Source organism: Triturus cristatus, chromosome 3_1 (genome assembly GCF_964204655.1).
Source record: "Triturus cristatus chromosome 3_1, aTriCri1.1, whole genome shotgun sequence".
NCBI lineage: Eukaryota > Metazoa > Chordata > Amphibia > Caudata > Salamandridae > Triturus > Triturus cristatus.
This window is the reverse complement of record NC_140583.1, coordinates 799,348,436-799,636,793: the sequence shown is the minus strand read 5'-3', so window position 1 is coordinate 799,636,793 and position 288,358 is coordinate 799,348,436. Positions and strand designations below refer to the sequence as shown.

The 288,358-nt window shown below is 46.1% G+C and overlaps 1 protein-coding gene and 1 long non-coding RNA gene across 2 annotated transcripts in view; both read right to left on the bottom strand.

The window, feature by feature from the left end:
- Positions 1-139,669: 139,669 nt before the first annotated feature.
- Positions 139,670-284,107, bottom strand: LOC146861063 (uncharacterized). The gene is made up of 3 exons (XR_014979231.1): positions 283,964-284,107; positions 184,736-184,788; positions 139,670-139,847 (listed from the first exon to the last, which is right to left on the bottom strand). It is a non-coding gene; the product is annotated as an uncharacterized LOC146861063 (long non-coding RNA).
- A 3,394-nt stretch (positions 284,108-287,501) lies between these two features.
- Positions 287,502-288,358, bottom strand: part of GBX2 (gastrulation brain homeobox 2) — an 8,618-nt gene continuing 7,761 nt past the window's right edge. Inside the window, exon 2 of the mRNA XM_085645101.1 lies at positions 287,502-288,358. This exon is cut by the window's right edge and continues 1,230 nt beyond it. The gene's annotated coding sequence lies outside the window, so the exon portion shown is untranslated.

Sequence of the window (288,358 nt, the reverse complement as noted above, 5' to 3'; positions counted from 1 at the left end):
CGCGGAGGTCACTCGCCTCCTATGGGAGGACAAGGCGCCGCGGATAGCTCTCTACAAGCTCACCAGTGGATGGTATGATGGCGGTATAGCCCTCCCAGATATCAAAACCTATTACTGGGCGTCGCAACTCATGATTATAAACCAATGGCTCCATGTGCCGGGTGACGACCCTGCGTACCGTATGGATAGGCAACTGCTAGGGGCAGAAGGGGTTATGGGAGCCCTCTATAACCCGAAAAGGGGTCACGTTCCGGCGGGGCCCGCAGCGCACACCCTCCGGATATGGTTTGCGGCACAGCGAACAATGGGCTGGGCGGGGAGGATTACCCAGGCTACGCCTCTCTGGGACACAAAACAGCTTGGGGTACTACGCACTACCAAGGGATTCCACCAGTGGGATCTAATTGGTATCTCCAGGGTCGGGGACCTCTGGAAACGGGGAGAGGTGATCACTTTTACCCAATTACAGGCAGACTACGACTTGGCAGATACCGAACGTTTCCGATACTTACAAATCCACCATGCGCTCCGGACGGCGATTCCACCTGGGACACGGCTCCCGGAGTCATCGCCCCTGGAGGACCGGCTCCTCACGGAACATCTGACTCAAAGAGCGACGTCCCTAACATACCGGAAAATAATAAATAATCGCCCTGATCCTTTCTTGACCCTTAAGAGTAAATGGGAGGCAGAACTCGGAGACTTAGATGAGACGGAGTGGCAGTCCGCGCTGTCATCCCCCAAAGAAGTGGGCATATCGTCCAAATTAAGGCTGGTCCAACTTAAAATTCTGCACCGCACCTAATAGACCCGTACACTCCTATTTAAATTGCAACGGGCTGAGTCCCCGCAATGTCTTAGGAACTGTGGCCACGAGGGAACCTTCCTTCACACCTTATGGGAGTGCCCAGTCATAGCGCTTTATTGGAAGGGGGTGTTGCACACGCTCTCCCAGGTGACCAGAGTCCTGACGCTCCCGGAACCTCGGCGCTGTCTCCTCAATATCTGGGAACAAACGGACCACAAGAGAGTGACACAGCTCTGGGTGACGTTAGGGCTCATGCTGGCAAAACGCAATATAGCCCAGCGATGGGGATCGGGGCAGGCGCCTACCCTGGCGCAGTGGATCCAGGACATGGACCATTTAATGGTGGTTGAAAAAACTGTATATGTACATAGAGGGTGCCCCAAAAAATGGTCCCAGGTGTGGGGTGGATGGAATGTATACAGAGGGAATATATGTGAGCCCCCGCCCGATGCATCAGAATCTGAACTCAGTGACCAAGAATAGTTATCCCTTCGCTAACAGTGGTTGGGGATGGGAACGACTGTGTGATACATTTGGAATGTCTTTATGTCTCTACTGTACCTGTACTGAATTGTTGAAATACGTTTGGAGTAATTTCCTGCTAAGCCTTACACTGGATGAGTGGTGTTTATTTTCCTTTTTGTTTACAAACTTAATAAAAATATTTCAAAAAAAAAAAAGACTCAAGACACTCTTGCTAGAGCTGAGTTGCACTCGTCCGAAGACACAGCGGTGCTGATCCCTGTCACAGGGTGGCTTCCTAAAGTTGGTGATCTGGTCCGGGAGAAGATAGAGAACCAAAAAAGAATTTGGTCCCTCTTACCGTGCGCCAGTCCCTGTTCTTGGATTAAAGGGCACTCGAACTGTGATTTTGCTTCCACTGCCTGGACACAAGGAGAATCGTTACATTTCCATTGAGCATGTCAAGTTGCACCATTTGGCCAATACTGAATAGTATGCCCAGACCAGTCCCATGGAGAGATGTTTTACTTCCTGTGAGGTCTTCGATGGCGACTACCGTACACCAAGAGAGTGAAGTGGAGACCTCAATTGATGTGCTGGCTGTTTTGCCCTCATCTTCAACAGCTAAACCTCGAAATTATGGCTCACCGTTTATGGAGCTTATTGTGGAGATTCCTACACATGCGCTCCAAACGTCTTTTAATGCTGATTGTCCACCTTTGTATCGCCTAGGAACTGTTGGTTGTTACATGGACAGAGGCAATTTTTCTTTGCCTTCATCGTCTTCTTCCTCAAATTCAACTACGGAGGAACCTCCCAGTCGATTTGCCATTTTCTTTTGCTGGTTTCGCAGAACTTATCTGGTTCCTCCTTGGACCTACGTATGGATGGTACTTACAACGGTGTTTCTATTTATGTGGATTGGGTTTGTCACTGTCCTTTTGATTAATGGTCATTATTTACTTGAACGTTTTAATGTACATTTGGTTGATGGTGTTTTGGCTCAACACACCTCATCTCATATGATGAAAAGGGATCGATCCCACGTTAACATTTCAGCAGTGCCATTAGTAGATGCCATTGTTTGGGATAAGGTTCAATATGAAATTTACGGCCCGACAGAGACTAATAGAATGCCATACGTCTTTCGTGTTTCAATAGGTGATGTCATCACACCTGGACTGCATTCAGACCACTGGGATGTTAATGCAGTACATTCGTTATTTTCAGATTTAAAATGTTACACAGCTTTTGAAAATGAAGCTTTAGATTTAAATTCTGCCAATTATGCTGATGTATTCTGTTTTTAACATTATGGTCATCATTTTTTACATAAATCAAACAAAGTACGTAGTCAGGTCAATTATACACAATGGGAACATTGTCCTGCTCCATTTCAAGGTAGTTCACAGACACAGAAGAAAAAGGTTGTCTACTTTCCAGGTTATAATATATCGGACCCAAGATCATATTTTTATAAATTGAGTGCTCAAACACACACGAAATTCATGCTGACCCATACTAAATTGGTATATTCTTCGACTTTCATAAACAATTTATCATTGAAAGGTTATGATTATTGGAAAGACGATTGATTTGAAATCAACATGGGGTACCAAATTTTGGCAGGTGCAGGGAACAGAATCATTGCATCATGCGTGTTTGATACTGTCACAAATGTTATTTTTGAATCAGATAGTGCAACAAACTACATGTTTTGGTTTAGCTACTGCTAAGAATTTGAATTTTCCCTCGTTTCCTTCCTTAACTGATTATGATGACTTGCAAAAATATACAAATTATACTCTGGTGGAATTACAAAATATGGTCCAGAATGGTACCCTCAATTCGACCAGTATTGCACCCTTGGGATGGTTAATATGGACACTCAGTACTAATGCCTGCCAGTTGCGTTTTTTCGAACTCAACGGGGGGTTTTATGCTCCGCAGACCTGACCTTCCCTTTCCACAATCACATACAGTTACTACATATTCTGTTGCTAAATGATGTCACCAATGGTTAGGGCAGTCATCGTTATCATCTGTGAAACATCATCTCTCAGGTTTAAATGGTGACATTGATTTGGCTGATTTCCTATTAGGACCACGTTCTTAATACATGGTGTTATTTCTTTACCTATTTACCTCTTTCAATTTAGTGCATGTATGAAACATTTTCCTATCAGGAGGTTTGAACCCCTGGGTAGTACTTTTCTGTATGAAATGTGGTCTTACCATTTATGTTTCACTGTTTGCGTGACGTCAAAGAGGTTTTCCTGACAGGGGAGGACAGGGATTCTACAGTGGGACACGCCTTATTTTGTACACAAGTTCAGCTGCACGGCGCTTGCAATGTATCAGCGCCTAATTTAGCATGTTTTCTAAAAGGAACACCAGTTCCCTTAATAATTCCCACACTCACATTGCTTTCTAACAGTAGTTATCTTATCCTAAATAACCATAACTGCTGCGGGTTACGGGCAGGGATGCCGTACATAGTTACAGTTTCCAAAAGAGTTACTTGTTGCAGCAATGATCTTTTTCCTCCCCCGCATGGGATTGTAGATAGCTCGCTGTGGCCTTATTAAGTCTGTTGGACTTCAATAAACTAAGCAGACTCAAAGCGCTATTTTTTCCATAAGAAGTTGCTCTCACTTCTGCTCGAGAGACCTTCGAATTGCAGGTGTCTAGAACGTCCAGTGAAATTCAGTCACTGCTGAATACGAATCTCCCACTAAATTTTGGGGAACTGATTCACCAAATCTTTAATCCGTCTGATACTGAAGGCCTTGCACATTTTTTAAACTTGTAGGCTCCGGCCTTCTTTAATCTTTTCAGACTATTTTTGGAGTAATACCGGCCTTTATACATTCTATATTTTCCAGCGCATACAGTGGTTTTCCACTTATCCTAATATTGGTGTGTGGAGTGCTGGTACTTCTGCTCCTGTTACGCAATGCATGTCCGTCCTGTGGTTCTACACAGACCAGTCCTATTGCGACTTTACCGTGAACGAATGCAGCAAATATTTGGATGCTTAACACTGGCAACACTGAGTGTGAGCTATAGGCTTACCTTTCGTTTCGCTTGCTTCACTTGCATGCAACCTGCGTTCTACTGTCGACGGTGCCGTTCCTCTGGGCCTTGGATATCTGCCTCTCCACAGCATCAAAAAGAACTGTTGATGGACAGAATGCAGAACAATGTCATACATTCACCCCAGTACAGAGATCTGGGCCTAAATCCATAGTTTTTTTGCTCACCATAACATTCCAGTTTGGACCCAGCCATATGCAAATCAGTCTTGACCCTGTGCCCTATGGGAACAGTACAGCCCGAACTTCCAGGCCAGGTCCTCCCTGGACTGGAAACAAGCATCCTAGGACCGGTTTTGGGGTTTCAGCCCTCTTCAGCCAGGATAGCTTGATTCCAGTGGCATGGAGAGCCTGGGACTCACGTCTGAGCATACCTGTCCCACTCGGGGTGACAAATGCAAAAAGAACTGTTGATGGACAGAATGCAGAACAATGTCATACATTCACCCCAGTACAGAGATCTGGGCCTAAATCCATCGTTTTTTTGCTCACCATACCATTCCAGTTTGGACCCAGCCATATGGAAATCAGTCTTGACCCTGTGCCCTATGGGAACAGTCCAGCCGGAACTGCCAGGCCAGGTCCTCCCTGGACTGGAAACAAGCATCCTAGGACCGGTTTCAGGGTTTAACCCCTCTTCAGCCAGGATAGCTTGATTCCAGTGGCATGGAGAGCACAGAACTCACGTCTGAGCATACCCGTCCCACTCGGGGTGACAAATGCAAAAAGAACTGTTGATGGAAAGAATGCAGAACAATGTCATACATTCACCCCAGTACAGAGATCTGGGCCTAAATCCATCGTTTTTTTGCTCACCATGCCATTCCAGTTTGGACCCAGCCATATGCAAATCAGTCTTGACCCTGTGCCCTATGGGAACAGTCCAGCTGGAACTGCCAGGTCAGGTCCTCCCTGGACTGGAAACAAGCATCCTATGACTGGTTTCGGGGTTTCACCCCTCTTCAGCCAGGATAGCTTAATTCCAGTGGCATGGAGAGCACGGGACTCACGTCTGAGCATACCTGTCCCACTCAGGGTGACAAATGCAAAAAGAAGTGTTGATGGACAGAATGCAGAACAATGTCATACATTCACAACAGTACAGAGATCTGGGCCTAAATCCATCGTTTTTTTGCTCACCATGCCATTCCAGTTTGGACTCAGCCATATGCAATTCAGTCTTGACCCTGTGCCCTATGGGAACAGTCCAGCCCAACTGCCAGGCCAGGTCCTCCCTGGATTGGAAACAAGCATCCTAGGACTGGTTTCGGGGTTTCGCCCCTCTTCAGCCAGGATAGCTTGATTCCAGTGGCATGGAGAGCACGGGACTTACGTCTGAACATACCCGTCCCACTCAGGGTGACAAGTGCAAAAAGACCTGTTGATGGACAGAATGCAGAACAATGTCATACATTCACCCCAGTACAGAGATCTGGGCCTAAATCCATAGTTTTTTTGCTCACCATGCCATTCCAGTTTGGACCCAGCCATATTCAAATCAGTCTTGACCCTATGCCCTATGGGAACAGTCCAGCCCAACTGCCAGGCCAAGTCCTCCCTGGACTGGAAACAAGCGTCCTAGGACCGGTTTTGGGGTTTCACCCCTCTTCAGCCAGGATAGCTTGATTCCAGTGGCATGGAGAGCACAGGACTTACGTCTGAACATACCCGTCCCACTCGGGGTGACAAATGCAAAAAGAAGTGTTGATGGACAGAATGCAGAACAATGTCGTACTTTCACCCCAGTACAGAGATCTGGGCCTAAATCCATAGTTTTTTTGCTCACCATGCCATTCCAGTTTGGACCCAGCCATATGCAAATCAGTCTTGACCCTGTGCCCTATGGGAACAGTCCAGCCCGAACTGCCGTCCATCAATTGTGTGTCTTTTGCTTTCTCGCCCTAAGTGCGCCGGGTATGCCTAGACGTAGGTCCCGGGCTCACTGTGCCACTGGAATCAAGCTATCCTGGTTGAAGAGGGGTGAAACCCCGAAACTGGTCCTAGGATGCTTGTTTCCGGTCCAGGGAGGACCTGGCTTGGCAGTTCGGGCTGGACTGTTCCCATGAGGCACAGGGTCAAGACTGATTTGCATATGGCCAGGTCTAAACTGGGGTGGCATGGTGAGCAAAAGAATGATGGATGTAACCCAGATCTCTTGACTGGGCGAGAATCTTTTGATTTGGTCTGCATTCCGTCCATCAATTGTGTGTCTTTTGCTTTCTTGCCCTAAGTGCGCCGGGTATGGCTAGACGTAGGTCCCGGGCTCACTGTGTCACTGGAATCAAGCTATCCTGGCTGAAGAGGGGTGAAATCCCGAAACCGGTCCTATGATGCTTGTTTCTGGTCCAGGGAGGACCTGGCTTGGCAGTTCGGGCTGGACTGTTCCCATGAGGCACAGGGTCAAGACTGATTTGCATATGGCCAGGTCTAAACTGGGGTGGCATGGTGAGCAAAAGAAAGATGGATTTAACCCAGATCTCTTGACTGGGGGAGAATGTTTTGATTTGGTCTGCATTCCGTCCATCAATTGTGTGTCTTTTGCTTTCTCCACAGCATCAGGCACTGACCTGGATTATTATCTGTTGGTGGGTCCCTTGCTGGCACATTGTTGGAAAGGCGTTCGCCGGAGGGGGGTTCGATGCCCATCTTGCCCACCCCTTTGACCCACCTCTCCCCCGTAGGCCGAACTAGGCGCGCACACCCTGATATACACTACGAACAGAGGACACAACACGTATTCTTTGTAGGACGATAGGTTCTTTTATCGATGATTTTCAAGGGATCTTTATGATCCAAGATGCAAGTAGTACAGCAGTGGCACAAAGTACCACAACTCGGTCGTGGGGAATGGGGGTAGCGGGACAGTCTTTCAAGATAGTGTCTCTGCGAAATACCCTGCGGATAGCTCACAATCCTCGAGCTGGAGGGTGTCGAGTCTCTGGGCGATCTCTTACCGAGTTGTCCTCAAGGGGGAGCGCCGCGAGTCTCTCAGCAGGCACAGGTGGTCGGAGTTCGGGAGCCGCGATTCCGTCAGCAAGGCTCAGATGGTTCAATAGCTGGGGGCCGCGAGTCACTCAGCAGGCCCAGGTGGTTCAGTGCTCGGGAGCCGCGACCTCGTCAGCAGGGCTCCGATGGTTCAATAGCAAGAGGCCGCGAGTCACTCAGCAGGCCCAGGTGATTTCAGCGTTCAGGAGCCGCGACAGCGTCAGCAGGCTCGGATGGTTCCAGGTCTTCTCTCCCTTCGTTTCTCCGGCACCCCTTGTTATACTCCGCTTGTTCTTTGAAGTCCGGGGTCCTCGCAGAGGGGGGACTGGGGCGACGGAGGGGGTTCGGCGGGATTTCCTGCCGCTCACTTCTTTGGTCTTTTCAGGGGGGTCTGGGAGGGACCCCAGACGCTCGGCAGGGGAGGCGCCTGCTCCCCAGGGGCCTGGTGGCCGATCGAGTCTTCCCGCGGAAGGCGACCCGATGTGTGACTGGGCTGGCGCCTTTGGGTCTGGCTCGAGGGTTCCCGCTCCCTCGGTCGGACATGCGTGGTAGGGTGTCGAGTCTGTCAGGGCTCTGGCCGGCCCTCGGATCTGGGTGGCTGGGGCGGCCGGAGTCGGAGATGTCGTGTCTTGAGGGTGGTTGCAGGTTGGCTGGATGATTGGGAGGGCAACGCCGTGAGGCCGGTCTCACACGCGCCCCCCCCAGCTGAAAGGCATGGAGAACTACCCATCCACTGGGGGATTCTCCTCGCCGAAGCGGAAGAACCGGGACAGGCCGTCGGCGTTGGCATGATCCGCCCCGGGGCGATGTTCGACAGTGAAATCCATCCCTTGGAGAGAGATGGACCATCGTAGTAGCTTGGGGTTCTCCCCCCTCATCTGCATTAGCCACCGCAAGGGCCGGTGGTCCGTCTGTACTCGGAAATGGGTTCCGAACAAGTAGGGCCGTAGTTTCTTGGGGGCCCAGACTACGGCAAAGGTCTCTCGTTCTATAGTACTCCAACGCTGCTCTCGCGGCAGCAGCCTTCGGCTGATGAAGGCTATGGGCTGATCGATGCCCTTGTCGTCGAACTGCGAGAGGACGGCCCCGATGCCGTGTTCGGATGCGTCGGTCTGGACCACAAACTCTTGGGAGTAGTCGGGGGCCTTGAGTACGGGGGCGGTGCACATGGCGGTTTTCAAGGCGTCGAACGCCTGCTGGTACGGGGTGGTCCACTGCACCTTCTTCGGAAGCTTTCTGGAGGTCAACTCCGTGAGGGGCCCCGCGATACTACCATAGTTTTTAATGAACCTCCGGTAGTACCCTGTAAGGCCCAGGAAGGCCCGGACCTCCGTCTGCGTGGTGGGGGGCTCCCAGGACTTGATGGCGTTGATCTTCGGTTGGAGGGGGGCGACCTGGCCGCTGCCCACCTGATGCCCCAGGTAGACCACGGAGCCTTGCCCGAGCTGGCATTTGCTGGCTTTCACTGTTAGGCCGGCTTGGCGCAGGGCCATGAGTACTTGGCGGAAGTGCTGGAGATGCTCGTGCCATTGAGAGCTGAATACGGCGATGTCGTCAAGGTATGCTGCGCTGAACTCCTAGAGTCCGGCCAGGACCTTGTTCCCCAACCGCTGGAACGTGGCCGGGGCGTTCTTCATCCCGAACGGCATGACCCTGAAGCGGTAGTGGCCATCTGGTTTGGAGAAGGCAGAGCGTTCTTTCGCTCCCTCCGTGAGAGCAATCTGCCAGTATCCGCAGGTCAGGTCGAAAGTGCTGAGGAACCGGGCGGCCCCCAGGCGGTCGATGAGCTCGTCGGAGCGGGGGATAGGGTGAGCGTCTGCTCGGGTGACCGCATTGAGCCCCCGGTAGTCCACACAGAATCTTAGTTCGGGGGCGACCCCCGGGGAAGCCGCCTTCGGGACCAGGACCACTGGGCTGGCCCAGGGGCTGTCGGAAGGTTCGATTACTCCAAGGGTGTGCATCTTCTGTCTCACAGGCGGGCTGTCGCCGGTGTCCACGTTGTGGACACACCAGTCGGTGACCCTTGGAATGAGGGAGAAGAGGTCTGCGAATTGTCTGAGCAGCTGGCGGCAGTCGTCGGACTGTTGGGGAGTGAGGGTGGTTGAAAGTCTTACTCCCTCCACGGAGCCATCCAGGTCTTTAGCGCACAGGGGGTCGGGCAGGGGTTCGGTGTCTTCTTCCGCCCCATCATCGGTGGCCAGTAGCAAACTTAATTCCATTCTCACAAAGTGGGGCTTGAGACGGTTCACGTGGAGGACCCGGAGGGGGTTCCGTGGGGACTGTACATCGACCAGGTACGTGACCTGGCTCTTCCGCTCGATCACCTTGAAGGGACCAGTCCATTTGTCTTGTAGGGCGCAGGGCTTCACCGGGGCCATGACCCAAACCTGCTGGCCCGGCTGGAACTCGACCAGGGTTGCGTTCTGGTCATACCAGCGCTTCATTTCTTCTTGGCTGGCCTCGAGGTTAGCCTCTGCGAGTTCTCTGAACTTCCTCGTCTGGTTGCGGAGCGCCAGGATGTAGCGGAACACATCAGGGGGTGTCCCCCGGGGGCTTGTCTCCCAGCCCTCTTTGACCAGGCTCAGGGGCCCTCGGACGGGATGTCCGTATAGCAGTTCGAAGGGGCTGAACCCCAGAGACTTTTGGGGAACTTCTCGGTATGCGAACAGGAGGCAAGGGAGGAGGACGTCCCATTTCCGGCGCAGGGGCTCTTCGAGGCCCAGGATCATTCCCTTTAGGGTTCGGTTGAAGCGTTCCACTAGGCTGTTGCCCTGGGGGTGGTAGGGGGTTGTGAACTTATACGTGACTCCGCACTGCTGCCACAGGGACTTCATGTAGCGGGATATAAAGTTAGTGCCGCGATCACTCACAACCTCGCGGGGAAATCCGACACGGGAGAAGATCCCCATGAGAGCTCGGCCCACCACGGGAGCCGTCACGGTGCGGAGGGGGATGGCCTCGGGGTAGCGGGTGGCATGGTCCACCAGGACAAGGATGAATCTGTGGCCCTGGGCGGTCTTCGGATCCAGGGGTCCCTCGATGTCGATGCCGACCCGCTCGAACGGGGTACTCACAACGGGGAACGGTTGTAAGGGAGCTTTGCGTTTTCCGCCACTCTTCCCACTGCCCTGGCACGTGAGGCAGGATTTGCAGTGTACTTCTACATTTGCTCGCATCTTGGGCCAATAGAAGTGGGTAACCAATCGCTGATATGTCTTGTCTTGGCCTAGGTGTCCTGCCAAGGGTACATCGTGGGCCAGGCCCAGGAGGAGGCTCCGGAAACGCAGGGGTACCACCAGTACCCGGGCTGCGCCTAGCTCGGCGGACTTTTGCTCGCTGTATAGGAGGCCATTGTCCCAATAGATCCAATGGGTTCCAGTTCGGTCACCGGTGTCCTGGGCTTCGGCTTGTTGTCTGAGCCCCACGAGGGAGGGGCAAGTGGCCTGTTCCTGGCAGAACTCTTCCCGGGAGGGCCCCCCCTCACAGCACCACTGGCCCATCTCGGGCAGTTCTCCGAGCTCAGTCAGGGCCTCCGGGGCGGAAGGTTCTGGCCCTTCTCCCGGGTTAGTGTCTTCTTCTCCCTCCGAAGGAGGGTTGTCCGCTTCTGGTAGAGTGTCCCGGCTCTCGGGGATAGTGTTCGGTAGGAGGGCCTCACTGCCCTCGGAGAGAGGCAATCGCGCGGTCATGGAGCGCGTGGTGGCGCAGACCCATTCTGGTAGGCCCATCATCTCCAGATGGGCTCTTCGTTCTACTTGCCCCCACGGGGAACTCTCCAGGTCGTTGCCCAGGAGGCAGTCTACGGGCTGTGATGTCCGGACCGCTACCTTCAGTTCTCCGGAGACCCCTCCCCACTCGAAGGGCACCAGCGCCATCTGGCAGAGGCTCTCAGAATTGTCGAAGGATACGGACAGAGGGCACCGGTTAGGATCTGGTCTTCTGAAATTAGGCTGCGGTGGACCGCGGTGACACTCGCCCCGGTGTCGCGGAGGCCCTCGACTCGGTGGCCGTTGATGGTCACCTGCTGTCGGTATTTCTTTGTGTTGGTGGGCAAGGGTGTCCCGGGGACCATTTGTCGATCACCAAGGGAGACCAGGGCCATGGCCGCCGGTTCCCATTCTTCGGAGTCCTCCATCTCTTCCCCCAGAGCCACGGAGGCCATCTGCCGGGCCGGGGGGTTGGTCGTTGTGGTTCGCTGATACTGGGGACACAGGGGGTCATTGGCGTAGTGTCCGGGCCGTTGGCAGCGGAAGCAGGTGATCCTAGCTCGTGGACCTAGCCGTCCTGCGACTCCGGTGCTTGCTGGAGACGGGGCTGAACCCGCCGCTGGTGGGCTGCTGGGGGGGGCTGGTTGAGGACCCCTCGGGGAAGTCTCTTGGTCGGCCGTGGTTCCCTCCGCCCCTCTGGCGGAGGGGCCTTGACTGTGGCGGCCGTAGTCCCCCACGGGGCCTCGGGTGGCTCGGGTATTCACCCAACGATCAGCCTCAGCGGCCAGCTTCCGAGGGTCGGTGAGTTTACTGTCCAGGAGATGCTGGCGCAGTTCTACAAAGCAATTGGCCGCTAAATGTTCCCAGGCGATCAGATCGAACAGTTCTTCGAAGGTGGAGACCTTGCTGCCCTTGATCCACCCGTCCAAGGCTCGGCTGTAAAAGTTCACGTATTCTACCCACGTGGTGCCCGGTATCTTCTTACAATCTCGGAACCGATGTCGGTTCATTTCGGGGGTGAGTCCATACCGGCCCACGAGGGCTTCCTTCATGTGGCTGTAGGAGTTCATGACCGTGGAGGGCAGATCTAGCAGGGTGTCTCTTCCTTCGCTTAAGAACCGGCCCCATAGGCCAGCCCCTCAATCCTTCTGCGGGACTCGGTGAGAGGTCATGGCGACTTCGTAGGCGTTAAACCACTGCTGGATATCGTCGTTCTTGTAATACTCTTTTACCACATCCTTGGGGATGTGGACTTTGGTTTCCCCGATGGGAGCGGGCGGTGGATTCCCGGGTGGCTGTGACTTTTCGTTTTTAGCCCGCCACTCGATCTCCTTCAGGCTGCGTTCATGTTCTAGCTGGAGCTTCTTTTCGTCGTGCTCTCTTTGGCGTCTCTTCTCTTCGAGTTCCCCTTGTAGCCGTAACTGCTCGACGGCCAACTTTTTCTCTGCTAGTTTTATTTCTCCCTCGATTTTTAGTTTTGCCAGTTCAAGTTCGTGGTTGCGGCTTCTCTCTCGGTCCGCTAGCTCCTCGGGGGACAGGTTCCCCTCTGGCCCGTTGTTTCTCGCCGGGGTGCTTGTTTGTTCATGGGTAGAGTCTCTTTCCGTTCGGGTCGGGGGCGCCCCCGTCTCGACCCAGGCTTTCAGTACTTTCTGGTAGTCTTCCTTTGTGCTCAGTCCGGTGGTAGCGATGCCAAGGTCTTTGCAAAACTGTTTTAGTTCTCTATGCGTGTAATAGTCCAATTGATCTTCTCGGAACGGTGAGCTTATTTCGGTACCTGTGGCACCCAGGGAGGTTTCTCCTTCCATTTCTGTTTGGTAGTGCGTCAGTCGTTTACTGCACGCTCTCCTTCGGTGTCAGCTCGGATCCCGTCGTCTGCCACCAAATGTTGGAAAGGCGTCCGCCGGAAGGGGGTTCGATACACGTCTTGCCCACCCCTTTGACCCACCTCTCCCAAGTAAGCCGAACCAGGCGCGCACACCCTGATCTGCACTGTGAACAGAGGGACACCACACGTATTCTTTGTAGGACGATAAGTTCTTTTATCGATGATTTCAAGGGATCTTTATGACCCAAAAGGCAAATGGTACAGCAGTGGCACAACGTACCACAAATCAGTCGTGGGGAATGGGGGTAGCGGGACAGTCTTTCAAGATAGTGTCTCTGCGAAATACCCTGCGGAAGCTCACAATCCTCGAGCTGGAGGGTGTCGTGTCTCTGGGCGATCTCTTATCGAGTCGTCCTCAAGGGGAGCGCCGCGAGTCTCTCAGCAGGCACAGGTGGTCGGAGTTCAGGAGCCGCGATTCCGTCCGCAGGGCTCAGATGGTTCAATAGCTGGGGGGCCGCGAGTCACTCAGCAGGCCTAGGTGGATCAGTGTTCGGGAGCCGCGACCTCGTCCGCAGGGCTCAGATGGTTCAATAGCAAGAGGCCGCGAGTCACTCAGCAGGCCCAGGTGACTTCAGCGTTCAGGAGCCGCGACAGCGTCAGCAGGCTCAGATGGTTCCAGGTCTTCTCTGTCCTTGTTCCTCCGGCACCCCTTGTTATACTCCGCTGGTTCTTTGAAGTCCGGAGTGCTCGCAGAGGGGGGACTGGGGTGACGGAGGGGGTTCGGCGGGATTTCCTGCCGCTCACTTCTTTGGTCTTTTCAGGTGGGTCTGGGAGGGACCCCAGACGCTCGGTAGGGGAGGCGCCTGCTCCCCAGGGGCCTGGTGGCCGATTGAGTCCTCACGGGGAAGGCGACCCGAGGTGTGACTGGGCTGGCGCCTCTGGGTCTGGCTCGAGGGTTCCCGCTCCCTCGGTTGGGCATGCGTGGTAGGGTGTTGAGTCTGTCAGGTCTCTGGCCGGCCCGTGGATCGGGGGTGGCTGGGGCGGCCGGAGTCGGGAATGTCGTGTCTTGAGGGTGGTTGCAGGTTGGCGGGATGATGGAGAGGGCAACGCCGTGAGGCCGGTCTCACACCTCACACTGCTGCACGCCTCACACTGCTGCACGCCTCATACTGCTGCACGCCACACACTGCTGCACGCCGCACACTGCTGCACGCTGCACACTGCTGCACGCCACACACTGCTGAACGCCACAGACTGCTGCATGCCACACACTGCTGCACGCCACACACTGCTGCACGCTGGACAATGCTACACGAAACACTGCTGCACGCCACACACTGCTGCACGCAACACACTGCTGCACACTGCTGAATTATTCACTGCTGCATGCTGCACGACACTGCTGCACGCCGCACACTGCTGCACACCGCTGCACGCCACACAGTGCTACATGCCTCACACTGCTACACGAAACACTGCTGCACGCCTCACACTGCTGCATGCCTCACACTGCTGCACGCCACACACTGCTGCACGCCACACACTTGCACGCCACACACTGCTGCACGCCACACACTGCTGCACGCCTCACACTGCTGCACGCCGCACAATGCTACACAAAACACTGCTGCACGCCGCACACTGCTGCATGCCTCACACTGCTACACGAAACACTGCTGGACGTCTCACACTGCTGCACGCCGCACACTGCTACACGAAACACTGCTGCACGCCACACACTGCTGCACGCCACACACTGCTGCACGCCACACACTGCTGCACGCCACACACTGCTGCACACCGCACACTGCTGCACGCCGCACAATGCTACACTAAACACTGCTGCACGGCACACACTGCTGCATGCTGCACGACACTGCTGCACGCAGCACACTGCTGCACGCCACACACTGCTGCACACTGCTGCATTACTCGCTGCTGCATGCTGCACGACACTGCTGCTCGCAGCACACTGCTGCACGCCGCACACTGCTGCAGGCCTCACACTGCTGCACGCCACACACTGCTGCACGCCTCACACTGCTGCACGCCACACACTGCTGCATGCCACACACTGCTGCACGCCTCACGCCTCACACTGCTGCACACCTCACACTGCTGCACGCCGCAGACTGCTACACGCCACACACTGCTGCATGCCACACACTGCTGCACGCCTCATACTGCTGCAAGCCTCACACTGCTGCACGCCGCAGACTGCTGCACGCCGCAGACTGCTACATGCCACACACTGCTGCACGCCACACACTGCTGCATGCCGCTGCACGCCACACACTGCTGCACGCCACACACTGCTGCACGCCGCACACTGCTGCACGCCGCACACTGCTACACGAAACACTGCTGCACGCCACACACTGGTGCACGCCACGCACTGCTGCACACCACACTGCTGCACGCCGCACAATGCTACACGAAACACTGCTGCATGCCACACACTGCTGCACACTGCTGCATTACTCACTGCTGCATGCTGCACGACACTGCTGCACGCAGCACACTGCTGCACGCCGTACACTGCTGCACGCCGCTGCACGTCACACAGTGCTGCATGCCTCACACTGCGTCACGAAACACTGCTGCACACCACACACCGCACACTGCTGCACGCCACACACTGCTGCACGCTTCAAACTGCTACACGAAACACTGCTGCATGCCTCACACTGCTGCACGCCTCATACTGCTGCATGCCTCACACTGCTGCATGCCTCACACTGCTGCATGCCGCACACTGCTACACGCCACACACTGCTGCACGCCACACACTGCTGTATGCCGCTGCACGCCACACACTGCTGCACGCCGCACACTGCTGCACGCCGCACACTGCTGCATGCCGCACACTGCTGCATGCCGCTGCACGCCACACACTGCTGCACGCCACACACTGCTGCACACCGCACACTGCTGCACGCCGCACACTGCTGCATGCCGCACACTGCTACACGAAACACTGCTGCATGCCACACACTGCTGCACGCCACACACTGCTGCATGCCACACACTGCTGCATGCCACACACTGCTGCATGCCGCACAATGCTACACGAAACACTGCTGCACGGCACACACTGCTGCATGCCACACGCTGCTGCACACTGCTGCATTACTCATTGCTGCACGACACTGCTGCATGCAGCACACTGCTGCACGCCGCACACTGCTGCACGCCGCTGCACGCCACACAGTGCTGCATGCCTCACACTGCTACACGAAACAATGCTGCACGCCACACACCGCACACTGCTGCACGCCACACACTGCTACACGAAACACTGCTGCATGCCTCACACTGCTGCATGCCTCACACTGCTGCACGCCACACACTGCTGCACGCCTCACACTGCTGCACGCCTCACACTGCTGCATGTCTCACACTGCTGCATGCCGCACACTGCTGCATGCCGCACACTGCTACACGCCGCACACTGCTGCACGCCACACACTGCTGCATGCCGCTGCACGCCACACTGCTGCATGCCATGCACTGCTGCACGCCACACACTGCTGTACGCCGCACACTGCTGCACACCGCACACTGCTACACGCCGCACACTGCTGCACGCCACACACTGCTGCATGCCGCTGCACACCACACACTGCTGCACGCCACACACTGCTGCACACCACACACTGCTGTACGCCGCACACTGCTGCATGCCGCACACTGCTACATGAAACACTGCTGCACACCACACACTGCTGCACGCCACACACTGCTACACGAAACACTGCTGCACGCCGCACACTGCTGCACGCCACACACTGCTGCATGCCGCTGCACGCCACACACTGCTGCACGCCACACACTGCTGTACGCCGCACACTGCTGCACGCCGCACACTGCTGCACGCCGCACACTGCTGCACACCACACACTGCTGTACGCCGCACACTGCTGCACGTCGCACACTGCTGCACGCCGCACACTGCTGCACGCCGCACACTACTACACGAAAACTGCTGCACGCCACACACTGCTGCACACCACACACTGCTGCACGCCACACACTGCTACACGAAACACTGCTGCACACCACACACTGCTGCACGGCACACACTGCTGCACGTTGCACACTGCTGCATGCCACACACTGCTGCACACTGCTGCATTACTCACTGATGCATGCTGCACGACACTGCTCCACGCAGCACACTGCTGCATGCAGCACACTGCTGCACGCCGCACACTGCTGCACGCCGCTACACGAAACACTGCTGCACGCCACACACTGCTTCACGCCACACACTGCTGCATGCCGCACACTGCTGCACACCACACACTGCTGCATTACTCACTGCTGCATGCTGCACGACACTGCTGCACGGCGTACACTGCTGCACGCCGCTGCACGCCACACAGTGCTGAATGCCTCACACTGCTACACGAAACACTGCTGCACGCCTCACTCTGCTGCACGCCACACACTGCTGCACACAACACACTGCTGTACGCCACACACTGCTGCACGCCACACACTGCTGCACGCCTCAAACTGCTGCACGCCACACACTGCTGCACGCCGCACAATGCTACACGAAACACTGCTGCACGCCACACACTGCAGCATGCCTCACACTGCTACACGAAACACTGTTGCACGCCTCACACTGCTGCACGCCGCACACTGCTACACGAAACACTGATGCACGCCACACACTGCTGCACCTCACACACTGCTGCACGCCACGCACTGCTGCACGCCGCACAATGCTACACGAAACACTGCTGCACGCCACACACTGCTGCACGGCACACACTGCTGCACGCCGCACACTGCTGCACGCCGCACACTGCTGCACGCCACACACTGCTGCACACTGCTGCATTACTCACTGCTGCATGCTGCACGACACTGCTGCACGCAGCACACTGCTGCACGGCGCACACTGCTGCAAGCCTCACACTGCTGCACACCACACACTGCTGCACGCCTCACACTGCTGCACGCCACACACTGCTGCATGCCACACACTCCTGCACGCCTCACACTGCTGCACGCCTCACACTGCTGCACGCCTCACACTGCTGCACGCCGCACACTGCTGCACGCCACACACTGCTGCATGCCGCTGAGCGCCACACACTGCTGCACGCCACACACTGCTGCACGCCGCACACTGCTACACGAAACACTGCTGCACGCCACACACTGCTGCACGCCACACACTGCTGCACGCCGCACAATGCTACACGAAACAGTGCTGCATGCCACACACTGCTGCACGGCACACACTGCTGCACGCCGCACACTGCTGCACGCCACACACTGCTGCATTACTCACTCCTGCATGCTGCACGACACTGCTGCACGCCGCACACTGCTGCACACCACACACTGCTGCACGCCTCACACTGCTGCACGCTGCACACTGCTGCACACCGCACACTGCTACACGCCACACACTGCTGCACGCCACACACTGCTGCACGCCGCTGCACGCCACACACTGCTGCATGCCACACACTGCTGCATGCCACACACTGCTGCACGCAGCACACTGCTGCACGCCGCACACTGCTGCACGCCGCACACCACTGCACACCACACAGTGCTCCATGCCTCACACTGCTACACGAAACACTGCTGCACGCCACACACCGCACACTGCTGCACGCCGCACACCGCTGCACGCCACACAGTGCTGCATGCCTCACACTGCTACATGAAACACTGCTGCACACCGCACACTGCTGCACGCCACACACTGCTGCACGCCTCACACTGCTACACGAAACACTGCTGCACACCTCACACTGCTGCACGCCTCACACTGCTGCACGCCACACACTGCTGCACGCCTCACACTGCTGCACGCCTCACACTGCTGCACGCCACACACTGCTGCATGCCTCACACTCCGGCACACCTCACACTGCTGCACGCCTCACACTGCTGCACGCCTCACACTGCTGCATGCCGCACACTGCTGCACGCCACACATTGCTGCATGCCGCTGAGCGCCACACACTGCTGCACGCCGCACACTGCTGCACGCAACACACTGCTGCACGCCGCACACTGCTGCACGCCGCACACTGCTGCACGCCACACACTGCTGCACCCAACACACTGCTGCACGCCGCACAATGCTACACGAAACAGTGCTGCACGGCACACACTGCTGCACGGCACACACTGCTGCACGCCGCACACTGCTGCACGCCACACACTGCTGCACACTGCTGCATTACTCACTCCTGCATGCTGCACGACACTGCTGCACGCAGCATACTGCTGCACGCCGCACACCGCTGCCCCCCGCACACCGCTGCACGCCACAAAATGCTGCATGCCTCACACTGCTACACGAAACACTGCTGCACGCCACACACCGCACACTGCTGCATGCCACACCCTGCTGCACGCCTCACACTGCTACACGAAACACTGCTGCACGCCTCACACTGCTGTACACCTCACACTGCCGCACGCCTCACACTGCTGCACGCCACACACTGCTGCACGCCTCACACTGCTGCACGCTGCACACTGCTGCAAGCCGCACACTGCTAAACGCCACACACTGCTGCATGCCACACACTGCTGCACGCCGCTGCACGCCACACACAGCTGCACGCCACACACTGCTGCATGCCACACACTGCTGCACGCAGCACACTGCTGCACGCCTCACACTGCTGCACGCCGCACACTGCTGCATGCCGCACACCGCTGCACACCACACAGTGCTCCATGCCTCACACTGCTACACGAAACACTGCTGCACGCCACACACCGCACACTGCTGCACGCCGCACAACGCTGCACGCCACACAGTGCTGCATGCCTCACACTGCTACACGAAACACTGCTGCACGCCACACACTGCTGCACGCCACACACTGGTGCACGCCTCACACTGCTACACGAAACACTGCTGCACACCTCACACTGCTGCACGCCTCACACTGCTGCACGCCACACACTGCTGCACGCCACACACTGCTGCACGCCTCACACTGCTGCACGCCGCACACTGCTACACGCCGCACACTGCTGCACGCCGCACACTGCTGCACGCCACAGTGCTGCATGCCTCACACTGCTACACGAAACACTGCTGCATGCCACACACCGCACACTGCTGCACGCCACACACTGCTGCACGAAACACTGCTGCACGCCTCACACTGCTGCACGCTTCACACTGTTGCACGCCTCACACTGCTGCACGCCACACTGCTGCACGCCACACACTGCTGCACGCCTCACACTGCTGCACGCCTCACACTGCTGCACGCCGTACACTGCTGCACGCCGTACACTGCTGCACACCACACACTGCTACACGCCACACACTGCTGCATGCCACACACTGCTGCACGCCACACACTGCTGCACGCCACACACTGATGCATGCCGCTACATGCCACACACTGCTGCATGCCACACACTGCTGCACACCACACATTGCTGCACGCAGCACACTGCTGCACGCCGCACACTGCTGCACGCCGCACAATGCTACACGAAACACTGCTGCACGCCACACACTGTTGCACGCCACACACTGCTGCACGCCACACACTGCTGCATGCCACATACTGCTAACCGAAACACTGCTGCACGCCACACACTGCTGCACACTGCTGCATTACTCACTGCTGCATGCTGCACGACACTGATGCACGCAGCACACTGCTGCACGCCGCACACTGCTGTACGCCGCATACTGCTGCACGGCGCACACTGCTGCAAGCCGCTGCACGCCACACAGTGCTGCATGCCTCACACTGCTACATGAAACACTGCTGCACGCCACACACTGCTGCACGCCGCACACTGCTGCACGCCACACACTGCTGCACGCCACACGCTGCTGCACGCCGCACACTGCTGCACGCCTCACACTGCTGCACGCCTCACACTGCTGCACGCCTCACACTGCTGCACGCCTCACACTGCTGCACTCCACACACTGCTTTTATGCGAGTTTATGCTACTGACATTGTAAATGACAATGCCTTTTATTTGTTTTAAAACCAAAACATAAATAAAAGGCATTGTAATTTTACAATGCCAATAGCTCAAACTCTTATAAATGCGAGACGTATTGCATTGCAAATGCTTGTTTGAATGATGAACTTGAGGGGGCCAGTCTGGTTTCAGGTGGTAGGGAGTTCCAAATTCTCGCGGCAATACCTGAGAAGACTCTGTTGCAGGTTTTCTATTTACGGAACATGAATGTTCATTTGCTCTGCTCAATTGGAAGGCTTCCCTCTTTTTTCATAACGACAATGATGCCCTTTTGGAGCACCTTGCGTTCCACGGTGCACATAATCTTATGGATTTTGTTGACTAAACTGGAATATATATATATATATATATATATATATATATATATATATATATACATATACATATCCAACAAAATGTGTCACATGGTTACTAGAAACATTGTCGACATCTTTAAGTTAACATGAGCCCAGTAGCCATGATGCTCCTTTTGTGCACTGTTAGAATCCGGGGTCTCTGGTTGGCGCAGGTATGCACTTGCGACAAGCAGGGACCCTTTCCTCTAAGTCAGGGCGTAGGATTACCTCTTTAAAATAACCCCTGCACACCCTCTAGGTAACATGGCGCGAGCAGTCAGGCTAGATTTCCAGAGGGCATTAGGTTAAGCATTCAGGGTATCCCTCACAATAATCACCACCCCACCACACAAAGACACAAGGCTGTATTTATATCCAAAATAAATTCTTGATGTAGAAGATTTCTTCAGGCAGGTTGTCAAAATACAGTTCTCTTGCTTAAATAATGTTCCAGTTACTTTTAAATGCTTTGAGGCAGTCCACAGATGTTAAAATGGCAAAGTTCTACTTAAAATAGCTTCTTTAGAGGTTCTGTGCGCTTCGTAGCGCCTAGCGTACGCTTCGTACAAGGTTTTGGACGTCACTTGCCGTTTCTCACGCTTCTCGCGTGAGTACGCGTACTCTGGACGTGAACCGTACGGACCGTACCTTCGTTGGTACGCGTCGTACACGTCCGGTACGCCTCTTGCCAAACCTCACGCTTCTCGCGTGAGCAACGTGTTATACTTTCAATGCAATACGGCTCGTACTTCTCCGGAGCGCTTCGGACAACTGGTACGGTGGTTGCCAAAGCTCCCGCCTCACGCGTGAACAGCGTAGCGGGTCTCCAAAGTCAGTACGGTGCGAACAAAGCCACGGACGAGTCGCAGTCCAGCACGCTCTCACACAGTACCTTAATTCTTGTACCAGGACGATCGCAGCAGCTTCAGGGGTCCCTGCAGGAGCGTCCCACGTCGCGTTGTCGTCCCTCTGTAGTAGTGGGCGGCGGTGCTTCGTGGGGTGCTTCAGGACGGTCTCGGCCACTCGATCACGGGCAGAAGCAGGAGGGGCAGCTCGGGGGCAATTTCTTCAACGCGTCGCGCTGTCAGCTTCACGTAGGGGACACACAGTGCGTCGCAGGTCTTCACAGGAGCTTCTACGGCCAGGGGGGTCGCAGAGGCTCAGCGCTTGGAGCCTGATCAGTCTCTTTCTTCGCGATGCGAGCTACGGCTCGGGGGGGCAGGTGCTTGGTCCAGGGAGACAGGTCTTTGCGGTGCTCGCAGTAGCCCCGGTGGCAGATGTCGCGGTGCTCAGATGAGGGGCACAGGGTCCTCAGGGGTCAGCGTCACAGGATCGCTTCCAGCAGCTTCTCCTCTTCTGGGGGAAAGGTAGTGCCCACTGTTCCTGGGGCGCAATTCAGGGGGTAAGTTCACAAGCAAGCCCTTGGAGATTGTTTGAAAGCACAAGTTGAATAAAAGTATTTTTCCTTCTCAAGTCTTTTCCTCCTCTCCTTCTTGCAGCAAGGCACCCACCACAGGCCAGTCTCACAGGTCAGAGACAGTAGTCCTCCATGCAGCTTTCCCAGGTCCTTCTCTTCAGGCAGAGTTTCTTCTTGGCGCAAACAGGATCTGATTTCTTAGGAGCAGGGCTCCTTCTTTTATAGCACAATTCTTTTGTCCTTTGTCGCCAGGGGGCCTGGGCCTGGCTCAGTCCAGTTCTGGAGCACTTTGTTGTGGTGACTCTGCTCTTTCCTTTCAGCAGCAGGGCAGAGACATCAGCCGCTCCACGGGGGCGGAGCCGGCATTGTGGTGGCAGAGCACAGGTCTATTCAGAGTCAAAGGTGTACTCCTCCCACCCATCCTGGTGTAATCTCTCTACCCACCACCTGGCAGCCAGCCTGTCTCCTGAAATTCCCCAGCCCTGCTCCTTACTGTTACTAGGCAGAACACACACACACAGCAGAGGCGGACTGAAATGGCCAGGTCAGTAAATACTATTTTTCTAAAAGTAGTATTTACAAACACAGGATATTAAAATAAACTGTACTAAAAGCAGTATTTTATTATTCTGAGTTCAGGCATACTAAACTTGACTTTCTACCATGCTCTCTGAGTCCACTGGGATTACAGCGTGTAGTAATTCCAGCAGCCCATTCTGGCCTATGGAGAGCAGGTAGCCTTCAATAGTGAAAAACGAAAATGGCTGTAATTCACTATTAGGACATGCCACACACATCAGGGCATGTCCTACCTTATACCTACAATGCACCCTGCCCTTGGGCCTACCAGAGGGGTGACTAATATGTAGTTAAGTGAAGGTTTGGGGACTGGCAAGTAGGTGCACTTGCGCAATCAGCGCGACAGTACCAGACCGTGCGCAGGTTCTGCAGTGGCAGACCCTAGACACATTTTACCAGGCCGCTTCTGCGGGTGGCACAACCAGTGCTGCAATCCCACCAGCAGCATTTGTATTTACAAGCCCTGGCACTCCTGGTGCACTTTACTAGGGGCTGATAGTAAACCAAATAAGCCAAACATGGAATCCAATGAACATCAACATTTTACTATAGGGAGAGCATATGCACCTTAGCACTGGTCAGCAGTGGTAAGGTGCCCAGAGTCATAAAACAGCCAACACCCGGTCAGAAAAAATACAGGAGGAAGGCAAAAAGTTTAGGGATGACCCTGCAAAAAGGGCCAAGTCCAACACAACCCCCTTCCAGCCAAAACGCAGGGTAGACCAATCACCACCGTGATGGTCTTCCCTGCTTGGGGCGATAGAACAAGGACCTGGCCCGCAACTGCAGGGGCAGACTCCAGTTCTATGCCAATCTGAACCTATTGGACTTCTTCTGTCCATATTCTCAGGGCCCACCAAGCCAATCCATGGGGAACCCTTCTCCTCACCTGTGGACACCACCTGTGCAGCACCTAACCTTAACTGGCCCACAGGTGTGTCCCAACAGACAGACAGCAAAATGTTACAGTGGCCACTGACAGTAGTCAGGGATGAGACCCAGGCCGTATGCCTCTCAGGGCTCTCAATCCTCTGTGGCGCCAGGGAGCGGGGGGCAGTAGCCCCAGGTGCTTGGCACTCTTTGTCCATTCTCCCCCTTGTCAAGTCAGGTATGACATCCTGGCACTGACCCACCAGCCCCAGGACTGTACCCGGCGGTGGACCAAAGACTGGGGTGGCCTCTCCCACACCCGGTCCTCCTCCTTGGGGCTCTGTACCCTCCCACCTGGAGTGGTACCCACTTCCAGAATTGCCAGGGCACCTGGGGCAGGTGTCCTGCGCAATTCGCCCACCAGTTCAGGGGTTCTATCCTGCAACTGGGCGTCCAGGTCAGGGGGGACACCCTGAACCTGGCCCTCCAACCTAGGGTCTAAACCCTTCAGTTGAGCCGGGGTCAGGGGCGAGGACTCCCTCCCTCTGCACCCCCTCCCAGAGTACTGCCTACTCCCAACTTGCGTGGTACCCCTAGAAGCAACGTGGGTCAGTGCCTTGTTACCGCGATTCCTGAGAGATCTATTTGACAAAACATGGTATCCCAAGACAAGCTGCACACGAGATGACAAGTAGGTTACCAGCCTAAGTTACAGGTACTCATGGGCACGTAGACTGACTGTAAGAAGCTTCTCTCATGCCTGACGCGTTTCTGGGTAATCCCTTCATCAGAGGCAGTTGGGAAAAGATCGCGTCAGGCATGAGAGAAGCTGCTTACAGTCAGTCTACGTGCCCATGAGTACCTGTAACTTAGGCTGGTAACCTACTTGTCATCTCGTGTGCAGCTTGTCTTGGGATACCATGTTTTGTCAAATTTAATGCGGCAGCCCGGCCGCAGAGCTTGCACCACCCCATGATGCCGAGGGGGCCACGGTTATGGATTCACCATTTCCAATGTGGAGTGACATGCCAGGATTCACCATGGACTCGATGACTGGGGCCCAAGTTGGGTCTTACCAACGGCAGTAATAAGCGCGCCTCAATAAGGAAGGAATTGCAGGCACCACAACTCCCAGAATTCCATCAACGTGAATAAGGGGCGTGACTATTAATTAAGGAGTTGTTGCCTACCAGCAGCGCGATCTTTTCCCAACTGCCTCTGATGAAGGGATTACCCAGAAACGCGTCAGGCATGAGAGAAGCTGCTTACAGTCAGTCTACGTGCCCATGAGTACCTGTAACTTAGGCTGGTAACCTACTTGTCATCTCGTGTGCAGCTTGTCTTGGGATACCATGTTTTGTCAAATTTAATGCGGCAGCCCGGCCGCGGAGCTTGCACCACCCCATGATGCCGAGGGGGCCACGGTTATGGATTCACCATTTCCAATGTGGAGTGACATGCCAGGATTCACCATGGACTCGATGACTGGGGCCCAAGTTGGGTCTTACCAACGGCAGTAATAAGCGCGCCTCAATAAGGAAGGAATTGCAGGCACCACAACTCCCAGAATTCCATCAACGTGAATAAGGGGCGTGACTATAATTAAGGAGTTGTTGCCTACCAGCAGTGCGATCTTTTCCCAACTGCCTCTGATGAAGGGATTACCCAGAAACGCGTCAGGCATGAGAGAAGCTGCTTACAGTCAGTCTACGTGCCCATGAGTACCTGTAACTTAGGCTGGTAACCTACTTGTCATCTCGTGTGCAGCTTGTCTTGGGATACCATGTTTTGTCAAATTTAATGCGGCAGCCCAGCCGCGGAGCTTGCACCACCCCATGATGCCGAGGGGGCAACGATTATGGATTCACCATTTCCAATGTGGAGTGACATGCCAGGATTCACCATGGACTCGATGACTGGGGCCCAAGTTGGGTCTTACCAACGGCAGTAATAAGCGCGCCTCAATAAGGAAGGAATTGCAGGCACCACAACTCCCAGAATTCCATCAACGTGAATAAGGGGCGTGACTATTAATTAAGGAGTTGTTGCCTACCAGCAGCTCGATCTTTTCCCAACTGCTTCTGATGAAGGAATTACCCAGAAACGCGTCAGGCATGAGAGAAGCTGCTTACAGTCAGTCTACATGCCCATGAGTACCTGTAACTTAGGCTGGAAACCTACTTGTCATCTCGTGTGCAGCTTGTCTTGGGATACCATGTTAGCCAGTATATCTATGAGCTCATCTGCCCTTGGAATAGGATGTGCATCTGTCCTAGTGACAGCATTGAGTCCTCTGTAATCCACACAGAACCTCATCTCTCTCTTGCTGTGAGACCGGCCTCGTGGCGTGGGCCCTCCCGATCAGCAAGTTACCCTACAACCACGCCGAACCTCGTGGACACGGCCTTCCGACTCCCGTGGGCCAACATCCCGAGGGCCGACCAGATCCCCAACACGCATGCCCGGCCGAGGGCGAACGAAACCCCCCCCCAAACCAGGCCGAGAGGCGCCGACCCTGTCACACCTCTGGTATCTCCCCCGAGGGAGGTTTCGATCGGCCACCAGGCCCCCGGTGAGCGGGCGCCTCGCCTGCTGGGTGTCTGGAGTCCCTCTCGGACCCACCTGAACAGATCAAAGGGCCGAGCGACAGGAAACCCCGTCACACCGCCCCCCAGGCACCAGACCCCTCTCCGCGAGGACTCCGGACTTCAAAGAGGAGGGGGAGTATAATAAGGGGTGCTGACGGGACGGGAGCAGAGAAGACCTGGACTGACGAGAGCCTGCTGACTTGGTCGCGGCTCGATCGCTCCCCGAACAGAAGAACGCTACCCGAACCCTGAACCACCTGAGCCCTGCGGATGCTGTCGCGGCTCCCCGAACTCTGAACCATCTGAGCCCTGCTGACGCTGTCGCGGCTCCCCGAACTCTGAACCATCTGAGCCCTGCTGACGCTGTCGCGGCTCCCCAAACTCTGAACCATCCGAGCCCTGCTGACGCTGTCGCGGCTCCCCGAATTCTGAACCATCTGAGCCCTGCTGACGCCGTCGCGGCTCACCGAATTCTGAACCATCTGAGCCCTGCTGACGCCGTCGCGGCTCCCTGACTTACGACCCTCCGGTGCCTGCTGAGTGACTCGCGGCCCGCTCCTCCAAGAGAATCGGCAGAGATTGCCGAGAGAAGCAACATCCCCTCAGCTCGAGGATTGAGAGCTGTGCGCCGGATACCTCGCAGAGACACTGATTCAAAGACTGTCCCGCTACCCCTTTTCCTCGCATCACGAGATCGCTGCCGCTTGTGGCATTAATTCTGCACCTGCCTGCCGGACCATAAAGATCCCTGACAACCACCGATAAAAGCATATTATCTTGTAACGAATTACTGTGTGGTGTCCCTCTATCCAAAGAAGAGAGTAAGCGCAGCGTGTGCGATCCTAGGTACGAGACCCTTCCAGGAAGGGCCTCCCTGCTCTTGCTCGGCCTAACTCTGGGTAAGGTGGGCCTCCGGGTGGTCGGGAACGCATTCCGCAGCCTCCCCGGGGAACGCCTTCCAACATTTGGTGGCAGGCAACGGGATCCGAGCCAACACCTAGAGATCGTACAGTAGACGGCTTACGCACTACCAAAAAGAAATGGAAGGAGAAACTTCCCTAGGTGCCGCAGGCACCAACCCGAGCACGGCATTCCAAAAGGACCAGTTAGAATCTTATACGCACCGAGAACTGAAACAATTTTGCAAAGACTTTGGAATCGCTACCACCGGACTAAGCACGAAAGAGGACTTCCAGGGGGCATTAAAAACCTGGGTCGAGGCGGAAACTCCCCGGACGCAAACAGAAGGAGAGCCTCCCAACGAACCACGAAGCACCCCGGGGAGGAACGGCGCCCCCGAGGGGGGCCTATCCCCAGAGGAACTATCGGACCGAGAAAGAGGTCGCAACCACGAACTAGAACTAGCAACATTAAAAATCGAAGGAGAGCTAAAACTGGCTGAAAAAAAACTGGCGGTGGAACAGTTACGCCTACAAGGAGAACTAGAGGAAAAGAAACGACAGAGAGAACACGAAGAGAAAAAACTCCAACTAGAGCACGAACGTAGCCTAAAAGAAATTGAGCTCAAGGCTAAGAAGGCAGAGGCCCGACCCTCGGAAACCCAACCCATCTCCTCCACCGTGGAACCAAAGGTCCACATCCCCAAAGATGTGGTGAAAGAATACTATAAGAACGACGATATTCAGCAATGGTTCAAGGCCTACGAAGTCGCCATGACCTCCCACCGAGTCCCGCAGAAAGACTGGGGGGCTGGGCTGTGGGGCCGGTTCCTGAGCGAGGGGAGAGATACCCTGCTGGACCTGCCCTCCACGGTGATGAACTCCTACAGTCACATGAAAGAGGCCCTGGTAGCCAGATATGGGCTCACCCCTGAAATGTACCGACAATGGTTTAGAGACTGCAAAAAGATACCCGGTACCACCTGGGTGGAGTACGTGAACTTTTACAGCCGGGCCTTGGACGGATGGATCAAGGGCAGCAAGGTCTCCACCTTTGAGGAGCTGTTCGACCTAATCGCATGGGAACACTTGTCCGCTAATTGCTTCGTAGAGCTGCGCCAGCACCTCCTGGACAGCAAACTCACAGACCCTCGAAAACTGGCTGTCGAGGCTGACCGGTGGGTGAACACCCGGGCCTCCCGGGGCCCCGTGGGAGACTACGGTCGCCACAGTCAGGGACCCCCCCGCCAGAGGGGCGGAGGGAATCAAGGCCGGCAAAGGGAGCTCCCGGGGGGATCCCCGCTCAGCCCTCCCAGAGGACAATCTCCGCCCTTTCCAGCTCCACCTCCGGCCAGCACCGGGCCACCAGGGAGGCCGGGGCCCCGAGTGAGGATCACCTGTTTCCGCTGCCAACAGACCGGACACTATGCCAGCGACCCTCAATGTCCCATGTACCAGCGAACCGCCACAACAACCCCGCCGGCTCGACAGATGGCCTCCGTAGCCCTGGGGGAAGAGATGGAAGACTCCGAAGAATGGGAACCAGCCGCCATAGCCTTGGTCTCCCTAGGGGACCGGGAGATGGTCCCTGGATCGTCCCTGCCCGCCAACACGAAGAAGTACCGACAGCAGGTAACGGTCAACGGTCACCGCATCGAGGGCCTCCGGGACACGGGGGCGAGTGTCACGGCGGTTCATTGTCGCCTGATCTCCGAAGATCAGATCCTGCCGGGCGCCTTTTGCCCCGTCATATCATCAGACAATTCCGAGAGCCTCTGCCCGATGGCCCTAGTCCCCTTCGAATGGGGAGGAGTCACCGGCAAGTTAAAGGTGGCGGTCCGAACCTCCCAGCCCGTGGACTGCCTCCTGGGCAACGACCTTGAGAACTCCCCGTGGGGACAAGTGGAACGAAGAGCCCACCTCGAGATGATGGGCCTACCCGAGTGGGTATGCGCCACCACGCGCTCAATGACTCTCAGGGCGTCTTCCTCCGAGGGGGGAGAGGCCATGCCGCTAAACACCGCCACCATCCCCGAGATCCAGAATACACCACCAGCGGCCAACGACCCCCTTCTGGACGAACCGACCGCTCCCGACGAGGGGTCAGTGCCTTCCGACCCCGAAAACCTGACCAAACTCGGGGACTTGCCAGAACTGTCCCAGTGGCCCTGCGAAGGGGGCCCCTCCCGTGAAGAGTTCTGCCAAGAACAATCCACCTGCCCGTCCCTCATTGGACCCCGACAACAGGCCGAGGCCCAAGCAGCAGGCGACCGGACTGGCACCCACTGGGTATACTGGGAGAACGGCCTCCTGTACAGCGAACAGAAGTCGGCAGAGTTGGGATCGGCCCGGGTACTAGTGGTACCTCTACGCTTCCGAAGTCTCCTCCTGGGCCTGGCCCATGATGTACCCCTGGCCGGACACTTAGGCCAAGATAAGACCTACCAACGACTCGTCACCCACTTCTATTGGCCCAAGATGCGAGCAAATGTGGAGGCCCACTGCAAGTCCTGCCCCACGTGCCAGGCCAGCGGAAAGAGTGGGGGCAGGCGCAAGGCTCCGCTACAGCCCTTCCCCGTCGTCAGTACCCCTTTTGAGCGGGTAGGAATCGACATTGTGGGACCACTGGACCCCAAGACCGCCCAGGGCCACCGCTTCATCCTCGTCCTGGTGGATCATGCCACCCGTTACCCCGAAGCCATCCCTCTCCGCACCGTGACGGCCCCCGTGGTAGGCCGGGCCTTGATGGGGATCTTCTCCCGCATGGGGTTCCCCCGCGAAGTCGTGAGTGACCGGGGTACGAACTTTATCTCCCGATATATGAAGTCTCTCTGGCAGCAGTGCGGAGTATCGTACAAATTCACCACCCCGTACCCCCCCCAAGGAAACGGCCTAGTCGAGCGCTTTAACAAAACACTGAAAGGAATGATCATGGGCCTCGAAGAACCCCTACGCCGGAGGTGGGACGTCCTCCTCCCATGTCTCCTGTTCGCCTACCGGGAGGTTCCCCAAAAATCCCTGGGATTCAGCCCATTCGAACTACTATATGGACACCCCGTCCGAGGACCCCTGAGCCTGGTCAAGGAGGGTTGGGAAACAACCCCCCGGGGGACCCCTCCGGATGTGTTCCGATACATCTTGGCGCTCCGCAACCAGACCCGGAAATTCAGAGAACTCGCAGAAGCGAACCTCGAGGCTAGCCAGGAAGAAATGAAGCTCTGGTATGACCAGAATGCTACGCTGGTCGAGTTTCAGCCGGGCCAACAAGTCTGGGTCATGGCCCCGGTGAGACCCTGCGCTCTCCAAGATAAATGGACTGGGCCCTTCAAGGTGGTCGAGCGGAAGAGCCAGGTCACCTATCTCGTCGATGTGCAGTCCCCGCGGAACCCCCTCCGGGTTCTCCACGTGAACCGCCTCAAACCTCACTTTGTACGGACCGAATTGAGTTTACTCCTGGCCACCGACGATGGGGCCGAAGAAGACACCGAGCCCCTTCCAGACCCCCTGGGGGCGAAAGAGACCGATGGGTCCGTGGAGGGAGTGAGACTGTCAACCGCCCTCACAGCCCAACAGTCCGACGACTGCCGCCAGCTACTAGGGCAGTTCGCGGACCTCTTCTCCCTGACCCGCGGGGTCACCAACTGGTGTGTCCACGACGTGAACACCGGCGACAGCCTGCCAGTGAGACATCGGGCCTACCGGGTCCCTGATCGGGTCCGAACCTGCATCCAGACCGAGGTGGCGAAGATGCTAGACCTCGGGGTGATTGAACCCTCCGACAGCCCCTGGGCCAGCCCGGTAGTCCTGGTTCCGAAAGCAACTACCCCGGGTGTTGCCCCCGAGCTAAGGTTTTGCGTGGACTACCGAGGACTCAATGCGGTCACCCGAGCGGACGCTCACCCTATCCCCCGTGCCGACGAGCTCATTGACCGCCTTGGGGGCGCTCGCTACCTCAGCACCTTCGACCTGACTAGTGGATACTGGCAGATTGCCCTCACCGAGGGAGCCATCCTTCTCCACCCCGGATGGGCACTACCGCTTTAGGGTGATGCCGTTTGGAATGAAGAATGCCCCGGCCACCTTCCAGCGGCTGGTGAACAGGGTCCTGTCCGGACTAGAGGGGTTTAGCGCAGCATACCTCGACGACATAGCGGTCTTCAGCTCCCAATGGACCGAGCACCTCCAGCACCTCCGTCAAGTCCTGCTGACTCTGCGCCGGGCCGGCCTCACCATCAAAGCCAGCAAATGTCAAATTGGGCACGGCTCCGTAACCTATCTGGGGCACCAGGTGGGAAGTGGGCAGGTCGCCCCCCTCCAGCCGAAGATCGACGCCATCTTGTCCTGGGAACCCCCCGCAACCCAAACGGAAGTCCGGGCCTTCCTGGGCCTCACCGGCTACTACCGAAGGTTTATTAAGAACTATGGCAGCATCGCAGGCCCCCTCACAGAACTAACCTCCAAAAAACACCCCAAGAAAGTACACTGGACTCCCTCCTGCCAGAAGGCGTTCGACACCCTAAAGGCCGCCATGTGCGCGGCTCCAGTGCTCAAAGCACCCGACTACGCCCAGGAGTTTGTGGTCCAGACGGAGCCTCGGAACACGGCATCGGGGCAGTCCTCTCCCAGTTCGACGACAAAGGCATAGATCGGCCCATAGCCTTTATCAGCCGAAGGTTGCTGCCCCGGGAACAGCGGTGGAGCACAATTGAAAGAGAGACCTTGGCAGTAGTCTGGGCCCTCAAAAAGCTACGGCCCTACCTGTTCGGAACGCACTTCCGAGTACAAACAGATCATCGACCCCTGCGGTGGTTGATGCAGATGCGAGGGGAAAACCCCAAGCTGCTACGCTGGTCCATCTCCCTCCAAGGGATGGATTTCACTGTGGAACATCGCCCCGGGACGGACCACGCCAACGCGGACGGCCTGTCCCGATTCTTCCGCTTCAGCGAGGAGAACCCCCAAGTGGATGGGTAGTTCTCCCCGCCTTTCAGCTGGGGGGGGCACATGTGAGACCGGCCTCGTGGCGTGGGCCCTCCCGACCAGCAAGTTACCCTACAACCACGCCGAACCTCGTGGACACGGCCTTCCGACTCCCGTGGGCCAACATCCCGAGGGCCGACCAGATCCCCAACACGCATGCCCGGCCGAGGGCGAACGAAACCCCCCCCCAAACCAGACCGAGAGGCGCCGACCCTGTCACACCTCTGGTATCTCCCCCGAGGGAGGTTTCGATCGGCCACCAGGCCCCCGGTGAGCGGGCGCCTCGCCTGCTGGGTGTCTGGAGTCCCTCCCGGACCCACCTGAACAGATCAAAGGGCCGAGCGACAGGAAACCCCGTCACACCGCCCCCCAGGCACCAGACCCCTCTCCGCGAGGACTCCGGATTTCAAAGAGGAGGGGGAGTATAACAAGGGGTGCTGACGGGACGGGAGCAGAGAAGACCTGGACTGACGAGAGCCTGCTGACTTGGTCGCGGCTCGATCGCTCCCCGAACAGGAGAACGCTACCCGAACCCTGAACCACCTGAGCCCTGCGGACGCTGTCGCGGCTCCCCGAACTCTGAACCATCTGAGCCCTACTGACGCTGTTGCGGCTCCCCGAACTCTGAACCATCTGAGCCCTGCTGACGCTGTCGCGGCTCCCCGAACTCTGAACCATCCGAGCCCTGCTGACGCTGTCGCGGCTCCCCGAATTCTGAACCATCTGAGCCCTGCTGACGCCGTCGCGGCTCACCGAATTCTGAACCATCCGAGCCCTGCTGACGCCGTCGCGGCTCCCTGACTTACGACCCTCCGGTGCCTGCTGAGTGACTCGCAGCCCGCTCCTCCAAGAGAATCGGCAGAGATTGCCGAGAGAAGCAACATCCCCTCAGCTCGAGGATTGAGAGCTGTGCGCCGGATACCTCGCAGAGACACTGATTCAAAGACTGTCCCGCTACCCCTTTTCCCCGCATCACGAGATCGCTGCCGCTTGTGGCATTAATTCTGCACCTGCCTGCCGGACCATAAAGATCCCTGACAACCACCGATAAAAGCATATTATCTTGTAACGAATTACTGTGTGGTGTCCCTCTATCCAAAGAAGAGAGTAAGCGCAGCGTGTGCGATCCTAGGTACGAGACCCTTCCAGGAAGGGCCTCCCTGCTCTTGCTCGGCCTAACTCTGGGTAAGGTGGGCCTCCGGGTGGTCGGGAACGCATTCCGCAGCCTCCCCGGGGAACGCCTTCCAACACTTGCCATCTTTGGTGTGAGGTTTGGGGACCAGAACCACTGGGCTAGCCCAGGGGCTCTCTGAGGGCTCAATGACACCCAGTTCCAGAATTGTGTGTACCTCAGCCTTTATACAGTCCCTGACGTGGTCAGGTTGTCTGTAAAGTTTGTTCTTCACAGGCAGACTGTCACCAGTGTCCACCACATGGGTACACCAGTCAGTTTGACTAGGTATCAATGAAAACATATGCTGAAATGATTGTAGAACCTGTCTACATTCAATCTGCTGATGCTCAGTGAGGTTGCCTCCAAGGGTCACTCCTTCAACTGAACCATCTTCAGGGTTCTGAGACAACAAGTCTGGGAGAGGGTCACTCTCTTCCTCCTGCCCTTCATCTGTAGCCATGAGCAAGCCCATGTCTGCCCTGTCAACATATGCTTTTAACCTGTTAACATGGAGTACCCTGTGGGGACTCCTGGGAGTTCCTAGGTCCACCAAGTAGGTAACCTCTCCCTTCTTTTCCAGGATTGTATGGGGTCCAGACCATTTGTCTTGGAGTGCTGCTGGGGCCACTGGCTCCAACACCCATACCTTCTGCCCTGGCTGATACTCAACCAAGACAGCCTTTTGGTCATGCCAAGCTTTCTGTAAGGCCTGGCTTGCCTCAAGGTTTTTGGATGCCTTCTCCATATACTCAGCCATCCTGGAGCGGAGACCAAGTACATAGTCCACTATGTCTTGTTTAGGCTTTTTGAGAGGTAACTCCCATCCTTCCTTCACTAAACACAGTGGGCCTCTTACAGGGTGCCCAAACAACAATTCAAAGGGGCTGTAGCCAACTCCTTTTTGTGGGACCTCTCTGTAAGCAAACAGAAGGCAGGGTAGAAGGATGTCCCATCTTCGCCTAAGCTTTTCAGGTAATCCTTTGATCATACCCTTTAGGGTCTTGTTGAATCTCTCAACAAGCCCATTGCATTGTGGGTGATAAGGAGTGGTGAACTTGTAGTTGACACCACATTCCTTCCACATAGCTGTCAAGTATCCTGACATGAAGTTGGTACCTCTGTCAGAAACCACCTCCTTAGGAAACCCCACTCTGGAGAATACTCCTAGCAGGGCCCTGGCCACAACAGGAGCTGTAGTGGTCCTAAGGGGAATTGCCTCTGGATACCTGGTGGCATGATCCACTACCACCAGTATAAATCTGTGCCCAGATGCAGTGGGAGGATCCATGGGACCCACTATATCTATTCCCACTCTTTCAAAGGGAGCCCCCACCACAGGTAGTGGTATTAGGGGGGCCTTTGTTGTGCCACCTGATTTGCCACTGGCTTGGCAGGTTACACAGGAGCGACAAAACTCCTTGGTATCTTCATTCATGTGAGGCCAGTGAAAGTGAGGGACAAGCCTGTCCCAAGTCTTGTTCTGGCCTAAGTGTCCTGCTAGAGGAATATCATGGGCCAAGGTAAGAAGGAAGCCCCTAAATTGCAGAGGTATAACCAACCTCCTGGTTGCACCAGGTTTTGGGTCTCTAGCCTCTGAATAAAGGAGCCCATCATCCCAATACACTTTATGGGTACCTTTAGCATTCCCAGCAGCCTCAGCAGCAGCCAGCTGTCTGAGGGGTTCAAGAGATGGACAGGATAACTGAGCCTGCCCCAAGTCAGCCCTGGAAGGTCCCCCTGTCCCCAGAAACTCAACCTGGTCAGGTTCAAGCTCTTCAGGGACAGTTCCTTCAGGGTTCTCTAGATCATCCTCCTGGGAAGACTGATCATCACTTGGAGGCAGGGGGGAAGGCACAGCCTTAACCCTCCTGTTCTTCTTCTTGGTAAGTGCTTGGTCCATTGTTCCAGGATCCAAGACCTGTGGTTCAGTAAGGCACTTTTTGGCCTGTGACCTGGTCACAGCAAGGACATGTGGTGATATACCTAACATCTCTGCATGTGTCCTGTACTCCACTTCTGACCATAGAGAACTCTCTAGGTCATTGCCCAACAAACATTCTACTGGGAGGTCTGCACTAACCACAGCCCTTTTGAGGCCAGTTACCCCTCCCCATGAGAAGTTAACAACGGCCACACTATGTGAAGTAGTGGCATTGCTGGCATTGGTCACCAGGTAGTTCTCACCTGGTATGTACTGTCCAGGGTCCACAAAGCCTGGTGTCACCATAGTGACACTGGCACATGTGTCCTTGTAGGCTTGAGCCACTTTTTCATTTATTAAAGGAGTCTGTCTGTACTTGCCCAGGTTACTGGGGCTCACAGTCAGGGACAAATCCATGTCCCCATCACAGATCAAGACTGCCTGTGTCAGGGTTCTGTCTAAGTCAGAATCTCCTTCAGTTCCCATAGTGATTCCCACTACACCCTTTGTCTGGGGACCGACACTGCTAACAGTAGTACTGGGAGCAGATGCCTTAGGGGCAACAGTGTTGGGGGCTCCACCCTTCTTACAATCACTAGTCCAGTGAGTTGTATTCTTGCAAGATTTGCACCAGGGTTTCTTTGGACCTTCTTTCTTCTTCCCTTTAGGTTGGGACCCACCCTCGTTAGTACTAGTTTGGGGCCCTGTTGAAGACTTCTGGTCTTTAGATTTCTGATCTCCACCCTTTTGGTCTGTTTTCTTCTGATCACCCCCTTGGCCCTGGTTCTGGTTCTTTTGCTTAACCCTCGTTCTGACCCATTTGTCTGCCTTCTTTCCCAATTCTTGGGGAGAGGTCAGATCTGAGTCAACCAAGTGTTGATGCAGTTGCTGGTTTTGACAGTTATTTAAAATCTGTTCTCTCATCATCAAATTGTACAATCCTGTATAATCAGATACCTTACTTCCCAGCAACCAACCCTCCAAAGCCTTAGTGGCACATTCAATGTATTCAGACCAGTCCTGAGTATGTGTCTTCTGGGTGTCTCGGAACATTAACCTGTACTGTTCAGTTGTTAAGCCTAACCCATCAATTAGAACACTCTTCAGGGCTCTGAAGTTTCTGACATCCTCCTCCCTAACAGTGAGGAGTCTATCTCTGCCTCTTCCTTCAAAGGAGAGCCATAAGATTGCTGCCCACTGGTCTTCAGGAACCTGCTGCACTTTGCAGGCTCTCTCAAGAGCAGTCATCCACTTGTGGATATCATCCCCACTTTTGTAGGGGGGCACAACCTTGGACAGGTTCCTATTGTCAAAGACCCTATCTTTGTCCTTAGGGACAATGCTGCCACCAGTGGGTATAGACCCACTCTCTCTAGGTTGCCTAGCCTTACTCAGTTTCTCTTCCATCAGAGCTACTTCTAGCTCCTGTCTCCTGATTCTCAGCTGAGCTTCCTTCATTCTGGCCTCATGCTCCCTCCTCTGAGGGCTGGTCATCCCCCTTCTGGAGCGACCTTGAGAGCCTCTAGAGGCATGAGAAGCATTAGAGTCACCTGAGTGATTCCTCTGCCTCCCAAGCCCCTGGTTAAGTCCACTAGGGAGATCCAATGGGGGGATCCCATTGTCAGTCCCCAATAGCCTTAAGTTAGCTGGGCCACGTATAACACTTGGCACTGGGCTAGTTCTCCCTTCATCCCCACTAACATCTGTATCCCTATCACTTTCATCCTCTGTAGTATGATTCTCATCTAAGGGGTGACTATTGGAAAGGGGTACCTCAGTAGCATCTTCAGAAGGGGGGCCTCCTGTTCCAGTCCCTAAGGGGCCTAACTGGGAGGCTTTCTTGAGAGCTTTCTGATCTTCATCAGCTTGTAAGAGCACTCTGAGTTCAGCAGAGGTAGGGTTCTTGGGCTGTTTAAGGCCCCTGATATTTGCCAACTGCCTGAGCTCATTTTGGTTTAGGGTAGCAAAGATGGTTGGCGCCCTCTGGGGGTCACTCTCAACAGAGATGGGTACATTGGACCCCTCTGCCCCAGCCATTGCGCTTAAGTGTGGGTGGATGTGTTGCAACTACCTACACTTGGGTTTTCCTACTAAACCTATCTAGTAGTTGTAGTCAGGGTGTGCTACTCCCTTTTCTCTACAACAACTAAGTTCAGTAGAACTTAAGTATATCTAATCTTGTTTTATATGTACCTACAGGTACCTATGTGATCTTTCAATTGGTAACCAAGAGATTACAATGGTAAAACACAGCAAGCTCAAATCCAACCGCTGCTCACCAATGTGAGAAGTTAGCCTGGTATATGATGTTCACTAGTTAAAGTGACCACCTTGTACCATGCCAAGCAACCCTTATGGTGTGGTTGTAAGTCAACCTTTTCGGACTAGCTGCCCTAGTGGTAGCGTAGGCTAAGCAGTCTTTGAGGCTAAACTCGTTAAAGCGTGTTAAGCAGGCTGTTTTACCATATGTAACCCCCCTTTATACCAATGAAAGGACACCACACAGATATATATTCAAAATATATATGTATTTATTACTCAAAGTATCCCCTAGACTCTTTATGAGCACAGGAGCACAAATCGTTAAACAAGAAAGTATTACAATATACAGAAGTTGCACTTTATATGGATGGGCCCTGGTGGCCACTCAAACCATATACTAAAATAGTGGTATAAGTACCACGAACAGGAAAGGGAAAAGGCCTAGGGCCTCTAGAATCGCTGGGCCTACAAGGAGCTAACTTTAGTTAGTGACCAGGAGGTCCACGGGTCGTGTGTGCAGTGAGGAAAGTTACACGCGTGCTCCCATAGGTTTTCAATGGGTGCGTAAAAGTTCAAAAGTTACTGCTAGAAGGGTCTTCTGGATGGACTACAAACTTAAGACTTAAAACACAGACACTAGAGATGTTTCTCTACACTTGGGCACCGGGGTGCCAGCGTTACCTCACCTACAGGAAGCGGGTGCATAAGTCTCGAAGTGCATCGGGTTTCGTCTATCGATTCAATGGAGCCTGATGACAAAGATGCTGCAGGCGGCTGGTCCAGAAGAGATGCGGTGGATCCAAGAGTGGATCGGAGTTGTAGAAGACCTGAAAGCAGAGGGGACAGTGTTCACAGTCACTAGCCAGTGACCAGCGTGGCACCAGGTGGGTACCAGGCGATGTCGGGTGCAAACAGGTGATGAGGTGTAGCTTGTCTCTGCAGCCACGTGGTCCCTGAAGGTCGACGACGTCCAGGAGTCGGTTCACGAGCTGTCCCACGCAGGCTCTCACTGTCGGCGGTGTCGGCGACTCGAAAGAAGCAAACAAGCCTTGGCAAAGGCAGGAGTCGTGGAAAATAAAGAAAGCTGATTGTTCTGACCAGCAAGGTCAGAGGGGCTGCTCCTTTGGAGAGCAGCTGGGGCCAGTCTGGAGCAACCAGACCAGCGTCGTAGATTTCAAGGTTCGTCGCCAAAATGGCCACTAGCCAACGGGCCAGGGACCGGGCAGGCGCGTCGAGATGCAAAGTGCAGAGGGGCCCCACGCAGATCGTGGAGATGCTGGAGGGCTCACCTTTGGTGCAGATGCTGCTCGGGTGTTGGGCTTCTCAGGACCCAAAGCACAACTTGGAGGGAGCCTCTGTTGTCGCGCTTGCAGCTTGTCATCGGTCTTTCAAGATGTCTGGCTCCACGTGTCTCGGTGCCTCCACGGGTTCCTTCTTCTCAGGGACTGTGGATCGGGCGGTGAGAGATCTGGAGGTCCAGGTCTTGTCGGGCTCTGGGCTCGGGCTCCGGCAGGAGGCGGCGGCAAAGGAGACGTCGAATAGCTGGTTGGTGCTTGCGTTAGCAAGATGGTCACTCCCTGACCATAGGGGAGATTTCCTTCTGTCCTCTGTGCAGCAGAGCGTCGAAGTTCCCGTCTTCTTCTTGTAGTTAAGTTGATTCCAGGATGTCTGAAGTCTTAGGACACAGCTCCTACCTTTAAGCGGATTCTAGGGGCCGGACTACCTGCTAGGTCCCTCCCTAAGGGTGGGACCAGGAAGGGGGGTGGTTACACCCCCAATCCTTTGTCCAGCTCGCCCCAGGTCCGGGGCTGGTGTGCCCCAGGACCGGTTTGAACTGGCATATGCACCGAGGCTCCTTGTGAGCCTCAGGCATGTCTGATTCCATTCAAGCCCTACCTGACCAATACACAAAATCCTGTCTGGGGTGGTGCACGCACCTCCCCTGGCAGGAAACCCTTTGTCCACGTCTCCCAAGCTGGAAGGACTCCCAGCAGCAGGAGGGCAGACTTGTGTCTGTGGTGGCAGCATCCATTTTGTGGAGGTGAGGCTATGTCTGATTTTACCCGGGTTTCAGGTACTGTACATGTCGTGTCCCTCTAGAAGGGTGGAATGCTAACCCCGTCGCCAGAATTGGCGAGGGGCTAGTATTCCAATTTGTATGACACCTTACTCGACATGTTTTGATAAAGCCAAACCAAAGATAGCATTTAACCGCGAGGCTCATAATGCACTTAAGAGTATATGGTATGACGATATCTGGAAACGGTAGAAGGAAGTTGTTCCGACCACTGCAGACAGGCCCAGCTCATGCCAGAGCACCATCTCACATGGAACCAAGCACTCTGCCTTCAGGATTGTCAAGGCCTGCCATAGGAGTGACTTATAGGTTTACATGTGTCCCATTTAAGGTTAGGTATAGGTATACTACACCTAAGTAAGAGGTGGTTACACCAACTTACCCCAGCTGAGTGATCAGCCAGTTGTGTCAAATTGTTAGGCCAGGCCAGGGGTGGCACAATACATGCTTCAGCCCCTGGTAGGCCTTAGATACACCAATGCCCTGGCTACCTAGTGTACACTGGTACAGGGGCTCACAGGGTGATCCACTTCCAATTGGTTATGCACCTAGGGTGCATAGTGTTAATTTAGTAGAGAGAACAGCAGGTTGGGGGTCTGATTAGCAGGCCCACAGCCTCAATATGTCAAAAACCAGTGAAGCAAAAAGCAAAAATTTGTGGTGACAATAGGATAGCAGACCCTACTCTCCTACACCATGACACAGGTGTATGCCGTGCTGCTGACGGGTATTGCAATTCAGACATTTCAAGTAATCTCTATGATGTGAAAGGCGGACGGATTTAAGTTTATGATGCCAGCACACACATGGAGCACTGACATTTCGAATCCTGGCAGAGGTCATGTATTCTCGGACTTTTGAACTTTGCACGGCCGTCCAAAGGGATTGTGGGCCTTGCAGTCCGTGTGGGAGGAAAAACAATCACCCGGTGGCTGACATTAGTGTCGAACATGAAAACACGTTGTGTAACTAGAGCCCCGCGGTGATACTACAAACCTCAGGAATTTGAAGGTGTTTCTTTGTGCAAATAACTCAACACGCATTTGCAAGTAATATTCGAATGCGTGTTTGATATTGTTGTCATAACCGTAGTTCCATTCGTAATTTGAGATGTCTTAGCACAGTATTGTATACAATATCGGCGGCACGACCTCAGTTAATTCAAGCGTATTTTAATCATTTTTGATTTAATGCTACAAGGGCACCATATGTTTTTATAGAGGGTTGGCGCCACAATGTGAAATACCCAAACACCCTGGCTAGTCATTATTTGACAAGCTTCTGTTTTGAGCAGGAGAGAATTTTTTTTATCTTTTCAGGGCATATATGAGCAGGCAGACTACGCTTGAATGTTTGGTGATATTATGCAGATAAGGCACTAGGCAGCTATTCATAGCTATAATCTCGTTGCTTTCAGCATTTCCGGTAGTATTGCAACAAGAATGTTTTGCCAAGTGACGTTTTCTGTTTCACATGTATCAGTCAAGTAGCTGTAATCAGCATTTGTTTAATACAACATAGTCTGTTTTCTATGCCTATCAACTTTCAAATGGGGGGAAGGCGTATTTAACTGGGATTTGTGATGTCGCCAATCAGATTGATAAAGGCTGCTGTGCAGCCGAAACGCGTATCTCATCCAATGCGAGGTCGAGGGAGACTTGTAATACAATAAATGAGCCCTATTCCTACCTACCTCGAGTACGTGCCTCTTCTTCTTTGGAGTTGGATGTTTCCTTTGATATAGATATATAGATATATATATATATATATATATATATATATATATATAGATATAAATATATATATATATATATATATATATATATATATATATATATATATAGATATATATAGATAGATAGATATATCCATAAGAAAGGTTTGTCCCAAACAGAGAGCCAACACAGGTAAGTTTGCTTTTCACATTTGTCTGCATTTGTCGCAGAGCAACACCAACCGCTGAACTAAATGAACCATAAGGCAAAGCGGGCCACGCCCATAGAGGCGATGAAGTATCTTATAAAGAGAAAAAAAGACTGTCTCACTGTGACAAAACGCCATTGAAGAAGGGAGACTTTTACCCGAAACGCGTCTGGCGTCACTGCTGGTGTTCTGGTTTTCATTGTGCAAGTCTGATGCTGCAAGTAAACTCGTGAAAAGCAAACTTACCTGTGTTGGCTCTCTGTTTGGGACAAACCTTTCTTATGGATATATATATATATATATGAACGCTACTACTTGCCCTGTGCAATGAGACGCACTCCAACACCAACTGGAAGCACAGCTTTAATCAGGTATAAACAGCAGCGCGCCAGCCGATTCAATCAACAGCTGTTCCCATCAGTCTTCGCCTTACGCGTTTCAAAGGGATAACCTTCTTCTTCAGAGGCACATGAAGACGGACAATTACTTGCAGTTTCCGGGTCAATTCCACTTAAATAATGCTTTCCACGCCCCTGGATGGGCTGAGATGCATGTGGGGCATTCTGGGAGATAGAGTCCCGAAAAATTCCCTGCAGTCCCGGTAACATTAATAACTGTCTCAAACAATGCAAGCCCACAGATGAGCCTCCACTGGCGTGTGCTGTTCTAAATCCTTTTCGGTGTTTCCAACGTTAGGGCTCGTGACATCGAACCCAGTGGCCCCCTCATTCCGGGGTGGTGCGTACTCGGCAGCGAGGCCCGCCGCCTACAATGAACGCTACTACTTGCCCTGTGCAATGAGACGCACTCCAACACCAACTGGAAGCACAGCTTTAATCAGGTATGAACAGCAGCACGCCAGCCGATTCAATCAACAGCTGTTCCCATCAGTCTTCGCCTTACGCGTTTCAAAGGGATAACCTTCTTCTTCAGAGGCACATGAAGACGGACAATTACTTGCAGTTTCCGGGTCAATTCCACTTAAATAATGCTTTCCACGCCCCTGGATGGGCTGAGATGCATGTGGGGCATTCTGGGAGATAGAGTCCCGAAAAATTCCCTGCAATCCCGGGAACATTAATAACTGTCTCAAACAATGCAAGCCCACAGATGGGCCTCCGCTGGCGTGTGCTGTTCTAAATCCTTTTTGGTGTTTCCAACGTTAGGGCTCGTGACATCGAACCCAGTGGCCCCCTCATTCCGGGGTGGTGCGTACTCGGCAGCGAGGCCCGCCGCCTAAAATGAACGCTACTACTTGCCCTGTGCAATGAGACGCACTCCAACACCAACTGGAAGCACAGCTTTAATCAGGTATAAACAGCAGCGCGCCAGCCGATTCAATCAACAGCTGTTCCCATCAGTCTTCGCCTTACGCGTTTCAAAGGGATAACCTTCTTCTTCAGAGGCACATGAAGACGGACAATTACTTGCAGTTTCCGGGTCAATTCCACTTAAATAATGCTTTCCACGCCCCTGGATGGGCTGAGATGCATGTGGGGCATTCTGGGAGATAGAGTCCCGAAAAATTCCCTGCAGTCCCGGGAACAAGCTGTGCTTCCAGTTGGTGTTGGAGTGCATCTCATTGCACAGGGCAAGTAGTAGCGTTCATTTTAGGCAGCGGGCCTCGCTGCCGAGTACGCACCATCCCGGAATGAGGGGGTGTGAGACCGGCCTCACGGCGTTGCCCTCTCCATCATCCAGCCAACCTGCAACCACCCTCAAGACACGACATCTCCGACTCCGGCCGCCCCAGCCACCCCCGATCCACGGGCCGGCCAGAGGCCTGACAGACTCAACACCCTACCACGCATGCCCAACCGAGGGAGCAGGAACCCTCGAGCCAGACCCAGAGGCGCCAGCCCAGTCACACCTCGGGTCGCCTTCCCCGGGAGGACTCAATCGGCCACCCGGCCCCTGGGGAGCAGGCGCCTCCCCTACCGAGCGTCTGGGGTCCCTCCCAGACCCACCTGAAAAGACCAAAGAAGTGAGCGGCAGGAAATCCCGCCGAACCCCCTCCGTCACCCCAGTCCCCCCTCTGCGAGCACTCCGGACTTCAAAGAACCAGCGGAGTATAACAAGGGGTGCCGGAGAAACAAGGAGAGAAGACCTGGAACCATCTGAGCCTGCTGACGCTGTCGCGGCTCCTGAATCCTGAAGTCACCTGGGCCTGCTGAGTGACTCGCGGCCTCTTGCTATTGAACCATCTGAGCCCTGCGGACGAGGTCGCGGCTCCCGAACACTGAACCACCTAGGCCTGCTGAGTGACTCGCGGCCCCCAGCTATTGAACCATCTGAGCCCTGCTGACGAGGTCGCGGCTCCCGAACACTGAACCACCTAGGCCTGCTGAGTGACTCGCGGCCCCCAGCTATTGAACCATCTGAGCCCTGCTGACGGAATCGCGGCTCCCGAACTCCGACCACCTGTGCCTGCTGAGAGACTCGCGGCGCTCCCCTTGAGGACGACTCGGTAAGAGATCGCCCAGAGAACGACACCCTCCAGCTCGAGGATTGTGAGCTTCCGCAGGGTATTTCGCAGAGACACTATCTTGAAAGACTGTCCCGCTACCCCCATTCCCCACGACTGATTCGTGGTACGTTGTGCCACTGCTGTACTACTTGCCTTTTGGATCATAAAGATCCCTTGAAATCATCGATAAAAGAACCTATCGTCCTACAAAGAAAACGTGTGGTGTCACTCTGTTCGTAGTGCCTCTCAGGGTGTGCGCGCCTGGATCGGCTTACTTGGGAGAGGTGGGTCAAAGGGGTGGGCAAGACGGGTATCGAACCCCCCTCCGGCGAACGCCTTTCCAACATTTGGTGGCAGACGACGGGATCCGAGCCGACACCGAAAGAGAGCGTGCAGTGAACGACTGACGCACTACCAAACAGAGATAGAAGGAGAAACCTCCCTGGGTGCCGCAGGTACCGAAGTAAGCTCACCGTTCCGAGAGGATCAATTGGACTATTACACGCATAGAGAATTAAAACAGTTTTGCAAAGACCTTGGCATCGCTACCACCGGACTAAGCACAAAGGAAGACTTCCAGAAAGTACTGAAAGCCTGGGTCGAGACGGGGGCGCCCCCGACCCAAACGGAAGGGGATTCTACCCATGAACCACCAAGCATCCCGGCAAGAAACAACGGGCCAGATGGGAACCTGTCCCCCGAGGAACTAGCGGACCGAGAGAGAAGCCGAAACCACGAACTTGAACTGGCCAAACTAAAAATCGAGGGAGAGATAAAACTGGCAGAGAAGAAGTTAGCCGTCGAGCAGTTACGGCTACAAGGGGAACTCGAAGAGAAGAGACTCCAAAGGGAGCACGACGAAAAGAAACTCCAGCTAGAACATGAACGCGGCCTGAAGGAGATTGAGTGGCGGGCTAGAAACGAAAAGTCACAGCCACCCGGGAATCCACCGTCCGCTCCCACCGGGGAAACCAAAGTTCACATCCCCAAGGATGTGGTAAAGGAGTATTATAAGAACGATGATATCCAGCAGTGGTTTAAGGCCTACGAAGTCGCCATGACCTCTCACCGAGTCCCGCAAAAGGATTGGGGGGCTGGCCTATGGGGCCGGTTCTTAAGCGAAGGAAGAGACACTCTGCTAGATCTGCCCTCCACGGTCATGAACTCCTACAGCCACATGAAGGAAGCCCTCGTGGGCCGGTACGGACTCACCCCCGAAATGTACCGACAACGGTTCCGAGATTGCAAGAAGATACCGGGCACCACGTGGGTAGAATACGTGAACTTTTACAGCCGAGCCTTGGACGGGTGGATCAAGGGCAGCAAGGTCTCCACCTTCGAAGAACTATTCGATCTGATTGTCTGGGATCATTTAGCGGCCAATTGCTTTATAGAACTGCGCCAGCATCTCCTGGACAGTAAACTCACCGACCCTCGGAAGCTGGCCGCTGAGGCTGATCGTTGGGTGAACACCCGGGCCACCCGGGGCCCCGTTGGGGACTACGGCCGCCACAGTCAGGGTCCCCCCCGCCAGAGGGGCGGAGGGAACCACGGCCGACCCAGAGACTTCCCCGGGGGGTCCTCGACCAGCCCCCCCAGCAGCCCACCAGCGGCGGGTTCGGCACAGTCCCCAGCAAGCACCGGAGCCCCAGGACGACCAGGTCTGCGAGCTAGGATCACCTGCTTCCGCTGCCAGCAGCCCGGACACTACGCCAATTACCCACAGTGTCCCCAGTATCAGCGAACCACAACGACCAACCCCACGGCCCGGCAGATGGCCTCCGTGGCTCTGGGGGAAGAGATGGAAGACTCCGAGGAATGGGAACCGGCGGCCATGGCCCTGGTCTCCCTTGGTGATCGAGAAATGGTCCCCGGGACACCCTTGCCCGCCAACACAGAAAAATACCGACAGCGGGTGACCATCAACGGCCACCGAGTCGAGGGCCTTCGCGACACCGGGGCGAGTATCACCGCGGTCCACCGCAGCCTAATTTCAGAAGACCAGATCCTAACCGGGGCCCTCTGTCCGGTCGTATCCTCCGACAATTCTGAGAGCCTCTGCCAGATGGCGCTGGTGCCCTTCGAGTGGGGATGGGTCTCCGGAGAACTGAAGGTAGCGGTCCGGACATCGCAGCCCGTAGACTGCCTCCTGGGCAACGACCTGGAGAGTTCCCCGTGGGGGCAAGTAGAACGAAGAGCCCACCTGGAGATGATGGGCCTACCAGAATGGGTCTGCGCCACCACGCGCTCCATGACCGCCCGAGTGCCTCCCTCCAAGGGCGGTGAAGCCCTCTTACCGAACACTATCCCCGAGAGCCGGGACCCCCTCCCAGAAGCAGACAACCCTCCTTCCGAGGGAGAAGGAGACACTAACCCAGGGGAAGGATCGGAACCTTCCGCCCCAGAGGCCCCGACGGAACTCGAAGAACTGCCCGAGTTGGCCCAGTGGCGCTGCGAAGGGGGGCCCTCCCGCGAAGAGTTCTGCCAGGAACAGACCACCTGCCCCTCCCTCGAGGGACTTAGACAACAAGCCGAAGCCCAGGCCGCCGGTGACCGAACCGGAACCCATTGGGTCTATTGGGACAATGGCCTCCTATACAGCGAGCAAAAGTCCGCCGAGCTAGGCGCAGCACGAGTACTGGTGGTACCCCTGCGGTTCCGGAGCCTCCTCCTGGGCCAGGCCCACGATGTACCCTTGGCAGAACACTTGGGCCAAGACAAGACATACCAGCGATTGGTGACCCACTTCTATTGGCCCAAGATGCGAGCGAATGTAGAAGCACACTGCAAGTCCTGCCTCACGTGCCAGGGCAGTGGGAAGAGTAGCGGAAAACGCAAAGCTCCCTTACAACCGTTCCCCGTTGTGAGTACCCCATTCGAGCGGGTCGGCATCGACATCGTGGGACCCCTGGATCCGAAGACCGCCCAGGGCCACAGATTCATCCTTGTCCTGGTGGACCATGCCACCCGCTACCCCGAGGCCATCCCCCTCCGCACCGTGACGGCTCCCGTGGTGGGCCGGGCTCTCATGGGGATCTTCTCCCGTGTCGGATTTCCCCGCGAGGTTGTGAGTGATCGCGGCACTAACTTTATATCCCGCTACATGAAGTCCCTGTGGCAGCAGTGCGGAGTCACGTATAAGTTCACGACCCCCTACCACCCCCAGGGCAACGGCCTAGTGGAACGCTTCAACCGAACCCTGAAGGGAATGATCCTGGGCCTCGAAGAGACCCTGCGCCGGAAATGGGACGTCCTCCTCCCTTGCCTCCTGTTCGCATACCGAGAAGTCCCCCAAAAGTCTCTGGGGTTCAGCCCCTTCGAACTGCTGTACGGACATCCCGTCCGAGGGCCCCTGAGCCTGGTCAAAGAGGGCTGGGAGACGAGCCCCCGGGGGACACCCCCTGATGTGTTCCGCTACATCCTGGCGCTCCGCAACCAGACGAGGAAGTTTAGAGAACTTGCAGAGGCTAACCTCGAGGCCAGCCAAGAAGAAATGAAGCGCTGGTATGACCAGAACGCAACCCTGGTCGAGTTCCAGCCGGGCCAGCAGGTTTGGGTCATGGCTCCGGTGAAACCCTGCGCCCTACAAGACAAATGGACTGGTCCCTTCAAGGTGGTCGAGCGGAAGAGCCAGGTCACGTATCTGGTCGACGTGCAGTCCCCACGGAACCCCCTCCGGGTCCTCCACGTGAACCGTCTCAAGCCCCACTTTGTAAGGACGGAATTAAGTTTGCTACTGGCCACTGATGATGGGGAGGAAGAAGACACCGAACCCCTGCCCGATCTCCTGTGCACGAAAGACCTGGACGGTTCCGTGGAGGGAGTGAAACTGTCGACCACCCTCACTCCCCAGCAGGCCGACGACTGCCGCCAGCTGCTCAGACAATTCGCAGACCTCTTCTATCTCATTCCAAGGGTTACCGACTGGTGTGTCCACGACGTGGACACCGGCGACAGCCCGCCTGTGAGACACCGAGCCTACCGGGTGCCTGACCGGGTCCGCACCTGCATCAAGACCGAGGTACAGAAGATGCTCACCCTGGGAGTAATCGAACCCTCCGCCAGCCCCTGGGCCAGCCCGGTGGTTCTGGTCCCGAAGGCGGCTTCCCCGGGGGTCGCCCCCGAACTAAGATTCTGTGTGGACTATCGGGGGCTCAATGCGGTCACCCGCGCAGACGCTCACCCTATTCCCCGAGCCGACGAGCTCATCGACCGCCTGGGGGCCGCCCGGTTCCTCAGCACTTTCGACCTGACCTGCGGATACTGGCAGATTGCTCTCACGGAAGGAGCGAAAGAGCGCTCTGCCGTCTCTACGCCAGATGGCCACTACCGCTTCAGGGTCATGCCGTTCGGGATGAGAAACGCCCCAGCCACGTTCCAGCGGTTGGTGAACAAGGTCCTGGCCGGACTCGAGGAGTTCAGCGCAGCGTACCTTGACGACATCGCTGTATTCAGCTCTCAATGGCACGAGCATCTCCAGCACCTCCGACAAGTACTAATGGCCCTGCGCCAAGCCGGACTAACCGTGAAGGCCAGCAAATGCCAGCTCGGGCAAGGCTCCGTGGTCTACCTGGGGCATCAGGTGGGCAGCGGCCAGGTCGCACCTCTCCAGCCGAAGATCGACGCCATCAAGTCCTGGGAGCCCCCCACCACGCAGACAGAGGTTCGGGCCTTCCTGGGCCTTACGGGGTACTACCGGAGGTTCATTAAAAATTATGGCAGTATCGCAGGGCCCCTCACAGAGTTGACCTCCAAAAAGCTTCCGCAGAAGGTGCAGTGGACCACCCCGTGCCAGCAGGCGTTCGACGCCTTGAAAACCGCCATGTGCACCGCTCCCGTACTCAAGGCCCCCGACTACTCCCAAGAGTTTGTGGTCCAGACCGACGCATCCGAACAGGCATCGAGGCCGTGCTCTCGCAGTTCGACGACAAGGGCATTGATCAGCCCATAGCCTTCATCAGCTGAAGGCTACTGCCGAGAGAGCAGCGTTGGAGTACTATAGAGCGAGAGACCTTTGCCGTAGTCTAGGCCCTCAAGAAACTGCGGCCCTACTTGTTCGGAACCCATTTTCGAGTAGAGACGGACCACCGGCCCTTGCAGTGGCTAATGCGGATGAGGGGGGAGAACCCCAAGCTACTACGATGGTCCATCTCTCTCCAAGGGATGGATTTCACTGTCGAACATCGGCCCGGGACGGCTCATGCCAACGCCGACGGCCTGTCCCGGTTCTTCCGCTTCGGCGAGGAGAACCCCCCAGTGGATGGGTAGTTCTCCACGCCTTTCAGCTGGGGGGGACGCGTGTGAGACCGGCCTCACGGCGTTGCCCTCTCCATCATCCAGCCAACCTGCAACCACCCTCAAGACACGACATCTCCGACTCCGGTCGCCCCAGCCACCCCCGATCCACGGGCCGGCCAGAGGCCTGACAGACTCAACACCCTACCACGCATGCCCAACCGAGGGAGCGGGAACCCTCGAGCCAGACCCAGAGGCGCCAGCCCAGTCACACCTCGGGTCGCCTTCCCCGGGAGGACTCAATCGGCCACCCGGCCCCTGGGGAGCAGGCGCCTCCCCTACCGAGCGTCTGGGGTCCCTCCCAGACCCACCTGAAAAGACCAAAGAAGTGAGCGGCAGGAAATGCCGCCGAACCCCCTCCGTCACCCCAGTCCCCCCTCTGCGAGCACTCCGGACTTCAAAGAACCAGCGGAGTATAACAAGGGGTGCCGGAGAAACAAGGAGAGAAGACCTGGAACCATCTGAGCCTGCTGACGCTGTCGCGGCTCCTGAATCCTGAAGTCACCTGGGCCTGCTGAGTGACTCGCGGCCTCTTGCTATTGAACCATCTGAGCCCTGCGGACGAAGTCGCGGCTTCGAACACTGAACCACCTAGGCCTGCTGAGTGACTCGCGGCCCCCAGCTATTGACCCATCTGAGCCCTGCGGACGAGGTCGCGGCTCCCGAACACTGATCCACCTAGGCCTGCTGAGTGACTCGCGGCCCCCAGCTATTGAACCATCTGAGCCCTGCTGACGGAATCGCGGCTCCCGAACTCCGACCACCTGTGCCTGCTGAGAGACTCGCGGCGCTCCCCTTGAGGACGACTCGGTAAGAGATCGCCCAGAGACCCGACACCCTCCAGCTCGAGGATTGTGAGCTTCCGCAGGGTATTTCGCAGAGACACTATCTTGAAAGACTGTCCCGCTACCCCCATTCCCCACGACTGATTTGTGGTACGTTGTGCCACTGCTGTACTATTTGCCTTTGGGTCATAAAGATCCCTGAAATCATCGATAAAAGAACTTATCGTCCTACAAAGAATACGTGTGGTGTCCCTCTGTTCACAGTGCAGATCAGGGTGTGCGCGCCTGGTTCGGCTTACTTGGGAGAGGTGGGTCAAAGGGGTGGGCAAGACGTGTATCGAACCCCCTTCCGGCGGACGCCTTTCCAACATTTGGTGGCAGACGACGGGATCCGAGCCGACACCGAAGGAGAGCGTGCAGTAAACGACTGACGCACTACCAAACAGAAATGGGAGGAGAAACCTCCCTGGGTGCCACAGGTACCGAAATAAGCTCACCGTTCCGAGAAGATCAATTGGACTATTACACGCATAGAGAACTAAAACAGTTTTGCAAAGACCTTGGCATCGCTACCACCGGACTGAGCACAAAGGAAGACTACCAGAAAGTACTGAAAGCCTGGGTCGAGACGGGGGCGCCCCCGACCCAAACGGAAAGAGACTCTACCCATGAACAAACAAGCACCCCGGCGAGAAACAACGGGCCAGAGGGGAACCTGTCCTCCAAGGAACTAGCGGACCGAGAGAGAAGCCGCAACCACGAACTGGAACTGGCAAAACTAAAAATCGAGGGAGAGATAAAACTGGCAGAGAAGAAGTTAGCCGTCGAGCAGTTACGGCTACAAGAGGAACTCGAAGAGAAGAGACTCCAAAGGGAGCACGACGAAAAGAAACTCCAGCTAGAACATGAACGCGGCCTGAAAGAAATTGAGTGGCGGGCTAGACACGAAAAGTCACAGCCGCCCGGGAATCCCCAGCCCGCTCCCGCCGGGGAAACCAAAGTTCACATCCCCAAGGATGTGGTCAAGGAGTATTATAAGAACGATGATATCCAGCAGTGGTTTAAAGCCTACGAAGTCGCCATGACCTCTCACCGAGTCCCGCAGAAGGATTGGGGGGCTGGCCTATGGGGCCGGTTCTTAAGCGAAGGAAGGGACACTCTGCTCGATCTGCCCTCCGCGGTCATGAACTCCTACAGCCACATGAAGGAAGCCCTCGTGGGCCGGTACGGACTCACCCCCGAAATGTACCGACAACGGTTCCGAGATTGCAAGAAGATACCGGGCACCACGTGGGTGGAATACGTGAACGTTTACAGCCGAGCTCTGGACGGGTGGATCAAGGGCAGCAAGGTCTCCACCTTCGAAGAACTGTTCGATCTGATCGCCTGGGAACATTTAGCGGCCAATTGCTTTATAGAACTGCGCCAGCATCTCCTAGACAGTAAACTCACCGACCCTAGGAAGCTGGCTGCTGAGGCTGATCGTTGGGTGAACACCCGGGCCACCCGGGGCCCCGTGGGGGACTACGGCCGCAACAGTCAGGGTCCCCCCGCCAGAGGGGCGGAGGGAACCACGGCCGACCAAGAGACTTTGCCGGGGGGTCCTCCACCAGCCCCCCCAGCAGCCCACCAGCGGCGGGTTCGGCCCAGTCTCCAGCCAGCACCGGAGCCCCAGGACGACCAGGTCCACGAGCTAGGATCACCTGCTTCCGCTGCCAGCAGCCCGGACACTACGCCAATGACCCCCAGTGTCCCCAGTATCAGCGAACCACAACGACCAACCCCACGACCCGGCAGATGGCCTCCGTGGCTATGGGGGAAGAAATGGAAGACTCAGAGGAATGGGAACCGGCGGCCATGGCCCTGGTCTCCCTTGGGGATCGAGAAATGGTCCCCGGGACACCCTTGCCCACCAACACAGAGAAATACCGACAGCAGGTGACTATCAACGGCCACCAAGTCGAGGGCCTTCGCGACACCGGGGCGAGTGTCACCGCGGTCCACCGCAGCCTAATTTCCGAAGACCAGATCCTAGCCGGGGCCCTCTGTCCGGTCGTATCCTCCGACAATTCTGAGAGCCTCTGCCAGATGGCCCTGGTGCCCTTCGAGTGGGGAGGGGTCTCCGGAGAACTGAAGGTAGCGGTCCGGAACTCGCAGCCCGTAGACTGCCTCCTGGGCAACTACCTGGAAAATTCCCCGTGGGGGCAGGTAGAACGAAGAGCCCACCTAGAGATGATGGGCCTACCGGAATGGGTCTGCGCCACCACGCGCTCCATGACCGCACGAGTGGCCCCCTCCAAGGGCGGTGAAGCCCTCTTACCGAACACTTTCCCCGAGAACCGGGACCCCCTACCAGAAGCAGACAACCCTCCTTCCGAGGAAGAAGGAGACACTAACCCAGGGGAAGGACCGGAACCTTCCGCCCCAGAGGCCCCGATGGAACCCGAAGAACTGCCCGAGTTGGCCCAGTGGCACTGCGAAGGGGGGCCCTCCCGCGAAGAGTTCTGCCAGGAACAGACCACTTGCCCCTCCCTCGAGGGACTTAGACAACAAGCCGGTGATCAAACCGGAACCCATTGGGTTTATTGGGACAATGGCCTCCTCTACAGCGAGCAAAGGTCCGCCGAGCTAGGCGCAGCACGAGTACTGGTGGTACCCCTGCGGTTCCGGAGCCTCCTCCTGGGCCTGGCCCACGATGTACCCTTGGCAGGACACTTAGGCCAAGACAAGACATACCGGCGATTGGTGACCCACTTCTATTGGCCCAAGATGCGAGCGAATGTAGAAACACACTGCAAGTCCTGCCTCACGTGCCAGGGCAGTGGAAAGAGTGGCGGAAAACGCAAAGCTCCCTTACAACCGTTCCCCGTTGTAAATACCCCGTTCAATCGGGTCGGCATCGACATCGTGGGACCCCTGGATCCGAAGACCGCCCAGGGCCACAGATTCATCCTCGTCCTGGTGGACCATGCCACCCGCTACCCCGAGGCCATCCCCCTCCGCACCGTGACGGCTCCCGTGGTGAGCCAGGCTCTCATGGGGATCTTCTCCCGGGTCGGATTTCCCCGCGAGGTTGTGAGTGATCGCGGCACGAACTTTATATCCCGCTACATGAAGTCCCTGTGGCAGCAGTGCGGAGTCACGTATAAATTCACGACCCCCTACCACCCCCAGGGCAACGGCCTGGTGGAGCGCTTCAACCGAACTCTGAAGGGAATGATCCTGGGCCTCGAAGAGCCCCTGCGCCGGAAATGGGGCGTCCTCCTCCCTTGCCTCCTGTTCGCGTACCGGGAGGTTCCCCAAAAGTCTCTGGGGTTCAGCCCCTTCGAACTGCTGTACGGACATCCCGTTCGAGGGCCCCTAAGCCTGGTCAAAGAGGGCTGGGAGACAAGCCCCCGGGGGACACCCCCAGATGTGTTCCGCTACATCCTGGCGCTCCGCAACCAGACGAGGAAGTTTAGGGAACTTGCAGAGGCTAACCTCGAGGCCAGCCAAGAAGAAATGAAGCGCTGGTATGACCAGAACGCAACCTTGGTCGAGTTCCAGCCGGGCCAGCAGGTTTGGGTCATGGCTCCGGTGAGACCCTGCGCCCTACAAGACAAATGGACTGGTCCATTCAAGGTGGTCGAACGGAAGAGCCAGGTCACGTATCTGGTCGACGTACAATCCCCACGGAACCCCCTCCGGGTCCTCCACGTAAACCGTCTCAAGCCCCACTTCGTAAGGACAGAACTGAGTTTGCTACTGGCCACCGATGAGGGGGCAGAAGAGGACACTGAACCCCTGCCCGATCTCCTGTGCACAAAAGAACTGGACGGTTCCGTGGAGGGTGTGAAACTGTCGGACACCCTCACTCCCCAGCAGGCCGACGACTGCCGCCAGCTGCTCGGACAATTCGCAGACCTTTTCTCCCTCATTCCAAGGGTGACCGACTGGTGTGTCCACGACGTGGACACCGGCGACTGCCCACCTGTGAGACACCGAGCCTACCGGGTGCCTGACCGGGTCCGCACCTGCATCAAGACCGAGGTACAGAAAATGCTCAACCTAGGGGTCATCGAGCCCTCCGACAGCCCCTGGGCCAACCCGGCGGTTCTGGTCCAGAAGGCTGCCTCCCCAGGGGTCGCCCCCGAACTAAGATTCTGTGTAGACTATCGGGGGCTCAATGCGGTCACCCGCGCAGACGCTCATCCTATTCCCCGAGCCGACGAGCTCATCGACCGCCTGGGGGCTGCCCAGTTCCTCAGCACTTTCGACCTGACCTGCGGGTACTGGCAGATCGCTCTCACGGAAGGGGCGAAAGAGCGCTCTGCCTTCTCCACACCAGATGGCCACTACCGCTTCAGGGTCATGCCGTTCGGGATGAAAAACGCCCCAGCCAGGTTCCAGCGGTTGGTGAACAAGGTCCTGGCCGGACTCGAGGAGTTCAGCACAGCGTACCTTGACGACATCGCCGTATTCAGCTCTCAATGGCACGAGCATCTCCAGCACCTCCGACAAGTACTAATGGCCCTGCGCCAAGCGGGCCTGACAGTGAAAGCCAGCAAATGCCAGCTCGGACAAGGCTCCGTGGTCTACCTGGGGCATCAGGTGGGCAGCGGCCAGGTCGCCCCTCTCCAGCCGAAGATCGATGCCATCAAGTCCTGGGAGCCCCCCACCACGCAGACAGAGGTTCGGGCCTTCCTGGGCCTTACGGGGTACTACCGGAGGTTCATTAAAAATTATGGTAGTATCGCAGGGCCCCTCACAGAGTTGACCTCCAAAAAGCTTCCGCAGAAGGTGCAGTGGACCCCCCAGTGCCAGCAGGCGTTCGACGCCTTGAAAACCGCCATGTGCACCGCTCCCGTACTCAAGGCCCCCGACTACTCCCGAGAGTTCGTGGTCCAGACCGACGCATCCGAACATGGCATCGGGGCCGTACTCTCGCAGTTCGACGACAAGGGCATTGATCAGCCCATAGCCTTCATCAGCCGAAGGCTGCTGCCGAGAGAGCAGCGTTGGAGCACTATAGACCTTTGCCTTTGCCGTAGTCTGGGCCCTCAAGAAACTGCGGCCCTACTTGTTCGGAACCCATTTTCGAGTACAGACGGACCACCGGCCCTTGCAGTGGCTAATGCGGATGAGGGGGGAGAACCCCAAGCTACTACGATGGTCCATCTCTCTCCAAGGGATGGATTTCACTGTCGAACATCGCCCCGGGACGGATCATGCCAACGCCGACGGCCTGTCCCGGTTCTTCCGCTTCGGTGAGGAGAACCCCCCAGTGGATGGGTAGTTCTCCACGCCTTTCAGCTGGGGGGGACGCGTGTGAGACCGGCCTCACGGCGTTGCCCTCTCCATCGTCCCGCCAACCTGCAACCACCCTCAAGACACGACATCCCCGACTCCGGCCGCCCCAGCCACCCCCGATCCACGGGCCGGCCAGAGACCTGACAGACTCAACACCCTACCACGCATGCCCAACCGAGGGAGCGGGAACCCTCGAGCCAGACCCAGAGGCGCCAGCCCAGTCACACCTCGGGTCGCCTTCCCCGGGAGGACTCAATCGGCCACCAGGCCCCTGGGGAGCAGGCGCCTCCCCTACCGAGCGTCTGGGGTCCCTCCCAGACCCACCTGAAAAGACCAAAGAAGTGAGCGGCAGGAAATCCCGCCGAACCCCCTCCGTCACCCCAGTCCCCCCTCTGCGAGCACTCCGGACTTCAAAGAACCAGCGGAGTATAACAAGGGGTGCCGGAGGAACAAGGACAGAGAAGACCTGGAACCATCTGAGCATGCTGACGCTGTCGCGGCTCCTGAACGCTGAAGTCACCTGGGCCTGCTGAGTGACTCGCGGCCTCTTGCTATTGAACCATCTGAGCCCTGCGGACGAGGTCGCGGCTCCCGAACACTGATCCACCTAGGCCTGCTGAGTGACTCGCGGCCCCCAGCTATTGAACCATCTGAGCCCTGCGGACGGAATCGCGGCTCCTGAACTCCGACCACCTGTGCCTGCTGAGAGACTCGCGGCGCTCCCCTTGAGGACGACTCGATAAGAGATCGCCCAGAGACCCGACACCCTCCAGCTCGAGGATTGTGAGCTTCCGCAGGGTATTTCGCAGAGACACTATCTTGAAAGACTGTCCCGCTACCCCCATTCCCCACGACTGATTTGTGGTACGTTGTGCCACTGCTGTACTATTTGCCTTTGGGTCATAAAGATCCCTGAAATCATCGATAAAAGAACTTATCGTCCTACAAAGAATACGTGTGGTGTCCCTCTGTTCACAGTGCAGATCAGGGTGTGCGCGCCTGGTTCGGCTTACTTGGGAGAGGTGGGTCAAAGGGGTGGGCAAGACGTGTATCGAACCCCCTTCCGGCGGACGCCTTTCCAACACTCCCAGAATGCCCCACATGCATCTCAGCCCATCCAGGGGCGTGGAAAGCATTATTTAAGTGGAATTGACCCGGAAACTGCAAGTAATTGTCCGTCTTCATGTGCCTCTGAAGAAGAAGGTTATCCCTTTGAAATGCGTAAGGCGAAGACTGATGGGAACAGCTGTTGATTGAATCGGCTGGCGCGCTGCTGTTTATACCTGATTAAAGCTGTGCTTCCAGTTGGTGTTGGAGTGCGTCTCATTGCACAGGGCAAGTAGTAGCGTTAATATATATATATATATGTATATTCACTGAAAAAACCATAGGTTTCACATATGTTATAGTTAGCTGGACATTTTACTGATAAAAAACCTATGAAATTCCCCAGTTATAGTTAGTGCAGGCAACTATAACTCACGCGACCGCAATCCTCTGCTGATGCTAATACTGTATTTAGACACTTATTTGCCCATGTCTTCTTCCATTAAATTTTAGCTATACATATATTACAAATATTTTTTTTTCATAAAGACACATATGTCATCAGCAGAGGATGCCGTTACGCTGGATGGGCCATGTACGCACGATGCGCTTCGCGCACCGTGCGCACATGGATGGCATATTACGCGCTTCATTGTGCAAGGTAAACTTTTACATTTTCATTGCACAAATATGCCATGCACAAATGGTGCCCTTCGGCCACCGTTTGCACACGGGGTGGGGAGAGTATGGTTAATTTTTTTTTTTTAAATATTTACATTTTCCTTAATATTATATGCTTTGCACAAAGGGTGCCCTTTGGGCACCATTTGCACACGGGGTGGGGAGACTAGTGTAATTTTTTATTTTTTTAATATTTTTTACCGTACGCGTACGGTAAGCGTAATCGCCGATTTTTCGAAAAAAATAAATGTTGACTTTTTGGCCTTGGGGGTTGTTTGGGGACACCTTCATCAAGGCTAGGTGGATAGGAGCAGTCTAAACAGCTCCTTTATATGTTTTTTCCCTTTGTTTTTCCTCCCCCCCTCAGAGTGCGAGAGAGAAAATGGCGGGCGCCGCTTCCTGGTTTCGACCGATTCGAATGTTTACTAAGATCTAACAGCCAATCAGAATCGCGCTCGCGCACGTCACCGTACGCGTACGGTAAGCTTACCGTAAGCGCACCGTAAGCGCACCGTAAGCTGCCACAGATATATATATTGATTTAACTGCTATTTTCCCAGGAACTACTGAACAGATTTACACCAGACCTACAAAAGGCACTTCCTTGACCTGAGGACTACCTCTCTGCTAAATTTCAAGTAACTCTGTTCAGCCGTTCGGGCTGTAGCTGTGTCTAAAGGTCCTATGGAAAAATGCATGGGAAAAACGCGTTTTGGGACCCCCCTTTTTTCTCAGCCCCCGCTTGACGAATCCCCCCGAGACTTTCAGGGTAGGAGCGGAGCGTAGCGCCCCACCTATTTTGAAACTTTCGCAAGGATTCGTCGACCGGCGCCAAAGTTATTCCAAATAGAATGTTGCGGATTTCCTATGGAAACAGGGTCCTAACTATAACTACCTACTGGCGACCGCCAGTAGGTAATATATGTATATATGTATATATATTATATATATAATACCTTCATAGAGATACATAGAAATACAATGCAAAATGTGCGTAACAGGCAAGAGGATGGTGGGGATAAGGGGCAGCTCACCTTCACTGGATGTTGTAACACCGCTTGTCCCACTACTGTGAACTGCATACTCCAGGCTGTAGTGCTGCGTAAAGGCGTGTCTATTCTTCCAGGTCGTAAATTTCTGGAAGGAGACACAGGATAACAACTCCATAGAAGTAGACATAGTTCTTGAGCACGCACTGTTGTGCGTAGTGGTCTGCCAGCTTTTTGATGACAGAATTGAATGGCGCTAGATATCCATCTAGAGATGCTTTGCTGTGCGAGAGGTTAGCCTTTTCTTGGGAGAGCTGAACGCTACAGATAGTTGACTGGATTTGCAAAAATCTCTTAGTTTATTCCAAATAGAACTTTAAGCATCTTTTTATGTCGATAGGATGTAACACTGTTTCAGCTGGTGTCTTAGGGTCCGGAAAAAAAGACTTGAGAACCATTGGTTGATTGAGGTGAAAGACTGATTGGGCATTAGGAATGAATTCAGGGCTTGGGAGGAGAATCACCCCATTGTCCATGAATTGGAGGAACGTTTCCTGAAGGGTGCGAGCCTGTATTTCACTGACTCTTCTGGCTGAGGAACGCCAGGAGGAGAGCTACTTTCCAGGAGAGAAATTTGATATCTGCTTTGTGCATGGGATTAAAGGGATCCTTCAACAGTTGTGAAAGTACAGTGTTGAGCTGTCAAAGCGGAGGAGGAAGCCTCACCATTGAGAATGTCCTGAATAATCCTTTGAAGAATTGTTTAATGTGCCTGGTAGACCATAGTGATGGTGATGGGGTAGATCACCTGAAGCGGGAAATGGCCGATAAGTGGACTTTAATGGATGCATGAGCCAGACCAGATTGAGCTAGATGTAGAAGATACAGGAGGAGAATTTCTTCCAGTGAAGAGAAAAGAGAAAGCATCTTAGCCCTTTGGCACCATATGCAAAACCTTTTCCACTTGAGGCGATAGGTTTTATTAGCACTGTCTGCACAGGCTCTGGCTAGTACGTCCCTGGAGTTTGGTGGAATATTTAGATGCACAAATTAGAGAAATTCAGGAGCCGCGCTGACACATTAAGGGGCATATTCACAAGGACATATCTCCACCTTAACGCAACAAAAGTGGAGCTAGATTTAACACCCCATTCACAAGCAGGTGCAGACTGCAGACATCGCCAGTATTCCCGCGATAACTGCCCCAAAATCTAACACCACGGCGGACACCACCAACTAACTCTAATGAGATGCGGAGTTGGCATTCCCGTGGAAAAACACACGAAAAAACAGCACCACCACTTTCACAACGAACTGACAGAACTGCGGAGCGGACCAAAAACAGGCGATAAGCCGTGCTGGCCGCAGGTATTTAACACCTGCCTCAAGCAGGTGTAAAGACGGACGCCTACCTGCAGTAGGCAACAGAGCCCCGCACACAGCCATACCCGAAGAACAAACGACGCCATGGAGCTACTCATCATGCAGCTCGGAGCCCCAACAGGGCCACAACACCCACCGCCACAACCCCCCCCCTCAACCAGGACCCGCAACCCCCCGACCGCCACAGAGGCAGCATAGAGTAAGACAGGCTGACGGTCCCAACACAGCGGAGAACCACCATCCCACCTCAGACAAAGCTGCTGGCTGTGCTGCACCTGTTGACCTCTGGGACATTCCAACCAACAACTGCCAGAGTCGGAGGAGTCTCATAGCCACCCCTATCAAAGTTCATCACAACTGTCCTGGATGCCATCCTCAGCTTTATACCTCAGTACCTTCACTTCCCCAACACCGTGCAGGAACAGCTGGAGACAAAGCAAGGCTTCTACGCCATAGCCGGATTCCCGGTCGTGTTGGGGGCAATTGACTGCACACATGTTCCACTTGTGCCTCCTGCAGATACTGCACACCACTACCGCAACAGAAAGCACACGCATTCCATCAATGTGCAGGCAATTGTGGACCACCGGGGAGTCTTCACCAATGTCGTCGCAAACTACCCAGGCAGTGTGCACGATTCCTTCATCTTTCGCTAGTCCATCATCAACCAGCGCTTCCAGGATGGCACATATGGAACAGGACTGCTCATTGGTAAGTACCAAATCAACACACCACACATCCCACAGCCACAAACGCACAAGGCACATCTGTGGGGATGCACATGTGACCAAGCCACATTCGACATGTCAGACTACACGACCACCTACCAGACATGACTACACCACTCCATGGTCATCCTGGGCTACCCCTGCACCCAATAGACATTTGACGTGTGGAGATGCGGAATGCAGCCATGACACATGTGAGGCACTGCACTCCCCTCATGACCCTGCCCCATTCTCCAGCAGGTCAGCCTCCAGTGGCGGTGGGCCTGTGTCGGCCACTGTGCATCCGAAGCCACTGGCCCTGTGCGACTCGAGTCATCCCCCCTTGTGGTTCTGACATTGCATGTCTAAGTGCCTGATGACTGTTGAGGTTGTTGCCAGCACCAGCTACTCCCTGAGGGCTGGCTTACACTTACCCCACACACAGCCAGCATAGGCGTCACTAAATTGGCGGGCCTGCCATCACATCCTGCCGAACTAATAATTGACTCTTTTCTCCCTGCACTGTCACAGGTGATCAAGGATATGCACTCTGCCCTTGGATGATGACACCCCTCCGGGACCCGAACACACCCGCCCAGAGGCAGTACAATGCAGCCTACATACGCACCAGGGGCATTGTTGAACGCACATTTGGCGTGTTGAAGTCACATTTCAGGTGCCTGGACTGCATAGGAGGTAAGCTCCTGTACAGCCTGAATGCCGTGTGCAAGATGATCGTGGCATGTTGTGTTGCACAACATCTGTTTTCGCACCAGGGCCCCATGGATCCCAGTTCCAGAGGTACCGGACGATGGTGATGGGGCTGGTGGCCCACATCCCACTGCAGCTGCGGCAGGAATGGCCTCGTAGGAACTACATCATTGACACCTACTTCTCATGAGCACGTCACATTGTGTCCGTTCATGGCAATCATGGGACAGTAGTAGATGTCCAATTGCACTGCATGTGTGAATAAAACATATTTGCAGGTTACAGGTTGGAATTGTGCATTGTCATGTTACATATCTCTGGGGTTAAAGATGTGATTTGCCTGGTTGTGTACATTTGCCGATCCAGTTGTGTCCTGTGTTCAGTTGTGGAGCGGTTGCTGTTTGTACCGGGATGTTGCCAATGTCGAGGTGCACTTCTGCTTATGTGCGTATGCTGCACGGTGGGTGTGTCGCTCCTGTGGCTCTGATTTGTCTGCCACTGGTCTCTTTCATGCGGTGTGCCTGTCGGTTCTGTCCTTCCACGGTGCTTGGATGTTGTGGTGTGCATGTTGTCCTCTGCAGTTGGCCAGGGTGCATCCGTGGTACTCCACTGTAGCTGTATTTTGTTCTGTGGCATTTTCCGTATGCTGTTCTTGTGCTTGTTCCCGCATTGTAGGTGAGTTTGCTGCCCTCGCGCTGCTTATCCCTGCTTTCCTCATCACAGGAAGGGCTCATCGCAGGTTTTCTGGTGTTTTAGTTTGTGTTTTTATCTCCGTCATGGTGGTTGTTTCGCGGAAATTGTCCGCGGTGGCGGCGGACAATCGCATGGTACCGCCGTGTTGTGAATTCCACGTTGACACGGGGTTATTTTCCCCAAATGGGCTGCAATATTGAAAGTTGTGTTATGCTACTCTTGCGGTAGTTATCACACGTTCTTGTGAGTATGCCCCTAAGTGGCTTAGGGTCTGGATGCAGAACTTGGCCCTGGCTTATTGTCAGCAGAGAAGTGAACGGTTTCAGCTGAATGTGGCGCTCCTGTGAGAGGAGGAGAAACTCAGTAAACCAATGTTTGTGTGGCCACGTTGGAGCTATGAGAATTATTGTGCATGGTTTGGCCTTCATTTTCTTGAGTACTGTTGGCAGGAGAGGAATCTGAGGAAAGGTGTAAGCAAAAATTCCGGATCATGCAATCAAAACTGCAGTCTCCTACGACCACGGTATTGGATGCCAGCCTGTGTAGTAATGGCATTTTCAGTTCTGGAGGTGAGGGGTCGCAAAAAGGTCCAGATTTGGTTTGCCCCACCAGAGAAAGATGTTATCCAGGATTTGATCGAGTTACCTCTCGTGGCAAGATTTCGTCAGTCTGCTGAGACTGTCCACTATAGTATTCTGCTTTCTGGGGACATGTTCTGCTCGTAGAAGCACCTTGTGATGGATGGACCATTCCCACATTCTTTGTGCTTCCTGGGATAGCAGGTGATATCTTGCACCACCCTGCTTGTTAATGTAGTGCATCATGGTCACATTTTCTGTGCTGAGGAACACTACAGAATTGCGTATTCTGTGTAGGAATGCCTGCAAGGCTAGATGTACTGCCTTGAGTTCTAGCAGACTCATGTGTAGATGAAGCTGAGAAGGATGCCATTTGCCACAGACGTGAAGATCTTGGGAGATAAGCTCCTCACCCCTCTAGGGAAGCGACTGTGGTGATGACTAAAGGAAAGGTCTAAGGAAGACAAAGACAGGCCAATTGAGAGATATTCCTGCCGCGTTCACCAGGAAAGGGTGTTGACCATGCCTGGAGTTACCTGGATGAGGTCATCGAAAGATAACGTCACTTGACTCCATTCCTGTCTAATTCCTCCTGCACCCAACACATCACCAGATGGCAGAATGGAACTAGAGGAATGTAAGATTACATCATCCCTAGGAGAGACTTGTAGAGGCAAACAGAAAGTGTCTTCTTTCTTTGTACCAATTTGAGTCATCAATTTGAATTGCCTCCCTGCTGCAGGGTACACTTTGGTGAGCATTGTATCCAATTTGGCCCCCAACATTTTTATGTTTTGTGATGGATGAAGAGTAGACGTCTCTGGGTTCAGAGTGAGTCCCAGCTCTGTGAAGATGTCCATGCAGGCTGCTGTTGACATTTGTGCGGCCTGACTGGAAGGTGCCTTGACCAACCAGTCATCGAAATAAGGGAACAGTTGATGTTTGTATTGTCTCAGAAAGGCTGCTACAGGTGCCAAGCATGCTGTGAATATGCAAGGGGTGGATTTCAAATCAAAGGGCAGGAGCTTGAATTGATAGTGGCTGGTGGCTACAGAGAATTTTAGAAATTTCCTGCGTTTTGGGTGGCTGGGAACATGAAAATACACATCTTGGAGATCAAAGGTTGACATACAGTCTCCTTGGCAGCCCAAACAGGGGACTCTGACAGTATACATATGTATTTAATTTGGAAATACAGGATGCGACTGGTCTAAGCAGAGTCGCCAGGGGCTCCATCGCCAAAGCGAAGAGAAGGGGCAAGAGGGGGCAACCCTGTCTCATTCCCCTTTGAATGGGGAAGGCCTCCAATAAAATTCCATTAACTAAGACTCGTGCCTGGGGCTGGGCATATAGGACTTTTACCAGATTACGGAAGTGGGGGCCAAAGCCCATCGTGGCCAGCACGTCGCACAGATACCTCCAGTCTACCGAATCGAAGGCCTTCTCGAAGTCGACGAGAAGAATCGCCAAGTAGGGGGTGAGCAAGTGGTGGTGAGCCAAGGCCAGATGAAGTCTCCGGAGAAAGTGCCTAGTTCCACGCGTGGGCATGAACCCGCGTTGGTCCGGGTAAACCAATGTGGCAAGGTGGGGCTTCAGCAGTTGGGCGAGAATTGTGGCATATAGTTTAACCTCTGTGTTTATAAGAGAGATGGGATGGCAGTGACGAGATGGCGGTTGAGATTTTGGGAGAACCACGATGGTGGCCATGTCCGTTTCGGGCGGGAAGAAGCCCTTCTCCAGAGCTTCTTCGAACAGATCTGCGAGGCATGGGATGGGGGTCTCACGATATATAGCATAGTATTCCTGGAGGAGGCCATCCGGACCAGGGGTCATGTCTGATGAAGTGTGGGCTATTGCCTCATTAATCTCTTTGTGGGTGATAGGGCAATCCAAATCAGCCTGTGTGGCAGAACCCAGCTGGAGGAGGCGAGCACAACCCGCATCCAGCAATTCGGGGAGCGACAGTACAGGGCTCCTCTCTGTGTAAAGCTGAGGATAGTAGGAGGCGAAGGCACGGGCCATTGCCAACAGGGATCCCTATACTTCGAGAACAGAAGTATCTGTCGGCCCAACAGCAGCAACAAGAACCAAACTAAAACGCTCGGGTTGGGTTGCGTGTAGGACCCCTCCATGTAGACGGATATGCAATGTCTCGGCAGAAAGACAACAAAGTAGAGCAATAGGTCTGCCATGGCCCCCAGCTCCTAAGGCGGCTGGGGCATGTCCTCAGAGAGGCTGCACACAGGGCTGCGCCCGCAAGAGCTTCAGAGAAGTGGGCTGTGGGATAGGTCCGAATCCGCGGCCAGTATGTCCTGTTGAGCCGGCGACAGCGGAGCAGTAGATGGGCAACCATTTGATTGATGTCTGAGGCGGGGTGGATAGCCCAATGGGCTAGAAGAGTCCCGGAGTCTGTGAGCAGCCAGGCTCAAAGATCTAGGTGCCGCTGCCTGGAACTGGCGCCTCCTGCGGGATTGCCTGCGCCCACGGCGCTGTTGCCTAGGTGACCGAGGTCTCGTGGACTGAGGGCCCGAAGGTGCAGGGGACAGGTGTTACTGCCATCTAAGGGGATGTTCCTCCGTCAGCCAAGCCCAGGCCGCTGGAGGCGAATCAAAGAATTGTGTTTTTCCCCGAAAAATGACGAGGAGGCGGGCCGGGAACTGGAGCTGGTACTGCATGGGCTATATTGTTAACGTCCTCCCAGATTCATAGCTCACATCAATTTTTGCGCTCAACCTTGGTCAGTGAAACACAGCAAAATATTATTAACATTACTAAGTATCTCCGAACAACTTGTAATCTTTGGGCACTCTCCGGTCTTTAACGCTTTTTGTTCTAGGGTTAAAGAAATAAGTACTTGGGTCTCACTGATCTTTACTTGTTGGAGGTACTAATATACGGAACATCGGGTTAAGGATAACCTGATGGGGTGGAACTGTTGTTACTGCATGGCTTTGGTGGCACATTGAATATCAGGCACAATGGACAATATAGGTGCACTAGATGTTTTTTAAATGTGGTTTTGGGAAGTGGAACACAAATTATATGGTTTTTTTTTATATTCAGTCTCTAGTAGAATCAAAGGAAGGACCAATTCATATTAAATGTGTTTACTCTTCTACTTACTGGCATGGAACAGACATTTAAGGCCAGATGTATCAACATTGTATTTTGTGAGTTCTTAATAGCGAATTTTAACGATTCGCTATTATGGTCTCGCAAAATGCAATGTATGTAGGTTTCGCAAATAAAATTGCGATTCCTACACATTCCTTAATTGCGACTCGCAAATACGGAAATGCTTCCTATTCATTGCTATGGTCTCGTAGGAATGAATTGGAATTGCATGCGCAATTTGCAAGTACCCAATAGGTACTCGCAAATTGCGCATGTAATTTCAAGGGTGCCAAAAGGACACCCTGTTGCACCCCTGAAATATGCAATTGTGCACATGTAGTGCACATACATGCCCTAAGGGCATGTATGTACGCCACATGGAACCTAGACAAATGCAAAAAAGTGAATTTTTCTAGGAATTTGCGACTTCTTAAAGCCAGGTCGCAATTTATTTTTTGCTTCCTGCCTTGCATTTAGGGAATCACAAATTGCGATTCCCTAAATGCATTCGCAAAATAGGTAATCGCTAAAATTGTGATTCCGTATTTTGCAAATGCCTTTTGGGATGATATATCCGAAAAGGCTTTTTACGGTTCGCAAACAGGCCAAGTCTGCGAATTGGCCCATTTGCGTACGGTAAAACGCTTGATGCATCCGGCCCTTACAGTCTTGGTATGACGCGGTCATTTACCCAATACGCAAACTTTGCCGACTAATAAGCACTGGTAAGATCTATTATGTGTGATTCTGAGTTTTTTATACAGTGCATTGACAGCTCATGGGCATATAGTGGGCACTATTATCTTCTTTTGAAGTTCCCTTTCGAGTGCACCAGTCAGATACTGGATTTGGGATATACGTACTATCCATGTCCTTTATTCTCGTCATTTTTTGTACGATCTTTGTTTTACTGTTTTTCTCCCCTTTTGTTTCTCTCCCCTTTTCTCTTTCTTTTTAGTGGGGCTTTGTAATTTTTAGGCTTGTTCCAGTAACTTTTCCTTTTGTGTTTGCTGCTGAACTACTTCTAAACACTTCAGAAATGGTTAACCAGGAGAACTGAATTCGTAAAGTGATGATTATGTTTGGGTTTTAACTGTTATTTGATATAGATGTTTGTCTATTATGTTAAGTTGTTAAAACCAGTGTGGTTATGTTTGTTCTTTCCCCTTCTTGCATGAATTATATGCTTTTTCTAAGTGGAAAAACTGTTAGTTACTGTAGATTCATTTGTCTGTACACACACTAGGCACTTTTCTCCACTCTTCTGGATATATGGTGTTGGGTGTGGCACTTTCTGTTAAGTGACTGTTCTTACAGTCATTATATAGGTTTTAGATAAACAATTTATATATACATTCTTGACATGTTTGCAGCCCTGAAGAAGCCTTTGTTTTGGACAAAACGTGTTGGCTGCTTGTGTTTGTTTGTCTGAAGAAGAAAAAGAATAGAAAAGAAAAAATTCAAGAAACAACCAATTTGTCTTATTTTTCTTTTCATACTTCAGCAAAGAACTTTGAAACTGTCTTGGTTTTTTAGTTGCCTCTCATTTGTGTGTTTAAATAATCAGTGGAAAAGTTCACCAAAATGCTGTGGCAAGTTTTTGCGCAATTGCAATTGTACTTCAGAGGAAGACCTTGCAACTTGAAGATCTAAAGTTTCTCAAGTAGATGTTAATGCAATGTCCTTTTGAAACAAAAAGGTTTTCAGTCAGCTTAACTTATCAAAGTTCATGTTAAAAATAGGAATAGAGGGTCATATGGTAACTTTCCTAATCTTGTGTGTATGTGGAAACAACACGTTATTACAAGTTATGACCCTGGAAACAGTCACGACATAAGGCACTCCCGGTTTCATCCCACAACATCCTTGGTTGTTCCATTTGTAAGTAAATTGAACACTGGTTGAATTAAGGAGACTGGGTCGCTCCTAGATGCATTGTATGCCCCATGAAGTGTCACCTCTTTACAAACTAATGAATGACTGAACGAAGTTTCACATTATGAACTAATGAACTCTTCAGTTTCCCCACTCAAACATTCGTATTGAAGGGTTAAAACCCACGTTTTGTGAATAAAACTCTCCCCTACAGCTTCATATCTGCATACTTGAAAGTGTTTCAGACAAGATGTAAACTGAAATGTCAATATTAGTAATGTAATAAAACAATGAATCAGCTATACAGAAGATGGTGTCTCCGGTACGGTAAAAGGCAATTTCGCTAAGCGTTCTAGGTTTAGCATTGTGTGTTGTATCTTTTTTGCCAACAGTCTTTGAGTGCGTGTTAAATTATAAGGCAAAAATCAATTCTGTTTAGTTCAGATATTTTCAAAACACACAGTTTGATCTGACAACCTGCAGTGTTCAACTCAATTGCATGATTGATCTCAGCTGACTTTGCCCATGCTGTATTATTTCGAATGCAGATGATAAAATATTATTCAAAAAATAAATTTGCGTCGACAATGTAGTCATGCCATTATCTATAACAGACGATGCTTTTTCCAAATTAATCCTGTCAATTTGTCTTCATCGTTCAGTAGCTTCTTTATTAATTGTAATTGGCATATATTAACCTTTTAGAACGTGGTGACCTAGGACCCAACAAGAAATCCATGTCATCGAAAAAGAGAGAAAGTTGTTCTTTAACTACAGATAAGGTATAATGCGATAGTCATTGCTCATATACCTTTCCTACGGTATAGGTGATAACCACCCCTGAATGTTGTGACTGCATGTAAGGGGGTCGGGTCTGCTAGCTTTAAAACTCATTGTGGAGTTTAAAACAACGTGTGTTACAACCATTAGTGTCAACTAACCACCCATGTGAACCTGAAATTGAAGAATTAAATGTACTATTATGCACCATACTATTGAGCTGTTCTTCTGTAAAATTTGCAAGGTGTTGCCAATTGTCACAACCTACAATCGAGGGCAAACTAGGTGTGGTAATTTCCTTAATCTTAGCCAAACCTAGGCAAGTAGTTTTGCTGCACTGTTTTACTCGGAAAGATCATTTGTCTAGGGATCAGACAGGCTCTCAATAAAGCATCAATGCCCTGTACTCAACAGTATTGTGTTCTTCAAATTGATTTATTCCTTCCAATATTCATAGCCTTTTATGACCAACTGGGAAATCATTGAGTCTGAATAGATTAATTTTGTTTGGGTTAGCATATTTTTCTTCAATGGGGATATAATAAAATGAACCTGGGTCTAAAGGGTTATGACCAGAAAAACATGTAACAGTTTTCAAATATGTCATACACTGGTGGAATCAGGCAATGTTCCTATTGTGTGCAATTGAAAGCTGTACATGGAATACTAGCTCTGTGTAAATAGTGATGGGCATAGTGATGATAGCAAAACATTTCACCATAATTAGCAGAATTTAAATACTGATCTTCAGTTTTCAATACTGTATAAGAAAGCATGCTGTTGACAGTATTCACATCCCAATCATCAGAGATGGATCCAGGAGTAATTATCTTGTCCATAGCTACCTTAAACACATAAGGAATCTGCAAAGTTTCTGTAGGACCAAAAATATCAAATGAGACATCCCACCCTATTTCATCAGAGACAGAAAATGAAGAAATGTTCACAAGGGACAGGACTCTTCACACTGTATGTACAGAAGAATGAGGCTTCAGTACCTCAGCTACCAGTTCTGCAGCAGAGCATTCTGGAAGGTAATGCCCATTTAGAAGCAAGAAAAATACTATAACAAATCAGAGGAGAGCACTTGGCCTAACGGCTAGGGCGCTCAACCTCTGACCTGGGGAACTGGGTTTGAGTCTCGGTAATGGCGCTGAATATCCTGTGATTCTGGGCAAATCAATTAATTTCCTCGTGCCTAACAAAAAAATTAATGTGTGTCCTCATGTAACTTAACTGGTGCTATGTAAATCGCTCTGATACCTGATTGGATTTGGGTCAAGTTAGCGCTATATAAAACTCTGCAATAAAAAAAAAATCCAATCTCAATGAATAGGAAATGTAGTGAAATGGAAATTCAAGTATAGGACCATGGAGGAAGCAGATAAGTCTGTTTTAGGCAAAGAAAAAATGAAATTTGCCCATGCAGTGTAATATGCAAGAAATCTGAAGAAAAATCATCAATGTCAGCAAAATAACCAGAGGCAGTCAATGCAAAAACAGGAACCTCATGCAGTAATGGAGAACTGGTAGATACTTCCAAAGGTGTTTGGTATTAACAAATCTGCTGTTAGGAATAGCAGTAGAAAACTGTAAATACGCATCTGATGTGCATCCTGTTCAAGCAGTAGCAACAGGAAGTAGTAAAACTTCAGCAAATGAAGTCCCCAGCTGGGGAGAAGCAATAAATGTATTATTTAATGCATGTATGGTAGCGAGAGGAGGCAGGTAACTACCAACGAGCCCTCAAGGCCTACTGTGTAGGACTGACCACCTGGTGTTGTATGATCAGACCTAAGGAAACAGACTGTGTGTTTCTACAATCAGCAAGAGGTGGCAAATATCACAGTTCTGGTACCTTGATTGCCAAGGACTGGCACTGGTGCAGTGTAGGCCTGGGCTGTAAATTCCGTTCCGCTTGCGGAATTTGCGGAATTTCGGTAATTTCGCGTTCCGCGGAGAACGCGAAATTGCCCAAAATTCTGCTTTCCGCGACTTCGCGAAATTTTTTCTTGTTCGCGTTCTCAAAATGCGTGTTTGCGAGATATTTCTCCCCGAGCACGCAAACAGCAACTGTGAACAGGAAAAAAGCATCGCGAACAAGCAATTCCGCGTGTTTGCGGAATTTCTGCATGTTCGCAGAGATTTTTTACCGTTTCGCGGAGATTTGCGTAACGCGATTACGCAAATTCTGCCCACCCCTAGTGCAGTGTATGATGGGCCAAATTATTTTCTGTCAGTAATCTTCGCTCAAACTAGATCCCCAACTTTAGGGATCCAGCCAGAAGTTGCTGGTTGCTCCTTCACTTCGTCAGTGGCAACATGTTTGGAAATTTAATATGAGCGCTCATCTTGGAAGTCTTGTAGTTCCTGTAAGACAGCGTAACATTCATTGATGTCAAAGGAGTATCTGCCCCCACTGCACCAGGGCTGTCGAGATCTGGAACGCACATCTGGGCACCAAAGAGGACTTTGTAGGGAGTCTAGCCACCCAAGGATTGTATAGGCAGCTTATTGAAAGGTCTACGGACTACATACAAGTGATAGATCCAACTCTGAACTGAACCTAATACTGTGGCTGTTAAAGACTGCTTTAAGACACGGTTTTTCCTTTACATTATTGAATTTCCTGCAGAATGATAGGAGGAGGAATATTGCATAGCAATGCCGAGAGTTCCCATGGTTTCCCATTGAGCCTTAGAGGCAGACGCTGGTGCGTGATCAGAGTGCAATGCTGCTAGTGCATATGTCCTGATGAAGACTTGCAAGACCTTAATTACAGTTTGAGCATCAGCTGATCGCTCTGGCCACAGCGAAAAAAATCTAGAAAATGAATCTCCAGCCAAGAGAATACATTTAAATGCACCATCTGAATCAGAGGTCTGCAGTGATCAAACTAGACACAGGTGAGAGATTTGTTTGAAATGAGAACGGGTGTCTGCGGTGGGTGAGCTGCGGTGAAACTTTTAATATGCTGACAAATGTTACAGTTAAGGACATATTGTTTATTCTTCATGTACAGAACTTGCCACCAATTGCGTTTCTGTAGTAAGGAAACTGTAGCCACCACACCTGCATGTGCAGAAGCTAATCCTTCATGGGAAGCTATGATTAATTCTAGCCTAAGGTTCTGGTTTGGTATCACTTGATCACCCACCCCGGAAATGCGAGTAAAAGGTATAATGTGAGCACTCAATAGATAGTAGTATTTTGCTGGATACGTTTTAGGTAATGGAGTGTTGTTGCATGAAGCATTGCCAGCTACCATGAGGTCTTCTTCCATCCTCATGTGTGAAGGAGTAATTGGAGCAACAACAGCAGTTTGAACCACTGGTTGCTTGATCAGCCAGTAAATTCCCTATGTGTATTCCAACACGCTGATGACTCAATGTATGAATTACATGAGCATATGGCAAACAATCTTTAAGACGTGCCACCTTTCCCCAAAGCAGTTTATGCTTGATAATGTTTCCTTTAGAATCTCTGAATCCATTCAAGAGCCAATAATGTGAGTTTTCATTAAAAGACTGGACACAGTAATATGAATCCCACAGCATGGCTGTGTAAAATTCAGGATCAGTATTTTGTAGTGCCAGAATGAAAGCTTTTAGTTCAGCCAGCTGAGCTGTACAATCCCCTAAGGATTGTGGAAATGTTTTTTGTTGATGGAATTCTCCATATTTTTTTGTGACACTGCGAGCTGCTGCACATGCAGCTGAATATTATTGCTTAGTGCCAATTGCGGGCTGAGCTGAACCATCAGTGTATATTATGTAATCATACTGAGCCAGAGGCAAGACATCACTGGGCACAGGGTATTCTTGTTCATACTGGAGAAATGCTTGCGTTTGCACGGTAGAGTCAAAGACAGACAACATCAGTAGCTGTTAAGGAGGTGGCCTATTGTATCCATCTTGGATGTAAGGCTTTTGTGTTAGGAATGCTTGCCTTGCTGACAGACTTTAGGACTGGAACAAGAGTATCCACAATCATGCGTTTCCCCAGAGCCAACCTTTCCTTTATAACAGATGTCTGAACTGCAGTCAGTGTTTTTTTCGGTCAATGCAAGATACATGTCAGCATTAGAATAGAAATGTGATTTATATGCAATCGGTATGGTATAACCCACCTAAAGGTGACTTATGGATATCCAGTAGATCCCGCAATTATGCAGATCACCACGTTCGTTGTGTTAGTATGAGTGTGTAAGTGGCTGGATGCACGCATGTCTATTTGCAATGTTTGTAAAATCTTTGTGTGTTATTCTGTCCAATGTATACTAGAAAAGTCAGGATGATCAATTCATACAATGGTTTAACCCATTGTGCATTGTCTAGAATGCATGTTCTACCAAAATTGGCCCAGTGGGCCAACATGGTTGAAGATTTCTAATAAGGCTCCCGACAGTTGCTACAGTAATCCGTCACTATCCTGCCCACACCTACTTATCTTCATCGCCATCACTGCCCGGGACACAGCATAGATTTGAGAGCACCCATGAGTGATGGGAGTTGGCTGCACGGGGTCCACTGGTCGGAGGAACGCACGGCTGGTATTGGCCGCTTGCGCCATGGCTCGACGGTGAGGCCTGACCTGGTGATAGGTGAGGCCTGGATTGGACGGCAGTTGCGGCCTGCAGTTGGAGCCTGGAGACTGGCGCGGCCACCCCGAAAGAAACGTCGTGGGACATGGCCCCCCCCAGTGCGGTGTCTCCGATGGATCGAGGCCTGAGCCCCCGCAGTAATATCCCTGACAGGCCGGGAGTGGGAGTACTGGTGCCGTAGTGAGCAGCCCAGCAGAAAGAGAGGCACAGCACAGGCTTGGCTGGAGCCGGCTGCCATCATGTCCCAGCCTAGATACTTGCGGTGGTGAGTGTTGAGTGTTGGGGGTGGGGTGGGTTGGGCCCAGGCCCACCCACTTCAGGAACAGTACAGTTTAGGGGCTCAGGGATCCGTGAGCCCTGGGGCATGCCTTGGCCTCTGAGGTCGTAGTCTTGGGGGCCCTAGAGAGTGAGTGAGCTCAGACCTGGTGGTTCAGGGCCCCCTAGTGGTGAGCTGGGCCAGACTTGGACCGTGAGACTGCCATGGGCTGCGCCCTTCAGCCCCCCCTACGATGATTAAGTGCGTGGTGTCCCCTCGGGGTCCTGGGCTGTAGGGAGAGGCCAGATTGCTAATGTGGGGCACCCTGGTCCACGAAGTTAAAGGTGGATAGGAATAAGCCACCCTTTGGGACTTCACAATATTGACTTCCCTTACTACTGTGAGCAAGATAAGGGGCGGGCGAGTTCTCTTGGGCCCTGGTGATACATTCCTATGTTGCAGTAATGACTGCCTACATGTGAAACTATCAATTGGCGTTCAAGTAAAGGCCGCTATGGATTGGTGTTGATTTTTCCTTTAGGGATGGCTGCACTGCAGTGGGTCCCTGGGTTGCGGAAGTGGTCATACCAAGTCCTGGTGCGGTTTGCGGCCAGGGACTAGCTGTCTTCATCTACCTAGATATGCTCGGCCCTGGAATCAAGGTCACTGACTGCTTCGGCTGCCCTCGGAGATTTGTAAGAGGGTTTGGCAGGCATGCACAAACTGCTGTTGGTGTTCTCTCTCAGAGGATCAGGTAACTACCTGCTTCGACATGACTAAAGACAAACTTTCTGCCCCTCCAACTAAGCAGAGCACCATTGATAAGTTTACCAGTGATGGTGCAGTGGCTATGGATGTTAGTGGTGCGGCTGGACCCGACCCAGACAATTAAGCACTACTGACAGCCATTAGCAGTCTAGAGACATGCTGGATGCCAAGATAGGGGCTGTTGGCTCCGAGGTCACCCTACTGCACCAGGATGTCGGGTGTTGAAAATTCAGTTGCGGCCCTCCAGCAGAAAGTAAATAAGTTGACAATCGTGACAGAGGAATTATTGGCACAAGTAGACGATGCTGAGGGACTCACACCTGCAACAACCTGTGCCTAGTGGTTTTGACATAATATCTTCGATCCATCATGCACCCAGAATCCCTCTCGCATTTTAATTGAGCGTGCTCGTAGAGCCTTGGTTAGAAGGCAGAATCTGTGATCTTTCTTAAACTGGGGCACCCGCCTGAGGTCCATTCCTCATATCGCGCTATCTCTCTCCTCAACATACAGGTGAAGCTCCTCGCTAAAACACTGGCTAACAGATTAATGAATTTATGGCTGACCTAGTCCACCCAGACCAGGCGGGCTTTAAGCCACATAGAGCCACACGTCACAATATTCAGCGTGTTTGTAATGCCCTAGCCATGTCTGGCTGCAAAGAGGCCGGCGGTGGTCTTGTTGGGGGATTTAGAGAGGGCCTTTGACTCGGTGAGCTGGGCAAATTTATTCGTCCTCCTTCTGCATCTTAATTTCGGCCCGCTATTTTTATCATACATTTGTCTTCTCTATACTGATTTGACTGTCTCAGTCTGAGTGGCTGGTGCGGTCTCGGATTTATTCAAGATTCATAGGGATACCAGACAAGGGTGGCCACTGTCCCCCCTGTTGTTTGCCCTTGCCATGGAGCCCCTGGCTGCTTGGGTGAGGGTGGACACCCAGGTGAGAAACTTTGAGTGGTTGTCTGTGGTGTCTGATAGGATTGCATTATATGCTGACGAAGGCATATTCTTCTATATCAATGCCGAAACTTCTGGCCCTGTATCATACAGATCAAGCAGATCTTTGGCGAGACCTCCAGGCTATATATGAATATTGAGAAAACCGTGGTATTCCCTGTGGGTAGGGCCAGAGGCAATATGGGGTGGACCACCAGGTTAACACTGGCTACCACTTGGTTCAAATATTTGTTTTTTTATAATCTCCTCATACCCTGCCGTCTCGTGGACCTGCAACATTGGCCTACTATTGTTATGTGTCAAGTAAGAGGTGAGGACATGGTCCTCAATGCCACCGTCTCTTCCTGTCCGATCAGCCATTCTCAAAAAGGTCTCGCTTCCTCGTATGCTTTACCAACTTCACATTTTCCCCACATAATCCGAGCATTCTGGTTCCGACAGGCAAACACAGTGTGGCGCACGTTCTTCTTCGGACATGTTACCAGTCCACGTATTGCGTAGGCATTGCTGTTGGGGATGTGCAATCCTACTATTTTGTCTCTCATTTATTGGTCATTAATGACTGATGGAATTGTGCCTAAGACGATCCAGCGTATGCCACAGATAGGGTAATGGGCGACGTCCCACTCTTGACCTCCTCTACAGTGGAAAAGGACTGAGCTTCCTTCCTTCTGCGACATATGTCGTCATATTTGTCGAAGGCACTCCGTACGACGGTTGGGGTGGTGGGTGAAATTAATGTGGGAGACTCCCTTATGGCGGGGCATTTTTCTTAGAAAAGTGGCCTCATTGCATGGGTTTCATAGATGGGTTGACATAGGAATATCCACGTTGGGCGTTGTAATGCGGGGCACTGTTTTAAAATAATTTCAGGACTTACAAAATGAGTATCTGCTTCACAGTAGCCAATTCTATAAACATCTACAGTTCCGCCATGCCTTATCCCATTCAGTGGGGATTTACAGCTACTACCAGAGTTTAGCCTGCTAGAAGGCAAACTGTTAATGGGCAACTTCGGCACTAACACAAATCACCCAGACATTAGTCACAAACAGCTCCACAACACTACCCACCCTTCGAGTAAGATGGAAGGCCAACATTAAAGATTTTGATAAAGAGGGCTAGATAGAGGCATTGAGGGGGGGCCCGCCGCGGGGTGGCCATTTCCTCCGGCTCCGCTTGATTCAATTTAAATATCTGCATAGTACATACCAGGCACCGGTTGTGGTGAATGGGGGCTCATTGGATTGCCCACATGCTTTTGGTGTGAGAGAGAGGAGGGCACCTCCCGCCACACGGTGTGGAGTTGTGGGACATTGCAGCGCTTCTGGCAAGGGGTGACATCTAGTCTGGCGGGGATCCTCTCCTGGGAGATCAAGTATTGATCCTAAATTGATCGTCCTCCACTGTTCAGAGGGAGGGCACCGCTACAAACGACATTTGTTATTCCTTGGAATCACGCTAGCGAAGAGAGACATAGCCAGAATGTAGAAGGCGGAGTCTCCAACATCTATAGGGGCATGGAAGGATGTATGGACCACTACATGGGTCTAGAGGTTGCGGTGTTACGGGCTAGGGGCTGCCCATTAAAACATCCAAAAATATGGCAGCGCTGGACCGATTCTCGAGGGATTCTTTTGGTTCCCTCGGACACTGTTGAGGCTCAGTTGGACACTGAAATACGAACATATGAAGCTACAACGTGAGGGCACGATGCAGGATCTAAAAACATATGTGCATGCAGGCTTTATGAGGGGCATGTTGGGTTGGGGGGACTGGGAAGTGTGCCAATTTTGTTTTACATTTGGTTATGGGTACTCACCCTATGTTTATCAACCTATGTATGTGGGCTGTTTCGGCCTGGCTAGTTTGTCAAAACCCAATCAAATTTGTTGTGAAAAATATTTTGGGGAGAAAACATAAAAGCGATTGTAGCTTTTTAATGGTGTTTGGTTATCGTAAGAGGGCACATTTCTCTAAGAAATGTAGTGCAAGGCTTTTGACTTCAGTTGACAACTGATATTCCAAGAATAGGACACTGAGAAAAGTAATTTTTGTCTTTTGAAAATTGAATTTGTAGCCTTGTTCAGCAAATCCCAAAACAATGTCATCTACCCTGTGTGTTAAAGTCATTGTCCATGAGGTACACATCATCAACATAGGACAATGCTTCCAGGTCAGTGTCATGTAGAATTGTCGTTACTTAGCCAGAAAGCAGAAACAGAATTTTCTCTGGAATCTTAAAGCAGAAAATGGCATAAAATATCTGCTTTCAGTTGCTATATTTTGGCAGGAAAAGCCATTGGAAATGTCCAAAGTTGTTTTGTATTTTTTGCGCACTAGGTTGTTCATTAGTGCTGTGCTGCGTGTATTTTGAATTGCAAAGGTGTGTGTGTGACTGTTTAAATGTCTGTAGTCTATGACTATATGAAAGGAATGATCCAGTTTGGCTACCCGAAATAATGGATTGTTCATTTCTGAAATACAAGGCTCAAATATGTTGTGATATTCTAATTGTAAGAGAATTTCCCATACCAGACGTTTAGCTTCATGTTTAATTAGATATTGTGGTTGCACTTACGGGTTGAACCTTATGGATATAACGTGATAAGACGAGTCCTTTCTGCAGCATACACTTGTTTGAGAATGTCTGGACCAAGAGCAGAGGAGGAAGTTATAATGACATTTTTCCCATAAGGGACTTTTCTAACAAACTCAGGTGACCAATCCATTTCACCCAAGAGAATGTCATAGGTGTTTGATAAATTTTTCCAGAATATTACTTAATAGTGTGCTTTATGTCACCCTCAATTTAGATATCCAAATCATACAGTCTGACGGGAGGGCTAACCTGCTGATTTGGTGTTTTTACTTGAATACATTCATTAGTTGCTCTCAAAGCCAGAAACTCTTGAAGATTCCTGTGAACTATTGTGACCTCTGCTGTGCTGTCTAACAGTGTCTGTGCCCACATCTTGTTCTGAATAAGCTTTCTCAATATGTGTGGCATGTTTAGTGGAAATACCTGCAACGTTCTGCTTTCTGAATTGGTGTTTTTGTTGTGAAATTTTCTCTTTCTTTTTATGATGAAGTCAGATGAGCACTCCAAGTCCTTTCTCGGTTTCACATACTTTACATGCCTGCGCTCTGGACAACCCCCTCTCTCCGAGCGTTTGTCGGGTAAGTCCTGAAAGGGACGAGAAGGACGTGTATCAGTATAATGAAAACTATCAGGCTGTGTAAGTGTATCACGGCTACATAAATCATAATGTTTTTCAGTGGATTCCGGTTGCAGATATCGATGTTGTGTTTTTGTTCTATCTTTATCTTTCTGATTGATCCAGTGTTTTTTTTTTTTTTTTAACTCAGGTGCCTGCTTGGAAGTTTATTTTTCAGCTGCGGCTTATTAGGTCTGGCTTTAAAATTATCTCGACCTCTGGAAGCATAGGTTTCAGCAATAATTTTTGATAATCCGCACTCTTGATCTGCAATGGAATCCTGCACGAGGTGTACTGCATAAAATAATTGAGAAAACTGTGGCAATGTTGCCTATTAATTTAATCCCCAAGTCCAAGGCAGGGGCAGCCCCGTATTCATTTTGAATCTGTTTAAGCACCTCAGGCAAAACAGCAATGGATGGTGTACCTTGCTTTATGGTATATATGGCAACAAAGACTGTGTCCCAAGTTGCACAGTCCTCTACTGGGGGAACCAAATAGTGATAAGCACGTTGTGAGAGTCCGTATGGGGAAACAGTGGTTCAAGCTGGTTTGTTTTATGTGCAATCCAGAACTGAATTTCCTCCCATCTGGCAGGAACTTGACCAAACAATTGAGTCGATAGTGACTAGGCTACTTGCAGGCAGAGCTAACTGTGACTGCAAAGCTTGAACAGCCCTCGCTGGGGTAGCTGTTATTGTACACATTATAAACTGCATTAAATGTCTATATAGTCTAACTATACCTGATGAAAGAGCACAGAGGTCTGCAACATTTAATGGTGCTAAATGTGGGTATGGTGTATAGCTAGATTGACCTAGCCAGGTCGCCCCCTCATTGCTGAGGGTACCCAGTCTTACATTGTATAGTGTATGTGGGAGGGCGCCTTGGAATCAGTTCTGATGTTCCTGATATGTTAATGGTATTTCGAAATCTTCATAAGCTCGGTATTGACCTAGTAATGCAGCTGGATTGTATGCGTGAAATATTTGTGAAGTGCCATGAACTGCAGGAAAGTGGACCCAATAGTAGAATACCTCTGTTTAATATGCTTTGTGGGTCTCCAACACGTAGGTAATGGCTCTCCCTCCAACAGGGAGCCTTTGTTGTAATAATAGTGCTGTAAGAGCAAGCCTGCAGTTAGCAGGAATGATAGCTGCTAGCGCCATATTTAATGAATGTAATTCAAAGAAAGGAAAATACTATAGTGGAATAAGCTCTTTAAAATTCAAGTCTGAACAACCTTCAGAAAAAAATAGGGGTTTCCTATTAAGTTGAGGAGAATGAATCTTTAACACAATGGACGCCTTCGTAGAAGGTGATAAAGGAGACCTTGGGCACATGCAAGAACTATTCAGGAGACATATTAAATAAGTACCTGACCTAGAACACTGGTGGCGCCATTGTTATACGGTTCCTACAAATTAAGGGGCATATTATCAAAGCCAGGCGATAATTATCGCTCAGTGCTCTTAGCGAGAGGATAATTATCGCTGGCCAACTCTGAATTTTATTGCGGAGATAGCGTGCTATCAGCAACGCTTATCTCCAAAGCGATAAAATTCAGAGCGCAAGCTGCCAAATGTGCGATTATCGCTGGAAATTAAGCGATAATCGCACAGGGTTTGGTGATAGCTTGCTGATAGGGCAAGGCATACTTAGCCATGATATCCACCTTCCATAGGATATCATGGCTAAGTCAGTTTCAAAGCAGGCGTAAGGAAAGTAGCAATAACAGAGGTTATAGCTACTTTTCTTGCCGATATGCTTCTTAGCATGAGGCTTGATAATAGGAGAAATGTTGCTTAGCGACATTTTTCCCGTTATTCTGGAGAAGAACGCCCACTTTGCATCTCATTAGAGATGCAAAGCTGGGCGTTAAGGGAAAGGGCGAAGAAGCATGGATTCACGCGTTAGCATGTCCTTGCTAATAGGGCGTTAAAAAACAGACACAAAAGCGGCGATAATTTTTTATCGCCTCATTGATGATATTTCCCTAAGTAGGACTGTGTATCTGGAAACATAAGCATCAGAATTTGGGAGCTCAGTTCACACATACCATCAGAAAATGTTGGCCTGGTTCCTAGCAAGCTCAAAGTGCCCCATCTGAACCCCTAACCATACCAGGGTACCAGATGGTATCAGCAACCTTGAACATAACCGCTCTTTATTCCCCTAGGAAATCGTGGAAAAAGAGCTACCCTTTCATTGTTTACTTTTGCCTGCCCATGGCCTGTGTAGAACGGGCTATTGTCCTTTGCAGGGTAAAGGTCAGAGTCAACAGGACTGCATCTCAGTCACAGTGTGTCGTGTTCCAGGACATTCTCAGCAGAAGTGCTCCTCTCGTGAATGTAATGCAGAGGCTGTTTATATAATAAAAGCACTGTTCCAATTGTTGTCAAAGGTGCAGAGCTGATGCGATGGTTAGTCTGGAGCCTTACAGCTGTCTTCAACTGGAGTACCAAATACGAGGGCACCGCGTTCCTTGTGCCTATCCTTCGATAGAGTGTAGGAATATCTTGATAATAATACGCTTGCTAATAAATGAACTGCTTGTATAATAATTTCTCAGTACATTATTGTGCAAGTGTAAAGGATGTATAATGTCACCATTAGAAAAATGTGAAGCGAAAAACGTGAAACTAAAATGGAGACTGAGCGCAGGCACTGTTGTATATTACAACAAGGGGCGTTTCACTCTTGATTATTGGGTGGAGTCCTCCTCTCTGCGCCGCATCAGGTGCACTATCAATCTTTTTGAGTGGGTACCCTACACTTACTTTTTGGGCCCCGCTCTCTTATCTTATAGGGTAGGTATCAGCCTGGTCCTGATGAAATGTCATTGACCCTCCTGGCATCCTAGGCATGAAACATGTCTACCTTACTTTACACGCACCATAGCTATTAGGGTGTATTATGACCTTGGATAGCCCTTCTGTGTTTAGTGTGTCAAGGGGCTACTCTATTAAAGATCTGTTGGATCCCTTACACTCTTTTAAATCATTTCACCACCTTATAGTATCCCCTCACTTGCATTCATCATACAACTTGATGATCAGAAGATTTCCGCTAAAGAGCCCCCATTGAGTGGCCCGTCAGGGACTGCAGGGTTGACCCTACAAGGAGCGCTTGATGATGAAGCATGACACCCCACCAGGTGCGTGAGAGCACATTGATCTGATCACTCAGTTCCCCCACGATCGAGTTGGTCAGACCCTTCGATCCACCTATTAGGGTCTAGCCTTACCTTTGTTTGAGAAAATGCCCCCTCTAGACCTGTTGTACATTGACCTTGGAGGAGTATGGGTGCAGGACCTCTCTAAATATCGCTCCTTGTCCCTCTTTTTGATGATCTGGTGCCTAATTTGAGACATGAATTCATGGTGTAGTGTGTGATTGGAATGAGTGGGTGAGAGGGATGGAGGCCAAGGAGTTTCAATGCCTTTAACCAGTTGATGGTGGCAAACTGATGCAAGGAGGATTGTACTGTCCTACATAGGCAATACCTAGACTTGACAGAGAAGCATCCAGAGAAACCTGGAGTGTTGGCTGTCAAATGGTTAGCTAACTGGCTTAACTAGGGCTGGAGCAGCACATCTCTAAGCCAAGGGGAGAGAGGAACTTTCAATGAACTGGTTCTAAAACAGAAGGTAAATATTAGGGCAATTCCCAAGAGTCCAAATAGGGACATGAGTAGAAAGGGAATTAGTATCCAAGTTCCGGACACAAAGAGAAAGGAGGACAGAAAGGTTCTTCCAAACCCAAGGTTATTACTTGTAATAAGTACCACAAAGAGGGGCAATACAAAAGGCACTGTCAGGTGAAAGACAATGTACCAGCTGCACCCATCATAGTGAGTGTGTTGGATGGGTGTAAGGTACCTAAATGCCCCAAGTTTAGTACCAGGACCCTAAACCTACATGGCTTAAAACACGTCAGCTATGTTGGCCAGCGCACATGCTGCACAGCAGTCCCGAGAAAAAGACTGACGCCATACCAGTTAGCCAACATCAGAGAGAGGTAATGAGAGAATCAGGGCGGACTTTGAGAAGGTACAGGTCATGGCATTCATCAGCAGTGGGAGAGGAGGATGAGACACTTGAAGGGGACCAGATGTTTGAGTCTGGGTGCTGCCAGAGCTGCAGATATTGTTGCTGATTGAATATCTACTAAGAAGGAATGCACAAAGCACAAATTGAGTTTCTTACATTTACAGGACTTCGGAAAGAAGCCCAAGGATAGGTCATCAAGGGAGTGATGGTAAGACATTATTTTGGCTGGGAGCATGGACTTCGTTACAGTGAGTCTGTTTATCCTGAGCCAGGAACAAAAAGCTATTGGTTCCCCTAGTGCACATCAATTTCCTGTTGTCACTAGCCCACATAGTGCCCTTAGCAGGTCGCCTGGGCATTGGAAAGGCCCAGGATAGGTTACACTCTTTGTTCAGTGGCCAGGTATGCACAGTTGAATGGTAAGTCAGGAGGTAAGACCAAGGCGTGGTCATCAGTGCCACTATCAGTTGTGGGTGTTCTATTTGTGCAGATGGGAATTGAAATGAAATTGAATAAATATTCATTATATTAAAACATATCGATTGCAAATAAAAGAAAATAGAGGTTAGTTAATTGTAAGCAAGTCATCTTAAAATCCACTTAATAGTAAACAAATAATCTTAAAACCAGAGTCCCAGAGCCTGAATCATTGTGTTTGGTCTTGATCATTTAGCTAAGTGAGGCACCTATTAACAGTGCAAGTGTTAGTCAAAGAGGCAAGTCTCAGATAAATTAAGTCGAGATATTTTACCAGTTTACTGATGAAACAGTTTGTCTGAGCACAAAACAGCTTGTTGCGTTTTTGACTATTCGGGTCTTGTTCTCAATCAAGGGTTGATGCAAATATTTCCTTCACAAATCCAGTAGGTACATGGTATGTGTTTCAGGATTTCTGATCTGTAGCCACATAGTCTGCAGCCAGCATGTGGATGCAGGGCTGGTTTCCAGGAACCCTCCAACTCGGCGATGGGGATTTACAAAAGACAAAGCCATAGGTGTTTGTTTTTTTTGGCTGCCTCCAGGCCCTACTCAAGATAAGGCTAATTTGTTACACAGAAGGAGTCCGAAACTAAGTGGCTGTGTTTGTATTTAAGAATTGTTTTTAGGTTGTTTTAATGACCGAGCTGAAGAAGAGAGGGGCATATTATCAAGAACGGCGTTAAAAATTATCGCCGGTTTAGCGGCAGAAAACTGCCGCTAAAGCGGTGATAATGGACTTGATAATATGCCCTTGAGAATTCCAATAGAAGTCCATGTTCTGGTGTGAACATGGCCTTCTATTGTAATTCTCCAGGGCTTATTATCAAGCCCATTATCGCCGCTTTAGCGGCAGTTTTCTGCCGCTAAACCGGCGATAATTTTAACGCCCTCCTTGATAATATGCCCCATAGTTTTGCATTAGGCATTTACTAGTGCCTCTTTCGAGGTTAGATAAGTTTCCCAGTGATGGCAAGCAGTGGCGTTACTAGGGTTGGTGTCACCCGGTGCGGGTAACTCATGGTGTCACCCCCTCACGACTTACCGCATGGATCTCCTCCGCCCGAGTCCGCCAGTGGACACAGTTGGCAAATAACGGGACCATACAGAATCCTTGGTAACGTTTGTAAATGTAGGTCCTATATTTACAAAATGTGCCTGTTAACAACAGTGTGATAATGATTCATTAATCAGGTTGTACAGTGGGCTACCTGCTAGTCAACAGTTTATTGGAATTTATAATATCATAGGTATGGTATTTTTTACTGGTGTGGTGTTCCCACTATCCAGCAACACGATATATCAGTGGTCGAAGTGGGGGAAAAAAAGTAGGGGAACTGTGGGCGGAGAATCAGAGGGCGGGAATAACCCAAGGATTGGATCAGTGGGCAGAGCCAGAGGCATGGCCAGAATGCGCAAACATCCCAATTTTTTGTATTTGTTTGGTTTCACTGCCCAGTTTTATCAACCAATGGATACACATGATTATTTAAGGTTATAATGAGTTATTGACAGTAAAATGTGTTCACAAAGTGGGATATGCTTCTAATCACAGAATGTCCCCAAATACGATAAAATGTGGAAGCACAAGCTATTTGTCTCCGAGCCATGGAGTTTGTCATCAGCACTTCTCCCTTTTCCAAAACAGCAGTTCAAACATGAATGGCTAAAAATCCTAGTTTGCAAATGTTTTCGAAATAATAATGGCTCTGCCATATTTGCCTCATAATGCAAGATCTGCAGCATGATCTGACCATTTAAACTAATAAATTGTTTGTAGCTCAAATGTATCAAAAGTTAATAAAAAATGTGACTTGTGTTGCTGCGGAGTAGATGACAGTTAATAGCTCACTGTTCTATGTTAGGATTTTAACTTATAAACTGCAAGTAACAAAAGGATCTCTCTGACAAAAGCAGTAGCCCACTGGCCTATTTACATTATGTGCACTTTGTGATCTGCATGGTACATGTTCTTTGCAGCAGGTACATTAACCCTCTGAGCTACCTTTCCATGAGTCAAATCTTCCATTAGGCAAAATTCCGATCTCTCTCTAGGAAGAACATTAATCACCAGAGTCATCATGACATTTTTATTGTTACCGGAAATTACTGGAGGCCAGGAAGGAGGCAACAGGCGCCTTTAGAACCATAATATACTTGCAAACATGATGCCTTTACCTAAAGTGAGCACCTGGTGCGGTCACACCGGTTGCACCGCCCTAGAGCTGGCCCTTCTCAAGGGTCCTGTGATCTCAGTGACAGGGTCACTGTTCTAGGGTGTACTGCTTCATAGGTCTGCCCGCAAGACTGGAGGTGAACTTCAGTATGAATAGTGGTGGACAAGCCTTGAAAGTTAACCTACACTTGTCATGCTAGGGTCCACCTGCTGGTGCTACGACACCGGGGCTCCTAATGTTTTGCGAAGCCTTCTAAGGTCTAGCATGAGATAGTGCTCTCTCAGGAGAGTGGTCTGGCGGACTGGTTATTAAGGCGGAACCTGGTTCCCCAGTTCCAAATTCAGCAGCTCTGGCCATAGTGCCACATCCTCTCCCCCACTGAACACCATACTGCCCCACTGAGAAAAACTCAGACTGCCTTCAACTACAACCCAATTGTTGCCAGCTATAAACATCTGGATGCAGCTCAATTTAAATTACGCACTGGGCAAGAGCAATATGTGGCCTACAAAAAAAAGTGACAACATCCTGGAAAAAGCAAACAATCATAGGGAATGCAAAATTTTGCAAACCATGTGAAATGTAAGCAGGAACAACATGGTCACCTTAACACTTTTACACTCACTGTTCTGAAATCAGGGAGTGCTTTTGTCTGAAAAGTTAAGGACATGACAACAGGGCCCTGAATGGACCCATTTCAATGGCCATTTCTTATATCATTACAAAACGTAAGCAGTATGGTAAAGAAAGACAACATGCCTAGATACAGAGCAGCAGTACAAATTTTGTTTTTCAATCCTCACATTGCAGTACCTCCAGGATTGGTGCACTAGTTCCAAGCCCAGGGAAAACAAAGCCAAGACAACAAATTTAGCGCTTCACTGGCAAACTCTGTAAAAGTGGCGCTAATGTGTTTGGTTGTGAATAAAATCAATCTGGACAGTTTGCTACCACTCTGTCTTACTTTATTTAGTTATTTATTTTTCCTATTTTTAAACTTTTATTCCCGATGCTGCATTTTGGAATTAAATGTCAGAAAAATACGACATTGATTTCCAGCAAAAGTGATTTTCTTTTTTGGATCCATTTCACAGGGAAGCAAATAAAAGAAAGGAGAGGAGACAGTGCGCACTGCGCACAGGCACCTCCTCCTCCTAAAAGGTTAGGTTGCACTGCGCACACCGGCCCTGTTGGTGTCACCCCATGTGAGGGTGTCACCCGGTGCGGTCCGCACCCCCCCGCACCCCCATAGTGACGCCGCTGATGGCAAGTTGTTCTCTTCCAAGAGTTTTTCAATACGACAGAGACTGAAAGTGCCACAAATTGAATCCTTGTTGGATAGCTCTTTGAGGATTCACTTTTTTAGCGTGTCTTGCTATGCAGACTAGCATTCGAATAAGTAGTTGAAGAGAGAAGCGAGGTATAAGATGCTAACAGATTTTAGATTTAGTTCCAGGCAAAGAATTGCCTGAGGAGTAAAAGACCTGATGTAGAGTAGAAGCCTGACATTTTGCATGTAGATAATGTTAAGATTATTGATCTGTTTTGCTGGAAGTGCCACCAAGACATAGAGAAGAAGCAGAAGGAGTTTGATGTTTAAGCCCAGAAGCAAGTGTGTGATTGTTTATCCGTTGTAAATGGTGGAGGAGCGATTAACTCCCTTAGTGGCTCTAGAAAAGTTTTTTTTTTTTTACTTTATCAATATGAGCCAACCAGGTTAGTTTAGAGTCAACTTTGATACCCAGGTACTGAAAGTTGTGATTGATGTCTACTCGATGTTTGCCAATCGGCTAAGCTGAATTCTTTCCCTTTTTTACCAAATGCCAACTTTTATTTTGGAGGCGTTGATGATCACGCCATTGGCAAGATTGAATAGATTCAGGTTTGTTAGTTGGGACTGAAGGCCAGAAGGCGTTAAGGATATCACGAAATAGCCAGCATAAACAAGATAAGTGATCGGTCAGCCGCCCAGTTTGGATGGTAGACAATTTGAGGAACTTAAGTAGTTGGACAGATGAGTTATATATAGAGAGAAAACAATAGTGGTGCCAATACACAGCCGTTTTATGCCCTTTTTGATTTGTAATTTCGCAGAGACTTCTTTCTTGCTGGACAGAATAGCACTTGTCCACGTATCTGTGTGCAAGATTGTAATTAGGTGTAGTAATGACTGATCTATACCTTTGTCAGTCTAGTAAAGTGTACTGCAATTTACTCAGGAATACACAAAGGTCAAGCTGCAGTCAATAAAGCAGGCGTTAAGGACTTGCTGGCCTTGATCACTTTTTTTCACCAATAAGGTTAGCGCTAAAATGTCTACTGTGGAACATCCATCATGGAAGCCTGTTTAATTTACTTCACAAAAACAATGGGGAAACCCTGTGTCCCTCAGAACCTGGGTATCAAACAACAAAGCTACAATGGTTCTGTCGGGTATGAGAATAATTACTTCACAGCATTATGTAATTTTTCAATAGTGCCATATAATTTAATAGTAGCTAACAGGAACACATGCAAAAAGCACTTCATGTATACTGAATTCAATCAGAATATTTATTTTAACTAGATCTTTAGATTTCTCAGGCTGTCAACAATAAAACAGTGAAATGTGAAATATGTGCTCAGTGACTGTGATAAAGTGAATGCAATATATACAAGTGCAAGTAAAATATGTACAAGTATTCACAATAGGTAGTACAATTTGATCATAGAAGGGGTCAGTACAAGTCTAATCAATGTCTCCAATAGCGGGCAAAAATACACTATGTTCAAAGCCAGGAGACTCGATAATACTGAGCCAGCAAGTTACGCCGACGTTTCGACCCTGAAGACAGCTTATTTCATAGGTGTCATGGCGGGTCTTCCTCAAGGCTATGGAATGGATGTGAACAGCCTAGAAGTAAGAAAATTGTGTCAGGGCATGTGTTCCAAATATAGTGTGAAATATTTTGTGTCAACATCAAGGTGAACCGCTCACCAGAGTATGAGGTCTGTCTTTAAAAGGGGAACTCTTCTTCTTGAGTCTAAAATGAACAGCGAAGAATTAATATAGCCATTCATCACGCGTCCTTTGGTAATTACTGTGGGATACACAATTAGGTCTTACCTGATGAGAATCAGGGACCGGAATAATCCTTGTACGATTTATGATAGAAGACTGGGAGCTCAAATATTCTTGTCTTTTCTTTGATTGTTTCAAAGGCGTGCTAATTCTGAAATTAAGCGAAGTGGACAGTCACTCATCTATGTGAGCAAAGTGCGATGGAATGAATATACACACTGGTGGTCTAAAATCGAATCACGGCTCGTCCCTTTATAATGGCCGTCTTGAACACAAAACCATACGAGCTTGGTCGGTAACATTAATTGCCGATACTAGTGATGCCCGCGTCTCGCGTGAGGTTAATGGTGCCTACTTCATAAGCAAGACCAAAGATGACACTTGACTCAGAGAAACCGCAAGGTTTTCTGAAAGGTATCAAAAACATGCAGCGCTCATTCTTATTAAACATCAAAAAGTCTTTGGATCCTTTTCAAGGACGTTTAAACAGAAAGTCAAATATCCGATTCTATTAAGTGGTTCAATTACATTTAAACGGAGCGCTCATCCTAGTTGCAATTATCTCTGCGGGAAAATCGAAAGGAGGTCTTTCGATTCTGTTTGCAAAAGTGCTTAAAAAGTCAATCTTTCACTTGTATTTACAAAGGCGCTAACCTAGGCCTGCCATGTTGTATCATGCATGGCCAAGCCGACGCACCTAATTTCACGTCCTCCGTGGAGACAGTCTTGAATGTGACGGTCGTTCGCGGGTTATTTAAAGCAGAATGACGTGGGTAAACGCACGGTGTGCTCACGTGTATGATGGAGCCGCCCCTGGGTGTAACAAAGCTTAATGTGCTTCAGTGGGAAACCATGGTGCTTCGTAGCGGGTCATTGGGATTGGTTACAAAGGTAAACGGTTACATATTTTTACAAATGTGGTACACATATCCATTGTCAGAATAAACATATGGTGCAGACATCAAATTTTGGTAATGAATTACAAAGGTAATACTTCTTCATACAACAAACGTTTTGAGTTACACGTCGCATGTGTAACAAAGCTTATTGTGCTTCAGTGGGAAGCCATGGTGCTACGTAGCGGGTCATTGGGATTGGTTACAAAGGTGAAAGTGCTTCATAAAGTAAACAATTACATATTTTACAAATATGGTACACGTATCCATTGTCAGAATAAACATATGGTGCAGACATTGAATTATGGTAATGAATTACAAAGTTAATACATCTTCATACAACATACGGTTTAGAGTTACACGTTGCATGTGTTACTATAACCATTATTCAGTGACATATAATTATATACATTGAGTACAAAATGATGTAGAATGAGCATCCAATCACAAATATCATGTGTGAGTGCAATCGCTAACCACCGTAACAGGAGTCTTAGACTGGCAGCAGTCCAACTTGTCTAAAGGATTCTTCCTGTTCATTGAGCCCATTTTCACTGGTATTCAGAACATGCGTCCATCTACACTCTTTGAGATTTAAGGACATGGCCACTGAGCCCCCCCTTGGATGTGGTTGTATTTTTTCTATTACCCACCATCTGAGGCTGTCTGGTTGGTGACCCATTTCATTACAATGCTCCACCAGTGGAGCACCCTGTACTCTGCATCTGATTCTGCTCATATGCAGCAGCACCCTAGCTTTCACCTTCTGTGTGGTCTGACCAACATACAATTTGTCACAGGGGCATTAAATTATGTAAATGACATTGACACTGTTGCACTTTGTGTAGAGTGGGAGATTGTAGGTCCTAGCCTGGTGTGTGAAAGAATTGCCTTCAATTGTTTGGGTGCATGCTCTACAGCTTCCACATCTGTGATGGCCAATTAATGGTGGTAGGTTGATCTGACCTCTGATGTCCAGTGGTTTTGGTGGTTCAAGAAATGCCTTAACAACAGAGTCTTTAATATTCTTTCCTCTCTTAAAGGCAAAAATTGGGGCATCTGTAGTGCCCAATTCGCTCGCGAGCAAATTCCAATACCTTTTGACTATCTTCTTGATTTCGTTGCTTCTTGGATTAAAGGTTGTGACACACACGATGTTCTCCTGTGTTGTGGTCTTAGGTTTTACTTGCAGCAAAGTTTCACGGGGGCAATACCATGCCCGCTTTTTGGCCCTTTTGAGAAGTCCCAATGGGTAGCCTCTTTCCTTCAGGCGATCAGTTAGAATCTTCATCTCCTTGAAGAAGTCAGATCTCCTGGCACAATTCCTCCGCAACCTGAGGAATTGCCTGAAAGGCAGATTGTCTCTCAGACTTCTTGGATGGTTTGAATCGTATTTCAACAAGGTATTCCTCTCAGCTGGTTTACTATACAAATCCGTAAAGAGTATTCCATCTTCTACCCTGTAGGTTACATCCAAGAAGTTGATCTGCGTATTGTCATACGTAATCGTGAATTGGATGTTAGTGGATCTATTATTGATCCACTGTTCGAAGTCTCTGAGGGTCGCTTCTGATCCTGTCCAAATCATAATCACGTCATCTATATAACGCTTCCAGATGGTGATCTGATTTATGTAAGGATTCTCTTGGCTGTACAGGTGTTGGTCCTCATAGGAGTCCATGAACAAATTCGCTAGACTCGGTGCGAATCCGGCCCCCATTGCAACACCTTTACATTGATAGTAGTGTTGGTTCAGAAAGATGAAAAAATTCCTCTTCATCGCGATGTTAAATAGAGAAATCAGAAAATCAGTAGGTATCCAATGGGGCCTGGGTCGTTTCTCCAGCATATCTTTTACAACCAACACCGCCTGTTCCTGTGGGATGCTGGTGTAAAGGGATGACACGTCCAGGGTAACCATAAGTTGTGTCTCTGTGTTGAATGGTTGTCCCTCCAATAGTTGAATTAGGTGCATAGTATCCCTTACATAGGACCTTGTGTCAATCACCCATGGTTGAAGGAAGCTGTCTAGATATTGGTTGAGAGGTTCCAGTATTGACCCACAACCCGAAATATTCGGTCTCCCTGGTGGCTTTTCCATGCTCTTATGCACCTTTGGGAGCATATATATTGTTGGCATTCTGGGTTCCTTTCTATTTAAAAAGTCATGTTCCGATTGGCTTAGGAATCCTTGGGCTAAGCCCTCTTTGGTAAGCTCCTTAATCAGTTTCGACACATCTAGAGTTGGATCTTTGGGTATGGGGACATAGCTTTCACGGACACTTAGTTGTTTTGTTATCTCCTCAATGTAGTCTGGCGTGTTCTGTACAACCACTGCTCCACCCTTATCAGCTGCCTTGATTACAATCCTCTGGTTAGTGCCCAAGGATTTAAGTGCTTGGTTTTCATCTTTACTGACAATATACTTGATAAATCTACGATTGTTCAAAAGATCCTTTGTTTCTTGGAGCACTATCTGTTTGTATGCCAGAATTTTCTTGCTCATTAAGTAAGCAGCAGGGGTGAATGTTGGGGGGGTGGGGGTTTGAATGTGGTAGCACTTGAGTTAGGGGTATATTCCTTTCTGGAGAAATAATATTTCAATCTGATTTTGCGGAAAAACCTTTGCAATTCAAGTTTCACATTAAATGTTTGCGGTGGAGCTGTAGGGACAAAGGATAATCCCTTCGATAGAACCCGTTTCTCAGCATCAGATAGAATGTAATCTGATAAGTTGATAATGGGGTCAGAAGTTGTGGTCAACATTTCAATGGCGGGGTTGGTGATGTTAGATGCAATCGTGGATGTTACAGGATTCAGTTGCATCATATCATGGGCATTTACATTATTAATGATGTCTGATTGTTCGTCATCAATATGAATGCCATAATTTGCCTCACATACCATCTGTATGTGTTCCTGCGTGTGTCAATCTCCCCGTGTGACTCAGGTGTTTAAAACTGTACCCGGGAGTTGCCCCTCTGGTTGGACCTGCCTCTGTTCCATCCCCGTTGTCTCTCCCAGTTCTGTTGTGGCCCGCCTCCACTGTTGGATTGACGGGAACCTTCACCTAAAAAATGCTGATCGTTTTGATATCTAGGGTTCTGGTTACCCTGGTGGCTGGTACAGGCCTGCTCCGAGTCTGTATCTGAGCCACTGTCTATGGACAAATCAGAAAAAGTGGTGAATCTTCTAGGGCCCTGCCTGCCCCTATTTGTAAAGAAACCCTGACTGTCCTGCTGGTAGTACTCGTCTGCTAGGTAAGGATATGTCACTTTTTTGTCGTAGTTTCTTATGTCCTTCGCCAGTTTATCTATCTTTTTGTTAAATGTCACTGTATTGAATCCTACTAAAGTCTTTTCTGCACGCTCAAGTGCTTCTTTTGCATTCGATAGGGTCCTATCCTCAAGTATTTCATTTTTCAATTCCGCAATCTCCAGTGTAAGCTTTTTAATATATCAATAGCCGTCTGAACCCCAAGCACCATCCAGTGCCTGGAACAATTATTAGCGACAAAGCTGAAGCCTTCTCTAAACTTAGGAACATCAATGAAGATAGCAGGCTCGTTCCTAACCTTTAGGCCCTTGGGTATTACATTTGCCTGTAGATATTTTGCAAGTACATGGCCATGAAGGCGTGCCCTGATTAATTTATTTTCTAATCTGTGAGAAGTTGGCCTGGTATATGATGTTCACTAGTTAAAGTGACCACCTTGTACCATGCCAAGCAACCCTTATGGTGTGGTTGTAAGTCAACCTTTTCGGACTAGCTGCCCTAGTGGTAGCGTAGGCTAAGCAGTCTTTGAGGCTAAACTCGTTAAAGCGTGTTAAGCAGGCTGTTTTACCAAATGTAACCCCCCTTTATACCAATGAAAGGACACCACACAGATATATATTGAAAATATATATGTATTTATTTCTCAAAGTATCCCCTAGACTCTTTATGAGCACAGGAGCACAAATCATTAAACAAGAATACGTTAGAATACACAGAAGTTGCACTTTATATGGATAGGCCCTGGTGGCCACTCGAACCATATACTAAAATAGTGGTATAAGTACCACGAACAGAAAAGGGAAAAGGCCTAGGGCCTCTAGAATCGCTGGGCCTACAAGGAGCTAACTTTAGTTAGTGACCAGGAGGTCCACGGGTTGCGTGTGCAGAGCAAATAGTCACAAGCGGGCTCCCATAGGTTTTCAATGGGTGCGTAAATGTTACAAAGTTACTTCAAAAAGGATCTTCCGGATGGACTATGAACTCAAGATTGGAAACACAGACACTAGAGATGATACTCTACACTTGGGCACCGGAGTGCCAGCTTTACCTCACCCACAGGAAGCGGGTGCATAGGTCTCGAAGTGCGTCGGGTTTCTTCTATCTGTTCAATGGAGCCTGTAGACAAAGATGCTGCAGGCGGTCGGTCCGGAAGGGATGCGGTGGATCCAAGGGTGGATCGAAGTTGTAGAAGACCTGTAAGCAGAGGGGACAGTGTTCACAGTCACTAGCCAGTGACCAGCGTGGCACCAGGTGGGTACCAGGCGATGTCGGGTGCAAACAGGAGGAAAGGTGCAGCTTGTCTCTGCAGCCACGTGGTCCCTGAAGGTCGACGACGTCCAGGAGTCGGTTCACGAGCTGTCCCACGCAGACTCTCGCTGTCGGCAGTGTCGGCGACTTGGTCGAAGCAAACAAGCCTTGGCAAAAGCAATTGTTGTGGAAAACAAAATAAGCTGATGATTCTGACCAGCAAGGTCAGAGGGACTGCTCCTTTGGAGGGGAGCAAGGGCCAGTCTGGAGCAACCAGACCAGCGGTGTAGTTCTTGAAGTTCGTCGCCGAGATGGCCACTAGCCAACGGGCCAGCAACCGGTTAGGCGCGTCGAGTGGCAAAATGCAGAGGGGCCCCACGCAGATCGTGGAGATGCTGGAGGGCTCACCTTTGGTGCAGATGCTGCTCGGGTGTTGGGCTTCTCAGGACCCAAAGCACAACTTGGAGGGAGCCTCGGTTGTCGCGCTTGCAGCTTGTCGTGGTCTTTTCAAGATGGCTGGCTCCACGTGTCTCGGTGCCTCCACGGGTTCCTTCTTTTCAGGGACTGTGGATCGGGCGGTGAGAGGTCTGGAGGTCCAGGTCTTGTCAGTCTCTGGGCTCGGGCTCCGGCGGGAGGCGGCGGCAAAGCAGACGTTGATTCGCTGGATGGTGCTTGCGTTAGCAAGGTGGTCACTCCCTGACCACAGGGGAGATTTCCTTCAGTCCTCTGTGCGGCAGAGCGTCGAAGTTCCCGTCTTCTTCTTGTAGTAAAGTTGATTCCAGGATGTCTAAAGTCTTAGGACACAGCTCCTACCTTTATTCGGATTCTAGGGGCCGGACTACCTGCTAGGTCCCTCCCTAAGGGTGGGACCAGGAAGGGGGGTGGTTACACCCCTAATCCTTTGTCCAGCTCGCCCCAGGTCCAGGGCTGGTGTGCCCCAGGACCGGTTTGAACTGGCATATGCACCGAGGCTCCTTGTGAGCCTCAGGCATGTCTGGTTCTATTGAAGCCCTACCTGACCAATACACAAAATCCTGTCTGGGGTGGTGCTCGCACCTCCCCTGGCAGGAAACCCTTTGTCCACACCTCCCAAGCTGGAAGGACTCCCAGCAGCAGGAGGGCAGACTTGTGTCTGTGGTGGCAGCATCCATTTTGTGGAGCTGAGGCTATGTCTGATTTTACCCGGGTTTCAGGTACTGTACATGTCGTGTCCCTCTAGAAGGGTGGAATGCTAACCCCGTCGCCAGAATTGGCGAGGGGTTAGTATTCCAATTCGTATGACACCTTACTCGACATGTTTTGATAAAGCCAAACCAAAGATAGCATTTAACCGCGAGGTTCATAATGCACTTAAGAGTATATGGTATGACGATATCTGGAAACAGTAGAAGGAAGTTGTTCCGACCACTGCAGACAGGCTCAGCTCATGCCAGAGCACCATCTCACATGGAACCAAGCACTCTGCCTTCAGGATTGTTAAGGCCTGCCATAGGAGTGGCTTATAGGTTAACATGTGTCCCATTTAGGGTTAGGTATAGGTATACTACACCTAAGTAACAGGTGGTTACACCAACCTACCCCAGCTGAGTGATCAGCCAGTTGTGTCAAATTTGTTAGGCCAGGCCAGGGGTGGCACAATACATGCTTCAGCCCCTGGTAGGCCTTAGATACACCAATGCCCTGGGTACCTAGTGTACACTGGTACAGGGGCTCACAGGGTGATCCACTTCCAATTGGTTATGCACCTAGGGTGCATAGTATAAATTTAGTAGAGAGAACAGCAGGCTGGGGGTCTGATTGGCAGGCCCACAGCCTCAATATGTCAAAAACCAGTGAAGCAAAATGCAAAAATTTGGGGTGACCATAGGATAGCAGACCCTACTCTCCTACACAACCCCCCCCCCCCAAACGCAGGGACATTAAACTAGCCTTGACCAGTCTCGTCTTCATGTCCTAAGTGGAAGTACCTGGAGAGACCATCTGCATTTCCATGGTCTGTACCTGGCCGGTGCTCCACTGTAAAGTCCATCCCCTGTAGGGAAATGGACCACCTAAGCAGTTTGGGGTTTTCACCCTTCATCTGATTTAGCCACAAGAGGGGCTTATGGTCGGTCTGAATCTTGAAGTGAGTGCCAAACAAGTATGGCCTCAGCTTCTTCAGGGCCCACACCACAGCAAAGGCCTCCCTCTCAATAGCTGACCAATTCTTCTCTCTGGGGGTCAACCTTCTGCTAATAAAGGCAATGGGTTGGTCTTGACCATCTACATTAAGTTGTGACAGCACAGCTCCCACACCCAACTCAGAAGCATCTGTTTGGACAATAAACTCTTTGGAGTAGTCAGGACTTTTCAGGATAGGTGCAGAGCACATGGCCTCCTTCAGGTCATCAAATGCCTTTTGACAGCTTGCTGTCCACTGAACCTTTTTGGGCATCTTCTTGGATGTCAGATCATTAAGAGGAGTCACAATGGACCCATAGTTCTTAACAAACTTCCTGTAGTACCCAGTCAAGCCCAAGAAAGCTCGAACTTGAGTCTGGGTGGTTGGAGGGGACCAGTCCTTGATGGATTGTATCTTACTCTCCAGTGGTTGAACTTGGCCTCCACCTACAAGGTGGCCCAAATACACAACCTTACTCTGCCCTATCTGGCACTTAGTGGCCTTGATAGTGAGGCCTGCCCTTTGCAGAGCCTCAAGAGCCTTCTTCAGGTGGATCAGGTGATCCTCCCAGGTGGAGCTAAAGACAGCAATGTCATCAAGATATGCTGCGCAAAAGTCATCCAACCCAGTAAGGACTTGATTCACCAACCTTTGGAAGGTGGCAGGTGCATTCTTCAGACCAAAGGGCATCACCACAAATTGGTAGTGCCCACCTGGGGTTGAGAATGCTGTTTTGGCCTTAGACTCCTCGGCTAATCTGATTTGCCAATAGCCAGCTGTCAAGTCAAATGTGCTCAAAAACTTAGCAGAAGCTAGTTTGTCTATGAGCTCATCTGCCCTTGGAATAGGATGTGCATCTGTCCTAGTGACAGCATTGAGTCCTCTGTAATCCACACAGAACCTCATCTCTCTCTTGCCATCTTTGGTGTGAGGTTTGGGGACCAGAACCACTGGGCTAGCCCAGGGGCTCTCTGAGGGTTCAATGACACCCAATTCCAGCATTTTGTGTACCTCAGCCTTTATACAGTCCCTGACGTGGTCAGGTTGTCTGTAGAGTTTGTTCTTCACAGGCAGACTGTCACCAGTGTCCACCACATGGGTACACCAGTCAGTTTGGCTAGGTATCAAGGAAAACATGTGTTGAAATGATTGTAGAACTTGTCTACATTCCATCTGCTGATGATCAGTGAGGTTGCCTCCAAGGGTCACTCCTTCAACTGAGCCATCTTCAGGGTTCTGAGACAACAGGTCTGGGAGAGCGTCACTCTCTTCCTCCTGTCCCTCATCTGTAGCCATGAGCAAGCCCATGTCTGCCCTGTCAACATATGCTTTTAACCTGTTAACATGGAGTACCCTGTGGGGACTCCTGGGAGTTCCTAGGTCCACCAAGTAGGTGACCTCTCCCTTCTTTTCCAGGATTGTATGGGGTCCAGACCATTTGTCTTGGAGTGCTGCTGGGGCCACTGGCTCCAACACCCATACCTTCTGTCCTGGCTGAAACTCAACCAAGACAGCCTTTTGGTCATGCCAAGCTTTCTGTAAGGCCTGGCTTGCCTCAAGGTTTTTGGATGCCTTCTCCATATACTCAGCCATCCTGGAGCGGAGACCAAGTACATAGTCCACTATGTCTTGTTTAGGCTTTTTGAGAGGTAACTCCCATCCTTCCTTCACTAAACACAGTGGGCCTCTTACAGGGTGCCCAAACAACAATTCAAAGGGGCTGTAGCCAACCCCCTTTTGTGGGACCTCTCTGTAAGCGAACAGAAGGCAGGGTAGAAGGATGTCCCATCTTCGCCTGAGCTTTTCAGGTAATCCTTTGATCATACCCTTTAGGGTCTTGTTGAATCTCTCAACAAGCCCATTGCATTGTGGGTGATAAGGAGTGGTGAACTTGTAGTTGACACCACATTCCTTCCACATAGCTGTCAAGTATCCCGACATGAAGTTGGTACCTCTGTCAGAAACCACCTCCTTAGGAAACCCCACTCTGGAGAATACTCCCAGCAGGGCCCTGGCCACAACAGGTGCTGTAGTGGTCCTAAGGGGAATTGCCTCTGGATACCTGGTGGCATGATCCACTACCACCAGTATAAATCTGTGCCCAGATGCAGTGGGAGGATCCATGGGACCCACTATATCTATTCCCACTCTTTCAAAGGGGACCCCCACCACAGGTAGTGGTATTAGGGGGGCCTTTGTTGTGCCACCTGATTTGCCACTGGCTTGGCAGGTCACACAGGAGCGACAAAACTCCTTTGTATCTTCATTCCTGTGAGGCCAGTGAAAGTGAGGGACAAGCCTGTCCCAAGTCTTGTTCTGGCCTAAGTGTCCTGCTAAAGGAATATCATGGGCCAAGGTAAGAAGGAAGCCCCTAAATTGCAGAGGTATAACCAACCTCCTGGTTGCACCAGGCTTGGGGTCTCTAGCCTCTGAATAAAGGAGCCCTTCATCCCAATACACTTTATGGGTACCTTGAGCATTCCCAGCAGCCTCAGCAGCAGCCAGCTGTCTGAGGGGTTCAAGAGAGGGACAGGATAACTGAGCCTGCCTCAAGTCAGCCCTTGAAGGTCCCCCTGTCCCCAGAAACTCAACCTGATCAGGTTCAAGCTCTTCAGGGACAGTTCCTTCAGGGTTCTCAAGATCAGCTTCCTGGGAAGGTTGATCATCACTCTGAGGCAAGGGGGAAGGCACAGCCTTGACCCTCCTGTTCTTCTTCTTGGTAGGTGCTTGGTCCATTGTTCCAGGATCCAAGACCTGAGGTTCAGTAAGGCACTTTTTGGCCTGTGACCTGGTCACAGCAAGGACATGTGGTGATATACCTAACATCTCTGCATGTGTCCTGTACTCCACTTCAGACCATAGAGAACTCTCTAGGTCATTGCCCAACAAACATTCTACTGGGAGGTCTGCACTAACCACAACCCTTTTGAGGCCAGTTACCCCTCCCCATAAGAAGTTAACAACTGCCACACTATGTGAAGTAGTGGCATTGCTGGCATTGGTCACCAGGTAATTCTCGCCTGGTATGTACTGTCCAGGGTCCACAAAGCCTGGTGTCACCATAGTGACACTGGCACACGTGTCCCTGTAGGCTTGAGCCACTTTTTCATTAATTAAAGGAGTCTGTCTGTACTTGCCCAGGTTACTGGGGCTCACAGTCAGGGACAAATCTATGTCCCCATCACAGATCAGGACTGCCTGTGTCAGGGTTCTGTCTAAGTAAGAATCTCCTTCAGTTCCCATAGGGATTCCCACTACACCCTTTGTCTGGGGACCAACACTGCTAACAGTAGTACTGGGAGCAGGTGCCTTAGGGGCAAAAGTGTTGGGGGCTCCACCCTTTTTACAATCACTAGTCCAGTGAGTTGTATTCTTGCAAGAGTTGCACCAGGGTTTCTTTGGACCTTCTTTCTTCTTCCCTTTAGGCTGGGACCCACCCCCATTAGTACTAGTTTGGGGCCCTGTTGAAGACTTCTGGTCTTTAGATTTCTGATCTCCACCCTTTTGATCTGTTTTCTTCTGATCACCCCCATGGCCCTGGTTCTGGTTCTTTTGCTTAACCCTGGTTCTGACCCATTTGTCTGCCTTCTTTCCCAATTCTTGGGGAGAGGTCAGATCAGAGTCAACCAAGTGTTGATGCAGTTGCTGGTTTTGACAGTTATTTAATATCTGTTCTCTCATCATCAAATTGTACAATCCTGTATAATCAGATACCTTACTTCCCAGCAACCAACCCTCCAAAGCCTTAGTGGCACATTCAATGTATTCAGACCAGTCCTGAGTCTGTGTCTTCTGGGTGTCTCTTAACATTAACCTGTACTGTTCAGTGGTTAAGCCTAACCCATCAACTAGGACACTCTTCAGGACTCTGTAATTTCTGACATCCTCCTCTCTAACAGTGAGGATTCTATCTCTGCCTCTTCCTTCAAAGGAGAGCCATAAGATTGCTGCCCACTGGTCTTCAGGAACCTGCTGCACTTTGCAGGCTCTCTCAAGAGCAGTCATCCATTTGTGGATGTCATCCCCACTTTTGTAGGGTGGCACAACCTTGGACAGGTTCCTATTATCAAAGACCCTATCTTTGTCCTTAGGGACAATGCTGCCACCAGTGGGTATAGACCCACTCTCTTTAGGTCACCTAGCCTTACTCAGTTTCTCTTCCATCAGAGCTACTTCTAGCTCCTGTTTCCTGATTCTCAGCTGAGCTTCCTGCATTCTGGCCTCATGTTCCCTCCTCTGAGGGGTGGTCATCCTTCTCCTGGAGTAACCTTGAGAGCCTCTAGAGGCATGAGAAGCATTAGATTCACCTGAGTGATTCCTTTGCCTCCCAAGCCCTGTGTTAAGTCCACTGGGGAGATCCAATGGGATGATCCCATTGTCAGTCCCCAATAGCCTTAGGTTAGCTGGGCCACGTATAACACTTGGCACTGGGCTAGTTCTCCCTTCATCCTCACTACCTTCTGTATCAGTACCCTGCTCACTTTCATCCTCTGTAGTATGAATCTCATCTAAGGGGTGACTATTGGAAAGGGGTACCTCAGTAGCATTTTCAGAAGGGGGGCCTCCTGTTCCAGTCCCTAAGGGGCCTAACTGGGAGGCTTTCATGAGAGCTTTCTGATTCTCATCAGCCTGTAAAAGCTCCCTGAGTTCAGCAGAAGTAGGATTCTTGGGCTGTTTAAGGCCCCTGATATTTGCCAACTGCCTGAGCTCATTTTGGTTTAGGGTAGCAAAGATGGATGGTGCCCTCTGGGGGTCACTCTCAACAGAGATGGGTACATTGGACCCCTCTGCCCCAGCCATTGCTCTTAAGTGTGGGTGGATGTGTTGCAATCTACCTACACTTGGGTTTTCCTACTAAACCTATCTAGTAGTTGTAGTCAGGGTGTGCTACTCCCTTTGCTCTACAACAACTAAGTTCAGTAGAACTTAAGTATATCTATTCTTGTTTTATATGTACCTAGAGGTACCTATGTGATCTTTCAATTGGTAACCAAGAGATTACAATGGTAAAACACAGCAAGCTCAAATCCAACCGCTGCTCACCAATGTGAGAAGTTGGCCTGGTATATGATGTTCACTAGTTAAAGTGACCACCTTGTACCATGCCAAGCAACCCTTATGGTGTGGTTGTAAGTCAACCTTTTTGGACTAGCTGCCCTAGTGGTAGCGTAGGCTAAGCAGTCTTTGAGGCTAAACTCGTTAAAGCGTGTTAAGCAGGCTGTTTTACCAAATGTAACCCCCCTTTATACCAATGAAAGGACACCACACAGATATATATTGAAAATATATATGTATTTATTTCTCAAAGTATCCCCTAGACTCTTTATGAGCACAGAAGCACAAATCATTAAACAAGAATACGTTAGAATACACAGAAGTTGCACTTTATATGGATAGGCCCTGGTGGCCACTCGAACCATATACTAAAATAGTGGTATAAGTACCACGAACATAAAAGGGAAAAGGCCTAGGGCCTCTAGAATCGCTGGGCCTACAAGGAGCTAACTTTAGTTAGTGACCAGGAGGTCCACGGGTTGCGTGTGCAGAGCAAATAGTCACACGCGGGCTCCGATAGATTTTCAATGGGTGCGTAAAAGTTACAAAGTTACTGCAAAAAGGATCTTCCGGATGGACTATGAACTCAAGATTGGAAACACAGACACTAGAGATGATATTCTACACTTGGGCACCGGAGTGCCAGCTTTACCTCACCCACAGGAAGCGGGTGCATAGGTCTCGAAGTGCGTCGGGTTTCTTCTATCTGTTCAATGGAGCCTGTAGACAAAGATGCTGCAGGCGGTCGGTCCGGAAGGGATGCGGTGGATCCAAGGGTGGATCGAAGTTGTAGAAGACCTGTAAGCAGAGGGGACAGTGTTCACAGTCACTAGCCAGTGACCAGCGTGGCACCAGGTGGGTACCAGGCGATGTCGGGTGCAAACAGGAGGAAAGGTGCAGCTTGTCTCTGCAGCCACGTGGTCCCTGAAGGTCGACGACGTCCAGGAGTCGGTTCACGAGCTGTCCCACGCAGGCTCTCGCTGTCGGCAGTGTCGGCGACTTGGTCGAAGCAAACAAGCCTTGGCAAAAGCAATTGTTGTGGAAAACGAAATAAGCTGATGATTCTGACCAGCAAGGCCAGAGGGACTGCTCCTTTGGAGGGGAGCAAGGGCCAGTCTGGAGCAACCAGACCAGCGGTGTAGTTCTTGACGTTCGTTGCCAAGATGGCCACTAGCCAACGGGCCAGCAACCGGTTAGGCGCGTCGAGTGGCAAAATGCAGAGGGGCCCCACGCAGATCGTGGAGATGCTGGAGGGCTCACCTTTGGTGCAGATGCTGCTCGTGTGTTGGGCCTCTCAGGACCCAAAGCACAACTTGGAGGGAGCCTCGGTTGTCGCGCTTGCAGCTTGTCGTGGTCTTTTCAAGATGGCTGGCTCCACGTGTCTCGGTGCCTCCACGGGTTCCTTCTTTTCAGGGACTGTGGATCGGGCGGTGAGAGGTCTGGAGGTCCAGGTCTTGTCAGTCTCTGGGCTCGGGCTCCGGCGGGAGGCGGCGGCAAAGCAGACGTTGATTCGCTGGATGGTGCTTGCGTTAGCAAGGTGGTCACTCCCTGACCACAGGGGAGATTTCCTTCAGTCCTCTGTGCGGCAGAGCGTCGAAGTTCCCGTCTTCTTCTTGTAGTAAAGTTGATTCCAGGATATCTAAAGTCTTAGGACACAGCTCCTACCTTTATTCGGATTCTAGGGGCCGGACTACCTGCTAGGTCCCTCCCTAAGGGTGGGACCAGGAAGGGGGGTGGTTACACCCCCAATCCTTTGTCCAGCTCGCCCCAGGTCCAGGGCTGGTGTGCCCCAGGACCGGTTTGAACTGGCATATGCACCGAGGCTCCTTGTGAGCCTCAGGCATGTCTGGTTCTATTGAAGACCTACCTGACCAATACACAAAATCCTGTCTGGGGTGGTGCTCGCACCTCCCCTGGCAGGAAACCCTTTGTCCACACCTCCCAAGCTGGAAGGACTCCCAGCAGCAGGAGGGCAGACTTGTGTCTGTGGTGGCAGCATCCATTTTGTGGAGCTGAGGCTATGTCTGATTTTACCCGGGTTTCAGGTACTGTACATGTCGTGTCCCTCTAGAAGGGTGGAATGCTAACCCCGTCGCCAGAATTGGCGAGGGGTTAGTATTCCAATTCGTATGACACCTTACTCGACATGTTTTGATAAAGCCAAACCAAAGATAGCATTTAACCGCGAGGTTCATAATGCACTTAAGAGTATATGGTATGACGATATCTGGAAACAGTAGAAGGAAGTTGTTCCGACCACTGCAGACAGGCTCAGCTCATGCCAGAGCACCATCTCACATGGAACCAAGCACTCTGCCTTCAGGATTGTTAAGGCCTGCCATAGGAGTGGCTTATAGGTTAACATGTGTCCCATTTAGGGTTAGGTATAGGTATACTACACCTAAGTAACAGGTGGTTACACCAACTTACCCCAGCTGAGTGATCAGCCAGTTGCGTCAAATTTGTTAGGCCAGGCCAGGGGTGGCACAATACATGCTTCAGCCCCTGGTAGGCCTTAGATACACCAATGCCCTGGGTACCTAGTGTACACTGGTACAGGGGCTCACAGGGTGATCCACTTCCAATTGGTTATGCACCTAGGGTGCATAGTATAAATTTAGTAGAGAGAACAGCAGGCTGTGGGTCTGATTGGCAGGCCCACAGCCTCAATATGTCAAAAACCAGTGAAGCAAAAAGCAAAAATTTGGGGTGACCATAGGATAGCAGACCCTACTCTCCTACATAATCTTTCTAGCTTGGCTAGCTTATCGTTAAGAGTGGTGTCTAATGAAGTAAACGGAGCCCCCAGGAGGTTAAAATCCCACAGTAATTACCAAAGGACGCTTGATGAATGGGTAGATTAATTCTTCGCTGTTCATTTTAGACTCAAGAAGAAGAGTTCCTCTGATAAAGTCAGACCTCAGACTCTGGTGAGTGGTTCACCTTGATGGTGACACTAACTATTTCACACCATATTTGGAACACATGCCCTGATACAATCTTCTTACTTCTAGGCTGTCCACATCCATTTCATAGCCTTGAGGAAGACCCGCCACGACACCTATGAAATAAGCTGTCTTCAGGGTCGAAACGTCAGTCGTAACTTGCTGGCTCAGTATTATCGAGTGTCCTGGCTCTGATCATAGTGTATTTTTGCCCGCTATTGGAGACATTGATTAGACTTGTACTGACCCCTTCTATGATCTATTGTGAATACTTGTACATATTTTACTTGCACTTGTATATATTGCATTCACTTTATCACAGTCACTGAGCACATATTTCACATGTCACTGTTTTATTGTTGGCAACCTGAGAAATCTAAAGATCTAGTTAAAATAAATATTCTGATTGAATTCAGTATACATGAAGTGGTTTTTGCATGTGTTCCTGTTAGGTACTATTAAATTCTATGGTACTATTGAAAAATTACATAATGTTTAATTTACTGGCAACAGACTGTTATTGCTTACCCATTCTTAGTTTGATCAGTAAGTTTGGCAAACAGCTTGCCGTCAGTGTCAAGCAATGTAATGGGAAGGATATTTTTTGCATCGTTCGCCAAGCCCATCCCTTTTTGTGGATAGAATTTATGAACGCCTCCTTCAAGTACAGAGGTATCAAGTTAATAAGTAAAATTTGGTTAGATAGACCAGAGAAGAGTGTGTCCATAATGCTCGATTCTGTTTGAACAGTGAGATTGCAATGCCATGTGGTCCCAGGGTACAATATGATCTAGAGTTTTTGACCAAGGTGATTACCTCGGTTCGGGTCACTCTAAACCTGTTTCATAAATATAGACATATTTATCTGTTTGAAAGGAGACAGATGTTGCTACTGTACATCTCCTTGAAGTGCAGTTACCAGGAGTTGTAAGAAGTTAAGCAGTCATTGGCTACTCTGCGTGAAGTTGTAATCAGAGACCAAAAGATTTTTAAATTCTTCGCTATTATGGATTCCATGAGTTTTGCCCAGGCCTGATCTTGATGGGAGTCACAGTGTTGAACCATTAATACCACTCTAGCATCCAGGCAATGAATATATCTTGGTGGGAGTGGATCATGCCACTAGTTATCTAGAGGCAGTAACTCGAAAGAGCTCAATCGCAAAGGTGGTAGATACATGAGAGATGTGGGAGTAAGCTGATGACCTACCACCTACAAACCCATGGGTTGGTTGAAAGATAAAAACAAGACCTTAGTAACATAATGGGAATTTTACCATAGAATCTCAGGAGGTAGCATAGTCTTCTCCTGCCATATCCTGTCTACATACAGGGAAATTTCACGGTAGGTGGCAGGGTTCAGCCCCTTCAAACTTTAGTTTAGGCACCCAGTATGTGGCCCACTCACTTCAGTCAGAGTAGGATGGGAAGGAGCCTCTTAGTCATCTCAAAAAGAGATGACAGACTGTGTGATTGACTTCAGTAAGTGGATGGTGCAACGCATGAGTATGTCAAAGAAAAACCAGCCAAAATATGAAGATATTACACGCTATCCATTTAGGTTTTCTATACTACATTTTGTTTTGGTACAGTTATAAAAATAATTTTATTTTCTCAAAAACAGTATGGGAAATACTGGCTAAAGCTCTTCTTTTTGTCCTCTTTTTCACCAGAAACATCTTGTCTGAATGAACAATTTTTGACCAAGCTGGTGTAACAATCATGCAGAAACACCCAAAATAAAATGCCCATCGAGTAGACTTCAGGCTTAAAATAAATTACAGGACTATTTGTGAACAGCTTGTGCACACCAGTCCAGGAAGGGATGCCACATTGATCTGGAAATACTGGAGTCTTATTCAACCTCCGATATGCAGAAAATACCCATTCCCGAAACAATGAAAATAAGGCACCTTTCCATTACTAACAGATCTTGACTCCCACTAACCAAATTAGGTTAAAGAACATCAATTGTTGAAACATATTTGCTTTCATTTCATGGTAGAACACCTCAAAAGTGATAGGAGACTAACCTTTGTATGCCCATTCACCTACTTTGTCCTGTATCACTTTACTCTCAGCGTGCCAGAATTCCTAAATCACTGGACACGTACTGAACAATAGTTGGCTGCTGGCTCCCAACATTTTGTACACTTAACTTGCCCCATAGGATTGCTCTAGGATATGCTAAAAAATGTTTTTTAAAAGGTGGTTTCTCTTTTATAAGGCTGACCATATCACTTTGTGTAGAATATCTAATGATGCTTGCCATTACATTTCTCTTTACAGCAGCATTGGTAATTCAGCTCTCTAAGCAGCGAGAGGACAAAATAAAAGATGCTCTTGAAGCATGCTGTATCATTTTGATAACTATTACTTGCTGGCCCTCCCTTTCCATATCCAGGTTGGTGATCTCAGTAAGCTACATATTGGGTTTTGTCTAGACAGTTTTTTTTTCATTGTGATGACTAGGCCCTTCTGTGACTTCATCTTCCCTCTCAATCAGAAAGTCATCAATTGTTTCAAACCCACCCTTCTTTAAACAAGTTCTCAGAGCACTATCTAGCAGGACGCTCAATCAATCTCAAATGATATGGAAAGTATCGGGATCTGGAGATCTTATGTAGCCAGCTAGTTCTAACCAACTTACAAGTTCAATCAACAATATCTTCAGCTGGATCTTTCTGAAGAATTGTGGTACACAGCAAATGTATATAGAAACAGTTCCATAAGCTAGGATCTATCTAAATTTTTAGCCAACTCTCTTACTCTGTTTGATTCCTGTGTGGTAAAGGTGACCGAAAATGTTGTAATTGCCATACACCAGAATATAAATGTATAGTTATTAATGACCATCCAGCCTTCCCCAATGTTATAGTAACCTTTTTAGAATGCAGTCCATGCCCCTTGCTAGCGCATTCAAGTTTGGTAATCGTGAACTGGATTCTTCCTAGAGACTTCGTGTCAAAGTGCCTTGGAAAGCTCTCGAATAATAAACTGCACGTGGGTATAATACTTTTTGTTAAATTCTGCTGATTAATATCAAAGGAATTCCTGCTCAAAGAGATTTTTCCTAAATGTGCTACCAAATAAAGCTATACAAAATTATATATTTCCTGTATATACGTTATGAGCATTCCCCCACCATCACTAATCCTTATTTATCTTAAAATGTTATTTTCTCTTTTCTTTTTTTCCCAAAATACTTTATTGATTTTCACAAGGTATACAGAAAGCATATATCAGAGTAACCATAATGTATCCTAGGCAAAGTTTTCGATGTGTAATCATCGATTGAGAGTAATGTGCCTTTATGCAAGGCCTGTTTTTTAGTATGTTGCTCAAGTTCTAATAATATAGTCTTGTTAATTGTTCAACTAATTGGTTCAACTGAGAAGCTCTCTTCTGCGCTTGTGTACATTTGTGCAGTAGTATGGTTTTGATAAATGTGTAGGGTGATAAATATCATGTCTCTAATTTAACCTCCCTTTACTTTGTGAACCAAGTAGTGATCTAAACTGAGGAAGACCAACACTTTGCCTACAAAAATCCACCATTTTCAACATTCTCATAAGCTCCAGAAAGGAGGGCTTGACTCTTCTCATTCTAGAGTGTGATCTTGGTCTCTTGATTTCTCATTCAAGACAGTGACATCACCAGCCATAAACGGAGAGGGCATCTGTGCCAATTCTAACAGTTTAGAAAAATTATCTGTCTCGGCTGTGAGGACCATATGCTGAAGGAGTGGTACGATGAAGATTTGATTGGTATCTCAGCAATGAACCACCTAATGCATGTATAATTCTTGCACCTTTATAACCTTGGCCTCTTTCATGGTAATAAAGTTTAACTCCTGGTCTTGAATTGCTGAGTTGTAAACAGGCCTATCTCTTTCAACGTGGCAACTAAACACTTGCAGGTTTCAAACTGAACCGAATGGGTCTTTAGAAGTAGAATAGTATCTACATTCTTAAACTAAAAATATACTAGAATTATTTGTGTTTTTACAGCTCTCTCCAACCTTTGACAATCCACGACAAATCCTCAGTATCGCTGTTTTACCCACTCTAGAAGCTATCATCATTCATTTTCAAAGTATAAGTAAATCATAACTGCAGACAAGGCTATTTAAAAACGTCCTTTTTTGTTGTAATGTTCCCTATGCTTTCACTCAACCTCTACATTCCTGCTGCAATGCCCTACAGCTAAGCCCAGGGAGAACCCTTTACCACTAGTCCAAAGGAATTCTTTTCAGGTTCTAGCTGCACCTAAGCAGTTTCACCTAACCTGCTTTACCCTTATGTGTTCCTTTTAAAATAAAAAGTTACCATAACTTGTCCTTTCCAACGTCACTTAATATAATATGGGCCATAGGGGGAAAAATAACATTGGCTTACAACGAGAGGGGCAGCTTTGCAAACATGACTAATCTGTTTCTTTTATATCGATCACATGAAGACAATTTTCTTAATCTGCTTCATCTATCATTCATCAAAGAATTACAAAACTTCATCTGCCTCCTTTACTGATTTAATATTCCATATTTTGTTATTCCTCATAACCTGAAGTACAGCAGGAAATCCAACTGCTTAGTTGTTACTGCTTCACTAAAAGCTTCCATTTTCCTACCCAGTTCCCTTCTCTCGTCACCTATACTTTTAGATAGAGCACAATGTATAGAGAGTATACACACACACATATATATACACACACACATATTCTATAATTTGCTTGACAAATGGAGAAACAGTGGCATCCTGGAGGAAGATGAATTTCAGTTTCTAAAAGTGGACAGCCCTGTTCTACCGACATTTTACCATTTACCAAAAATCCATAAGGACGCCCAGAAGCCACCAGGGCGACCTATAGTTTCAAGCAAAGAAAGCCTGTGAAGTACTGGGTATTTTAAGCCCAGCGGTGTAGGGGAACACACCCTATGACTTCTGGGTTCTCCCTGTTTCAGACCTACAGAAACACAGAGTCTTCTGGGTGAAGTCAAAGATCAGTTTATTGGCTGCAGACCAATTACAGGTATCCTAGAAGTACAACAGCGTGTATGTTCTCAGGAGACTGCTAAAAATCACAGAAACGGGCTTCTCCTTAAATACAGATTTTCCTGCCTCAGGCACACATTCCTAGGTTTATGATACGGCAATATACAAGTGTACATTTCAAACGGAAGAGCAGAGTCATGATGACCATCCCACATTCCAGTTAAGCCAGCCCACAATTATTTACACAGCAAGACTCAGATCCCACATCAGATATCGATAGGCCCCAATAAACTCGGGCAGCTCCTGTTGATAGAAACAAGTCATAAAGCAGGAACAGTCAGGTGTGAAAGAGATTAGCCGGAGGCTCGTGTAGGATGAAAAGGGTTTTATGGTGTGTCAAGCTCTGATGCTAATCACAGGTGGCCAGGGGACGGGGTGCTCGTGAGACCGGACTGACCTGGGGCAGCAGAGCCAGCTGCCCAGGTCACAGAGAAGTCAAAGGAAAGCACATGTACTGTGAGGCCCGTATTTGCTTCATTATAGCCTATGTGAGGGCAATGATAAGATGGCCACCGCTCCAAGATGGAACCCGCGTAGTAATGTAAAATAACGTGTACACAGTGCATTCATAGCTAGAACGTTATACAAAGCACTTGTACATACCGTATTAACCATTTGCGGTTCGCTGATACCGGGATAGACAGGGGTAGGGCCCTGTCTACTACGCGGTCCCAAATATTAAAGTACGACAGACCCTCCTTTTGCCCTTACATAGGCAATCACTATACTCATCTCAATCCGAGTCTAGGTCAATGTTCACGAAGTCATGGAGATGTTGCTGTAGCATCATCCTATTATTAGCTCGTCCCTCGTTACAGGTTTCCTTACACATACTGTAGCACAGAGGCCACATATCGCAGGAGCACACTGTATGCACAGACAGAACAGGAAAAGAATCGCTAAGATCATTCCAATGACCATCAGAACTTTCCAACCCCAGGCAGATATCAGTTCCCAGAACCATCCCACCAGTGACCAATCTCCTTTATCCACGTGTATGGATTCAGATATTTTATGCAGTTTGGAGATGGCTTGATATACTGTTGGAGCGTTATCTGGTATGAAAATGCAACAACTGGATTGGATAACCTTACATACCCCACCACGGTCTGCAAGTATAACGTCTAGAACCATGCGGTTCTGCAAAGTCATAAGGCGATCCGCTTGGAGCTCAGCTGTCAAATTACCAAGGGCACCAGCCGTAACATTAACAGTGGATTCAACCACACAAGTCAGTTGTCTCAAGTTCCTACTATTTACCATAGGTCCCCAAAACGGCAGAAAACCCAAAAAGAAGTCTCCTGCTTCCTGACCGGCAGTATCCTCCTTACTAATCACGCCTCTCACAACTCTGGTCTTGTGATAGTCAGAGGCAGCGGTAAATGTTGGCGGTAGCAAGTTTGCAATATAACATGTGCCCGAGAAATCAGGGGGCAACCATGTATATGCTCGATCTTTGCAGATAAAGTATGTACCCTTGGCAGCCAGAAATGCAGGGGAAAACTGTGACGGAAAAGTGTACGTTTCAGTACAGTCACTTCTCCCCAGCTGAGCTCTTGGATTCTGACCATAACCTTGTAAACAGAACCAACCTATGTGGGGTACGACCCAGATTGGGGATGAGATGTTTCGCTGTCTTTCACCCAGACTAATACTATACCCCGTTGCGTTCCACCCGACATAAGCTCTTAATTCCTCCTTGGGTATGGATGAGTATGCATCGATATCTCTGCTCATATCGGCAACTCCTTTCATTAAGGCCTTATTATTGGTGATAGGTCTGATGGAACGCGGCTGTCGAGGGGAGTACGTATCTAGAGCATAGAGAAACATGGTCTGGAATGCCCATGACGATCCATTGTAACTATACGGCAACACTAGATAGGGAATACCCTTATTGATGGTATGTGGCATTGTTCTGCTCGATTTTCCTGGCCTTCTTGTGTTAACAAGTGATTGAATGTGACTTCAGTCTCTTACCATTCAAGCCTAAGGGTTAGAGTAGTGAATGGAGCCTATTTACTAGGCACTTCGACATGATTCTGTGCTCTTCCCCATAGATCAGGGCTTGCACACATAGCCTAGGGGATAGATTCGTTAGTATTAGGGATAACCTGTCCTGTAGTGAGGGTATTTCATGGAGCTGTGCTGAATTCAGGCCTGGTAGGCCTCAAACGGGAGAGACTCCATCTTTCTTTTTGCTTCGGCAGCTTGGGATGCTTCTAGGCCAAGAGTAATGTTTTAGTTATGAGGTGTTATTCGCTTGGAGAGAACCGGTTCAGGCCGGCCCTTATCGAAGGATTGTATTTTTCTTCATGCCGAAGACACTACATCAGGCCGGCCGGCTGGGAACGTGTCCTTGGTACGGGGAGGTACAAGAATTTGGTGGGCGGCAGGTTACGGGCCGGAATTTTCCATGAGGAAATGCACCTCTATATTAGTGAAAGTCTGAGGCAGTTACATGTTCAGTCCGTAGGCGGCATCTAGCCGTTAGCAGTAAAGCTACTACTTATTCCAGGGAAGACAGACGCCATCTTGAAGGCGGAGAAGAACTGAGAGAAAGATGCTTTCCTAACAGAATAGCCAGAGAGGAGAGAGTAGCCGATAAGGAAGAGGTCCCAGTGACTCGGAGAAGGGTGATTCCAGGCGAGCCGAGGCACAGACGAGAAGGGAGCCTAGATGACCACTGAGTGCAGGCTACATACTACTAAGGTGATGTCGACCCTTTCTTATTAGAGTGTACAACTTAATCTTTCACTTTTCTTTGCAGGTTATGTGTCATATCGTAATGTTATGTGATTGTGTATGCAATGAGTAATAAAGTATCCAGTTTGTAGTGAACCAACATGTGCTGCGTGTTCTTGTATAAGAGGGTAGCCTATTCTTCTAGTCAGCTGTGGCTACATGAACAGATGTTAACCCTGATCAGGTAAGTGGTAACTGAATAAGGGAAAGAGGAGTCCCTCAAACCTGAGAACAGGCTATGCCCGAACTGGCAATCCTTGTGTGATCTGATGAATAGTGAGACTGATTCCCTTTTTGTATGTTATGATGATCATAGGATGAACTGTCGTATGAGACTGCCGTCTAGGTAGAGAGGTCTGGATTCGTAGGGGATCGCGAGGCCGCCGATTGTGCTGATACTGTCGTATGGGCAGAGAGGTCTGGGTTCGTATGGGACCGCGAGGCCACCACTTGTGATACTGTCGTATGGGCAGAGAGGTCTGGATTCGTAGGGGATCGCGAGGCCGCCGATTGTGCTGATACTGTCGTATGGGCAGAGAGGTCTGGATTCGTAGGGGATCGCGAGGCCGCCGATTGTGCTGATACTGTCGTATGGGCAGAGAGGTCTGGGTTCGTATGGGACCGCGAGGCCGCCGATTGTGCTGATACTGTCGTATGGGCAGAGAGGTCTGGGTTCGTATGGGACCGTGAGGCCGCCACTTGTGATACTGTCGTATGGGCAGAGAGGTCTGGGTTCGTATGGGACCGCGAGGCCGCCACTTGTGATACTGTCATAGGGGCAGAGAGGTCTGGATTCGTAGGGGATCGCGAGGCCGCCGATTGTGCTGATACTGTCGTATGGGCAGAGAGGTCTGGGTTCGTATGGGACCGCGAGGCCGCCACTTGTGATACTGTCGTAGGGGCAGAGAGGTCTGGATTCGTAGGGGATCGCGAGGCCGCCGATTGTGCTGATACTGTCGTATGGGCAGAGAGGTCTGGGTTCGTATGGGACCGCGAGGCCGCCACTTGTGATACTGTCGTATGGGCAGAGAGGTCTGGATTCGTAGGGGATCGCGAGGCCGCCGATTGTGCTGATACTGTCGTATGGGCAGAGAGGTCTGGGTTCGTATGGGACCGCGAGGCCGCCACTTGTGATACTGTCGTATGGGCAGAAAGGTCTGGATCCGTATGGGATCGCGAGGCCGCCGATTGTGAGATCTTGGTATGCATAGTAGGAATCCCCTGTCCTTAGGTGATAGATATATGTGGTTGTAGGATTGTAAATAGGTTCTAGGGAGGGGGTAACGTTCTGGCTGGGTTAGTGAGGCTCTGATGAGCGGGTTCTATCTGATCCGAAAACCCAAGCAGAACATTTGGCGTCACGAACCGTTTACGAAACCTGTGTGCGTTGTGGTTGTATTGTGTTTGCCTTCGGCGCGTGCGTGGTTTTGTTTCTATATTATTTGTATATACCTGCGTGTAGTTTTCTTTTCTCTTTCTTTTCTTTTTTTTTTTTTTTTTTTTTCTCTTTTTCTTTCTTTTCAAAGATGTTTTCTAGAAAGTCGAAATCTACTTTTAAGTTGCCCGTTGATATTCCCGGCTGGGATTCAACGCCTTATGAAGCCTTAGCCCGTGAGTGGGCTGATTCTACTGGTTTGAGTGAGAATTGGAATTCTTTTTTGGAGCTGGCGGAGCCGGCTAATGTGATTACTTGTTTACAGAAGGCGCCGGTTTCTAAGGGTGATGAGCTTCCCGTTTTGGGGCGCAGAGGTTGGATTGTTCTGTCTGCGTACAGGATCCTGCATGAGAGGTTGTTGAAGTTACAGAATGTGCATAAGGATGTGGAAGCGAACTTTGTTGAGATTCAGAATGCTCATACTTTGTTGCGGTGTCAAAATAAGTTGCTTGCTGACAAACTTGAGACGTACCAAACTATTGCCGAGAGGGCGGCTGTGCGAATTGCTCGTTATAAATACAAGAATCGGCGTGGTCGGGTTTCGACGCGGAAGGTGCGTCTGGTGGTGGCGAAAGCCGGACTGGATTGGAATCCTGATGAATGGGATGGTAATATCTGGAACTCGAGTGATTCTCCTTCCTCGGGTGAGGAGTCTGCCAAGCGCGAGTCCTCTCGCTCCGGCCTTGCTTGTAAATCTGCTTCTTGCGCCTCTGATGGTGCACCCCGTGATTGCGCTCGTCCTTCGAGAGGGGTCGATGCTTCTTCCACTGATTGTTCCTCTACGTGTACTGGTCGAGCTCCTTGTGATGCTCATCCCGCGGTCTCGGCGCATCCAGTTTTTCGACGGAAGGTGCAGCAGGCTCCCGGTGCTCCGAATGGTATTGCTTTAGACTCTTTGGAGGATTTTACTCAACAAGAAATTAGTGATATTTTGCAGCGATTTCGACAGCGAGTTGGTGAGCCCTTGCTCACATGGATGGTGCGCCTTTATGAACTGGGCGCTGCTGGCATTATGCTGGATGCTGGCGATTGTTTGAAGTTTTGTTCCTTGAGTTCGGATTCTACTGTACAGGACCATTTTCGTAACTTTAATGGTGGTGGTCAAATTTCTTTGCTTCAATTGGCGACTGAGGGTTGTAATCAAAAATATCCTACTGAGTCTGACTGGCCTCTGAATGACAAACCGTGGTATACTTTGCGCGATGCTGCGCAACGTCTCAAAGAGGAGGTGATGAAAACGGCAATTTTTCTAAATACTGCTGACAGGTTGCTTGATGGTTTCTTGACATCTTCTGTGCGGAATCGTATTATTCGTTCTTCCCCTGTTGCTTATAAGCAGGTCATGATGACTTTATTGATTAATCAGACTGGTAACATGTTATCTGTGGTGCTGGAATCGGTACGCCAACTCGGTGAGTTGGGTGAGTGGTTTAAACCTGAACGGCAGTCCCGGCCTGACACTCGTACTCCTGGTGACAATAAACTTACTAGACGTGATATGTTTTTTGGTCTTATGGCCGATGGTGTGCGGAAGGAGGACATTGATGGTGAGACTACTTCTCGTTTGTGGGAAATGTTTCGCAAACGTGGCTTGGATCGAAAGGAGGGTGCCCGGCGTGTTCGGACAACTGAGTATGATCGTGGTTTTTCTGACGGTAGCGGTGATGACGACCGCCGTGGGCGCTCTGATCGTCGTGATGATCGACGTTATGCGCGTGATTTGTCCCCCCGTCGTGAGAGAGACAGGGAGAGAGAGGGGGAAAGAGAGAGGGGGAGAGATGATTATGTTAACAGCAGACGGAGAGATGATAGGGATCAATCCCCTGAGTTGAGAAGGAGAGAGGATCGACACATATTGGCCGATCGAAACCCGCAGTACAATGCAGGGAACAGTAATCCATTTCGTAATGGAGATGGATATGAACAGGAGGTATTGATACCTAGGAACCGTGAGAGTCTTTATCCTGATTTATCCTGGTACACAGAACACAATAAAAAGGACTAGGGAATAGGTCAAGCTCCAGTACACAGATGGGCTCACAGAGATAATAGACCCTATGTAGATATTGATATTTATTGGAGACATCGTAATATCCAAAGGGCCCGAGCATTGGTAGATACAGGAGCGGAGGCCACTCTTATTCATGGAAAATCAAAGAAGTTTAAAGGTCAGCCTTTTACCATTACCGGATTAGGTGGAAAGGAAACTCCCGCAGTTCAAACCTTACTTGAAATGAGAATAGGTAGAATTCCTAGAAAAGAATACTCTGTATTAGTGGTGCCACTCTTAGAATTCATAATTGGAATTGATATTTTGAAAGGAATGACTTTGCACTTAGATGATGGATGTTACCAATTTGGAACTAAACATTATATATCGTCCAGGCCTGTACGGGTTGGTCGTTTAAGAATGCCCCCCATAAAAGTTCCCCAGGCGACAAAAGTGGTTCGTCAGAAGCAGTAACGTATTCCAGGTGGTCATGAAGAGATTAGTACCACTATTCAGGAGTTGGTGGATGCAGGAGTTATAACCCCAGTTACTTCTGCTTGGAATAATCCTGTTTGGCCTGTACGTAAGAGTGATAATTCTTGGCGCATGACTGTTGATTATCGAGAATTGAATAGACACACACCCTCTTTGACTGTTGCAGTACCGGATGTTATTACCCTAATTGAAAGAATCCAGAAACATCCAGGTACATGGTATGCGTCCATTGATATTGCTAATGCTTTCTTTTCGATTCCGATTGCCCCTGAGTGTCAGGAACAATTCAGTTTTACGTGGAACGGGCGTCAGATGACGTTTAGAAGTCTTCCTCAGGGCTATGTGCATAGTCCTACGATATGTCACCGGCTGGTGGCAGAGCATCTGGCTGAGGTACCAGTTCATCCACAAATTCAGATATGTCACTAAATTGATGATATTTTGATCCAAGGTGAATCACAAGAGGAAGTTCAGACCCAATTGGATAGAGTCATTGAGTGCTTGCGTGAGAAAGGTTGGGAAATCAACCCGGATAAATTACAAGGTCCGTCCCAGGCTGTGAAATTTTTGGGTATTAATTGGCATGAAGGGCACCGAGAAGTGATCCCTCAGGTTAAACAGAAAATTCTTGATTTTGCAGTTCCGAGAAATAGGAAAGAAGCCCAAAGCTTCATTGGTTTGTTTGGATTTTGGCGCCAGCATATTCCTCATTTGAGTCAAATATTGGCCCCTTTGTACCAGGTCACTCGTAAAAAGAATGCATTTGAATGGGGTAAACCACAGCAAGATGCGTTCAGTCTGGCTAAAGAAGCAATTCAGCATGCTCTGGATTTATGGCCTGTATGTGATGGTGATGTGGATTTGAATGTGTCTGTACAAGGCCTTTATGCGAATTGGAGTTTGTGGCAGAAACAAGGCAAGAGTAGAGTACCGTTAGGTTTCTGGACCAAAAAGTTACCTGATGCTGGTGAGCGTTATACACCTTTTGAGAAACAGCTACTTGCATGTTATTGGGCTCTGGTGGATACCGAGCAGTTGACTTTGGGACATGATATAGTTTTGCGACCTGAAATTCCTATCATGCAGTGGGTTATGAGTTCGCCGAAAACTCACCGAATTGGACACGCTCAAGAGGCGAGTGTGATTAAATGGAAATGGTATATACAAGACAGGGCACGTGTGGGACAAAAAGGAGTTGCATCTTTGCATGAGCAGGTGGCACGGGCGCCATCAACTGAAGCTGAGAGTGAATGTTCCGTACCTTTAGTACAGGAATCTCCTGTTAAGTGGGGTAAACCTTTTGATGATTTGTCCGCAGAGGACAGAAACCATGTCTGGTTTACGGATGGTTCAGCAAGGTTCATAGGGACGAAACGGCATTGGAAGGCAGTGTCCTATAATCCGATCACACAAAAATTGCTGAGTACAACTGGTGAGGGTAAGAGCAGTCAATTTGCTGAACTCTATGCTGTTTATCAAGTTCTGAAACAAGAGTTACCTGGCACATGTCATATTTTTACCGATTCTTGGTCTACTGCCAATGGACTGGCAGTTTGGTTACCGACTTGGCATTCCCATAGTTGGAAAATCCATTCCAAGGAATTGTGGGGAAAAGAATTATGGCAGGAGATTTGGGAAATGCTCCCACAGAGTACTGTTACAATCTTCCATGTGGATGCTCATACCCCGATAGACTCTCTTGACAAATTCTTTCATAACATTGCAGATGAGAAATCTAAAATTGCTGAGGCAGTGGTGGACACGCAAGATTCTGATATTGCGGGATTGGCGAAATGGGCCCACCAGAAAGCAGGACACTTTGGAGAGAAAGCCACTAGCAGGTGGGCTGCTGATCGAGGAATTTATATTCCCCTAGATTTAATTAAAAATGTTATTCTACATTGTCCCATTTGTCAGCATATCAGGCAGCGCAAAGTGCCCCAAATTGTTAAAGGTCATTTACATCGCGGGAAATTGCCCGCTCAAATTTGGCAGATTGATTACATTGGTCCACTTCCTATGAGTAGGAATTGTCAATATGTTTGCACCATTGTTGATACATACAGTGGCCTGTTGGTGGCCCTTCCCTGTAAGCAAGCTACCCAATTGAATACTATTAAAACATTGGAATTGATTATGATGTATTATGGTGTGCCATTCCAAATTCAATCTGATAATGCATCTCATTTTCGTGGAAGATTGGTACAGGAATTCTGTGTGGAAAACAATATTGAATGGGTGTTTCATATACCATATTATCCACAGGCCTCGGGTCTTGTGGAGAGGTTGAATGGCCTGCTAAAAGACCAACTGCGCAAATTAACAGATGACAAGTATAAGAATTGGCGAGATTTTTTGCCTCAAGCGCTATTGATTTTGAATAACCGTCCTTTTCTAAATGCTGAATCCCCACTTATGCGTTTGTTTCCTCCGAATGTTGTTGCTAAACCCAATGAGATCAGAGAGACTGTGATGTACTGGGAGATTACTCCCGGAGCTTTGGCTCCATGCAGAGCGACCCCAGGGTCGGCAGGTTTAGACTTGCATGCCATGGATGACACCATTATAAAAAGTAAAGATCGAGTCATCATTGAGACAGGTGTTGGTGTTCAGATACCACCTGGAAATTTCGGATTAATTGCCCCTAGATCGGGGCTGGCTGTAAAAGGCATTCAGGTGCTTGGAGGAATCATTGATAGTGATTATCAGGGAGAGATTAAGGTGCTCCTGCTGAATAGCAGTGAGGTTGACTTACTGATACATAAAACTGACCGAGTGGCTCAATTGCTAATAATGCCTGTGTTCAGCGGTGAGATCACAAAAGGCACTGCCCCAACGTTGCTAACGGTACGATGCCAGAAAGGTTTTGGCTCCACAGATAATCCTGGGGCCAGAGTTTGGGTGCAGTCGCCTAAGAATCCCCCTGAACAAGCAGAAGTGATTGCAACCGGTCAAGACAACACCATTTTAGTTATGAGACCAGGGAAAGATAGCTGGGAAGCAGTCCCGGCTGACAAATGTTACTTACGAGAATGAATAATGCCTGTATTTGATTCTTTTTCAGATCATTCTTTGGACTGTTGCTGCAGGATGTGTCGGTGTTGGACTCCTTTTGGGATGGTACGACGAGAGAGGAGGGATCCCATCAACCCGGGCTGAGTTGAGAACCCGAGTGTCGCGTTCCTTCGCTGCGTGGGATTCGTCGTCGAACTTTTGGACTTCACTAGCGAAACGGGTGACTAACGCCCCTCATTTCTGCTTGACACCGATGAGATCAGTGAATGACATTTTGGCAACTTGTTTGGTTGCTGTCCCTGCTTCGTTGGAGACTTTGACTCATATTTTCAATATATCAACTGCTCGCCCCAATGTTCTTCTGGGCGATTTCGCTACCCACGAGTATTGCCCCTTGTGTACTGAACTGTCAGACCAGATACCCCCCATCCAGTCCCAAATAGTTACCTATAATATCACACAAGGTGATTTGTGTTTTTTCCTTACGTGTAATCCTAGTGCAATTTCGGAATGTATGCGTTTAAAATTGAAAGGGGCCACCTCATTCACCGCTCATGAACGAACTTTGTGCCTTCAAAGGACGCCGAAAATATGTACTTCTGTTCAGAATAACATGGTAGTTGCCCCCAGTCATTATCGCACGATGTTACTACCTGCCGGATGGCTTTTCTCATGTGGTAATACTTCCTGGCCATATGTCCCCGCAAATATTTCTGGAGGCCCTTGTGCCATTACTAGATTGAGTTTATTGATGTTTTCCTCACATCCGAATGCCAACTCTCGTGTGATTCGAGATACAGTGAGGTTACAGGAGGATTGTGACTCATCTTTGCATTTATATTCTAAGTCCGAATACCTTAGCCTGGCTATTTCAATTATTGGTGTTCCTGCTTTGGCAGTTTATAATGCCAAATCTATTGAGAAAATGGCCTGCTGGATGGTGAAATCCATTAATAATACTTCTACAGTCCTGTCGGACATGCTATTAGACGCCCAGGGTGAACGAAGGGCTATCTTGCAAAATCGAGCGGCCATTGATTATCTTTTGCTTAAACATGGACACGATTGTTCTGATTTTGAGGGTCTTTGTTGTTTTAACTTGTCTGATCATACACAATCCATTCGAGCTCACATTAATAAGCTACATGACTTGACAGAAGAAGTTAGAAAACACATTGACCAGGGCTGGTTTGACTGGCTCTTTAATTGGTTACCTGATTTGCATTTGTTACGTCAAATATTAGGAGGTATTCTGATTACTATCGCCATTTTGATTTCCATCTGTTGCTTTATTCAGTGTATTCCTTCACTACTTCAATTCTGCACACCTGGTACTAGACATAGATCAGTTAGTTTTGTTTCATATTATTCTTCCACAGATGTTAGTTCTGTTTAATGAATGTATAATAGACTGAAGTCAAGGGTGAAATGTTCTGCTCGATTTTCCTGGCCTTCTTGTGTTAACAAGTGATTGAATGTGACTTCAGTCTCTTACCATTCAAGCCTAAGGGTTAGAGTAGTGAATGGAGCCTATTTACTAGGCACTTCGACATGATTCTGTGCTCTTCCCCATAGATCAGGGCTTGCACACATAGCCTAGGGGATAGATTCGTTAGTATTAGGGATAACCTGTCCTGTAGTGAGGGTATTTCATGGAGCTGTGCTGAATTCAGGCCTGGTAGGCCTCAAACGGGAGAGACTCCATCTTTCTTTTTGCTTCGGCAGCTTGGGATGCTTCTAGGCCAAGAGTAATGTTTTAGTTATGAGGTGTTATTCGCTTGGAGAGAACCGGTTCAGGCCGGCCCTTATCGAAGGATTGTATTTTTCTTCATGCCGAAGACACTACATCAGGCCGGCCGGCTGGGAACGTGTCCTTGGTACGGGGAGGTACAAGAATTTGGTGGGCGGCAGGTTACGGGCCGGAATTTTCCATGAGGAAATGCACCTCTATATTAGTGAAAGTCTGAGGCAGTTACATGTTCAGTCCGTAGGCGGCATCTAGCCGTTAGCAGTAAAGCTACTACTTATTCCAGGGAAGACAGACGCCATCTTGAAGGCGGAGAAGAACTGAGAGAAAGATGCTTTCCTAACAGAATAGCCAGAGAGGAGAGAGTAGCCGATAAGGAAGAGGTCCCAGTGACTCGGAGAAGGGTGATTCCAGGCGAGCCGAGGCACAGACGAGAAGGGAGCCTAGATGACCACTGAGTGCAGGCTACATACTACTAAGGTGATGTCGACCCTTTCTTATTAGAGTGTACAACTTAATCTTTCACTTTTCTTTGCAGGTTATGTGTCATATCGTAATGTTATGTGATTGTGTATGCAATGAGTAATAAAGTATCCAGTTTGTAGTGAACCAACATGTGCTGCGTGTTCTTGTATAAGAGGGTAGCCTATTCTTCTAGTCAGCTGTGGCTACATGAACAGATGTTAACCCTGATCAGGTAAGTGGTAACTGAATAAGGGAAAGAGGAGCCCCTCAAACCTGAGAACAGGCTATGCCCGAACTGGCAATCCTTGTGTGATCTGATGAATAGTGAGACTGATTCCCTTTTTGTATGTTATGATGATCATAGGATGAACTGTCGTATGAGACTGCCGTCTAGGTAGAGAGGTCTGGATTCGTAGGGGATCGCGAGGCCGCCGATTGTGCTGATACTGTCGTATGGGCAGAGAGGTCTGGGTTCGTATGGGACCGCGAGGCCACCACTTGTGATACTGTCGTATGGGCAGAGAGGTCTGGATTCGTAGGGGATCGCGAGGCCGCCGATTGTGCTGATACTGTCGTATGGGCAGAGAGGTCTGGATTCGTAGGGGATCGCGAGGCCGCCGATTGTGCTGATACTGTCGTATGGGCAGAGAGGTCTGGGTTCGTATGGGACCGCGAGGCCGCCGATTGTGCTGATACTGTCGTATGGGCAGAGAGGTCTGGGTTCGTATGGGACCGTGAGGCCGCCACTTGTGATACTGTCGTATGGGCAGAGAGGTCTGGGTTCGTATGGGACCGCGAGGCCGCCACTTGTGATACTGTCGTAGGGGCAGAGAGGTCTGGATTCGTAGGGGATCGCGAGGCCGCCGATTGTGCTGATACTGTCGTATGGGCAGAGAGGTCTGGGTTCGTATGGGACCGCGAGGCCGCCACTTGTGATACTGTCGTAGGGGCAGAGAGGTCTGGATTCGTAGGGGATTGCGAGGCCGCCGATTGTGCTGATACTGTCGTATGGGCAGAGAGGTCTGGGTTCGTATGGGACCGCGAGGCCGCCACTTGTGATACTGTCGTATGGGCAGAGAGGTCTGGATTCGTAGGGGATCGCGAGGCCGCCGATTGTGCTGATACTGTCGTATGGGCAGAGAGGTCTGGGTTCGTATGGGACCGCGAGGCCGCCACTTGTGATACTGTCGTATGGGCAGAAAGGTCTGGATCCGTATGGGATCGCGAGGCCGCCGATTGTGAGATCTTGGTATGCATAGTAGGAATCCCCTGTCCTTAGGTGATAGATATATGTGGTTGTAGGATTGTAAATAGGTTCTAGGGAGGGGGTAAAGTTCTGGCTGGGTTAGTGAGGCTCTGATGAGCGGGTTCTATCTGATCCGAAAACCCAAGCAGAACAGGCATTAACCCACACACCCAGCAATTGGTTGTATTCATGACTAGTTGGTGCTGGTGCAGGAGCTGAATAAACGAGTTATTTACAAATTCTGATCGTCTGGTTTGTTGGTGCTCAGGCAAAGGGTGAAAAGAGTGTGAGGAGACAGTAGGAGGAGGTATGGGCTGTACAGTGGGGGCAATGGGCTCTTGAGAGGAAAAGAATACAAATCCTACGGTAAACATTATCATACTACACAGTATAAATAGACACAAAAATACAAAACATTTGCTTTTCATAATTGTACATGTCCTTGCTTTAAAGTTCATTTCCTCAACGGGTCTCTCCATCTTAAAAAACTCCATCCTCTACTCGGGCCGCTCGCGGCGGATGAGTTTCTTCTGCTAAGGAGTACGCCTGTCAGCCCAGGGAACGCCCTAGACCAACCAGAACCGTCGACCTAACGTCTTCGGCCTGTACCCCAAAGTCTTGGCACCGCGACCCTGCGGCTGAACCCGGATGGTGGTTCGAAAAACAAAAATCAAGAAAGTCCTTCAGATGGGAGAGCTCATAATGTCAAAAAAGGAAAATAGTAAGGAAATCTTTATTTGTCCATAGGCCTTGGTCTCAAATTATAGCGGAGACGGCCAGGTGCTGTTTGATCTTGAAACAAGAGTTCAGGCTCTGTGGTGTCCAATCGATTTGACGGTGGCACAGCTTCTTGCAAAATATCGTTACTCTCTTGGTCTGAAGCTGTGTCTCTTATGCGTGCGTCACTGAATGGTACAAAACGAGGTACAGTGTCCGTTTCAGAGTCGGCGATACCCTCCTGGACCCACCGGTCATATGGCAGGGGCAAGGGGACTACCTTGCAGTGGGTGCCATGGACCCAATTCTTTCTCCCTTTCACTCGAACCGCTGATCTCGTTGACAGAAGTACAAGGTGGGGGCCGATCCAACGAGGCTCGTCGTTGCTCTTGCGCTGGAAATTTCTAATCAGCACCCATGTGCCAGGGTCGATAGGGTGTCCAGGAGTTTCAGAAGCTTGGGGAAGAGTATCATGCACCCATACTCCCTCTCCACTTGCTCAATTCTTTCTCCGTGGCTTCGGCTTGAAGGGACTTCACACTCTCTATTGTGTCTTCACACATTCCAACATCACCAACCCATCTTGCGGGGCCTGCCACATACATTCTAGTCTTCACATCCTGTGCTGTTTCTTTCGCGATCTCATCAGCAAACGCATTCCCACGTCCAACATCATCAGTGATTTTCTTGTGCGCACTGCATTTCATAATCGCAACTTGCAACGGTAGGGTCAGTGACTCAAGGAGGTCATTCACCAACTTGCCATTCTGAATTTTAGCCCCATGCGAAGTCAGGAACCCACGTTCTTTCCACAATCGCCCAAAACTATGAGCCACGCCAAAGGCGTACTGGCTATCTGTGTATATATTCACTCTCATTCCTTCAGACAACACGCATGCTCTTGTGAGGGCGATTAATTCTGCTGCTTGGGCCGAATTATGTGGCACCCGTGCAGTTTCCACAACCGTGTGTAAAGTCGTGATAGCATACGCAGCAGTCGTGTCACCATTTGGGAGCTTGAAACATGAACCATCCACCCATAAAGTATCATCACACTCAGTCAGGGGAGTATCTTTGAGATCTACTCTCCCTTTCGTCTCTTCTTCTGTTCTGAACAGACAATCATGTTGCTCAATCTCATCTAGGTCTGCTGGAATTGGTAATAGTGTAGCTGGATTCAACGTGTTGCATCTCTTTATGTGTATGTGATTTGCTAACAATGTGAGCTCATACCCTGATAATCGCGCACTAGTTAAGTCTTGTGTCTTAGTCCTGTTTAACAATGTGTCCACAGCATGTGGAACCATAACAATCAATGTATTATCCATTACTAGACCAGCAGATTGTCGAATAGACATAGCTGCAGCCGCTGTGGCTCTCAGACAACTTGGCAATGCCCTCGCTACGGGGTCCAAGGTGGACGAAAAATATGCGCATGGGCGTGGTCTGTCACCAAAAGGCTGTGTTAACACTGATAATGCACAACCATCTTTCTCGTGAACATACAATGTAAAAGGCTTGCTGTAGTCAGGGGTACCCAACACAGGAGCTGAACATAATGCATTGCGCAATTCCAAAAAACTTTTCTGACACTCTTCAGACCATGGGATAGGATTCGGTGTGTCTTTGCATGTTAATGCTAACAAAGGTTTTGCCAACAAGGAAAAATTTGGGATCCATTGCCTACAGTATGAGGTAATGCCCAAGAAAGCACGTACTTCTCTCTGTGTTCTTGGCACACTCAACTGTGCAATGGCTTGAATTCTTTCTGGGGTCAGTTTCCTTCCCTCCTTCGATAAGAGATGACCTAAGTAGGTCACCTCTTGTCGACAATATTGCAGTTTTGAGAGAGACACTTTGTGATGGGAGGCAGACAAATGACGCAACAATGACAATGTAGCTTCTTTGCAAATCTTTTCAGTATCCGCGGCGATTAGGAAATCGTCAACGTACTGGATGAAGATAGCGCCACTAGGTAAAACCAGTGCATCAAGCTGCGCCTTCAAAGCTTGGCTGTATATTAATGGACTTTCGCAGTAGCCCTGGGGAGCGCGTTTGAAACGGAAGCTTCGGCCTCCTAAACTAAAACCAAAAATGTCTCTGCTCTCTTCTGCAATTGGGATGCTAAAGAAAGCATTCTTTAAATCGATCACTGAAAACCATGCAGCGGAAGCTGGAATCATGGTTAACAAGGCAGTTATATCAGGGACAACCGGAAACTGTGGCACAACAATCTTATTAACCTCTCTAAGATCAATCACAAATCTGTAAACAGGTGGCTGTGAAGGATCCGTTCGTTTTAAGACAGGTAAAATCGGACTGTTGCAAACGTTACCTCTTGTCTCTTCAATTACACCCTCATCAATCAAATCGCTGACAATTTCTAACAACGCTTTCTGACCTTCATTGGAGATCTTGTACTGGGGAATACGTGGCAATCTGACATTGGCTTTTAAAGTGACCACATATGGTGGTATTTCCAAGAGACCCACATCATTGGGACCAGTAGCCCAAAGGGCATCCGGAAGGGATGACAATTCAGGTGGCATTGCATTTTTAGACAAATACATCGGGGAAATCACTTCCTTGCCTAATGTAAGTTGTACTCCTGAAGGAGAACAATACAGCGTTGCATGCAATCTTTTTAGCAAATCTAAGCCTAGCAAATTTTCACCACAACCTGTCGTTAAGATGAGAGGTGCTTTTAGCTCGCAAGGTCCAACAGAAAGAGACATAGGACTAGAAATCGGGTTTCTAACCGGGGCGCCAGAAAAACCTACTGAAACATTGATGTCGCCAGACAAAGGTGCGCCAGGGAGTTTTGAATGCATAATTGAACTCTTTGCAGCACCAGTGTCTAGCAGAAAGGGCTCCGTTACATTTGCTGTAGTCACCTCAACATACGGTCCGCTCTGATCCACTGGCACTGAAACAACTCCCTCTCTCTGTCTATGGCTGTCCTAGTAATCATTATTTTCTACATTGTCGTCCTCTGCATAATAATCATTATTGTAGTACTGAGCTGTATTACTAGTCGCGTTGGCTTGCTGATCGAAGCTATTTATGGTATTTTGAGGCGGAAGAGGACGCGCGTTCTGGGGAACATTTCCACGCCCTCTGCCTCTAGGAACTTGCTGACCACCCCTACCTCTTGCGCCATACGTATTACTGTTACGCTGCATCAATTTAGGGCAACTATATTTAAAATGACCTTCCTCTTTACAGTATGAACATTGGTTGGGACCTACAGGGACACGTGGTTGGTAATACCCATTCATTTGCTGATTATGCTGAAACTGTTGGGGTTGGTGATAGACACCTTGGGGTTGTCTATAACTATTCTGACCTCCACGTGGCGGGTTAGCCTGCTGCAAAAGGACCTTCGTTTTCAGCTCTTTCGTTTTCTTATCTGTTCTATCTTTTTCGTCTTTATCTCTGTTTTCATAATACTGTGCAGTAGCCAGTATTTGCGCTGAAGAGGAAACAGCCCAAGAACTTTCTGAGTCTTTCAATTTCTTACACAACTCGGGAAGTAGATTTTGCACAAATTTATCAACAAACAAGCGTTGGCCACCTTCAGTGCTCATGTCTTGACCACTGTGGTCGATAAACGTTTCTTCAAACCTGGTAAAGAAGTCTGACACTGTCTCATCTTTCTTCTGTTTGCATGCAGATAGTTTGTCCCAGTTTACGCGCATCGCGGGCATTGTGGTCTTCATATATGTGATAATTCTACCAGGGAGTTCTGCTATTAAAGGCTCAGGTTTCGCGCCACCAATTTGTCTAGCGTCTGCGGCAATGATGTCAGCCCATGTAGCACCTAGTTCTGCGTCGTGATCTGCATTACGAATTGATCCCCATAGGGGCTGTGGAACAACATTACCAAACAACATGTTTATGTGTCTGCCAAATTCATAACGCATGATCCTGCCATTTGTGACAACTCTTTATAATATCCTGCAGGGTTTTTACGGGGATCAGGCAATGTCTGCTTAAGCGCTAACACCTCAGAACGCTTCCATGGGACGTGTACCCAAACACGCTGAAAATGCGCTGGCATTGCAGCAATACCGTTAACGGCATCAGCAGAACGGCGTCCTTCCATACCGGAGGGACTTCTCTCATGGGGTATTGTCGCGCTTTTACCTTTTTCCCCACAGGGACATCTTGTCCAAATAATGACTGTTGACAATCGTCATTCCTGAAGGACAATACAATCGCAACTGCTCTATCTACGTCGCGTCCCACAATTGTACCAGTTCCAAAATCAAATCTCACTCGACACAACTCCTGCGGACTTGGATTTTTACCATTATCCTCCAATTCCTCACAGAGGATTTCGCACATTTTCTCAACACATACCTCTGTTTTGAAGCATCCCATTGATGAAAGACATCAACAACTGACCCCACATCATAGAGTGAAGGGAAAACTATCCACCTACGCGCCATATGATCTATTACTTTCTTCTCATCGGGGTTAGGCATTTGACTGCGCAATTGCTTACGCTGTAAACCAGGAGTCGCACTAGATGACTCAAAGAGAGGCGACATTAAATTAGTAACTATATTAGCAAGACCTTGTCGCGCTGAAGGAGAAGTTGAGGCGAGAACAGGGGGATAAACAGAGGGGAGAAAAGAGGATGTAGAAACAGGTACTGGAGTAGTGCAAGGAAGAGTGTCAGGGGAGGCAGCTGCTGAGATAGACAAAGTCGCAGGAAGCGCGGGGGCAACTGGCGGCCCTTGAGAGGGCTGTACTACAGGGACAGGAGCCGGCTGCAGAGCAGCTGGCGGCTGCGGTAAGGCTTGTGGTACATTAACTAGAGGTGGCATATTCACAAGCTGGGGAGGCGCCGTGGCATTTTGAGCATACGGGGGTGGTGAACTCAGCAAATGCGACATCAGGGGATCTTTCTCCTTGTCTTCTAACTCATTCTGTTTAGAGTGCGGTAAAGCTGGGTAACATTTGTCGATCCCTAGCTTACGCTGCCTGTGCAATTGATCATTCAGTTGTTCCTCCTCATTGTCTTTAAATTGCACAGCTGCTTGCATTACTGTCATACCTTTTTCTCTCTTATTCTTCTTCGCTAGCTTAATTTCCTTCTGTTTGGCTTCCTTCCGCCATAAGCGGAAAGAATCAAACATCGCCGGCCGGGCTTTCTTTTTAAACAATTTCACTTCCAAATTATCTAAGATATCTGCATCAAAACTACCATTTTGGGGCCATTTTAAAACACCGTCTTTTCTAGTGTAATGGATCCATACTTCGTTGTATGCAATGGGGCCTACACCATGTTTTACATAAAGCTCATAAGTTGGAGTTCCAATCGGAGGAACCGGACATGATTCCTCCAGCTGGAAATCCCTTCCACAACCCAAACAAAATATTCTACCAAATATTCTAGAACCAGGCATCTTCACTCACTAGTCTAGATCCAAACTCCAAAGGATTATCGATTACGATAGTCTAGTGAATACACTCTGGCTTTGGCGTTTGCAAACTCCAAATCAAAGCGATCCCGAAGGATACCAAAACAAATTGGGAGACGCTCCACTTATACTTAACTGAATATTGATGATCGATGGCGTCACCAGAAGACTCTCTCGATTGTTTCGCTCTACCAAACTCGTCAAGGGTCCAAAACAGGTCGATTAATCAGGGCAGCAGTCCTTCGTAGCCGTCGGGACGCGGAGAACCTCGCAGAAAAAACTTTTGGACCACGTCGACATGCAAGGGTCGATGAAGTGGCGGCCTTCCTCCGGAATTTCCACACGAAGCTCCTCACGAACCTCTGGCTTGGACTGGTACCGCTGAAATCGCCCTACGTTGGGCGCCAAACTGAAGTACTGGGTATTTTAAGCCCAGCGGTGCAGGGGAACACACCCTATGACTTCTGGGTTCTCCCTGTTTCAGACCTACAGAAACACAGAGTCTTCTGGGTGAAGTCAAAGATCAGTTTATTGGCTGCAGACCAATTACAGGTATCCTAGAAGTACAACAGCGTGTGTGTTCTCAGGAGACTGCTAAAAATCACAGAAACGGGCTTCTCCTTAAATACAGATTTTCCTGCCTCAGGCATACATTCCTAGGTTTATGATACGGCAATATACAAGTGTACATTTCAAACGGAAGAGCAGAGTCATGATGACCATCCCACATTCCAGTTAAGCCAGCCCACAATTATTTACACAGCAAGACTCAGATCCCACATCAGATATCGATAGGCCCCAATAAACTCGGGCAGCTCCTGTTGATAGAAACAAGTCATAAAGCAGGAACAGTCAGGTGTGAAAGAGATTAGCCGGAGGCTCGTGTAGGATGAAAAGGGTTTTATGGTGTGTCAAGCCCTGATGCTAATCACAGGTGGCCAGGGGACGGGGTGCTCGTGAGACCGGACTGACCTGGGGCAGCAGAGCCAGCTGCCCAGGTCACAGAGAAGTCAAAGGAAAGCACATGTACTGTGAGGCCCGTATTTGCTTCATTATAGCCTATGTGAGGGCAATGATAAGATGGCCACCGCTCCTAGATGGAACCCGCGTAGTAATGTAAAATAACGTGTACACAGTGCATTCATAGCTAGAACATTATACAAAGCACTTGTACATACCGTATTAACCATTTGCGGTTCGCTGATACCGGGATAGACAGGGGTAGGGCCCTGTCTACTACGCGGTCCCAAATATTAAAGTACGACACCTGCTCGAAAAAGTGTCCATCTATGTAGATTATTTTCTGTTTCCACTTGTTAGAGATTTGAGTTCCTATGTCCAAGACACTACAGACTTCATCAAACGTATTCAGGAGATACAGTGGGAACCGGACTTTGTGCTTATTACCATGGACATAACCAGTCTATACACTTGCATTGCACACACTGATGGGTTGGTAGCGCTCCAGTATTTTCTCAAAGCCAGACCTCTGAAATTTCAGATGCACAACAATATGCTACTGGAATTTGCCGAATTTTGCTTGCGAAACAATATTTTTCTGTTTGGTGGGCAGCTATACCTGCAGACTCAAGGTACCGCGATGGGCATGTGCTTCGCCCCCAGCTACGCGAACTTGTTCGTGGGCTGGTGGGAGATGCACGTGGCCTGGTCAGAGGACAACGATTTATGGGTGGAGAAAATTGCCCTATGGGTACGTTACATCGACGACCTGTTCATCGTTTGGAAGGGCACATCCGAGGAAGCAACAGAATATATTAATATTCTGAATGCCAATACCCTCAATCTACGTTTAACCAGCTACATGAGTAAGATTGAAGTACCCTTCCTAGACCTCTCAGTTTTTGTAGCGGACGGCAAAATATGTACTAAACTTTACCGTAAGCCCACCGCAGGGAATTCAGTTCTGCATTTTATGAGTCAACATCCACGGTCACTTATCCACAGTATTCCTTATTGGGAGTTGTTGCGCCTTAAAAGAAATTGCACACTCCCCATGGATTATACCCAGGCAGCTAGCGAGTCGCTTAGTAGATTTAGATAAAGAGGTTACACCAATAGTGTCCTCAGTGAAACAGCCCTTAAAGTACAGGCAATTGAAAGGAATTCTCTTCTCGGCTCGGATGAATCTAGGAAGCTCCAAGTAGAAGATAAGTCGGATAGTCCGCGACTCATACTAGGCTTTTCAACAAAGGCTGGGATTATAAGGAGGTTGGTAGAGAGGAACCTTCGCCAGGAAGTATGACGCACCGAGAAAAACTCTCCAATCAGCAACTTCGAACAGCAGAGAACTGGCTCAAAGAGACACATCGGAATCCGAGATTGAAACTGATCAATCAGAGACAGAAAGTACTCCGATGGACCAAGGAGCCAGTGGTAATAAGGAGCCAGATTTTCCCAGGGAATACGAGATCATGAAAGAATCATGGAGGAGGTACCCGCAAAGAGCGAAACCCCCAGACCGAAACGCCGGAAAACCAGGAGAGGGGGCAAGAACCACAAGAGGGGGTGGAGCACCCCGGGCAACAAGGGGCAAACGTGGAATCAATAGGAAGTAGATAAACAAACAGTAATTAATCTCTCTACGAGAACATTGACTAAAGATGAAATTGGTGTACTCGAGATGGGTCTCACGTTCTGCCCAACTTCGGAATGGGACTATGTGCAAACACGGATCGATCTTTATTGTTTTGTACGCAAATTGAAGTTGCAAAAAACTTTTAAACTACGTCCTACTTTGCCTTCCCCCACTTCAACACATTTGATAATGGATCAACTTACGGGACATGACTCTGAGGCACTCCAAGTTCTGCATGATCTGCAAATGGACACGACAACAATGGAGCAAGAAGAACACTCACACCTGGGTATCGACCAAACCAGCGGCAAAAGCAAATTTAAAAAGAAATCTAGGTTCATACCTAAAATGCCCTTTGATGCAATTGACTGTTTTCATGATTCTGTGATTAAGGATGTTAACAAATTGAGGATACAGGATAAGCAACGACAATTTAAAAACAAACGTTTCTTCAATTTATCCAAAGCCCAATGGGCAGCAGTCAAGTCCCTCAAAGAGGATACCGACATCATCATCAAACAGTCCAATAAGGGCGGTAATGTGGTGGTGATGTCCAAGGATCTTTATCGAGGGGAAGCATTACGTCTTCTTGGTGATACAGCCAGCTATGTGAAAATTCAAAGGGAGAGGTACAACACCAGTGTGTTAGTATTCTATAATTTGCTTGACAAATGGAGAAACAGTGGCATCCTGGAGGAAGATGAATTTCAGTTTCTAAAAGTGGACAGCCCTGTTCTACCGACATTTTACCATTTACCAAAAATCCATAAGGACACCCAGAAGCCACCAGGACGACCTATAGTTTCAAGCAAAGAAAGCCTGCTCAAAAAAGTGTCCATCTATGTAGATTATTTTCTGTTTCCACTTGTTAGAGATTTGAGTTCCTATGTCCAAGACACTACAGACTTCACCAAACGTATTCAGGAGATACAGTGGGAACCGGACTTTGTTCTTATTACCATGGACATAACCAGTCTATACACTTGCATTGCACACACTGATGGGTTGGTAGCGCTCCAGTATTTGCACAACAATATGCTACTTGAATTTGCCGAATTTTGCTTGTGAAACAATATTTTTCTGTTTGGTGGGCAGCTATACCTGCAGACTCAAGGTACCGCGATGGGCACGTGCTTCGCCCCCAGCTACGCGAACTTGTTCGTGGGCTGGTGGGAGAAGCACGTGGCCTGGTCAGAGGACAACGATGTATGGGTGGAGAAAATTGCCCTATGGGTACGTTACATCGACGACCTGTTCATCGTTTGGAAGGGCACATCCGAGGAAGCAACAGAATATATTAATATTCTGAATGCCAATACCCTCAATCTACGTTTAACCAGCTACATGAGTAAGATTGAAGTACCCTTCCTAGACCTCTCAGTTTTTGTAGCGGACGGCAAAATATGTACTAAACTGTACCGTAAGCCCACCGCAGGGAATTCAGTTCTGCAGTTTATGAGTCAACATCCACGGTCACTTATCCACAGTATTCCTTATTGGGAGTTGTTGCGCCTTAAAAGAAATTGCACACTCCCCATGGATTATACCCAGGCAGCTAGCGAGTCGCTTAGTAGATTTAGACAAAGAGGTTACACCAATAGTGTCCTCAGTGAAACAGCCCTTAAAGTACAGGCAATTGAAAGGAATTCTCTTCTCGGCTCGGATGAATCTAGGAAGCTCCAAGTAGAAGATAAGTCGGATAGTCCACGACTCATACTAGGCTTTTCAACGAAGGCTGGGATTATAAGGAGGTTGGTAGAGAGGAACTGGAAAATACTGCAGACCGATAACATTATTGGTCAAGACACACCAGAGAAGCCTGAGGTTACTTACCGCAAAAGCAAGTCGTTAAAAGACTTGCTGGTACGCAGTCACTTTTCTGATAAGGTTCCTAAAAATACTCCAATTGGCTTTTACCCATGCGCCTCATGCAAGGCGTGCAAAAACAGCAAAAAGGTCAAGGAATATACTGTTCCAGGTAGGAAAGGAACTCGTGCCATCAATAAATTCCTCAACTGTAACACCAGTTTTGTAATTTATTGCTTGATTTGCCCGTGTGGTCTCCAATACATTGGAAGTACCATCCATCCCGCCAAGAAACGAGTATTGGAACACACACGGGCAATTACCAACCATGACACAGCTTACCCCGTAGCCAGGCATTTTGCAGAGAAGCACGAATCCCGCAGTGATAAACTCAGTTACTTTTGTTTGGACCATGTCCCCATTACCGAAAGAGGAGGAGATAGGGTTAAGGAGTTGCGCCAATTGGAGGCGCGTTTCATTATTGAACTACAGACACGTACCCCTGGGGGCCTCAATATGGAGGAAGAACTATGGTCCTTCATTGGTTGAAGTTCATAGGACTTCAAGTTCCCATCTATCTTCCTCTAGGTGATAGGATGCAATTGCATGCACATGGTAACATAGGTTAATTTGGTGGACACCTCTCACTCCCTTCGTCCCTTGCTCATTTGAGTTAGGTGGATTAGATTTTCAATGCAGCACACACATTGGTACAGTCTGTATTCTAGTTGGGGTTTGATTATTGCCCATCTAAGGGCTCAATTTTGAAAGAAGGTGATTCTATCTTGAACGGAGTGGATCTGTTGAAAAAGTAAATATTTTCCTTATGAATTGCTAAATATTTCACTCTGTTTACAAGCAATACAGCAGTGCCTGTAACAAATTGATTTAGAGAGTTGTTGATGCCAATGCATTTTACCAAATGGACACAATTATGCTTCGGTGATTGTAATGCATATGAATTGTCTTTTTCCTTTTGCCAATAATTATCATTCTTGCATTTTGCTCAAATGACACGGTATGATATTATGTGTCTTTATATTTGGTTTTTTAGTAAATTGACATTATGATTTTGCGACCTATTGGCAATTCCAATATGGCCGCTGTGGTTACGGTGACTTTGGGAAACCATATGTTAAGTCCTCTGTCGACTTTGCCCGTTAGCCTTTTCGTCCAATGGGACAATGTATTATTTAAATGTGATTTTTGAACACAGCAAACTAACACTGACGAAGGCCAGGGTGCCGGAACGCGTGTGTTAGTCTTCACTGAGATGTTATTTTTCACGGAGAACAACAAATAAAGCAAGAATTTCTTTTGACTGAGCCTGAGTGCGCCGCACGTTCTTTTCTGGAGACGTGGTGTTGTGGAATAAGGAATTGCGCTATCGCCCGCGCAATCGGTGCACCCACACTGCAGAGAGCAAAGGAGAGGGGCGGTTTTGTTTTTGCCACACACACACATATATATATACACACACACACATATATGTATTCACACACACACACACACACACACACACACACACATACACACACACACACATATATATATTAATCCTTGTAGCTTCTTAGTAATACGTGCTGTACACAAAGCTTTGCTTTAACAATGTAGGCTAGAGAATTCACTTACATTTTTCAAGGTTTTACTCCAGCTGGATTCTGCTTGGAGGGATTTCTGTAAGTCTTCTATATCTAACTCATGGGGTGTCCCTCACTCATAACATTCAACATTAAATGTACTTGTATTTCTCCCTTTAGCAGCCTCAGGAACTCCATTAATGAGCACAATATTCCTCCTATCAGAAATGTGGTTTCCTTTTTTTGGGAATTTAGTGATATTGCAAGCATTTGTTTCAATCATTCCCTCAGATTTAGCTACAGCAAGTTCAGGGTCCTGGATTATAAATCTTCAAATTTGTTTAATGGGCTTACGCATGCTGTTTGGATCACACTCCTCATTTGTTCTATTTTTTCATAGAAAAACATTAATTCCTTTCTCATATAGTTAAATTCCCTCCCTAATGCGCATTATGAAGGATTACATCTACATTTAGGGTTTGTCCCAACAAGCACATTCTTCTCCCCTACCATCCATTTCTATCCCTCTGGCTTTATCCAACTTTACATTGCTCAGGGAACTCCAGCCAGGCACCTCTCTATTAGTGGTGACTTACCCGTTGCAGGGATTCTGCTGGTAAACAGAACTGTGCCTTGGGATGTCAGGACCTCAGAATGTAGGGACTGTGTCTCTCGACCACGTCAGTACCTGGCAACCCAAATCTGCTCATAGTGCCTTGCCTGAACTCCCAAGCATCCCAGAGTAGCAGGTGATTTTGGCAAACCTAGAACATAAAACTCTACTCCCCAAGGGAACCCTGAAAACAGATTATCACCTTTCATATCTCACTCATGCATGCCATAAGTATACAAAGGAAAGAGACAATGAAAGTTTTTACAATACATTTATTGAAACTATCGTAGTCTATTATGAAGCAGGTGTGCTGGGATGAGTAGACAAATACAGCTGAGCAAAATAATCAACATTAGTAGCAGACGGTAAACAATGAACAACCTAACATGCCAAATTATCTAACTGCCTAAACCTATTCTTACTATGTAAGCAAAGCAATATATTCATGATTTCTGGGATTAGCAAAGGAACCCATACCTGCCGTGCGTTCGTTTCAGAACACGTCTCTCTGCTGGAATTCTCCTCTCAGCCCACCAGGGGTCAAAATACAGCTTATATGATAAAACTATTGAGTAACAAAGCTGCAGTTGGGCTACTGTGTTATGTCTAAAATGTAAGGAGCTGTTGCTGACTGAGCAGAAAACAATACAACATGGTGTTATGTATTTGAAATGCCATTGTACGAGATGTGCAGACGAAATCCCAAGAAGAGTCACTTAATAACAAAACAACATGTACAGCGTATTTGTAAAACAAATTCACAAAAACAAAAGTGTTCTGTGCGGCCGTGCACACAGAAGTCAAAAACATCTAGGGCCAGATGTACGACCATAGCATTTTGTGAGTCTCAAAGAGTCACAAAATGCTATGTACAACAGTGTCTGAGACAGTGTTTGCGATTCCCAATGGGGTCGCAAATTGCATGCCTCATGAATATTAATGAGGCAGTCGCAATTTGCGATCCCATTGGCAATGGCTAGCACTCCCAGGAATAGTGGCCTGCTGGGGTCAGCAGACCACCATCTCTAGGACTGCTTTTAAATAAAGCAGTTTAAAAAGAAAATGTAGCCCGTTTTTCTAGGGGATAACGAAATGCATTTAAAAAATAAAAATTAAGCTTTCACCACTGCCTGCCCTAAAAAAGAAATTGCGCATGGATTCCCTTCCCGTTTGCGGGTGCCTTACCACCCTTCTGAGAAGGGTGGTAAACTGCGAGTGTATTGCGGCCACAATTGCGGTTGCAAAACCTTCGTACATTGGTTTTGGAGTCGCTTTTAGGAAGGGATGCCCTTGGAACGTCGCTTCCTAATAGCGAGTCGCTAACCCTATTATGCGGGTGGCTAATTGATTAGTGACTCGTAGACTAGGGTTGGTACATGGGCCACACGTTTTTTGCGGTCGCAAACAGGCCTAAAACCCCTTTGCGACTGCAAAAAACAGTTGTACATCTGGCCCCTAGTACGCTAAACTAAGGGAGAACCAAGGTTTGTCCAAAAGGGACATCACCATACCCCCTCTTTGGTCGGGAAAGTAACTCAGCGACTAACAAAATAATAAATGACAAAAGCTAAGCAAATTTAAATGCAATGCTAAGTAGCATAATGAACAAATATATAAGTATTATATGGAATAAAATAAAAAATGCTGAAAGGGCGTGGCCAAAAAATCAGGTTGAGGACGGGGCACCCATGGGTTATTCCACAGGATCAATGTTAAGTGAATCCATACGGATTTAATATCAGCAGATGATGAGTCCTGAGGAGCCCCATTCAAAAACTTCAATGAGCAGACATGATCCTCATTATCAGCCGATGCTGAGGAAGTAGTCTGTAATCCTGCATCTGTATTATTAGAACTGAAGTGTGGCAATCATGGTGCATAAGCACCAATGTCCCCAAAAGTGAGCCACTCAAACCATGCATCTTAAAGTAGCTGCAAGTTTGTGGGACAACTTCGAAAATGGGTCGTTTTTGGACTCATCAACAGGCTCATCTCTGTAGGCACAGGCAACTCCTGCGCAAGGTAGATGTCAAGTGCCCACTCGAAGGGACACCAGAAGCAATGAAACACGGGCTGTATGAAAGTGAACCAGGCAGGTTGGAATGAGAATGACCAGTCAATGTTAAGATCCAGGAGAAAAGGGACTTCAAAGAGTCTTTTCATGCGCTCACGGCATAGCTGAACCTGTGGTAGTTCCATTACCAGTGGCCTTCAAAATGGAACATCCATTGAGGAGCAAATAAGTAATTATAACATAGGTATGCCCCCCCAAACACTGGAAACAAAGAATGTATAAAGGCCGGTATTCATACGAAGATTTTCTAAAAGGTACTGACCAGGCCAATTCCAATTGTTTTGAATAAGTGCGCAATACCGGCAGAGTTGGAAGAATTAAAGATGCGATGCACACTCTCACCAAAATGCTGTGGGAGATTTATGCTTAAAATGGACTGTATTTCACTAGACGTCCTTGCAACCTGAAGTTCAAATGTTTCATGGGCAGACGTTAATGCCATATCTTTCTGAAACAATAAGGCGTTGAGTCGGCTTAGTGTGTTAATATCTGCCTTCAAAGTTGAAATTGAAGGCCACAACGAACTATCAGAAACTACAAGTGTGGGTAGGAAAAGGACATTATTGCAGCAGGTCACTATCTGGGAAACAGACAGGACATATAGGATCCTGGCCCTCATTCCATAACAGTCATGATCACTTAACATTAAATAAACTTCTATTGGCCAGGGCAGTGATGAGTGAGAGAATGGAAGGGGCTGAAATTCCTTTTAGAAAACAGGCCAAATTCGCTACTGAAGTGATACATGCCCAGTGATCTAAAACGTATTAACAAAAAAGTGGGTGGCCAACGGATGAGTCGCACTCCTTTCCAGAAAGGAATGCCTTACTGTTGGCTTGCTCACATCGGTAGTCGAAAGGGAGTGTCCACAATTCATGAATAAAGTTTCCTCTCAGGGCCTCACATGTACCCACCAGGAAATGTTTCATGCAAGATGTGAATTTGAATGTGAAAATTGGCATAGATATTACGCAGTGAATTAACCAAACAGCAAAGGGTGTTTCAGCTACTGTAAAGGGCAACTGTCCTAAGTCTCGATATGTAACATTGTGTATTTGGCACTTCTTTAGCCTTAAGTCACTGTTTTCGTGTCAGATTAAATGGCAAGAATAGCTGTGTCGAATTAAGGTAAAGCCAGGGGACAGGGTCATTCTTGAGGACCTGAAGTAATCAACTAAACTGCATAATAGAGCTAGGCTGACTTTGACTATGGTATAAAAAATGCATGTCATTTTGCATATCAATAACAGACAACACAATGTTATTTAAACTGTAAATGCGAGAAGACAACGCATTAAAGATATTATCAACAACAGAAAGTACTTTATTCAAATTATCTTGATCAATTTGACTTAAACATGCAGATGCTTGCATTTGTGAAAATTTCCAAATTTCATGTAAGTTGCATAAACAAATCTTTTAGAATACAGGTACTTAGGTCCCAGCAAGAAATCAGATAAGTCCATGTCTTCGGACAGGAGGAAAAGATGGTGTTTTACTGCAGACAGTGTGGCATGTTCCAACCATTGCTGGCACAGTTTCCCTTCTGAGTAGGTGCTGGCTATGCCTGAGTGTTGTGCATGGGAATAACAATGGTCGGATCTGCTTGCCGTGAACCCCAGTATGGAATTAAAAAAAACAAGCATAACAATCATTTGGGTCCATTGGCTACAATAACCACCAGTTTTAACCTGAAAGTGTGGTGCTAAATGCACCATTCTGCATCATACTATTGACCTGTTCTTCAGTGTCATTTGTTCAATGTTGCCAATTATCAAATCAGGCAGTCGAAGGAATGTTGGGAGAATTCATGCAATTAATTTTATCATTTCTAGACAAGTAGTCTGTTGAGCTGTGTAATTTAGAAAAAACATTTGTTTTAGGATTACTTAGCCTCTAAATAAATTGTCCGTTCCCTGAACTTGCGAATGTTAGGTAGCCAAATTGATTTCATGTCAATGGTATCCTTCCAATATTCATATACTTTTAAGGATAACTGTTTGACATACAAATCTGCATATATTAGCTTAGTTTGTGTCAGCATGTATTCCTTTGCTGGTGTATGTAGGGACAAGTTTAAAATAAAAGGATTTCCAGTCTTATGCTTAATGTCCAGAAAAATATGTAAATTTATTACTATATGTTTTTGAGCTCTTGTGTGCAGGAGTTGGAAAGTGTTCCCATTGTGTGTAATAAAAAATTGTTCGTTGAACACTAGCGCGATGTAATTAGTGATGTCCATAATGATAACAGAACATTTCACAATAATTAGCAGAATTCAGATATAGGTCCTCACTTTCAAAAACAGTGTAATGTTCCAATTCTGAGAGCATGGAGTTTACAGGATCAAGATCCGAATCATCATAATGTAACCCAGGTACAATAACATCCCCATAGAAACCTTAAAGACATAAGGAATCTGCAGTATTTCTGTAGGGCCGAAGAAACAACAGGGGACCTTATACCAAACAATTCCATCAGTTACTGGGACAGCCGAAATGTTCACAAGGGATGGGTCTCTTTTCAGTTTATGGGAAGATGGGTAAGGCATCAAAACTTCATCAGCCACTTCTGTGGCAGAGTGTTCTGGAAGGTAATGGCCATTTATCAGTAGGAAAAAACACACAAATCCAATTTTAAAAAATAGAAATACCAAGGTAAGTGTTATCCCAGCATATATCCAAGGAGGGACCAGATAAGTGCGCTTTAGCCATGAAAAAAAACACAGGCCCGTGTAGGCGGAGTGTAGATAGAACTATCAAAGGAGTTGGATGCGAAATCATCTGTTACAACAAGATATCCAGAGCAATTTGTTGAAAAACAGGAGTCACAGGTAAAGTAAGAGAACTGGGGGACTCCACAAGGGGTTGGATCAGTATAAACGACATCATCTGCAGGAGATGCAGTAGTAAGTACAGTACTCACATCCATCGTATGGCTGGCATTTAGAGCGGTATCAGGAAGTAACGGAAGTTCATTCTCCACCGCCCCCCCCCCCCCCCAACCTGGGGAGAAACAGCTTTGTTGTTGCTTACAAGCTGTAGAGGAATTTCCTGTACGGTAGGCAGAGGAGTTAAGGAACTAGCAAAGACTCTGTGTAGCCTATTATTTTGAATCGGCCACATGATGCAACTTGATGTGATCAATGGAGACAAAACAATTGTTCAGCAAGCAGTGGCAACATTACAGTTCTTGTACCTTGAATGCCAAGGACTGGCACCGATACTCGCTAAGATGGGCCAAATTCCTTCCTTACAGCAACCTTTCATGAATGAAAGCCCCAAATTGTGGAATCCAGCCGGAAAGTGTTGGTTGCTCCTGGATTCCGACAGAGTCAGACGTCTTCCACTGCTCAATGGATGAGGCGTCGCAGAAGTTTTGTAAGTCCTGTGAGACAGCACAAGTAACATTTACTTCTAAGGGTGAGGCCACTGCCACAATGTCTAGACAGTCAAGGTCTTGAACATACATTTTGATGCCACAAAGTATAGGGTCCGATCACCCAGAGATAGTTTAGAGAGATTATTGAGAGCCCTTTGCACCTCATATAAGTGACGAATCAAACTTCTTCCTGTAGCTAATACTCTTGCTATTAAGGATTGCTTTAAGTCAAGGTTCATCCTCTCCACAACCAAATTTCCTTCAGGAGGGTAGGGAGAAAAATAACGCACCTCTACACCCACGGAAGCCATAGTATCCCTATACACTTGTGAGATGAAAGCAGGGCCCTGGTCCGAGTGGAATGTAGTGCGTGCATTTGTTCTGATACAGATTTACAAATCTTTAACAATAGTGCAAGCTTCAGCCGAACATTGTAGTCATACCCAGAGGAACCTTGAACAGGAAATTTAGACACTACATCCGAATTAAGAGGACCACAATGGTCCAAAAACTTGCAACCGAAAGGTTTGTTTGAAATCAACAGGTGTGTCTGCGGTGGGCGTGCCAAGTAATGTCACAAAAAATAACATTTCACATGTTCACTTAAATGTTATATATATTTATCTAGAAAGCCATTAGGCAAAGAGGAGTTGTTACATTTAGCAACAATGGCAGCTAATATATTGTCATCAACCATCATATCAGAATGGGTAATCGCAGTAGCTGTTGCACTCACAACTGAAGATTTGGTCACTTCATCAGCCAAGGAATTCCCTACAACGTGTGGTCCCACATGCTGATGACACAATGTATGAATTACATGAGTCTGTGGCAACCTATCTTTAGGGTCTGTGACTTTTACCCAAAACGTTTTATGCTTTATAGTGTTGATCTTAGAGTCTTTGAATCAATTTCGGCGCCAACAGTGAAAATTGTCATTAGAAGACTGAACACAATAACAAGAATCACACACTACTTGTGTGGGGAATTCAGGATCTGTATGTTCTAGTGCATAAATTAAAAGTTTCGTTCAGCCAACTGCGCAGTGCAGTCTCCTAAGAACTGTGTGCAGACTTTTTGTAGTTGGCATTTTCCATCCAACATTACACCAAGAACAGTGGTGCATGCCGCACAATATTGGTGCTTAGTATCATTAACAGGCTGGGCTGAACAATCTGTATAAATAACATTTATCCTGCTCAAGAAGCAAAAGATTGCTGGGCTCGTATTGAAGAAACTATTGTGTCTGTAAAACCGGGTCAAACACAAAGTCTGCATCAACAGCTGTTAAAGATGTTGCCCACTGATTCTATCTAGGATGGAGATCTTTAACATTAGGAATGCTTGCTTTCAAGACAGCCTCCAGGGCTGCAATAGGAGTGACGACAATGTTGCGTTTCCCTGGGGTAAGCAGCCTTTTTTTAGTATAGCCTTCTGCACTGCAGTCAATATTTTTTCAGTGGATGCAAAACTCATTTCGGCATTCAAATATCAATTTGATTTATAGGCAATCTGCTCTGTTTCACTTCATCAAAGGTGACATATGTAAAGCCAACAGCCCTGCCACTATAGGGATGACCAGGTTAGTAGAATTTACAGTTGTATGTAAGTGTTGCAAACAGGTCAGATTGTAATAATGCGAGTATGTCTGTATGCTCTGATACCGAATTGGAACTGGAAAAATTGGATGGATTAATGTATATAATGTTTTAGCATGTAGTGCATAATCCGGTATGTGTGTTCTGTCAAAATTAAGGAATTCTGATAAGGATTGTAGTTTCCTAAGGGTATTTGGTGGTTGCAGTAAAGCACACTTTCTTAGAAAGTGTGGTGCAATGCTTTTTCCATCCTGGGTAAGTTTGCATCCTAGAAATAGGACACTTAGAAATACTATATTAGGGGGCCGATTCCGATCCTGGAAAAACCGGGTACGAATCGTCAGACGGAGCGTTTTCTCCGTCCGACTCGTACCCGGGAAAACCACCTTACAAACCCGCAAGTACGATTCGTACAGAAACACCATTTCCGTACGAATCGTAAAAAACACCGACCGGCTAAAATATACCCGCAATTCCGATCTGGGACACCGTGTACGCGACATTCGCACGGAGTCAGGCAGCGTTTTACGGACCAGCGAGTACGATTCGTACCCACAGCACTTCGCACAGCAATATTTTTACGGGACCCAAAAAGTGCCGGAAAAGCCAAGTATGCCACGATGCACGGCGAAAAGGGGGCCCGGTACGCACCGTACCCCCATCCCTACATGTCCGCACCATACCCCCACCCCCGTAGGTACGGTGCGTACCCCCACCCCCCGTAGGTACGGTGCGTACTCCCACCCCCCGTAGGCATGGTGCGTACCCCCACCCCTCGTAGGTACGGTGCGTACCCCCACCCTCCGTAGGTACGGGGGGTGGGGGTACGCTCCGTGCCTACGGGGGTGGGGTGGGGGTACGCTCCGTACCTTCGGGGGTGGGGGTACGCTCCGTGCCTATGGGGGTGGGGTGGGGGTATGCTCCGTACCTACAGGGGGTGGGGGTACGCTCCGTACCTACGGGGGGTGGGGGTACGCTCCGTGCCTACGGGGGTGGGGTGGGGGTACGCTCCGTACCTACACGGGGTGGGGGTACGCTCCGTGCCTACGGGGGTGGGATGGGGGTACAGCGCGTACATGGGGGGGCTGGGGGTATGGCACATACATGGGGGGGCTGGGGGTACGGCGCGTACTTGGGGGGGTGGGCTGGGGGTGTGTTCGGCGCGTATGCGGGCACATTTTTGGACGTCTCCATGGTTGCAATGGGAGTTCGCTCTGTACGGTGTTTTTTCCATACGGTTGTGCATTCGGACGGACGGGACGGATCGTACTTGCGCGCTCGGACTTCAGTTTCCCGATTCGTACGTAAAACTGTCCGGGGACGTGTCGGACACTTTTTCCGACCCGAGGACGTGTCGGGGAATTTTCCCAATGCGATTCGTATGGATTTTTTAACATACGAATCGTACTTGCCAGTTTGTACGGGACTTGTACGATTCGTACGTAAAAAAATCCAGATACGATTCGTACGGGGAATATTTTTAACGGATCGGAATCGGCACCTAGATCTCTTAAGATTGAACTTATACCCAGATTTGATAAATCCCAATATATAATGTGATCTACTCTGGCCAAATGTGTGTTGAAGTCATTGTCCGTCAGGTAGATACCTTCTGCTAGGGCAACGCGTCTGGGTCAATATCATGTACAATTGACAATGAGGGCAGCAAACAGTCCTGGACTTTTCTTGTACCCCATGGGGAGTCTGGAAACGCGAAGCTGAAAGCTCAGCGCTGAGAAGGCAGTCCAGTCTCTGCTTTCAGATGCTATATTTTGGCAGAAAAAAATATTGGAAATATCCAAGGTTGTGTATTTTTTATGGACTATAATATTTATAAGTGCTGTAATGTGTGTATTTTGTATTGCAAATGTGTGTGTATGACTATTCATAGGTCCATAGTCTAAGACAATCCAATAGGAAAGATCCTGTTTTAGGATAGGAAAAAGGGGATTATTCTTTTGAGAGACACAGGGTTCAATTACTCCCTGGTACCCTAATGGAGAGAGTATTTCTCTAACAGGTGCTTTAGCATTCTGTTTAATTGGGTAGTGTAGTTGCACTTGTAGGCTGGGCGTGATATGATGAGGAGAATCCTTATCACCGCCAACATGACTGCAATATAAAGCTGGGGCTAGTTCAAGAGCTCATTCTGCGCATATGCTTGTTTTACCTCATCAGGGACACCCGCAAAAAATTTGGGTAAGATAAAATCCTCACCTTGTGGGGATGTGCGTACAAACTGGATGTACGTACAAACTCTGGGAGCCAATCGACCTTCTCTTAAAGAATGTCATATGATAATGTTACATTTTCCCATAATATTACTCGAATAGTGTGTTGTATGTCACCCTCGATCTGTATGTCCTAATAATAAAGCATTCCCTTCTATCCCTCCACTATCCTTTTCAATCTAAATAATGACTAAAATGTCCACCACCCAAATCAGATTCATATTTCACTTTACTAATTTATGATTAATCCTGTATGGGTTCCGGAGTATCGTGCTACTCACCGAAAAAGCACGTCAACACCCTATCAGGGGTAGCAAGCACAGTATAAATGCAAACCTTTTTCCCTTCTATATCCCTTCACTATCCTTCTCAATTCAAATAACTGTCTCCACTACTCAAATTGCTTTCCTATTTCACTATACTAATTCACCACTAACACTGTATGGGTTCCAGAGTAGCGAGCTACTCGCCACAAAAGCAGTTCAACACTCCATCAGGGGTAGCAAGCACTATATAAATGCAAACCTTTTTCCCTTCTATATCCCTCCACTAACCTTCTCAATTCAAATAACTAACATATCCACCACTCAAATCACTTTCATACTTTTACTACACTAATTCACCACTTTATGGATTTCGAAAGAGCGTGCTACTAGCTGAAAAAGTGCTTCAACACCCCATCTAGGGTAGCAAGCACCATATAAATGCAAACCTTTCCCTGTTCTATCCCTCCACTATCCTTCTCAATCCAAATAACTGACTAACATATCCACGCTCAAATTACTTTCATATTTTACTAATTAACCACTAATCTTTTATGGGTTCCGGAGTAGCATGCTACTCGCCGAAAAGCGCTTTGACGCCTCGTCAGGGGTAGTAAGCGCTATATAAATGCAATTACTATTACAATACAATCTGTCTGGAGGGGCTATGCGCCTGTCTCATTGTTTGTGGCATACTTTGCGGTTAAAGCCGCAACTTTCTTATTCTGAAATTGTGTTTTAAATTGAGGAGGTTGCTCCTCCTCCTTTATCTTTACGTCAGATGAGCATTGCAAGTCCTTTCTCGGTTTCAGGTACTCTTCTTGTCTGCATTCAGAATGCCGACCTCTTTCATAGTGTTTCTCAGATGAGTCCTGAAAGGAATGAGAAGGACGAGAATCAGAATGCTGATACCTATCAGGAGCTTTCAATTGTGTGCGATCACACAAATTATAGCATCTGTCAGAGGGCCCCGGTGGCAGAGAACCTCCTCTAGACCTTGCCTTTTCTTTAGGATTGCGCTTGTCCCGTCGTTTTGTTTAACAAACTCTGGGTTCTGCTTGGCCATGTTCTTGTCAAAGCCAGGTTTGATAAGCTGTGGTTTACTGGGTCTCTTTCCCAAACTGCTGCGTACTAGAGAAGTATACATACACTTCAGCAATAATTATAGTTGGCTCACGTTCCTGGATGAATGGTGCAACCTGTGCGAGCCGCTGGCGTATAGCCAGAGAAGATTCTTTGCCTTTAATGTTAGACAGAATCATCTAGGAGACCATGGGAGAGTTTCCCATTCATTTAATCCCCAAATCCAGGGCAGCTGCTGCCCAGTGTTCATTCTGTATTTGTTTTAACACCTCTGACATTACTGACATGGTTGGAGTGCCATGTGTGATGGTAGAGACAGCAGCAAAGACTGTGCCCCAACTGTTACACTCATCTATTTCGGGGACCATCACATGGGGTAAACACATAGTGAATATCCTGTGCCTGTCTTCTGGTCCCGCAAGGGGGAACACAGTTTCAATCAGACCTATTTTTTGGGCTATCCAAAAAGGAATTTCGCATGATTTGCTGGAATTTCCCCCGATTTGCTGGAATTTCCCCCATAATTGAATGAATAATCACAGGACTTATTGTAGGTACTTCAGGCAACTGCGGTTACCCTGCTAGGCCTGCCCTCGCTGGGACAGCATTCAAGGTGCGCAAAACATATTGAGTTAAACGTCTATTAATTCTAACTAGACTACTGTATAAATGCTGTAGCTCATTAACATTGAGACCCTGTAGGTTAGGGAATGGTGTATAACCAGTCAAAGCTGGCCAGGTGACCCCTTTATTACCCATGCGTACAGGAGCAAGTATGTGTATAAGAGCACTTCAGAACCTATTTGATGTTCCCAATGGGAAAGCGGAATTTCTAAGGCCTGTAAAAAATATCGAGTAAAAAATATAGACAACAAAAATATCGACTCCTATACTTAAACAGGTAAGTAGAAAAATTTCGACTAAAAAATTTCAATGTTAAAAATATAGATGTATAAAATATCGACTTTTATATAAATACAAAATAATATATATTAAATATTAAATAAAATTTTAACAAAATAAAATTAATGTAATATACATTTTAATAAAATATACTTAAAAAAAATATAAACACACAAACATAAAAATGTCCACATATATATTTACTTTAAAACAATTAAACTATTATTTTTAAAACAGGTAATAAACTATTATTTTTTATTTATAATTCTTTTTATTAACCATTACCACATATAATAAACTATTATTTTTAATTTATGTTAAAAGTTTCAAATAATATATATTAATGATTTAAAATATAAAAAACAAAAATCTATAATAAATTAAAACATTAAGAACTATTAAAAAATATTTCAACTTAAATTTCACAATACAATCAGTGGAACAGTAGTGCTGGATAGCAAAGGAGTACAAATAGCTATTCCCACTCCTGTGAGTGCAAAAGTAGGGTAAGTGTTGGATAACGGAGGAATTAAATGTACTATTCCAACTTCAGGGAGTGCAACAGTAGGGAAAGTGTTGGATAGCGGAGGGGTGAAAATTACTATTCCCACTCCAGTGAGAGCAACCGTAGGGACAGTGTTGGATAGCGGCGGGGTAAAAATTACAATTCCAACTCCAGTGAGTGCAACAATATTGAAAGTGTTGGAAAGCGGAGGGGTAACAATTACTTTTCCCACTCCAGTAAGTGCAACAGTAGAGAAAGTGTTGGATAGCGGAGGGGTAACAATTACTATTCTAACTCCAGTTGGTGCAACTGTGGTAAATAAAATTCTTTACCGGGACTTAATTTGATACGGAAACATAATAAATATAGCTCAGTAAAATGAGAGGCAGAATCCGTGGTATCAGAGGTTCGGAATGGGCTTTATTCCAATGAACGATTATAATCGGTTGCTCCAAGTTCCATCACCACGGAGGTTCAGGAAGTGAAGTACATACTTTATTGACAAGAAATGACTTTTATAGTACATACATTACAATGAAGCGAATACAGTAGGCGTAACAATTGATAAGGAAAATGACGATTCATATGCGTAACCGAAAATGGGTGTAATAAGGAGTAAAAAGGAACATAATTGGTTATGATGTCATATATAGGTGGATCTATAAGATAATACTTGGCATAGATGCGCGCGCAGCAGCATGACGTGTGATTGACGTGCAACTAGGGGGTGAAGGGGACTTGACATTTAGCTCTACATGTGGAGACGAAAAGTCCGGGGGGTCAAGTCAACCTAATCCCAAATCCTATCTAACATCCTATGTTTAAAGAACTATGTTATCCACAAAAGAAGGACTCTCGGACAGAATCTATTCTATACTGACTGTGCGTGCGTGTACAAGCGTCTAAGTGTCTACACTAAATGCGAGGGGGTAGGAATATTCCATGGTAACAGGACTATGAATTACTTGCATAAAGACAGAGAAGCCGAGCCATTGCTCGGTAGCTGGAAGAATGTTTATTTAAACTACTAGACAGGAATGCATCGGCTAAGGGGTGAAGCAGATAACTTGAAGGTGAAATACAGTTCTTGGCAGAGAATAGGCTGATGTCAGGCTTCGTGAGCCGCGCAGAGAATGAGACAAAGTTCATGGTCACAGATGCAGGCTCAGACTGGAGTTTTCAGAGGCAGAAGGCAAGAAGAGTTCGATGACAGAATCAGGGCCTACTTGCCTGGACTGTAAAATGGCATAGGTGAACCATATAAAGCCGGTGGCTTTTCATACTTAGGAATGGAATATCCGGCCTATTCATGGCGGATCTGACAGAGGACATGTTGACGGTGGACGCACATGTGTTTGCGTCTTCATAACTGGAACTGGAGGAAACATACATGTACTGGTAACATGCACATAGAACCGTTGGGGTCCAAGATAGGGGACATAACTGACCAGAAAAATCCATATTTCCACATTCCCTCCTTGTCCCCTACTTGCCCGTCAAGAGATATCAATCTTCATCAAGCCATTGATCTGTTCATATAACATCATTTGTTCTTCTTTCTTCTTCCGTGACGAATGAGATCTTGGTGGTGGAATGCACGATGTGGCACACAGACCACAGATCGCTGGTCCACATTGTAGACATAGACAGCAACTGAATAGTATGAGAAGGCCAATACCTAGGAAAGATAGGACCTTCCATCCAAGGGTAGATATTATACTCCAAAACCAACGGGACCAAGTCCAGGTGCCTGGGTTCTGGTGTATCTGGCTTACAATCTTATGAAGGCGAGTTATAGCTTTATATACAGATGGCGAATTTTCTGGTATGAAAATGCAACAGCTTGATCCGATGACCCTACAAGCTCCGCCCCTATCAGCCAGGATGACGTCAAGGACAAGACGATTTTGAAGCACAACAATCCGCATAGCAGACTGCTCTTCTGTTAAATTGCCTAAAGCGGAAATAGTTTCATTCACTACTGCTTCAAGGGTTCTAGTTAATCTACGTATCAGCTTACTATTAGTAACAGTACCTATATAGGGAAAGATGCCTTTATTGAAATCTGTGTATTTTTCCCATGCTGTTTCAGTGTAATCGACAATTGGGAGATCTCTCCGCTCTCTGTTGTGTACTAAATGAATATTTCTATAATAATCAGGAGGAGCTAGGAAAACAGGTGGCAAAAGGAATGCGATGTAGCAGGTACCATCCCAATCTAGGGGTAGACGCATATATGCAGTCTTACCACATATAAAGTAGGAATGGCGATAAGCTCTAAATGAAGATTTGCCTTGATCACTGAATTCTACTGTAGTAGTGCATTTACTATGGCCCATATGTATGGAACCAACTTTTCTTACACACAATTCACCTTTCGCTGGGAATACTGACATGGTTGGTAAAACTAGTTCAACTTCGGATTCGACATTTAGAACCATGAGATTAGGAGTAAAGTTACCTAATCCATATACTTCATTTTCTAGATCAGTTCCTGTTCCTTTGGGGCGACCCTCCTTGTCAGGGTAACAGATTTTGAATAAAACTAGGTTCAGATTTCCCCATACCCACTGGTCTTGGTAAACGGCTGTATCTGAGTCTATGGAATTGATTAAACTAAACCATGCTCCACAGGAGCCATTATGTGTAAACGGATGTGGAAAGAAAGGCAGGACTCCTTCATAATTCTGATAGGGAGGGAGCCGGCCACACACCCAACAATTAGTTGCATTACTAGTCTGATGGGAATGATGTAACATACTAATGAAAGTGTTATTGCGCAGCGCAAGTCTATAAGACAATTCATGCGGGGGTAAGTCACTAAAAGAATGTTCAGCAGTAACATTGTAAACATTTCTGGCAATAGGGTAATATATGTGCAACAATATACTTGCAGTAATTATTAAAAGACTTAAGAAAAACAAAATTAATAATGTCACTATGCAGTGACTACGCAGTGATTTACAGTACGCCTGTCGTTTCATCATTTTTCGCGACTGTCCATGATTCAGGTCTAGGCGATACATGTCGGAGACAGATTCAACCGCTTCACCTAGGAGAGGACTTAAACAATCAAATCGTCCGACGGCCTAGGCCTTAATTTTAGTTTATAATGTTCAGAGTCACTTTTTTCCACAAAAGGAAGTTTTGAATCAATGGGTGAAGACACACGAGGTGAGGTATTCACATCTGATTTTAGTCCATGAAATTTCTTGATATGACTTGAATGAATCCATCCCTTTCTGCCTTCGATCTTCACGGCTGTCCTTGTGGTCAGCAGGACCAACTTGGGTGTCTTCCACCTGGGTTCCAGCTGAGTCTTTCGGTCGAAATTCCTCACAAGGACGAGGTCCCCCGGAATTACGTCATGGGGTTTCACCTCAGTGTTGTCGGGAAAGGCTGCAGCTACCTGTGAACGACAAGATTGTAGTGCAGACATCAAGGAAGCCAAGTAATCTGTCAGCATATTACAGTCAATATCAGTTATTTTGCGTGGTATAGGCGTCCCCCACATATTTGGTGATCTGCCGAAGATCACCTCATACGGGGATAGCCCTGTTCGAGAGTGTGCTACCATTCTTGTGAAAAAGAGTGCAACTGGTAGTGCTACTACCCAGTCGACACCTTTCTCCCTGCATATTTTGGACAATCTAATTTTCAGGGTCTGATTATGTCTTTCTACGAGACCTGCTGCCTCAGGGTGTCGGACACAGTGGAATTTCCACTGATAACCTAACAAAAGTGAAACATGTTTCATTAATTCGGATGAGAACGGCTGGCCGTTATCTGAGTGAACAACACGTGGTAAACCGTAGCGTGGGAAGAATTCTCGAACTAACTGTTTGGCAGTAGTCGGGGCAGTGTAATCTGAAACCGGGTATGCCTCCGTCCAACGGGAAAGAGCACAGACAACTACGAGAACATATTTGAATCCTCGACATCGTTCCATCTGGATATAATCCATCTGGAGGACTTCAAAAGGGTGATTAGGAGGATGAAATCCACCTTGTTCTACGGGAACACTTTTTCCTGGGTTGAACTGGCAACAGATCATACAGGTACGGACCTTTTGTTTGGCTGCTGCTCGTAAATGTTTATTGAACCAAATGTGTTGAATGCTATCTAGCATAGCTTTTTCTCCTAGATGTGCTGGACTATGTATAGTGTTAATTATAACTTGGACCATTGAATCAGGAAGGAACCACACAGACTTTTCCTTCATCATCCATCCTTGGTCCGTTTGGATCCCTCCTAATTCAGTCCATTTCTTTATTTCGTCTGGCGTAGCATGTGTCTGTATGTCAATTACGTCAAAAGTAGGATCTTTAACTGTCATACAATGTGTCGGCATCGGGACTATTGTCTTTGTCATGTCGGATGTTTGGGTTTGAGCAGTCTGTTTAGCTGTTCTGTCGGCTAGATCATTGCCTTGAGAAATGATATCAGTAACCTTCGTATGAGCCTTACATTTCATAATTGATATTGCAGTAGGTAGATGTATTGCATCTAATAAGGCATGAATGAGGGGTCCGTGCTGGATGTGGGCACCGTGGGAAGTTAAATAACCTCTCTCTCGCCACAGCACGCCGAAGTCATGTACAACTCCGAATGCATAACGTGAATCAGTGTATATGTTGACTTTTTTATTTGTGGCTTGAATACAGGCTTGTGTCAGGGCGACGAGCTCTGCTGCTTGAGCGGACAAAATATTTATATGATTTGTTTCAATGACTTCAGTATCTGTTGTGACTGCGTAAGCAGCCACTAACTCTCCTGTATTTGTTCTCATACATGAACCATCTACATACAATGTCAGGTCTGGATCTGACAATGGGACATCGGTTAAGTCTTGTCTAGGTTTCGTCGTGATTGTAATAACATCAATACAGTCATGGGCTAGTGGGTCTGTTCCGGTTACTGGCAAAAATGTGGCAGGATTCAATGTGTTACAGCGTCTGATTTCTATGTGTGGCTGAAACAATGTAAGTTCGTACCCTGTAAGTCGCGCTATAGTCAAGTGTTGTGTTTGCGTTCTATTTACAAGAACCTCTACTGCATGTGGTACTTGAACTGTCAATGGATGTCCTAACACTATGGCATCGCTTTGTCTGATTGCTAAAGCTGTCGCTGCCACTGATTTTAGGCATGCAGGCAAAGCCTGAGCTACGGGATCTAATGTACTAGAAAAATAAGCACATGGTTTGTGTGCTCCTGCTTGTTCCTGTGTGAGTACTGACAAGGCAGTACCTTCGCGTTCTGTAACAAAGAGTGTAAAATGCTTTCTGTAACATGGCGTTGCTAAAACAGGTGCTTGACATAAAGCTTTCTTTAGGCTTTCAAAAGCTTGTGTATGTTCCTGAGTCCAAGGGAGAACAGTCGATGTGGCTGCCTCCTGTGTTGTCAACTGAATGAGTGGTTTTGCTAGAAATGCATATTGAGGGATCCACTGTCTACAGTATGAAGTGAGGCCTATGAAAGCCCGTACTTCCTTTTGTGTCTTAGGTATTGGCATGTTAGCTATTAACTGAATGCGGTCGGGTGTAAGCTGCCTTCCCTCCTTGGACAGCGAGTGTCCAAGATAAATAACTCGCTGGACACAGAATTGCAGCTTAGAAGGGGACACCTTGTGCCCCTTTTCGGCTAGAAATTGTAAAACTGTCAGTGATGCTTTTTCACATTCCGGTTCACTTCTCGCGGTGATCAACAGATCATCGACGTATTGAAGTAAGGCAGTGTTAACCGGCATGTGGATACTGCCAAGTTCTCGTTTCAGTGCTTGGCTATAGATGCTGGGGCTTTCTGTAAATCCTTGAGGTGCGCGTGAGAATTTAAAGCTACGCCCATTTAAACTAAATCCGAACAAATATTGGCTTTCCGGATCTATTGGGACGCTGAAAAAGGCATTCTTGAGATCGATTACAGTAAAGAATGTCGCTTCGGAATCAATAGCTGTCAGTAATGACGAGATATCTGGGACCACAGGAAATTGTGGCACAATGCATTTGTTTAATTCGCGCAGATCAATAACCAATCGATATACTGGCGGGGCCTTTGGATCTGTTCGTTTAAGAATCGGAATTATTGGTGAATTACATATATTGGAGTCGGTTTCTACAACCACTCCTTGGGCAATGAGCTCGTCAATGATTTGTAGTAAAGCCACTACAGCATCTGGTGGTAACTTGTATTGTCGCATTCGTGGTAGCACCACTCCTGCCTTTAATGTGACTCGATATGGTGTAATATTCATGCATCCAACATCAGTAGGGCCTTGTGCCCATAGATGTGTAGGTAAAGTCTGCAGTCGGGGATCCATGTCTCTAGACACATAATGACCTTTAAAATCACGTAAAAACAACCTTACTCCTTCCGGGGAACAACATATTATGGCTCCTAGAGCTTTCAGTGTTTTTATTCCTAACAGATTTTCTGGACATGATTTAGTAAGTAATAAATCTGTAGTTCGGGTCAAAGGTCCTATCGTAAGTGGGAGAGGCTGTGATACTTCATTAACAATAGGTTTTCCTGAAAAACCAAGGGAAATATTCTGTGAGCCTGAGAGGGGTGCCCCTGGAACTTCACTACGTTTTATGGTTGTTCGACTTGCCCCTGTATCGAGTAAAAATTTTCTGTCTTGGCCTAACAATTCACTATGTACATAAGGTCCTTCTTGATCTACAGGGATCTCGATAAGGGGTAAGTCAACTTCCCTCTCTAGGCTGGTTCATGCGTATCGTTGATAATCAGGATAGTCATACTGTGCGGTCTGGTACAGTTGTCGTGTCGTGGTTTGCGTGGCAGCAACAGGCAGCGCTGGTGCAGCTGGCACAAACTGTACAGACTGTGGTGGAGCTGGCATGGACTGTGCATGCTGCGGGGCTCCTTGTTCATTCTGGTCCTGTCTAGGTGGCCGTGGTCTTTCTTGTGTTTTACCTATGGCGATATTATGTTTCAAAACTGGACAATCGTGTACGTAATGACCTGGCTTTTTACAATAATTGCATGTCCCTTTTACAGGTCCGGCTGAATCACCGGAATGTGTCATACCCTTTTTATGTCCTTCAGCTGGGACTGTCTGAGAAACTAACATTTTCATTTTCGTGTCTTTCATGCGTCTGTGTTCATGTTCTTGTTCCTCTCTAATTCTATTGTGATGGTACTGTAACATTTGTAACATTTGTGATGGAGTGTTACCTTGCCAGGTACTCTCGAATTTTAATACTCTATTCTTTACTTGGGGCAGGGCATTTTCTACTAATTTTGTTACAAACAGATGTGGGTATGATTCGCTACTTGCTTTTATGCCACTATTTATACCAAAACATTTTTCAAATCGGGCATAGTAATCACTAGTGTCTTCATCTTGCTTTTGTTTACAGGCTGAAATTGTACCCCAATCTTCCTTTTTTGTAGTTAGTAAACGTGGCAGTACCTGTACTAATAAACCTGGTAGTGCTTTAGTTTTGTCCCCAAGTCCTGCTCCTGCAGTTCGGGCCTTTTCTTCTGCTTCTAATACTGACCATTCTATCTTTTGGTCTCCTACCTCCCACTCTTTTTCCCTGAGTTTCTCATAAATGCCAGCAGGCATCAATACCTTTAATATTGTCATAATGTCGGGATAGGTATACTCTCCCATGAGTAACATGTCTTTAATTTCTCGGTGAAAACCCGCTGGATCTTTGTCATGACTGGGTACCACTTTCTTCATTTCTAACAATTCTATTTTTGATATGGGCGTATATACAAATACGCGCTTAAACTCGTTGTCCTCGCCCTTTATTGGGTGCACTTCTCGTAAGGGATTCTGTCTATCCATGTAATACGTGGTTCTTTCCTTGATGGGCAGTGAAACATGTTCTGAACATACAAAAAGAATGTATTGCTTTCTTGATTCTAGTATTTCTTTAATTAATTTAGTACCTGAACCTCTCCATCTATTCGTGAGTAATTCGGTCAATATATCAGGTAAGGGACCAGGATCTGAATGTTGACTCTGATATAGTATAATGAGTTGTTGAATCATATAAATCCCAGCTAACCGCTGTTCATCTGGGGTGAGATTCAAAAATGCGCGTGCTACTGTATCATCACTATATTTTCCGGGACTGTCCACCCAATGGACAGCTGCCCTAGCTAAATCTTGTTCATCCATAGAATCGAGGAAATGATAACCCCTTCGTTCTCGGAGTAGTTTGTCGGCGGCTTGGAACGAATGCTCGTTAGACCTGATGTTAATTATAGGTATTTGGAAATTCCTGTTATTATCTGGACATATCGGACGTATCGGGTCAATAGGACGTCTAGTACTATTACAAGATCTTCTTCTACCTACATAGGCTATAGTTTCTGACTGTCCTGTGGGCAGTCCTGATGCTTCTTCCTCGCTTTGTTCGAACTGATCTACCGCTAATCTTTCTTCGTGTAGGCGTTCTATTTCTTTACGGATCTTTCGGCACATGGCTATTATACAATTTTGTTTATCATGTCTACCTTCTGATATATTCTGGCTCCATCGGGTAAGAATTTGCATTGCTTCCGGGTCTACCCCCGGTCGGTCTTCATTTCTGATCACACAATTTATGAGGAAACGTAACAGTTCCCCCTGTATCTCCACTTTCTGGTATTCCATAGCTCTGTTAATACATTCTGGATCTCGCCCTGTTTGGACAAAATGGTATATTTTATCTAGATGCGCAGTCATTCCTGGTAATTTCCCTAAATACACTGCGGCTCGTCTGATACGCAATGATGCTAGGGTCATTTCGTCCTCTTTTCCGGGCACAGGGTCATATCTGCAATCTATAAGAAGTTCCTTAAGCGTACGGGCATTAATGAGTTTGGGTGTACGTGAATGTCCTGACTCTTGAAAAGTAAGTTTATTTATTCTGGGTGGCGTAGAAAAAATGTTACTAGCACCTCCCGTAGCCCCATCTGGGGTGTCGGGTGTGAAAGGATTCGTTGAACGTGACACAGCAACTATAGGTGTGGACACAGCTATAGAAGCAGCTGTAGGAACAGATGTAGAAACAGATGTGCTTGTCGGAACTCGTTGCTGTAGAGATACGGGTACCGGATCTTGGCGTTGAACCTCCCTGACAGGCGGTCTATGTGGGGCGGAATTAGCATACTCGGGAGCTGCGTCATCTAAATATGAGGAAAGAAAAACATCTTCTGCGGTTCTAGGATGCCCCTTAGGATGTACCTTTATCGGGAACAATGGGGTTGGCAAGTCTTTCGGTATTTCTGGAGTAGCCTTAGGTAATCCTTCGGCCAGAAGGGGATACATACCATTCATAAGGGCATTTCTTTGTCTGTCTACTTGTTCTGATTTCACTCGGATACCTTCCTCAATTAATAGATTTTCTCGAACTTTATTGGAATTCTCTTTACTCTTCTCCTCCTGTCTACGTGCTTTTTCTGTACGTCTATGAGATTCTTTACGCCATAACTCAACGGCATCTTTCTGTGATTGTCTAGCTTTCTTTTTCCATAACTCTTCCTCGACTTTCATGATGCACTCTGCATCCCAGGTTCCCGCTGTGGGCCACCTCTGACTTTCTGGTAATTCCTTGGTGTAGTCTACCCATAAATCAAGAAATAATATAGCGTCTAAGCCATGTTTGTGATACATGAAGTACCCTGGAGTGTCCCTAGGAGGAATAGGAACGGCTTCTTCGAGTACCCCTTTTCTTGTAGTGATCTGTCTTAGTTTCGAAAAGAGCGGCATATTGAGAACTGATCTGATACTTGATTTTGAACACACTTAGTACAAAAGCACAATAATGAACAACCATTCATACCACAATATGCAGGACGTTTAACACATTAAACATTAAACATTTTTTTTTTAACCTTTAAAATAACCGACAATGATGATCGTCTGCATAACTAATCACCAAGCATAATTCTTTGACAATAACTAGATACTTCGGAATACTTGATATACTGCTAAACAGTACATATACACTGCTAAAACAGTGCAGACCGGATTTGTGTACCCAAACCCGTCTTGACCGGCACAACCTATGTGCACGTCAGAAATGCCTCCCCAGTAATGGTACTCACCGGGTAGCTTCGGAAACGGAAGGCCTCGGAAACTGGACTTGGACCGGACTGGACTCGACTCGACTCGTCGGAAACTGGACTCGACTTCGAACTGGTGGGCCTCTGTATACCTCGGATCTTGCTCTCTCAGCTAGGCTCTGGTCGGGATACTTCGCACTTCTCACCGCCTCGTCTGGGTGTTGATCGCAGCCTCAGTCGCCCCCGCTTGACCGGAGGGAGATACAGGAAATCCTGCTGGTACGCGTTATTGTCCGTCCAGCTGTGGCAGGAGACCGGGCCTGCAACTCACCGCCGGCGCGTGAGATGAGAAAGTGTCCCTGTTCGGGCGCCATTCATGTGGTAAATAAAATTCTTTACCGGGACTTAATTTGATACGGAAACATAATAAATATAGCTCAGTAAAATGAGAGGCAGAATCCGTGGTATCAGAGGTTCGGAATGGGCTTTATTCCAATGAACGATTATAATCGGTTGCTCCAAGTTCCATCACCACGGAGGTTCAGGAAGTGAAGTACATACTTTATTGACAAGAAATGACTTTTATAGTACATACATTACAATGAAGCGAATACAGTAGGCGTAACAATTGATAAGGAAAATGACGATTCATATGCGTAACCGAAAATGGGTGTAATAAGGAGTAAAAAGGAACATAATTGGTTATGATGTCATATATAGGTGGATCTATAAGATAATACTTGGCATAGATGCGCGCGCAGCAGCATGACGTGTGATTGACGTGCAACTAGGGGGTGAAGGGGACTTGACATTTAGCTCTACATGTGGAGACGAAAAGTCCGGGGGGTCAAGTCAACCTAATCCCAAATCATATCTAACATCCTATGTTTAAAGAACTATGTTATCCACAAAAGAAGGACTCTCGGACAGAATCTATTCTATACTGACTGTGCGTGCGTGTACAAGCGTCTAAGTGTCTACACTAAATGCGAGGGGGTAGGAATATTCCATGGTAACAGGACTATGAATTACTTGCATAAAGACAGAGAAGCCGAGCCATTGCTCGGTAGCTGGAAGAATGTTTATTTAAACTACTAGACAGGAATGCATCGGCTAAGGGGTGAAGCAGATAACTTGAAGGTGAAATACAGTTCTTGGCAGAGAATAGGCTGATGTCAGGCTTCGTGAGCCGCGCAGAGAATGAGACAAAGTTCATGGTCACAGATGCAGGCTCAGACTGGAGTTTTCAGAGGCAGAAGGCAAGAAGAGTTCGATGACAGAATCAGGGCCTACTTGCCTGGACTGTAAAATGGCATAGGTGAACCATATAAAGCCGGTGGCTTTTCATACTTAGGAATGGAATATCCGGCCTATTCATGGCGGATCTGACAGAGGACATGTTGACGGTGGACGCACATGTGTTTGCGTCTTCATAACTGGAACTGGAGGAAACATACATGTACTGGTAACATGCACATAGAACCGTTGGGGTCCAAGATAGGGGACATAACTCACCAGAAAAATCCATATTTCCACACAACAGTAGGGAAAGTGTTGGATAGCGGAGAAGTAAAAATTACTATTCCCACTTCGGTGAATGCAACAGAAGGGAAAGTGCTGGACAGCAGAGAGGTAAAAATTACTATTCCCACTCCAGTGAGTGCAATATTAGGGAAAGGGTTGGGTAGCAGAGAGAATAAAAAATAAAATTCATACTCAAACAGTTAAAACAAAAATAAAAAATATTAAAAATTAAAAATATTAAAAATTAAAAGAAATATTAAAAATAAATAAAACATTTTAAAAATCAAATATATTAAATATATAAAAAGAAAACATTATATAAGAAAAACCTAATAATATATCAAATCAAATAATTACATTTATAAAAAATTATTCTTTTAAACTAGGAAATATTTACCAACCCAAAAAAATTATTAATACATAAATGTATTTATTTTATTTCCTGCCCTATAACACCACTCCAAAACCAAAACACTTCAAAATGTTAAATTAAATTTACTTCCTTAATTAACATAATTAATAATCAAATAAAATAAATTAATAAAAAACTAATAGACATTAATTGACTACACCCACTTTAACACTATAATATCCACAACACACACCTACATTAAACTATAAATTAATAAAACACAATTAAAATGTATTTTTAAATTAAAAACTCTGACCATTAACAACTAATAATCAAGTAATTTAAATGTATTCAATACCCACCCTTTACCCCTTTAAAAGTAAAAAACAACACACACAAAATAAATATCAAATAATTCACATTAACAACTATATATTAATTCATTAAATACAAATTACTTCCCACCCTTTAATCCTATAAACACCACAACACACACCTAAAATAATTACACAATTACCATAATTAATTAAAATTAACAACCAATTATGAATTCATAAATTACAAAATTATTACTTTCACCCTATAAACACCACATCACACACCTAAAATTAATTACACAATTATCATAATTATTTACTAATTATTAATTAATAATAAATTACTTTACACATTTAACACTATAACATCTCAACTAAACAAATATTAATAAATAAAAAATAATTAATACATTTAATATAATTAAGGGCTCATTACGATGGCGGGCGGATCAACCGTAGCAGTGAATGTGTCCGACCACCTTGAGAGCGGCGATCCCGCCTATTCAATTATGATGCGACCGCCACCGCTGCAGTCGGATTCCGCACCTTTAACATTGTGGCAGTGGCTGCTGACAGCAGCACCGCCGCGATGTTGAGAAGAGCATGTTTCTTTTAAATTTTATTTTTGTCATCATTCAAGAAAGATAGTGAGTGGTCTTAAAGCAGTACCATGGCTCTCTCCTGGACCAAATAGAGGGGCACGCAGCCCTGTAAATCTCTTTCCACCTCAAGACTTCCTGGAGTCGCCGACCAAAGGACTCTTGGGAATCGTCAAGAAAGGAACAAAGCCTCGATCTCTGAATGAGCCATCATCCCATGAACTCACTTATTTCATAATCAATGGACTTTTATTTTTTCCAGGAAGTTGAAATACCCATTTTATTGACCCACTCCTCCCATAGCCCCCAGAATCTAATTATTTTCTTTGATATACATCCCATGTCCAATTTATGGACTCTTTTAACAGTGGCAACCCAATCCAGAAACCTTGGAGGGTTGGGGGATACCCAATTTGAACACATTTTCCTTCTTGCCAAGAGAATTAAAACAAATGAAAGTGAAGCTTGGAAATTTGATAGCCTATTATTAATACCATCTTCAGGCCAAATTCCAAAAAATAACTAAAACCAAGCTTACCTTAATTTCTTGGCCAATTACTTCTGAGATTGTCTTACCCACTTGGTGCCAGAAGCCCTGGATCTGTGGACACTGCATAAACATGTGCACATCATCCGCACTCCACAGGGCACATTTCGAGCAGGCCTTCACTCCTCCTCCCAGCTTGGTAAGCCTTTTCGGAGTGCAGTAGGCTCTACGGAGTGTAAACAGATGGTTTGTCCTCAAATGGGCGGCCTTGACAACCCTCCATAAAGTACGCATACTTGCCAATAAGATGTTACATCGCTGGAAGGCAGGTCTCTTCTCCAGGGCTCCTCCATAGGCATTAACAGGGGATCTCCTTTAACTAAAAGCCAGTACCATTTAGATACTTCTTTATGTTGGTTGAGGGGGGCTAATAACTTATCCTCCAACTCTTCATTCCCGACTTCATCCTTGCCCTAGTTAACAGCCCAACCAGACAATTGATAGAATTTAAATCTGGACAGCCTTTGGTTAGTTAGAATGCTAAGAGTATCCCACGGAAGTAATTTATTGTCTTGCAGTAATTGATCCAATTTCTGTATGCCATTTTCCAATAGTGGGACTGATAAGCTATTCTTAAGGCATTCAGGGGTACCTGGAGAATTCCAGATAGTAACAGCAATAATACGAAATTCTGAAAGACTTCCTCAGCTGGAACCATATTTCATAGGCAGACCTTAAAACCTTCAGTTTAACTTTTTTTAAATACTTAGAATGTCCAAATTTAAAGAGAAACCCATCTCCCCCGAGGAACACTTTTTGACATAGCTAAAAGAAAGGGAGGATAACAAGAAGAGTCAAATAAGAGAGATCTCACATTCTTAAAATGGAAGGCCCAACTATAAAAACGAAGGTCACAACTGGCTATACCCCCATCTAGTTTTGCGCATCTTAATTTCTTCCATGCAATCCTGACCCCTTTGTTGGTCCAAAGAAAGCTATTTATGTCACTCTGTATATTTTTCCAAGATTCAGGGCTGAATAATAAAGGAATTGTATCAAAGATAAAGGTGACTTTGGGCAGAACAGACGTTTTGAAGAGATTGGAATGACCAAGAATTGACAATGGGATGTTGCTCCATGATCTTAATAGGGATCTGATCTCTTTTCTTTTTACCTCCAAATTAGCCTGGGCCAATTTATCGATGTCCTGAGTAATTTGAATGCCTAAGTATCTTATTTGCTGCCGAGCGATAGGGGAACTGGTTTGCAAATTCCGCGACATAATTTCAGTTTTTTTGTGAGTTAATTAGATAGCCAGATATCGTCCCAAAATCTATCATAAGTTGCTCCAACATTGGCAGAATTGCTGACGATTCCCTCGTGAAAATCATCAAATCATCGGCATATAGGGCCAGCTTTTTTACCCATCCCCTATATTCAAATGGAGCAAAGAGTTCATTGGACCTGATGTTACATGCCAATGATTCTATGTAAAGAACAAAGAGGAGGGGAGAAAGGGGGAAGGCCTGCCTAGTTCCTCGCTCCAGCCTAACTAAATTGGTTAAATTATCCTTGCTGTGGGAGTTTTATAAATGTTTCTAATGACCCTTAAAAAAAATTCTCCTAGGCTAAACGAGTGAGCTATATGATGTAAACAAGACCAGCTCACCCGATCAAAGGCCTTGTCCGCGTCAAACGCAAAGATAGTGAGCGGCAACTTATTAGCTGAGGCGATGTCAATTGCTCCAATCAGCTCATGAGTTAAATCATGAAGCTGACATCCTCTAATAAACCCCTTCTGGTCCAGATGGACCAGGTAACCCATCATGTTGTTTAATCTCCCTGCTAAAAGCTGCGCAAATATTTTGTAATCACAATTCAGCAGGGAGATGGGTCTATAGGATTCACATTTTTTTTTATCCTTATTGGGTTTCAAGATCAGAGTAACCGCTGCCTCGTTCCCAGAATTGGGGATTGGAGTGTTATTAGAGAAAATACTATCAAATACTTTCTCCAGGACAGGAGTGAGTGTCTCATTAAGGGCAATGTAGAACTCATTAGGAATGGTATCTAAGCCTGCGGCACTGCCTCTTTTTAGGTGTTTTCTTGTGGCTTTTATTTCTTCTAGTGAAAACATTTAATTCAACTGTTGGACCTGATCGCCGGATAATGACTGCAAGGTTATTCTATCCAAATACTTTTTTATTTGGGAATCCGAGACCACTAGTTCTTCAGTATACAGTGCTTGGAAGTAGGATTCAAATGCTTTTTCCATATTAGTCCTATCTGATATTAACTGTTTCTGTGTTAAGAATCTCGATTACATTTCTGGTTTGAATAACACGAGATTTCCAGGCAAGACGTTTCCCACACCCTTCTCCGTATTCATAATTAGCTAGTTTACTAGCTTCCCATCTTCTTCTGGTAATATTATCTAGATGGTTCATCATCTCTTGCCGCTAGGCTATCACCTCAGAGTTTTCCTCCCTCTGCTCTGCACTATTTTGGTTAGCCGCTTGATTATATAGTGCTCAAACGATATCTGCTTCCAATAACTTAAGCATTTCTTTAGATTCCCTATTGATGAGATACTGATAACTCTGCCTCTGATAAATGCCCTATAGGCATCCCATATTACCTCTATGGGAGCCGAAAGATCATTTACTTTAAAAAAAACGTCTCATTCTTTAGTTGTTTGACTACTGAAACATCTTGGAGAAGGACTCTATCAAACGTCCACCTTCCTATTACAGGGTGTCTTGTAAATTGTAAATCCATTAACACCGCTGAATCTGATAGGTGCTCTGGGATATGTGTTACTAAGCTGACGCTATTTGTCAGCCTAGAATCTATCAGAAAGTAATCGATTCTAGAAAGATGACAGTGTTTTTTATTATGAAAAGTATAGCTCAGAAGGCCAGTTACCGCCCTGTTTTTTGTTCTCCAGATACCTATGAGGCTTAGATCATCCATCAGTACTCTAATCAGGGAACCAATTTTGGTAGATACTATTCTGCCCCCCCTTTGACCTATCAAGAGAGGGGTTCAATTAGATATTAAATTCAACGCCCATAATGATCGGCAGATTGGACTCCACTAAATGATTATATATTGTTCTAAGTGCAGAATCATCATCTATGTTTGGACCGTAGTTTCCCACCAGGACCACCCAATCATTTTGTATCTTAATATCAGCCATAATCCATCGCCCCTTATTATCTATCTTGGTGGGGCCCAAGATTACTTTGGCCGTTTTCTTAAAGATAATGGCCACACCTTTAGTGCAGCAGGTTTGTGTGGTATGGAGAGAACCATCAATCCATTTCTGCTTAGAAACAGCCGCCTCCCATTCATCAATTGTGAGATGAGTTTCCTGTAGTATGATAATATCAAAATTAGATTGACATAAATATTGGAAAATCTTTCTTCGTCTACCCACTACCATGAGGCCATTAACGTTCCATGTACAGATTGTAATTGGAGTTACTTTAGGCATTTGAGGCAATCCAATGCACCCTCTCCCTTATCAGAGAAAGCGCACTCTGATCTCGAGCTACCCCTCTCTTATTAGCAACTTCCTTGACATTGACAAAATTAAGAGGACTTTTTCTTTTTTCCCCCCTAATTTGCTCCCCACCCAGTGAAAAACCAACATGTCTTATTTCTCGTGTGTGCCCCAAGGGAACCCTCCTTAACCACATTGGGTATGATGTAAATGTATCCCTATGAGCTCACTACCCACTCCCCGGCAAAGCCGAAAGTTATAAGCAGACTTACTTAAAACATTATCCCTGAGTTTTTTTTTGATCAATGAAGATCCCTACCTCCTTAGGGTCTCTAAAATTAGACATTTTGTTTTTCCACATCACCCTAAGTAAGGCCGGGAATCTCAGTTGCACTGTTGCGCCCCACAATCTTAAAGTTGGCATACATTTCCCCAGTTCCCACTGTCTGTCCTGCATGATTCTTGAGAGGTCTGACCTTATCGGAAATGCCCAGTCCCCTTTCATGAAAGTACCAGCTTTTAAGGCTTCCGATAACGCACATTCTTTTAGAGCGTAAGTTTTAAAGTTGACCAAAATTCGCCGGGGATTTTTCCTATTTGGATTTTTTGTAAAGGGGTCTCTGTGAATTCTCTGTATATCAGACTCCAACTCCTCAGAGTCCATGGTGGGAATAAACTCTTTTAGCAGTTTTATGATGTAGTTTTTGATGTCATCCCCCTCTGAGCCTTCTGGAATATTGATAATTTTGATGTTATTTCTTCTGACATTATTTTCTAGGGTCTCAAGTTTATCTAGTATGCCTTTTTCCCCATCTTTTAATGCTTGTATCTCAGTACAATTGGACTCAACTTGTTTATTCAAGGCTTCGATTGAGGCTTCCATTACACAAATTCTCTCAGTGATTGCTGTAATTTTGACTTCTAAGGATTCACACGACTCTTGTATTTTGGCCTGATTCGTCTCTGCAATAGCAAACTTATTCTTGATTTCCAAGGATAAGGCATCTAACATTTGTGCCAGATTTAATTGATCAGGGGTGGTTGAAACTGGTGGTACTCCTGAAGACACAAGAGTGGATATGGAGTGTCAGTGCCAGGGACAAAATCAATGCCATTTTCTTCTAAGGCCTGAAACCTATTAGCAGTTGGAATATTTGCTTATGCCACCTCATCCACTACAGGGTTGTTCTTTTTAGCATCCATTTCAGCCTCTGATACCTTTGATACCCTAATTGGAGATCTCTTACCCTTACCTATAGATAACTGAGGTGCGTCCGATGTTAAGGAAGCGATTTGTTGTGTTTTTTCCTGCCTTTTAAAATAAGATCTTAAGGACGGAGTTATCTTAAGTTGTGGAGTTTCTTTCAACTGTCGTGTTGAAATAGCAAAGGAATATTGTGAAATCTGGGGCTAACCCCCCCCCCCCCTTGACTTCTTACTTAGATTCTTAATAGTTGGTTTCCCAGCAAGAGAAACAGAGGAAGGGATAATAGATGAGGCTTCCAAATGACCCGAGGGTTAAATGTTTTATTGCGCTATGTGTATCTGGTGGAGTGTTCTGGGATTATACCCTTCTCTTCAACTGCAACTTGTAAATGTGGGTCGACAATAGCCTCGGAAAACTCAGGAGAAGTAGAGTGGCCATATGCACCCCTTTTATCTATTTGAATAAAGTCCAGAGCTGGGGTCCTCGGTTTTGATTTCCTTTTTCTCAGTGGAGATTGATTTGAGGGGGAGATAATGCTGTGATCCCCTCTAATTGAGCTTTTAACTCGTCTGGGGCTCTTGAGCTGAGCAAAAACAGAATGCCCGATAATCGAGGTGAAGAAAGACTGGGGGCAACCAGTAGAGAAAGAATGCTCTTGAGGTATTCTCGTACTCTCTTGCTCTTGTAACAGACAAGGGACGTTTTCCAGAAAAAGAATCTTTCTAATACTACCAGAACAGCTCTGAACACTACCAACACTGCTGACAACGTAAAAAGTAGTAGTTAGCACTTTGCAGGGACTGATCCTACCTGGCGTCCCATGGAGAGAAATCCTCGACGAGGCGCGCCTATCAAGGCAGATCCCAATGGCCGCCAGAAGCAGCCAACCCCCGCCGTATTGTGCCGAGGAACGCCCGTTCAGGCCAGCCAGTTCCAATCCTGTGCTTGAGGCCAGCCACCCAGCCCACCAGCGCAGTTCGGCGGCGAAAGGCAGCAGAGACGCCTCCCCCGCTTGCCCGCCGACAACCCGAAGAACGCCAGGAAATACCAGGAAATGCGTCCGAAGACTGACCGAAAAGATCGGTGGCAGCCAGACCGGGGAAAGGACACGAAAAGGGAAACACCCAAAACCGCAACCGTCCATGAGCTGAACGCAGCGTCCAACTGCGGTAAGAGCGCATTGAAAATTGGGTGGAATTATGTGACCAAAAGCCCACGAAACATTAGATCGGCGCCGGGGGTAGAGAGGAGTTCGTGGCAAGAACAAGCGCGCCGCCATGTTCCCTCCGCTTGTTTTAAAAGAGCATGTTGTGCATTTCACTGCACTACGTGGCAGGCACTACACTGTGCCTGCCACTTTGTGCAGTGAAATATACGGGGGTACCTGGTACCCCCGCAGTGCACCCACACTTCCCCCCAACAAGAGGGAGCCCCGCAACGTGCCCCGCAACGGGCCCCGTAAGACATTCTCCGCCAGCCTTCTTACAATGGCGGTTCAACTGCCACGGAAAGGCTGACTACTGCCGGTATCATAATTGTGCCAGGCCGCCATTGTGAGCATGCTGACCGCTCCGCCGTGCAATCGTGATGATTGCTACCAGCGGAAAAGTGGCAGCCGGACTTTCCCTCCACCGTGGTACCCACCGCCATCATAATGTGGCGGGGGGTAAATCTCATGACGATGGCGGAACGATCGCCCGGGCCCGGCGGTGGCTATTTTTCCACCATCGTAATGAGCCCCTAAATTACTTCCCACCCTATTACCCTATAAACCCACAACTTGTTATGGAAATAAAAACGCAAAATTCAAATTAAAAAAAACGTAACTACTAAAAATGTAACACATATATTGAAAATACAAACAATTCTTATACAAAAAACATACAACACATACATACAGAAAACGCATACATACAAATTATGTACTAAAATACATAACATTAATAAAAAAAACAATATTTTTAACTATATTTTTGCAAAAGATATTAAAAACTTCGATATTTTTAAAATCAATATTGCTTACCATAAGTCGATATTCTTGACCATGATATTCTTGCTGGTGATGTTTCTGGACCACAATATTAATGACTCGATATTTGTGGAATTCGATATTTTTTAGTCGATATCCTGACTCTGCACTCCTTGGGATGTCAGGACGTCAGAATGTAGCGACTGTGTCTCTCTTCAACATCAGTACATGGCAACCAAAATCCAGGCTTGCTCACAGTGACTCACCTGAACTCCTGACCATCCTAGAGTAGCAGGTGATTTTGACAAACATAGAACATGAACCTCTATTCCTCAAGGGAACCGTTTAAACAGATCACCACAGTTTGTTTATCACTCATGCATGCATGCCCTTAGTAAACAAAGTAAAGACATGCTAAAAGTTTACAACAAATTATTTATCTGTCTAGGCCTAGGTCTATTCTTACTATGTGAGCAAAGGGATATATTTGTGATCTCTAGGCTTAGCAACGGACCCCATACCTGGTGTGTGTATGTTTCAGGACACGTCTCTCTGCCAGAATTCTCTCTGCCCACAAAAGGGCAAATATTTAATCCAAAGGGCCAAAACACAGTTTATATGATAAAACTGTTGTGTTACAAGGCAGCAGCTGGGCTACCATGTTATGTCGAAAACCTTAGGAGCTGTTGCTGACTAAGCAGAAAACAGTACGACTCGGTGTTATGTATTATAAACGTGCTTGTACGAGATGTGCAGACAAAATCCAGAGAAAAGCCCTTGAATAACAAAACAAAACAACATGTACAGTGTATTTCTAAAATAATGTCCCCCCAAAAAAGTGTTATGTGCGGCCGTGCTAGCCTAAAACATCTAATACACTAAGAAAGAACTAAGTATCACCACACCCAAACTTCAAGATCCTCACTCACGCCTACATAACAACGGACCCAAATACCTCAACGACAGAAGAAACTTCCACGTACCCAATAGAAACCTTCGATCTGCCAACCTTGCACTAGCGGAAACCCTGCACATCCACAGAGCCAGAGCATGCGGAAGTTCTTTCTCTCACATTGCAGCCAAGGCCTGGAACGAACTACCGACAGACATCAGACGCGATCCCTCCCTGGACACCTTGAGGAAGGCTCTCAAGACCTGGCTCTTGTAACTGAACAGATCTGCCTACCCCTCCTATCCCCCACCTCCCCAGCGCCCTGAGACCCTCACAGGTGAGTAGCGCTCTTACAATTCCCTGATTGATTGATTGAAGTAATTGTTTTCCACAATCTCATTGAGGACACAAAATGAATTTTGAGTGGGAAGATAATGTGTTAGAAGTTGTATCTGTATTTGCTGGAGGATTGGAATTCTTTTTCTCATGTAAATGAGCGTTGTTTTAGGGATCAATTTGAACGCATTTCGAATCAGATCTCTTGCTTCCAGAGTACAAGTCGTATTATCTTAATATAAAATAAGGCAATTACTACATGCCAATCCATCCTCCACAGCACCTATGGGCATGACTCAACCAACACATTAGGAGTATGACATTTGGAGTGCCTGATGAAACAGGTTTAGCTGAATGAAACGGGACAAAGATACCACCCTCACTTGAGGTTCGAGATGAGGTGTTGATCAAGAATGATTCCTAGAGTGAGCAAAACTTCAGTTTATGAGAAGTTAGGAGCTCAAGAAATATGATAATTATTACAGGTCCTCTTTACTTCTTTTACTGCAGGTTGTATTAGATCAAGTTAACTGATATTGCAAGCAATGTTCTACTGAACAATCTCTACTCTATGACCTTTTCATTCTCCTTATTTGCAATTTTAAAGCTTTAAGTTCAGCGGTGTACCAAATATTAAGCAGATGGATAGTAATACTACAGATTGAGAAAGGCTGTGAAGGAATAAAAGCTTTGAGAATTTTGGGCATAGTCTGATTAAGCTTAGTAGCAAAAGTGTCAGTCCACGCAAGACGCACAATCCTGGAAATCTAGTTCACAAAAATGGCTAGAGTTGGAAGATTTCCGTGAGTGAGGGTCGAGTTCATCCCCAAATTGGCCAGCTACCCACATCAACAGAACAAGTGAATTTTAAAGAAAAAATCTTGATGTTTCTTTTTTGCTTTTTGGGGTATTTCCGGTCACAGGCCATTCTTGTTGGGAAAGTGATCAAATGCAACATGGTAGACATCTGTGGATCCCTGCAGATTCTGAAACTTCCCCAGTTAGATATATGAGAAAAATCTGTCATTTTAGCTAAAGTTTGATATTTGCAGGGCATTTTGGTAAGAAATGGGATTCACTTAAGCCAGACCACCCAGGACTTCCTTGGATGTCCAGTTTTCAGAAATATCTAGGGTTGTTAGGTTTGCCTGGGTGCTTTCTGAAATGATGACGTCTCCATATTGCATTTGGGGGAGGGGTGTCAGGGTGATTGGCCAAACCACACATCCGGGGTGCCTTTTATTGGGAGAAATGTGGAAACACAATAGTATTAACATATTTTTTCATTATCTATTGAATTTCAATCTATTTTTGGCTTCCATGTGTAAGTCAGCGTGGAATGAAGAACACATTTTCTGAACAACCCTCTGAATGACATGATATTAAGGGTAACTACAAAGACATATAAAAAATACCCACTATTCCTAATCTCAAATTCATGGGCACGTTTCAGAATTTGATCGCTTTCCTTCATACCCATTTTTTATTAATTAAGTATTACTTTATAAAGCTGCAGCTCAGTTTATGACTCTAGGTATTGTGTGTATTTGGACAACCAACAAATACTAACTATATCTCTGCGACAAGAAGAATGCCACAAATGGAATAGTATCCTACAATTGCATTTGGACATTGGGGGAAAAAAGGACAGATGAAAACTTTGTTTCCGATTTCTATTTTTTTAAATTATTTTCATTGACTTTTGAAATCAACAAATGGATCTCTTTGGGAAATCCATGAGCCATTTACACAAATGACTCATGTTTCAACCATAAACTGCTAGGTTGTAGAAACTACCAAAATATGAAAAATTCATTACAATTTAGAAAGTTCCCTCCAATAAACTGTATGTAATATGTACTTTTTACAACTCTACAGAGTTAAGATGAAGTTAATCTTAGCATACCTTTGTTGAAGATATTGTTAAAAAAACACACATTTTCAAGTATAGTACATTTTGCCCTTTTAAAAAAATAATACAAAAAACTTTCTTAGCTCCCTGCAGGGAAATCCACAAACCCTGGGCATCTTTAGAAACCAAAACATGTGGCAAAAATAAGGATGCACCTTTGGCTTGGACATCTTTCGGGGAAAAATATTATGAAGGCTTATGGTCAAACTGCTTCAAATATTGAAAAACATGTCTCAGCACTTGGGCAAACCCTCAGCACTTCAGGTGCTAATATGACAAACAAGAGTAAAAAACAGACAGGGCTAGCACCTGAAGTTTTGAAGATAAACATTAATTTTTGCAGTTTAAACAGACAATGCTAGACTCAGAGCACGTTGCACAGGAACGAAGGGAGTGCATCAAGTACAAAATTGAACATTTAGTAAGTCAAAATAAATAGCGATAAGTATAATGGAAGATGTTCAAAAATACTTTGACAACAAAAAGTGTAAAATAAGGGATATTAATACATACTGTATATGCATATTGCAGTAAATGAGTATAGGCAGTTAAAATAATCACAGAGAAATAAAACTCTGCAAAGCTATGATTTATGTCCTAAATGCTACTTTGAACTGGGAACATTTGTATATATATATGTATTTACTGAAAAAACCATAGGTTTCAGGCCTGATATAGCTAGGAATTAGCATTTAAAAAACCTTTGAAATTCACTGAAAAAACCATAGGTTTCAGGCCTGATATAGTTAGGAATTAGCATTTAAAAAACCTTAAAAATTCACTTAGGGGTGTTATAGATAGCTGGACATTTCACTCGAACAAAACCATTGAAATTCCTCCGATATAGTTAGTTGTACTAACTACATCTCGCGTGCCCGCAATCCACTGCTGATGATGTCACATATTACATCATTCATGACATGGTCAGTGACATTACTGATGACATCACTGATGACATCACTGATGACATCACTGATGAAATCATCCAGTGAATGTGGTTTAGTTCGTTATTTAAATATGTATTATATATATATATATAGCAATTTGCATTGAAGAATGAGTGGATATATAAATATAAATATCTGGATGGAGGATTTAGTAGCAGTGTAATTGACTGTTTACTTGACTAATGTATAGTGTCTCACTAAATATATTGGATAGTGACTAAACTGTGTGAATATCTGTATCACTTTGTCAGTTGTTGTGTATACTGCTGCACCAGTTGGTTACTAGCTACGTGAAAGTCTATATTATTTTTTGATTAGTTAACGGAGTATTTGTATGGGAGAGTGAATGTGTGTGTGGTTCGGTGGGGGGTGTGTGACTGCCCAAAGATGTGTGAATAGTTGATTCAGTAGGTATTTGAAGTTAAAACTACATGTTATAACAGTTGTTTGGGTGAGTGAATATCTTTATGGGTGTGGTGATGAGCCAATACATGTCTCAATGGTACATGTCCAACAAACTAAGAAAATAAAAGCCAGTGTATGTGTCAGTTGTTGTATATAAATAAGTATATATATGACTCAGTGATTGTATGAGTGACTGTATGGATAACTGTATACTTGTAATAGTGTTTTTACAACGCACTAAGTATGATTTATTATCTATATGAATAGATGAAGTGGTGTTTTTATAAGTGTATAGGTAAGTAAAAGTAAGTATGATCCATTGTTTGCATAAGTGAGTAGGATGACTTCATAAGTGATTAGGATGTGTGCTGGTGTGTAATGTCGATATAGGTGTATAAGTGATAGTGTTCTATTGATCATTGACAGCATGTATGAGTGAATCTATAGGTAAGTGATTAGATGTGTGTATAGATCTAGGAATCACTGAGTGGGTGTTTAGAAACTTGTATTGGTCTGTCAATGGTTTTAAATCTGGCACTCTGTATTTTACAGTGAGTGATGAAAGGTTATCCTAGTGTATGATGAGGTGTATCTGATTGTCACGTGGATGAGGCCATCAGTGATGTCATCAGTGATGTCATTTGAGATGTCATCAGTGATGTCACTGACCATGTCATGAATGATGTAATATGTGACATCATCAGCAGTGGATTGCGGGCGCGCGAGATGTAGTTAGTACAACTAACTATATCGGAGGAATTTCAATGATTTTGTTCGAGTGAAATTTCCAGCTAACTATAACACCTCTAAAACCTATGGTTTTTTCAGTGAATTTCTAAGGTTTTTTAAATGCTAATTCCTAACTATATCAGGCCTGAAACCTATGGTTTTTTCAGTGAATTTCAAAGATTTTTTAAATGCTAATTCCTAACTATATCAGGCCTGTAACCTATGGTTTTTTCAGTGAATTTCAAAGGTTTTTTAAATGCTAATTCCTAACTATATCAGGCCTGAAACCTATGTTTTTTTTCAGTGAATTTCAAAGGTTTTGTAAATGACAAATTTTAATGTATTAATTTTTATACTGATTTTTTTGATACTGATTTACTACATTTTTTAACTATTTATTTTTAGGTATATTTTTTTAAATTACATTATACATTACAATACAAAATATACTTTCTCAGAATGAATTACTTTAGTTTAAATACTTGGCAAATAGACAACATACTTTTAAATACAGTAGTCACAGTTGTTGCAATGGGCAACACAATTTCAAACACAAAGCAACATTGAGCTCAATGTGAATGTCTAGTTAAATGCAATTAGTTACTTTATGGATTACTTTTCTAACCACAGGACTGGATCCTAGATTCAGTCCTTGGACATCTCCTGTAAACAGTTGAGTTAAAGCGTTTTGGTTACAGTAGTTATTTTTAAGGAATATTATTGTATTTTAAAAGTTGACAGAACATTTTTCACATAGAATCACCACTGTTATCCTATGGCAGAAAATTCACTTAGCAGGTAAGTAGTGTTATCGTTACTTTTTCTTACTCAGTGGTGGATCCTGGATTCAGCACTGGCCAACCTCCTGTAAACAGTTGAAAGTATGTGTTTAAGTCCTACAGACGATTTTTTAGGAATATTTTTAGTTTGTGAAAATAGATACTTCGAAACTTTTCCGCTGAAAACCACACAATGGATTCCTATGGAAGGAAATACAAGTTACTGGTAAGTACGCTTAGAATTACTTTTCAGAGTCAGTGCTGGGCTAAAAGATGCAGCCCGGGGTTCTCTCCTGATAACAGGTGATTAAATCGGAATTCGTAGTTCGGCTGATTTTAGAGGAATATTTGTACGTTTGAAAAATGGACATTTAGAACATTTTCTGGTGAAAACCACACAATGGATTCCTATGGAAGGAAATACAAGTTACGGCTGATTTTAGAGGAATATTTGTACAATGGTGAAGGAAGGGGGAGGGGCCTGAGGTGACGTGTGCAAACACGCCCTGTGGCGCGTTTTTAGTTGGGGAATTAATTCCTCTTCAATCCTGAGGTTCCCTGGGGGCCGACTAGCCCACCAGGTACCTCCAGTATGCGCCAGGGAGCTGCATTGCAGAGAGGTATTCAGAGGCCACGCCCCTTTTTACAACACTCTGCAACACAGCTCCGTGGCGCTTACTGGAGGTACCTGGTGGGCTAGTTGGTCCCCAGGGACCCTCAGGATTGAAGAGGAATTAATTCCCCAACTTAAAACGCGCCACAGGGCGTGTTTGCACACATATCACCTCAGGCCCTGCCCCCTACCTTCACCACTGTGCAAACATGCCCTGTGGCGCGTTTTAAGTTGGGGAATTAATTCCTCTTCAATCCTGAGGTCCCCTGGCAGCCAACTAGCCCACCAGGTACCTCCAGTATGCGCCAGGGAGCTGCATTGCAGAGAGGTGTTCAGAGGCCACACCCCTTTTTACAACACTCTGCAACGCAGCTCCGTGGCGCTTAGTGGAGGTACCTGGTGGGCTAGTTGTCCCCTAGGGGACCTCTGGATTGAAGAGGAATAAATTCCCCAACTTAAAACGCGCCTCAGGGCGTGTTTGCACAGTATCACCTCAGGCCCCGCCCCCTACCTTCACCACTGTGCAAACGTGCCCCGTGGCGCGTTTTAAGTTGGGAGATTAAGTCCCCTTGAATCCTGAGGTCCCCTGGTGGCCAACTAGCCCACCAGGTACCTCCAGTAAGCGCCACGGAGCAGCATTGCAGAGAGGTGTAAAAGGGGCGTAGCCTCATTATACCTCTCTGCAACGCAGCCCCATGGTGCATACTGGAGGTACCTGGTGGGCTAGTTGTCCCCTAGGGGACCTCTGGATTGAAGAGGAATAAATTCCCCCTCTGCAAACGCGCCAGGGGGCGTGTTTGCAGAGTGATGAAAGGAGGGGGCGTGGCCTCCTCCCCATCCCGTTTTTATTTTATTCTTATTTTTAAGAAGGGGGGCTATGTAGCCCCCCTTCTTTTTCTTATTTTTTGGCCCTGGGGACCCCATCCCCCAGGGCCTGCCCCCTATTTTTATTTTTTTATTTTAAAACTGTGGAGGGGGACCGCGGCCCCTCTCCCGAGGCCTTAATCTGCCCCGGAGACCCCATTCCCCGGGGCATGGGCCTTTTAAAAAAAAAAAAACAATTTATGGAGGGGGGCTGCGTCGCCCCCCCCCCCCCCTCTTGTGGCCACTTAAGGCCCCGGGGACCCCATCCCTTGGGGCCATTTTTTTGTTTGTTTTTATATATATATATATATATTTGTAATGAATGTGTACATTGAATCCTGCGAGAGATTGTGTGCACGTAATTACAAATAGAATGTTGAACTCTGATCCAGTTAACTTAACTGTGCGAGGCAAGAATGCTACCAACAAGGAGGTAAAATTAAAAGTAATGGGAAAGCAGAAGGAATTCAGTTTTTATTTCAGTATCTTAGTAAGGGATGCATTGTCTAACGAGCATAACGGAACACACTGGCACGACTTGTAAAAAGAAAGGTAAGGTTTATTCACGTTCAATGTTTCCCTGCAGCAGGATAGCTGCACCTCCATTGCCAGCCAATATCTAACTGTTTTTCGTGGAATGCCACAACCCACACACGAATGTGGAACCCGAGCAGAGACCATGTTCCACATTCCTAACGTGATAGGTGATGGCAGAAACCAAGTACAGCGCATCCCCGTAGTGTAGTTCCCATTTCCCTAATAGGCTCTGCGCATTGGAATAATATACCCTATTGATTTGGCATAGGACTGAGGTCAGTATACCCTTATCGAGTATATTGAACTTAATTACTTTGTGCCAGCTAACTCAGAGGCCACTAGAAACTCCTTGTAAACAAGGGAGTAGTTCCTGGCAACCGCATAAACATGACAACTTTGTTTCCTTTTAGAATCAGAAAACTCTCAGAATCGTGGAAACAACAGATAACAGTTTCACCCAATCAATCAATCAAACATTTGTAAAACGCACTAGTCTTGAGTGTTCTCCTGAAGGTCAGCAGGTCTTGGGTCTGTCGTAGGCTCAGGGGTGGGGTGTTCCATGTTTTGGCGGCGAGGTGGGAGAAGGATCTCCCGCCGATGGTAGTTCTTCGGATGCGTGGAACGGTGGCAAGTGTGAGGTCGGCGGATCGTAGCTGGTGGTTGGGGATGTAGAAGGAGAGTCGACTGTTGAGGTAGGCAGGGCCGGTCTTGTGGAGTGCTTGTGCGCGTGGATGAGGAGCTTGAAGGATATCCTCTTGTTGACGGGGAGCCAGTGCAGGTTTCTCAGGTGGGGGTGATGTGGCTGTGGCGTGGTATGTCGAGGATCAGTCGTGCCGAGGCGTTTTGGATGCGTTGTAGTTGTTTGATGAGTTTCGTCGAGGTTCCCGCGTAGAGGGCGTTTCCGTAGTCGAGTCTGCTGCTGACGAGGGCTTGGGTGACTGTCTTTCTTGTGTCCGTTGGGATCCATTTGTAGATTTTGCGGAGCATGTGTTGAAGCAGGAGGAGGAGACGGCGTTGACTTGCTTGGTCATTGTGAGAGTTGAGTCGAGGATGATTCTCAGGTTGCGTGTGTGGTCTGTGGGTGTCGAGGCTGTCCCTAGTGCTGTCGGCCACCAGGAGTCGTCCCAGGCTGAAGGGTTGGAGCCGAGGATGAGGACCTCCGTCTTGTCCGAGTTCAGCTTCAGGCGCTGGCCCTCATCCAGTCGGCGACGACCCTCAATCCTTCGTGGAGGTTGGCTTTAGCGGTGGTGGGGTCCTTGGTTAGGGAGAGGATCAGCTGGGTGTCATCGGTGTAGGAGATTATGTTGAGGTCGTGCTGTCGGGCGACGTGTGCAAGCGGGGCCATGTAGATGTTGAACAGCGTTGGGCTGAGGGAGGAGCCCTGGGGTACGCCGCAGATGAGCTCGGAGGCTTCGGATTGGAATGGGGGAGGCGGACGCTCTGGGTTCTGCCTGAGAGGAAGGATGTGGTCCATTCCAGAGCCTTGTCTCGGATCCCTGCGGCGTGGAGTCGTGCTCGTAATGTGCGGTGGCAGACGGTGTCGAAGGCGGCGGAGAGGTCTAGGAGGATGAGTACTGCAGTCTCACCATTGTCCAGCAGGGTCCTGATGTCGTCGGTGGCGGGCATGAGGGCGGTCTCGGTGCTGTGGTTGCTGCAGAACTTAATTGGGAACCCACTATGTGAGGAAATTTATAAGGATGGGGAGTCCCTATCCTCTCTGTGATACGAGGGCAGAGTAGCTGCTCCTCGTGGTGTGTGATATGTAGGGTGTCTGTATTCTGCCAACCTCCATCTGAAAATTGAAAACAGGGACAGACACCATGTAACATAAAAATATCCAGATTTGCTTTTGTGCTTAGTACCATTTTGGTTCAATGTGAATACCATGTAGGTAAGCATGCCATCATTTATGTGCATGCCTCTGTTAGAGGTATAATCCCCTCATTGTGCCACTCATATTTATCTTTCTGTAACATACTGGTTATATGTAACAGATATTTGTGAAGTGGCGATTTTACTCGCATGCTAACACTATCTGCGTGTTAGTCTGACATACAACAGATGCATTCACCAAGTGACAGGAGTCTCGAATTGCAGAACATAGCGCACATCCTCACAACATAGTATGTACTATTTAAAAAACACACGTGCATGTGTATAAACATAGAAACATCTATACCATTCATATCTGTGTATCCTCTTGATAACTTACCCAAATTGGGAACGCTGAACGTATCACACAGGACCGAAAGGATACTGTGGGTGGTCCTAAGGGTGGTATTGAGAAAAGGTAGTGTTTGTAGAAGAGAAAAGGAAAAATAGGAGACTCTAAACTGGAGATCCAGTGTGGACTGAAATGGCAGACTGCCAGTACACGTCGACACAAAGTGCGTCTCAGAGTTCTTTTAACACTTACTTCAATTTGATTTCTCACCCCGCATCTCAACCTACTCAGGTTCCGGTCCTCGGCTCGTGCAATCTGAGTCGCGGGGCCGGTGCTTATATTCTGTCATAGCGCGGTAAGGGAAGGGGATCGGAGTGCCGCCCCCAATCAGTCTGCCGGAAAGAGGCTCTAGCATGTGCGTCAATGATCGTGCGTGGGGAAATGGGATTTGTAGTTCTAGAGTTGGTTACAGTAGTTCGGCAGCGAGTCCGGCCACATCGTAGTGCCGTAATACAAGTAAAGGAAACGGAGGACTCGTTACAGGTGTACAAATATACTACATTGATGATAATAAGGTTGGGGTTACTAGATAATCCAAATAACGAGCCTGTGTGTGTAAAAACAAAAAATCCACTTTATAGTAGTCCGTTAGGGTGTGGGGTAACTAGAATAAACCCTCTGCCAGAAGTATATTAATATGGCAAAGAGGATCACATATTTTACTTATTACTGGCCCAGGCGGGAGAACCCAACAATCTCTAGACTTATTCTAAAAGGGAAGAGAGGGGGTTTATAGTATTTGCGCCCGCAGTGTGAATATCTCTGTCCTTGTTCAATGTGAAACGTAAATGTGGGTTTAACCCATTGATCCAGTTGGTGAATCCCTTAAGGCTCTCATCGTCACCTTTCCAGATCATGAGGATGTCGTTGATGTATCGGTACCATTTACAGATGTTACTGGTGTATGGATTTGTCGTCCATATATGTAGGTCCTTGAAATGGCTCATTTACAGGCATGCGATGCTAGGAGCAAAAGTACTGCCCATTGAAGTGCCATGGACTTGAAGGTATAATTGGTTCTCAAATCTGAAAAAGTTCTCCGTGAGTGCCAGTCGTATCAGGGTGACAACCCACTCGACAGGAGAAGTCCACTGCCAGTCTTCTTTCTTGAGAAGTTCCTCTATAACTGCAATGCTTTCAATCTGGTGTATACTGGTATATAATGCCTCGACGTCAAGGCAAACCAAGATGGCTTTGTGAGGTTGTAACTGAGCGGGCTCAGATTCTGGGTAATTCAGGTCTAGATACTTGCAGATATTGGAGTTAAGCCCCATTTATTTGTTAAGTTGGCTCCAGTGGATACAGTTGTTTAGTCCAGTCTCATAGGTTTTCAAGCGGTATACCCAGCGTTGTTACCTATCTAGGAGTCTTTTCTGCAAGTTACCATTGCCCTTAACTTTCCCAATTACTGTCCATCTTATGTCAGTGTCTCTGTGCTGTTTCTCCTTGTAGTGTGCTGTAAGTCTAGTCGTTGTGACAGCTTGCCTGATCGTGCTTCTGTGTTCGCTTATGCGAATCTTGACTTTGCGGCTGGTCATGCCACATAGGACATCTCACAAGGGCACTTGATGAGATAGATAACCGAATCTGAATTGCAATTTGTGTGTGATCTTTGTTCCCACGGGGTATGTAGGCCTAGGTCAAGGTTCTTGGAGTGTTCAGTGAAATCGCAAACCACGCATGACCCACATGGAAAATGACCTGTGACTGGCGGAGTGTTCCACAATGTCAATTGACTGTCGCCTCTAGGTTGGTATGGGTCTGTGTGGACAAGGGTGTCCTTCAGACTTCTGTTTCTTTTGAATGAGAACATAGGTTTCTCATATGTCAATTTGTTTGATGTGAGTATGGGCCACTTTTTGTTGATTATTTTTTTCACATCCTTTGAAGATGAATTAAAAGTGGTGACACAAATCATTTGTTGTGTTTGAGTTCTTTCTTGAGTTTCAAGAAGAGCCTCCCTCGGGGTATTGCGTGCTCTCTTGGCTTTTTCGATAATTTTTCCAGGGTAATTCTTTTGTTTTAGTTTTTCAGTTAATACCTGGGCTTCTTTTCTGTAATCTTGGAGTTCCGAGCAATTCCTCCGAATGCGTAGGAATTGTCCCACTGGAAGGTTCTCCCTGAGAGCCCGTGGGTGTGCACTGTCAAATCTTAACAGGCTGGTCCTATCAGTAGGTTTGGTATATAGAGAACTACTCAACGTACCGTCCCTGGCAGTAACATTGATGTCTAAGAAGGAGATCTTTTCTCTGTCCTTGTTCAATGTGAAACGTAAATGTGGGTTTAACCCATTGATCCAGTTGGTGAATCCCTTAAGGCTCTCATCGTCACCTTTCCAGATCATGAGGATGTCGTTGATGTATCGGTACCATTTACAGATGTTACTGGTGTATGGATTTATCGTCCATATATGTAGGTCCTCGAAATGGCTCATTTACAGGCATGCGATGCTAGGAGCAAAAGTACTGCCCATTGAAGTGCCATGGACTTGAAGGTATAATTGGTTCTCAAATCTGAAAAAGTTCTCCGTGAGTGCCAGTCGTATCAGGGTGACAACCTACTCGACAGGAGAAGTCCACTGCCAGTCTTCTTTCTTGAGAAGTTACTCTATAACTGCAATGCTTTCAATCTGGTGTATACTGGTATATAATGCCTCGACGTCAAGGCAAACCAAGATGTTTTCCCTCAGATCATATTCAGTGTCTGTCAAGAGGTTGAGCAGATGTTTAGTGTCTTGTACAAACGATGTTATGCGTCTGACCAGCGGGCCTAGGAACCAGTCGGTATATTTGGATAGTGGCTCAAGGATTTACCCAATTCCGGAGACAATGGGTCTGCCAGGCGGAGGTACTTTCCCTTTATGAATTTTGGGAATGGTGTAGAATAGAGGTATCCGTGGATCCTCTTGGTTGAGGAACTCATGTTCTTTTTTGGAGATCCAATCCTTTTCAAAGGCGTACGTCGTCATTGTGGAGATGGTTTTCCTTAATCGTTGTGTAGGGTCTCTGTTGATCTTTTAATAGAATTTATTGACAGCCAGAAGAGTGAGACACGCTGATCTATAGGCATTTGTGCTTTGGATCACTGTGGCTCCCCCTTTGTCGGCAGGTTTTATAATCAATTCTGTCCTGTTCTTCAGTTTCTCAAGGGCAGTACGTTCCTTGTTACTCAAGCTGTTAAATGCACTCCTCTGCGGCTGGAGTTCTTCAACTTCTTTCACTACTGCTTCTTCAAAAGCGAGTACCTCTGGGGGCATTAAGCTTGAAGGTGGGTAGAAGGTTGATTTGAGTTTTAGGTCAGGGTAGTTCCCATCCTTGGCAGTTTCTTCTTTGTCGCGAAAGAAAATTTTGAGCCTAATTTTCCTAAAGAATTTCCCCAATTCGCACCGCAATTGGAACTTATCAAGATGGGTTGTGGGGACAAACCAAGGACTCTTTCTAAAACGGCCATCTCATCATTGGTGAGGGATGGTGTCCGTGAGGTTCACTACTTATCCCTCATCGTGCTTGTCCCCGTTCTTGGGCACAGCTAGTTCACTAGCATCTCTGACCACCATCTCTGACCACTGGCTGGTCTATTGGAGTATTTTTTGTGATTAACGTTGGAATTATTTCCACCACGACAAAAAGCAACTATGTTACTTTACTGGCCAAATACTAACAAGCGTTCATATGCAAACTTTGACAAAACCAGCTGTTTAGTTTTAAAACTATTAAAACAAGACATAACAGTAGAATCAACAAACAATAATTATAAATTTCAGGTAGCACATAGCGCAACGCAAATTACACAATTGGAACAAGTAGCTTACTCACTAGCATTTGAGACTTCAGAAACAATTCTACATACTTCAAGCACAACAGTAGTCTCACATTTATGAGCAGCTCATAAAGGATTATTAAATGGATTTCAATACATCATAAATTAAGCCTAGCAAGTTCTATGTTATTTTACATATCTTATTTCAGGATTGGCTTCAATTATAATGGTTGGCGGAATGAAATTCATTGTAGTATTACTGATAAAGAAATGAAAAAAGAAGTGACTCAGTAGACCAAAGTGGTGTTTCAGGCTGAATAGAAGAAATGAAAATGGGTTTAACACTGGTCAACAGAACCTGGGTGAACTGAAGGAAGTACCAGTACCCCAAAGTGTCATCATGCACCTGAGCATTTCTGCTGAGAATTCATTTAAACCAAGAAGTGCACCAAGAACACAATTTAAGAGCTGCCTGATCTCTGAAGAATAACACCAGAGAGAACAAAAATGTGTGAAACTCTGAATAAGAAACATACTAACTAAAGTAGCCTCTTAAGCATGTATTTTATGCTTTAGACCTCATATACTTAGAACGTACTACATGTTGCATATAGTGATTAAGTACTAAGCATATATTGTTAAGATGCATAGTGAACAAAAGATGACAGCCTTTGCACAAGATGAGTGATCTCTTTTTATGACTTTAATTATGTTACATACAACACAGGACTTACTGTACGTTAACATCACCACTGTTCATCAATTAAATGCAGTGGGGTGTCATGAATGTGTAAGGTCTAGAAAATTGGCCTTTTTATTTTATAAAAAGAGCTGTCGAAATTGCTCAAACATCAGTAAGAGATCAATTGTCATGGTTTGTTATGCTCAGGTTAACAGGCTGGAGAAGGACAATTTTCCATTTTCTGATGCTCTTTAAAAAATACTGCAGCTGAAATTGGCTACCAAAAGAAATGACCTTTGCAAGATCCAACCTGAAACAAGGAGGAAACATCAATGATGTAGGCTTTGCATACTTTCTATAACCTGAACAAGGTTATTGTTTGCTGTCCATGGAAAAGAAAAAACAAAAAGAAACGGGTACAAGTTGACTTTCCTCATTCCTTAGAGGATCATCTATGAGAAAGATTCATAAGATACTGGTTTTTGGGACGGGTTAGACATTATGACCAATTGCTGGAGATACAGAATTCCAACTTTAGGCATGATGATATAATAAGCTATGCCTAGAACTCTATATGACTTGGCATACACAAATAACTTGACACAACTATGCTAGTAGACAGCTTGTTATAACCTAAGTAAAGTATGTATTAGGCTAATTGATCAAGGATGTGTGATGAAATAGGATTGTGACATATCTAACCTCTGCACTCAAGTGCATAGCCTGTGCTGTTCATTAATACTTGCAGTCTGCCATAGTCAAAATATGTGTTGGCCAATATTGTATAACTGATATTTCATACAGCACAAAAAACATAATACTTGTGTGTGTGTTACCCGTTTCGGGGAATCGAGGTGAGGTTCTTTTACATCACCTGCATATAAGAGATTGTCTCACAGTTTTTCTCCAACTCCTAAAACTCTTCCCCGTATGAGCATAATTCACCAGGGAGAGGTGAGAGGTATCTGCCGGAAGTCCTTTTCTCTGAAAAGGTTGCAGTTTCTTTTTAGGGTTTGGGAATTCTACTTGGTGTGATCCTAATAATTTGATTGTAACACAAATCCCTTGCCAGCCTCATGTATTAAAAATATTTATAAATAATAAAATCCATACAGAAGCGAAGGAATTTGAGCCTGTCCTCCTCATCCATCAGTCTACTTAACTGTCATTCACATTTTGCTTCTGCCCACCACAACATACTTCCAATGGGTCAGCCCACCTTAGCCACAGGCTCGATGGAACTATGAGTGATGCATTTAGTCGAATCATATTCGCCTACGAAGTGCACTTAAGTACCAGTGATGGTGTGCCAATACTTTTCTTTGCCAATGTTTTTTTTCCTTTTCCACTCTTTAAAACTTTTTAATGTTTTTATTTATCATTGTATGTTTAGACAATGTCTTCAGGTTACAGTAATTCAAAACCAATAATCCCTTTACTTTGCACCACTAAAAATATATTTTCCTGCGCCATACATTAAAACTGAACAGTGTTTCTACATACAACCCCTCAAAGGAAGTTCTTGTACTTTTCTGTTCATTTATAATTCCTTTTTTAAAATTTCTTTGGCATATGCTTGTTTCCTCTCTCTCTTTCTGCAACACTACATAAGACAATGGACCTGATCCACATCTGAACTGCACTGTAGATGGTTATGTTAGTGCCCCGTACCAGCACTTTTTATTGCTAAATGGTACGGATGAGCGTCCAAATGTGTTTGTTCCAGTGTCATTGTTCCCTTTCTCTGAAGATTTCCTGCTCCTATTTTTATTTAAATTTCTTCTGTGTGTCCACATGAACCCAAAAGCCAGGAATCAGCGAATGACCATTTCCTTTAATTTCTTTTGCATTCGCCGGTAACAGCAGCACTCCTGGGGCCCGATTATGACTTTGGCGATGTGGGAGCGGGTCCGTCACTCCGCCGTCCCGCTCCCACACCGCCATGGGAGCGCCAAAGGCAGTTCCAGCACGTGCAGTTAGTACCAGGCTTGGGGGTGGAAGGGTACAGGCACACAGGGGGGCACACCATGTGCCTCCTTGCATGCACCAACCTGCATGTGGCAAGGGGAGCTCTCTAGGGCCCCCTTTGTTTCATGACCGCCAGCATTATGAACCTCCATAAGACCGCTTCTAGTCATGAAACTTGTAATATGCATGGCGGTGCCACAGCGGCACCACCAGCATATTGTGAGTCCCTGACCGCCGTGCCACCGCCAGGTAAAGCGGTTCTCTGGCAGTTTCAGCAGTCCAATGGTGGTCCGACCCCCAAGGTTGTAATAGGGCGGTTGGACTGCTGGTGCGACGATGGCTGGAACGCCACTGCAGTGTCACCATGAGTTTGGCGGTCCATGGTCCATCAAACTCATAATCAGGCCCTTGGTGTTTTCTGAGCAAGAAGACATCAAAATCGCTCCTCCACCATTTGCTCTTGAGCAGTGCTTAAACTGCAAAACAAAAGTGCCAGGCCAAAACGTCTGCTCACAAGCCCACAGCCAGAGCTCCGAATAGTGAGTACCAAGGCTATGTAGTCTGGATTCCACCTCATGCCTCGGTCATCCACCACTGGACACTCCCTGCCCCTTTATCTTACTCTTGCAGGTTCTTTATTAGTCTGGCTTTCTCCTTTGTAACTGCTTTTCAGTCTTTCTACTTCTTTCTTTCTTTCTTCCTTTTGTGTTTCTCTCTCTTGCTCTGGCTGAAAGACAACGACGCAACAAGCAATGTTCGTCTCATAGAGCTTCTTTATTGCAGGTCTTTAGAGCAGTGTGGACAGGTGGGGCAAAAGCAACTTGGGCAGGGAGAGTGAGGGCAAAGTACCACATACTGCAGGAAGGGAGGGTGGGGGCAAACAGCACTAACAGCAAGGAAGGAGAGTGGTGTCAAAGCAACACAGACGCTGCTGACAGAGAGGTTGGGGGAAAACAAAACAAAATGTGAAGGGGAAGCAACAACGTGGGGAGGGTGAAGGGGAATCAACATTGTGGGCATGCACAAGTACTTTTATGAACTTCTGCAACTAAAATAAAAAAGTAGCTCAGAAGGCGATAACAGTGGAAGGAAAGAAGGAAAATGGGAAAGGAAGCAGTACTTGGCTCATGATCCAAGGGATGGACAAACACAAAAAGAAAGTGAAGCCGACCCACGCTCATCAAAGTAAACCAAGGAAATGAGAATGAAGATTAAGCCCACCAATGGTAAGCAATGGGTGGGCTATGACCTCCCTGTATGTAAACAAAGGGGCTTATTATGACTACAATGGTCCTATGGACTGTCGTAGCTGCGGTGGCGGTCCGACCGCCCTGTTACCAGTTTGGCGGTTGGTCCGTCTTCAAAAAGCAACCCCTCACCCCCTTTCTGGCTGGCAGGCCTTAAGCTTTTTGAAGGCTAACATTCATAATAAAGTCAACCAATGAAATACTGATCAGCATCTCAAATGTGATAGTTACTAACACTTGTGAGAGACCAATCCACACTGCACACTTGAGTAAAGAAAATATTCTGAAGAGTAGACAAAACTATATCACTGAAGGCCCCTAGGGAACTATTAACCAACTGCATTCTATGAAAGGTGCTGAACTATGCAATAATACGTGGAACCTGTCAGCAACCTGTGAGCTGGTACGAGGTGAGAAGATAAAGAAAAACTTACCTGAACACACCGGTACTGCTCTCCATACACCAATCTACTCGATTCACGATGACCTAGAAATAATAAAGGACAAGATCAGAGGGAAAGGTTGGAGAGAGAGAGAGAAATGACAAATTCAGGATGGGGAAAGCAATGGAAGAAACAAAGAAAAGGATACTAAAGAAAGACAACATTTATCAGAGGGGAGAAAACTAATAAAAGGAGGACACAAGGAAAGCGGAAGAAACAGGAGCCGATTGTCTTCGGGAAAGTCAAGGAGGCTGTAGTGGACACCACTTGGAAGGAGAAACAGACTACTTTGAAGCAGGAGACAGGAATGCCGAAATTGGGGAAGACAGCAAAGGCCAACGATGCCTCGACCAAGGACTGGTGGATGCAGAAAAACTGATGTGGAGTAACGCGCCACAGTCCTGACGGACTGTGGCTACTCAGTGAATTTAGGGGGTGAAAAGGAACCGGAGAATGGCAAGAAATAGAAACAAGTTGCTTTTTTGTTACTTTTCTTATTTTTCTGTTATTTACATCGTGTTGGTATCCCAACAGCCCCAAGGAATAATTAGATGGGAACTAGTCAAATTGATAAGGAGTCAGAAAAGACTAGACAGTCGCTTGAATTAAGACAGTACCACAAATCTGGGGACAGTGATTTATGTAAATGCAATCACTTACTCCTCAATGTATTCTTTCACAACTGTTTCTCAAATACAACACAACCAAAGACCAGACGTTTGGAAAACGATATATGGCTTTAATCCTATAATATAAAAAGATTCTTGAATATATACAAAAATAGATATACATAAATAACACATATATATAACAAAAGGGCGATTTTCTAAGACAATACAATTGCTCTTTACAACAAATACACCTCTACTTTTTATGTCACTGCGGGGAAAGTGTGGCAAAGACCTCTTCAATACGCTCAAACGATCAGGAACCAACAGGAATCCGGATTCAGTGCAAGAACAGGTTTATTAGGCATAAAATAAATAGAGCATGTTTGCCGGACATAGTGTCCGCCATGATGCGTTTCGCTCGCGTCCGCGAGCTTGATCACATGACGCGCTAAGGGACAACATTGAATAAATTGTAGCACATGCACTAATTCCTTTAAACAATAACTACTATGTGCATGAAACTAGACAAAAGACTTAGGAACACGTGGTAAATTGCCATGAAACTACCGACAGTACTAGAAATATATAATTATATACATCGAAATCAAGATTCTGTTTAAAATCATAAGAAGTCAGATTATTTCGCTACAAACACATTAGAGTATTTAAATACAATAAATATGCTAAAAACCTCATTTTAGGAATACAAAAACAGCATGGTATCTAATCATATTAGTAAATAAAACTAATGGTCGTAAATACGATTTTATAAGATCCCTTCTCATTGAACATAAACCACAGATGTTTACAAAGAGCAGCGATACCGATATCGTGCATATTCAAGTAGTGTACTGCTCGATTTTTCCGGTCTTATTGTGTTGAAGGGTGATTTAGGTGACTTCAGTCTCTTTCCATTCAAGTCTAAGGGTTAGAGTAGTGTATAGAGCCTATTTATTAGGCACTTCGACATGATCCTGTGTTCTTCCCCATAGATTAGGGTTTGCACATATATCCTAGAGGATAGATCCGTTAGTATTAGGGGTAATCTGTTCTATAGTGAGGGTATTTCATGGAGTCGTGCTGAATCCAGGCCTGGTAGTCCTTAAACGGGAGAGACACCATCTTTCTTTCCTCTCCGGCAGCTTGGAAAGTTTCTAGGTCGAGGGTGATGTTTTAGTTACGAGGTGTTATTCGATGGGGAGAACCGGTTCAGGCCGGCCCTTATCGAAGGATTGTATTTTAATTCATGCCGAAGACACTACATCAGGCCGGCCGGCTGGGAACGTGTCCTTGGTACGGGGAGGTACAAGAATTTGGTGGGCGGCAGGTTACGGGCTGGAATTTTCCATGAGAAAATGCACCTCTATATTAGTGAAAGTCTGAGGCAGATACTGGCACTTGCTTCTTGTCCATGGGCGGCACCTGGCCGTTAGTAGTAAAGCTGCTACTTATTCCAGGGAAGACAGATGACAAACTTGGAGGTGGAGAAAAACCGAGAGATAGATATTCCAAAGAGAAGAGAGTAGCCGATGAGGAAGAGGTCCCAGTGACTCGGAGAGGGAGACGGGAGTAAACCCGTGATTGCGGAGGTGTGACTTCCAGGCGAAGCCGAGGCGCAGACGAGAAGGGAACCTAGATGACCATTGAGTGCAGGCTACATACGACCAAGGTGATGTCAACCCCTTACTATTAGAGTGTACAACTTAATCTTTCACTTTTCTTTGCAGGTTATGTGATATATATTATGTTCCGTGAGTGTGCATGTAATAACTAAATAAAGTATTCAGTTTGTAGTAAAGCAATATGTGCTACGTGTTCTTGTGTAAGAGGGTAACCTATTCTTCTAGTCAGCTGTGACTTAACATGAACAGATGTTAATCCTGATCAGGTAGGTGGTAACTGAATAAGGGAGAAAGGAGCCCTTCGAACTGGAGAACAAGTTGTGCTCAACTAGCTGTCTTTGTGTGATCTGATATATAGTAACACTGATGTCGTGGTAATTATAGGATGAACTCGTGCTAAGGCTGCCGTCTGGGCAGGAAGTCCTGGGTCCATTTGGGACCGCGAGGCTGTGACTGCCGTCTGGGCAGGAAGTCTGTGGCTGCCGTCTGGGCAGGAAGTCCTGGGTCCGTTTGGGACCGCGAGGCTGTGATTTGTCTAAGGCTGCCGTCTGGGCAGGAAGTCCTGGGTCCGTTTGGGACCGCGAGGCTGTGGCTGCCGTCTGGGCAGGAAGTCCTGGGTCCGTTTGGGATCGCGAGGCTGTGGCTGCCGTCTGGGCAGGAAGTCCTGGGTCCATTTGGGACCGCGAGGCTGTGGCTGCCGTCTGGGCAGGAAGTCCTGGGTCCATTTGGGACCGCGAGGCTGTGACTGCCGTCTGGGCAGGAAGTCTGTGGCTGCCGTCTGGGCAGGAAGTCCTGGGTCCATTTGGGACCGCGAGGCTGTGACTTGTAGGTCTTGGTATATATAGTAGGAATTCCCTGTCCTTAGGTGGTACATATATGTGGTTATTTAGGTGAAAATAGGCCCTAAGGAGGGGGTAACGTTCTGGTTTGGGTTAGAGAGGCTCTACTGAGCGGGTTCCGAAAACCCAAGCAGAACATTTGGCGTCACGAACCGTTTACGAAACCTGTGTGCATTGTGTTTGTCTTGTGTTTGCTTTCGGTGCGTGCGTGGTTTTGTTTGCATTTTATTTTTGTATATTTGTGTGTATAATTTTTATTTTTCTTCCTTCTTTTCTTTTTCTTCTTTTCTTCTTTTTCCTTTTTCACGATGTTTTCTAGAAGGTCTAAATCTACTTTTAAGTTGCCCGTTGATATTCCCGGATGGGATTCAACGCCTTATGAAGCCTTGGCCCGTGAGTGGGCTGATTCCACTGGTTTGAGTGAGAATTGGAATTCTTCTTTGGAGCTGGCAGAGCCGGCTGATGTGATTGCTTGTTTGCAGAAGGCACCCGTATCGAAGGGTGAGGAGATTCCCGTTTTGGGGCGCAGAGGTTGGATTCTTTTGTCTGCATACAGGATTCTGCATGAGAGATTGTTGAAGTTACAGATCTCTCTTAAAGATGTGGAAGCGCACTTTGTTGAGATTCAGAATTCTCATACTTTGTTGCGGTGTCAAAATAAGTTGCTTGCTGATAAACTTGAGACTTACCAAACTATTGCCGAACGGGCGGCTGTGCGAATTGCTCGTTATAAATACAAGAATCGGCGCGGTCGGGTTTCGACGCGAAAGGTGCGTCTGGTCGTGGCGACAGCCGGGCTGGATTGAAATCCTGATGAATGGGATGGTAATATCTGGAACTCGACTGATTCTTGTTCCTCGGGTGAGGAGTCTGCCAAGCGCGAGTTTTCTCGCTCCCGCCATGATTGTAAATCTGCTTCTCGCACCTTTGATGGTGCACCCCGTGATTACGCTCGTTCTTCGAGTGGGATCAATGCCTCTTCCACTGATTGTCCCTCTACGAGTACTGATCGGGCTCCTTATGATGCTCGTCCCGCGGTTTCTGCGCATCCAGTTTTCCGTCGGAAGTTGCAGCAGTCTCCCAATGCTCCGCAGGGTATTTCTTTGGACTGTTTAGAAGACTTTACTCAGCAGGAAATTAGTGATATTTTGCAGCGATTTCGGCAGCGAGCTGGTGAGTCCTTGCTCACATGGATGGTGCGCCTTTATGAACTGGGCGCTGCTGGTATTATGTTGGATACTGGCGATTGTTTAAAGTTCTGTTCCTTGAGTTTGGATTCTACTGTGCAGGATCATTTTCGTAACTATACTGGTGTTGGTCAGATTTCTTTACTCCAATTGGCGACTGAGGGTTGTAATCTAAAATATCCTACTGAATCTGACTGGCCTGTGAATGACAAGCCGTGGTATACTTTGCGTGATGCTGCTCAACGTCTCAAAGAGGAGGTGATGAAAACGGCAATTTTTCTGGGTACTGCTGACAGGTTGCTTGATGGTTCATTGACATCTTCTGTGCGGAACCGTATCATTCGATCTTCCCCTGTTGCCTATAAGCAGGTCATGATGACTTTATTGATTAATCAGACTGGTAACGTATTATCTACGGTTTTGGAATCGGTGCGCCAACTCGGTGAGTTGGGGGAGTGGTTTAAACCTGAACGTCAGTCCCGGCCTGACACTCGTACTCCTGGTGAAAATAAACTTACTAGACGTGATATTTTTTCTGGTCTTCTGGCTGATGGTGTGCGGAGGGAGGACATTGATGGTGAGACTACTGCTCGTTTGTGGGAGTTGTTTCGCAAACGTGGCTTGGATCGAAAGGAGGGTGCCCGGCGTGTTCGGACCACTGAGTGTGATCGTGGTGGTTCTGACGGTAGCGGTGATGACGACCGCCGTGGGCGCTCTGTTCGTCGTGATGATCGACGTTCTGCACGTGATGTGTCCCCCCGTCGAGAGAGAGACAGGGAGAGAGAGGGGGAAAGAGAAAGGGGGAGAACTGACTATGTTTACAGCAGACGTAGAGATGATAGGGATCAATCCCCTGAGTTGAGGAGGAGAGAGGATCGTCACAGTTTGGTCGATCGTAACCCGCAGTACAATGCAGAAGATACGAATCCGTTCCGTACTGGGAATGGATATGAACAGGAGGTACCGATACCTAAGAAACGTGAGAGTCTTTATCCTGATCTATCCTGGTACACAGAATGCAGTAAGAATGACTAGGAAATAGGTCAAGCTCCGGTACACAGATGGGCTCACAGAGATAATAGACCCTATGTAGATATTGATATTTATTGGAGACATCGTAATATCCAAAGGGCCCGAGCATTGGTAGATACAGGAGCGGAGGCCACTCTTATTCATGGAAAATCAAAGAAGTTTACAGGTCAGCCTTTTACTATTACCGGATTAGGTGGAAAAGAAACCCCTGCAGTTCAAACTTTGCTTGAAATGAGAATAGGTAGAATTCCTAGAAAAGAGTATTCTGTACTAGTAGTGCCACTTCTAGAATTCATAATTGGGATTGATATTTTGAGAGGAATGACTTTGCATCTAGATGACGGATGTTACCAATTTGGAACAACGCATTATATATCGTCCAGACCTATACGGGTTGGTCGTTTAAGAATGCCCCCCATACAAGTTCCCCATGCGACAAAAGTGGTTTGTCAGAAGCAGTATCGTATTCCAGGTGGTCATGAGGAGATTAGTACCACTATTCAGGAGTTAGTGGATGCAGGAGTCATAACCCCAGTTACTTCTGCTTGGAATAATCCTGTTTGGCCGGTGCGTAAGAGTGATAACTCTTGGCGCATGACCGTTGATTATCGAGAATTGAACAAGCACACACCCTCTTTGACTGTTGCAGTACCGGATGTTATTACACTTATTGAGAGAATCCAAAAGCATCCAGGTACATGGTACGCGTCCATTGATATTGCTAATGCTTTCTTTTCAATTCCGATTGCCCCAGAGTGTCAGGAACAATTCAGTTTTACGTGGAACGGGCGTCAGATGACGTTTAGAAGTCTTCCCCAGGGCTATGTGCATAGTCCTACGATATGTCACCGGCTGGTGGCAGAGCATTTGGCTGAGGTACCGGTTCATCCCCAAATTCAGATATGTCATTATATTGATGATGTTTTGATCCAAGGCGAAACACAAGAGGAAGTTCAGACCCAATTAGACAGAGTCATTGAGTGCCTGCGTGAGAAAGGTTGGGAAATCAACCCAGATAAATTGCAAGGTCCGTCCCAGGCTGTAAAATTTTGGGGTATTAATTGGCATGAAGGGCACCGTGAAGTGATCCCTCAGGTTAAACAGAAGATTCTTGATTTTGCAGTTCCTAGAAATAGGAAAGAAGCCCAGAGCTTCATTGGTCTGTTTGGCTTTTGGCGCCAGCATATTCCTCATTTGAGTCAAATATTGGCCCCCTTGTACCGGGTCACGCGTAAAAAGAATGCATTTGAATGGGATAAACCACAGCAAGATGCGTTTAGTCTGGCAAAAGAGGCAATTCAACATGCTCTGGATTTATGGCCTGTACGTGATGGTGACGTGGATTTGAATGTGTCTGTACAGGGCCTTTATGCAAATTGGAGTTTGTGGCAGAAACAAGGCAGGAGTAAAGTACCGTTAGGTTTTTGGACCAAAAAGTTACCTGATGCTGGTGAGCGTTACACACCCTTTGAGAAACAGTTACTTGCTTGTTATTGGGCTCTGGTGGATACCGAGCAATTGACTTTGGAACATGATATAGTTCTGCGTCCGGAAATTCCTATCATGCAGTGGGTTCTGAGTTCGCCGAAAACTCACCGAATTGGACACGCTCAAGAGGCGAGTGTGATTAAATGGAAATGGTACATACAAGACAGGGCACGTGTGGGCCCGAAAGGAGTTGCTTCTTTACATGAGCAGGTGGCGCGAGCGCCATCGACTGAGACTGAGAGTGAATGTTCCGTACCTTTAGCATAGGAGTCTCCTGTCAAGTGGGGTAAGCCTTTTGGTGATTTGTCCGCAGCGGAAAGAAACCATGTTTGGTTCACTGATGGTTCAGCGAGGTTTATAGGGATGACACGGCACTGGAAGGCGGTGTCCTATAATCCGATCACACAGAAATTATTGAGCACAACTGGTGAAGGTAAAAGCAGCCAATTTGCCGAGCTTTACGCTGTTTACCAAGTTTTGAAACAAGAGTTACCTGGTACATGTCATATTTTCACTGATTCTTGGTCCACTGCCAATGGACTGGCTGTTTGGTTGCCAACTTGGCATTCCCATAATTGGAAGTTACATTCCAAAGAATTATGGGGAAAAGAGTTATGGCAAGAAATTTGGGAGATGCTCCCACAGAGTACTGTTACAATCTTCCATGTGGACGCTCACACCCCGATAGATTCTCTTGACAAATTTTTTCATAACATTGCAGATGAGAAGTCTAAAATTGCTGAGGCAGTGGTGGACAGGCAAGATTCTGATATTGCGGGATTGGCGAAATGGGCACACCAGAAGGCAGGACATTTTGGAGAGAAGGCCACTAGCAGGTGGGCTGCTGATCGAGGAATTTACATTCCCTTAGATTTAATCAAAAATGTTATTTTACACTGCCCCGTTTGTCAGCATATCAGACGGCGTAAGGTACCCCAAATTGTTAAAGGTCATTTACATCGCGGCAAATTGCCCGCTCAAATTTGGCAGATCGATTACATTGGTCCACTTCCCATGAGTAGGAATTGTCAATATGTTTGCACTATTGTTGATACATACAGTGGCCTGCTGGTAGCCCTTCCCTGTAAGCAAGCTACCCAATTGAATACCATTAAAACATTAGAATTAATTATGATGTACTATGGTGTGCCATTCCAAATTCAATCTGATAATGCATCCCATTTTCGTGGAAGATTGGTACAGGAGTTCTGTGCGGAAAACAATATTGAATGGATATTCCATATCCCCTACTACCCACAGGCCTCGGGCCTGGTGGAGAGATTGAATGGTCTGCTAAAGGACCAGTTGCGTAAGTTAACGGATGACAAGTATAAAAATTGGCGAGAGTTTTTGCCCCAAGCACTATTGATTTTGAACAATCGTCCTTTTTTAAATGCTGAATCTCCACTCATGCGTTTGTTTCCCCCGAATGCTGAGGCTATGCCTAATGAAATCAGAGAAACCGTGATGTATTGGGAAATTACTCCCGGAGCTTTGGCTCCATGTAGAGCGACCCCAGGGTCGGCAGGTTTAGACTTGCATGCTATGGATGACATTGTTATAAAAAGTAGAGATCGAGTCATCATAGAGACAGGTGTTGGTGTTCAGATACCACCTGGAAATTTCGGATTGATCGCCCCTAGATCGGGGCTGGCTGTAAAAGGCATTCAGGTGCTTGGAGGAATTATCGACAGTGATTATCAGGGAGAGATTAAGGTGCTCCTGCTGAATAGCAGTGAGATTGACTTACTGATACATCGCACTGACCGAGTGGCTCAATTACTGATAATGCCTGTTTTCAGTGGTGTATTAATGAAAGGCACTGCTCCAACGTTGCTAACTGTACGTGGCCAGAAAGGTTTTGGCACCACGGATAATCCTGGGGCCAGAGTTTGGGTGCAGTCGCCTAAGAATCCCCCTGAACAAGCAGAGGTCATTGCCACCGGTCAGGATAATACCATTTTGGTTATGAGACCAGGGAAAGATAGCTGGGAAGCGGTCCCGGCTGATAAATGTTATTTACGAGAATGATTAATGTCTGTATTTGGTTCTCTTTCAGATCATTCTTTGGATTGTTGCTGCAGGATGTGTCGGAGCCGGACTGTTTTCGGACTGGTACGACGAGAAAGGAGGGATCCTATCAACCCGGGATGAACTGGGAACCCGAGTGTTGCGTTCCTTCGCTGCATGGGATTCATCATCGAACTTTTGGACCGCACTTGCCAAGAGGGTGACTGACGCCCCTCACTTCTGTTTGACACCGATGAGATCTGTCCATGACATTCTGGCGACCTGCCTGGTTGCTGTCCCCGCCTCATTGGAAACTTTGACTGATATTTTTAATGTCTCGAAGGCCCGTCCCAATATTCTCCTGGGTGATTTTGCTACCCATGTATATTGCCCCCTATGTATTGAATTGCCGAACGAGCAAACCCCCATCCAGTCCCAAATACTTACTTATAATATCACACAAGGTGATTTGTGCTTCTTTCTTACGTGTAATCCTAGTGCGATCTCTGAATGTCTACGCCTCAAACTAAAAGGCGCCACTTCATTTACCGCTCACGAACGGACTTTGTGCTTTCAAAGGACACCGACCACATGTGTTTCAGTTCAGAACAATATGACTTGTAATAGTTTGGTAGTTACCCCCAGTCACTATCGCACGATGTTACTACCTGCCGGATGGCTTTTCTCATGTGGTAATACTTCCTGGCCATTTGTCCCTGCAAACATTTCCGGAGGCCCTTGTGCCATTACGAGACTCAGTTTGTTGATGTTTGCATCGCACCCGAATGCCAACTCTCGTGTGCTTCGAGATACTGTAATGTTACAGGAGGATTGTGACCCATCTTTGCATTTATATTCCAAGTCTGAATACCTTAGCTTAGCTGTTTCAATTATTGGTGTTCCTGCTTTGGCGGTTTATAATGCCAAATCTATTGGGAAAATGGCCTGCTGGATGGTGAAATCTATTAATCATACTTCTACAATTTTGTCTGACATGCTATTAGACGCCCAGGGTGAACGTAGGGCCATTTTGCAAAATAGAGCAGCCATTGATTATCTTTTGCTTAAACATGGACATGATTGCTCGGACTTCGAAGGTCTCTGTTGTTTTAACTTGTCTGACCATACACAGTCCATTCGTGCTCACATCGACAAGTTGCGTGACTTAACAGAAGAAGTTAGAAAACACATTGACCAGGGGTGGTTTGACTGGCTCTTTAATTGGTTACCTGATATACACGCGCTACGCCAAATATTAGGTGGTATTTTGATTGCTGTTGCTGTTTTGATTTCTATCTGTTGCTTTATTCAGTGTATTCCTTCATTATTTCAATTCTGCACACTTGGTACTAGACATAGATCAGTTAGCTTTGTTTCATATTATTCTTCCACAGATGTTAACTCCATTTAATGAATGTATAATAGACTGAAGTCAAGGGTGAAATGTACTGCTCGATTTTTCCGGTCTTATTGTGTTGAAGGGTGATTTAGGTGACTTCAGTCTCTTTCCATTCAAGTCTAAGGGTTAGAGTAGTGTATAGAGCCTATTTATTAGGCACTTCGACATGATCCTGTGTTCTTCCCCATAGATTAGGGTTTGCACATATATCCTAGAGGATAGATCCGTTAGTATTAGGGGTAATCTGTTCTATAGTGAGGGTATTTCATGGAGTCGTGCTGAATCCAGGCCTGGTAGGCCTTAAACGGGAGAGACTCCATCTTTCTTTCCTCTCCGGCAGCTTGGAAAGTTTCTAGGTCGAGGGTGATGTTTTAGTTACGAGGTGTTATTCGCTTGGAGAGAACCGGTTCAGGCCGGCCCTTATCGAAGGATTGTATTTTTCTTCATGCCGAAGACACTACATCAGGCCGGCCGGCTGGGAACGTGTCCTTGGTACGGGGAGGTACAAGAATTTGGTGGGCGGCAGGTTACGGGCTGGAATTTTCCATGAGAAAATGCACCTCTATATTAGTGAAAGTCTGAGGCAGATACTGGCACTTGCTTCTTGTCCATGGGCGGCACCTGGCCGTTAGTAGTAAAGCTGCTACTTATTCCAGGGAAGACAGATGACAAACTTGGAGGTGGAGAAAAACCGAGAGATAGATATTCCAAAGAGAAGAGAGTAGCCGATGAGGAAGAGGTCCCAGTGACTCGGAGAGGGAGACGGGAGTAAACCCGTGATTGCGGAGGTGTGACTTCCAGGCGAAGCCGAGGCGCAGACGAGAAGGGAACCTAGATGACCATTGAGTGCAGGCTACATACGACCAAGGTGATGTCAACCCCTTACTATTAGAGTGTACAACTTAATCTTTCACTTTTCTTTGCAGGTTATGTGATATATATTATGTTCCGTGAGTGTGCATGTAATAACTAAATAAAGTATTCAGTTTGTAGTAAAGCAATATGTGCTACGTGTTCTTGTGTAAGAGGGTAACCTATTCTTCTAGTCAGCTGTGACTTAACATGAACAGATGTTAATCCTGATCAGGTAGGTGGTAACTGAATAAGGGAGAAAGGAGCCCTTCGAACTGGGGAACAAGTTGTGCTCAACTAGCTGTCTTTGTGTGATCTGATATATAGTAACACTGATGTCGTGGTAATTATAGGATGAACTCGTGCTAAGGCTGCCGTCTGGGCAGGAAGTCCTGGGTCCATTTGGGACCGCGAGGCTGTGACTGCCATCTGGGCAGGAAGTCTGTGGCTGCCGTCTGGGCAGGAAGTCCTGGGTCCGTTTGGGACCGCGAGGCTGTGATTTGTCTAAGGCTGCCGTCTGGGCAGGAAGTCCTGGGTCCGTTTGGGACCGCGAGGCTGTGGCTGCCGTCTGGGCAGGAAGTCCTGGGTCCGTTTGGGATCGCGAGGCTGTGGCTGCCGTCTGGGCAGGAAGTCCTGGGTCCATTTGGGACCGCGAGGCTGTGGCTGCCGTCTGGGCAGGAAGTCCTGGGTCCATTTGGGACCGCGAGGCTGTGACTGCCGTCTGGGCAGGAAGTCTGTGGCTGCCGTCTGGGCAGGAAGTCCTGGGTCCATTTGGGACCGCGAGGCTGTGACTTGTAGGTCTTGGTATATATAGTAGGAATTCCCTGTCCTTAGGTGGTACATATATGTGGTTATTTAGGTGTAAATAGGCCCTAGGGAGGGGGTAACGTTCTTGTTTGGGTTAGAGAGGCTCTACTGAGCGGGTTCCGAAAACCCAAGCAGAACAAGTAGTCATGCTGTACAAGTAATAATCAGCATGTAAAGCACTATCAATAAATCAGAATGTCCCACCCAAAGATTGGGATGCTCATAATCGAGTAAAAACCAACCGAGAAAAGGAATCTCGAGGCAAGTGCCATTGGTAAAATTAGGAAGTGGAACAGCAGCAATAAAAATTAAATAAAGTGCAAGTGCAAAGATGAAAATGGTTATATATCCGCTGCTGAATCATTTACAAGTGTAAATAGTCCCTAATACATAGGTCTTATCTCAGTGAGCAATGACAGATAGCCGCTAGAACAAATTATATGACGTCAGCACATAAATAGGATGATAGTGACATCAAGAAAAATTCCTATTGTAATCAAAATTCTAAAACAATGTGCAAATAGGCAATACAAAACATCGGCTCAATCATATGTGCTCAAGTAACACAGATAGAATTTGGTGACAGCAGCAAAGAAAGGAATACATATCGTAATCAAATTCTGTATACCAATGTATGCATTAAAATTTTATAATAGTGCAAAATAGCGCAAGGTTTAAATGATGGTAAATTACAAACTTTATCTCATGTGCCAAAAATTGGTCATAGTAGCAACAACAAACAGAACGAACTAAGAAAAGGACTGTCAAGTCTATCAATAAGCATAGAATACCAAGAGGTCACGAAAGTGATATGTGCGAAAAGATCAATAGAAAACATATTAAGGTAATAATTATGCGAGGCTGTTGGCAAAATTTGTTCAAGCCTGAACAAATATGCCAAGAGAGACACTTAGTAAATCATATCATGAATAAGGTGTCAAAAGATTGTACATACTTGAATAAAATTGACTCAGAAATAAAAAGTAAAAAATAAACAATAATACCATCAAGAAAGCATCAATTAGATATTGCATCATATCATGATAGACTGGATTAATCAAGACATATTTACATCTATTCCAAAACAGAAAACAGCAGAGCACAGATCCAATAGGGAAACTCAAACAGCATGATTAAAGAAAATTATGTATATCTTCGCTGTTGTTAAGGCCATAGGGCATCTTAGTGTCTAGGGACACAATGAAGTGAGTCTCCAATTGACGGAGAGTTTTTTCACGATTACCTCCTCTCACGAAAATAGGGACAGCCCCTAAGACAGTATATTCAAGATCCTTAAGTTTGTTATTATGGACCATTTTGAAATGCCTCACCACCGGATAGTTAGGGTCCGAATTGACGATTGCCCTAACATGCTGTAAGATACGCTTATGTACAGGGAGTTTAGTGCTTCCGATGTACTCAAGACCACACGTACAGCGTAATTTATAGATCGCATATTCTGTACGGCAGGTTAGATAATCCTGAATAGGAACTCTTTTGTTGTCAAATGCCATAGTATAATCAGTGCTATTAGTTGCAAAAGTGCACGCCCGGCATGAGTTACACTTATAGAAGCCTTTTTTAGTCAACCAAGTTGTTTTAGGACTGACTTCAGGACTTGATTTAACAAGGGCATGCCTCATAGAGGGAGCCCTTCTAAAAGTGATTGCTGGAAATTCTGGCAAAATAGATTTAAGTGTCATGTCGGTTAGTACAATAGGCCACTGAGAATAGATCATCTTGCGTATCTGTTTTTCTTGCTCACTGTAAGTGGTAACAAATCTAATATTGGTTAAATCTGTCTCAAGATTCTGTTGGAAAGGGGATGTCAATTGTGCTTTTTTTATAGTTAGGAGATCAACCCTAGGTAGCAAATTAGCTTTAGTAAGTTCTGATTTCAAGATTTCTCTTTAATAACCTCGATCGAGGAAACGAACAAAGGTTTCTGATTGGCATGTCTGGCATTCATGTTCCTCACTACAAATACGGGGAATCCGCAAGAATTCGCCGTAAGGAATACTACGAATACTGTGGTAAGGGTGGGCACTATCCGCATGTAGAATGGAATTCCCTGCGGTAACCTTCCGATGTAATCTAGTGTGTAATTTGCCCATACTGACATACAGGGACATGTCAAGGAATTCGGCTTTGGCATCATCAATTGTTGCAGTGAATTTAAGATTCAGATCATTAATATTGATGGAATCAACAAAGACTTGCGCACTCTCTCTGTCACCCTTCCAAATCATACAGATGTCGTCAATATAGCGCCAGAAATACATCACATTGCTGTTCCATACAGTATGGTAATTGGCCATTAGGACATGTTCCTCCCACCAGCCTACATGTAAACATGAGTAGCTGGGGGAGAAACATGCCCCCATAGCCACGCCTCTCAACTGCTGATATACCTCTGTGCCAAATAAAAAGAAGTTATTATACAGGCAGAGTTCGATCCTCATTAGCAGCATTGCATTATGATCACGCATACCAATATCCCATTTTGAAAGGAAATATTTCACCGCTGCTAAACCATCTGAGTGATTAATACTAGTGTAAAGCGATTCAATATCCATAACAACTAGTAAATAATGTGACTGCCACATTATATTCTTGATCTTATTCAGAAAATCTGGAGTATCTTTGACAAAGGATGGAAGAGCTAGAACAAAAGATTGGAGAAAATAGTCCACATATTTGGAAATTATTTCAAGTAGACTTTTTTGTGCCGATATTATGGGCCTGCCGGGGACAGGATCTGTCTTTTTATGCACCTTTGGCAAAAAATAAAGAATGAGAATCACTGGAAAGTCCACTTTTAAAAAATTAAGTTCATCCTTTGTTAAAAGGCCTTGTCATTTCCACTGCAGTAGACTTTTCGTTATTTTTTCTTGAACTAGTCGCATCTCTTGTCGTGAGGGTTTTCTGTAGCATGAAATATCACTCAAATGACCCTTTGCTTCTGCAAGGTATTGATCTTTATGCCAGAGTACAACATTGCCGCCTTTGTCAGACTTGTTAATTATGATATCATATTTTTGCTTCACTTTAGTAATTAAAGTGAAATATTGGGCACTCTTGAAATTATGCATTCTTTTTTTGGAATTGACGTGACGATTCAATTGTTTCAACTCTTCAATTATTCTCTCGCTAAAAATGTCAACAGCATCTTTTTGCATAAGAGTTTGAAAAGTAGACGAAGGGCAAAATGGGCTAGGAGCTGGTTGATTGGTAATGATGCCCATATCAAGCAATTGAGCTTGAGTGGACACATTGTCACCCGTTTCAGATTCAGTATCAGAGAGGTGAAGAAACGTTTGAAGCAAAGGGACATCATTTACGTGTAAGGTCTCAACAATCGCTGTATCAGCTTGTCGAATGTTAGGTACAGAGGGAGTTTTATTCAATTGATAGAATTTTGTGAGTTTGATTTTTCTAACAAATTTGTACAAATCAATTCTTGTATGGTTGTAAGAAAATTTATTAGTTGGACAATACGAAAGTCCTAAACTGAGAATTTGAATTTCTGCATTGGTTAGTTTTTCTTTAGTCATGTTAATTACTGTTTGGTTTGGAATGATTTTTGATTCCTTCATTTCTTTCCCCTGTATCCTCTGTTAGAACCTCTTGCGACATTTAATCCGCCTCTCCCTCCTGCTGTGATTGAGGTATATATCTCCTACTGGCGGTTGCCAGTAGGTAGTTATAGTTAGGACCTAGTTTCCATAGGAAAAGCGTTTTTTGTTTTCCCAATATATTTGGTGTCGTTTGACGAATCTTGGCGAAATTTTCAAAACTAGTGGGGCCCTCCGGTCAGCTCATGTCTTGAAAGTTTCGGGTGATTCGTCAAGCGGGGGCCGAGAAAAAAGGGGGGCCCCAAAATGCATTTTCCCCATGTAAATTTCCATAGGAAACTTAAGCCAAAGCTACAGCCCGAACTGCTGAACGGAATACACCACATTTAGCAGAAAGGTAGCTCTTGGTTCAGAAAGCGACCTTTTTGTTAAATGGTTTAAATCTGTTCAGTAAGTTTTTAAATATTAAAGGAAAAATAACTTTATATATCTGGGTGGAGCCTAACAACACATCTCATCGTGAGATCTGATTGGCTGTCAGCACTTCATCCAAGAAGTGTTGGCAGCCATCTTGGGACCAATATACATGATAACACCTCATTAAAAAGCATTGCAGTGAATGGAAGGTTTTGAGGGTCACCAAAAGGAGAAAGTATAAAGGGTGATAAGACTTAAGATACATTATAAATCATTTGTTGATGGTACCATACTCATTTTAGGAACTGTGCTGTGTGCTAAGATGATTTTACCCTGTGAAAAAGCCTTCTGCTGGGATATCATGAATCATGTTTGAGAGAAAACAGTTTTCTCATACTTTTCCCACAGAGGTTTGGAAGGTGATCTAGAAGCTAAAATGGGAGCATATTTTCTGTAAATTCACATGATCTTTCTCAGTCATGTGAGAATGAAGTCAGACATTCTCAGTAAAACATGTACATCCAACAAGGGCAGAGACTGTCAGTTGATTCCTTTGTGTTCTATTGCAGCTTCCCAGAGTGTTCTAAAGAACAACTAGAGCGCTAACAGTCTTACTTATGACAAAAGTATTGCACACCTGAAGCCATCTTGATTGGAATAAAGTGGTAACTCTTAAAACATTTAATTTAAAAAGGAACAAGATGAGGGGGTTCATTTTTCCATAGAAATTATGATTAGTGCTGCAGAAAGAAAAATGTGTGCACATTTTGAGTGACTTCTCAAATCCTATTCTATTTCATTAAAAAATTCTGACATGCAGACTGAAACATGCACTTTCAATACCAGCAGCAGACTTCCCTTGTGAGCAGTAGCTTTAATACAATGATCTAATGAGCAACTAGAGTGCTAACATTCTGAATTCATGGCAAATGTGTGACACATCTGAATGCCTTCTTGATGGAATCAAAGTAATAAACTGAAAGTATTTTCTACTGAGGAGACTGCAGTAAATGAGTAAATTAGGAAACGTTATAACAAATAAGTCTCCCAAGATGGCCACCAGAGACAAAAGAGCCCAAATGTAGCACAAATATCATCTAGATGTAGCCCACGTATAGCCTAATGAAAGAATGTCCCAGAGTGTTCAAAAGAACAACTAGAGTGCTAACAGTCTTACTTATGACAAAAGTATGGCACATCTGAAGCCATCTTGATTGGAATAAAGTGGTAACACTTAAAACATTTAATTTGCAAAGAAACAAAATGAGGGGGCTCATTTTGCCATAGAAATTATGATTAGTGCTGAAGAAAGAAAAATGAGGGCACGTTTTGAGTGACTTCTCAAATCCTCTTCTATTTCATTAAAAAATTCTGACATGCAGACTGAAACATGCACTTTCAATACCAGCAGCAGACGTCCCTGGTGAGCAGTAGCTTTACTACAGTGATCTAATGAGCAACTAGACTGCTAACATTCTGAATTTATGGCAAATGTGTGACAATCTGAATGCCTTCTTGATGGAATCAAAGTAAAAAACTGAAAGAATTTCCTACTGAGGAGACCGCTGTAAATGAGGAAATTAGGAAACTTCATAACAAATAAATCTCCCAAGATTGTCACCAGAGACAAAAGAGCCCAAATGTAGCACAAATATCACCCAGATGTAGCCCACGTGTAGCCCAATGACAGAAGTGTGCAAAACACTTTTTATTTTTGTGTGTTTTTGCAGTTTTATATAGTGCAGACTGGTCAGGTATTGGAGTGCTTGACATGAGCATTGGTTACATCACACAAGGACAAATTCATTTTGGTTGTAGACATGGGGAAATTAAGTGATTTGACCAGAATCACAGAATGTCGAGCTGAAGCAGAAACTCCAACCTGGTTCCCCAATTGCAAAGTCTGCAGCTCTGGAAGTCACACCACATCCTCTCCCCTAAGTGCAACATTTATTCAAGTGGTCAACTGGACAAAAAAACATAAAGATAACAAATAATTTAAAAGTGCTTTGTCACTATTTGAAAACTCAGAAAATATGTCCTCATTTTAGTTTTTTAGAGCACTAACCATAATTTCGATGCAAATAAGACCCTCTCATCTATGCAGTTTCTAAAGGAAATGCTCTAGGTATTACAGTTTTGATTACATCAAGATGACGTCAGGCGTGCCACACTTTTGTAATAACATATAGAATGTTAGCAATCTAGTTGTTCATTAGGATACTGTTGAGAGGCAGAGGCCAGGGGCGCGGATTCAGAAAATTGAAGGCAGGTAGCAGGGTGCAGAGGCAACAATTTGACCACACTGGGCAGGCAGGAAGAGCAGTGGCAGCACAACAGACTATGGAGGGAAGTGGTAAGGGGGGGCAGGGGCCACAAACCAACAATACAGGATAGGCAATAGAGGCTGTGGCAATATAATGGGCAGAAGGAAGAGGCAGTGGTACTACAACCATACATGCCAACAGACCCGATTCAGCCAGGAAATGCCCAATGTTTTTAAGCCCCAAATGGGCTTTATTTGATCTGTCTCCTGTCTACAATCTCCTCTTCTTCAATGTAAGTCAATGGGGAAAATCAATACCCCAGTTTTTTTTCAGAATCTCCCTCTTACCAAGTTCAAAATGTTAGCAAGTATGGTACATTGGATCATGGAAGGCAGGAGGAATTGGGGTAGGGACATGGAATCGGATAACAGAGGACAGGATGGACATGGAGAGGTGCACCAACCTGACCATACAGGTTAGGCATCAGGGTTTCCAGCAGCACAATACACCACACATGGCATGCGGGAGGGGAGTGCAACACAACAATCCATGGAAAGCAATAGGGAGGGGACAAGAACATGCACATTGACAACAAAGAACAGAGGGAAAGAGGCAATGGCAGCTAGCTGACCATAATGGACAGACAGGAGAGAAAGCTGCAGCATAATGGACCATAAAGGGCAGGAGGGAGGGATCAGGGGCATAACAATGGAACAGATAAGCCAGGAGCGAGGGAATAGGGGTCTGCACATGGAAAGCAGGGGGCAAGGGGGCAGGGCAGGAGCAGTAATCTGACCATGGAGGTCAGGCAGGATGGGAACTAGAAGCAAGACACACCATGGAGAGCAACAGTGTATAATGGCATACACACAGACCATGGAGGGAAGGTGGGAGGGGGTCAGGGGCAGCTAGTTGACCACACAGGGAAGGTGGGAGGGGCCGTAGCAGCACAAAAGACCATGCATGGCAAGCGGGAGTGGCCGTGGCAGCACAATGGCCATGATGAGCAAGAAGGAGGGGGCAGGGGCATGCGCAAAGGCCCATGGAGGATAGAAGGGTGGGATAGGAGCTGGGCACAGACAAGAGAGTTCAGGGGAAGGGGCCTTACAACAGACCACGCGGGGCAGGCAGGCAGGAGTAGTTGCAGCACAACAGACCAGGGAGGGCAGAAGGGTGTGGCAGTAAAATGGACAATGGAGGACAGGAGGAAGGGGATAGGGGCATGGAATGTGGACAGGCAGGGTGGAGGTGGCAGGGACAGGTTACAGTCATCTGACAATGCTAGGCAGGTGGGAGGGGAGTGGCAGCTCAACAGAACACTTTAGAGTAGACAGGAGTGGCAGGTCCATGGAACATGGTGGTCAAACAGGATGGAGCAGGGGCATGCACACAGACATCGGAGGGCAGGGGAAGGAGAGTGGAGACAGCAAACTAAGCACAGAGGCTAAGCAGGAGGTCACTGATGGGACATAGAATTGGGCAATGGAGGGCAGGAGGAGTGGACTGGGACATCATGCTAAATGGAGGGCAGTGGCAGCAGGTCAGACCATGCATGGCTGGAGGGAGGAGGTTAGTGCATGGATTCAAACAACGGAGAATAGGGAGGAGGTGGATAGGGCAGCAAGCTAATTGTTCAGAGAAGGCGGGAAGGCCAGTGGCAGAACGGCCACACAGGGCTATAACAAGGGAGCAGGGACATGGACTTGGACAATGGATGGCTAGGAGGAGGGGAGGCAGGAGCAGCAAGCTTGGGTGGGGGCAGCACAATGCCAGGCCAGGCCCTGCTTCCAACCCCCCACCATCCATTGTGATATGCATCTTACTTAACGTTAAAGAAAACCCAGAAACAAAGATTTCAGGGACGTTATAGTTAGACTCAGATTTCACTCATACACAAGCAGTGAAATTCAGCAGTTATAGTTACCTGAGCTAACTATAACTTACGCCCCCACAATGTACTGCTAATGACCTCAGATACTACATCATTCATGACATGGTCAGTTACATCACTCATGACATCACTCATGACATCTCAAATGAGCTGTGAATGGAATGGAACTTTAATCACTAGAACTTTATTTAGGGATAGTGTGTGTATATTAACACCATAGGTTTCAGGGGCGTTATAGTTAGGAATTATCATTTTAAAAAAACCTTTGAAATTCACTGAAAAAAACTGAAGTTTCAGGGAATGTATTATAGTTAGAAATTAGCATTTAAAAAACCTCAGACATTCACTTAAAAAACCACAGGTTTCAGGGACGTTATAGTTAGTTGGACATTTCACTTGTACAAAACCAGAGAAATTTGGCTGTTATAGTTAGTTGTGCTTGCAATAACTCGTGCCCCCGCAGTGCACTGCTGATGATGTCACATATTACATCACTCATTATATGGTCAGTGACATCACTGATGACATCACTGATGACATCTCAAATGACATCACTAACGACATCACTGATGACATAATCCACGTGATTATCTGATGCACCTCCACACACACTAATATAACCTTTGATACACCCCCTCTAAAATAGACTACCATTCTCGAAACCATAGGCACACCAATACCAGTTAGTACATAGCCACTCACTGATTCATAGGTCTAGACACACATCCACTCACCTATACAGTCACTCATACACACAGTCACTCATCAATATAGTCACTGAAATATGCACTCATACACCTGTACAGATACTCACACACTGCCACTCACCCATAGTTACTCACACACCTAGTCAGTCTTGCAAAAAATCAATCACATTCTCATTTACTCACCTATACAGTTATACACACACCACCTCACTTATTCATACAGATACTAACACATACTTACTCTCTTATACAATCACTGACCCAAGCACACACTCATCCATACAGCCATTCTCACAATCACTCACTCTCACATATAGTCATTTATATAGTCCAACACTCACATATACTGCCTTTCATATATGTAGTTACTCACACATGTACCATTGAGATATCCATTCACTCACCAACACACCCATACAAACACTCAACCACCCATACAGCCCTTCACAGATGCACTCTTGAAGCTGTACACCCAGTGAATCACCCACTCACACATCTATGTACAGAGTCACACACCCCCCACCCACCCACACAGACACTCAGGCACCCATACAGATACTCAGACAACCAATCAATAACCCATATAGACACTCATGTAGCTACTCACCAACCCATGCAGCCGCTTACACACCAACTGACAGACTGCTACAGACATTCACAGTTTAGAGTTAGTCACTAACCCATGCATTCAGTAAGACATGTTTAATTACTCACTTATACAGTCAGTCATGCACCTACTAAATCATTCATTCAGACACTCATACACCCACTCATTCTTCAATACACCTTGGCTTATATATATATATATATATATATATATATATATATATAATCATATCTATACTTTACAGAAACACAGTCACTGGATGATGTCATCAGGGATATCATCAGTGATGTCATTTGAGATGTCATCAGTGATGTCACTGACCATGTCATGAGTGATGTAATATGTGAGGTCATCAGCAGTGCATTGTGGGGGCGCGAGTTATAGTTGGCACAACTAACTATAACGGCCGAATTTCTCTGATTTTGTACGAGTGAAATATCTAACTAACTATAACGTCCCTGAAACCTGTGTCTTTTTCAGTGAATTTCTGAGATTTTTTAAATGCTAATTTCAAACTATAACGTCCCTGAAACCTGTTTTTTTCAGTGAAATATATATATATATATATATATATATCCCACGTTTGCAGTCTCAACAAAAATCCGTATCCACGGAGAAGATAGAAACCACGCAGATCCAAAGTAAGGCACAATAGTTGATTTATTTCAAAGCCGAGTCTTCACAAAATCTGACGCGTTTCGGGCATCCGCCCTTGCTCACAGACAGTCAGTAAAATAAAATGAGCCCATTTTATACATTGAGACTTTCAATTGGCTGCACTTTTTTCACCATTTTTTTCACCATGTGATATTTAAAAAGTGAAGACACACTACTCATTGATATATAGTCTCTTTTCCAAACAATTTCGTGTCAGACCAAATGGCACAAAATTCATAAATAAATAACAGGCTAAAATCCAAAAAACCACTCAGGCGTAAATCAAATATTGTAGAACAGCTGAAAACATATATACATACATATGTAGCTGTCTCGCATAAAATGCATTTGATATATTTAGTAAATGTCATAATGGTATCCAATCTCAATTGACTGTGCAAATCACGCAATAAAGTGCAAATATTATGGATTAAAATTCATTCTATTATATAAAAAAAGACTTTTTTCTATACTGTGCAAATTACGCAAAAAAATGTAAACACAATAATGCAATTATGTCAATAATCCAGATTTGTGGATACGGATACCAAACCATATATGACAAGACACAATGCGCCTAACAGCATAAAATGCATTTTTCAATATTAGAATAGTAATATAATTCTATTTCACGCCTGAATGTTTAATTCCACAATATTGTTAAAATAAATATTATGGTCTGAACAGACATATTATTGAGTCTATGTCAAATAGGTTAAGTGAAAAAAACACAATTTATGTATCCCTAAACCATGTAATCAAACATGTGGGGAAAGAAATTTTTTTTTAAACTGTGTTTAAAAAAGGAAGAAAAAATGGGGACAATAATCAAAATTCATAATATATTAACATGGAAAGCGGCAAGGCACAACACTCTAAGAAAAACTGATCATAGTTAATATATAATAAGATGTTAAAGAAATACATGTAGGTCCTCCGTTGTATTAAGCCCATTTGGAAATCTGCTATCTAATTTTAAAATGAATTCCGATTCCAATCTTCTAAGCATTTTGTCACGATCACCGCCTCTCTTGGTTTTTGGAACCGAGGCGATTACAAAATAATTGAGGCATTGTAAATTATTGTTGTGACAAGCTCTAAAATGCCTCGCCACCGGATATGATGTATCATTATTTACGATGGCACGTAAATGCTGAAGAATTCTAACGTGTACAGGCTGTCGGGTACTCCCAACATATCTAAGATCACACGTACATATATATATATATATCCCATAACACTGTTTGCTCCTTCTGTTCTCCCTCGCCCTGCGGTTGTTGGGAGCGCTAATGCCGGCGGAGCGAGCCGGACATAATATCATACAATTTCCAAGAAAGTAAGCGCTCACTCAGGGATATGTCTTTCAGCAGTTGTTTTATTCCAATTACATGTTTCGACTGCTCCGCAGTCTTGATCACACACCGGATTGGTTACAAACCACACACAATACATACAGGGATTACGAAATAGTGAAGGGACACGGGTTGTATTCCTTCTTCTATGTCAGTGCAAATAGCATCCATTTTGAAGTGACTTAATATACATTGTAATGCTTACTGTTTTGCCTGTATACTATACATTCTTAATGCAAACATGCGAAAATAAATTTGAATATAGATGTTTAATGTATATATACGATAGTATGTCCCTGCCAAGTGGCACAATTCTAATGACTCAATGGAACAGTGTATTAGTGGTGGGTATGGGTGTCATTATGTATGCGAAAGTTGACTAATAGATCAACGACATAGTGACAAATGGCATAATGAGTAAATTCCCATTATGTTAAAAAATTATATAACAGCAACTCCTCCAACAAGTAAAGAAGCGGAGGCCACAGCAGGGAAACTGGTGGAAGCGGTTTAATTGATGTAAAGGTGTAATGCATTTCGGCCGCAATTCGTCCTTCCTCAGATGCAATCAATATTTCTGGAGACTCCTTCCCCCGTTTAAAATCACCCTGCCACAGTTCCATTGGGTGGAAATCGCCACGCCTCCTCATAAGATGACTGCTCACTGTTTGTAGTTCATGGGAACTACAGGCCCCAGAGTTCATTTTCCAGGTAAGTGTTGCACAGGGTGTGTCCATGTGGATTCTGCGATATGTGGCAAAGTAACTGCGAAACTGAAGTCAATATCCAGCTGTTAAAAGCACAACCTGCTTCCTCCAGTCCCCAAACGTTCCAGCCACCCAACAATAATCGTCAGCCAAGCAGGGATCAAGAGGACAATGCACTCCGGTCCTCCGTGAAGTCACGAACCGCGCTGCAGCCGCCATGGATTCTGTTATGTAGAGAGGCGGGCACCAGGCTATTCCAATACCTTGGATGTGAAGACAAACCGCCGAAGCAGAAACCAGATGAGCCAGGGCCACTTTGAAGAACGGGGCCCCTGTAGCGCGTTTCTGGATACCGCGCAAAATATAGCAGCAACTCCTCCAACAAGTAAAGAAGCAGAGGCCACAGCGGGGAAACTGGTGGAAGCGGTTTAATTGATGTAAAGGCATAATGCATTTCAGCCGCAATTCGGCCTTCCTCAGATGCCATCAATATATCTGGAGACTCCTTCCCCCGTTTAAAATCACCCTGCCACAGTTCCATTGGGTGGAAATTGCCACGCCCCCTCATAAGATGACTGCTCACTGTTTGTAGTTCATGGGAACTACAAGCCCCAGAGTTCATTGCCCAGGTAAGTGCTGCACGGGGTGTGTCCGTGTGGATTCTGCGATATGCGGCAAAGTAACGGCGAAACTGAAGTCAATATCCAGCTGTTAAAAGCACAACCTGCTTCCTCCAGTCCCCAAGCGTTCCAGCCTCCCAACAATAATCGTCAGCCAGGCAGGGATCAAGAGGACAATGCACTCCGGTCCTCCGTGAAGTCACGGACCGCGCTGCAGCCGCCATGGATTCCGTTATGTAGAGAGGCGGGCACCAGGCTATTCCAATATATATATATATATATATATATCCTCCCCAGTACTCTTTCATTACCTACTAGCGGTCGCCAATATGTAGCTATAGTTAGGATGTAGTTTCCATAGGAAGAGCGTTTCTTCATTTGTCAATAACTGTGGCATCGTTTGACGAATCCTCGCAAGATTTTCAAAACTAATATGCCAGTCATTTTAGCTGCTGTCATTAACATTTCGTGGTGATCCGTCAACTGGGGGCCGAGAAAAAGGGGGTACCAAAACACTTTTTCTCCATGTTAATTTCCATGGGAATCTTTTGACATGCTACAACCAGAACTGCTGAATGGAATTACACCAAATTTGGCAGAAAGGTAGTTTAGTCCAGAAAGAACTCTTTTTGTTAAATGGTGTAAATCCGATCAGTAGTTGCTGAGAAATATAAAGATTTTTAGGTCTCGCTGAGTCGGCGCATACGCTGCTCTGTGAGACATTTAGTCAGTGGCTTTTGGAAATGCTTCCAAAGGCTGTTGCCATCCACCATCTTTCGGTTACGCGCACATGCGCGCACCTCCTCTGCAATCAATGCTGCTGCGCGCGCATCCCTCGCGTGCTGAGCACAGAGCGCGTCATCGCTTTCGCCGCGATCGCAATGACTTTCGCTTTCACGGCCGCGCGGCGTTACTTTTACGGCTGCGCGGCCAATGCTTGTTCCAATCTGCCTCTAAGTCACTTCCTTTTTCCTGTGCCCATTTGCAGTCATCTTGCAGTTTCCACATTCTCCGCACTGGCTCCTGTCTAAATATTTTCTTCCCTTCCTCTCCCTTGACGCAGAAATCACGTAAATTGATTTCCCTTGTCTCGCTATCCCTTGCTACTCCAGGTCTCCCCTTTCTCTCGCCTACCCCTGGCGAACATCCCAGTACTCCGAGTAACCTCTTCTCATTTCTATATTTCACCCGTTCTCTCTCCCTCTCGTTTCTATATTTCACCCTTTCTCTCTCCCTCTCGTTTCCATATTTCACCCTTTCTCTCCCCCTCTTTTCTGTTCTCTCTGCGCATCCACCCCTTTTTTTCTTTTTCCCAAGTAGCTGTGTGTTTCGTTCTCTATTTCTCCCGTCAGTAATTATTAATTTATTTTGCCTGACCTCTTATTTGAGTCACGTTGTAATATGAGTTCAACCCTAATTTGCAAATCCATTGGCGTCACACGGACTGCTCCGTCTCTAGGCCTAATGAAACGAACGCCGAGCCATCGCTTAATCACAGCTTTACTAGAATAGATAACCCACAGAACCAAAGCCTGAAAAGTCTGAGGGAAGGACATTTGGCCCCTATTTTACAAAGTTAGCGCCTCGGCTAATTTAAAAAAACAGACAAATTTGTCCTCCCTTTGTATTACACTAAGACTTTCTATGATGTGATGTTGGCAATTCTTAGACATAAACACGCCACTTTTGATGAACCCACTGCTGCCACTGTTTTGCTCTGTCTGGCGATGTCCTGCAGAAGCCATTAGCTTGGTCCCATATCACCTCGAGCTTCTGCATCTGTTGCCGGCTAAGTTGTGGCTTGGGTATCGTTAGAACCTTCTTTATCCTTTAAAAAATAAACATCTCATGTCAGTCTCCACATTGGCTGGGTCTGGTTCAGTTCCTGCTCCTGGAGTCTACTCTGCAGCTGACTCATGTGGTAGATACTGTTTTACTTAAAAGTGAGAAAAAGAGATGTAGGTTGCTTACCTGAGGATACAATACCTGTCATGAAAAAGTCTACCTGACCTGAGTCTATGGTTTTTATTTTTAATTTTTTACCTTTTCGGGTTTGATTCTTATGCACTCCGTTTTCTTCATGCTATCCATTTTGGAATGAAAATTAAAGTAGCCAGGCTGATAACCTACTTCCATCTTCTCAACACGATAAGAGACTTTAGGTAAATTTGTAATGGTCGGGATACGTATGTAGTTTACATATTATGAAATGCCCCATGTCTGAGAAGCTTTCTTAATTCATTGTTTTTCGCTAGGCAACTCATGTCATGGAGGTGGCTTTTAAATCTTTATAGGCCAAGTATATTTTTTTTTAATGAGATTATTGTGTTGAAACAGAAGACTGGGCCTTTGTTTAAACCTTTTAATAATGGCCTTCTTGAAGTAATGCATGCCATGTAGAAACACATTCTGGGCTGGCAGGTAAAAGATAGCTAGAAACTTAAAAGCCACTACTTGCCAAATCATTTTTGGGCTTGCTCCTAATACCAGAGATCCTGAATGTGCTGGCCTCTGTTGCCAGCTTAGGCCATATGCATTTCTCATGACCTTCCTGAAAAGGAAAGTTTTTGCCTCGGGTCCTAGAGTTATTCTCAACAGCAAGATTCACCAGCAGTATTTGAAATTCATAGGCTGTGACTTGCAGCACAGTCAACCTTGTAAGCCTTAGCCGGCGCCTCATCAGTCTCTTGCCCATGCTGGGAACATTGTTTGGCTCAAGGCTGCAGCAGGAGCACATTTTCTCATTCTCAAACACCATGATCTCAAACCACTCTCGTAAAGGTGAGAGAAAAATTATCTCTAACCAATGGGTTTTGCAGATAACATGCATGGTGTATTCCCTTCTGTTATGGAGGAAACCACCACCTGTCCTTCCCTCCCTGCACACCCATTAAAGAAACATCTTGAACAAGCATTGGCATAGCCAATAGGTCTCGCTTTTGGGATCTTATAAGTATTTAGTTATGCAGCACAATATACTTGGTGCAACAAGTTATAAGGTCCCAAAGACGAGACCCATTGGCTATGCCAATTCTTGTTCATATATACAACTGAGACCGCGGTGGATCCGATCTTGTGCCTGAGATCTGATTGGTTGCCAACCCTTCAAACCAGGAAGTGTTGGCAGCCATCTTGTGACTCAGTTAAACAGAGTCACATTGAAAAAGGTTTAAAAGGAATAGAAAAGAGAGCAGGGTAGAAACACCCTTAACTCCTAGGCCTCTGGGGGGGGAAAAAAAACATTGTTTTGTTTACATTTTCGGCAGGAGTCCCGCTGGATCTGCGACTACTGCAAAAAAAAAAAAAGACAAAAATTGAGCACACGCTCCCGTGCTTCGTTAAATATGAACCTCCGGGTGGGTTAGGTCCCGGGGGCATTGTGGAATTCAAAGCCCTGGGGACCACTACCTTCCCGGGGCAGTAACTTAATTATATGCGAGGAGCCTAGCGGCTTCCACGGGGGCACCCACCTCACTAGGGAGCAAACATCAAAGAAAACCTCCATGGTGTATGAAATAATTATATGAGGGAGCCTCGCGGCTCCCCCACTGCCCTGGGGACCGCCACCTCCCCCGGGGCACAAGCATCAAATAAACATAATGCAGGGGAACCCTATGGCCTCCCCTGCAGCCCCAGGGTCCCCCACCTCCTTGGGGCACGAACTTAATAACTTAATTATATGCGGGGATACCTCGCAGTTTCCCCGCTGCTCCAGGGATGGCCACCTCCCTGGGGCACTAACTTAATTATATGCTGAAAGCAGAGCAAGTGCCTGTTTCCCTGCTCACTATCAAGTGAGCAGGGAAACAGACACTGCTTTGGGATCCAGGGAGCTGCATGTCAGCAGCTCCCTGGGTCTCATAGCAACGCCGGCTCCTGCAGGAGGCAGGGAGCCGGCAGGGACCTGGTGAGTGGGTGCCCTGGAGTCCCCTTCTTTAAATGAGCAGGCCCCGGGGGATGGGGTCCCTGGGGCCCAATTCGGCCCCCTCCCCCATCTGTAACAGGCCAGGCCACAGGGGTTGGGGTCTAGGCCTAGGATCACACCCTCCATTTAGGAATTTTTCTTTTTTTTTTAAAGAAAGGTCTTGTCATGGAGGATGAATTACCAGAGGCGAGGTGGCCCCCGCACCGATTGGAAAAAAGGCCTGGCCCCGGGGGAATAAAAAAATAGGAAAAAAAAACTCCAGCAAGTCCCTGGAAGATGCTCCCCCTTCACCACCACTCTGCAAATGCCCCTCTGGCGCGGTGGTGGTTGGGGGACGGAGTACCCTTAGATGCTGGGTTTCATTGGGGCTCAGGAACCCCTTCTGTTACCTCCAGTAAGTCCCAGGCAGCGGGATTGCTGAGAGGACTTGGAGGCCACGCTCCCTTTTTCTGGCACTCTGCTAACGCCCCTCTTGGCGCGCTTCTGGTTGGGGAATGAATTCCACTTTACTCCTGAGGGAGCTTGGGGGCCAAGAAGCCCTCCTGTAAGTCCTACACAGTGGGATTCCAAAGAGTTGGTCAGAGGCCCAGCCTTCTTTTTCCACCACTCTGCAAACGCGACACTAGTTAAAAAACCATCAAAATTCACTGAAATAAACAAAGGTTACAGGAATGTTACACTTAGGAATTCGCATTTAAAAAAACCTTAGAAATTCACTGAAAAAGCCAAAGGTTACAGAGACATTATAGTTAGGCTCAGGTGTCACTCATAAAAAACCAGAGAAATTCAGCCGTTATAGTTAGTGAGCTAACTATAACTCGCACCCCCACAATGCCCTGCTTATGACCTCACATATTACATCACTCATGACATGGTCAAGGACATCGCTGATGACATCTCAAATGATATCACTAATGACATCATCCACAAAATCTCTGAAACACCCACTCCAACTACTGCACTACCATTCTCAAACCCATTTTCACACACATACCAGTACTTACACAGTCACTCACCGATTCACAGATCAACACACACATCCACTCACTCAACCATACTGCCACTCATACACCCACTCACTAATACAACCACTAACATATCCACTTATACACCCCCACAGTCACTCACACACGGAGTCAGTCACCAATTGAGCTACTCACACACCTACTCACTCACCCATACAGTCAATCACACAGACACTTACTCACCCATAGTTACACACACTCACTTACTCATACAGATACTAACGCGTACTTACTCACCTATAGTCACTGACACAAGCACACACTCACCCATACAATCCACTCTTACATTCACTCACTCATAGTCACTCATGTACCCCATCATTCACCTATACTGCCTTTCATGTACCCAGTTACTCACCCATATACCACTAACACAAGCACTCGCTCACAGACACAGCTGTATAATACACTCAATCACCCACACCCATGTACTCACTAACCCATACAGCCACTGACTCACTCATCACCCACCCACACAGACACTCATAGAGCTGTTCAGATAACCAATCTCTAACCCATAGAGAAACTCATGTACCCCCTCACACACCCCTACAGCCACTTACACACCAACAGACACACAGATACACACATTCACTCACAGCCAGTCACTCACCCATACATTCAATGAGACACCTAATTACTCACTTATACAGGTAGTCACACCTACTGAATCATCCAATCAGGCACTCATATATGCACTGATTCACCAATATACCTTGGTATATATTTGAACACTCAAACTTTTTAAAACCACTCACAGTAATCCAGATGTCATCAGTGATGTCATTTGAGATGTCATCAGTGATGTCACTGACCATGTCATGAGTGATGAAACATGTGAGGTCATAAGCAGTACATTGCGGGGGAGCAAGTTATAGTTAGCTCACTAAGTATAACGGCTGAATTTCGTACGAGTGACACCTGAGCCGAACTATAATGTCTCTGTAACCTTTGTCTTTTTCAGTGAATATATCTATAAGAGATGTAAAAAAACACATTAAATACAACACAGATAAAAAACATGAAAAACATGACATACAAGATACATCCATGACATTGTAACATAAAATTCAATCTAGAACAGCCTTTTCTAAAAAATATCTTCTTAAAAAGTGCATCTTTAAATATCCATTCTACAATCAATGCCAATGTATTTAAAACCATTGTCACCCCACCAACAATCCCATGGCAATCATTAAACTCACCATTCACATTATACAATCATTTACACATGTCCACATGCCCACTTCCACGCTTCCGGGATGGCTAACACTCATTTGCTGGAAATGGCTAGTGTGACCATGATAACTCACTTGGCAACATTAAACTTTTGAGGATTCACTAAGTCAAGTATGATCATGCCACTACTCAGATGTATGGATTAGGTTGAGTTGCTAGTACTGAAGTGTCTGGTGTGGATTTAATATGGTTTGCTGTCAGGGGAACATTACCTTAAGATACCTCAAATAGAGGTAGTCGATTCATTAGCAGAAAATCATGGGCCAAGGCCAAGATTATGTTTAGCACAGGTATTAGGACGATGGAACTGTGAGGTTTTATAGGTGTTCAAGTCTATATTAGGCATGTGGTGAAAATCTGTAACTTAATCATTTTGAGTTTTGCTTTGGTGGTTGTGTTTATCTTTCTGTTTGTTTCATGGACCACGTTTTTAAAAATTAAGAGCTTCTTACAATGTGCAAGGGAAGACTGAAGAGGCTTGAAATATGGATGTAATTTGCTATGAGTTGAGTTAGGCTCCGTCATGTACTAAATGAGATCTCTGAATTTCCTTTTGCAATTTCCGTGTTTCTCCATTTTCAGTTGGGAAAGAGTAATGGTTCAACTGTGCAATCAAGTGAATTGAACATGCGGGCTTTTGTAAACCAGGATTGGATGCAACTGGCATCTAAACAATCCGTTTGGAATGATCCAGGATCCTTTTACCGGGGGAGACACAGTAGGATGAGTGCTGGTATGTGGAACGTTTTGAGACTTTAGTTGTGAGGTTTAAGGATGTATTTCACCCTTTCAAGGTTTTCTTGGGACCATTTTAATGATCTTTTCTTTTGTAGTGACCTTATCATGGGTATTTTACCATTGCTACAGAAGCCTTAGACGCAGGTAGAGGTGAGATGTTTGTTTGAGCAGTAAGTTTAATTTCCAACCGTATGACTTTGGTTATAAACACAGTAGAAGGGCTTTTCTGTGTCTGTTTTTGTGAAGCGCTTACTCACTGGGATAATTGATTTTGAGGCTCTCGACTTGCTCAATCCTTTGTTTCATTTAATTGGATTAGGTTACATGAGAGTGTGAAGTCCTATAATGCATGATGGGGAATGGAGTTTAAAGTGGTTGCTCTTATATACTTGGCTTTAATAGCTCAACCAAAAGTCTTTTTTGTTTAAGTTTGTCAGTGAAGGGGAAACCTTGGGACGAAATATTGTAACTTTGGAAGATTTAATAAATACATTGAGAATTTAAGACTCATCGTATCAAGTCTGCATTGAATGGTGAACTTCGCTACGTCCCTGCTATTGGCAGTACCGTAGGTCAGGATGGGTTGTGCCTACTATGAGACCATGGGCAGCATTTGCAAAACTGAATCACAAACTGTGGGTCGGTCCAAGAGGCAAGCGGTGTTCACCGTCTGCAGTGCAAAAGATGGCGGATGAGAACATACTCTTGCCAAATTTATCCAGCCTCTTAGATTCCCTACATGGTGGTGTGGCAGGGAATGCACCAGTATTGGCTTTGGAGGAGGACGACTGACACCCAGGCTCACCAAAGTTGGGTGCTGTGTGAGCTGGATCCCAAGGAGGGGTGGGCGACTGTGCAGGGCTTGGCCCATGCCCTAAGCAGGACATCCGTGAGGAAATCATTAAAAGGGAGAAGAGGTTCTGTGAGGGTGACTTTCAGCTGAAGCACCTTTGTCAAAATGTTCTTTTGACTGCCACTGAGGGCAGTGTGTGTTCCAGGACCTCAACTACCCTCCTCACCACCATGGCAAAGGAAGCCCCTTCCTCCGTAGACAGGCTTGGAGGTGAGATTGAGATAGTGTCTAGGGAGGTGTCCAGAGCACTGGCTTTCACCAGTTCCTCCTATCAGTTGTCTTTGGGCTCTTCCAAGGGGTTCTGGTAGCTAAAAGGATCCTCAGAATCGTCTCAATCATACTCTTCACAGGGCCTGTCAAAAAAGGAGGCCCTGGCTCTGACTCGAAAGGTGAAGTTCCACCCGGCGCTGGAGCCGACATTCGGCAACGTCGATCCAGCTATATATCAGAGCCAGGGTGCAACCCTGTGACCGGGCCGCCTGAATCCAGCACTAGATCCACGGGGCCTGACTGGCACTGAGGGCAGACATGCCGGCGGAATTACAGTGATGTAACCAACCAAACCCATGGGGCCCAAGAGCGCTCCATACGGGTTGGCTCACCAGGATGCATGGCCTCATAAAACTTCCTTAGCAGGGCGGGGATCATGCAGGCGAATTCGGGCAGGCACGCAGCGGATGTAGACATAGACTCTGCAGCTTATGCTTGGGTGTGGGACCTAGAATGGTGAAGTTGTTTCCACACCTTGTCCCATGACTTTGCCTGATGCAAGGAAGTCAAAGAGCACTTCGAATTCTTAGATCTTTTTTTCATTTCTTGTGAGACTTACCTGATGACTTCGAGTGCGATGACTAGCACCAGGATCGACTCAGCAAACAGGCCTGGGACCTTCCCCGTGACTGGAATCTGGAGCATCATGGAGCTGACAGGCATCGAGCGACCAGGAGCTTCCTCGAATCGCTTCCAAAGTGCCTTGGGTTTCATGACACAAAAGTCTTCCGGCTGGGCTTCAGGCAACAGAGGCAAACCAGAAGGGGTTCTGTCACAGACATCTGTGTATGACAGGAACCACAGGGTTTAAACCCCACAGTTTTTTAGGGAACATCTCTAGCACACAGGTAGCTTTCTCCGGATCTGCGCTGAAAGAAAAGAACGAATTTCAGTATGCTGGGGTGATGCCTATATAGGCAGCGTACACATCACTTCTGGCACAGACGTCCCACTGCAGAGCCGACGTACTGGCATGCAGAGGTACTGCTGAAGAATTCCTGGATCCAGTCTGACGCCGTAGGAATATTTTAAGGTAAGGAATGTCAGCTAGAAGTCTCTATCGCATACAATAATTTAAGGAAAATACATTTAGGGCAGGAGGTATATAATGAATTAATAAATAAAGAAATAAACTAACCGTAACTAATTTAATACATTCCTATTAGGTAAAAAATAAAATTAAAAAAAAAAAAGGATAGAAGGTGGTTCAGGTGGGCTTCTCGTGAGATTCAGAGTTAATACAAATTTAATAATAAAAATGGGCAAGTTTTATAACATAGTTAACACCACAGTTACAATAAACAAGGGTTCCCCACATGCAATATCTAACTTCCATTTTTTATTCTTAATCAATTACTTTACTGTAATACAACACACTTTAAAATAATTATCAATTAGTGTTAGTATAATGAAAAAATGTATATTATTCACTAAAAGTAATACAATTATAAAAATGATTAAGGACTATAGTTAGGGATAGGTGCAGGTCAAGATTGAGAAATATAATTAAATTAATTTAAATAAAATTAGTTGTGTGTTCGGATTGATAGGTGGAAGGATATTGATACAATAAAATAATAAAAATAAGTGTTAGGATTAATCTTCGAGCTAGTTACTGTTGAATAATAATTTGCTTAAAAGTACTATTAATAAAGCGTTACATTTAGGGTTAGGATATGGGCAATTAATACAAATTTAATACAATAAAAATAAAATTAAACATTAGGTTAAGCATTAGGGTTGGGTCAAGGATAATAAATAAATATTGAATATACATAAACAACAATAGGATTACAATTACAGTTTAGAAACAAAATAAATATTAACTGAAAAAATAGAAAGATATATAAGTGGTGGCTCCGGTAGTCAACAAAACCAGGTCAGACATGCTCCGGTGGCAGTCCCTCCCATTGAATCCGCTAGGGAGAGTCGCTCTATACAAGATGATGATCCTCCCCAAATTTCTTTACATACTACAAAATACTCCATGCCCTTTTCCGCGCCCGTGGTTCCGAGACCTGGATAAAATGGTGACCAAATTCTTTTGGGGCGGCGGTAGGCCTCGGCTGGCCTTGGATCGATGCAGGGTCCCCTCCTATGATGGCGGCCTGAGCATGACCAATCTATATCTTTATTATCTGGCCACCCAGTTACTGGTGATCCATGACTGGTTCTCGGGAGGCTGGGGCGACCCGGCTTATCGTCTCGAGGTGCAAGGCCTTGGGTTCTCCTCCATCCAAAACATGCTCTATGGCACAACGGTCCCCCTATCACTCCCCGACGTCGTGCGGGCTCCCTTCCTCGCGTGGCGCGCGGCACTGCGGCACACTAGATGGTCGGGGACGTCCACACAACTCACTCCGCTTTGGCACGGGACCTGGCTGCGGGAGGTGGTGGGATTGGCGGGCTTTCGGCAGTGGGATCTTCTTGGTATCTCCTGTCTGGGCGATTTATGGCGTGGGAGCCGCATGTGTTCCTTCCAAGAGCTTCAGACCCGCTTCTCGCTGCGGCCCTCCCAATTCTACCGCTACCTTCAACTGCGCCACGCGGTCCGGGCTCACGTCCCTCTAGACTCCAGACTGCCTCCCCATAGCCCACCTGAAGCTCAGGTGATGCTGGGGTATCTGGGAAAGGGGGGTATATCCCGCATTTACAAATCCCTGATTAACAATTCCCCGGTGGACTGGAGCGGGCTCAAACAGCGATGGGAGGCCTGGGTGGGACCCCTGGACGAGGCGGACTGGAGGGACGCCCTTATGGGCCCTCGGTCGCTTACCACCTCCGCTAGGCTGCGGCTCATCCAAATCTACTACCTCCACACCGCCTATCTGACTCCGGACCGCCTGTACCGGGCGGGCCTCCGTGTGGACGCCTCCTGCACCCGTTGTGGGGTGGCTCCGGCAGATTTTTTCCACATGGTGTGGTCTTGTTCCCGTCTAGACGACTACTGGGCAGCGATTGAAACTGAGCTAGCGGAGGTCTTGGGTTGGGAGGTTCCCCATGAGCCTAGAATGGCCCTGCTGGGCATCATGGACGGGATCGACGGGTCCCGTAACGAAAAGTACTTCCTCACCACTGCCCTTATGGTGGCTAAGAGAGACATAGCGGCAGTATGGTCACAACCGGACCCGCCCAGAGTGGCTACCTGGAGTAGAGGGGTGGATTGGTGTGCGGCCCAGGAGCGGTCGTTGTATGCTGCGCGGGGCTGCCCCAACAAATTCCGCAAGATATGGGGGAAGTGGCTGGGGGGCATGATTTGAAAGGTGGGGACGCAGGGGTGGGGACGGAGGATGGGGGAGGGTGGGAGGGTCTTTGCAATGGTTTATTGATGCTTATCCGAATGCAGTTACTGATGCCTTGTTCAATGCACTGCTGTATCTCCATTCTTGATACTGTTCTTTATGCCGCAAAACACAATAAAAATTTGTTTATCAAAAAAAAAAGATATATAAGTGGATGTAGTGGTATCAACGTACTGTTATAAAGGCATTATAAAACTACCTAGAAGATTTAGTGACCTAGATGTCGTTGTATGTCAATGTAATGGTAGTAGATGTTGTACCCTATAACCATGTTATGTCAGTGTGATTAGTCCTGTTCATTTATAATACTGACACACAATCGTCACCTTAATGTTCCAATTACATTGGACTGCTGGGGGGGAAAATTACAAGATACTATAATAATTATAAGATAAAAATTTGGACACAGTCCAAAGTCTTTTTCAAAGACTACAGTAACTTGAAGGCACTCCGTGCACCCCTATTATTTACTTTGCTGTTCTGTGTTATACTTGTTTACCTGTTCTCCTTTGTTTGTCTTTCAACTAATATCCAATTTTTCTTTGCCTTTTGCTTGACTCCTGCTCTATTTGCATTCCAGTCTAATGTAGTAGTGACTTCTTGGTTCCACTCCAAGGTGTCCTTGACAGTATATCAGCCTTTGAAAAAACATTCACACATGCCCAATCCGAATTCCAAGCATATAGTATTCCCATTCTGTATTAGTACTTTATATCCATCCCCTAAATTGTTTTTGTGTGTGACACCATATAGTAAATCATCTTTCCTCTGCGGTACTATATAGTATATCATCGGTAATTATGCCATGACATCTTTACAGCATATCTTGTAATAAAAGATCTATATGTCAACATTATATAATATGGCGGTACAAAAGGGGGTGGTGATGGACGGAGCATCAGAACCAATCAAACACTCACACCCAGTCAACAGATCCGGGTTTGATCCATCACCGTTCTTTAGCCCACTCTGCCACCCCAGTTCAGACATGGCCATGTGCAAATCAGTCTGACCCTGTGCTCAGACGTGAGTCCCTTGCTCACTTTGCCACTGGATTCAGCAATCCTGGCTGAAGACGGACGAAATGCCAGAAACCGGTCCTAGGAAGCTTGTTTCCGGTCCAGGGAAGGCATGGCTTGACAGTTCGGGCTGGACTGTTCCCATGAGGCACAGGGTCAGACTGATTTGCACATGGCCATGTCTGAACTGGGGTGGCAGAGTGGGCTAAAGAACGGTGATGGATCAAACCCAGATCTGTTGACTGGGTGTGAGTGTTTGATTGGTTCTGATGCTCCGTCCATCACCACCCCCTTTTGTACCGCTTTGTTCGCCATAAGTTGGCAGGGTATGCTCAGACGTGAGTCCCTTGCTCACTTTTCCACTGGATTCAAGCAAGCCTGGCTGAAGACGGCTGAAATGCCAGAAACCGGTCCTAGGAAGCTTGTTTCCGGTCCAGGGAAGGCATGGCTTGGCAGTTCGGGCTGGACTGTTCCCATGAGGCACAGGGTCAGACTGATTTGCATATGGCCATGTCTGAACTGGAGTGGCAGAGTGGGCTAAAGAACGGTGATGGATCAAACCCAGATCTGTTGACTGGGTGTGAGTGTTTGATTGGTTCTGATGCTCCGTCCATCACCACCCCCTTTTGTACAACATTATATAATATAGCACTGTGAAGTGCCATACATCTATTTTATTGTTTATCAAAGAAAATGTCAATAAGTCTTTCTATAATGTTCCATCTATATCTCTCATAACATCCAATGGTATAACAAAAGAGTTCATAATTTACAATAAAACATTAGTATATTTCCTGTTTACCTACTCCTTGTGGAAGTTATCCAATGCCACTTACTCTGCATATATTGGCATCCTCCCATCCAAAGCAAATTACCGTTTTGAATATCAGTAGGATTCATGAGCGAATATCCATGTGCAGGAAGGACTACTGCAATCAAATCACTATGGTTGGCAGTGAATCACCAGCACCCAGTACTACTCTCACTTGGGTAAATTAATATTAGACATAAACTCTATTGAATTATTTAACTCTTTAACTATTTTAGCTTGGTAAGTTATCCCAATACCTCATACAATTTGTCATAAAACAATACAGCAGAGCCCTTCTACTAATGCACCATTTGCTACAAAATTTTAAAAAACAGTATTATGAAATTTCAAAATGATGATCTATAATCTAACCAAAATATTAGCTGAATGCAGCAGCTACTGGTGATGTAGAATACTGTTCACCTTCATGTCCATTAGATGTCAACCATTTAACCTTCATGAACACCCTGTAGTCTTGAATGGCAATGTCCTTCACTGTTTTTTCTCCTACCTATGCCGTGGACACTAAGGGGCAGATTTACAAGAAAGTGACGCATCTGTACAGATGCGTCACTTTCCCTGCCCCATCCTTAGAATCCCTTGTGCCACGATAGATGCGCCGTATTTACAATACGGCGCACTATGGCGCAAGGATTGACAGATGCGTCAGAAATTCTGAGGCATCTGTTGGCGGAAAAGTCACGCATTGCTGGAGTCGTGTTGCAAGCATGACGCAACTCCAGCAATGCGTGTTTAGGCCTATTCCCAATACACTACGTCACTACTTACGCCTGCTTCAGGCGTCCTAAAAGTGGCGCAGTGAAATCTTGTAGATTTCACTGAGTCACTTTTACGAGGACTTCCTGAGTGGGAGCGCCCACCCTGCATACATTATACCTGACGCAGGTATAATGTGACGCAGGGCTCTACAACGTGACGCATCTACCTAGATGCGTCACGTTGTAAATAGGCCGCATTGTTTGCGCTGCTGTTGCATAAAAAAAGTGACGCAACTGCAGTGCAAAAGTCACGGAAGGGGCTTGTAAATCTGCCCCTAAGATTCCCGTCACCTGCAGAGTCTTCCAATGTTCCATCTTGTCCCACGTCATATTTAACCTATCCATGCAACCATTAGGGCTCTACTCATCGATAACAGTATTAAAATGCCCCAATATGCCAATAATGCCAACCTCTCAGCTGCTCTAAGACTCCAATGCCTCAAACACTACCTCCACCTTGTTCACACTTCGAAATCCAGCATCTACTTGAAGCTCAACCCCGTCAAGACAGTATTCATGCTATTTGCTATGAACATCAAGGCAATCCAAACACGGCTCAATGACAAACCTTTATGACTTTGGACCCAAACTTTCATCCAATGTGAAGTTACTTGGATGCACCCTGGACAAAAACATCTCCCTCTAGGAAGACTGCCAAAAAAACATAGATGGCCTGGTAGCAGCTCTCGCTAATAAAGTCAGAAAAATCCTCCAAGAAAGCAACTTCAGAACTGATGTACAAGTCCTTGTACTCTTGCGTCAGAATGATGGCAATGCCCTGCTCCATTGTCTCCCTGACTCCACACTGGCCCTTCCTATGGCCATTCTACATGCTGCAGCAGGTCTTATCCATTGCTTGAAGAAATATTACCACATCACCTCCAAACTGATGGAATTCAACTGACTACCCTTGCCGGTCAGGAGTTTCTTCAAAGCCAGCTGAATCATTTACAAAGCCATCATAACTAACACCTCTGCCTAAATGCTAACAAGCTCTCCATCTCTGATGGATCTCAGCACACCCACAGGCCGGGGACCATCAGCCTCAATGCAATGAAGTGTAGAACAGAAAACACAAGGCAATAGGCTATCTCTTTCTGTGCACTGAGAATCTGGAATAGCATCCCCATATCCAGCAGGACCGTTCAACCGTGGAAACATTTACGAAAGAGCACAAGGCGCACCTCGTTAAAGAACTGTACAGCACAAAGTAATAACAGAACATTTCTGCTCCCAAAACCCAGCTACAGTTTCAATCATTTGTTGACTGTGTCCTTGTCTTTGACTGTACAGTACGGTGGTGCCTTGTGGCTAAATTCTCACTATACATTTAGCACAAACATGCATACATATTCCTTCATCTGTTCCCAAAATGTATAAAACCTTTATCCATTGTTAGCTAAACATGCATTTTTTACGGTTTTAGCAATTTGTTAGTGGTACTATTGTCCCAATACATCTCACACTATCCCCGCACAATAAATAAGCCAGTCCTGAAATTTATTTGTGCAGAACTCTTCTTTACATCTAAAATGCTCTTGTTGTTCTCCTCCTTACATATGATTAGTCACCAATTATAAAACCATTAACTGAAAGTCTTCAATACTAGGATTGTATGTTTGCAAATGTCAGCCTACAGATGAATGGCCTTTATGTGTCCTTATCTCAACCTTATTTTCCGACAACCAGATTTTAGGTTTAGCTATGATTTTGCCTAGTCTAAAGTACTACAAAATGCTTTTCACAAGCTTGGGAGTGCATATTTACACCTCTCACGGCTTTTCTACTGAGAGATTCTCACACATGCTAGTGTACTAATTAATACTAAATGTGGGAAGGACCAGGTAGAGTGGTTGATGGGGTATACTTACTACAAAATAGATGGAGTTTAGGGATGAGTAAAGGGGGGCTAGGAAGGGTTAGAGAGGAGGTTAGTGGGGGAGAGACACCCACCCACAATATAGTAAGCACATTGCTGCTCACAAACTGCAATTCAACATCACTACAGCCAAAAGGACACAAAACAGTAGTGAATGTACATGGCCTCAGTGCTTAAGTCCAGTACCACACATGGCCAGCCAATGCTACTGAAAACAAACTCTCATAGAAATCAATGGAAGTAGGGACTTAAAATTAAGTTGTTTAGGAAATAATGCTTCTTGTGAAATATTTTTTTTAAGTAATAAAAAATTAAATGTAATGTTAACAAACATCTAAAAATAAGATGTAATTATTTAAATATATTTAACAATAATCTTTTTTTAATTTAAAAATGAATGCAACATTAATTTTTATTATTATGACCTAAATTACTTTTAATCAATTCTATACATTGCACCATCACGGAAGCGGAGCTCTCCCTATGGTAAAGAATAGGGCAAATTTGAAAAACATTTGTGAAAAAAAGTATGTTACATTTTATTGTAAATGAATTTTATATATTTATATTAAATGTAGTACAACATAAAACAATTCTACAACACTATTGACTTCATTATTTAATTGATGTAATAATAACAAGTGAAATGTTTGCATTGACTTGTACATTAAATATTACAAAGTTATGTATAGAATTAACTGAAATAATTTTTTTTAAAGGGTATTACAATATTTTATAATTACATAATATTCACACAATTAACATATTATATATATATATATATATATATTATCTACTGGCGGTCGCCAGTAGATAGTTATAGTTAGGACCGTGTTTCCATAGGAAATCCGCAACATTCTATTTGGAATAACTTTGGCGCCGATTGACGAATCCTCGCGAAATTTTCAAAATAGGTGGGGCGCTCCGCTCCTTCCCTGAAAGTCTCGGGGGGATTCGTCAAGCGGGGGCTGAGAAAAAGGGGGGTCCCAAAACGCGTTTTCCCCATGCATTTTTCCATAGGACCTTTAGTCCAAGCTACAGCCCGAACGGCTGAACAGAATTACTTGAAATTTGGCAGAGAGGTAGTCCTCAGTTCAGGGATGTGCCTTTTGCAGGTCTGGTGTAAATCTGTTCATTAGTTCCTGAGAAAATTGCAGTTAAAAGCATATATATATCTATAAGCGCGCAATTCTGATTGGTTGTTAGATGTCAGTAAACATTCGAATCGGTCGAAATCAGGAAGTGTCGGCTGCCATTTTGTCTCTCGCAGTCTGAGGCAATGAAAAACAAAGGGGGAAAACGTGAGAAGGGGGCAGGATGGACAGGTCCTGACCCCCTAGCCTTTGTCAGGGGGTCACTGAAGGACCCCCAAGGGTAAAAACAAAATATTTTTTTTTGCGAAAAATCGCGGGGTGCGCGCACCGTACGCGCACGGCACGAACAACGCATCGTGGGCGCTTGGTGCGCGAAGCATACCAAGTGCCCACAGCGCGTGCATGGAGCGCGAAGCGCACCGTGCGCGTACGGTACGCACACGGTGAAAAAACTTTTTAAAAAAAATAGAAAATACATAACTTAGCATTTAAAAACCCGTACAAATTCACTGAAAAAACCATAGGTTTCACATACGTTATAGTTAGGAATTAGCATTTAAAAAACCTTGCAAATTCACTGAAAAAACCATAGGTTTCACACATGTTATAGTTAGCTGGACATTTCACTCGTGAAAAACCATTGAAATTCCCCCGTTATAGTTAGTGCAGGCAACTATAACTCACGCGACCGCAATCCTCTGCTGATGACGTCAGATATTACATCACTGATGACATATGTGTCTTTCTGAAAAAAAAATATTTGTAATATATGTATAGCTAAAAATTAATGGAAGAAGACATGGATAAATAAGTGTCTAAATACAGTGACGTAATATCTAACGTCATCAGCAGAGGATTGCGGTCGCGTGAGTTATAGTTGCCTGCACTAACTATAACGGGGGAATTTCAATGGTTTTTCACGAGTGAAATGTCCAGCTAACTATAACATGTGTGAAACCTATGGTTTTTTAAGTGAATATATATATTTATACACACACACACATTTTGTTTTAATATTGAAAAAAATTATTTTGAATTAACAGTATTTACTATGGGGTTCTATTTTATGTCCCGGCCTCCATTATTTCCTATGGGAGAGTGTTGCACTGGAAGGCCATTTCCTAGTTGTTAGATTTAGCTAAATTACTTTTAGGTTTCAAGACAAAAATAATGTGCATAATGTCACCATATACCGATTTCCTCAATATATTTGTAGTAGGATTTATGTGTAAATTTACAATATTTACTTAGAACTTTAAATGGTCACTTCAGTCTTTACCCCCTGCAGTAAACAGAAGTCTGCAAAGAAAAAGAAAACCAGCATTTCCAATGTAAATTTCAGAATAATGAAAACAGCTCAACTTATACTTTACATGTGTCTGGTAATGTACTAGGTACACAAACAACCCCTTATTCAAGACCCTTAATTCACTCTCAATACACATGGTCTGAGTTATATTCATCACTAAAGTCTGCCACAATTTGAGTAAATGTTTTGTGGTGGTCCCTTGACTCTTCCCTCTCTTGGGGGTGTAGAGCTTTCCCACAAAGAATACACCAAGCATTTAACATCTGCTTGTTCCTAGTTTTCTCTGTGCTTCGTTGCCAAGGTTGTCTAAATTCATTATCCTCCCAGATATTGGCAAAATAATGTTATTATTAAATCTAAATTTATAAGACCAAAGTTGAAATAAACTATTAAGAATACACATTAAAACAATATTCAAAATCAGATATGTTCATTAAAAAGTAATTCATCTTAAAATGTTCTTTAAAAAGTATAATGACTCAAACACCTCTCAAAGAGTTTCAAGGGCAAAAGTAAATTTACAGCAACATTGATGGTTCAAATAAAATGTTCATGCAACAATGGTTATAAAATCTGGATTAGAATGTTCACATATTTTGGATCTGTAAGAAAAATGTGAGCCAATATTTTATCTTTTGAGATTCCACAATTACATTCAACTTGGTTTATATTCCAGAAATTTTGTTTTTTTTCTCAAAAATACACCAGAAGACCTAAGATTCACCTATATATGTGGTCCTGAACAAAAAGTAGATGGCCATGCCAATATACATAAATTGTATGCCCACTGGGATACAGATTTGTTCCCTGCAGCATAACCCATAGCCCCAGATCTGAATTAAAAAAATGCATTGAGTGTTACTTATCCCTGTTAAGACAATGTAAGGAAGTGGGTTTCTGTTGCAGTAACCCCCCCCCCCCACTTTTTGCCTGATACTTGATGCACTTTTCTTTGGTGTGCTCTGGGTCCCTGCCAATCAGGTACCCAGGGCCTGTGTTCCTTCCCTAAAAACTGTACTAAAGCCTAAACCCAATTGGCATCTCTGGCCACATGTCAGCCCCTGGTAAATGGTACCCTAGGTACCCAGGGCATTGTGACCAGAGAAGACCCCTAAGGGTTGCAGCACTTATTGTGCCGCCCTTAGGGGCCCTGTACCCTGACACACACACACACTGCCTTTGCAGGCTGAGTGTCCTGGTGCAGAACTAAACACAGAGTCGCCATGGCACACATCCCTGTGTGCCATGCCCACAAACCCACTGCTCTGGCCTACATCAGCCACCCCTCTAGCTGGGTGCCCTATGCCAGTGGTGAGGACACAGGTGCATGAGCCCTGTGCCCCTACAGTACCCAGGGCCATTCCTGGGCACTGTAAGTGCAGTGATGCCATCAAGAGTATATGGTGCTGGGAGGTTTTCATTACGAACTCCACAGCACCATAATGGCTACACTGAAGACTGACAAGTTTGATATCAAACTTCTCAGCACATTAAGCCCACACTGATGCCAGTGTGGGATTTAATGTAAAATGCACTACAGAGGGCATCTTAGAGATGCCCCCTGAAACCTAACCTACAATCCACGTCTTGTCTGAGAGGCTGCCTAGGCTGCCAGACAGCAGACATGTTGCTGGACCCCTGGGTGGAGAGTCCCCGCTCTCCTGGGCCTGCAACAATGCACATCCTGGGCGAGGTGCTAGGTCTCCTCCCCCAGGATGGGCAAGGGGAAGCTTCAAAGGCATGCCGCCTTTGTGAGCTTCTCCAGGCCACTTGCTGTACTCAGCAACCGGTTCTGACCTGACCCCCACTCTGGCGGGAAACCCTACGTGAGGAAAGGGGGTGTGCCAGCCTGTGCCAACTCCACCCCTCAGGTGGGAGAGGCGAGATGAAGCACAACTCCGGGCTCCGGCCATCTTGAGGATGGGGAGCCCTGCCCAATCACAGCTAGGCTCCTGCCCCCCTCCCACCAGAGAGGAGCAGGATAGGGGGTGTACTCACCCCAGGACAGGGACCCATTGGTCCCTGTCCTCACCCTACCTCTAACGCCCCTAAATTTAGTATTAAGGGGCACCCTGAACCTTCCTTCCTCAGATACCGATTCAAAAACAAGCAAGAAGATCAAGAAACCAGAAGACCAGCCGCGCAGCTGCTAACCAGAGGACGACACCAACTGACTTGGCCCCAGCCCTACCGGCCTGTTGATCCTTGAAACTGCTCCTGTGGAACTCCAGCGCCTTCAGTGGTCAGCAACCTCAAAAGCCCCGGAGGACCTGATCACCTTGAGACTCTACCAAGACTGGGACTCCCACGAGTAGTGGTTCTGCTCAAACAGCAATACTGCTGGTGCCAGCCAGTAACCGCGAACCCAGCACACTCTGCACCCGCCGAGTCCGGCCTGTGTCTGAGTGGACAAAGACCCTGAGGACGTCCCCCCGGCGATTCTGACCTGGAATCCAGTGCCCAAGGACCCTCCTCGACGACCCAGACGATGCCTGCAGCCTCAGAACCAGGGACCCCTCCAACTGCGACCACCAGGGGGTAAGATTTTCCGACGTCAAAAGACATCTCTGCACTCGGCGCCCCACGGCCCACTGTGCCTAACTCCTGGGTGCCTACCTATCCTCCAAGATCCCAACTTACCCCTCGAAGTGTTGGTCGCTCCTGAAGATCCTCCGTCCCCGAGCCTGCAGCCTTTGTTCACTTTCCAAGATCTTCATTCAATAACATTGAGCGCCCGACGGCTCAAAAGCACCCTGCACCCAGCCGCCCGAGTGCCCCTAGCAGTGCAACCTATGTCCTAATCTACTTCTCCATTTGCCCTGCGCAAGTGACCAGGAGCCCAGCTCCCACAGCCGCGTTGCCTGCTCGCCAGCAGCAACCAACCGAAGGCCCCCTGCCTCTCATTGTATAAAAAGGGGCATCATGTACATTGAACTACACAGAGAAAGTGATTTATCATTACAAATTTTATTTCATTTTTTTCTACTTTTTTCCGTTTATATTTATAATATTTTGCATTTTATACATGACAAATAATCTTTTCAAATACAAAAAAGTACAAAGAAGTATATAGCTTCTCAATTAAAACAATTTCATTTCCAAATGTACAATTCAAAAATTACATATAGACACCTTAATGCAAATTGATTCAGTACATCCCCTACACATACACACCTCTCTCAACTACCATATAGGAAAAGTAGGGGGCGGAATAAAAGTTGAATCCAGTGTTCGGGTACACCATGATGAAGGAACAGTCCTGCTTCATGATGTAACAAATTTACCAGCAATCACACATCAAAGACAGAGAAAGTTCTGAACCTCCTTAGCAGTGGCTAAAATTGGGATCCTCAAACACTGCAAAACACCCACTTGACCTACATATGAGACATGGTTTAAAGAAATGTTCCAAATGGCCACATCCTAACCGACGATATGTAAATTTAATGACGACATGGACAAATTTTAACATGTTTGCGGCATGTTTTTTTTTTACAACTCTGAATGACGTCTATGGAGCTGAAACCAGCTTTATTATATAATACCCAGATTTCTTTAATATGTAATGGCTAAACCAAAGGAAGGTCAAAGATGAACTTAGATAAATAGGTTTTAAAAAAACAAAAACCTGCAGGATGAAGATGGGAGGGGTACTCTAACCTCAGCTTTTTCACTTTATCAACAAGAATTAGAATACTTATCAAACCCAGGGATAGTTAAGCAATTCAAATTGGGAGGCTGAGTGTACAGATGAAGTCTTCATCTTCTTTTGTTGTATATTGAGCAATAATCTAAAATTTGAATAAAACATTGTTATATTAAAAAAAACTCGAAATGTTCCATAGTAATCACAATGTGGACTATAGGGACAGTGTTCTGGATACTATTATAACTTTGAATATCCTGTGCGTTATCAAGAACACCCATTTAGGTAGCTTATTAGGGATTCTTACAAAATCTCACCTAAAGCTTTTTCACGAGGCACAATTTTGGTGCACGAGGGGTGCCACATATTTCCCTCATGTATTGTTTTTCTTCTATTCCAAAATTATTGTCAGTACATTTTGCAGGTCAATTTCCTCCCACTAATAGAACAGCATCCAAATAAGTAAAACATGCCACAGTCATGCCCCTGCTCAAGAAACCATGTGCTGGGGGGCGTGGCCAGCTGCATAGCAGACTAGACGTCTCTGACCGGAGCTCCGATGGCCCGTAGACATTCCTGACCAAATCCTTTGCTCAACTATGTGATCCTGATCCAAGAACACACGGGCTGAGTCAAAGAACGCAGCACCCGTACGAGGAATGGTTAAAGCTGAAACTGGCCGATAAAGAAGAGGAAAAGCAGCGAGGGTGAGGGATCCCGCCTGAGACAAAATGGCGGCGAAGTGAAGGCCCGGGAGATGAGCACAATACCACCGAGAGGCTCCGGGCAGCCCTACACTCTAGGTGGGCGACGGAAGGGGGAAGAGGATGTCTGCGGGGGCCCCCTGCATCCCTCCCTCCCTTCATACTTTCAAGTGAACCGGTGGATGCCGTGATGTTGCGGCAGGCTGTGGAGCCGGACCCGGGAATCCGGGAGACAAGGAGAGGAGCAACATCCGTTGGACCGACGAGGTGTGCCTGAACGAGAGGAGCGGAGCAGGCACCAAAGAGGGTGTTCCTTGCCAGTATGTGCAGGTGGGGAGCGAGTGATCCGAAGTAATCATGGCCGGCGCCAGAGCCTGCGGCGTGGCGGACGGAGAGGCCCAGTAGCCTGGAGATCCGAGGCCCAGTGTGGCGGCGGAGAAGAGAGCGGAGCTGCGGAAACTGCCAGGAAGTTTAGCTCCTCCCGCACCGGAGCGTGTTAGAGTGGCGAGCCCGGGCTGGACGAAGAGGCCTGCTACGGAACAGGGTAGGAGACTGTTTTGACTCAGCTGGGTAATGTGAGAGGAGCCGGGCGACAGAGTAGTGGTGCCTGTGCCTCCTCCGAGGTCTCACAGGAAATTGTGGCCAGCTCGGGGCCCGCAGACAGTGGAGGCTATCTGGGTCCCCCCTCCCCCCAGAAGAAACACTTGAATGGGGCCCCTGCCTGCAATTTGGGCCGAGAACGCCAGTGAGTGGGCCCTGAGAAGACTTGTCACCCGGCCGAGGCCCACAGACCAGGAAACTCCTCCTGTTCCGGAGGTGTAAAGGCCATACATTCAGTCTTTTCTTACTGCGGATCCTCCAGGCCTGGGATTTCAGACGCCAACCCGAGCATACTCTGTCTATAGCGGACATTCCACCTGCCTCCAGGGGAAATACTCAACCGGGGTCCCACGGAGGGCGCCACACCAGTGCTAGGAGTGGCGCAGGTGGCGTGTGGTGGTGGACCTGTGAGGGGGGGGTCAAGGGACTCACAACTGTTGGAAATTAAGCACCAAGAGGGCTCTCTCATTAACCCGGCCCTCACCCCCTCAAACTCCCTCTCCTCCCCTCCATTGGGGAGAGCCAGAATCAGGGGGGCGCACGGAGACTCAAGAGACACGGCCCACACCAGTCATCGTGCCAAGGGGTGTGTGTGATAACCTAGACCCCCTTTGTTGGGGGGCCCGGGCGCAAAGCATCACAGGAGGCCTGAGACCAGAGTCCCACCAAATCAGTGGTCTTTGGACAGAACTGCAACTACAAGAGGGACGCGGTGCCTGGAACATCAGGGTAAGACAAAGCTATACCCTCAGAGGAGCGCCAACAGACAAGACCACTTCACGAAGAAGCTTCCGGGTCTACTCCAGTGCAATTTAAGATAAGTACCCTACCATATTTCACGCCGGACCATAATTATATTAGTCTGATACCTGGCCACCAACGATGCAGGGAAGCAACGTCAGATGGGAAAGGATAAAGATCCCAAAGCACAAAGACAGGGGAAAATGGATGAATTCACTATAGTCCTGAACGCCCCTGGGGCACAGGCTGAGACAACAACCGACGTGCCTGATAACAATGTCCTGCTCCAAACCATTTAATCCTCAAGAGAAGCACTGGAAGGCAAAATTGATGAAATACGAATAGATGTAAACCTGCTGCGTCAATATCTCCCTAATGTCTCTGAAAAGTTCATACAAGCCGAGCAAAGAATATAAGAGGTGGCAGACACTTCACACTCACTCTCGGGAAGGAGGTCACAGCTCTGACTGCAGCCATCAAAGACGTGGCATGGAGAGTCGATGATGCAGAAAATCGTGCCCGTAGGAACAACCTACGCTTCATGGGTTTTCTGGAAGCCATAGAAGGATCAGATGCATGCGCCTTCCTGCGCAAGTGGCTGGCGGACTCACTTCCAGGCACGAGATTCTCCACTTGTTTTGTGATTGAAAGGGCCCACAGAATACTGGGGGTAAAACCACCAACCAGGGCACCACCACGGCCTCTGATTGCACGCTTCCTCAACTACCAAGATCGAGACCTCATTCTCAGGGAAATGAGAAATACGGAATGAAAACACTAAAATAATGGTTACCCGACTAGTCCAGAGATGTGCAAAAACTACGTAAGACCGTTGACTCGGTGTTCTGCTCGATTTTCCCGGCCTTCTTGTGAGGCACCATGATGGAATGTGACTTCAGTCTCTTACCATTCAAGTCTAAGGGTTAGAGTAGTGAATGGAGCCTATTTACTAGGCACTTCGACATGATTCTGTGCTCTTCCCCATAGATCAGGGCTTGCACACATAGCCTAGGGGATAGATTCGTTAGTATTAGGGATAATCTGTCCTGTAGTGAGGGTATTTCATGGAGCTGTGCTGAATTCAGGCCTGGTAGGCCTCAAACGGGAGAGACTCCATCTTTCTTTCTGCTCCGGCAGCTTGGGATGCTTCTAGGTCAAATGTAATGTTTTAGTTATGAGGTGTTATTCGCTTGGAGAGAACCGGTTCAGGCCGGCCCTTATCGAAGGATTGTATTTTTCTTCATGCCGAAGACACTACATCAGGCCGGCCGGCTGGGAACGTGTCCTTGGTACGGGGAGGTACAAGAATTTGGTGGGCGGCAGGTTACGGGCCGGAATTTTCCATGAGGAAACGCACCTCTATATTAGTGAAAGTCTGAGGCAGTTACATGTTCAGTCCGTAGGCGGCATCTAGCCGTTAGCAGTAAAGCTACTACTTATTCCAGGGAAGACAGACGCCATCTTGAAGGCGGAGAAGAACCGAGAGACAGATGCTTTCCTAGCAGAATAGCCAGAGAGGAGAGAGTAGCCGATAAGGAAGAGGTCCCAGTGACTCGGAGAAGGGTGATTCCAGGCGAGCCGAGACACAGACGAGAAGGGAACATAGATGACCACTGAGTGCAGGCTACATACTACTAAGGTGATGTCGACCCTTTCTTATTAGAGTGTACAACTTAATCTTTCACTTTTCTTTGCAGGTTATGTGTTATATCGTAATGTTATGTGATTGTGTATGTAATGAGTAATAAAGTATCCAGTTTGTAGTGAACCAACATGTGCTGCGTGTTCTTGTATAAGAGGGTAGCCTATTCTTCTATTCAGCTGCGGCTACATGAACAGATGTTAACCCTGATCAGGTAAGTGGTAACTGAATAAGGGAAAGAGGAGCCCCTCGAACCTGAGAACAGGCTATGCTCGAACTGGCAATCCTTGTGTGATCTGATGAATAGTGAGACTGATTCCCTTTTTGTATGTTATGGTGATCATAGGATGAACTGTCGTATGAGACTGCCGTCTGGGTAGAGAGGTCTGGATTCGTATGGAATCGCGAGGCCGCCACTTGTGATCTGAGACTGCCGTCTGGGTAGAGAGGTCTGGGTTCGTATGGGACCGCGAGGCCGCCACTTGTGATCTGAGACTGCCGTCTGGGTAGAGAGGTCTGGGTTCGTATGGGACCGCGAGGCCGCCACTTGTGATCTGAGACTGCCGTCTGGGTAGAGAGGTCTGGGTTCGTATGGGACCGCGAGGCCGCCACTTGTGATACTGTCGTATGGGCAGAGAGGTCTGGATCCGTATGGGATCGCAAGGCCGCCGATTGTGCTGAGACTGCCGTCTGGGTAGAGAGGTCTGGGTTCGTATGGGACCGCGAGGCCGCCACTTGTGATACTGTCGTATGGGCAGAGAGGTCTGGATCCGTATGGGATCGCGAGGCCGCCGATTGTGCTGAGACTGCCGTCTGGGTAGAGAGGTCTGGGTTCGTATGGGACCGCGAGGCCGCCACTTGTGATACTGTCGTATGGGCAGAGAGGTCTGGATCCGTATGGGATCGCGAGGCCGCCGATTGTGCTGAGACTGCCGTCTGGGTAGAGAGGTCTGGGTTCGTATGGGACCGCGAGGCCGCCACTTGTGATCTGAGACTGCCGTCTGGGTAGAGAGGTCTGGGTTCGTATGGGACCGCGAGGCCGCCACTTGTGATACTGTCATATGGGCAGAGAGGTCTGGATCCGTATGGGATCGCGAGGCCGCCGATTATAAGAGGTCTTGGTATGCATAGTAGGAATCCCCTGTCCTTAGGTGGTAGATATATGTGGTTGCAGGATTGTAAATAGGTTCTAGGGAGGGGGTAACGTTCTGGCTGGGTTAGTGAGGCTCTGATGAGCGGGTTCTATCTGATCCGAAAACCCAAGCAGAACACTCGGTAAAAGAAAAGTTGCGGAACCTTCAGATCCAGTAAATGTTGCTCTTTCCGGACAAACTAACAGTGATGTATCAATTCAGAATGTTTTTCTTCCACACTCCAAACGAGGCCTGGCAATGGATAGAAAAACGCCCTCCAAAGAAGACAATGGGGGATCAAGAGATACCCTCCAGGAGAGGCCCCTCACTGGGCAGCAGACCAAGATCGCAGAGGCTAAAGTGGAAGAATAATGCCAGTCAATCAGTGGAACATGTCAGAGCAACACCATACCGAAGCAGATAAACTACCAAAGTCAAGTCTCAGGCCTCAGACTCCGAGAGTACTCGCCCGAAAGACAAATCCAGAAGAGAGACTCAGAACACTGGAACTATGCAGCAGCACTCCACAGAGCAAGACATTTCCTCACTCAGACAGCGACCACCCCTTGCTGCAGAACATAAACCTCCTCGAAGAGCCTGACGCAGACAACCTGGTGATTGAAACAACATCTCAGACCCGACAAAGTGAAAACGAAGACTGATGAGCAATATCAGACCATTTGAGAGCCGAAGGGATAGTAAGCCTAAGAGAAGACTGTCTCCCCCCCCTTGTTCATTTGAGTGCATTTGTTTTCTTTTCTTCTCCCATTTCGTTTTGGTCTTATTTATGTTTATTGTGTTGATTTAGTTTTGCATAGTGTCTCCCTACCCTCTCCATCAAACGTGGATACTGGGCTGGATCCCAAGCTAGAGACATCAGTCTAGTTGGTTTCCCGGATTAGTCACACAAATCAGACAACGAGGGAGATAGGACAGTAGGGACACATCCAAGGGGGGTGTTTGGGGGGTGGGCGCAGACCTCTCCAATCCAAACACGACACAGTTGGTCACGTTGACCCACGGGTAGTCAGATGGGCGGTGGGGGAGTGTGGGGTGGGAGGTGGGGAGGGGGGGTCTGGGAAATAACACAGTTCACATAAGGGTTGGAATATGCAATAGCCATTTCAAGCAACAGAGAAGGAAGCAAGGAGAAACGAGAGGCATCTTCAGCACTGACTCCCGACACCTACAACCACAACATGGCAACACATAATCATGACTCCTACTCAGTCCTCTCTTGGAATCTGAACGTGTTGGGGAGCAAAGTGAAAAGAGGCCTAGTGTCGGCATACATTAAAAGATTGAAGCCTGAGGTAATATTCCTGCAGGAAACGCATCTGAAATGCACATAATGTGGGTTTTTAAGAAGAGAGGCCTATAAGACACTAGTGTATGCAGGCTTTTCCACTGGGGCGAGGGGGTCGCTATCCTTATTAGGAAATCCCCACCTTTTAGAATTGAACGTACATGGGGAGACCCTAGCAGGACGTATGTGGCGGTAAAAGGTGTTTGGAATAGGAGGGACATTACTCTACATGCCACCGAGATTACAAAAGCAGACACTGGGGAAACTCGCAGACTTCCTCCTAGAAGCGGGCTCCAGTACCCACCTCATAGGAGAAGATATTAATGACGTCATGGACACTTTGTCCGACCGTACTACGGTCCCTACTGGGCGCCCTAGCGAGACACAACTTAAGCGATTCGCAGACGCATTAGCACTGACGGATATATGGCGAAGACACTACCCGCACACCAAGGCATACTCCTTTTATTCAGGTGCTCACAAAGTCTTTTCCAGGACATATTATATTCTAGCCCCAGCCGGGGAAGTGACAGGGGTCCAAAAGGTAGCATATTTAGCAAGAGGCCTCTCAGACCACTCGCCCCTTTGGCTTACAGTGTGTAAGGGCAGACAATACAATGGGTGGAAACTCAATGCCTGGGAACTTAAAGACCCTAAGGTCACCCAAGAAATTTAGGTAGATACAGAGCTCTACTTCAAAGAAAACGTGGGATCTGTAGAATCTTCCATAACACTCTGGGAGGCCTACAAAACGGTCTTATGAATACAAAACCCTTAGCACACAACAAAAAATAATAACATAGTGTTCTTCATATCAGGATTACAACAACAACAATTCTGAAAGAATTTTTTGATGCGAGACTTGTTCTTATTGGTTTTCTTCTAGGTCTTTTTTAATAACATAAACTGTGATTCAGTGGATAAGCCAATGCCAAATGCCAACACGTGTTTCGTCGCCTTCTCAATTCACATGTGACTTTTTCAAGGCTAAATAAAACATAATGAATCACAGTAAATACTCAATAACAGTAGTCCTAATCATCTATTTAGGTAAAAAGCACTTAAGTTCCTCCACCGTGTCCAAAAACAATAGTGCAAAAGTACAGTCTGATTAAGCATTGCCAAAGTGAGCAGAATGGCTACGTAGAAAATCGAGTAAGTAATTGAGCATAAAGAAAGGAATCTTGAAAAGAGTGGACAAATAATAGGTCCAAGTGTAAATATAAATACAAGTCACCAAAATAAATTTGTGCGGTGACAATCATAGCAACGTGAATCTCAATAACACCGACACCCGTGAGTGCCCTGCCACCCGCGCATGTATAAACTCCAATTTCCACCAACCTGTATTGGCTTCAATACATAAAGCTGTGGGGTAAACAAACACAGACTGTATCAGTAATCTGGCTCCAATTCCAAATATCCTATCAACACTATTGAAAAGTCTCAGTAGATGACCAAGAAAACACTTACTTGACGTGTGGTGATAATTCCAACCCACACGATCCTGCGGCGTGAGTAGTCAAGCTTAATTGGATATTGGTACAGTATGCAGTCATGTATCGCTCGGTAACTGTAAGAGAATAATCTAGTGCTAGTAATAAACCTCAAGTCATTGAGAATCTATGTAAGCTAAACTATCTATCAGAAAACTCTCCTTTTAAATGGAAAACAGATAAACGCAATGGTCGCAGTACCCACTAATCAATGTCCCTAAGCATACTAATAAAGAATACGACATACCTAGTCCCACATTAATTATTAGATCAATGGCTATCTGTGTCCAACGTCGAGAAGCTACATCAGAGGGTGACTAATATCGTTATATTACACGGATTGGGAAGTAGTGAGCATGCATATCGGCAAAACTCATTTTCATTGAGGTTTCTTATAAATTCCTTAAGTTTACTGTTGTCTCCTGTCCATATCATTTTACAGTCGTCAATATAGCGTCCCCAATACAAGATGGAGTCATTCCATTGGTTGCCCATTAAGCCCCAGATCCACACCTCCTCCAGCCAGCCCATGAAAAGATTGGCATACGAAGGTGAGAACCTGGAGCCCATGGCAACGCCCCGTTTTTGTCTATACCATTGGTCTTTGAAAATAAAGACATTATTGTCAAGTATAAGTTCAATCATATTGATAATCATTTCAGTATGATCTATACAGTAAACTTAAGGAATGTATAAGACACCTCAATGAAAATGAGTTTAACATTAAATTTACATTTGACATCAGTAAAGATAAAATCTCCTTCCTTGACACCGAACTTTACATTAGAGAGAATAAAATTCATAGCTGATTATATCGGAAGACTACAGCATGCAATTCAATATTGCATGCCTCCAGTGCTCACCCGTCTCATCAGATCAAAGCTATTCCCTATGGTGAGCTAATCAGAGCCAGGAGAAATTGAAGCTTTGATCTAGAATTTGAAGCTTGTGCTAATGACATGATGACACGCTTTATTAGAAGAGGTTATGATAAACAAATATTAACATCGGCTAGATCTCGCATTAGCAAAATCAAGAGACATGAAACCCTGAAAGAAAACACTAAACTTATCACAAATAACAAAGACGATAAGATTAGGATGGTGACTAACTACCGCACACTATCTAAGGTACTTATCAGAAGCCTGAACAAACATTGGCACATCTTAAAGGGAGATGTCTCCCTTAATGATTACATCAAATCAAGACCAGACATTACGTACAGAAGAGGTGTGTGCCTCAGAAACATACTGAGCCCGAGCTACAGAACTCTGGCCAAGAATAAGGACTGGCTCACCCTTGAAAATGTGGGTTTCCACAAATGTGGACATTGTGTGGCGTGTAAATGGGCACACAGTGGAAAGAATTCAAGGGACCAGGAGACAAACAGTACAAAATACGTAACAACATTAATTACACCAGTACTTATGTTGTGTATGTTATAGAATGCAGATGCAACAGAAAATATGTGGGCAGCACCATCCGTACACTGAGAGAGAGAGTGAGTGAACACATAAGAGCTGTTAAACAGTGTGACATCAGATACCCACACATTGACCAATGCAGCTCACAGGGCAAAAACAAAGATGTCAGATTCTATGGAATTGAACAAACACCCAGAAACCCAAGGGGTGGTAATCGGGAACTACAGTTGCGACGGAATGAAGCAACTTGGATCCTCAGATTACAGACTACTGAGTTGGGTCTTAACATTGACCAGGAGCTACATTATTTCCTAGGAATCTAATGAGATGATATTAATAGACCTGTGACCTTTGAGCAGTGATAATTCATATACGTAACTGTGGGAACTATTTATACTGAAGGGTAATCAATATGATATTCAGACTAAATAATATGCGCTGAATGTACAGTTTGTCAGCATACATAGTATATTTCAACTGTTTATGTATAGGACCGTTTATGCAATACAAAAATGTATATGGAGGTAACTTTTCTTTTTCTCCATTTAAGTTCCAGATGTTTGGTGGTACTACTGTTTGTGAATTGACACATGAATATTGGTTTATGGTTTTTTAATTTGAGTATATAATTAGCCATTTGGATACACAATGGCAATATACTCACAGAAGTAGCAATCCTAAAATTTCACATTGTATACATTTTAGGATGCGCGATACTCACTTTCAATTTTGGCTTGCGAATTTCAGACCCGTTGTTTACTTTGTCTCCAATAGAGATGTGCAGTGACAATAATAGTAGCAATTGATGCACCTTGCTTTGGACTCTGGACCGAATGTTACATATGAGAACTACGGGGTACGCGTCTAATCTATACTTTCCTTTAATTCTTATTACTTATACACTTAGAATATTAGACACTGGCTGATTTTCGGCGTTCTCATATTAGTATGTGCGGTCTTTCACTGAACTAGGATATTAGTTGCGGCTTTAATTCAGCTCACACACTGGAAGAACTATTATTTTGATATTGCCCTATTTGGAGTCATATTGAAATTTTATCTGGCTGACAGACTGAGTAAACTATATACATCGATATCTGATGATTAGTGGCGCTGGCTGCATTTTCATAAACCGGCTTGGAGAGTAGTAACCTACTTTGTGAGTAAACAAACATGTCCCAAGATGGCGCCGACATTGGATGTGTTTAGGCACCGGATATGTACAGACACGTGATCTCTTCACGTTGTTTTAAAAAAACAAGGATACGGTAGAATCAGCCTCGTACTCGAGGAAATCGGAGTGAGACTTTTACTTCCTTTCCAGATGAGGACGCGGTAAGAACTTGGTGTATATACTTTTCGGGGTTAGACACGTTCGTAAATAATCAGCAAGAGATGCATTATTTGATCACCACACTAATTGATCCAGCAGAATAGTGCAGTGTTACAGGGTAATTGATGTACTATACAGAGGCGGCTTTGCCGATATGCACGCTCACTACTTCCCAATCCGTGTAATATAACGATACTGTCCGATGTAGCTTCTCGACGTTGGACACAGATAGCCATTGATCTAGTAATTAATGTGGGACTAGGTATGTTGTATTCTTTATTAGTATGCTTAGGGACATTGATTAATATTTGCTTTGCGCTTTAGTGGGTGCTGCGACCATTGCGTTTATCTGTTTTCCATTTAAAAGGAGAGTTTTCTGATAGATAGTTTAGCTTACATAGACTCTCAATGACTTGAGGTTTATTACTAGCACTAGATTATTCTCTTACAGTTCCCGAGCGATACATGACTGCATACTGTACCAATATCCAATTAAGCTTGACTACTCATGCCGCAGGATCGTGTGGGTTGGAATTATCACCACACGTCAAGTAAGTGTTTTCTTGGTCATCTACTGAGACTTTTCTATAGTGTTGATAGGATATTTGGAATTGGAGCCAGATTACTGATACAGTCTGTGTTTGTTTACCCCACAGCTTTATGTATTGAAGCCAATACAGGTTGGTGGAAATTGGAGTTTATACACGCGCGGGTGGCAGGGCACTCACGGGTGTCGGTGTTATTGAGATTCACGTTGCTATGATTGTCACCGCACAAATTTATTTTGGTGACTTGTATTATATTTACACTTGGACCTATTATTTGTCCACTCTTTTCAAGATTCCTTTATGCTCAATTACTTTCTCGTTGATTTTCTACGTAGCCATTCTGCTCACTTTGGCAATGCTTAATCAGAATGTACTTTTGCACTATTGTTTTTGGACACAGTGGAGGAACTTATTTGCTTGTTACCTAAATAGATGATTAGGACTACTGTTATTGAGTATTTACTGTGATTCATTATGTTTTATTTAGCCTTGAAAAAGTCGCATGTAAATTGTGAAGGCGACGAAACACGTGTTGGCATTTGGCATTGGCATATCTACCGAATCACAGTTCGTGTTATTAAAAAGGCCCTAGAAGAAAACCAATAAGAACAAGCCTCGCATCAAAAAATTCTTTCAGAATTGTTGTTGTTGTAATCCTGATATGAAGAACACTATGTTATTATTTTTTGTTGTGTGCTAAGGGTTTTGTATTTATGTGCTGACTGCTGCGGTCGTGTTGGAAGAGTTTGGTGGTTCTCCTCTCCCCTTTTAGCACCACTCCCAACACTCATCCTGAATAGGTATTTGGAGTGAAATTATCCAGGAGCGCTTTCCCTATTGTAATAAAATACCACTATCGTTGTAACTGTCCAAAATGGTCTTACGAGACAGAGCTCAGAACATAATAGCTCATTAAAAAGGTAGGGAAACGGAAGAAATAACCAAAATTGAATCAAGACTCCTCCAGACTGAAACGCAGGCCCTAACAAGCAACGATCCTTCATTGATACGGAGGATCAAACTCTCCGTCAGGAATACTTAGCCCTTGCCAGGAAAGACGCACAGCATGCGATACAAGCTATGTACCGTCGCCTTTATGACACAGGAGACAAGGCGGGTCAACTACTTGCGTGGCTCAGTTAGAAAGAATTAGACAATAGATGGGTGACCCAAATAGAAGCGGAAGATGGTCAAACTTATACAACGCCCATTGGGATAGCCACTGCCTTTGCTCATTATTATGAGGCCTTTTATGCAAAGCGTCCCTGGCAGAAATACCACAGATCGAAGGATACCTAGCTGCAATCAAGGTCCCCAGGTTAGAAGATGATGAAGCTCAAATACTAGAAGAAGAGATAACACTCAAGGAAGTTAGATAAGCCATTAGCTATTTGAAACCAGGGAAAGCTCTGGTTCCAAATGTACTACCACCGGAACTGAATGCGGCATTGCTAAGTCCCCATCTTCTGAATTTGTTTTTAGAAGTGCAAAATGTAGGCAGCCTCCCGAGAGACCTCCGAACGGCCACAATTTTGGTACTGCATAGAAAAGACAGACCACCACAGAAATGTAGCTCCTATAGACCCATTTCGCTCCTCAACACAGAAACGAAGATTCTAGCTTGCATATTAACCAGCAGGCTCACAACAGTCATATCCAGCCTTATCCATCGGGACCAATCTGGCTTTATGCCCAAGAGGTCCACAAGACTAAACCTACGGAGACTACATAATTGGCTAGAAGTAGCAAGTAACAGATCAGACCCACATTTATTATTATCACTCGGTGCAGAAAAAGCATGTGACACCGCCCACTGGCCCTTTCTCGTGTCAACCCTGGAAAAATTTGGATTCGGCCTTAAATTTAGGCAATAGATAACTATTCTATATGAGCAGCCAATGGCCCGGGTACGGGTAAATGGAGCAACTTCCAGGGAGTTCCCAATAGAGCGCGGGACAAGACAGGGATGTCCCCTATCTCTCCTTCTTTTTGCCCTCGTATTGGAGCTCCTTCCGTGCGTCATTCGAGCGCATCAGGAAATGTCAGGTTTTCGGAGAGACGCATAGCACTATATGCAGATGATATCCTTCTTTATGTCACAAACACCAGGGTGACACTCCCAGGGATTCTAGACAACTTTGAGGGCTACAGCAAATATGCCGGGTATAAAACTAATTTGGAGAAATCCTGTCTATACCCAGCAAAACAAGGTCTCAAACCTCTTGAATCTATGAGCCAGCTTCAAATAGAAAATGACGGAATAAAGTACCTGGGCATATATGTCACCACCAATAAAATGGAAGCCCTAAACTGTAACCTATATAGAGTCCTCAAAGAATTCAGCACTGACAAACACAGATGGAAAACATTGCCCTTGACATTACTAGGTAGAGCGACATTATATAAAATGATAACATTGCCAAAATTCCTACATATCCTCCAGAACATATATTATCCAATCCCGGAAGAAGCTTTTGTCAAGATAGATGACGCACTAAGAACATTCCTCTGGGATGGGAAACACCCTAGAATGGCACTCGCCACGTTACAACGTAATCAGTACAACGGAGGCATATCATTACCAGATATTAGGGCTTACTATTGGGCTGCCCACTTAACAGTGGTCGACTGGGAACACATGCCGGGAGACCACCTCACATATGGATTGGAACTTGCACAATTTGAAACATGCCCACATACACACTACCTTTATGAAGGGAAGGGAGATGCAAAATTAATGATGACCACACAGGTGGAGATAACTGCCTGGAAAAAAGGAGAGAGACAAATAAAGTGCAATAACCGAGTCACAAGAGAAACTTAAAGAATTTACAAAATTAAACAGGTTTAAGAAGTGGGATTTATTGGGTATGTCCAAAATCAAAGACATACTAGACCACAAAGAACTTGCTACCTTCTCCTTTTCCCAAAAAGAATATGACCTACACCAGAAGCAATACTATAAATATATGCAGCTGGCTCATGCGTGGGGGGCGCAGCAAATTGACAGGGAGGAACTCCCCGAATACGCCCCATTAGAGGAAAGACTCCTCATGGGTGAAATTAATGATAAAGCAGTCTCCTGGACATATCGGACCATGATAAACAACAAGCCAGACAGCCTCCTGAAATTAAGGGCACAATGGGAACTAGACCTGGGAGTCTTAGATGACCTAGATTGGGAAACTGTGTTGATGCACCCGCTGGAAGTGGCCATTAAGTTACGACTCCGACTTATCCAATTTAAGTATTTGAATGAGACCTACTATGATAGATCCCGTCTACACAGAAGGGGGAGGGCGGATACACCCAACTGCCTTAGATGCAACAAAGAATTTGGCACATATTTTCATACGATATGGGAGTGTCAGAAAATACAGGAATACTGGGGAGCAATACTGGCAGAACTAGAGGACATATTAGGTGACAAGATATCTATGGATCCCATATTCGTGCTGCTAGGCATACACTCATTAGTCGATCTCTCCAAGACAAAGTTACGATTAATCAACCTAGGTCTAGTGATCGCAGAACGAGATTTGGCACGCAAATGGGGGATGACACAGAGGCCCACCGTGGACACGTAGAAAAGGGGAATGGATATGTATATGACCGGGGAAAAGACCACATATATAGCTCGCGGCTGCCCCAAAAAGTTCAAGAAAATATGGAATCCGTGGATAAATTACTATGGACTCACGATAGAGGACTCGCAAATGGTCACCCCAGCCACATGATAGAGTGGTGCGGAGGGACAGGAGGGATGGGACTAAGACACTGGGGATTCGAGAAGTATACAATACTGGTTTATGTATCTGTGTTGCATATGCCAATGCCGCTGAATGAAAATGTTAACATGACTCTGCTTCAATTGCTTGGTAGTATAAACTGTGCATGTGCTTAATTAAAGAAAAATGCAATAAAGATATTAAAAAAAAAAAAGAAACCATGTGCTGCCCCAGCCACATTTTCCAATTACAGTCTATAGCCGGCAAAGGTCTTAGACAAACTAATCAACCTATGCTTCATGGACCACCTAAGTAGCCACCAGCTCTTTGATGCCAGGCAGTCTGGATTCAGGCCCAACCACAGTACAGAAACAGCACTCATTGCTGCCATAGACAACATCCGTAGGATCCTTGACAGAGGAATCATGGCAGCCCTCATTCTCATGGGCCTCTGTGCAGCATTTGACAAGATCTCACATCCCATCCTAGCATCTGCATGACATTGGCTTCCAAGGACCTGCTCTCTGCTGGATCTGCTCCTTCTTAACGGATAGAACACAAGCTGTCAGCCTGGCCCCTTACTCCTCAGAAGCCCACAAACTCATCACTCATCCCAACCCTCTTCAGTGCATACATCATCACTCTGGTCAATGTCATCAGTGCACATGACATCAACATCCTCTCCTTTGCAGAAGACACACGACTTCTACTCTCCTTCTCAGACAACACCCCCAACACAAAAAACTATTTCCGAAGACGTAACTGGATGAAAGCCAACTGTCTCAAGTCTACACGCAAACGTGCCGGGTATATCATGCCGTACTTGAGACCCAAATTACGGAGAGTGGCCTTCACTCCGGTAAACTTCCTCTGCGCCTCCTGAACCATGGCAGTAAAGTCTGGGAACAAAGTAATTGTGGACCCTTGCCAAGTTCGGGTGCCCGATTCACGGGCCAGACGAAGTGCAGTGTCTCTGTTGCAGTAGTTCAGGAGGCGAGCTAATATAGGACGCAGTGGAGCGCCAGGGATGGGATTAGGCCCCAGGGTGCGGTGTGCTCTCTCCACTAGGAAGGTGGAAGTAAAGGATTCCTGACCAAATAGGGCCACAAGTAGGGTTTCAACAAAGGTGTCCATGCGGCCCATGTTTGTTGACTCAGCAACTCCCAAAATGCGTACATTATTGCACCTGCTCCTGACTTCTAAATCTTAGTTTTTCATGACGACTCATTTTAAAATCTTCTCCATCCGATCCAACCGTTTGAGTTATTCTGCGTCCCCATCTTCCAGATTGGGAGTGAAGTATTGGCCCTTCTTAGAGAGGCCGCCGCAATCACCAGTCTGTTCTGCAATTTGCTGGGTCCGTTACTTGCAATGGGGCCAAAGTGCTGCCTATCCGATTGCGTGCCCCAGCGGGTCAATATCGCTGCGTAAGCGGCCAGGTGGCCAGCCCCCAGGCTCTCCTCCATGAGTGTATCTTGAAAATATTTTCAGGTTTTTAAGGGTTCACACGTGGAATCCTATTCGGAAGAATACACTTCAATGACAGAAGATGGTTCTTAAAAAACTACTGTCATTTGAAGAAAGTAGACTACCTCAGGTAAGTTTTCAATTACATTTAAAAAGGCAATTAGAATGTTTTTAAATGTTTGCAAGACAAGAAAGTAAAGTCTGGCTCTATTTTGAGTAGTGCTAGTTTTGTAAGATGTACACAACAGATTCTAAATAATTTGTGCCACTAAATCTGCTTGCAAGGAATTGGGATTTTAGTTCAGGGGAGTGAGAACCACAAAAGTCACCAAACAAGCCTGTGATTAACCCTTTGGTAGTCTGGCACAAAGCAGTCAGGCTTAACTTAGAGGCAAAGTGTAAAGTATTTATGTAGTACTCAAACAGTAATAAAGTGAAAACACAACACAAAGAAAATCCCAAACTAATTTAGCAAAATAGAGAAAATATGAATAAATAAAATTAAATCAAAACAACACAAATCCAATCAGTAGAATAGGAATTATGATTTTTTTAAAGTTGAAGCTTCAAAATAGCACCAAAAAAATGCAAAACACCAACTGAGGGTATTTGGTAGCGCTGGACAGGGACAAACTCTCAAGTTCATGCTGACCACAATGGGGCATAGGCTGGATACAGGACTAGGTTTGTCATGCTGGAAGTTTTACCCTCCGACTTTGATGCAAGGACTACATGGGTCTGCAGGGCTCTGTGGCTCACTGTGTTGGGTTCAGGCTTTCAGTCAGAGGTTGGGTAGCTCTGCATCGCTCAACGCTGGATCTCGTGAAGGCTTCAGTGAGGAGCTGCGTGTCTCGGGTCTGCGGAGCCCTGCATCGTGCTGCGATTGATCCGGTCACACCTTCAGTTAGGCAGGGAGAAGTACACTCTGACTCTAGCTAAGGATCCAGGACCTTGAGAAAAGCCTGGGGTCAGAACTAACTCCCACAGTGGCCAGCAGGGGGTCTAGTTGGGTCTGGTCAACTGGAAAGCTGGAAAGACCTCTGCTGGAAGTTGGTTCTTGTCCAGTAGCTCAAACTGGAGGTGAGCCAACTGGCACTTAGAGTCATTTCTGGGGACCTGGGTTCAAGGCATGCAGGCCCAATCTTGCGTTAGGATCTTTAAATCGCATGGCAGTGCTTCAATTGAATCTTCTCAGGTCCAGGAGTGTTTTGATTTCATGTACTTGGGATGCCACTTTTATAAGCAGTGCCAACCTGTGGGTGGGGGACACTCCTTTGTCTAACCCTAAAACTGGTTCTGGTCAGTTCTTCCTTCTCCTGGTTTGGCTCCACTTTGTCTAGTGCAGGGTTCTCCAAGGTTGGCCCTGGAGGGCTGGATCCATGCCAGATTTTTAAAATAACTACATTCGTCGAAATGAGAATATGCTAAAAATCTGGCATGGATTCAGCCCTCCAGGACCGACTTTGGAAAACCCTGGTCTAGCGAAACAAAGGACATGCAGGCCCAGCTGTGAGTTTCAGCTGTCAGTGACAGGGCAGGCTTCTCCTGAAGTCATGAAGGGCTGGAAAGAGCTACCAGGCCACCCTTTGTAGTACAGTTAGGGCAGGGGCACAGCTCCTTCCTAGCCATCCTGTTGGAAATTCCTACTCTCCTCTGTACCCAGGCCCCTTTGTCCACTGTCAGGCCATAATACACATTTCCCAGTGGGGAGCCATCATCAGCCCCAGGGCAACTGGTCATTCACAAAAAAGCCCTTGAAACTTTAGACCAGTAAAAACAAACTTTCTAACATGGCATTTCCAAAATAATTAATTAAAATCCAACTTTACCATTAAAGAGAATTTTAAATAACAGTTAAAATGAGTGAAAGGTGTATTTAAGCTATTCCCAAACTAAATTTGGCACCTATTAAATATAATAAGGTAAACCAGTGTTAGTCTATAGGAGGCCAGCTTTGCCACAGTGAAAAACGACTTTGAAGGATTTTCACCGCCAAGACATTAAAAACATTACAGATACATGCTCTACTTTTTAAACATCATGCACCCTGCCCTATGAGTCTTTAGTGCCTACCTTAGAGGTGACTTAGAAGTATTAAAAATAAAGGTTTATGCTAGCAAAATGAGTAATCCTGGCAGGTCGAAATGGCAGTTTAGAACTGCGCTGCAAGCCGCAGTGGCAGGCCCGAAACATGTTTTAGGGAGCTACTTTAGTGGGTAGTACAATGACAGCTGTATCTCACTAGTAGCATTTAATTTATAGGCCCTTGGTGTAGGTAGTGCCTTATACTGGGGACTTAGAAGTACATTAAATGGGCCTATGATGTAGTGACAACATTTAAAGGAAAGAGCACACATGCTTTACCACTGGTTGGCAGTATATTAATATTAATGTATAGTTGTTAACGGTTTTTAGGAATGTTGAGATTGCTGTATTGTCCTTGGTGAAAGGTGGATTTATTTTCTTAAATATAAGTTGTATTCGTCCTTTAAAAAAACAAAAAAACAACAACGGTTGTTAAACAATTATTTATTTTATTTTTTAAAATGAGTGTCTCTGAAACGGAAAATGCTGGTTAGATTTTAATTTTAACTGTGGCTGGGGGGGAAATGTGTTAATCACTCATTCCTTAAAAATTCAACAAACAATATTACCTAGTTACTTTGAAAGAAACGTAGTAATTAATTGGTACTTCATGTAAATGTGCCTTTTGTCAGGCAAGTCACTTGAAGTAGGTTATTTTTTAAACTGATAAAAAATGTGAACAGTACGGGTTATTTTTATTCTTGTAATGCTGAGCCGTTCTTTAAAAAATGTACCTACATGTTCTGATAGGTTGCTGTGTCCTGTGTCACCGAAGTCAGTCCGCTTCGGTCAGTTTTCACCAGAGGAGTGGTTACATAATGGAGGACTATATATCATAATAATTTTTAATGTATTTTTAATGTTGCGCACTATTAAGATATGTGAGGTCAAGACTGGGGTGGTAAGTGTAAAATAGATTATAAGTCAAATAAACATTTATTAACAGAGCAACTCCCTGTGAGGGACAACCACTACACTTCTTAGCAGTATTGGCAGATATGGTTAACAGGCAATTTAGAAGAGGCAAAGATTAATCAGCCAAGTCTGGTGCAGAATAAATATGGAGATTTTATTCAACATGCAAAGCTGTGAATGTTTCAAGAGATTTGGCCAAACAAACCTCTCTCTGACCTAAGCAAACCCCAAAGTTGATGAATCACTAGCCATATTGGAAGAAGTCAATAAGCGGTCATCTTGCCTAGTAGAGAAGCAACTATCATTCTGAAAGCAGCGGTGGAATCCTCAAAATATACTCAATAACCTTAATCACCGTTTGATCCAAATGAAACTTTATTATTGTCTTCACCTGGTGGTTCAAGAACTATATTGAGACCGCTCTCAAACTGTGTTTTTTATGGACTTGAATACACAATTTAAACCACTTAAATTTCTAATTGTAAATCACCCAAATACTTTTGCAACTCCTTTTTAATTAACCGTAGTAAAGAGAGGAACACCTTTTCAAAATTAAGGGTTTGTGAAGTTTTTATTATGCAAGTAAATTCTCATGTCGGTCCCAATTATTTGTCTACCTGCGGGTTTGCACAGTTTCTGTTTCATCCTATAGTTATATTAGCGATTAGCTTTCCACCGTAAACTTGGAAGCATTTTCTCACAAGTCTGACCTTTCCTGCACATGCTTGTTCGGGCGCAATGGATGAGTCATCATCTCACAACTTAAAACCATTTACCACGCAAATGAATGGTGGGAGTATTTTACCACTCTTTAACAACTTAGAAGGGGCATGAAAGTTATCATTTTAATGTGAAAACCACTATGCAGAAAAATTTGAAAAGGGCATGAAGTGATTATAAGAATTGAAGGACGTTTTTGCGAGGAAAGATTTGCAATTTTGAACACCCATCTTTCTAATCATCCACTATTTGGTATACCCCTAGAAAATCTATAACTCAATAGTACATCCAGATGTTGGGTGGATTGGAGACTGTGTTAAACTCAAATCATACTGCAATGTGTCCCAGAGACAAGGTTCAAAACAACATTTAAAAATATAGTCATAAAGGAAAGGACCGACACAAAAAATAAGTTCTAGACTGGAATTTGGGAAAACCAGGAAGTTTAATTTCAAAATTAAAAGGTACAATACCGAAATAGCAAAATGCAGCTCCAGTTATAACATTATTAAAAAGCATTAAATGAATTCCATGAAGGCTCTCGGTAAATGAAACAATTTAGAATAATAGGCAAAATCAGAAAGAAACTTGGGGCCAGATTTTGATGTTGGCGTTCCGGCCGTTAGTCCGCCAGGGCGATGGAATAAATCCCCTCGTCATCCTGGTGGAGATCCCGACAGCCAGATTTATAAATAACCGACAAGCTGGCAGTTATTTATAAAGCTATGGCAGGAATCACTATCACGGTGGCTCCTGTCAATGCATTTCGCTTTTTGGTGCAGAGATCAGTCAACATGACGGAGCCTAGCACCAAACTGTTTTCTTTTTTCATCTTCAAAAAGATAATGCCCCCTTCACCAAGGGAATCATCTCCCATGGCAAGTGGGGCATTAATTATTTTTTACTGTCTCTCATCACCAGAGATTCCCTGGTGGTGATGGTCAGTAACAAAAGGCTATATGTTCGCCCATCCTAATTGGGAGGGCGGACATATAGCCAATTCTCTGATGGCCCCTACTCCATTAGGCCGTTAGAGGGGTCTCACCCTGGTGGGCAAAGAGTATTCTCTGCCATGGTAAAATCAATGGACTGCCTGCATATAAATTGGGAGGGTGGACCCTTATCTTGGGGGTAAGGATACTCTGTCACATTTGGAACGTAGTATCCTTACATCCACGATATAAATCAGCCCCTAAATTCCAAATGTGAAGCAAAATCATTAAGAAATCGGACAGCATCCCTAGCGGTCAGTGAAAGTCTTCTACAGCGGTCTGGCTCACCCCCAAACACAAGGGTTTATATAAAGTTTTCTTGCATATGAATTGCAAAGTCACCATGATAGGATCATTTCACCAGCAAATCAAAATATTACATTGCTGCATAGCCCTATTCCCTAAGCACTGACCACTATATGAACATTGATTCAGCCCTTCTAACCCAATGTCGTCTGGAGGGGTCAGAAAAAAACTAGTTACATAAACAAAAGTGAACCATTGTGAATGAATGCAATACCGCAAGCAAGAGGAAGGTACTTGAAAATGTTACAGAAAGTTTCCTGTATCACACCCTCTTTGAGAACAGGGTCATTCAGAAATGAACAAATCCATATCTTGCTGCACGTAGTATCAGGTAGAAATATAAACACAGAATAAACATTATGATACGGCATTCATTTTTAACAAGATCGTGCTAAGGCCTGAGGCCTAAGCCACGAAAACATATTGTAGCAAGTTTGTTTCAAACGTAACCTCTTTATGTAAGTATACACGTGAATTCAAACGCAAAGTAACTGCTCTGCACATTATTACTCATGCACATCTTAATTTTAAAAGGCACAAAATCTCTAACAACTTCTCCCTTCTGATGATTTTATCATCACTAAAAATCCCAAACTATTTCCATAACAGTTTGCGTCTCGATTTTCCCAACATCTTAAGCTCTGCACAGACTTCATTGTATCTTCTATCTCCAGTTTACACTGTTTCCTTTTTGATGTCGTCTTCTCCTTTTTAGGTCTCGCCTGAGCCAGCGCTTCAGCGCTGCTCTGGCGAGAGCTTTAGTAAATGGGGGATTTGGAAGTGCAAACTAGTGCTTTCAGGCCTCCAAATACAGTGCATGTGCGCCGGGCGCGCGCACCATTTGGCAGCCTGCGTGATCATTTCGCGGCCGCTTTGATGTTCTCAGTGAGCCGCGCGGCCACTGAGAACATCAAAGCGGCCGCGAAAGTGCTCACCATTTGCCAGCCTGCGTGCCTCTCTCTCCTACCCCCTCCCTTATCCCACTTCCTGCTTGTTGTTGTTTTGCCCGGGGTATGGCCTGACAGACAACTGCTCTGGTCACCAGATGCCGATGCAGGCCACGCCACGTCAGCGTGGTCACCACTTGTGTATCTGAGAAACAAGCGTCCCAATGCCCTATCCTTCATCTCGGCACCCAGCACAGCGTAGGTCTTGGCACAGCGCAGTGATAGACGAGGCCTGTCATTGACTGGCGCATTGTTTTTCCAAGCGGCCCTTTTTTAACTTCCGAATCTGAAGTCTTCTGTGAATACCGCCGACCCACAGCCCCCCCACTGGAAGTTTCATACCTCTGCGCAGTATTTCCAAGCAGTGAATACGAGCTGCTGAGACAGATAGAACAGGCCCGGGACTTTTTGTAAACAGGCCTGCCTATCGGGTCTAGAGTTCACAGGATTCAAAGGGGCTTCCATTCCCTAGCTTAGAATTGAACAGACTGCCGCCTTTTGCTTCTTTTGTGTGTGTATGTGGGGATACAGGGGCATATGCATCAACATTAGCATTTGCGATTCCTTATTAGCGAAAAATAAGGATTCGCTAATAAGGAATAGCAAAAGGCTATGCATGTAGGAATCGCTATTCAAATAGCGATTCCTTAACTTTCCTTAATTGCTACTAGCAAATAGCGAGTAGCAATTAAGGAATGCCGTCCCAATCATTCCTATGGGCCTCCAGGCCCATAGGAATGAATCGGAGATTGCATGAGCAAATAGCGAGTACCAGTAGGTTCTCGCTAATTGCTCATGCAATTTCAAGGGTGCAAGGGTGTCAAAATGACACCCTATAGCACCCTTGAAAATGATCTGTGCACATATGTTGCACACACACATGCTCTAAGGGCATGTGTGTGCGCAACATGAAACTTTGAAAAATGCACAAAAGTGCATTTTTCAAAGTTTTTGCAAATTACCATGCAGTTCATCTTCATGGTAATTTGCTCCCCCTATTAGCGAAATCGCTAATTTTTTAACTTTGATGCATTGCATTTAAGGAATCTCACTTTGGGATTCCTTAAATGCAATCGCTATTTAAGGAATCGGTATTTAAGGAATCCCTATTTAAGGAATCGGTATTTAAGGAATCCCTATTTAAAGAATCGGTATTTAAGGATTCCTTAAATAGCGATTTCTGCTTTTGGGTTGATGCATTGGGATTGGGTATTTTTAACTTAATACCGGGAGCTATTAGCGAATCGGTATTTTACCGACTGGATTTTGGGTTGATGCATGAGGCTGACAGTGTTTACTTGATTCCCACCCGTCTTAGATTGATGCCAGCCATACCACAGGGTAGTACCACTCAGAGTAGCAACATAAACTCGGCAGCAGGCCTCTTCCTCGCGGAAGTAGTGTCAGCTCCACGTAAAGGCAAGCAGTCGGTCTATTTTCTTGGTAAGTGTAACTTTCAGACTGCATGCCTCCACTTTACCACAGCTATACAGTTACTTTTATTATTCCACTCTAACTGTTCCAGGAAAGTCGAAATGTATTTAGTGCAGGCATGTCCAATCTATGACCATTTGACACCCCAGTTTTTAGTTTAGACTCGACCTCTTATGCTTCTAGTTGCTCAGTGAAATCAAGACTCTATATATTAAATAATATTTTCTATTTTTACCCCCAGTTCTGCCACGTACCATCACAAATTGTTAACCTTGGTACTAAGTGCAATTTTACCCCCAAGGATACTTGTGTTTTGGGGTGTACAGTTAATATAAATTTCTGTTTCTGAATCTCTCCTTATAGCACCTCTGTTTTTAGATCTGGCATTAGTCATGACTTTTAAAACAAGCATTGGCATAGCCAATTGGTCTCGCCTTTGGGACCTTATAAGTGTTTAGCCATGCAACACTTGATGTTGTTGCACCAAGGATATTGTGCTGGAAAACTAAACACTTATAAGGTCCCAAAGGTGAGACCTATTGGCTATGCCAATGCTTGTTACACCTGCATTTTGAACTCCCTTTTGAATTTATTAGCTCAGAAAATGTATGCAGAAAGAACAGAATGATTGCACTAATTACCACAATAATTATAGGTGTTAATATGACATGCAACATGCCTCCCCTCAAACTATCGAACTTTTCACCAACTTTTCTCAAATCCTTTCCAATCTTGCCAAACCAGGAACCCACTGATTTCTACAAACCATACTCTTCAAAAGCTTTGACTTCACAAGAAACATTAGTAATTTTACTGACATATGCATTAATAAGCCTACTGGTGTCCGGGATGAAGGTGCAGCACTCTCTCACCTTGAAAACCCTGTAAACTCTGCCCTCCTTTGTGAGAAGGATATCTAGTGCAAGACAGATTTGCATAACCATTACACAGTGTAATTAATTCACTGTCATCTGGGTAAAAGCACCAGCAGAGTTAGAAGCACGGCGATCAACAAGCGCAGATAAGCTTCTGATTTTCAAATCATTCACAGTCTCTCCAATAGATGGAATTATTTCTACCAACACAACTTACTCTATTTGTCCAAATCCTTGTTTCACTCTCTTTAAACCCTACTCATTCATATCTTTCACATGGTAAAACCTCGTGAATAGCAAAGCAAGGTAACTTCCCACTGTGTTCCCACGAGGGTAAGCAGTCTTACCACACATAATAAATTCCTCTAAACGTTAGCTCTTGACTAACCAAAAACTCACCATTTACAATATAACTTCTTTCACACTCACTGATTCCAATAAACTCCATTGATCTAACTTCTGTATGTTCATGATGAACCATACATAATTCACCCTTTCTTTCATTCTCCATTCTTAATCTCGGATACAAAATTCTCTTCAACCTCAATATGTTTTCTAATCTGTTTTCCTTAAAATGTTCACTCTCCCATTATTATATTCCTTAATAAATTCACACTTCTTTATACTCCAATTACATATTGTTGATATTTAAGCTAAGTTGTGCAATCATCAAACATTCAAATTAAGTAACAGAATTCCCTGAATTTTTGTAAAAAGGAAGTTGTACCAGCAAATTGTTGATATCTCAACGATATGGTGACAGAAACTCTTGCTTGTTAAATACAGCAACAAAAACATTGCAAGACAAGCTATAAAATACCGGTAGTAAGTTGTGCCTTCACCTGCAGAAGAGGGGGGAAAGTACATACAAAACAATTTTCTATTCCCATAGTCTTAATGTATTCATCTAATAAATTAGCATAGATATTACCTGCATAACTACTGACTAATCTGACTCTACATATTAATGTCATGTGCTCTATTTTGTTATTATAGTTAATTTAACTTGTTACAGAAAGTCACATCCAACCAGGGAAATTAAGACACGACATTAGACCAGTTAAAACCCGTTGATCGACTGATCTCAAGATCTTCCAGTGTCTCCTTTCACTGGTTCTTTTTGGCACTTCAGGCCACTTATTTCTTTAATGCGCTCTCTCGACTTTTGTGTCTTCACTTGTGACTGTTGCTGAATCTTCTTCACTCACAGTCGAAGTTGTGCTTCAATCAGAATAAAGCATAATGATTCACGATGAACTGCTTTCCCTTGGGGGTTCTCAAAACTCAAACTGTCCCTTTGGATTTTTCACAAATTGGATCAGAGACTGTTTCTTCGTGCTACTCCCAGTGTTTCCTGATTCTATCTGAATTTCCCAAAAGCTGTTCTCATTCTCTCAGTTTTAGTTTAGTTGGTGTGATCTGGTTTATTTTGGAAGGTTCTTCTCATCACATTTTTCGATATATCTCTTATTTGCAACAGATCTTCTGGACTTTTGAACTACTGATTTTCAAACTGAAATGGATTACTGGTACCTTCAACAGGATCTTCACCTCCACTAGTTTCAGGATCTACTTCTCCCGGCTCTGGATCCCGGCAGCAAACTTGAGCTTGACTCTGTGACTCAGTGGTTGCTGTCACGACTTCTTCATCTGTCATCCTCACTCTTCTCGTGTGAACTGCATGGATTCACTGTGAGACTCCAGCACACTTCACAGCAGTGATAATCACAAGCAGAACTTGGTGTGGCCCTTTCCACCTCGGCTCCATACAGTTTTGTTACTTGATCAGGATCCACTCACCTGGTAGCAGTGTTTGGCACAGAGTTTCTTTTGTCAATGCTGTTGCCAAATTCATATGATGAAAGATAGATTTCACTATCAGCCAGACCTTTGCGGTAATCCAATATCATCATTTACCTAAACAAGTTCTGCTGAGGGGACATTTCGATTCGCATATCTCTGCACATTAGGATCTCAAGAGGCGAGAGACCAATTTTATTTTGTTCTTCTGTTGCTCATGAGCACATGCGGAAGAACATACTGACACGAACTTCCAACTGTTTTTTTTCTCAGGGTTAGTATTGCAAGACACCTGACACTGAACGGTCTAACATTTTTGCTGCAATCTAGTCTATGACAAACCAATAAGATTTCCTGACCTTTTATTAACAGATGGGCAAACATTTTCCCATCTGTAATGAGGAGAACAATCATGCTACAGCTGTTTAGGTAATTTCTGGGGCCTCACCTACATGTAGGTTAAACTACATAATGGTTCTACTATTCAGGAATGCCATGGGTAAAAAAGAAAATGGTATATACGAGAGATCACACCTGGATCCAACCTGGGGTATTTTCATTAATTATAACTACTCCTCTCTGTGTTGCATTCTTTTCAGTACAAATCCGTACGTTACCCACTTCTTTTAATTGAATATTTGCATTACCCCTAAAATGGGTTTTAGTCTCCATGTGGTAAATGTTATTGCGACTGGTTTTTCATGCTTACCCCGATTCACCCAACCATTTCAGTGGGAAGAGTTATTTAGAGTTAGCTACACATGTTTATTCCCACCTCACAGTTTTGGTTTAAGTGACCAATAGAAAATCTGTATGTAATTTGCCCATGAAATTCTGGTAATGTCATTGCCATCATTTGACTGATAAGAAATCCATTTTTTCAAGTCAATGTCTTCAGTTTTATTTTTATAAACTGAGAGAAACATGATAACCTTAATAGAGTGCCTATGGTACCGCACATTATGCACCCCGTGTGATTCTAAATCAATCTTGTCCTTTATGAAATGCTCCCACTCACCAATGTCAGAAAAGCGAATCTCTGTGTAACCTCCAACTATAGGCTCAAGATGCAGTGCTAGCGAATTTAAGGAGTTTCCATGTATGGAACTATGAATGTACTTGAAAGTAACCCAACTACCTATAAGGAATAAGGGATTGCTTATTTGCTTGTTTATCCACTATCTCAGCCATACATTTGTCTGCTAAATCTTCTATGTTCAGAAGCAGGTCCATAATTTTGTCTGTAAGACGAGACTGATAAGCCCCTCTTTTAAAGGCACCATCACAGTATGTCTGAACTGTTTACCATTGTGGGCACCTTGAACTGAGTCCAAAGTAGTTGCATAGCTGCATGATAAATATGTGGGAGTCTTGTAATCATTTGAAACTTTTACACATGGGTTTGGAGCTATATTAACCTTCTTTTTAGACTTATTTACCTCAACGATTGGTTAGGATAAGTTTATTAACTGAGATTTACCCTTGCCGATTAGATCATCACTATAAAACATCAAATCTTTTAAACTTCATTTGCTTAATTTCTTTTTACTATATGTAATGTAAAGTCATCTGATCTCTAGCTCCTAGTGATCTACTTGTCTGAGCAACTGAATTCACATCAGACTTCGACCTTCTCACACCTGACAGGTGTGGGGTTGATAATTAATCCCAAATCCTTATTTGTGATAAGTTTCAAGTCAACATCGTTTTCATCAGTTCGATGACTCCTGCAATCGTTTTTAATAATTTTCCATTGATATCAGAATCAGTAAAAATCTTAGTGCTTCCATGATATCATCCGGTCTTGGATGTTGCTCCGTCAAAGGTATGCAGTGCCCATAACATTGAGGGTGGGGGGTGGGATAAGTGTGGGATTTTTCCTGTAAATGAGGGTCTAATGGGGCATGGGGTGGCCTTTACAGCCTTTTGTCCAAAACTGTGTGTGTCTTTGGGTTCTCTCTGCAAGGTGAAATGCAGCAGGGATCTGGCTTCTCTGATAAGCCACCAAAACGTTAATTAGCTGTTGTAGTGGAGCCCGCGGTTTGTCATCTCACCTGACGCCATACTTTATGGGCTAGTTACCTTTCCTATTTGTTAGTAGGTAACGGTGAAGGAGGTTTGAGGGGTACTCTAATCCGCTCTCAACAATATTCTACCTGGCCCATTGTACCCCGTTCCCATGTTTCCCTGTTCCCTTTTGGTGTCTCAAAGGTCTGGTCTTATTCCCCCTGTTTCAGCATAGCTGGTGTGATCTGGTTTATTTTGAAAGGTTCTTCCTCTCGTTAAATCATTTGATATACCTCTTATTGGTCCCACTGATCCTATTCCTGTTCCTTCATAACAGAAGGCCAATGAATTAAGGTTCCTTTTAGTGGGTGAGTTAAACTGTGATATAGGTGTTGAAATGTCCCCTCTGGTTTCTTTAGTTGAATTACTCGGTTAAAAGTCGTGTCCTATGCCGACCATACTCAGTTGCTGCTCTCTTAAGCGCGAGTCATCGTCTATGACACAACCCTTTAAAGCCGATCTTGCTGCAGTTTTGTATTCGATGCGGACAGTCACTTGAAGGGCAATCCTGAGAAGATGGAAATCCTGTTTATTAAGGCCCATTGCAGTTGGTGAGCAGACTGCTGGCCATATTCCCTACAGACCCCCCCACCCCCAGTCCACTTCCGTATAGAATCTGGACGTCAAATTTGACTCCCAGCTCTCTTTCCAGCCTCAGATTTCCTCGGTAGTAGAATCTTGTTTCATATTGTTGCAGGTCTTTAAAAAAACATGGTTTAACTCCTAACACTGCACTCATGAAAAATTGAGGTACACGCACTCACTATTTCTAGATTTGACAATGCCAAAGTGATGTACTTAGGCCTTCCTGAGCAAGTTATCATGCAGCTGCAAGTGATTCACAACACTGCTTTTCAACTGATTTCGGAATTGGCCCGTCGAGCATTAGTTGTTTCACCATCTCAAAGCTCCCCATTAGCTGCCAGCTGGTAAGAAGATTGTCTAACCCACCTTTTGGATCATGGGGCCCTTTCTGCTTTAGCTGTGGTTCTGGGAGCGGTGGTCGCTTCTTTTCATTTCTGGCTCCTAGGGCATTGAACAGACTTCCAGCTGAATTCCGCACACTGAATGCTAAGTTTCTGTTTATAAATTTGCTTTAAAAAAATCATGGCTGTTTTAGCAAATGGAACAAGTAGCCTGTTTAATACTGTTTCTCCCTAACGCCGGGAAGAAGCTTGGAGACGCCCCGCGCTCTATAAAACCACTCATTTATCTATATAATGCATAGCTTAGCGAATGCGGAGTTATTATGGTGTTATGAAGATGCTTTGCATACCAAGCCTGGCTGCCCGATGGAAAAAAAGCATAAAGAGAGGCAATGCACACTGCCATCCTCCTCCATCTCCCTCGCCCTCCAGTTATACAGAGGCAGACCAAAATATAACTAACAGACTGTTGTTATTACCTTAATAAATAGTAAGACAAACAAGTACCAAATGCAGTACTAATCTGCTGAGCAAGCATGTTATTCTCATCCTAATCGCGCTGTATAAAACTTTAAAAATAAATATAGAGGTCCCGTCGTGGCTGGTACTCAAAGAATTAGCAGGAAAACTTGCAAACAAAAAAGTACAGGTACAAGGCTTCTGGGTCCAGCCACGATCCAACAAACTAGTGAGCAGCACATTCCCAATTCCTTGTCTGACATATGTATTTTTTTCACTCACACTCCCCTTAATCGCTCTCCCACATCCATTCTCTCATTCACATCTCCCTCCCTCTATACACCACTCAGAATCTACACTCACAGAATCCACACTCACATTCCGTCCCCTCACTCCCTTACCACTAACACTCCTCTTACTGACTCTCCACTCATACTTACTTTTTCTCTCACAGAGGCACATACATAAACCCTCATTCACTCACAACCTCTCTCACAGAACCATCTATCACTTCAGGCACATTCTCCAAAGTACAAAGTATCTCTTACCATCTAACAGGTTACCACTGATACTACATGGATGCCGAAGTGCCTTTGACCACGAAGTCAGAGTACAGGCTCTGGCCCCTGGCCACGCTAGTGATTACATCAGGCCACCATGCTCGATACCAAATGCAATATGATCATGCCATCTCTAAACCTCCTCCCCCAAACCTTGTGGAATCTTCTCCTTATCCAAAGCATCAATTGATCGCACCCCAAAAAACAAAGCTCCTGTAAGTACAGTTAAAAGCATAAGAATAATAGTCAGCAGAAACACCAGGCATGAGTCATACCTACCATCAAAGCAGCAGTCAAGTGGAGTGCAAGCTGGAGGTTCAACTGTAAGCAATGTCAAACATGTACTATATGGGAAAAATCAGGCCACTGTACAAAGGTGACAGGAAGCTTAAATAAGCATGGCCTGTGTCCAGCTACAAGACTGCAGTCTCCCTCCAATGTGACTTGATGCAACATCACTGCACCATGGGCATGACCGAACTGCCCACATTCATGTATGCCAGATTTCTTCCCCCTTAACTCCCTTCAAAATACTGCCAAAAAAAGAGTACTGTATGGAGTAGTGAATGCCAGGAGAGCAAGGGAAAAGAGGGGGAAACTGGTATTGAGACTGTAGCAAGACACAAGTGAGGAGATAGCGACAAGGCTGAATAGTCTCACTGCTTGCCAAAAGGCTGTCCATCGTGTAGTCTATCCCTGCTGGAAGATGAGCCATGTCAACGAGATAATTGTGGGAGATTTCACACATGCTGGTCCTGTAGCCCGTGCCTAGCTTCGACAGTCAGGCTGCACAGACAATCTATGGACGACGGTGGCAGGTGACAGGGCTCAGCGGCACAAGGCCACAAACTAGATCTCAACTTATGCTGGACACGTTTCTCAGCCCAGGGAGAGATGGGTGCACTATTGTCAGAACTATTTTGCCTCAGCATAGATTCCTGGCCCACAAAATTACTGTAAAATGTTCTCCTACTTTTTCTCTGGGCATTAGTCTATCCAAACTCCATCAAAGACAATACGGTAGTTGAACAATCTGGTATTGGTGCTGCTGTACTGCCAGTAGCTGCTGTACTAGTGACCGTCCTTCCCCTGGCATCGTACAATGTAATAATTGTGTCCTTTTTTGAAAACATGGCCCATATGGAGTACATCAGGGCAGTTTTTATCTTGGGCTTCTTCGTAAGCACAGTGGAGATTTTCATCTTTTTATTGAGCTCCGAGAAAAGTAGCGTCTTACTCCTGTGAATGCTAAATCGATTATTTCAAACTCCTCTCTTATGCATAACTCTTTAGTCCCCCTCCCCATGGTTTTCTTAGGATGGAAGATCCAGTTGGTAGGATTTGTAATGTATACGGGGTATTTTTCATCAAATCTGTTTTAACACACGTTGGATAAAATAGCTGCTCAAAAATTTCCCATGAGGCACAGGGTCAAGACTGATTTGCATATGGCCTGGTCTAAACTGGGGTGGCATGGTGAGCAAAAGAATGATGGATTTAACCCAGATTTCTTGGCTGGGGGTGAATGTTTTGATTTGTTCTGCATTCCGTCCATCAATTGTGTGTCTTTTGCAAAATTTGGAATGTCGGTGTACAATAGGGTTGGCTGAGGAAGGCTTGGAAATACTCAATCATCATGAAAACTATGTGACCAATCTTCAGCTGTATCATACACAAGAGATTCGCTTTGCCTCAGCAGACAGAGAAGACAATCTGACCCGTTTGCTCCTATTTATAGTGGGTTGACTTGTTATGTAATGCAGATTTGTAGAGCACACTATAACCCATGAGGGTATCCTGGTACTAGGCAGCTGCGGCTGGCATCTACAGGGGTGGAGGGGAGGGGAGGGGTTGGGGTGGGCAAGGGCACGCGCAAATAAAATAAAATAAAAATAATAACCACTTACGGAACTTGACAGGACCTCCTCGCTCCAGATGTCCTCGTTGCGACTGCAGTCCGGCCACCAGGAAACTCCCTTGACCAAGCCTGGCGCTGCTCACCAGTGAGAGCAGCGACCTCACTTTGCACTCCACAGCGCTTTGGATGCCTGCACTTGCTCTAACCCACTGTCTTAACACAGCTGGGTTAGAGATGTTTAAAGTGTGCATGTGTGGCTGGCAGTCACAAGACAGCTGGCCACAAAGACACACACTCTTTAAACAGTGCATATTCAGTCCATCCTCCTCCCTGCTGATGTCACTCAGCATGCCCCACACACGTTTGGGTGAAACCCGGCAGAAACCATACACCATCTTCAGGGCACCAACAATCACCCACCTAAAAACCAAGCGGGTGTGACGTGGGAGGTGACATGTTTACCTACAATTATAATGAATTCAAGCACAGAAGACTCCAAAATTGTTCACAAAACTAACAATAATAAAACACAACCACGTGTGTATTTGACCAATTCACTAATCACCCCAAACGTGATTATACAATCATGGGTATCCTGACACGGCGTGACTTGATTCACTATGGTCCGCAAGTACCTGCTGTCAATGAAGCCTGTGGTGATGCATTTGGTGACTGACTCACAGTTCAAGGCTACTGGGACTCGTGGATCAGTCAATTCCTATCTTCAAGGGTCCTGGTTTAGATCTGTGATGGCACCCAGACTACATGTTTCTACTCGAAGCACAGAAGTCCAATGTGTGGGCTATTACAATGTCCAAGAGACTTCTCTCCCTTCAATGCATAGATAAACTACAGCAGTTAGCTGGGGTGCAAGCCTCCATTTTAATACAGAGAACAGGTGAGGGTGCTGGCTCCGCCACCAAGATGATGCTTCTTAGCTTTGACAGCACACCAGTCAAACAGGTCTACTGCCAACAATATACTTATGTGTGAGCTTTGGGTCTGTTACATTCAACCACCATCTTACTTTGACTAGCGTCTTTCGGTGATTGGAATGGGATTTTAAATCATGTCTTGGATCAGCCCAGTGGAGTATTCATTTTTCATTTAATGCTGTTGGATGTTTAGCTTTCCCCTTCAATCAATTGCTTGCACTGAAGTGTGTGAGGGGTGACTTTACAACTAAAGCCCTCTTTGCGTTCCCCCTCCGTTATGTCTCGCTCTGCTGCACTAATGCTGCATGTACCAGCACATGTGGCAACCGAGGCGTCCAAGAACCACAGTAACTTGTTTGGGTCCGTGATTCCAGGGTATCAGGAAAGAACACTTGAAGCCTCCACTCACTTCGGGCTGCCTTCCTTTGTGCTCTTAGGCTGCTGCTTCTTACTCCTTCAGCTTCAAAATAACAATTACCTGGATGAGGGTTTGCATCTGCCTTTTAAAGCTGCTCCACAGCTAGCCTGGTTCAGGTTTTCGTTCTGGTTTCTTTCCTTTTTTCATCATGGCTGTTTCCTCCTGGATTGTCTTTTAGTTTTTCCAAAACTTTGTTTCTGGTCATATTGTATTTGGTGTCATTTCCTGTTCTTTTACTTTGTAAAGGTTTCAGTCTGGTTGGAGGGTGCGAATTCCTTGGGGAAATACAGGTGACCCATGAGGGACCACACCAAGAACTTCCACTTCAGCTGCTCATAAAAGGAGGGACACTAAGTGACTGAAATCTTCTATTGAAAAAGTAGAAAAAGCAACTCACAATGCCTCTCGAGTCTCGGACCTATATTTTGCAAACATTACAGTAGCAGGCTCTGTGTCAAATGCAGGAAAGAGATCCAGGAAGGTCGCTTCTAAAGCTCTGTCATCATCTAAATTGTCCAGGCTTCATCCACCACTGTGGTCAGGGGATTCTTATTATCACAGCCTGGGCGAAACCCTGTCTGCCAAGAGGTCCAGACTATTATTCTCTTTCAGGTAGCAAGACAAACGGCAGTCAAGTAGTTTCCCCAAACAGCCATTCAAGTGATAGAAGGAGGGTAATGGGGTGACAGTTCTTTGAGACAGTAGGTATTACCTGTTTTTTTTCCAACAGAGGAGAAGTTTCCAACCACGGGAAAATACTCCTGAGCGCAAACTGGAGTTAAATACAAAATAAAGGTGCTGTTCATGACTTTTCAAATAAATAAATATAGGTTGACAGTTACTGGTCATGGATTGTTTGACAGCCAGATTTCGCCTTTACAATTAGTGCCTACCTTTCCTCAGTGAAGGTTACTGCAAAGGATTCGTAGTTGGTGCCAGACCGGGCTTCCATGGGATGATAAAGAATTGATTCATGAATGTTCTCACTGCATTTGATACTGTCATCAGTACCTATAACCTTGGAGATAAAAAGGTGGACCTCATTTCAAAACGTCTTGGGAGGTTGGCAGAGCATGTGCTAAGCACCAATGATTAATAAATGCTCTTACCGTTGAAAACAGCTGCTGTGTCTTGTTACCTACAAGGTTGATCCTTTCGCAAAAGTAATGATATTTGGCTAGCTTTACTCTTTTATTTAGAGTTTGAGTTGGAGTTTCTAAGCAATTTTATCCTTTTCGTGGCATTATTGTCGTCAAGCATGTTCTGCATGCATGGACTTTAATATAGTGTTCTTCGCCTTATCCGAGAAACAGGCATACTCAGGTCTAGCATACCACAGTGACCTTTTTGGGGAATTTATTCAGAGAGGGCAAGTGCACAGTGCCTTACGTGAGTTGACATAGCACCTGGTCTCACTCGGGATATGGAAAGGGGTATAGAAGTACAATTGCAATACAATACAACTAAATACCCCTTATATCATTATTATTATTATGCTATTTACTCTGATTAAATGATCCTCATCTAAAATGAAGCTCGAAGCATGCTTCTGATAGCGAAACATGCTTGTTACTCTCTGCGGGTAGACCTGATGTTCAAGAGAGCTAGACGTCTCACACTGGTGTGTCATTTCCCACATCAATGTGCGTACTAAAATTACTCAGAATTACTACCTTGTTAAAGTGTTGTCCGGAAGCATGTAAAAAGGCATTTGTAACTTCAGAGTTAGTATGAGGGGATCAATAACCCATCACAAAGAGAATGATGATTCCATTCTGCTTGGGTTGGCAAGAACAACCCTGGAGTTGAGGGTAACAATTATCCCATTCAAATAAGGGAAGACGCGTATTTGCTCTCTATTAATTACTGCTACCGTCCTGGCAGGATATTCTATTTGGAGTGAGGGTTTATACCCCTCTGGTATGGATCAGCCATGCCAAGGAGAGGTGCTCTGCCAGGTCTCCGTAAGAAAGAGCAGGTCCTACTGTTGGCTGAGTAGGAAGCCAAATATATCCCCCTTATATTTCACCAGAGAGCTGAAGTAGTGTAAATCATAAGAGATCCCTTCCTCCATTTATGGACATTGTGCTGTATTGAATACCTGGACATCGCAGACTACTTCCTCAATGAGTTCAGTTGGAGGAAGCAGTGAACCTGACACAATATCACTTAATCTATCCAAACTGAGGTCCATGATAGAATTAGCCTCCTCTGGTAGCACTGTTCTGTGGGTGCTGGCATATGTTTAGAGCTGTGTTCTTTTGTACTAAGTGCACTGAGGGGTCTTAGATTCTAGATAACACAGATCAGAGTGTTCTGTTATGTGTCCGGGCTAAGCCCATGTAGCGGAGATGCTCATTTCTTACCTTGTCCTCTTTTGCACAGTAACATTACTGCTGTGACCTTTTGCACATATTCACATGATTGACAGTGTTGGATTAGCTTCTCTGAAACTACTTCTGTTTACACATCTGGCTTCGCATAACATTATCACGATGCCTTGAACACACAAGGCTTTTACGCATGAATGTTCAAATGTCATTCTATCTTCATTCACGGGGGGCCAAGTCTATCCACATATCCATAAAATTGCTAATCTATAAGTACATCACAAGGATGCTTTATATTATAAATAATCAGCATCTCATAGAATTAGCAGAATTAGCAAAGGAGGCACTTCAGTTGACACCAAGGGTCCCTGCATGCTGAGACTTAACCACGCAGCGGTCTGACCTCTCTGTGAGGAGTGTCCAGTTCATGACCAAGACAGGGTCCTACATTCTCTCTCGCCAGGTAATGGGGTTGGCTTATCCCTTGGAGAGATTCTTGGCTTCACACCTACACACACTCTAGGTACACACAGAGTAGGGTACGTATAGTAGGAGTTTTGCCTGCATATATATATACTGTTTTAGCACCATGGTAGAACTATATCTACTATTTACTCTTTTCTTGCTTCTAATCACTTTCATCTGCTTCTCTCTACTGATTATCGAAGCACATGTATTTATACAAGAATAACATTGGTTCAATAAATATATTGAAAATCTCGCATTGTGTATTGTCTATATATTTCTCTGAGAGCAAAGAGCACGAGTAACTGAGCGAAGGATCTAATCTGTTACCACGATTCCGGAGTGTCTGGCTTGTCACGTTCAGTGGTTCACCGAAACCATTCGCTCCCTGGTAGGGTTAGTGGGGCTCATGGTGGCCCTGTGAGATAACTGGTCTCTAGGGCAACATATCCTGCGTGGGTGCTTGGAATCAGTCTAGGCACCTCACCCAAAGTTCATATTGTCCAACAAACGTGTAGCTCCTGCGATTTAGTGGGCACTACACAACAAAAGAGGATCCTTCTGCGTTTTTGGCCAGCATATAACTGGTAATTCAGATCTTGTTGGATACAGTGTTTGACAGTTTATGGGCTTCCACTTCTGCAGCAGGTGCCTCTATTGTGAGACGTAGAACTCTGTAGTTAAAACAATGGAAATTAGAGGCCAGTCAGAGGTCCCATATTTATAAACAGCACTTTTAGGTCCAAAATTGTTTGGTCATGAATGAAAAAAGATGGTGGAAAAGGCAGAAGAGGAAAATAAAATTCTATAACCATTCAAACAAGCATCTGACAAGAGCCATTTTGGGTACAGAATGGGTGTTTTTCAAACCTCAGATAAGAATCCCTTTCGAGACCTTCTTCTATAACAAGCCTGTTTCGCAACGTCCCGCACGCATGACACCCAGCAGTCCAAATGATTATATGGCAGTAGGAGGATGGATCAATTTATTTTGATAGTCGATCATGATTATCAGATCGAATTCAAAGATCAGCCACCCAACCTTCGCTTCAGGGTTACTCCTTCTCCAAAAGACCCTATACAATTTCACAGTCTAATGTCCGGAGTGCAGGTTCTTCTACTGAAGAAGGCAGATAACCAGAGTACCAAAGGATCAGAGAGGATTGGGCTTCTACACAAATCTATTTCTTGTTCCAAAACCAGATGTTTCCTTTGGTATGAGTCTCAAAGTTTAGAACACTTTTGTTCTGCTGGAACATTTCCGGATGATCTCTCTCCAGTTCATCATACCCTTAGTCATAAAGGGAGACGTTCTCGCAACACTCGACCTATAGGCTGTCTACTTTCATGTGCCTGTTCATGTAGAAAGCCTTCGAGGTTTGCAGTGGAAGACCATCATTTTCAGTTACTGCTATTCAGTCTTGCTGCTATTCAGTCTAGCAACTTCTCCTTGCGTATTTACGAAGGTATGGGCTCTTGTTATTGCTTTCTTATAACTGAAAGGTGTTATATTTCCCTACTTACATGATTGGTATTGACTGTCCCTTCTCTTTTTAATAGACTATCAGGTAAAGGTGCCTACATGGGATTCATTTTCAAAATGTCTTTGATAGATTCAGAAATAAATTTTAATAAGCACTAATTAGTAGCTTGTTTTGAATTAAAAAGACAATTCCTCATTATAATAGAGTGAATCAATCATGAAAACCTTAACAAAAAAGAAGAACAATGCAAGACGGGTATATACTTATTTAAACACAAATTTATGTGAAAAACTGTGTCAGATCAAAGGGTACATTATCCAATTCACATAACACAAAAGGCGACCGAGATTCAACAATGTCTTTCTATGTTTCTTATCTCATTGACCCTTTTGTCATCACCCATTTCATATATTTCAAGAACAGAGAAATTGTCGTCAATTACATGAAAAACAATTCCTAAAATTAAAAGAATCACATAGAAAATGGATGTGATTGTCGACGATTTGGTCTTTGGTGTGAAGACATCTGTAAGACCATCTTCAGGACGATTTACTCATATGTTGACTGGGAACCCCGTAAGGGGACTGAGCCGGTGATTATATGTTGAAAGCCAGGAAGCTGTGCTAGGCAGTGTCTTGGTTTGAAGGAATTTCTGTTTTGAAAAGAATGAATGGCGGTAGTTATTTATGTAACCACTCATCCTAATATTTCAAATTTTTTTGAGGGAACCTCAATATTGCAGTGAGCATTGCAGTGCGGCCAATCACTCTAGTATTAATCTCAGAGTGGGCTGAGTCCTGCTGGATACACACTGCATTCTCTTTTTAAGGCACAGCTGGGTGTGAAACTGGTTTTCCAGTCCTTGAAAGACCTTAGTCTTTTGGTAAATCTTCCGGAATACCATCTGACTCCTTCTCAGGAAAATAACTTTATTGGGCTCGATTTGATACTCAAGCAGGAGTTGCGTTTCTTCCAGCCGCAGGATGCTTTCTCTCCACTCCAGTTGTCAAGACTTGCTGACACGTTCACAGAGTTCTGCAAGACCCTGTTTAATAGTGCAAGGACTGTTAGCAGCCTCAACAGCTGTGGTGCCCTGGGCAAGGTTTCATTTGAAACCAGTGGTGAATCACATACTCGAGCATTGGGACCTCAGTTCACAGAATTACGACCAAATGATACCTCATATCACACAGGAACTAACATGGTGGCTGTTACAGGAGCATATCTTAAAGGGGGTTCCATTTCAGCTCTCGCCTCCAGTGCTTCTGACCACGGATGCCAGTTTGTGGGGCTGTGGAGCAGTGTTGAATGAACCAGGGAGGAGGGCTCCTTGGTTCAGTTGGAAGAGTCGCCAGTCCTCGAACTGGAGGGAGCTGATGGCTAACCTTAGTGAATTTTCAGAAGCAGTGGAAAAGGAAAAATGTGGTGGTAAGGACGGACAATCAAGTTGCAAGAGATTATTTGAATATACAGGGGGTACAAGTCACAATTCCCTCAATCACATTGAATCTTTGATTTGTGCTTGGATGGAAGCACATGTTCTGCGACTCAGGGCCATTTACATTCAGAGGGAGTTACTCTTCTGAGCAGACAATCTCAGCAGGAACATGCCCTCTTCAGTGAGTTATCACTTGTCCCTTCCTCAGTTCCACCTGGTCTGTCAGAAATATGAGATCCTGTGGTTGGAACTTTTTGCTTTCCTGGACAATGCATTGCATCTCCTTTGTTGGAAAGAGACATCATGTCATTAGGCATGGACAGTGGAGGCATTGGCAATCCCTTGGTCTCGGGGTTTGCTGTATGCTTCTCCCCCAAATTCCTCTCCTTCCAAAAGATCTCCAGAAGATCAGAATGGAGCAGGCTCATGTGATCTTGAGTGTGCCTTATTGGCCCAACATCATTTTTTTTTCTCCTCTCGCTGTCCAGAGGTTGGTTGTTTCACCTCCTTCACAGTCAATCTCCCTTTCAGTCTCCAGTATTGTCTCCCCTGTTCAAACACTTGTATCTGACAGATAGGGTCTTGAACTATTAGGTGTAGAGAATTTGGGTTGCTCTACACAAGTTGATCTTGAGATTCAGTCCGCCCTCAATTAAATCTACTTTAAGGTAATAAAACATACTGGAACTCTTTTTCCAAACGGTGCTCATCTTTCTCTGAGGCTCCAACTAGGATGGATTCCTTTAAAAGACTAGATTGTTAAGGGATGGTTTTGTGAAGGGATTGGCACCTAGTACTCTTTCTACTCAATGGACTACAATAAAGGCTTTTCGTACCTTTTCCGATTATTCCGCCACACTTTCTCTCTTGGTATTCAGGTTACTTAAGAGTTTCAGGTTGCGGAGACCTTCCATTCGGAAGGAAATTCCATCTTGGGATTTGTCAGTTGTTCTGCATGGATACTCCCTTTGAGCCTTTTGAGTAGGCAGAGCTGTTGTGGTTATATGCTAAAGTGGTGTTCTTGGTAGTCATAACTAATTCACAGAGTTTGAGGGAATTCGGGTGTGCTCAAGACAGATTTCCCCTATCTCAAATTATTTCCTGATCGTGTGGTTCTCAAGCACCACAAGGTTTCTTCTTTCTTTCATTATACTCAGAAAGTCATTTTTTCAGTACTTACAGATCCTTGCTCGGACTCACTTCCCTCTACTTTTGATGTCAGAAGGGCTCTTCTGGTTTATCTGGAATGCACTAAGCCTTTTCGTTTGTCTATTTCTTTGTTTATTGCTCATGGCTCTGTTACAAAGGGTAAAAAGGATTCTAGTGTAACCCGGAGTAGGTGGGTCCGTCAAGCGATTCTCGTGGGTACTCTTCGGTTGGGGGTACTCCTTGCTGATGTCCAGGGGCGTTCAACTGGGATGGTCTCCACCTCATGAGTGGAGGCAGTGGGAGTTTCCATACTTGAGATCTGCAGAGCAGCTCCTTGGTCCTCACAACAGACTTTATTAAACATTAACGTCTTTCTGTTTGTGATGATTTGAACGGTCATTTTGGTTCCAAAGTTCTGGCTATGCAAAAAAGTAATTGTTATTATTCTAATAGACACATTTGGTATCTGTATGGCACAACTTTTTTTTGTGCTAAGATACATCTTCGGGTGCAAGGACTGGGAAAAGAAGGAATCGATGAGGGTGGTAATGAACTTGTTACTTACCGTTAATCTTCCATTACCCAGATATGGGGTCCTTCTCGTACCAGTCCAATTACCTCCCTAGTTGCACCTAATTTTTCAGCAGCTTGGTAATATAACAGAAGGAGGTGATATTTATGAAAGTATGTGTGTATATATAAATATATTGTATTGTAATTGTATTTATATAGCACATACTACCCCTGATGACCACTACGCTACTCCGGAACCCAAAAAGGATTAGTATAGTGAAATTTGAGTTAATTTGAGCAGTGGACATGCAAGTCTGTTGCTTGCATTAAAAAGGCTAATTGGGGGTGGGAATAGCAGCGGGAGGGGTCTATAAAGTGTTTATCATAGATCATAGCAGTAAGATGAGGTTTGGGATGAGTCAAAGGAGGAATAAGTGAGGAAAGAATTTAGAAGGGTTGTTTGGGAGCTCATAGTATTAAAATGAGGTTTGACGTGATCCAAGGAGGGAAAGAGCAGGGAAGAGTCTGGAAAGTGTTATTTTGGAGATCACAGTAGTAGAATGAGGTATGGGATGAGTCAGAGAGTGGAGGTAGAGGATATATTAAGAGAGGTATATGGTTAAATATAGTAGTGCATTGGAGTCTTTTTCTTTCACAGGAGTAAAGTAATAAATCTATAGATGCATATTTATATCATGAAATGCACATATCTAGATACATACATGTAATCCAATTAAATGTTTATATAGACAGGGATATGCTGTAAATTTGTGTTTGACTATGGTGGCTATATAGGAAAGAGCCAACTCTTGAGTAGTCTGTGGATCTTATGTTTGGGGGTAATAAATTCCATAGTTTGGCTGCTTGAACAGATAAAGATACGCCATATATGTTTTTTTTTCCCTGTATGGTGGGATTTTGAGGCGAGGTGCCAATCTGGAGCTGAGGTTCCTTTGTTGAACGTATTTGGTGATTTTATTCCTGATGAAAAGCGGTCCTGTTCCATGTATTGCTTTGTGGGTGATAAAAAGCAGCTTGAATGTGGATTTTCTGGTAACCAGTAACCAATGTAAGGCCCTCAAGGCAGGGAAGATGTGGGTTTATGGCTTTGCGTGTAGGGGTAGACTGTCAGCAGAGTTCTGAATCTGTTGTAGTCTTTCCATAGTTGATAAGGATGATGCTTGGTAGAGGCCATTGGCATAATTAAGTTTAGACAGTACAAGAGAGATAGTGGTTTGGACCGTGTGTGGAAATCCCAGATGGGGGAAGATGTGTTGAAGCGTTTTCATAGTAATGAAACTTTATCTAGATAATTTGTCCACTTGGGCCTTAATTGATAACTTGGAGTCCATGGTAATTTCAAGGTTCCTTACTCCCTTAGATATTTAGGTGATTGTCAGGTCAGGTGCAAAGTGGGTCATCATTTTTCCAATCACCACATGTGAGTATTTCTGTTTTGGAAGCATTCAATTTGAGATGGCTCCATGTCATCCACGGATCAATGGCTCAGAGGCAAAGGAAGATTTAAGAGTTTCTAGTTTAAGGAGTATTTTTGTGTGTAATCTGCATAGTCATAGCATGTGAGCTGAAATCCATTGATAATTGCCAGTAATGACTTTACGTAGATGTTGAAAAGCATGGGTGAGATGATAGAGCCTTGAGGGACCCCTGATTTTTTTTAAGTACAGTTTGGATGAGAAAGGTGGAGAATGGGTGACATTTGTTCTGTTTTGAAGGTAGGACATGATCCAGTTGATGGCAGTCTCCTCTATGCCAGCTTTGTAGAGTCTCTGGATTAGAGTCATGGTCAACTGTGTCAAAGGCAGTTGAGAGGTTCAAGAGAAGTAGTGCAGCAACCCCGTTCTGATCTACTGTTGTTAAGGTCATCCCAGGTAGTGATGAGGGAAGATTCTGTGCCTCTTCCTGGATGGAATCCTGTTTGGAAGTTGGAAAGTATGGCATTATCTTCAATGAACTGTGACATCTGGGTGAGGACAGCTCTTTCTATCAGTTTGCCCAGGAATGGTTTATTTGTAATGTGTCTGCGGTTGTCGGTGGGTCAAGCGGGTCCAGGTTAGTTTTCTTTAATAATGGGAGTGCATATGCCTTTTTTAGGTCTTCTCGAAAAATTCCTGTAGTTAAGGGATTATTGATGATTCTTCTTACTGTTGTGGTAGCAGAGGTAGTTAGGAGAATGTTCTTGAATATTTGTGGAGGAAAAGGGTCAAAAAGGCTGCCGGCAGGTCTGCTTGTTTTGACCAGATGCATAAATTCACTGGGTTAGACTACTCTTGGAGTGTATTTTTGGAAATGGTTGGTGCTGGTGGTTTTCCTTTGTTTTAAATAGGAGTCCAACATCTCTGATTTGGTTATATAATGATTTGCCAGTTTGGCCTTGAATTCTTGAGTGACGGGATGAGTTCTTTCTATGCATTTAGGTTTACGAAATTCTATGAGAATTTTGTAAAATTCTTTATTTGCCATTTTGAAGTCTGAATAGTACCTTTTTGTAGGTTGATTTTTTATAACTAATTTGTATAATCTGTTACATTTCTGTGGGTGAAGTTTGTCTTGATTGCTCTTTGTTTTAAGCCAGGTGTGCTGCAGCTTTCCAATTTGCCGTTTTATCTCTTTTAGTTCTGTATTTCTCCAAGGTGCCTGTTTTCTTTTGTCCAGATTTGTTGGTCTGAGTGTCAAGTCAAAAAATACTTTTATTGATTCTTTAAAAATCCTAAAAGGATGGCAAACCATCATAAAGTTCTGATTCTAAACATTAAGGGCCTCATGTAGGTACCTCAATACCGGTCGGTAACGGCCGAAAACCGGTAAATATCCCGTTACCGACCGGTATTGAGGCACTTGAGATGTAGGTGGCTGATTTCTGGATTCGGTATTTACCGAATCGGAATTTTAAGAAATCTGTAAAATATTGATTCGGTAAAATACCGAATCCAGAAATGCAATGTAGGGGGCACTCAAGTGAGTGCATTATTGGTGTCTGGATTCGTTATTTACCACCAACTACAAGTTGATGGTAAATGACGAATACCTTACAAAAAGCATTTTTGTGCTATTTGTAAAGTGCCATGTGGCAGACATACATGCCCTTAGGGCATGTATGTGCGCCACATGTGCACACATGCACGAATCAGGGGTGCAACAGGGTGTCAATGTGACACCCTGCCACCCATGATAATGCCTCCCCTATTACCGATTCGGTATTTACCGAATCGGTAATAGTAACTGGCTTCCCATTCATTCCTATGGGCCTCCAGGCTCATAGGAATGAATGGGAAGGGATGCATTATTACCGATTCGGTAAATACCGATTCATAAATACCGATATTTACCGAATCGGTAATAATTACCGATTATTTACCTACATACTATTTACCGATTCATAAATACCGAATCGGTAAAATTCAGTATTTATGAATCTGTAAATAGTATGTTACCTACATGAGGCCCTAAATGAGCATATGTGTATGAAAATTATTGTTATTTAATTATTTTTTTTTTTTTTAAACATTAATCAAAAAAGAAAACCTTAAAAAAACCATGATCACAGTAAAAAGTCAGCCAGCGGGTTGTATAATTGCTACTTGGTTTGAAGAAATTTTGTCCAATTCTTTTGCTGCTGTTTTCCAGAATTTTATGGCGCTACAGGAGAGTGGAGTAGAGAGCCCTCCAAGACACCTAATGACCGCAGCTCTACATGTTCTGATCTGTTCATTCCTTAAAATCTCCCGAAGAATGGATTTGCGTGTTTTCAGTAAAAAAGGGCATATGCATAATAAATGTAACAATGACTCCTCCCCTTGACAGCAAAGGCGACATTCCTTCGATGGCCATACGAATTTCCATTGCGGGGTTAAATGTTTTGAGGGGAATGATCCCAGTCGTAGCAACATCAGGTAATGCTTTTTATGATAAGAGATATGTTCAATCAGGTACCGTTGCGGTTTTAGCCTCTGATATGTCTGTATCACAGCCCAGGCGTGGTATTTTTTTGAAAAAGTCTTTTTATCAGTTAGTAGGGAGTTCCTCTTAATTGCGGAATTCACCACATATTTGAATCCAGAATACGTTACTGGTATTGACCAGACCTCCTCTAGCTGTAACGCCGACAAGGATTCCTGCAGGATTGTCGTCGTCGAGTTAGCTTGTCGAGGTTGACTTTCAATCTCAACCCAACAACGGTGGGCTAGAGTATTATCTTCTGCCTCCCTCATCCTCCAGTAGTACTTCACTAAAGCACCTTGTCTGGCCATGATCTGGTTTTTTAATCCTAATTCTTAACGGATTTGGTCTTGTGAGATGTGTAACGGGATTGAGAACAGTCTTTTGAAAAATACGGATTGTGCTGTATTTAAAGTGGTTGCATCTTTGGTGTTCAAGATTTCTGAGCCATATGAGATGGAGGGTAGACATTTTGCGGTTATCACTTGTAGCAGGTGACTGGTAGAACAACCTATGAGCTTTTTTTCAGGACTTTGAAGGCGAACAACAGTTGTTTTGCTTTTATACTTCCTTGGTCCACGTGTTGTTTAAAGTTAAGCTTGCTATCTAGCAAGAAGCCTAGATATTTGTAGGAGGTAACGCGGGCCAATGGTTGTTCGCCCAATTTCCAGGAGAAGGTATACCTGGACGGTGTTTTATTATGTTTTGAAAAACGCATTACTTTAGTCTTTTGATGATTGATCGTAAGTTGGTTTAAGGTGGTGTAGGCTCCTAGTCCCGTGATCAGTTTCTACAGGCCAGCTGGTGTTTGTGCTAGCAGTACTATGCCATCTGCATACTGAAGGCATGGCGTTGGTATTTTGCCCAGTTTTGGGGGATCAGCTGGAATTGACTGAAGGCATTTGTCAAGAACTGATGTATAAATGTTGAACAAACAAGGCGCTAATACGCAACCTTGTTTTAGCCCATTTAGTGTTAGGATCTTGCCGGTGACACTGGACCCGTCTCCTTTCTTGATTTGCACCCAGGTGTGAGAATACAGGTTGATAATGGCCTCCAAGAGTCTAGACGGGACCCGCCAGGCCTGCATCTTAGCCCATAGAGAGGCTCTCGAAACTTTGTCGAAGGCCGCTTTAAGGTCCACGAAGCAGGCGTACAGGGGCCTTGATTTTACGAAGGCCTGATTAGCTAAAAGAGTGACCGCAGAGATGTTCGTTAGGGTGCCCAACCCTGCCCGAAATCCGGTTTGCGTGGGAGGTATTTGGTTTTTTAGACTAACCCAAGCCTCTAATTCTACTAAGAGATTAGATGCATAAATTTTCGCCTCTACATCTATCAACGCAATCAGTCTGTAGTTGGAGGGGTCCGAACGGGAACCCGACTTATAGATTGGATTAAGGATACTTCCTCTCCAGGACTCAGGGATCAGACAATCTGCTGTAACTTTGCAAAAAAGAGGAGTCAGAACTTGGGACCAGAATGCGGGGTCATGTCGAAACAGGGCATTTGGTAGGCCGTTCGGACCTGGGGCTCCCTCCGATTTTAAGTTCTTTATCATTTTTAGCACTTGAATTTCTGTGAACAACACTGAATCCCCAAGTGGTTCGAGGTTATTGATACCATTAACTTGGTCTCGGCCTCCTGCCTCCTTCACTGTTAGTGCTTCACAGTTTGGAGCCGATCGAGGTGCAGCTCTGTTGTATAGGAGTTCGATGCAGGCTCTCCATGTGGCCTCCAGTATATCCGAATGATGATGTCGATTCCAGCCATTGGTTAGTTGGTTTATTTGTTCCCAAAAAAGCCTGGAATCCCCCAATTTGCAAGCGTAATGAAGTTTAGCCCAGATATGCTCTTGATGCTCTTTTTTTGTGAGTTTTATGTCATTTTTTAGCTGTTTTCTATTTTTTGCGATTAACAGCAGAAGTTCCTGGTGGCATTCTGGTCCCCGAGATCGTAATTGTCTGAGCTATTTATTTAGTTGTTGTTTTTGTTTCCTCAGATTATTGTTGAACCAGACAGCCACTTTTGAATTTCCAGCTTTGCGGGCATGGGTATTTTTTAAAAATATATTGTTAATTTCGTAAATAAAAAACTCCCAAGCTTTTATGGTTAGTGTTTCGGGATTGGATTTTTCCAAAAGACTGGTGTAAGTGTTTGCGATGTCCTCGATGTTGTTCTTATTCCAGCTGAGGCGTTTTAAATTATAACATTGTGTTAAAGATGATAGCGTCTTTACTTTCGCTGAGGTTTTGAAAGATATTAATAATGTACAAGATTGTGGCTGATGGTCACTTTCCGCCCTATCTTTTATCTGAAAATTCGCGATGTATGGAAAAAGGTCGTATTCTGTAAAGGTATAATCTATAGTAGAGCGTGTTTTTTGTGTAACCCTGGTGTATGCTGCAGGCCGGTCGGCCGGACCTTGGCCATTGAGTATGCACATTGAAAGGTCTTTCAAGCGAAATGCGCATTTCTTGCCGGAATTATCCTGTCGGTTGGGGGCTTGTATGGGCCCCTTTATTCCCTTACTCCTATCGTATTGTAAATTCATATTAAAGTCGCCCGACAGAATGATTTTAGCATCTAAATAGGCAAGTTTTAATGTTTTTAATGAAGTAATTAGTTGTTCAATTCTTAACTTCTTTAGTTTAGATGCAGGGTGAATATAGATGTTGAGGATGAGCAGGGTGTAGGTCTCTGGGACGTCTATTTTGACGCACAACATCCAGGAGCAATCTAAATCTACAATGGAAGCCTGCCCTGGAATTTCTGTAGAAATAAAAGTAGAGAGACCTCCTTTTGCTCTTCCATATTTGGTGGCTCTCTTAGCTGGGTTCAGAAATTCCTTAAAACCTATTATAGGGGATGGAGTTGTCTGCCAAGATTCTTGAAAAAGGAGAATGTTATATTGTGTAATAAAATCCATGAAATCTGGGTCTTCTAATTTTAAATGAAGGCCGTGCACGTTCCAGGAGCAGATGTCACATCCTTGGTGTGAATCGGAGGCTTGTGTTGAAGATGTTCATGCATTTCCCAAGGATGTGCCTTCTCAATTTAATACCCAAGGGGTCGAAAGCTTGCCGGCTTCGGGGTAATCAAGAGTGATAGTAATTTTCCCGGCCTGGTGCTCTTTATCCCTCGTTTGACTTTGATGATATGGGCCTTTTGCCCCTTTTGGGAGACTCGTGGTATTAGGGAGTGGTTGTAATGGGCTGGGATAACGCGGGGGAATTATCTGTTTTCTTTTGTCCAGATTTGTTGTTCTGAGTGGTATTAGGATTTCAAAAGCTTCCTGTAGTCACTCATTTAGTTTAACTGAATGTATTGTTTCTAGAACTGTGTTGGATGTTAGTTGTGTTTCCAAGTATTCAAAATTGAGTTTGTTCCACGGTTGAAACATGCAAGGTGGTTTTAGGTGTGTTGCTTTCTGGTGTTTTATGATGGAAAGCTAGCAAATGGAGTTCCGCACCTGTGACTGGAGTAATCGTTTGAAAGGTAACTAGTTCTGGATTCGCAAACATGAACTCTAGAATGTGTCCAGTGATGTGTGGGGTTTTTTGGACTATCTGATGTAGTTTCAGTGTGTCAAGGCCAGTGATTATGGTTTTTGAATGGGGCAATTGGGTTTGTCAAACCAAATATTGAAGTCACCTAGAATGCATAAGTTGGAGTGTTGAGTTATCAGGTTTGAAACTGTGTCCACAAAAGTGTCTGGGAATGTTGCATTGCTAAGTGGAGGTCAGTAAAGGAGGAAGTTGGTATTGGGGTTGCATCTGGTGAAGATGGCCTCGTAATCTGGTATGGAAACGTCATCAGCTTTATTGAGATGTATTTGTTAGCTTAAATATAACAGCTAGTCCACCTCCTCTTTTGCCTATAAGATTTTGTGTTATAGTTTGATAGCCTAGAGGAATGGCTTCATGCAACACTGGAGCCATGTCATCTCCCAACCATGATTCAGTTATGAAGAGTAAGTCAGGTTGTGTAGGTCATAGATGTGATGCTTGTTTTTAGAGAGCGATCAAGCATTTATTAGTAGGCAGTTTAGAAATTGTGTTTTGGTGATGGTGTGACTTTGTTTTGTAGAAGAGTGATGGTATTAGCTGTATGAGGATAGCAATCGTGTTACTTTTCTATATTGTATTCTTCGTCCAGGAGGCTTAGAAGGCATTTTGATTGGTCTGCGTGTGTAGGCAGTGTAAATGGTGTTTGAGAGCGAGTTGGTGAGCTGTGTTGGTTTTGTAAAGTAGCTTTGTTGTGTAATAGACATGGCATTGAAACGTTGTGAAGAGTGGCATGTTTATTTTGTTTGCGTCTGTTTAGAGTGGAAGGTGTTTGAATTAGGGGTAGTGGTGCAGCATATGGGTCAGTGCAATGGATGAGAGGCGTTTGAATGAGAATGGTTGTGTTGGTGTATTTATGTTAGGTAAAAGAGAAAGGTTGGCAGTAAAGATGGTTTAGGATGTGTATTATTTGTGTAGTCAGGGGGTGGGAGTGGGTGTATGTTTCTAGTTTGTGATGGAAAGTATTATGCAGTAGTGTGTGTGTGTTATTTTGTTGTGCTGGTGTGTGTGTTATGTATTGTTTTTGAGGCGTAGTGAGAGGAGATGATGATGTAGTGGTTTTCTGAGAAGGATTTGTATGTGAAGTATTGTTGGCGAGTGGAAGTTGAATGGCAAAGGGGGTGGTGATGTGTTTTGGAAAAGAGTGTGTGATGTGAGTGTTTGTTAGATTTGATACCTGGAAGAGGTAATATGTGTGGTGGAGTGAAGCATGAGGATTCTTTTGTTGTGTCTTTTTGGGGTAAAAAGAGTATGGTGCTAGAGGATGAAATGATGTAGGGCTGAGTATAGATTTGATGGGGACAAAAAGGGGCCTGTTAGGAGCAAGTAAAGGGTAGAGCTGGTGCTTTATTTGAACAGGGAGTGGGTGTCTGGATGGATTAAAGTTATATATAATGTGGCTTTGGGTTGTTTTGGTGATGTGTGGATTTGTTATTGGTATAGGACAGAGTGGTGTTTTGTGGGAGAGGGAAAGCGCCATTGTGTGGCGTAGACGGGTGTATATGTGTGAATTGCGGTGTTTTGTAGTGGTTTTGAGACCCTGAAATGTGGTTAGGGTTTGTTTGTAATACATGCGCTGAGTGCATTTGCTGTGAGTGTGTTAATATGCTTGTGTTTGGGTTAAGGTTGGTGCTGGTGAATGGAATAAATGGCAGTATTTCTGGCCCTAGGCCTGACCTGTCCCGCACCGGCAACAACAGGCACTGCCCTTGTCCAGCCCTAACCAATCAGAACACTAGCCCTAAGCCCTAGGACCAATAAGAGATCAGGTCCTTACAACCAATCACAGCCCTAGTCCTAGCAACCAATCAGAACCATAAGCCCTAAGTCCAATAGAAGCCCTAGCCTCAAGAACCAACCAGAATCCCAAACCTCTAAGCAAATCAGAACCCTAACCCCCGAGTCCAATAGAAAACCTAGACTCAGGAACCAATCAGAATCCCAGACCTATCAGCCAATCAGAACCATAGGAACGAAGCAGTGTACAGATGTAACAACCAATAGAAAACGTATATAAGGGGCATGGGACCTTAAGCTCAGGATGCCGGCCCGGGGGCAGGGAAGCTGCTCATGAAGACCAGAATCTCCTTGGAGACAGGCAGGCTCAATCCACACTTTGCTGGCCCAGGTTTTAACCCTACAGGTAAGGCCCAAATCTAAGCCACTTAATATACTGCTTTTCGTGCACTTATACAAATCACTTCTTTCTAGCCAAAAACGAGTGCTACATACACTTTCCAAACATAGTTTCAACCATAAAGCAGATGAAGTAGTCTTTTAAACACACTCTGCTTATAGCCTCTGAGGTGGTATTTTGCATTTTTAACTTTAAAAATAAAAAAAAACGAGGGAGGGAGGGAGGGGGCTGGGGCCTGCTCCTGCAGGCCTAAGCACAGTGCAGGGGAACCTAGGGCACAAATTTACAGTACCAGGTGGACAAAAACAGCAGTTTTCACCATGCAAATTGCACAGAAACCAAGAGTTTTATTTAAACAGTCACAAGTAGAAAAACAGCAGTTTTGAAGTTTCAGAAATTCACAGTACAAGTCTGTGTTCTTGCCGCCTTCTTTGTTGTTTGTTCACTGGGCTGTTTAGGGCACAGAGAGGCAGGGGCTACAAGATACTTTACGTGCTACGACTGTCACGGGAGGGACAGCCCACAGCCTGGGACGAGGAGGACCCCTAATCAAGGTAATGCAGATTATCAGTACGTAATAAGTTCATTCATCTTTGCATCACTCTACTGATAAGCACAGTGTCACAATCTCAGCGACATGATATGCACAACCTTTACCATATATGCAGGATACTTAAACACATACCACATCGGCCACAGGCCATGCATGAAACTCTCCTTCCACAGATTAGCATCTTATAAGTTTAAATATCCTATCTTTCTGTCTTTATTTCACTACACACTATAGGTACAGACACAAGTACAATAATTCACAACTGATCCCACGTGGCAATTCTCACAGAGGCCACACTAGAAAACCTCTTCAGTCCATGCACACCCGAGGAGAAGCCTGCGTCAGCATCTCATCAGTGGTATGAGGTGAATTATAAATGCATCTGGAATATAATAGTGCAACATATTTTTGCCTTAGCGCTGTAGTGACGGGTGTGTATGCAATTTACCTTTTGTATCTCATTGTGAACTTTAACACCCCAAGACACCTAGTGCAAAAGAGTAAGTTCAGAACAAGGAAGGATTGGTGCTTCAAATCCAGAAACTCAAAAGCAAAAAAAAAAAACTCTTAATCAGTTATTTTGAGTGCAGCACCGAAGACCTGGAATTACAGTTCTCATGAACGGAGTAAGGCCTCTTTTTAAGTTGCCTTTAAAAGGGGAATAAAATTACTCTTTTTCAACTGTTAATACTAGCCTGCAAAAGGAATACTGGTGTTGCAAGGTCTTGGCACGTAGGCTTTCCTAGATGCTCACTTTCTTAGAACTTCAGACTTCTGGGTTCAAGAAAAAAGTTCTCTCTCCTCTCAAATGAAACACTCTACCATGACCACCATTTCTAGATCCTAGCCTCTACATAAGAGCTGGTCCAAAACGGATCTTGTATTTAGTTTGTGATTCTCTTAAGGCACGTCTGTTTGACAACTTTATCCACTAAACTAGGCACGAACATGTATGTTTCAATTTGACATTCTCAGTTCTGTACATATGTATATTCGCGTGATAATTGTTCATCACTTATCATTTTTCTATCAAACACAGTGTACTAATGTCAACTTGACGTGGGCCGCGCTGCCGCGCTACAGAAATGCTCAAATCAATAAGGAAATTAAATGTGCACAACCCCGCCCTCTAGTAGATCGTCTGAACACTCCATCATGCAGCCGAGCTACTAAATGTCCCCTCCCTGTGGTAGTTTGTGCTCGGGGCCTCTGAGCTAGGTCCTGCTGCGTTCCGCCGTATGCATCGATCCCTTGAGCCTGACGGGCGGTTATCGAGCTGCTTGTAAGAGGCGATGTTCCTCTGCTCTCCTGTGATCTGTATGGATTCGTGGCCTGAGGCTTCTTGGAGCTATCATGACGGAGATGTACGACGGCAAAGAAAGAGGACCAATGGGGACTATCACTTACCTCAACTGGGCTCATTCTTCATGGGGCTGAGGGCAGCAAGCGGCCGCGCCCTTCTGCAAACAGGCACCACCGAGCATTTTCAACAAGTGCACAGGCGGTCCAAGACGTATAGCTCAATAAAGTTTCTTACATACAGTAATTAATAACTGATCTTAAATATTACACACCTCATTAGCAGACCGGTCCTTACGCATACCACTCCGGTAATCGAATGTCCACGTGTTGGTTGCAACGTACAGCATATCATTAATAAGCCATGGCTTACCTTCTTGGAAACCAGGCCTTGCTTTTAATGCCATGTTGCACATCCGGGGCAGACCGCTCTTTATAGGATCTTAATTAGGGAGCTGCGTAGTTTTGGGGTGTTTGCGGTAGGCACCCGCACTGCCCGGGGACCACAGACATTGGTTTTGGAAGGTAATATATTGGCTTGCCGCTTCCGATATGGTGGTTCACTTCCGGCCCCTACACTCGGTTCCGGTTTTGATACAGTGTCCCGGAAGTAATGCGCGGTTTGTGGCGCGTTAGGTCGCGTACAAAGGCGTTCGTTATAACGGCCTATTACGATGACCTTTATTTTTGACAGAATTGTGTGACTGCGTTTTAGCCGGTGGGCCTGGGGTTAACTAAGTATTACCCGCCAAAAAGGTGGTTGGGGCGGCAAACGCTAGACCGCTACCCCACAACAGCGACTTAAGCACAAATCCCAGGATTCGTTTGTTTTTTCTATGTTACCAAGGGTTTCAGTTAGCCGCTTTAAACGTATGCTGTATATCCTGAAATATCAGTGCTAAATTTGAATATGAAGAGTAATTTCTATAAATAATTGTAATTTAAATTGTATTAAATAGTGGCAGTGTTATGCAATTATCGAAGTTGTCTGTGAATTCTGCGGGTTAGGAGGGTGTAGGAAAACTCCTTGGGTCATACCTACATACATACAGCAAGCACTTCATTAACGACCCAGTCTTTCAATACATTATTACACCGTTGAAAGACAGACCAGTTCTTATTGCAGCACTTAATTTACAGAATGGCCCTCACTTACAGTAGCTCATAATTGAGGAGTTCCTTACTTAAAGCGCCTTTTACAGAAAATCCCCCTAACAGACTGGTGCTTTCATACAGCTTGTCGCCCCGTTTAAATGCCGGTCTTTAGATAGCGTTTTCTATTACCGGTCCTTTCAGCATGTTATCGAGAGAGTGGTCCTTGCTTGGAGCACTGCGATTACTGCGGCCCTTGAAGCAGGTGAGAGAGCTGGCTCTGGGTTTGGTCCCAGGACTCGTCCTGCACTCACTGTTCCACTCAGTGGCTGAGCGCCCCCGCTCTTTCTGGGATGGGCAGCCCAGCCTCTACCAAGGGCTCGTGCCCTCGGTGTCAGACTGGTGATTACTCGAGAAATGCAGTCACGGCCCTCTCTGATTTGACAGATCCCCTACCTCCTCCTCGAACACTCGGAGTCGTCCTCGTCTAAGTCCTGTTTGCCAGCTAACTGGAGGGGTAGGTTTAAGGGATTTAATACATACAAATGAAGAAAGGGATCTCAAACAGATCAGAGGGGTGTGCAAACAGCACAGGGTGGCGTGGGGATGTATCAAGATCGGAAATACTGCCAGTGGTCCTCTCTCTTTTTAAGAGGAGAAGGTTTTCCGGCCTCATAATTCCCATTACTGCCTATCATATGCGCGGGTTGGGGAGGCAGACTAAGTCACTTTCCCAGAGCCTGGTGCTTACTGTGCAGTGTCCACCGGCCTGGATTTTAACACCCTGGATGCAGAGACCGGAAACCCTCCTAATTATCCACAGATTATTGCATGTTGTCCAGTGGATACCACATGCCCAACTCTCCCACAGCCTGGTGTCCAGCCGGTAATCGCCTGCCTGACGCTCTCAGAAGTCCACTGACTGCTTGCTGTTCACCTCCCTGACTCTCCCACAACTTGGTGTCCACCGTGTACCATCTCTCAAACTTTGCCACAGCCTGGTCTCTGGTGACCAAGGGTTTCAGACCCGCATGACTCTCCCACGGCCTGATGTGGGTGTTCATGTGCTTGACTCTCCCACAACCTAGTGTTCAGCGGGTACCACCTGTCTAACTGCCCCACAGCCTGGTGGCTGATACTTAGCCTGTGCCCAGCTGCCTGTGTGCCCTTCATTCCACAGCTCGACTAGTAATGGAGTAATTGTTTACAGTTTACATCTTTGAATAAAAAACACAGGTCTTATGTGTGTTATCTCAAGAATTGTGCCTAGGTATTCGGAGAAAAGCCATTTGCGTGAACTTGAAATGAATTGTCGTCGTCTCAGGAACCAATAATTCGAGGTTAAAGCGCCCCAGAGATACTCCAGAAAACGCCAAAAGGTCAAGAGCGCAGAAGAAGCGCACTTCCTGACTGCCAGTCGGCCACATTTCCAGCTATTATGGCCGCCCGAAGCACTCCTCTGGGCACGGTTTCTGCAAGTCAGTAAAGACCTTATTACGTCTATTTACTCAGCACGGACATACCCAACTATATGCTTAATATAACATTGCACTTGTCATAAAACCACCTGCGCTTTTTGAGTCGGTCAGTGGGCATGCAAGTACTCAGCAAAGCACCTTGATAAACGTGTGTTTCTAGCTATCAATAATATTGCACACTTCTGTGTGTCTGCGTATACACGAACACTTTTATACGGATGACATTTCTGTGCTCTACTTACACATGGATAGCTATGTAAGTTGGACACTTGCTGCTAAGCTGTGCAATGGTCTGTCGTTCACAAATTCTAAAATCGGCATGGTCGACTTACCTTCCACCCATGTGGGGTCTATAAATTGAGTATCATTTAGTTGGCCAATAATAATGTTTTATAGCGCTTTGGTGTGGTAGAAAAGCGACGCGAAGCGCTGTATAAATGATTTTTAGGTTCATTAATCCAGAGATGTTTATTGATATGCCTTTATACACCTCTCTCCACACAACAGTTCACATACCGCAGGTATATTGCCACAGTATACGAGCATGCATCGGTTTGTTGTGCAACACTCTTGTCAGTTTCTCAGTCCCGGGACACACAATCTGCAGTTATCGACTGCACTGCGCGCTCCTCCCTGTGGGACACCGCGTCAATTGATGTCTGAGCTCCCCCCGCGGGCTTGTTATCAGAATTAACCAATAAATCCTAATCGATCAACCCTCTGTGCGCGAGCTTGACACCTACACGTTCGTGTGGTCGTCATTGTTTTCACGCCTCTGTCCCTTTTGTGTTTACTGTTGATATAAAATGCGCTTTAGAAGTATGCCTTGTATCTCTCGGGATGGGTTTTTATTATTATTTTAGCGTGTGTGTTTTTTTCAGTAATTGGTGGCACCCGAGCCTACCTTGAAAGGCGTTAAAAATGTCTTGTTTTAAATAAAGTTTGTGTTATTTATGTGTTACAGTAAATTTCCTCATATTAAATTCTTTTCTTTTAGATGCTGAACCCGCTGAATTAACAGCTAACTTTGCCTTTTCCTATTCCTGCTGTTATTCCTTTGATGTTATTATCTTGCTAATTTATGTGGCACTTTTCTTATCTCCTGGCTCTTTTTCCAGCGGCCTCCCGAGATAAAAGATATTTACTACCAACAAGAAAAAAGCAGATTTTTATCAAACTGGGCACAAAACAAACTTCCTTTGAGGACACAAAGTAATCGGTCTTTTGAAACAAAAAGAAACAACGATATTTGCATCATACAAGCCTTTGAAAAAATCGCGATGTGCCGAGATTGATTTTTATTTTTATTATCAATAATAATATTTTTCACAAGACCGTTTTTTCAGTTCAAACGTCATAACTTATAAAAGAAACGAAAGGCGTGGGAATAAGTTAAACACAACATAGAAGAATGTTCTACTGCTGAAAACTAAAGGCAAAAGACCCTTATGTTTCCCGTAGAAATTGCAAACAAAAATGCGATAAAACCAGGCAAATATAAGGAAAGGAATCGAACTGGCAAAGTAATGTATTTCCCTTTTGTTTTGTTATTTTATGTTTGCCTTTCCCATAGAGAGAACCCGAAAGAAAAGAAGAGGGAAAAGCAGGTGCAGTCTTTACTTATTACATTTTTTCTCCCTCTTCTGGAATGTGATATTAGTGTCTTTTTGGTCCCACTAAAGTCCAGATATGAAATTCAATATTTACAGAGGACAAACAACGGGTAAATAAATACGAAATGTCTTTTTACTTGGTTCTCTTCCTGTGTCTCTTTATAGGGCAGTTGGGAGGTTCTGTACACTTCAGGGTTTGTTCTCAGGAGGTAGCAGCTCTTTGCCCCACACGCATTCCACGTGTTGGGGTACAGTTTGTTGAGCAGCAAACGAGGTGTGGGGATTTAGGGGGCCCTCGCGCCACACGTTTGGGGTTTCAGCTTGTTGAGCAGCTATTCGTAGTAATAGGGATCGATATAGTCCTCAAATCAGGGGTCAATTAAAAGTAATTTTGTTGGTTTCAAAGTTCTGGGAGGTCACAGTTCTGTGCCAACCACACGTATTTTGAACGGAAACGTATACTGGGGGCAGGATGTGATGCGTTGGGTGGGCGCGCGCCCTGCCAGCCACAGCCGTTGACGGGTTTATTGGGCCGCTCTGGCACACGCATGCGCCCGTGGTCAGAATATCTAAGGGTCCTGGAGT